This window comes from Calonectris borealis, chromosome 1, assembly GCF_964195595.1.
Source record: "Calonectris borealis chromosome 1, bCalBor7.hap1.2, whole genome shotgun sequence".
NCBI lineage: Eukaryota > Metazoa > Chordata > Aves > Procellariiformes > Procellariidae > Calonectris > Calonectris borealis.
Genome location: NC_134312.1, coordinates 27,796,230 through 28,022,278, shown reverse-complemented (window position 1 = coordinate 28,022,278; position 226,049 = coordinate 27,796,230). Strand labels below are relative to the sequence as shown.

Genomic DNA, 226,049 nt, shown 5'->3' with positions numbered 1-226,049 from the left:
GTTTCAAAGTTTGAGATGGGTTAGGGTTTTTTTCCCTTCCCTTTCCTCTGCACCATCTCATGTACAATTTAAAATGTTACAACAGACACTTCAAATGCAACCCGCATGCTGCTGCTTTGCTCAAAGGCCACCTCTCTTTAAAAAGGTCATCTTCAGTAACAGGCCTGATAGTCCCTAGTACTATTAAAAAAAACCCATTCACGGTGCAGAAGAGCCTTGCAGGCAGCGTACCTGATAGCTGTTTCAAATGTGATGCTGCTGATCGTGCAGAAGTTGATAGCAGGTGATCTCTCATTGTGTGTTTGCTTGGAACTGTAAATCAGACGTTATTATTGATGTGGACTCTCCCTCTTCTTTTTCACATTCTTCTTGCTACAATTCATTTGTGACCTTGAAGTCTGTTTTCATTTTTCAGCTAAGCAGACTCTTCGTTTTGGTTGACAGTATGGCAAGTCCTGGCTGTCATCCATATATGCCAAATACCAGTATCTTTCTACTTACTCTGGTAGGAGCAGTTCCCAACATCTTTTCCTCATTGCTGTGCAGTACTCATTTTACATGCAGAAGGCAATTACAGAATCGCTCAAGCTGGGAAAACATCTCAGAATAATTTCCTGAGATGGGGCATCAGAACAAGCACTAAAAGCCAACTCTAAAATACCTAATCTGTGTGTAGCGTAGCTCCATGTACTCCATAGCATGTCAGCCTATACTAAACATACCTGTTAAAAATACAGTGAATAGTAAGAATAGCAGTCACTGGATGCAGTAAATAACAGTATTCTTGTAAGAACCTATTTTTGCTCTGAATAATAGAACTTCCTTAATACACTTTCCATCTGTCTTCAGTCACCCTCCTTGCCGGCCATACTTTCATTTAGACTTCAACTTGTTTTTATTCATCAGCTGACTTTTAATCTTCTCTCATTACTTCTTTATTAATAGATTTCATTAGTTGTCTGAATTTCTTCTGTATTTTTATGTATACCTCACGTTTTGTCTTGAGTGGGACTGATGTATGTATAGCCAAAAAGTTTTATTTAAATATGGTTGCCAAAATATTCCAGAATATTTTAACTGGTTCAGTTTCCTCTGTTTCAGACCAAAAGGCTGAATCAGCAAATATTTAAGGGCTTTGATGTTGGGAAAGGAGGATTCTCGGGAGGAGAATCAGAATTGGTAAATGTTTAAAGAGAATGACTCTGTAGACCTTAACTACTGCAATAACGTTCTACTAACAATACAGCAGCTAATACTTTAGAGGTTTAACAGCAATAGCATTTTGGTGGAATTCTACATAGTTCTCTATTACAGCTACCAGTTTGAGTAACAGTCTATGCCCTTTCAGCATTATTCTTACATAATTTTCATCTGTGGTAACATTACTTAGAGTAAAAACTCAGTGATTCATTATCTTAATGTTAGCTAGATATTAAGTAGAACTTAAATGAACTGTGGGACAACTGATAAAAGGTCTTGAACCCATTCCTTTCATGTTCTTCTAATTTATTCATGCAGAGGAGGAAAGAAGTCCTTGCGCAAGCAATGGGCACTCCAGAAAGAAGGCAATTTAGTAAGAGATTCTCATTCCCAGGGAGGTTTAGAAACTCTGGGTCTACTGAATTGACAAATTACCAGTAAATTTTCAGCTGGGGGATGGTGAAGTACCAGCTGTACCAGTTCCATGATTAAGGGCAGGACATTGTACAGGAATTTGCATAATTTGCAAAAAGTCCCATAAAGTAGCACAGGTGATTGCAATTTCACAGGTTACATTCATGAAACAAATGGGAAACAAAGTACTTCATAGGAGTTTAGCTTGTCCTGGATGAATTTTCAGCTGACTTGTATGTACCTGTAGCATCTCTTATTTCTAAGGTATTTCAAGTATAAAGAAGGAGTAATATTACAAACTTTCACTCCAGACTGTAAGGCATTTATTCTGTAAAAAGCACTGAAGTGATCTGTGTAATCACAGATGTGTGTGTGTAATCAGCCTTTGTGTTAAACCAGTTTTAGTTTTGCCATCCTGAAATTTTGTTATGAGCTGCTGTACTACAGCAAATTGAGTTATTCATAGTTATTTCGGTCATTGTTCTAATGGACTTACAATAGATGGAAAGCATTTAATTTCAGCTATTTTGCTTCATAATAATAATAATTCATTTTTTTACAGCTGTGTTCATCCTCTCCACTTTGCCAAATCTCTCTGGATGGTACATGATGTAAAACTTTCAATCTGCTGCCAAAAGCTTGAGTATAAATCGCATACCGACTGTTTTCCTGTTCATAAAATTTGTTTGTTTTCTGGTAGAAGCCTTAAATCATTGTCAAAATGAGACCACATAAACTAATCGGTGGGGAATTCATGGGTGTGGTGTAAACCTGAATCCTTTTCAGGACCTCCTAGCTGCCAGTGTCATGAAAATATTTTATTATTACAGTAATATATAAAAAACCTAGAACAGGAATTAGGATGTTGAAGATTCTTTCTTTTTTTAGTGTCAGTCAGGCACATTTAGCTTCGTTCCATATAACTTAGAAGCTTTGGTCTGTATAGCAAGTCCATGTCAGAATGATTCCTGCTATTACTAGATGCATCCTCTCTGATAAAAACTCCTCATTCCTCCACTATCTCTACTCCGTTCTACACTACTTCTTCCCCTTAATCTTGACTGGCAGTACTCCCACTTCGTTATCATGTTGCTGAATGGTGAGTACCTTCTTGTTTCAGCCTGTTCACTCTCTGCTGATCCTCAGGTGGCCACTTCTAATAGTAATGCCTGTCTCTTGGAAATTCAAATGTTTGAGTATACTAATGGCTGTTTATATGATCAAGTGGTGCTTTGAACTTCCTACCCCATTTACCTTTTATTCTGATATATCACTTTATCTTATCATTTTTATCAAGATTAAAGATTATCCAGATATTTCAGTATATTCACATATATAATATTTTTGTCAGTCGCCACATTCTTACTTCGCTCTGACCAGTTTAGAAAGAATATGGCTTCTTGGAAAAGCGATTGAATCAAAAGCTCTTTTTGCTTTATTGTGTTTGGTGGAGGTTTTTTTCCTTCTTTTCTTAGCAAAACGTGCAATCTAATTGTCATTTTTGCATACTGAACCGCCTTGCTATCATAGGTTTACCACAAGATATTAAGTCTCTGATTATCTCTTATTTTTATGGCTGCGTCGGCTGCTCATCAGTAGTCTCTGGGCATTGTGAGAACTCCCACATGTATACTGTCTTCTTGGACATGTTTTGCTTGAGTTTGTTTAAAGTCAGGATGGTGTTTTACGTTATTGTCTGTGATGCTGGCTCTCCAAAGCGTTACTAGTAATTCAGAGCTCCTAAAGCTTCACAGCCTCTCTTCTGAGAGGAAATGTTCAGCCCTTCACTGACTTCCTAGGATGTGCTAACTGAACTTTGCTACTGATTCCTTTTATCTCATTCATCTCTTCCAGCAAAGTCAGCATCTCCTTTACATCTGCTTTAAGCTCTTCTCTTCGAGGGTAATTGTGATACTGTCCACATCCCCAGTGGTATGAACTAAAATTGTTACAAATGCCAACATTTGGAACATGAGAACATGCCCTGTGGGAAAACTATACAAAGATGTTGCACTGTTTTCCAGCTATCTTCTACTTGCATTCTTATGCTACTCTCCAAACTTTTGTCCAGAAGTGTCTAGCTATGGAAGAGACTTTTATGATCATTTCCGGGTAGTCTGTCACAGCTGGCCCAATAATGGGAAGCCATAAGACTTCCTTGTTGGCCAGGTGGGAGCAGTTATGCACTGGGGATGCCCTGACTGTTTGGCTGTCTAAAGCAATGACTACTGAGACTGCAGAGGAAGGTTCCTTCCCTCTAGTAAATCCCCATTTAAATGGCCATAGTCCAGCCTCCTGTGTGCCCATATTGAATCATATTGTTACATAAGATCCTGTACGTGTATCTGCATCTTTTTCTCCCCAAGTCTCTAACCACTGATATAACTCCTTCGTTCAAGTTGCTGTTGCCATAGATATAACGATTCTCTTGTTACAAAACCCTTTTATTAGTCCCATTAGTTTCAGTGCATGAAATCTCAGAACTATCAACAGGCACTAGTATATTAAAAACCATACCTCCTGTCTAATTTGTGGAGTAAAATCCTCAGCAGTTCCTATTCACTTAGATACTGTAAAAATGCCCTGAGTCTTAATCATCCTATATACCGGAACTATTCAGGTTATCGAAGATATGGTTTCTTCACTGTTAATGCGGATGTATAAGCTGCCAAAACAGCTATTCGCTCTAGATTTCTTTCTCATAACGCTTTCCTACAAAACTTATCTTGCACTAAACTTGTGGAATCTCAATTGCCTGGCTATAAGGCTCTGCAGTGAACAGATTTGCTTCTGTCCCATATAATTCTTTCCTATGTTCCTCCTTGAAATACCCATTCCTTTAACCAGATCATCCAAACTATCATGGAATGTATCTGAAATCCAGATGTATATGGGGGGAAAAATGGGGCCATATGGCTTGCACTAATGATCCATGACCATAGATTTCCTTGGCCACATCAGCCAATCGTAATAAACCTCCGATTAACCCCTTGGCTAACTTTCTGCAAAATCTCCACAGTCCCTTTTGGCAGTGAGCTCAGACTTCTCATTTCAAGTAGATGGGTTTTTGTAATAGGCAAATGTCCCTCTGTGAGTTGAGCCACTTTCAGGTAGATAGCCTAGTAGTCAAGAGCATTGTCTCCCCACTGAACTGTTTCATCATTTGTTAATATCTCTACTTAAAAGCGTATGTTAAGTAGCCTTATTTTGGTTACCACTTGGCATTATGTCAAAGAGACATTGAGGTGTATTGATTAACACCATGGGAATAGTGTGAGGATTGTGGGCTACAATATGGATATATCTATCACAAGTGGACAAGTGATGTGTCATAACTTGGAGAAGAGAGGGGAATGGTAATTTTCAGTGATGGGGACCTATTTCTCTGATGTTGTTGCTGTACCAGTTGGTCCTGTCAGAGGGATGTTCCCCTGTGATAACTTCATAGTCATTGTTTTTAACAGAAAAACAATCCTTTGCTCAATTGGGATAGCACTCTGTGGTAGTCTTTTTCCACCCTTGTAATCCTCTATTGTCCTAAATTTTGTGAATTGTATTCCCAAGCTAAATACTTTATTGTCCTTTCCCATAGAATGGAAAAAACTTAACTTGTAGGTGCTTTAATATTTTTTAATCAACTACTTGTTCCTTTAGAAAAGTTTTATATTTTCCACATAATTCAATGAATTTGATTTTGGAGGGGAGAACAAAAATCCCCATCCTCTCTTTCCAATTAGAGCTACTTACTGAATTACATTAATATCACAATATTTAAAATCCTTCCTTTTTCCTGTGGGTTGGCTCTTCCTAGCCCTTTGTATTTATGCTGCTTATGGCAGTTGCTTGTTTACATCCAGAGTTTTGACATCAGAAATTTTACTTGATGAACCTATGTAAATGCAGACCTCCTACCAAACAGGCAAAGTGTATGTTTGATGCTAAAGTTCAATATTCTGACCTTTTTTAAAATCATTGGATGCAACAGTGTTAGAGAATACTGGCAAGCTGGTGGAATTCCCATTCAGCAGTAGCAAAGCTTAGGTAGTTTGTTGTGGTAGTTTACCTAATTCTTGACTTAATAGAATTAATTTGCAGCAGTGACACTTAGGGGATTCTTACTATTGTTATTATTATGTAGAAGAACAGACACAAGTCAGAGTGCTTTAAATCTTACTTTCCTGGGAAGTTGAAATTTCCACTGGGTGTCAGGATATCTAATTTGTGATTCTGAGTTCAGGAAAGCCCTTGAGGAATGAATAATCCTAGCAAGGCTCCCTTTTTTTTTCTGTTTGGCTTGGTTTTTTGTTTGTTTGGCTTTCTCCCTGTGTATCTGGTTTCTGTTATCTGGGATGGGCAAGTTTAGATACAGGTGACATTATAATTAAAGGCTGTATCATAATTCTGTGGGGAAAAAATACAAAAAAAAGGATTTCAGTGTGATTGTTTTTTGACTTTTGGCTTTGCAGTGTTCATATTATTAACATAATAGGTTTTAGAAGTGTTTATATTCTAGTTCTTACTAGGTTTGGAGTTTTTCGAAGTTAAACACTGTATCCAAATAGTAAAATTAAGTCTAAAGACTCAGCAGAGATACAAATACACTGCTCTTTCACGTTGGTTTTACCTAGTCTGCTTCCCTGTTAATTGCTACTTATAACCATCCTTTCTGTCCCAACTTTGAAGAGCAAGGCATGCTATTTCACTCCCTCCTTTGGGTGAGAGAGTCTGTGGCCTCTCCAGTTGATACTGCTTAATTTTACCAGCAGCTAAAAGAATCACTTTCTTGCTAAAAGCAAGAAAGGATGCTGTGTTAATTATACAGTACCCATTAAGTTTCCACATAGACTTATCCAAAGGAGAAGGAAGACAAGGTAGGGAAGGAAAGGAAGTTGGTCTTTGTACTGAGAGTAGATGTTTGATTTCTGCCAGGCTGAAGGCGAAAGACATTCCCTATGTCAGGAGGAGAAGAGGACAAGGCAGACTCTTGTGCAGCTCAGTAGTACTGGCTATTCGGAGGAGCTTTTGAGATTTTCTCCATTTTGTAACAAGTCATCTCTTTTTCCTTGAGTCCTCTGTTACATCAGAGGATAAATTTGAAGAAAGAGAAACTCATGTAAACAACTTCTAACACGTTTCCTTTCCTTGTTTATTTTTATTCCCTTTTTTTGTAGTCTCTTCATTTCTTGTGATGAGACTGCTGCAAAACAGTTTTGATAGGGCTTTGGGAAATAAACAAGGAGTCATATTTACAGACTTTTTTCCCTACAAAATAACATTAACAACACAACATGCATCTGTAGGCATTGCTTGGGCTAAAATAAGGTCAGATCAGTACATTAAGAATGGAATTTTTATGTTTTACTAAGCTGTGTTTATACTGAACTGAGAAGGCCTTTACACATTGAATCTTTAAGAAGAACCGTTACTAAAAAAAGTACAATATTGAAAATACATTTTTAAAAATGTTCACTAGATTGTGATGATAGGAATAGTATTGCAATCTGGAGTAGAAGAAAATAGGAACTGAGACTGCCACAATAGACAATTGTTTTCAATTTCAAATGCTTGTAGTGCTGTAAATATTTAGAGAAAGCCAGTTCCATGGTGGTTAAATGTAATGAAAAATGATGTTTCCATCATTCCACAATAGCTTTTTCTAGAAAATATTTATAGTTCATGCTGAAGTTGTAGTGTTATATACTTAGTACTGTTGCAGTCAAAGGACACAAGTGAAGGAGATATAGGAAGGAGAAATGCTATCAGTTATTTGCTAAGAGTTATTATTTGCTGAACAGCTCAGCTTAAACCTGCTTCACTAAAGGCATCACCAAACTTGGGCCTAGCCTATACCTCCAAGATAGCGCTTGCAGGCTGCCCAGTCGGCACTGAATACCAGAAACACCAGTGTTGTAGTCTGGGATGACTCAAAAGCATTGAGTACCAGTTATTGCTGTGTAAGGTGGTTACTGTGCTGTATGTAAACACTGATGAGTGGCTACTGATCTTTTACATTAGGATTTCTGTACCCACTTAGAAATAATATTTAGGGTCTTGAGTTTGATGTATGGAGATATTTAGGTATCTGTTTATTTCTATAGGAGCTGTGGATGCTTGCATATCAGAAAGAGTATTTAACACTATATATTCAAGAGATTTTTTTTTTTCCAGTGGTGTTCAGCATGCTGCTTGTGCGTACTTCACCTAATCTGTTAACTTCTGCAAAGTACCTTGAGATCTTCAAATTAAAGCCATTGTATAATTCTGAGATACTAAATTAAGTGCACTAAGTTTTGTAACAAGTAGTAGATAAGAATCTGTTAGGAAAGAAGATAAGAAATCTGTTAGATTTCTCCTGAAGTGTATCATACTAGGCTAATAAATGTCAACACATTCACTTCTGGTAACATTTTAAAAAATATTTTAATAATTTTGTTTTTTTTCCTACAACATTTACTAATACTGCGATGTTTAATTTAATGGGTCTTGTTCGTATTGGACCAATTCCTGTTACAGTGTTATGACAAAACCCACCTGTACTGCTTTACAAATTGGCCTCAATAAAGGTGATCTAATTTGAAGTTTTGTTGCTCACTTTTTAGTAAGATAATTTGGTCCTAGGCCTGCTTGCAGGAAAATCATGATTATTATTAATTTTAGTGCATGAGGCATATAGGTTGTGAGATGTACCTTTGTGTTGTAGTACAACAGTCTAAACAAATACACTATTTCTTTAGCCCCTAGTACAAAAAATGTCACTATCTGTAGTCAGTGAAAATTTGGTTGTCAGCCATGGAGATGGCAGTAGTTGGCACAGTTGTACTGAGAACTCCAATTCCAAGAGATAAAAAAATCTAGTTTCCGTATTTGTAATATGATTGTGCCGTTTTCTCATCTCTAGTCATAACATAACATTCCAGTATATTACACTCATTCATCTAGAGCAGCTCTTGAGATTTCTGCTGCTTTTTTCACCCTGACAGATGTTTGTTTAAAGTAACAGTACAGGATGGTAGTCTGTTACATGCTCTTAAACATATGTTGTTCTGTACAGTGGTCTAAAACCATCACTGTACCTGTTCACAGATAGGGGAAGAAGTAGCAGGAAAGAAAATATGTCATTGGACTTCATATATTCTCAGGCTAGTCATTTCTCTGTAGCAAAAACTGGCTAGTGCTAAAACTAACTCCTGAAATTACACACTATGTATAGGTTTAGGTGGCGAGTACAGGGAAGTTCTATTCTTCTGTAAGCCTCGACTCCATTCAGGACTATTAAATATACTTGTAAACTCTTTTTGATCCTAATCAGCTTAAGTTAGGATTTGTTGTTTTCTGTATGTATGTTTGATGTCCTACACCAAGAATGCATGCTGGAAAAACACACTTTCAAAACAGTGTTAAATATGACATTCAAACCTCATCTAAGCTTCATCTACATTGCCTAAGCAGCATAGCATGAGTATTTACAAATAAATGAGCAGACACCAGTGTTTGCTGAAAGAAACTAATTTTGTAAGGAATTAACGTGACCTTTTAAGCATAATTTAGGCTTGAAGAGAGTTAGCCTAGAAAAAAGGAATTGGATTTCTCTATTACATCTGGAATCAGATAGTGTTAAAGATGTTTATGCTTTCAAATAATTTAGAATTAATTTATCCTTTTTTTCCTGTTTGCATTGTTTCTACTTTTGAATATGTAAATATGACTTCTGTTTAACATCTGCTTGTTATTCAGGCCTTTTTATTTGTATGCATTAACAAAATAGTGTTTTGTTTTTCTTGTCCTTGACATCTGCTGATCATTTTGTAACATAGTCTAATGTTATAGCTTTGAGGCTACAAAGCCGCAAGTCACTGTGTGGAAAAGACCGTATCACAGTCAACAGCAAAGAGGCATTTCATTTCATGTCATGTCGTGCCTTTAACTGACAATTGTGGAATGGCAGAGCCCCAAATAACACAGGGACCATAATGTGTAAGAGTAGGTATCGAGTATGTATATATTCACAGAATATGCCATTACAACTCTGCCTTTTGCATGCTTGTTTAGACCTGTCAGAGTCACTTTAATCTTTCGTGGATTGGTACCAAACTATTTTACTTCCAACTATTCTCCAGATCTGTGAGACAAAAGGTGGCGTAGTGAATACAGTGTCAGGGTAAGGACAAAGAATTTCCCGTTGAGAGTGCATCCCTGTGAAATGATGGTTCCTTGATGGTTTCTAGTGGGAGTGCTTGCTTCTAGTATCCATACTCTCTAATTTCAGACTCTTCGTTTTTATTTGAGAAAAAGCAACAAACAATCCTGTTGGATCAAGGAAAATTTTCTTGTTTGTCGTTTTTCCTGACATAATTTATTTAAATGCTGCCAACAGAAAGTCTAATGAGTCTTCTGCCTTGTCTTGCTCAAGTGTGAGTGGACTTTTTGATGCAGAGGCACCTAGCTTTAATTCCTATACAAAATCTTTTTGTCTAGATGTCTCTGAAACTTAGAGCTATTGAGGAAGAAGTTCACAACCTGGGAACTTAGAAAGAAGCTAAAGAATTTCTGAGGAGCTGATGAGTAGTTACCCATCTACTGATTTTCTTTTACCTTCTGCAGCTAGAACAGGGAGTGAACAAAGACTTCTTGAGTTATCACCATGTCCACATTATGCCTGTATCTCCGTGCAGTACATATACACAATACAGAGTGATAGGTATCTGAAAATCCCATCTCCATTTGGAATTACATTCTGGCATTTTTGAGAAAAGCCCTGTTACTATGTCATTAATTTGGTAAATGGGATTTATGAAGGCAGTAAATTGAGATGTGGTGGGCTAAATCTGTTTGTGCTCTGATGGGTGCATACTTGCAATTTTTTGATTTGTGCCAGGGGTAAGAATGGGACCACATCTTTTTGTCTGCATTTCTTAAAGCTTGCAACAAGACCATATCTGAAGATGGGCATCAGTTCATAAGCTTGACACAATGTCGTAACTGAGTCGGGAAGAATTCTCAAAATGCGGTGTTAACTTGTCATAACAGACTTCAAGAAGTCATCTAGCCCAACCCTTGCACTGAAACAAAATGCAGTATACCTATAACTTTCTTGGCAGATATTTTGTGTAACTTGTCTTGAGAGGGAGACCTGCAGTACTTTCCTACCCTTAGAAGGGAAAGACTTTTCTGGTCCTCTTTATTGCAAGTTATTGTAATTCTTGTCTTTGGTAGATAGGGGGATCAACTGTCATTTTTAGATGTATTTGAAGATTTAGGTCTTAGAGGTTAAAAAATTAAGCACATAATTCTTTAAGAAAAAGATTGTGGTCTGGGTAAAGACCTACACTGTACTGCCCAATAAACGGATTTAGTGGTCCAGCGGAGCTATAACCCCAGTGCCAAACGTAACAGCATAACTACCTTGCATGGTCTATATACCCTACTTCTATTAATACATTTCACAACTCCATTGGCATTTTTACCCCCACTTTCTTTGTTGAATTATTGAATCTGAATTCCCAGAGGACTTTCCACAGAACTAGTGGGGTATTCGTGCTTCCTATTTGTGCCCTTGATTTTTTTTTTTTCCTTCCTACCTGGTGTTTCAGTCTTATTTCACATTGTATTATTTCACATCACTTATATGATGTCCTTTGTCTTGTGTATGTGTTATGTATAATTTTACACACTTTCTCCTCTTTATCAAGATCATTCTGCTTGCAGTACAGATTTATTGGTTCTGAAACATGGGGCAAGATACTGAAGTTTATCTTCCTATAAAACACTGTTCCTGTTTGTAGCATGAGCAAACAAGCAGGTGTTCATTTTTGTACCTTTGTTGTCTATTTCCTTCTTATATCTGAGTTTTTTAATATGTATTTTCCTATCTAGTCACAAAAACATCTTATCTGGAAAGAATGGGAAAAAATAGGTATTCATGATCTTGTAAATTTGAACCCGCATCTACCGATTTCAATGGCAACCAGTGATATAAGTTCAAATGTAATGTAATTTTATTCTGTTTAACGTTTTGGGGATGTAATTGTTAGACATTCAAGATTTGCTACAGCAATGATTGTTTTGTAAATGTGGAGGAAGCATGTAGCTCAACACCATCAAACAGTTACGCCTTAATTTGTTCCTTAATAAAAGATGCAATTTCCCAATTTATTACACCAATTTTACAAAGATATAACTGTACAAGTGCAAAAAAGCCATTTTGACTACAACACTAAAATAGACTTTGAAATGCCTGACTTCCTATAAATATAAAAAGCTTAGAAAGATCTGTTTGACGTTTTTAAGCCTTTTACAAAGGGACAGAATGAATATTTTCAGACGTGAGTGCATAATGTTAATCACCTAAAGTATTTAATGTTTAATAAATTACCAGCAGGTCCAGTAAGGAACTGTGTTAAATTTGAGCACAAGATGATAAATACAGATCTTGGTTTGGGGAGTTTTTCTGCAAAACAGTACTGTATGTCTTGTTACACTGTTATTGGACAGGACCTCTGGGAAAAGACTGCTTTTCATTACAGATGGGTTCTCGTGCTATGATCAAACAACGTAAACATCTGATTGCTCTATTGAGTTGTTAATCTCTCTGCTGTACTTGTTGCAATACTTTTGGGAGACTCTATTAAAACCGCAACTATCTCTTGAAATAGCATTAAAAGTTTTGAACAGGTGATGGTATAAAAAAGATTAATATTTTTTTCCAGAAAACCTGAGGAATAAGGAAGAATTTTATACTAAGGCTTCTAGAAGCGATGTGTAATTATTAAGCCACTTCTAGTGATACAGTTAATGATCAAAACAGCAATGGCAAAAGTATGATGAGAACAGTGGATTAAGTATAAAGAAAGGCAGTGTTTTCCATTTGGTAACGTAGTGTTCAGTTGACAGCATTGAAACTGCTGTTTGAAAATAAATTTAATCAAAGGCATCATATGTGGGAGTAATAGATCTAATTGATTCAGAGATGATTAAAAGGCAAAAAAGAGATTTTCTGTTGATTAGGCTGAGTTTTGCATCATGTGCTTTATCTGTTACCGAGTTGCAGCGGAAACTTAAGAAACATGTCATTTGGTTTGGTTACATAGGCTATTGTTTACCTTTCTCTGCCTTCATTCTTTCAGTACTAAAAAGAAAAATATATAAAATTGCAGGAAGTAGGATCTAAGGGCCCTTTTTAGATAAATGATATCTGAAGCCTTCTGGGTTTTGCAAGCCTCTGATGGGTGTGGATCCTGGCTCCAATTAGGCTGAATGATTCAGAAAAAAATGTCAGCCTCCTAGAACACAAAAGGTATTTTCTTATAGAAACTCAGCGCTTGAAAGTCACGGATCGGGCAGGGAAATCTCAGTCAGCAGTTGCTCCCCTGTTGGAGCAGCACTGATCCACACCTGTTTTAATTTAATTTCTTATGGATATATTCCTGGGGGATATCCCAAGTGGGAATCAGTTGGTCTCTATGCATTTACAACTGGCATAGCTACAGAGAAAATTTCAGCATTCCCTTCTCATGAGCTCTGTTATATGGAGGATATTCCTTCTTCGCTGTTTTTTAGATCAACTTTTTGTTCTAGCGTTAACAAGGTTCTTGCTAAGGGTCAGCTATGTCTGGATAGTGGTAAGTTATGCTTTCTGTGTTTGCTTTTAAAAGGCTGCCTTCTTTTTGCAATGGAATATGTTTGCTGTTCCTGTCTGCTGAAGCAGGGTATTTATGACAAGCTACAGACTCAAGTTCATTGGATGTAGAGAATGTGTTATCCTGGGTGTAGGCACTTGATTATTGTAGCCTTTGTTTTGAGAGTGAGTTTCCCCCCAGGCATTTGTAGTAGAATACAGACATTTGTAGTTAGACAAGAAGGTGCTTGAACAGTAAAGAAATGTCTCATGGCTTAGGAAAGCCGCCTCTTCATATGTTCAGTATTCAGAATTCCTATGACATTTCTCAAGACAGATATATTGGTTTCAGTATTGTTGGGTTTTTTTATTGTTTATAGTACTTTTTCCATCAGTACGTACATGAAATGAGATGTGTCAGCCATACCAGTAGAGTTTTAGCTGTATCTTTCAGCATGGTATCCATTTAAAAATTCTCTTTTCATTTCCTTTCCTGGCTTCATCTTTGAAGAATAAAAGTTAATTATTTCTGTTACTCCCTTTCTTCTAGTCTTCAGTGTTTCTACTCTCCCCTCAGCATCTATATGGAGTTCAGGGAACACAACCTTCAACTGTTTTTCCTAGCTTTGGTCTTTTTTTTTCTTAATTATCTTGTCTCTTAAGGAAGGAGGTAAGAAATCACACCACACCTCTGTTTAACTTCTTTCTAAATGTATACTGTTTCTGACTTCTCTCTTCTTATGCATCTGTTGTGGTTTAACCCCAGCCAGCAACTCAGCCCCACACAGCCGCTCCCTCCCTCCCTCCCAGTGGGATGGGGGAGAGAATCCAAAAAGTAGAAGTGCGAAAACTCATGGGTTGAGATAAAGACAGTTTAATAGGTAAAGCTAAAGCCGCGCATGCAAGCAAAGCAAAACAAGGAATTCATTCACTACTTCTCATCAGCAGGGATGTATTCAGCCATCTCCAGGAAAACAGGAGTAGCGGTTACTTGGGAAGACAAACGCCATCATGCCGAACGTCTCCCTCCTTCCTTCTTCTTCCCCCAGCTTTATATGCTGAGCATGATGTCATATGGTATGGCATATCCCTTTAGTCAGTTGGGGTCAGCTGTCCCAGCTGTGTCCCCTCCCAACTCCTTGCCCACCCCCAGCCTACTCGCTGGTGGGGTGGGATGAGAAGCAGAAAAGGCCTTGACTCTGTGTAAGCACTGTGTAAGCACAGGATGATAAAACATCCCTGTGTTATCAACACTGTTTTCAGCACAAATCCAAAACATAGCCCCATACTAGCTACTGTGAAGAAAATTAACTCTATTAAAAAACCAGCCCAAACCAGCACAGCATCCCAGGCATCCTCCTACCCTCCCAGGTGTGCCCTAATTGGGTGGACCTGCTCTTTCAAAAGCATATTTGGTCTGCTTTACTCGGAGAAGCAGAAAGCTGGCTGAGGTTGGGAAAAGGGTGAGCTGAAAGAGGGGCCTCTAATATGCATGCTGCTGCCTCTTCTTGTTACAGGTTTTCTCACAATCTGAAAGCTTGTCTCACTTACTTGTTGTATTTTACCTTCAAACTGGAAGCAGTTTGAGGAAAGAAGGTATAATTTTCTATGTGTTTGTGTTCAGTAGAATCCCAATTTAGCTGATTGTAGGTAGTACCACAATAATAGGGAAAACAATTTATAAGATAATAGAATAAATAAACTGAAAATATCTCTTATTTCTGATTTCAAAAATGAAATTATTGTATGGCCAATGGATGCATAAGTGTTCCTATTCTTTAGTTTTCGTGCTAGGACTCAGATGTCATTCCTTATTTTCTCGCTCTAAAAGGAGAGTCTAAAGCAGTAGTGTGTTTCTGTCAGAATAAGGTTGTCTTAATTTGTGTCAGTAAAAACTTCTTTAGTTTCATGCAGCCAAATGCATGTGACAGACTGATCTACTGTGGTTGCCAACCCTACCCAGGATCCTGTACAGGATGCCACAATGAAAAGAGTAAAGCTACAGTAACAGAATGTTTTGTGATAGACTGCATATACCAGATGTTGCCTCCTAAATTCGTATAAATAGGGGTCATCTTAAGACAAAGGCATTTCAGATTTTGATAAATAACCAGTGTAAATGCGTTAAATATTTTCCTTTCTATGTAAATATCTATTCATGTTCTGAGTCCTCGTAAGCTTAACAAAGTTGTGGGTCATTGACTTTCACAGCTTAATTATGTGTTGAATAACAAAAGCATTTCCTCTTACTTATATATTATGCAAAAGTGTGAACAGAAGTACTTGATATTGTCTTTCCCATATAGTATTTCAAATACATCATTTTTTTATTGTTCTCTAAATTCTACTCTATTGTTGCCTTGTTTCTGAGAAAAGATGAATGAGACTGAAACAGGTATTTCTGTTATATTTCTCTATAATATAATGAAATATCTTAATTATTAGTTTCTATCTTATAACTTCTAACTCATAACTATGAGTTAACTTCTAACTCATAACAAGTGGTCCTTGTGTTGTCCACTCCTGTTTCATTGTGCTGTCTACAATTAGACGCACAGCTGGTTCTTTCCCTCAATGGTTATACTAATTTATAACCCATTAGAGTTCATGAATAGATCATATTGTTCCTTTCATACTGGCACAGGGAAGTGTAAATTAAGTTTTTGTATACCAGCAAGGGAGAAGTCTATCCAGGGGTAGAGTATTAAATTCCTATTTTTAATTGCTGTGATAAATGCAGTTAGAAATAAAACTCTCATATCTGCAAATATTTTCCATTTCTTAAGTAATAAAACCAATGTGGGAGTTACAATTATTTTCGTGTATACCTGGCTTTTTCAAACTCTACTTTAAAAATATTGCGAATATTGTCTGCTTTGGGAGGTAATTTTGAGCATATTTGGGTAACATTTGTCCACTTAAAGCTGACATTAAGCAATATAATTGTAGCTAGCTAATTATAGAAACCCCTGGGTGGGAAAATAAAAATGAACTTTTAAAAGAACCTTTGTAGATTGTAGAGTCTAATCTGAAAATCCTTTCTCCTATAACTCTTCAGAACTGTTTGAATCTGTCATTTCAATGCTCAGTGCTGTTAAATTTCTCTTTTTTTTTCTCATTTTCTATCAAAATCCATTGTTACCAGCTCTCTCCAGTCTCATACAAAGAAAACAGTGAGATTATCCATTCTCCCATTCTGCTGTGGGAAGAAACTGAGACACCTGAAAAGTTTGAGTGCTTTTTTTTTTTTCCCCTTCTTCTATCAAAGAGTACCTTTCCTTTCAGAAAAAAAACCACCATTCCTCATTTGGAAGATAGAGTTCAAATAAAGGATTGGAACTTGGGTTCTACTAAGCAGCTCATGACTGTGGGTGCTCAGCTGTCTTTAAGTGGAACAGCTTTAACAGAGCAAACTCAGAAGACTCATCTCAGAATGATCACCCAGGTAGGTCTCTGACAGTGTGGGAGATCGTGGTTCAAGTTCATGGTCAGAACTTAGTGGAGCATGAATTTCATCACCAGTTTTTTAAGTCTTTGCAAAACTCCTTAATCTTTGGTTGACCAGCTTTTTATTCCTTCATGTATCAGCCATTATATCCTCAGTATGTAAAGTTTGTTTCTTTAGTAAATAACTAAGTGAAAAGTCAGGGGCCTGAGTTGCTTTATATGCCCTTAATGTCCCTTGCTGCCTTATTTTTGCAGTGTAACTGTAGTAGCCAGTATTTTACAATAAGGCTTAATTTTCCTAGAACACTGGGAAGTATTTTTTGGCCTGCAGCATCTGGAGGTGTGGAGTATTGAATTTTTCTGCAGGTTTACTTCCAACAGTGGCAGGCTAGGCTTGATGATCAAGCTTTAGGTTCTGGTAGTTTAGCAATTTTTATTAAAAAGCGTCATCGGAATTCTTAAATCTCAGGGATTCCTTCTTAAGTGGGGGAATGCTTATTTCAACCAGTTCTATGGACAACTTCTTGAAGGCTGATACCTGTTTTGTCACTGAAATCACTGTGCTGTGATTGTCTAACATGATTCTTACCTTCCTGTAATGTAAGTTTTTTTCTTGCAGGAAAGTCACAAAGTATTTTGTAAAGAAAAAAAAAAAGGCAGTTATGTTCCATAGCTATGTAATGGTGGGTTTCTCTTACTGTCACTTACGTAAATCACAGCTTTACATAAGTTTACACAAAATCAGAGATCTTGCTTTTAGCTTCAAAAATCTTAACTATTTAAAATACAGCTGCACCTGTTTGGCTTAGCACAAGTAGCTGCAAGATCCCATGATGAGAAACACTTTTCGCCTCATATAAATTTTCCATTGTGTCCAATGTGAAAGCTTTTTAATTAAACTCGGTAACTCATAATATTCTGCTGTCAGCTGCCATTTCAAAAAAAAAGAAAAGACATGACTTCTCATTTTGGCTGGGAGAAAATCCTTTGTGAAAATGTCAGTCAGGAAGCCCAGTCCTTGTTCTTTTGTACTTGAAAACATAGGTTTTCTGAAGCCTGACGAAACCCGGGGCTTTAACCTGCTACCCTGAATCTCAGCATGTCCTCTGGAAATGGGATGGATGTGGGCTGAGAATGTTGAGAAAACTGCCTGGAGAATGGGCGATTGTATATCCCCCAGCTCTTTGTCTTTATGTGGAGCACTGTCTGCCCCCTTTCCCCTGACAGTGAGCTCAAAGTCCTTGGGTATCTTTAGCGGGGCAGTTACCCCTCCTTTATTTTTTATTTTTTATTTTTATTCTGAAGGTTGAGGCAACTTCCTTACTGAAGAGGCAATTGCAGAGGCAATTTTAGGCTATTTCAAGACTAGGAAAAAAGACCAAGTCTTAGTTCTTCTGTAACTTGAGTAACGGTGGTGTTTGCTTCAAACTTTTTCCATTAAGATCAGAAAATATTTGGACCTACATGGAATTATTTTAGGCAAGAATAGCATAAACCAAACTAAGCACACTTTCAAAAAACAGTGGGTTAAGGATTCATTGCACTGCATGGATTCACATGGCAGAGTTTATACCGCATTATCTTTGTGGTAAGATTTCAGTAAAGAAGATGCCAATCTCCGTGCTCTGTCAGGAACTCAAGCTCTTTCTCTTTTAAACAGTTGTAAATAATTAAGCACTTTTTGTTATGTTGTAGGTGGTTCAATAATCTTTGTTGCTCAACTGTTTAAAATTGCCGGCATGTGCCTTTTATTGAGTCATAGAAGGTATCAGTCTTGGATTTTTGCCCTTTTAACCTCAATAATATCATTGTTCTAGGATTATTACATGACAGTACGAAGAGGAAGAAGTTAAAGCTATCTTTGGAAACATAAACCTTGCAAGCTTGTCAGACTTGGATTCTCAGGCTCTTAACTCCTCTCACGTTTATTCTAGACTGAAAGCAAACAAACCCTGAATTCTTCAGAAGACCTTCAGCTCACTTTCTACTGCAGCTTCCAAAGAATCAAATATGTTTTATCAAGTGAAAAGTGCAAGAGTGTGCCCCTACTTCCAATAACAGTTCTGTTATATTGCTGCATCATCTTGATTCAAAGTTGTTTTTTTCATTAGCTTCAATATTTGTCAAGTGTCTCCTTTTTTTTCTTTTTCTTTTTTTTTTTTTCAAAATGCAGGTGCCCTATATGGCAGGAAAATTCTCATTTCTGATTAAGCTATGTCCAAACTGATGAAACGCTCCACAAATCTTGGTATTATGAGGGTTACTACCAGCAGGGCTTTCACCATTTTAACAGATCTTTTAGAATTCATGCTTAAAAATGAGTAGTATGACTTTCTTATGTAATCAAGGCCACAGTCTAAACTTCCTCTTCTCAGATTCTAGTTCCTTCATGACTTTATTCGATGTAAGCTCAGTCAGCAAGACCTCAGTGAGTATTTTGATAGAACATGTAGCAAGATCAAGGTGGCACTTCAGCAGATTTAAAAGTTTTTACTGGTTTTGATGCACTGGGCTTCATCCATCAGTACAAATAGAAATGGGTTGTCACAGAATCCTGTGCTTCTGAATGAAATAATACATTTTCACTTCTCTTCTTGTGCATCAACAATTTCAAAATGCTTAAAAATATCTTCCAGCTTAAAAAAGTATTCTTGCAGTTGTTATTGACTTCATAGACCAAATGGCAGCATATGAACATGTCTGACTTTTGTCTGATGGTTCCTTCTAGTGTGATGTTATAATTTTTGTTCAAAATTGTATGCAATTTGAAGTGCTTTGAAGAAGTTGGTCTGGAGTGTTTGTAGAATCAACCTCTGCAAATTCAGTATGAGTTGCACTAAACACCAACACACAGCTATTCTTCTTACATCAGCCTGTGATGTATTCATCGCTGTTTTCCCTTTCATGATTTCCATATAAAACCTTATCAAAATGTGGTCTTTTGCCCATTTTGCCTCTCCAGAATGAAAGGTCTGGTACTTTCATAGTACTTCACCTCCCAGCTCCATACCTTGTATCACAGAAATACATGCGTGATAGAAGATCTGCTTAGTTTCCCTGGAATATTAAACTGTTTTCAGGATTTATCGCGACTATGTGCTGAATTGACGTAGACAGATACTGATGATGCAGTGTGGGAAAGCATACATGGCTCTGCTTGCCGAAAGTATCCGGTGTGCATAGATTAAGAATGTTAATCTGCAAATACTCAAAGCATTGGTTGAAGCAATTTTAGCAGTTTTAAGACAATGCATTGGGATGCAGTTTTTGCTCGTGTAAATGGATCCAGCAACTGTCAAGCTGGCATCTTCTGCATCTAAAAATAAAATATTCTGTCCATCTGTATTCTAAAAGTATTATGAATGCAGACTCAAAATCTATTCGCCTGGTAAATATCTGTGAATAGTTTAACTTTTTAAAAAAACTTTTTAAAAATGAATGCTGCTGTAGCTTTTATTTTGGTTATGATTCAGTTTTCACTGTATTTCCTGAGAATAGAGATGCTCTTTGGAATTCATAGTAGTATAAGCCAAAACTGACAAGCAATATGAAAAGCAAGACATTGCTAATTTATCCACAACTAGAGAATACTGTGGGGACTTCAACAACTAAAAATAAATATTTGTAACCCATGAGGTAGAATGCTTGTGTTGAATATTAAATTATACATATAATTCTAGTTGACGAAGTTCTTTCATTGTTACTGCTTTACTATTTTGAACCCTTTTTTTAGGTTGTCTCTATCTTGGTGTGTGAGCAGCTCTGAAACAGAGTAATCATTTTTTTGTAAACAAAAACTTAAGGATAAAGTAAAGCCCTACCCTATAGAAAGGTGGCCAGACTGCTTTCCTGGCTCCCAAGAATAGTTGGAAGTTAGATGAAATTAAGCCATCTCACAAGAGATATTGAGGAGCCATACCTGAGCCATCTTAAGGGTGTTAATCTGAAAGGATTTGAAGCAAGGCCTCCCACTGTTATTTAAATCACTTGGAATGAGGAAGTGAACCCAGGTGTGCTGGAGTCCAGCTGGGCACAGGGAAGCTTGAGGGAAAGACCATTGTCAGATTTGTGGATCAAGTTCTCTGCTTTTATTTAAAAAAAAATCTGGAGAATAGACCGGACTGCTTTTGGGTTGAATGAAACATTACAACCAAAATAGTTTCCAGTTAATTAAAAGATTCAGAAAAATCTGAGGGTTTGGTTAGAAATTTGATTCATAGGTCTGGTTGCTTCAACCACTGAACAAAGGAAATAAACTTCACCTTGATAGCTGTTTTCTCTCTCCCTATCCCTGCAGCAAAGGACCATTTTTTTTCCAGGGCTATTTTAAAGAATGAAGTTTTCAGAAGATAGGTATTACGAAACTAAACAAAACATTTTTTAATTTTAAGTAACAACAAAAATCAGTGACTTAAAGTGTTACTTTTGGCAGCTCCTTAGCTTCGTTTTCTAAGGAGATGATATTTAGTATGATCATGCTTTCTCTTTCTACTAATGATTTCTACCCCTTTGTCCATTGACATTAGCTAATCAAAGATAATTCTTGATAATCAGCAGCTGGATAAAAACCAAAAAAGCTCCAGACCCCTAATATATTGCTGTATCTAAGAAAGGGGGTGTAAAACTCCATTGGTGACTCCATGGCAGCTAAAGCCAATCTTCCCCCTGCCCTGCCTTTCTCCTGCCCTGCCCCTTGCCATAGGTTCATACCCTTACTTAGCTTGGAACCAGCACTGGGTTAGTTTTCCTCCTCCTAAGTTCAGATCCCACTGAAAATGCACCGCTCTGGTGGAGTTTTCAGCTAGACCAGAAGCCTTAAGCAGCTTTACATGGCAGTCTGGTGGTCCTGGAGAATGGGAACGTGTACCCAAGGGCAGGAGAGAGGCCAGGGTTACAGCCTCCAGGGTATAAATCACTTCAAGTTGCTGTGAACATGAACGCCATCTGACCAGCCAGTCTGTTTCCCATGTGTGTGACTTCAGACTGACCATGGCACATTGGTTCTCGCCTGGTTGAGGTACCTGGACAAGTGTGGTAACCAGAGTTACTGCAGCGATGGCACGGGAAACCAACCTTTACTCCTCCTCCTGTTCATGTGCCACCTGGCTCTGTAACTCAGCCTCACTACGTTTTCTTCAGAGGTACAGAGTAAAGTCAGATAGACGGTGGATGTGGATACAATTAAAGGATAAAGTAGCTGTTGTATCAGGTTGCATTTCTGTAGAAGTAAAAGAAGATCCTGTAAATGAAATTTATAGATAATGCTAAAATTGGAGGTATTTCAGTCCCTAGAGAGAATAGAAATATTACGGTTTATTCGTACTCACAGTAATGCTAATGACAAGTTTCACATTCATGTCAGCTAAGTATGTTTAAGATCCCTGAGAAAAATAGGAATAACAGTTGCTCTGAAGCTACAAAATGTTCAGGTAAAAAAAAAAAAAAGGCAAGGAAATGTACCAGTGGAAACTTGGTGGAAACAGTCAAGAGAAAAATGACAAGGAATAGTTCTGTAAAACGCAACTAGTTAGGAGTTTGTGACTGTGGGGGGTGTGTGTGTGTAAAGAAATGTTCAAAATTAGGGATCTAGAAAGCTTGACATATAAACGATGGTAGAATTTTTCATGTAAAAAAATTACATAATCAACAATGACTGATGGGATGTCTTTGTTAGTCCCATATTTGCTACAAATGCTCGTAAGTCAGCTCTGGTGGTAACAGCAACAGGGAGATACTGTTATGAAAAACACTCCGTTAGCCATTGACGTTTTAAGCAGTTTGGACCTGATCCACGAAAGGTTTTAAATGACTAACATACCTCACTTTCTAATGTAAATTACAAAAAAGTCTAATCCCATGCTCAGTTTGTGCCTTATTCACCTGCAGCAGAGATCCAAAGGCAAGAAGGGGAAAGAGCCCATAGTAGGGGGGGTGTGTTGCTCAGAAGACTCGATTTCCAGTCTGTCTTTAAATCAGCATTTCACGATTTTCTAACGAAGTGAAAGAATTTTGGAGACTTGGGTGATCTGCATGTCAGGGCCTACGCAAAGAACTTCCCTTGGAGGTGGATGGAGCGTGTGGGATCACAGCCTTGCCCCGAGCCCGGCAGAGGAAGAGGAGGGTTCTGAATCCCGATCTTGGTTCCTACTTGAGCATCCTGATGACTGAGCGCAGCGGGGCTGGAGGAGCTGGAAAGTGACCGGCTGTCACCGCCGCATCAGGAAGTGGCGGGAGGTGCCTCCCTGGTGCCCGGCACCAAACGCCCTGAGAGACCGGTCCCGCTTTCTCCCGGCGGCCGCGGTGCGGGGTGGGGTGCGGGGTGGGGGGGTTGCGAGGTGCCGCCCCGGGCCCGGCTCCACTAGGTGGCAGGATGCCGAAGGGCTCCGCGCTGCTGTCCTGGAGCCCGCGCGGGTTTAGCCCTGCCTCTACGCGTTGTCTGAGGACATGATGAAGTGCGGACAGTTTTCTGGAGTCCTGCCTGCCCCGTGTTTCTTACTGGTTTTGTCATTAATAAAGTAGAATCGGGAAGGATCCGAGGGAGGTCTGAGACACAAAGGAGCCCGGTGCGTTGACAGGGTAAGAGGGCACCTCTTAGCTATCTGCAGTCTGCAAGGGAGAATTGCCAAGGCAAAGAGAAATTCTTTATGAAAACACAGTGGGGTGTAGCGAGAGGCGCTGGAATAAAAAATATCTGCAAAGTTTGCAAAGAGTAACAGCTGGTTAAATTGTAGTGCAATCTGTAAGTCCATAGAGAAGCACGTTTGCTTCTTTACGCAGCCAGTTTAGAGGGGAACGGCTGCATGCTTAGAAAAGCGTGACCTTTTCATCCATATTTTTTTAAGTTACAGAAGTGAAAGGAAACTGGAGTGTGTAAATATCACAATAAAGCATTGAATAAAATTACGTCTTTTACAGAATTAAATCACAAGTTCTTATTGCTGCTTCTTGTCATCTTTGTTTTCTTTTAAACATGCTTTCTAGCGTGCACTCTGAAAGCGGTGATTTTGTTTGTGCGGCATGTGTACGACGCTTCAGAAGGAGCTTTAGTGTTAAATCTGGGTGCTTGGGCTAAACTTCTCAAGGTTATACCTTCAGTTCCCATTCCTCTCGGTGCAGGTAGCTATGCCTGCCGGAAAACTTGAAAACTGAAGCAAGTGTATTTTAAAGCGGGTATGATTGCGCTTGCCGTTCGCATTTATTCTCCCCTCGGCTCGCCCTCTCCCCCAAGCCCCGTGCGCCGCTGCGCTTTCCCGCGGGACCGTGCAGAGGTGTAGGGGCAGCCGGGGGGGTGTGGGGGCTTCTGGCTCGGTACCCATCCAACCCCCTTAAACCCGGCTTCGGCTCCCGCGGGTCTCGGGGGGGTGCGAGCAGGCGGCCGATGGGCCGGGGCAGGCTCTGCGGTGGGGAGCTGCGCGCTGGGGCGGCGAGGGGGGTCTCCGAGCCCCGAGGGGGGCTCTCCTCGCTGCGCTGTCCGCGCTGCCCCGCAGCGAGGGCGGAGGGCACGTCTGGGGGGGCGGTGTCTCCCCCACGGCCCCTGGAAGGGCGAGGGGCTCAATGCAGGGGGGAGGTCGGGGACCCGGCGCGGGGTGACGCGCGAAGCGGAGTCGGCAGGAGGAGGTAGCGGGCTGGCCAAAAGCCAGCCGGCTTCTCTATGGACTCCCCCCCATAGGGAGGGAGAGGGCGGCCGGGGGGGAGAGAGTGCGGGCGGCCGCGGGGGGCGCCGCGGGGCGCGGCCGGTGCGCGGTGCCGGGCGCGGCGGGGAGGCGGGGGAGGAGGCGGTGGCGGCGCAGGCAGCGCGCGGTCCGGGGCCCCAGCCCTCCCGCTGGTGAACCTGGGCGAAGCAGAGGCGGGGAGAGGGGCAGGGGCAGGAGGCAGGCGGTGACATCAGAGCCGGCCGGGCGGATAAGGTGGGAGAGCCGCGGGAGCGGAGCGGAGCGGGCGAGCGAGGCGTCAGCGATCAGCGGCTGCCGCCAGTCCCCCGCGCACCGCACCGCACCGCACCGCACCGCACCTCCAGGCACCATGCAGAGGTCCCCCCTGGAGAAGGCGAACATCTTCTCCAAACTTTTCTTCAGGTGGGAGCCCCGGCCGGCGGGACACGTGCGGCCCGGGGCAGCGGGCAGGGGCGGGCAGCGGCGGTGCCGGGGGCCCAGCGGGGGCTCCTCTGCCTCCTGATCGGCGGAGAAGGGGGCCGAGCACGGGGTCAGTTAACACTGGAAGTGCCAGTGGGGAGAGCGGTGCGAGTTTTGCTTGTTGCCGAATGGTGCGATATCTCTTTTTTGCTGTTGTTGTTGCTGGGGTTTTAGCACCAGGAATGAGCTTTGTCTGTCAGGTGTCATAAACCCTCGCTGGATCCAGACAGATGAATTTATGACATAATTTGAGCAAACTTTGGTAAATTGCTCAATTATTTAATCTCTAGTTATTTCACTGTAAACTGTGAGAACACGGCGGGGTGGGGGGAGCAGAGGGGAAATGCTCTCAGAGCAAGGATTCCTTCTGCTTGGCTTTTCGGGTGTTTAGCATTTGCTCAGTGTGCGAGTGTAATACAAGATCTTACTGGAAACAGTTCCCTGTAAGCCTTGAAAGTGTTCTTTTACAAGCAAAGTCCCTGGCGCCTTTTCTTTCTCACAACTTCAAATAAAAAGAGAAGATGGAGCCAATACCAACGCCTGGGCACAACGTACTTTATAAGACAATACAGAAGACTGAACATGTTTTACATGACATTGCTAAAAATGACACTGCCAACTGGAAAGAGTAAATAATCTTTCTGGCTTTGGCCCACACGCCACCATTTTCACCAGGGTGCTGGTTCCCCATTTTGTTACTTGAGGGTCTTTCGTGTGGCAGGGAGGGGAGGGAGGAAGTATTGTGTAAGATGCGAACATGGTGACTGAAATGGGAACACGTGATGTAAACCCGTAACATTGGCACGAGGTCTCTGCCTGAGCAACTGAGGGCTTTTAGCTCACTTTTTAATCCTTTTGGGATAGCTTTCCTTTTCAGCAGGTTTGCCTGGACCTTTTTTAAAAGTTTCTTAAGGGAAGTGGGTCTGTATGAATCACACTGTTTGCCTGCCTCCCCCACTTTGGCTCATTTTGGCCAGATGCGATAGCAGGGAAGGATCCCAAATGTAACCTGTTCCTAAAGTTTTACAAACATCCAGGTAAAGGTGAGGATCCTAGAGGAGTCCTCCAGTGGTGCTGCAGTGGGAAAGAAGCCGTAGCTGCTCTCAAATGCTGTTAGAGCCAGGGAGTGTGGATGATGGGAGTGTAAGCCTTTACAAATTCTCCACAGAGGAAGCTTCAGTCAGTGCTCCTGTCGAGTATAAGATGCAAATCTGTAGGAAGTAAGGCTGCATATTAACTTCATTGCTCAAGGAACCACTTGTTCTATTTTGTTTTATTTATTCGTAAAGCTTCTATCAGAGTAGTGCTTTTCTAGAACCTGTGATGGTGAAGGTGTCAAGAAAAAACCCCAATAAGATAAATCAAATATACTTCTGACTCCTACCTTAGTTAAAGTTCCCATGGCTGAAACCAGATGCAGTTCATGCTCATTAAGTGCATAATTAACCATCCTTGGGTCTGACCTGGTCTTTTAAAATCAAAGTCTTTAAGTCAGTTAAATGATGTTTGAGTCATGCTTATCATGCGTGATACATTATATTATACTGTAACTGAAGTGATAATAATTAAGTATATAAAGTTAAAGAGGTGTTTATGATGAATATTGACTAAAGCAGAGAAATTTCTTTACAAAACTTTATAGTAACATTGTTTCATAGAAAAATCAGGCTGTTAATGTAAACATTCAGTTCACTGGGTGAGAACAGCCCCAAAATTGTATGTGTACATCTATAAAGTATCTAATATGGTTCTAATACCTTCGGAATGATGTTTCTATGAATGATAAAGTCCCTGCTTACTTGCGTTTTACCACATACACTATGAATGTCTTTGTTTCTTCACAAGTATTATATGAAAGAATTGAAAAGGTCACGAAAGTGAAAGCCATAAAATAAGAAAATGCATTACGTCCAAATGGGCAGCAAGGGTGTCTTTCTCTTAAAAATAAACGAATAAATAAATAAGCATTTTAAAAACATACCTTATTTATAGTGATGAAACGTTAGCTTGTTTTAAAATGCATCCCTTCAGTCTTCAAGGACTCCATCGGTTTCTGTCTCATCAAAAGTAGATCAAGATCAATGCTAAAGATTATTAAAAGGTAAGTTATCAGAGAGCAAAGATTCCTCAAGGTATAAGAATTTCACAACACTTTGAAGTACATTATTTGTGATGGGCTTTACAAAGTCAGAAGCACTTGCTACATATCAGTAACAAGAGACCTGTCCACTCAACTGGAAACATCGACAAAGTAGTGATTAATGAGTGAGATTGGAACAAGGTTTTCTAAGATGTCAGAATATCCTGTTAGTGTTTTAACTGAGTCTGTACACATCGTTGGTTTCTGATACTGACCATATTTAGTAAAGCACTTATTTTGGTACATGCTTTACTTCCATGAAAACTTTTGAGAAAGAACTCAAGGGCATTTTATCTGAAATAAGTAGTCAATTCTTTCTTTTAAAAAAAAAAACAAAAACAAAAACAAAAAGGTGTGCATGGAAAAAGGTTGTTTTTTCCAATGATGATGAAATAGTTGCTTTCAAGTACAACATTGCAGAGTGCTTCGGTGAAGTAACTTTTGTAGGAGGCTCTTATGCAATTATGTGTGAAGTACCAATCTGAATATAATGCAATAAGTTGAAGGTCGTGTTAGCAGAAGTGGTGGTAAAGTATTAGTTGTTATTACTCAGGAAATCTTGCTGATGAATGTAATATTATTATTTAATATCGTATGAACTGTTGGCATCTCGATACCAATGTCTATAAAACTCTTGGCAAGGTTTTATTGTGTCATAATGTGTCCTGTTTGGGCTGGAAGGATAGGTTTAAATGTGTTAAAGTCAGAATGGAGCTCACTTATTGCTCATAAGTGAGTAATTTAATCATATTTCAGTATTGTTTGTACATTTTTTTCTTAATTCTTTATGCCAAAAAGTGAGAAACTGTCATGGAGTAATGTCTTAGGAAAAATGTTACCTTTTTGTTGGATTTCCAAGATCAGCGACACTGGTGGGGCAAAAAAAGAGAATTGCTTGGGGTGGTCATGATAGAAAGTATTTAGACATTAGAAATCACCTTTCTTCCTAAAATTTGAACAACTTTTGTTTAGAAACTGAGTTTTGGTGGTTAAGAAATGAGGTGTGAAGACAAATAGTTTGAGATCTTCCATTGTAAAACACTAGATACTAAGTGTTTGGAGTTTCAGGGTTTCTTTTGTGTTTTGTTTTATTTTCCTTATTACCTTTTCAGAGTTGACCCCTTTTGTTCCCAACCACATGCAACACATTTATCTGTGCTCTGGAAACTTTTTATCTTGTTCAAAGAAAATAGAGTTTTATGCAGAAGCGGTCAGATGGTCATATGCTTAACTTCACATCATTGTGAAGCTTCACTTTTGTCTTCGTAAGAGTTACTTATGTTCTTGGTGTTTTGCAGGGTCAAGGCCATACCTTTTGTAGCAAACATCATCAGAGTACTTTGCAATCACCTAGTTTTTATTGTAGATTTACTGAGATCAGGCAGTATTGTTATGGTTTTATTAAGGCAAGTTAATAAATTAATTAATTTTTAGCTGGGTACTGGAACACAGAGTTACTGTTGGAGTTTCAGAAACAGCTGCAACTTTGGGACAATTCTGATTTTTTTTTTTTTTACATGCAAATTTAGATATTTAAATACAAGTTCACAAAAGGCAATCCTTGTTCTCCTCTCCAACTCTCTGAGCATATACTTTTGCTTTGGTAGGTACCAAATGTGACAACTGTCTTGGCAGGACCAAGTAGTTCAGTGCCTGATTCATTATTAAATCCAGATGAGAAATACAAACTAAGCTAGCTTTTGTGCTATGCCTTCTCGTGGGCTCAGTCCATCAGACCTGCTCTAGTTGCTTCTTCCTTTCCAAACCAGAGAAAAAGTAACCTGCCCCCTTTTTATACAGCTGTCCAGTGATTCCAAGAACAGTTTAGCATGTAGGGGATAAATGTTGGATTCCTTCTTCTTTTGTGTGTGTGCTGGGAGGGGTAGGAAAAGGAATTCAATTCTACACCTCACCTCTTCTGGGAAGTAGGACCAGTGTTACCACTGTGTGGTAGTGAAGGTGTTTTAGTTCTCTATCTCTGGCTCAGCTAATCTTTTTAAAGCATAAGAGCAAGAGTGACGCTGTAGTCTACCGGGTAAGAAACTTGTTTGCAAGTCCTGATTTCTGTTCCGAGGGCACTTTTTATGAAGCCTGTTAATAACCTTTAGGGTGGATAACAGAATCCAGGACTTAATTTTTGAAAGTACCTAGCCCATGAGCTACAGTCATGGTTATTCTTTCACTCTTTCTAGCTTAATTCAGTCTTAATTGCAAGTTTGAGAGTCCCTTGACCAAGACAGTTTCTGGTTTGGAAAGGCATTCTCATGAGAATTAGTTTGAAACCCTTCAGAGAAAGGAACTACAGGCAGATCTGCCCTAGGCAGTCCCTGCTCTATCCTTGAACTATGTGTCTTAGGATTTAATACCAAGAGGATACTTAGGATTTTGATTCCTTTATAGAGAAGGATCTCCTATTTTCCTGGAGAAGTTTGGGATTTAATGTGTACATTTGTCCTCAAAACTTCCCCTGAAACTGTCTTGAGTTCCTAAAAATCCCAGGTATTGTATAGGAGGCTTAAAGACTTAATTCATGTCTATAAATTTCACTCCGGAGGGCAGCTGTCTGGACATTGCCATGGCCAACATATATTTGGAGCATCCCCTATCAATATTTAGCTGTAGCATCTTGCTCAGAGAATCTTTCCTCTCTGAGAAGGGAGCCTCACTATACGTTGGCAGCTATGAGCAGATGGATTGAATTGCACAGTGTGATGGCTCAGTTGCTGGGACAGCTGGCTTAGACACTTACACAAGGCAAATTTCTTATGGTATATTCTTAAGGCCCTTTGTGGGCCTAGTCCTGAGGACCTGCCTTTCAGTGATCCCAGGTAATCATAAATCCTGGCTGTTGGTGATAACCAAGCACAGATGCAGCTGCAGCACAGATTATGGCACCCTGAGGCTGCCTGGTCATTCGTCTACTGCCACAAGTGGTCCTTGGAGACCCACTGATCTGCCAGCCCTTCAGACCTGTTTGAAACGGCAAGCTTTCTGAAAGTCAGCCCCCAGATGGTACAAAGATGTGTGTGCAAGTTTTGGACTCCTTTTGAAAATTTGACTTCTATTAATATTTCCAAGGTAAAATACGAAACTTGAAGTGAACTGGAGAAAGGATGCTGAGTCTTCTACTCTGAAATAATTTCAGCCACAGGAATACCTTCTCTAATAATAAGGCTAAATTGTGTCCGTGGCTCAGCCTGATACTGCACATTTGGTCTAATGAGCAGAAGTGCAAACGCTGCGTAGCACAGTGCCCTTCTCTGGCTGCTTCATACCTCTAAAGCACAGTTGCCCGAATCAAGTTGCATCTGAGTTTCTGAAATATATGTAAAGCTTCTTTTCCTCCTGCAGGAGGAATGCTTACCATCCTGATATTCAAAATGAAATGATCAAGCATTTGAAAGATTTGCAGACCTGTCTGTACCTTTTTATTCTCCTCCATGCTTATTTGATTTTGGTGGGATAGAAAATAATCCATCCAAATCCTTGAATTCTTTTTTTAACACTGTAGGCCATGACATGGAAAGTAGTTTTATTATCTATATTATAGAGGCTTCTAAATGCCCTAGCAGAAATTTGAAGTCTACTGTACTAGGCACTGGAAAATATTTGATAAGAAAGTCTGTTTTGAAGATCCTAAAGTCTAAGTAGATAGCACAAAGGATGGGCTAAAAAGAAGTTTCCTTATTAGTTCTGTAGAGAAGAAAGTGGGGTGTACAAGGATTGTGATTTGTCCTGGGAGTATGTGGTGGAGTCAGTGCAGACTGCCTGGTATCTCCTGTCCAGGACTTTAATCGCACAAAGGGTATTTCTGGTGTGACAGAGTTACTTCAGAATATTTCTACAGCGAACAATTATCACCTCTTTCATACAAAAGAGTCTCAGTCTCTGAATATCTAAATTTTTTGAATATGCTAATTTTCAAACTGGTGAGAATAGTGTGACTTAATGCAGGAGAGTGTGTTTTATTTTTTTTCTTCAACCCCCCTGCTTTGCAGCATATGTATGTAGGGAAAGTGGTTGTGGGGGCAGGATGGTGCCAACCTGACATCTAGGTACTAACGTGTCACATTATGTCCTCTAAAATAAATAAGTCAAAGGTCAAATTAAACTGTAGCATATAAGAAGTGATACACATTGCAAAATTTTGCAATGTAACTTGTAGATGCAATTCAGCTGCCTTCCATGAGAGAGGGGGTACGCCTGGGTGAGACGAGCAAGAACTCACAGGCTGTGTTTACATATCACTCCCTTTCATATAAGCAAAAGGATCTGCATGAGCATTTTCACAGTCAGCAAGTAGCTAAACCAAGGCTACATTGTCATCAAGCTCCCAAAATTAGGAGAGAGTAAGTAGGATTTTAAGACATTTTTTGAAACGCCATTGTTTTTCCCTTGAAACTAGAACCCTCCTGCCTGTCAAGTATGGGTAAGCATCCTTCCTTTAGGAGAGGGTAGGCGGGAGAGAGGGTTGATCCTGAAAGGCAGTGCTTGGGGTAGCCTGCTGCAATACTAATGCCTTGACTGCATGGGCAAGGTTGTGCCTTAGGAGAAATTCCTAAGTGACAGCTGGGAAAGGTACTTGGTTTCAGGTATATTCCCATGTTTTAATGTTGCTATTTATCTTTTTATAAACTTCTTTTCCAACTTTTAAAATAAAGGATGTGAACCTTTATTGTACTGGAGTAAATCTGATATTTCACTTTAACTTGTTTCAACTTAGCTTCGTTTAAGGTTAGTCTATAAAATCTGGGATGGTTTTATTTCTCTGGAGGTAACAAATACCAAGAAAACAAAACCAAAAAAACCCCAACGTTGCTTTGCTCAAAGCTCAAGATTGTTTTGGAAATCAGAAGATACGAGACATTTTCTCATTAACTTGCAAGGGTCAGGCTGAGGAGTAGCAGCATCAAATACCAGCATACAGAGAAGATGGCAAAGAGTAAGTAATAAGAGAAGCAGCCCCCAATTCAGGATTCATTCCATAGAGGCAATTTACATTTTGATACTTGGTATTTAAATTAAAAAAAAAAAAATTCTTCCCACCCTCCCCTTCCCCTGTTTGAACTGCCACAAATGTGTTCACCAGTTTGTGAAGGTGTTTATACCTGATCACATATCTGTCACTGGGTTTTGAACAAATTACAGATTTGGAAAGGGCCATTGCACCTGATGTGCAACTGTATGCTTACTTGTTTTGAATTGTATCTATAAATGCATGGCTAAGACAGTGGAGTGCTGAATTGGGTGAAATTTGTTGCTGTCACATTAGTGACACATCTGGGAGATTTTAAAATTCAGTTCAATCATGAATAGCACAAGCTCTGCAATAGGTTTGCTGATGCAAACTTTCTGCAACGTTCCTTGGTTTTTCAAAGGACTAGGAGAAAGAAATCTCTTTCCCTTATTCTTGCTATGGGATATATAACTGAGAAAAAGAGTGAACATGAAGAATCGTCCTCTCCTAGCCAGTCTCACTGTAGGTATATGCTGAAATAGCCTTGCAAACCCTGTTCGTAGCACATCATCACCACTATGTTATTTTGATAGCTTTGTTAAAGAAATATTTGAGGCATATATTACACTTGACTTTGATATCTAAACAATTGACAGATTTTAATACATCGAATGTATTCCGTCCTTGCATCTTACACAAATATTTTTGTACTCCTAATGTGCTTTGTTTTCTCTCAAAAATAGCTCTTGGTACTTCTGCAAACCGAAATACTTTAACTATCTTATTAACTGTAAGGAAAAAGTATTGAATTTCTGCTAAAAATCTGAATCTCAAAAAGCATTTAGAGATCAGATAATAATCTGAGTAATAATCACCTCGCAAGAACTGGGCATAAAAAGGCAAGCCTTCCCCAAGAATTGCTGTGGAGTAATCCTAATTAAGACTCGTTATTGAAATCCTGGGGTTTCAGCAGAACATTGATTATTCTTAAAATGGTGCTGCTCACAGCTAGTGGCAGAGTCAATGATATTGCAGCTAAATATTTTCCATGTCAAATAACACCTCATGGGGATGAATTGTTTATTAGTGAAGGAATTTAAGTCTTAATTTTTGTGGTCTGGGGGAAAACAAAAAGAAGAAATTAGTAGGGTCTGCATTTACCTTCCATTGTTGAAGCCCTGCAATAATTATGTGTAAATACTAAGCTCAGAGTGTTGCATTTGTTTGTTTTTAAAGGGGAAAATGCTAAAGGTTTAATACAATTTTCAGAATATATAACATGCTATTTCAGCAGGTTACCATTTGAAACAAAATAACTGCAACCTTACTCTGTTGAGGGTAACCAAGGCGCAGGAATTAGGCTGTGGTGCCTGGCATTGTGCTCAGTGGGCACGCTGACTTGTCCCATCTGTTAGCAAGGATCCTACAAAGCTAGGGTCACCCTTTATGGCTGCGTTGCAGGATGCTCAGAGAAGAGGGCTGGTGGTGAAACACTCTTCTGGAGAAACAGTTTTAAATGTAGTAGAACTTCCACCTCCAGTATAAAGTAAGCAACAATTTACAATTTGTTCTGCTGCTGGAGTGATGGATATCTTTTGGGAGAGAATGGGAGTGCAGAGCCTCTGACAGAGTCTGGTCTGGTTTGACCCTTTGGGAATGTCTGAGATCTATGTGGTACCTCAGTCTTTTCCTGCAGTCAGTAGGAATTCGTGGCTCTACAAACACCTTGTAAAACTTAGGCTCCAAAGCATCATAATCATGGCTTGATTATGTGTCCCCCCCTCCCCCCCCAAACTGTTAAAAGAAGGGATAAGATAAAGCCAGAGGCACTTTTCTTGCTCTGTCTTCATCAAGATTTAGGAGCAGTTCCTTAGGAGCTGCAGGCACTATGCCTAACTGTATTGTGCACAGGTATCAATGCTTTGTAAGAGAAGGAAGTGGAGCCATGGTCGCCTTTGTGCTGCTCAGTAGATATTGCCGTGTTGTGCACAGGACATCTGTTGAAATGGTACCAGCCTGATCAGGAACCCTTGCAGGAGAGCTGCTCTGCTTTGCAGGTCTTAGATAGCCCAGCCCCACTGCTCTGTTACTGTCCCAACACCCTGTGCTTCTTGCCCGGGAGGATCTGATGGAGCTGGGGAAACCCTGCACCCGGGAGGAGGATCTGGGCAGTTAGCTTAGCAAATCGGAGGCTCTTTCTGTCTTCAGTGACATGCAAAGCAGCCTTAAGGGAGAGACAAATCCTACTGACAAGTTAACAGTCTGTGTTAATACTATCTGGAAAGCCAAAGACAATTTGCTCAAATGGGCTGAGGCTGAAAATGCTGGAGAAAGAAATAGCTCTAGTAAGAAATCTATTATATATTGCTAAAGTGAATGACAAACAAGTGGTCATTAGAAGTTTTCCAAAAGAGAAGTTAAAACCGTATGTTATGTATATGATATTTACATATCAAGCTCATAAGATATTTTTTGCTACAGGCAATCAATAATAGAGGTGGAACTTGTTTTCCTTCTTTTCTTCTTTCCTACTGTACACCCTTGAAACTTGTCCCCTGCTGGGTTTCATGTGTGTGTACCCATAATAACATTCCTAGTTAGTGGCAAAACTCTGACAGCACTACAGGTTTCTCTGTGAAAGAGTTCATTAAATGCCAGCCAGTAATCCGGTGGCATTTGCTAACGTAATGCTGTAAAGCCAATCTGTTTCCCTTCTTTCTTGCTCTCTTGCTTTCAAAAGAAATTTCTCGTTCTCAGCAAACACGAGAAAAAACTCAGAATTAACACTGGCAAATAATTTCTATTAAGCCAAAAAATGGAAGAGCCATATTCACTGACAAACTCTGACTGAGCTGCATTACCTGGTGATAAAGAGACATTGATAACTACAGATTATATTGTCAGGTAAAATAAATTTATAGCCATTTTGCATTTCAAAACTTTGCAAAGAATCCGGAGCATAATGGTAAACCGGATGCTATTGGAATCTGACAAAAGGTTGGTTTTAGGAGATATTTATGTATTCTAGATCTAGTATATTCCTTTTCATAAAATATACACTGTGTCCCACAGCTCTTGACAGCACAACCCAAGCAGCTGTTGAAAATCTGCCTTGAGACAAACAGCACGTGACAGGCCAACTCCTCCCACGATTACCACTCCAACCCGAAGCCACTTGGCACAGCTCGCAAATTGGCCAGATCTAGTTAGGGTGGGACTTCCGAACAAGGCTAGGGCAGCTGGGAGATGAACATCTCTGTGCAAGCCCTGCCAGCAGCCTGTGGTAGGAACTTGGCTGCAGACTAGGAGGTCCCCGGGGGAAGGTGTCAGCACCGCTCCTTTAGCTGGCTGGAGGAGTTCAGCTACCATAGTTGCAGCTACCCTGATGAGCAGAGATACGAGGACAAGGACTGCACTAAGTCTGTATCAAGCTTGTTGACTTGGGAGAGGAGGGTGGTTTAGGGACCACATAATTTAGGTGGTACGCATAAATGCACCCGGTTAAGCACCAAGTAGAACAAGAGACCTTCCTAGGAGTATGGGAGATCTGCTGAGCATGCCGCCTTCCCCAAATGATGAAACAGCTGCGCCGCTCGCTTTCTAAATGTAGTCACGTTTTGTTACTTCAGGCAGTGGCAAAATGCCAAGGTAGGTGCTAATCAAAAGTATAAATAAAATCAAATGTGTGGAGGGAAACAGTGCAGTGAAAAATGTTTTCTCAAAACGTACAAGGCGTGAAACTGTAAAACGTTTTTCTTTTGTCAAGACAAGTTGGGAATTGCTTATTGCAGTCTCAAAGCATTATTAAGGGGCTCAGCAAGGTTATTACTTAGCTACGGTATTGGGAATTAAAGAGTTTGCTTAGGAAGTACTGTTGCTTACTTGCATTAGCTGCAGTAGTGGCTTAGTGTCCCATAACTTGTATTTATTTTATCTTTGCCAAAATATCTGCATATACCGAACTTTCAGTGAAGCCAGTCCATGAGAGTTTCTGTTCCCAAAGGACAGGGATTAGCCATTTCTCCACATGATGTGCACAAAGCCAATGGCAACTGGTCCTTTCTGCCATCAGGAGCTGGCAAAATACAAATCAATACCTGATTTATCATTTACAGTGGCCATGAAAGACTTGGACATAACAGTATCATTTTAAATTAAAAAGTTTTCTTCTAATCTATCTTATTACACGCCTGAAAACATTAGCCCCTATTTCCAGTAGTAGTAAAGTTTATGGATGTTTTACCAATGACTCTCCAAAGTGGACTCTCCTACCTGCCTTGCTGTAACGTAGCACAAATCGTGTGTTATTTCTCAGCTATAGTGGTGTCAAAGACTGAGATGGTCTAAAATGGTAATATGATTGCAGAAATGAAGGATAATCTTCTGATTTCTTAGAACACATTCTCTTTGCAGTGGGTGTGATATAACTGTTCACTTGGGAAATATCTTTGTGCTTTACTGAATTATGGGGATTATAGACTGGTGTCTCATACAATTCATAACTTCGTTAAAGTAAATGTTGGAGTGCATGTGTGTGCGCACAGTTGCACACAAATAGGCTTTGACTATTGTGCTAAGGTCTTTTTGCACTCGTGTGGTGTCTAACAATGTTCTTTTACTTTTCTGTCAACCTCTTTGCACCATCAGAGGCTGCAAATTGAGAACGTAATTTACTTTGTGTGTATGATACATGTTCTTACAGGCATACAGGTAAGCATCTCCAATAAGCTGTTTGTATTTTCTAAGTGACCATGGGAAACATTATTGCATTTCTTTTGCAATTTTGTTAACTGTTGTCTATGAAGAGAATTTAAAACAAAAAATTCTGAAATGATTGAGGTTTTGCTGATCATAAGTTTTATCATAATCATAAATCATTTGGGGTTTTTTTTTACAAACTGTGTTTACATATGGAAGCATGACAGCAATCAACCACAAGCTACTTCTTTGACAGGCATTTCATTTTTTTAAGGAAATATTTTTTAACAATGGCAGTAAAGCAGAAACTCAAGTAGTTTCAAAATACACTATTAGTTCTTATGGTTGCTTGTTTATGTTTTATTTCAGTCCTGTGACTTCAAAAAGATTTTTGAACAGAATCTAATGCAAAATTTTGTACAAGTTGGCACATGGGGATTTGTAGGCCTTTCAGGAGCCGAATTGTTCGATAAAATTAGTAATGGCTTATGAAGATTTTCTCTGCAGAGTAGCCATTCTAGAGTTTTTTCCTGCTTTGGTTTAATTCAGCGTGCCCTTTAAATTTGAAAAAAGAAATGCAAAATGTTTACATATGATGGATGCAATGAAGATCTTATGAGGAGTCCTGTGGAAGATCTCATGTGTTGTTAAGTGCATACTGCAATGTAAGCTGTCAAAGGAACACTCAACGTATATTAAGATTTTCTGTCTTACAGGAATGAAACTTATACGTCCAATTTACTGTAGTTCTGATTTATTATCCATTTATATGGTCATAGCACATATTTGGAAATACAGTACAAAGGTCTTAATCCCCTGTTCATTTGTCTGCTACTGACTGAATAGGAAGTTTGGGGCATGATCCCACCCCAAAACTGATAAAATGGAACAGTTTTGCAATTATTCTTTTAATGCTATGTTTGTCAATATAGTTTTGTAAATATAATGCAGAACTGCACTATATTATGTCATATTGTGTGTGTGTGTATATGTGTGTGCGTGTGCACATAGACATACTTGGGTGCTGTGCACAAAATATTCAGAGTGAGACAACGCAACTCCAGAATTAACCACAGAAACTGGTGAACTGGTGATTTTTTAATTTTTTTTTTTTCTGCTTAGATGGACAAAACCAATTTTGAAAAAGGGTTACAGACGACGGTTGGAGCTGTCAGATATTTATCAAATTCCTTCTGCAGACTCTGCCGATAATCTTTCTGAAAAACTAGAAAGGTATGAAAGATTCATGAAATAACTTTGTTTCAGGAATCACACTGCGATTTTCATTAAAAAGCTGTTGGATAAAATGTTTAAATAGCATTGGGTAGCAAGCTGGTTGCACCCATTGACTGGCTCAAGTGTGTCGTCATTCAGCACACAGTTGTCCTTCGGAGCTGGCTGGGATGCCTGGTGCAGATGTATCACCTAGGTGCTCTAAATTACTATATACAGGTACCTGTGACATCTGTCCATTGACTAGTGAGGCTAGACTCAGTTTCAATGTTAGTTCCCCATTCTGCTGTTCTTTCTTCCCAAAATATTCTTGTAAAACCTTGTTTTATTTTTTCTTCAACAAAATAACATTCTTAATTTCCTTTGATACCACTGTTGAAAGACTTTAATTGCTTCTGCAGAAATCATGTCCTGACTTTCCTCATTTAGGCTTCCTCTCTTCTCGACCCTGTTTCAGTGGGTCCTAATTCAGAAACTGTGCTACCGTTGGGACTAACTCTTACAGGCACAAGCGCCTAAATCTGGTCCCACTCCCCCAGCCTTCGGTATAGCTGGGAAAGGGGTGTGCAGGGGCGGCTTCCATCTGCACTGTTGTGCCAATCCAATTAAACTTAAGTGCAGTGTGACATACATATTCAAAACTGGTGGAAAGTATTGAGAACATCAGTATGCTTAATGCATTTTGATAGTTTATAAATGGAATATTCTGGTTCTTTAATATTCTGTTGAAAAATGGAGAAAGAAATTAGCTGAGGAAATTCTTAGGAGTGCTTTAATCTGTGAGTTTAATTTTGACTAAACATATGCTTGCTGTATATAGCATTGCTTCTGACCAGCAATTTATTATCAAATAGAAAATTATTGTCCCAGCAACACTGGCTAAAAATAATGCTGTGCAGTAGAAAAGTCACATTTTTGATGCTTTGTTGGTGTTTTTTGCAGACTGGAAGAGCTCCAAAACATTTATTTGCCTATTATTTGTGCTTTGGTCTTAAGTACAGCAGGTTTCTTTAAAACATACAATGTGACCTTTTCATGAGTTAATTCCCTGTGGGGTGATGTATGGCTGAGTATTTAAAACTGCCAAATATGTGGCTGAACTAGGTTTGAACTTTTATTGATCTATCAAGTCAATGAAGGCCGGGTCTTTGGGGTCTCTGCAAAGCTTTCTTTCATTAGTCACCTTAGCTAAATCTCCTTGGATATACTTGAGTGAATTGAAGTATGTCAGAGCCATAACCCATGTATTTGCTCACGCAACTTAATGGTCTTGTTTTTCGGTTCCTTTTCAGAGAGTGGGACAGAGAGCTGGCAACTTCAAAGAAAAAACCCAAACTTATTAATGCTCTTCGACGATGCTTTTTCTGGAAATTTATGTTCTATGGAATAATGTTATATTTAGGGGTAAGATTTGTTCTTCTCTTCGGTAAGCTTTTAGTGTTCTATAAATAGATCCAAGTCTTAGGGGTTGCTAAATTAACACAGAATCCTGTGAATAGCTACAGATTTTGCTCTGTGTATTGCTTATAAAGATGATAAATACAGAGAGATACTCAGGGACCTTCATAAAAATAACTATTTTCTGATAATGTCTTAATATCTTTAAAACATACATATTAATAATTTTGAAATGTACGTAGGCTGGGTGCTGGCATGTGCTTCTCCAAGTACAGGTAGAGCACCTGAATTTTTGCATCACTGCTAAACTAAAGTAATTATTTTCTCATGTTACAGTTTTTAAGATGTTTCTAAAGAATTTTCTGCCCTTACATTAAAACAAATGACAGTGCAATTTCACATGATTCGGTCAATTTTGTCAAAGCGACTATCAGCCAGCTTCATAGTTTATACTTTATTCAGGATATATGCAATAAACAAGTTGTCTTCATCAGTGGTAACAATTCTGCATAAATAACCGTGTGAAATATGCTTGGATCTTGGTGCTGTTAGTGCTCCAAAGTGTATGATCAGGAACTTGATGTGAAAGTCTGAACTGATTATGTTTATCACCTTTCCAACATGTTAGTTAGGATTACCCTGACTTACCAAATGCCACCTGTTTGACAGTCCTATCCCTGGGGTTAGGAGCTGTGAAAATAGTTTATTATTAATGGTGTCTCATTAGGTGTGTTGGACAGCCAGACTGTAAATCTGAAAATTACTGTTAACCAATATGCACATTAAATATCCATGTTATTTTCAAGTTCTGCAATTTAGTAGTAAAAGTGAGATAAACTCCATGCTTCTCTGTTCAAAATGCTGTGGTATCAGAAACTGCAGCTATAATAGCCCAAATGGCCTGAAGTGATCAGATGTACCCAGATAGTCAGTGTTTTCAGATGTGAGATGAACCTCTAGGCCAGATTTTTATTTTTGGAAGGTTGATATAGAAAGGAACTAATTCCACTGGTATTAGTGTTGAATGTGATCTAGTTTAGCTGTACTTTCAAGATCATGGGTTGGACAGAAGAAGAGTGGAAGGGGAATTTATGGAAAATAGCCCACAAATGTCTCTGAAGTTCACATTGCTTGCATTGGGTATAAAACCAAACTCCTCTTTCCTTCTGGCTTTCTATCGAGTATCCCAAGGAACTATTCTTAGAGAATAGCAGAGTTATAGAAAAGCAAACCTTCATGCCCCTTAGAATGACCCCTCTCCCAAGCAGGAAAGGGAGAGTAGTGTAGAGTTGTAATCACGCCCATGAACTTGCTACTGACTCCTCTGTAGAAGGGAAATTTCAAGCCAGGTAGATCTTCTAGTAGGTAGATGAAGAAAGATTATAATCTGCTCTCTGGCAACCATACCAGGTGTATGCTAAGTGAAATCACACCAGTACCAATACCCTCAAGTTTTAATAGTTTTGTATAAAAACACTTGGAACAAATAAATAAGAATATCCTGAAAACTAAAACACAAGTCCTTTACTACATGCAGACTTTTCAGCATTAAAAACGAACTTTTAAAGGGTGAAAAGTTTTAATGCATCAGGCAGTGTTTCAGGTCAAAGAGCGTTTTTCAAGTTAAGCATCGAACTTGGAGCCTGACTTCTGCTAGTTTTATGCTGGCACGGTTCCACCCCAATAAACTTCCACGGAGTCCCTCCAGTTTAAACGGCCATGTGAAAGACAGGCTAATCTTGCAGATTACAAAATAGGTAAATTTATTTAGGGTCCTGGGATAAAAGTCCTGTAAAATATTCATAAGTGTATTAATTTGGACTGCTAACGATGCAAATGTTCTGGTTTAGATCACTGTTAATTTGATTTGGATAATTAATAATGGACTACAATTTCATTTTAGATTGGATTTTCCGCTAAGAATTACGGAAAAACTGATTGCTTCTTTCTCTTACAACACCATGTCGAGGGGAAATGGGTGTCGTTAATAGAATCAGAAAGTCACAAAGTAAAGAAAAGGGAAAAAAATCTCTAAAGAAAATGTAAATTGCTTCCCTGAAAATGCAGCATTCACATTGTTTCTAGTCTATTAAAAAAATTAGGATGTACCTCAGTCTGTCATGCTGCCTCATGGATTAAAAATAAAAAAAATCTATAGGCCTTAATTTTTTGCAATCCCATTTAGACTGTCCCCCAGATGTATCTCATAAAGAACAACTCTGAAATTTCTCAGCACTAAGGCTTGATTTTAAAAATAAAACCCAGAGTGAAAAAGTTCTTTACATGTTATCTTTTTGCTTCCTTCTCATGGATAGATACATTCACACGCGCATGTACACAAATTCTGATTAAAATAGGGGAATCAAGAAATTGGACCCCAAGCCAACTTTGTTCTCTCGCAGTTTACGTCTCTGTAACTTGTTGGGCCCTTGTCATTAACAAAAAGCCTCAGGTCTCCTCTCACTGCCACTCACCCCAGTCTGAAGTCGCCACTGCTGCAGATCTGGTTCGAAGAGACGTGCCGTGCTTGCCTTCTGCTACACAGGGTCTGCATGAGGAGAAAGGAGGGGAGATGATGGTTATGGTGCTGTCTGTGCTCACTCTGGAGGGCTTTTCTGTGTCAAATCCTGGGCTGTTTGACTGTTGTGCAGGGCTGGTGGGAGGCAACGTGGCAGGAAGTTGATGAGTCAATTAATCATTTGCCTTTGTCCAGGTAGGGCAGTTAACCATCTAGGACAGGGCCTCTTGCTATCTACGGGGCTGGGTAATAACTCTTCTCTCTATACTCCTTCACCTTGTTTGTGACTTCTCTGGGATGAGAGCCTTTTTTTGTGGACTCCTACACAATTCTGTCTTTTACTTGCTTCTGCCATCTCATTACTGCATTTAATTTTTTTAACGTTTTCCTCACCAAGCCAGCAACTCCTTATTCATGTCAGTTTGTATTTTAAAAAAACACAGCAGCTCTACAAATTTAGCCTACCATACATTATAATAGGTGTTCCTGCAGAGTCTGCAAGCTGAAACTGTCGCAGTAATGCATTCCTGTTAAAAGTTAAGCAGTGTCTGAGGGCTTTTGCAGGCAGTTTTGAGGATAACTTCCTTTCCTAGAGTAGAAGCAAGTGAAGTGTGTGTGGGCATGCACGTGTAGGACTGTGCAGGGTTGATTTCTCCTTGCGGACTTTTTTAACCGAGTACAATTTTAGACCAGGTGAGAACAGAACATGACTGCAGGATTTTTCAGTCATATTCTTTGTTTGGGTTGGTCTTTTTCATTTCTTTAAGAAATTGCTGACGTGTGATTCAGCACATAGGAAACAAAATCTGCACCTTTCACAATGAACACGGAAAGATTAAATCTTAGTTTAAATTCTTGATTCCGTTATCATTAGTCTTCATTTTATTGAAAGCTGTAAGAGGAAAAACTCGCTGCTAAAGCTGCTGGTGTTCTTTTCAGGCTCTGCTCACGGAAATTAATGGGAGCTTTGCCATTAATTTGAATGGGGACAGGATGTTGTGCCGTATTGGCATAGGTGCAACCAAGTTGTGCGTTCTTTTGAACTTCACTTTCCTTTCAGCTCTGAGCCGTTTTCACCACACCTTTCTTGGAGTGTGGTTTAAACTCTGCTGACATCCCTGCTGTTTGTGTAGTTGTTGCTGCAACTGGCATCACAGCTTTGCTCTCATTAGGTCTAGTAGTTTTTCCCTCTCTCCCTTTCCCCTCACGCGCCGTAGGTAATGATGTTATTGCAGGGTGGACACTTGCACTCTGGCCCCCTAGAGTACTATGACTCTCCCTCATAAATAGTGTTGTGTTAGGCACGTAGAGTTACTGCACTTAATGTATCTGCTCCCCTGCTGTTCAAAACATCTTCCACGCTTCACCTCATCAGCAGATGTGTCTTGCAATTTAAAGAAAAGGTGGTATGGCGGTGAAACAAAAATCTTGCTTTTTAGCATGATACCTGCTAACAAATTGAGTACTTTGCTGTAAGGATCAGTTTGATTCTACATACATTTTTCTCTTGTATTCATCCCCATGAAATGTATATTTCCACTCAGGCACAGCAGCTGCTAACATTAACTTAGAAATGGTTTTAGTATCATATCCCAAAGGGCCCTAATGAGGATTTCCTGAAGTTCTTGCATATAGGTCACGGGTGTGAGTGAGGAGGCAGGGAGGGATATGAAAGTCCCGAAGCACTTCTTGGGCATACGCCAAAACAGAGATGTGCATTATTGTCTTCAAATGCAGAGTGATTGAGCATATGGGGGATACACGTAACGTAAAAGTTCTCATTGCGTAAGAATAGCCATACCAGGTCAGATTAGCACAGTATCCTGTGTCATACTCTCATTTCTCTTCAGGTCTTTGCTCTTTTAATTAAGATTTCTGTGAGGGTGACATTTCTGAGTTTCTCAATGGCCTGTGATGAATGCAGTGGGAAGAGCAAGGGAAAAAAAAAGGAAAAACACGACTCTTGAAAACTGGATTTTCTGCTAGCTGCACAAATCCCGTTCCTTTTTTTAGGCAGGTCATTCTAGTCAGTTTGTTTATCCATGTTTATATCAGTGGGTAATTTTGAGGCTACAAGAGGAGAAATGAGAAACAGGTAGTTCTGCTTTCATTTGTATGTAGACTAGATAATAATATCTTCGGTAAGTAAGCTGATAAATCTCCACTGTAAACCAGTGGATTTTTACATCCCATGAGATAGCAAATGATTTGGCTTATTGCCAGCCATTATTCTACCCTTAGTCTGTAAATCACCTTTTTTTCCAGCGAGCTAGGCATGCATGCAATACCTTTATAGTCACAACAAACACAGCAGCAGAGCTTGGCATTTTCACTGGAATAAGACTAAATATAAAAAAAAAGTCTTGCTATTTTAAGCCTATGTAAAAGCTTATCTTGCAATCTCTGAGGGTATGAAAGCACCACATTGTCCTTGAGCAGTGACTGTTTTGTATTTTGTAGGTTTTGGGGAGTTTTGGTTTGCCGCTTTGGGATGCATATGGTCTAAGCACAGCTGTCTTGGGTCATGTGTGTTTTAATAAACACTCCTCCCTTTGCCTACTAATAACACTGAAGTCTTTGTCAAAGCCAGCTCCAGGTTTACAGCATTTGTGTTGGGGCAGAGTGGTGTTTAATTTGGGAAATGTAGTACATAGCACAGGTATGCTATTTGAGATATAAAATTTCGTCTCTTCTGTGGAAAAAGTGAATGATGAATATCAGCTCCACCAGCAGTGACATTCAAAAGGGGTTACAGTACAGGTTGTAGAAGTACTTGGGATTGCTCTTGTATAAGAAACCAAAAGGAACCCAAAGGAGAAGGAAAAAAATTAAAGGGGATTCTCCCAATCTATTTATCACTATAAAATATTAATTACAGCTGAACTTCACTAGTTCACTTCTGTCTGAGTCTCTGTATGGTGGTCTGTGTGGTTTTTAGCGGGAACGTAGTACTAATAACTTTTTGGCAGAATTTAACACATCTGTACAAAAAAGAATTCAGAAGTTTCTTGCTATTTCTGAAGTATCAGATGCTTTCTGCTGAGACACAACAGAAAGAAGGATAAGGAGACACGCATAAAAGTTCTTAGCATTAAGTATGTTTACATTGAATATAACAATGAAGCAAAGGAGCACATACATACCCTTCAGAAGCTTATGCAGAAGGTGAAATCGTTAGACCACAGCACACCGATGATTTTTGCAGTTCTTGGGGAAGGATTGGGGAAGGAAAGAGGGAGCAAGAGGCAGAAATGGAAAAGAATGAGGTTATAGGAGTGAAAATATGAGAACAATGGGGGCGTGAAGGGAAACAGGAGGCAAAGGTGAGGTAACGCTAGTGGGGTTTAATTACAACAGAAAAGGAGGCCGAGGACAAATGTAATAGCAGGCTAAGATAAAGTCAGGGCTATAGCAGATCATTTGGATGCCTTACAGTTTAGCAGTTTGATACCCCCTCTTTTTCCTCTCCTACTCTCGTTCTCTACCATGTTGCTTATCCCATGATGGGAAGTGCTGGGGCTGCCAATGCAGGAGGGACTGGTTTCTCTCTGGGACTTTTATTAAACTTGCCTCCCTTACCATTTACGCCCTCTCATCCTGCTTTTGTCTAGCACTGTTGGGTAGGATGATCCAAATCGTTTATACTTTTATTCTGTTGCTATTTCCATTTACTTAATGTTTTCATAGAATCATAGAATCATTAAGGTTGGAAAAGACCTCTAAGATCAACTGTCAACCCAACACCACCACGCTCACTAAACCATGTCCCTAAATGCTTCATCTACACGTCTTTTAAATACTTCCAGGGATGGTGACTCAACCACTTCCCTGGGCAGCCTGTTCCAAGGCCTGACCACTCTTTCAGTAAAGAAATTTCTCCTAATGTCCAATCTAAACCTCCCTTGGCACAACTTGAGGCCATTTCTTCTCATCCTATCGCTAGTTACTTGGGAGAAGAGACCGATCCCCACCTCACTACAACCTCCTTTCAGGTAGTTGTAGAGCGCGATGAGGTCTCCCCACAGCCTCCTCTTCTCCAGACTAAACCACCCCAGTTCCCTCAGCCGCTCCCCATAAGACTTGTGCTCCAGACCCTTCACCAGCTTCGTTGCCCTTCTCTGGACACACTCCAACACCTCCATGTCCTTCTTGTAGTGAGGGGCCCAAAACTGAACACAGGATTCGAGGTGCAATAGCTATATCCTCTCTGTGCTGTTCTGTTGGTGTTCATTTCAGGAGCTCTGAGTCTTCCTGTGTCCTGTAAGTCCAGTAAAGTGCGGTGAGAATTGTTCCCTAGGGGCCAAAACAGAGATCCAGCCTGCTAAACTGGATTCAGTCATATGATGTGGCTAATCCATTACAACTCCGAAAAGTAAATGTGGAAGCTAATCTCAGTTGTCGCTTTTGTAGAAAACGATCAAACAAAATTTACAAACTAGATTTGCTTTGGTGGAGTTGCGGGAGCATCACAGATTAAGACAGCAGTGAGTTGTCTGTTCTTCTGTGCAATTACTGCAACTTTCTGTGGTTTTCACAGCAAACAGACCTGGCTTCTTCATTTAAGATATAAAGCTGTAAATCTCAGTTGGTAGGACTTGAAATTAAAATGTGAACCATTTTGAGAAAAATGAACAAACTACTGACCAAAATTATTTTTCTCTTGTTTCCATTTGCAGGAAGTCACCAAATCTGTGCAACCCCTTCTGCTGGGAAGAATAATAGCTTCCTATGATCCAGACAACTCTGATGAAAGATCCATAGCCTACTACCTGGGCATTGGCTTGTGCCTCCTCTTCTTTGTGAGAACACTACTCATACACCCTGCTATATTTGGTCTTCATCATATAGGAATGCAAATGAGGATAGCTATGTTTAGCTTGATTTATAAGAAGGTAATTGTTTCATTTACACTCAAAGCCAAACCTCTGTCTGTAGCCTACATAACTTTTAGGCCAGTTTGTTGAAAGATTGATAGTTTTGTTAGTTAAGGTACAGAAAGTACACAAAAGAATAATGTGGCTAACATCAGCTTTTGACAGCTCTCCATTTCCTAAGTCCAAAGAATTAAATACTCATCTACAGCTGGTTTGACTGAAGTCAGCCTCTGTGTAAGTTCAGACTTGCTGGATATGTGGTGAGATGCCTTAATTGTTCTACCACTGTGCTCCTGTTATGCATGTGTATTGCAAAGGAAGAATAACATATGCTGGTGGCCAAAGAATATTTTCAAAAGAGGATTAGAGGTGAAGGTTTAAACAATAAATATAACATAAAAGGGATTGAATTTGAATGATACTGTGTGAGATCTCTATAGCATGAAGAATCAACAGATACTGATGCATCACATGTTCACAAATCCAAAGATTTAAAAAGGTGTTTAGTTTTACCAATACCAAAAGCAGCTAATTTAAACAAACATGTTAGTTACTCTAGTATAAAGCTCACGGTGAAAACATCTTTCAAAAATATTTGTCAAGTTAGGCACAGTAGGAGATTTTTGAGGATGCACAGCAGTACACAGCATGCATGCTTAATTAAAACTTGCATTTGCATATATATCTATATACATAAAATATGCAACAGAAAGCAAGAACTAAGTTGATAAATCAATATTTGTAAAGCAATTTAATGGCTATATTAAATTCAAGTGACATAAATAACAAGTTTAATGAGACTATAGCATAAGCAGATAAGTGAATTGTTATTTATACTACTGTACCATTGCCTATTATTTTTATCTGTATTTATTCTGCTTTATGGGGATGAGTTATATGGCCATTTTTCTAGGTTTTGTTTTCTTTTACAGATCTTAAAACTCTCAAGCAGAGTTCTAGATAAAATAAGTACTGGACAATTGGTCAGTCTTCTTTCCAACAATCTGAACAAATTTGATGAGGTACGTCATCAGTTGTTTAATCCACTTGGTGATCCATTAAACACAAATGCGATACTTCAAGCTGTTCATGACAAATATTAAGGAAGGAAGGAGCATAAATGATGGACTGCACTGAGTGCTCACTGTAGATATAAAATGAATCACTAGCTTAAGAAAATGTGTTGGCACGTGGTCATGGAAATGCTCGTTCTGATACTTATGACATCCTTTATCTCTTATGCTGATTAGTAGAGGAAAACCAAAAAACCTGGTATATCATAAAAACATGCTTGTTCTACAGTCCAGTAGAGAACCTGCCAGGAAACCTCTGGATTATGCAGTTGGTTTCACAGAGGTCAGAACTTGCTGGGTTAACCCTTCCATCCTCTTTTCCTGACCACTGTACCTTTTTACTAAGGTTATCCAGTCCATTCCTGCCATCGAACAAGCGATGATATTCAGCATCCTGTTGCTACTATTACTTGCTTTCCTAAAGGTCTGAATAAGTGTTGATGTAAGACCTTATTAGGAATCATTCCCAACACATCCATCTTAGACAATACTTCCAGAGTCTCCAGTAAAACTTCTCTTTTGTTAAAGACACAGAAGTAAATCCCTGTTAATGGCTTTGGGGACTGGAAACTCTATGAACTTCTGTTCAGCATGTATATTTAATTGGCCCATTGGTAGTACGAGGTTTGCTTCCTATGAAAGAAGCAAGATCAGAGAGACTGTAGGCACGTGGCTGGAACTGTAGGGTGTATTTACTTTAAGCACTATATTACTATGTAGACCAATGTCAGCTAGCGCTGAACCGGCTGGGACAAGTGCCCTATCATTGCAGCTGTGTAACTGCAGTAACATAGATCCCTGTGCAGCCTGATCACAGGATTCAGTCCTAAATCTCCCCAATGTGAAGGAACGTGACTGAAGTAGGTAGCAATCTGTTTTGAATTGGTTGTGTTCACACAACAGTCATCTCTTCACCAAAGTAATATTTGCCTCCTATATCAGATTAAATCACTCTCAGAAGATTCTTCTGTGGTTTTTTTCTCATCTTGCAATGGTTGAAAAAGCCAGCATAAATGGCAAATTCTGTTTACTTTTACAAAGCTGGGATTTTTCCTCATGCATATACATAGCGAAGAGACAATTGCAGACTGAACTTTGCCTTACAAAAATCAAAGTTTAGGTGTGGAATGTATACGTATTGCTGTGCTGTCATCATAATTAACACCCAGAATGCTATGTGCTTAGGATCACAAATCCTCCTTTATAAACTTGTTTTACTACTGGAAATATTTGTATCATTCTTCATTACATTTTGCAAAGTGTCACTTTAATGACTTCTTCCTTTTCATGTAGTTTTCAGAGCACATCTGTAACTTGTATTATTATTATTTTCTGCTGTGGGCTTCCACAGGGTCTTGCTTTGGCTCATTTTGTATGGATTGCACCTTTACAAGTGGCACTGCTGATGGGACTGCTCTGGGATATGTTAGAAGCTTCTGCATTTGCTGGACTTGCTTTTCTAATAGTCCTGGCTTTTTTCCAAGCGTGGCTGGGACAAATGATGATGAAATACAGGTGATGAGACTGTTTTAAAATATTTCAATATATTTTCCTGAAACACGTTGGTTTAAGAAGTTTATACCACTTGATTAAGGGTCTCTAGTTATTACATTGTTACAAAAGAGGAGCCCAAAGAGTGTTGGCTGTGTTGGGAAAGTCATGGCCAAGCCTTTACTTATTTAGCAGCAGCTGTCTAAACTTAACAAGATGAAACGTCTAATGTGCAGTAAATAGTGATAATGCTTTGTAGAATTAAAACTCCTTGTTAGACTCGATTTATTCTTTTTAGAGCTTGTATTTTCTCCTTAGTAAAACAATTACTAGGTTTCTAATAATTCCTTTTACATTCTTCATAATAATTCTGGTAAAATAAACATTTTAAGCATAGATGTATAGGGAAAGTGTTTTCATAAGATATAATCGGATACAAACTAACTATACAGGATGAAAAAGATGAAGATTGACCTACTGCCTTTTTACTTTGTAGGAATAAGAGGGCAGGGAAGATCAATGAGAGACTTGTCATCATCTCAGAAATAATTGAAAATATACAGTCAGTTAAAGCCTATTGTTGGGAAGATGCAATGGAAAAAATGATTGAAAGCATCCGTGAGTAAGTGTTCTCATTTGTTAGTCAAATTTTTTATGCACTCAGAAAAAAAAAAAATTAGGGGGCTATGAACACCATCTGTGGTCTTGTTAGTTAAGAAGTAAAGCACACAAATATTAATCCTCCATAAACTAACCATAAATTCCCACACTGCAGCTTGGGTTTTTTCCCAATTTGTCAAGTTCACTATGGAGGTGAGATTTTTTTTTTTTATTTGCTTCCTCATTTGTTATAATGATATTTCAGTGGTTAGCTTGCGCAGGTAAAACAATTGTGGCATCTGTGTTTGTTTCTGGCCAGCCCTATCCTCGTCTTACAATAAAAAGCCCTTTTGTGATGGTGATTACTTAAGGCTTTACAGACTTTCCTATTCTGCGTGGAAGAAACAGTATGAGTCCTCTGCAGCCATTTTCTGAGAAATGCAATAAAGCTGTTTTTAAATGTTACATGCAGTCTGTGAAAGGATTAAAGTAGCACAGCTTCATGTATTCGTCCTGCACAATTGCATTAACATTTATTGTCTGTAGATAGCCTTGTATAATGCTTATTTCTTCAATTAATATCGAGATTGAATTGGAACTACCAGACCTGAAGCAAAAAGGAGGTAAAAGAGCTAACCTAGTTAGCTGAGAGCTATGAGAAGGAGGTCTTCGTTACCGACAGGGAGTCCTGGGGGAAGGGAGGAGAAGTGACATATTGATTGATGGGTGACGCTGCACTAAAGCTGTCCCGTATGTTTGTTTAGTCCTTTACAGAGAATTAAAATTCTGTACCAGGTGTGTGATTGGGAAAATAAAAGAAAATAGAAGAAATATAGGTGTCATATTATCATGTAAATAAAAGAGATTAAACATATTATTACACAAACACCTTTTTGTTCAGCTGCTTTCTGAAGGATAATCCAGGGAAAGTGAAGTGTTCTTTACCTTTAGAATAAGGAAGATCTTAAAATTTGTAATGATTTACTGTAAACGATCAGAGAAAACTCAGTCTGAATCCAGGCCGGGAGTTCCAGTTTGAGGATGGAACCAGGTTAGGATTCCCCTGGTGTCTCTAGTCACATGCATTGCTTTTAGGAAATTTGAGACCACATCTTGTGAGCAAATCCTGTAGAAATGAATTAAATTTTAGTCCACAAAATTCCAGGTCACAGAAACCTGGAAAAAGGACTATAATTTTATGACCTATATTTTCTACAATAATTTATAGTGAATTTTGTAATGCTGGTGTTCAATTTTTATTATATTATGTGTGGATTTTTAAAAGACAAGAATGCTAGCAATATTACAAGATCAAAGTATCTCTCTTCTACTTCTCTGCACCAAAATACCATATTTTTTTGAGTCATCCAACAGGTCACTTAGTGAACACATCACCAGAGCAGGTCAACCCGGGGATGTCAGAGTTTCAATTGAATTTTGCTTGCTGAGCCAGCTCTGCAGGGCCTCCTAATCAGTTGGCTTGTTAAGCTGGTAGGAAACGAGACCTTGTGTGTGAAGCCATGCCTGTATTTTAGCAACAGTGCGTTATAACTTAGTCGTTACCAAACTGCTTCTACATGCTGGCATTTTCTGATGCAACCCAGTTTAATCAACTCTAATGAACTAGATAGACCTGTGCCCTTACTCTGGTAGGCTTGAGCTGCCAGGTCTGGCCATCCTGCAGGTGTAACAGTGCCGCAGACAAACTCCCCCAGGGAACTCTGACACTTCAGAGGGACCAATAGGGGCTGTCTCCTGTGTGCCCTCTGAAGCCTGTACTAGTCATAACTGTTTGTAACAGGTGTCTGAATAAACGTACCTGCACTCCTATGGGCTATGCAATGTATTCAGAGAAGCAAAAAACCACAACGCCAAACTGTTCCCCTAAACCATAGCATAGCACTGGAGAAGGTGAAGTCCAAGGTTGGAAGTGTCTATACTTTGTCAGCAGAAGATACATCTTTATATAAAGCAAAGAATCTCAAGCTCATATATTTGTACTGATTCCTGCAGCATCACTTCAAAACCAGACATACACTGGTCTACGCTCTATACATGCACGAGGCTTTTAGTGTCCATTACATCTCTCTCCAAGTGCCCATATTGCATCAGTAAGACCTGTCCCAAATGAGTGCTTAATTTACAGACCTCTCAAGCCTGTATCACAGACAGACCCACCTCTGGAAAACTTTTGCTTGTGGCTGGGTCAGCTTGTGGCTGGTGCTTGGGAGCATACTGAAAAGGGTTAGTGCTTTGATTCTCCCTCTTAGGAGTAGTGGCTGTGTGCTTCAGCACTGGGAGGATTTTTGGTAGCTTCTACCCGGCATTTGTGTGGGGCTGGATGAGCACCAAGCCTAAAAATCTTTGTTATCACTATTCAGTGCTGCCACCCACAGTCTCATACAAGCTCTGGAGAGACTTAAAAGGCCCCTTTCTCCAGGGCAGTGGCTACTACTATGGTGGTGACCTGCATGCCTGGCCACTTTCTTCAGGCCTCTTTTGTGAAATACAGACTTAACAAGAAGTGCCAGGCACCCTGCTCCAAAACTGGCTGAGCTCAGGTTTTCTGTCAGGGACTTTTAAGAACACTTTGGCTGACAAAAGTTGGTAAGATGCTGGATGCATGTGGAAGTCTCATGCATGCATAGTGTGGAGCTGAAAGGGGGTTCCACACAGCTCCAAAATCCTGGATGGGTGTTGCATGCAGACACTGGTTCAATACCATAAGACACATAAAGATTACGGTGCTGAGCCTTGCAACACCAGGTATTACCATCACCAATGTGACTGTGAACTTCTGCACAGTATCCCAGTGGTTAGAGCACTCACCCAGTGAATGGGCACCTTGGGGTCTAGCTCCATCTCTAGCCCCAGTTAATTGCTCTTGCAGCAGAGCAATTGCTCTTTCGCTGCAGCAGAGGTGCCTCTGTTCAGGCAAAGCTGAGCTGCAGGGCACCTGGGGAGTGTGAAGTGAATGGGGTCAAAATGAGAGCAGTCAATAGAAAGCTTCAGCACTGTGAGTTAGCGCTATCAACTCAGAAAATGAATTACGCTCCCTAGATTGTTTCTCTTTTTATTTAATAGCTTGCTGTAAGATGCAAAGACATTGTGGAAGCAGCTAAGAGTAATCACCAGTTGCATTCCTGACTGCACAGCAGTCCGTAAGCTGCTCCGTAGACTGAGCCTCTATGGAGAAAGGAAGGGGGAAAGCAGACTCTCTGCCTTTCACCTCTTCAAGATGAGGTTAACTGATACCTGAATTCATGGATGAAGCTGTTAACAGGGTGCCCTGCAAAAGGAGATGACGCTATAATCGGATTGTGGATAGCTCTTAGTTTTCTTATGGTCATGTATAGCAAATCTGGCATTTCAAAGTATCTTCTAGGGGAGTTGGCTATCTAGGTGACCAGATGGGTATGAGATGACGCTTCTGGGAGTGTATCGTATATCACAGCATTAGGTGCTTAAGAATGGTTGTGCCAGGAATTGTAGAGGCTTGTGGTTTATGAGGTATCTAAATCATGACATAGATCATTGTTATTTTGTCTGACATCTCTGAACATTGGTGTCAAAATTTGGCTCCAATTATTTTTTAGGTCCAAAAATTGTTTTGAATCTTGCTTTTAACTGCAATCCTAGAAAATAACAAGGATGAACGAGCCTCTGAGTTAATTGTTTTACAAACAGTTCCATCCAAAATACTTGTAAGATGTGAACTGTGGAATCCTATACTAATTATTTGTATTTGTTTTTTTAACAGAACTGAACTGAAGCTAACCCGAAAAGCTGCTTATGTGAGATATTTCAACAGCTCAGCCTTCTTCTTTTCAGGCTTTTTTGTGGTGTTTTTAGCTGTGCTTCCATATGCTGTGATTAAAGGAATTATTCTCCGAAAAATATTTACCACCATTTCCTTCTGCATTGTTCTTCGAATGACAGTGACCAGGCAGTTTCCCGGGTCTGTACAGACCTGGTATGACTCTATTGGAGCAATAAACAAAATACAGGTAGGGTACATACAATAAAATCTTCCCAAGTACGTAAGCTAATTCTTTATAGCATGTTATCTTGTCAGTTGATCAACAAAAGTGCACAGCATTTATGCAGACTTTCCAAATATACTATATGTTGCTTTGACTACACACCATGAAATGTCATTATAAATCTTGATATCGTTATATGGTTCCCCAGGCAGCATAACCACAGGAGTCTCATGCTACCTGCACACTGCCTTTTTTGAAACAGTGGCATTTAGTTATTTTCTTTCATTGCAGAATAAAGAACTTACTTAATAAAAATATATCTTGAGTTGCGGTGCTTAAGAGATATTTTTTCTTCAGAAAAGGAAGTACAAAATTAGTGTATGTTATATATAGCCCAGCTTCCAGTAGTTGCAGTCACAGATCTTCTGTTTTCCTAGCTATTAGTGGCCAGAACAGCAGGAGATTGTGCATCTTATGCAAATGTGCATCTCATTCATTATGAGTAGTAAACACAATTAAGGTACCGGTCAAATAATTATTACCTACCTTACCTACTGAGATCAATTGCTCATATACCAGCATGAGAGGCTTATCTGCAGAGTCAAATCAAGGTGAATTCTCATTAACTCTATCTGTTTTATCTGCTGTTTTGAAATCACTCCTCACGAAGAGAATTCTTATTCTATTTCAGGGTGAAATCTTAGGCTTTTTTTAACATATTTGTAGTTTTTTTGGTAAAACATACATTTTATTATTTTTAGTGTGATAAAAATACCTAATAAGGAACTTAAAGATCTTAATCCGAAATCTGGACTTTAATATAGCATAAGAAGCAGGTATTGGATTTTTATGATTTTCAACTGGGCAGAAAATTCGAGAAATCTAGCCATAAACCTTTCTATTCGACATTCAGAAGGCTGCCTTGTTGGGTTCTAACGTAGGCAGTCCTTGTGCTCTCAGATTCCCTGGGTGTTAGTGGAGGTATCTTGTCTCTCCTGTTTCCTGGAAGAGTGTATCCAATGCCCCGTCACAGAACTGGCAAGCCCAGTTGTCATACTGTTGCCCTCACTTTGCTGAACGCTTTCCTTTGGGATATTAGCTCTGTGAGTGCTCTGGAATCCATAAATAATCATCTCTTTGTGGCAGGTTCAGTATAGACCCCACGGACAGACTGCACAGAATCCCAGAACACTGATGCCCTTTACTTGTCACAAGAAACATAAACAAAAATAATAAACCACTCATACGTTTCTCTGATTTAATTTCCTCATCAATTTAGAGAGTTCACTGGGCCAGATATGTCCCCTGGTTATTGTATTTGCCCTGTAGCTAGGCCCGTGTTTTCTAGACCATGAAGTCTTTCAGGATCAGTGTGCTTTCTCTGACTCACTGCTCCAGCAACTCCACTGGATGACCCCACTGCCTTTGTTATGAAAGCCTAGCTATCATTTCCTTCTTTTGCATATACTGTGTGTGTTTTGCCTTCCAGTTTTTTGGTTCCTGCCCTTTCAATCATCTGCTTTTTCCCTTCTGCTTGTTCTACTTGGGAAATTTGCAAGTTTACTGTAAAGAGCTGATTTTCCCCTTTACCATCTGCTTAGTTTGTCCACTGTATTGCCCACATAGACCTACTTGGTTCCACATAATTTAAAAAGACAATTTAGAGGAGATGATACCAACAAAATCATGGAATAGAAAAGTTATCTTTCCTACATTAGCATAGGCTTACTCTTTTTTCCTAATATTATCCCAGAAGGTAACACAAGTGTTGGGTTGCTGACTTGTGTCATTTGCAATTACACTACTTCAGTGCTGCACTGGCCAGGATCATTATCTGCCTTTTTTTTTGTTGTTGCTAGAGACATCATTCTAACTCTAACTCTAACTCATTTTTAATCTCTTGCAGTTTTGGAATAGGGAGATAGCAGCACGTAGCTGCTTTGTTTCACTGTTTACCAGAGTGCAACCTTCCACATCCTACTCCAAAACCAAAGCTTTGTTTGAAAAGGATTAAGGTCGGAGGGGTGATACTGCCTGATACAAAGGCAAAGGAAAGCAAAGGAAATGCCAAGTTTTGATATTCTTTCTAAACCAGAACCGAATACATTTATGGTTATGTTTTCACTAGCAATGAAAGAATTGCTAGTTTCAAAAACATCTCCTGCATCTGACAGACGTTGTATAAGCTATACTTATGCCTCTCTAAGACACTACAATGCAATAGCACCATCAGAAATACTAGCTAGTGCTCAGTGTTGGCAAATATGTACTGCTTTGTGTGATACGGCCGTCGTCCCTTACCATTTCCTCTCATCTGCTTTCATGGTGTTTCTAGGATTTCTTGCTGAAAAAAGAGTATAAAGCCCTGGAGTATAATCTAACAACCACTGGGGTTGAGCTGGACAAAGTAACAGCTTTTTGGGATGAGGTTAGTACTTTTACCCAAACTAAATTAAAACACAGAGTGTATCTTTTTTACTGATATTTGCCTTGGTGTTCTCTAAAAAGAGCAGCCTACACTCCTTCAGTTTAACTGGCTTCAGTAACTAATGCATGATATCAAATTATACACAGTTGAGAAACTTTGGAACGGACCTTTTAATAAGTGTTAAGGCCTGTAATGAGTAGTTATTTCTGATTTAAGCCAGCCTGAAAACAGAATCAGGCTGTGGCATGTATAAACATTGGAAAGCAGTTCTATAATAGGCAAATTTTATTTGTGTCCGCAAATTGAGGAGCAAGCATAATACACACATTAAAAATATATATATTTAAGAATATAATACATATGTTACAGATAGGGAAAGTAACATCAAAAAAGTAAGTTCATATGTTTTCATAAGTCCATAGTATGATATATATGTCCTCATATGCATGTTTTATTTATTTTTTATGTACATACAAATACATATCTGTGTATGTTGCAGGGAATTGGAGAACTGTTTGTAAAGGCAAACCAGGAAAACAACAACAGCAAAGCTCCTAGCACTGACAACAATCTCTTCTTCAGTAATTTTCCCCTTCATGCCTCTCCTGTTCTTCAGGACATAAATTTCAAGATTGAGAAGGGACAGTTATTAGCTGTTTCTGGATCTACTGGAGCAGGCAAGGTATTTCTATTTCTGTTGTTTCAACAAAAGTCCTAATAATTTTAAGGAATAATATTGTGTTATTATCTGTATTGTTACCTGTATTGTTACTGTATTCTTGCTATCCTGTGCTCACTGTAAAAATGATGGCTGCAGAAAAAAGTATGAATAAACTGTAAGTTTAAATAAAATGGCCAATAGTTATTTGAAGTTTTACTCTGTGGCCAATATGAGGAAGAGTTTACTGGATAATTTTTGTACATACAAGGATACAGACTTAATAAGGAAAAAACAATTTAAATTAGAAAACTATTTTCCATAGGAAGTAAAAGGAGATTTACAGGAATAATGCAGACTGAAACCTAACGTTAATGCTCATGGTGAGAATCTCCCTGCCTTTAAAAGAATAAACTGGAGAACATAGCATAGATATCCAGATGGCTCAGTGTGCTAGAAAGCAGACTTTTTTCCCCCCCTGCCTTGCTAACATTTTACGGAAAAATTTGAACACAAGGTGGTCAGTAACCTGACAAGCCTGCCACGGATTAGCCAGGTAACTAAGACGCGTGCCCTAGACATGTGGTATACCTGGTCACTTGTGCTCCGGTTCCTACAGTTCCGCACTCAGACAGGCTCCATGAGTCCTGTGTGAAAGCCTGGGGAGGTGCTGCTGAAACTGATGGTTTTCTGAGAAAAGTTGTGGTTTAGATTAATCATCATTTTAGAAGCCCAAAATGCTATCAATACATTTAGTTTGCAGATAACACATCCAATTAACCTCATTAATATAAAATGCGTTGAACTGTGATATGCATTCACTTTGAACAGCAAGTAAGTAGATGAGTCTTTCATCTTGACTGGGTTTTCTGAGGAGATGTGAAAATCAAAATAAACATTCATTATGCGTTTGACAACTTTTCTTTTCCTGTTTAACAAATCATTGGTGAGCATATTCTGATTTCTTTTACTTGCATTGGGTAAAATCTTTGGTCTGTTGGAGTCAATGGCAAAGGACCCATCAATTTCAATATGATCAAGGCTTCTACGTTGTTTTTCAGCAATGATACCAATAGGAAAGAGCAAGGGACATGGGGTTGTCCCCAAGCTGATATGTTGAGGTGCATTTTACTGTGATACTTCTGAATTAACAGAATAGTTTTCCTATGTTGCTGATAATCTCAAACAGCTATTGCTAAAGCTGACACTTGTAATACAAAAATGTCAACTAGAAAGTGCTGAAGGACATATATATATCTCCTTTCTTCAGCTACTTAGGAAACAGGAAAATTCTGATCATACTGAGCAGTTTATGTGAGTATATACATACAACAAATTCGCACTTTTCCAGGCAATGAAGATAAAAAGCTTATAATAATGTCTGAAAGATTTACGAAAAATAAGGTTTACACCCTCCCCCAAATAAAAAAAAAACAAACCAGTTTATCCTTTCCTTACACCCTCTTAATTTAAGGTTTCCTTCATGTTGCTTGAGGCTGTTACTGTATGTATATTCCAGGAGTTGTCAGGCCTGTGAAACAGACTGCACACTTATTTTATCTATAACAGGTATGAAGCCTGACATCAGCTCAATACTGCTTCAATATTAGATAGGGTTGGGTTTGTTTTTTATTTTCCGTGTATGTTATATGGCACAAGATACAGCAGTTTAACATCCAGTGGGCAAAACATACTAAGAGGCTGTCCTTTGCAAGATCAGAAACTTCTTACTCAGCATTTTGCAAAATTTAGATTCTGGTATAATGGAAAGAATCTCGTGAGACTCCCCCCACGTATTGTATAACTTGTCAAAGGATCTCTGGGCTTGACAGCATGAAACTGTGACTTTTAGACAGATTTTTAGATCTTTGGCTGTTGCGTCCCAGCTTTGTTGACTGTTTATTAGTGATAAGAACACTGCTGAAATGGCTCTCTAACATATTTTTCCTTGTATTTCTCAATTCTATTCTTTGATCTAGTAGCCAGTGATGTGTGACAAGGTTACTACAAGCTACTGATTAACTTTGAAATTATAACATGTCAGTACTGAAATTGCAATCAATTCTTTTATGAAGGGAAATAGTAAATATGCTTAGGTCACATATTCACGTAAATGAGTTAACAGTTACAGAGGAAAATTCAGATCACACCGAGCAGTTTGTGAGTAATTGTATACACATACATAAAGAAATTGCATTTTTCAAGGCAATACAGATAAAAGGCTTGTGAACACTAGCAAAATTGTAAACATGAATTGTGTTGTACAAAGAACAAACAAAATAGTCACTGATAATGTTAAAAATCAAATAACATTCTCCATAAATACTATTACTTTATGTCTGTATGTGTCTCACAGATACTCACATTTTTACCTTGTAAAATTACTGGAATTTTTATTAAAAAAACCATACTTTTGCAGCAGCATGCTGTTTTCACAAGGTATCTTACACAATTTTTATTGTTCATTGAATGAAGTTTCTCTCATTTCAGAGGCCTTTCAGAACCACACATGTCATGAAAATCTCCACTAATTGAAGCTTGCACTAGATCAGTACCTATAGGGACACTCTTTACAGGACAAATGTACCATTTAAGTGACTTAACGGAGTGACTCTCATTTTGTTTAGCATTTCTTATGGTTTTACAGATCTCTGATATATTAACCAAGTGTTAATGATTTTTCAGACTTCTCTTCTGATGTTGATAATGGGAGAATTGGAGCCTTCGCAGGGTAAAATTAAACACAGTGGAAGGATATCCTTTTCACCTCAAGTCTCCTGGATCATGCCTGGAACAATAAAAGAAAACATAATTTTTGGTGTATCCTACGATGAATACCGATACAAGAGTGTCATCAAAGCCTGCCAACTAGAAGAGGTCAGTCATCTAGGACTTTTAAGACCTGTGACCCAACCCAAGTGAAAAACCCCAAAGAATAAGTCAGGGAGCGGAGCTTTAAGTAAGCGAGACATTTCTGAGATTTAAGGAACTCAGCCTGGCATCCCAGTTTTGTGGAATTGCAAGTCAGCCTGTTGCCAGCTCCTTGGGAGGTATACTGACGGTGCTGGTTCTGGTAGTTTACACAACAGGAGCTAAATAAGCTGGCTCAGATATTATGAAGTGTCTGTTTTCTCAGTCTTCCTTGCTAATTAAAAACCTGGGTAAACATATTAATGTTAAAGAAATTATGCAAAAAGTATTGTTCCTACAATTTTTTTTAATGTTTCTTCCCCATAAAGAAGCTTTTCCTTGGAATTAACATGTTTTCCTCCTTTCTTTTTCACTTCAAAAATGGCTCCAAGGATTATTAGAACTCTGTGCCAGAAACCTGAGTTATTTAGAGGAAAATCTTGACTGAAGTTGGGTTTTTCTGTGTGCACATTGAAAATTCTCACACTGGAAGTTATTGCAGGATCGATCTTTATGTGACATGTAGCCCACAATTAGTATCATGACGTGGAATTGTCCTTGTGTATGTTTGATGTTGCCAGAGGGTATTGTAGGAAAAGATATCTTTTCACATTGCAAGACACAAAAGGAGCCAGCGTTTTAGACCTTTCCACCCTTATTGCTGTGCCTTAAGATCAGGCATTTTGTCTGTAACATGTAGATCAAAACAATAAATATTTAACTGTGCTTAATAAGATCTGTCTTTAGGCCACACAGTGAAACATATTTTCCTTTAGCGCCAGTCAAGCAAGAAAACAATAGCCAGTCTGTTTAAAAATAAGACGAGGTTACTGTGCTTTATCTCAGAGCAGGGTATAGTTAAGCAATAAATTAATCTTTTATTAAATGTTTATGGCCATTTCAGCTTGTGTTTGGATTGTGGTTTGCTGGAAATCTTCTTTGAAAGCTTCTGAAAACAGGAGAATTAACAACTTCTGTCTCAGTCTTTCTGAAGAGAGTAGTCCTTAACCCCAGTCTTAAAAGTTGTAGTTAATGCTAAAGCTCCAAGAAACAGCTGGCTTCAGCAGTTCAAAGCTGTCCTTGACCAAAGAGACTTCCCAGCCCAGGCTCTTCCTAGAGCAGAAGGTAGTTAATGATGGCTGTGTCTTGGTGTTGGTGGGACAGCTCAGTGTCTTGGTGTCAGTGGGACGGCTTGGTGTTTCGGTGTTGGTGGGACGGCTTGGTGTCTCGGCAGGCTGCAGCTCCTTTGTTCTCCAAACAGGCTGAATCAAGCCAGCTTTGATCTGTGTTGGTGCAGCTCTGTGCAGAATGATATGCTTCACCTCTTAGCAGGGCTCATTATTTGAGATCAAGTTTGATATTTATAAGGATATTTTCTTCTAGACTGAAGCTGAATAAATTGGGCTGGCCTGAAGAGAAAGCAGAATGGTCTGGAAGGAAGCCAAATGCATTACCTTATTGCTATTATTATGCTTTCTAGTCTTGTTAGCCTTCACATCTTAGTTACCGAACAGAACTTAGTATGGCAGATTGAAGGATGGATTTCAAATATTAATTCCCTGTTTATTCGCCAGTATGGTCTTTTAGCAGTTTATTACGACAAAGGTTAGTGCTTTGTTGGATTGGGGTTGTGTGTGTTCTCATTCTTCAGAAAGGAGAGGTACCAGAGGGTTTTTGCCTAATGGAGTTCCCGTTGCTCCCTTCTCTGCAACTTTCCTAGGTAGTTATATAGTCCACCACAGTCCTGAATGTAGGCCTGTTGCTGAGTCTAGTTCTTAAATGGGCTCTTCAAGGTGAACCAAGGATTTGTGATAAAAGAGAGTTTGTTTCCTTATTGCACGTAGGCTGAAAGTCAGTTAACATACAGCTCTTAACAGTGGCTAAGTGAGATTTACTTCCAAGCTCCATGCTCACAAAAACTTTTTGGGGAATACAAAGCCATCTTCTTTGACCCAGTGGGCAAATAGATGTGTTACTACTGCGAAATGCCCCCTTTGCTTTGCTATCTCCGCCATCACCCTATAGAGGAAGCATACTGAAGATCTAGTCCAATTCCTAAATTTGATGTCTTTTTCCCTTTGTCTTCATTAGTGCCAATAAAATATTATAGTGCCAAAAATTACTCTATGTGGGTCACATCATACCACATACATAGGTTTGGGGCTTCCTGACACACCGTGAATAGCCTGTTCTTGTCCACCAGCAGAACAGGACACTGAAGCTGAGTGATTTCATACAAGGTGCTCTGTACTTTGTTTTAGGTCTATGGAGATATGCAAATGATATTAAGCAAGTGTAACTTAAATAATTTGGGGTGCATAAGAATTTTCAGAAAAGTCAGTGCTACATTTTTCTGCCTGACTTTTTGGATTGGTACATAGTTGATCTGCTAAGGAGTTATCACTTACAGCTTCTTTAGAGTTGCTAAGTACTTGAGGTAAATTTATCTCAAAGTAATTATGAAAGGTGGAAAGTGCAAGTAAATATTTCACAGAGCTTTCCATATTTTTAGGTGTCCAAGAATAAAATTTTGACTGTATAGGAGATCAGATCTTTATTTAGAGGTTAGAATGTGTTACGTGTTAGATTTTTATTCTGTGAAGCCCTAAAGTATGGCAAATCTGGTTATATTATTCATGACCTAAAAAATAGGTGGGCTTTGGTAGGTTTTTCTTGGATGGAAGAAGGATTTTTGATGTTTTTCTAAAAGATATTCTTACAGCTTTACATTTTGTTCTATTTGTGTATGGAACCATCAAAAGGAAGGTTAAAAAGATGGTTTCTTCTCTAATGAATTTTGAATATTCACAATTAACATTACTGGAAAGCAATGAAACTCTGAGCAACAAAAGGATTTTCTTTAATTTCTTTTATTTCTTTTATGAGCTCACATAAGTTTCTAGCAATTTAGAGCACTAAAATGGGACATTTTTTAGTCCAAAGGGTTCAGGTAGCTACATGTTATACTTCCCTGACTTGCATACTCAGCTTAAGAGATTTCTGCCTTCACCTACCCTCCAGTTGTGCCAGTACCTGTTCATGATGTCGTACCATGAAACAGAAGATGAAGATTAAAACCAAAATGATTATGATATATTGGAGAACTGCATCCCTCATAAATACTCTGCCAGGATAGTTTGACAAAGTGTGTTTGTGTAGTGCGCAATACAGTAGGATCTCAGTCTGTGCCTGGGTTTATAGGCTCAATTAGTGTGTACACATCTCTCAAGTATCCTTTTTTCTCATGCATAACATAACTGTTGTCTCACCCAACGCCCACATAGGTGCGTGACTGATGAATGGTCAGATGCAGTGAATCGTGTCATACAATAGATACTGTTTTGTGAGACTACGGGAAGCGTGAGTTTAACGGTGCTCCTTTGAGTGTCGTCCCACTTGTTGGCACACATGTGGCAGCAGTATAGTGTCATAGGTTTCATTCATGGTCCTTGGTCCTCACAGCTCTGTTCTGTAGCCTTCTCTGGCATGTGGGGATACCAAGGGCAGGGGACAGCACAGTGCAACCCTGTACAAATGTATGAGATCTGAGTTGTTGAAAGGATGCACAATGACAGACAGTTGTGTGTCAAAGGCTCAGTGAGGGAAATTTGTCAGGTCTAAGTACCACTGCTTGTCATCGTTTCAGGATGACACTGTAGATATATAATACTGAAGAAGCGTGAGAAGGGTTCTCAAATGTATCTCTGTGCATCAATAAAAGCGTGCCTAAGGTACTTTTTAAACTTCTGTTTGTACAGCTTACATGCATATTTTTATGGTACTGTAGCCTGCTTTATATGTATAAAATGATTCAGGACTTGATTTTAATTACATTTCTTGATTATATTTTTCCTTTGAGGGTAAGTAGGGCATCGGGGGAGGTAAAATCATGTTCTACAATGTGGTTCTAATTACTGGAGTTTGGAAATGGGCAGAGGTTAAGAGGAGAGAAGTGGAAGGTGATAGAACAACAGAAGGATTTGAGATGAAGGGACTGTAATTAAAAGCTACCTTAGCGTTCTTAATATCCTATAGAAACAGCCTTACTGGCAAAAATTATTTCTGAAAGCCCAGAGAAACTAAATATGGCTGCAGTGAGATGTAAGTGGTGCGTAGACATTGCCATTATTCTTGTGTGATGCTGAACTCAAGGGAATGCCAATACATTTAAATTACATGATACGTTCTGTGAAACATCACAGTAAAAAAAGTTTTACAAGAAAGCATAGGAGAAGGGCTGCTTGTTCCTTCTCCACTGCCTTCTTCCTCTTTTTTCCTTTCCTCGAGAAATAGCGAATATTTTAGCAAGCAAGCAGGATGAGTACCTAATTTAACATGTCTTCTAAAATGAAGGTCCCAGTTTGCAAATATGGAAGTGGAGACTTTCAACTTCTAGATCAAACCATTCCAGCACCAATCAGTAGTCCTTACCATTTGTCCTTTATTCAGAAGCCTTTTTGAAATAAATTGTTTGAATGGGTTTAATTTTGAGTGTGCAGGTATTATCACAAATCTATTACCTTTAAAATCTTAAATTGGCATGCTATGATATAGAGAAGCCAAGATGTAATTGGTACGGATTCTGAACTCATTTCCTGAAGACAGCTCCCGTGGGCAAGCTTAAAGGTACTCGAAAAGTAAGACAAGATGAATTGGTGCTGCCTCGGCTTATGCTACCTTTTTTTTTTTTTTTTGACAAGGTGTTTTACCCTTTCTATCAAGTACTTTTCATCATCACGTTCGTGATAAAAATCAATTAGCAAGAGAAGGTGAACTTTCGCCTAGCACTTCAGACTAAGGACCAAGTATGAATAAATTTAACACTGAGAAACCATCCTGCATAATTCATTGATTTTTATTCTCATTGCTCAATAGCAAAAACCACTGGGAGATGTGAACTGGATGAGTTTATATGTCTATGGAAACTTGCTACTAAATTTGAAGCAATTCCACAAGTGTAACTTCCCCGGAGATTGAAGGGTTGTATTAATGTCATGGCAGGGATAACATGAATATAAATGGGAATTTGTAGGAGTAGCCAATGGGATTTGTAAAATCCTTATTACTGATGTAATGAAAAATGGGAAAGGAACATGGCTTGATTTTCAGATTTTTAGGTTGAAAAATCGGTATTAGTAGCCTACTATACACAGGATGTGGGATTTTTGTTTGGTTTTAGCACTTGCTGAGTTAAAAAGGTAAAACCTTTGGACAGTTGAAACAGGAATCTTCATGTCTAAATGCTGTTAACATTAAACAAAATCACCCTAAGAGAAGGCGTTCCTCCAATCAAGACTGCAGAAGCAGGCCCGTTACAGTTATTCTTCTTAAAAAATAAACAAGCATCCCATTTGAAGGGGAGCAGTAATTCATTAGTTTTGAAACCATACTTCCATCACTTCCGTTTTTACCTTTTTGCAAGGTAAGATAGATAATTTTCCACCTAGTTAGTTCATTTGATCCTTCAATAGTTACCTAAGAGGCCATAAACACATAATGGCAGACTACCTTTAAGAGATTACCACTCTTAAAGTAAACACATGTTCTGATTTGAGAGCCACCAGCTGCTCATGAATGTAATGTTTAACATGGTATGCAAATAGAGGAAGTGTTTCCGTGCAAAATCAAATCGTATAATAGTACTAAAGAAATCTGTGGTCAGATCCTATGTTTTTTTGAGCTGGTTTTACAGGGAGCACAGGAAATTAATTTTCATCTAAGAACTTAGATTATAGAGGGAATAACTAGAGAAAGAGACAGTCAATATGTCAAGCCCTGGTTTGTGTTCCTGGGTGTTCGATGTCTCCTTGCAAAGGATGGCATCCATCCCTGGGTGACGAGTTCACTGCAATGTCAGGGATGTCCTGAAACAGAAATACATATCCTTGCATCCTGCTATACTGCTCCAGCCCCTTTATCTGTGCTGGTTTTGGGTTGGTTTGGTTTTTGTTGATTGGTTGGTTTGGGTTTTTTTTTTGGCAGATAACTAAATCAGTAGGAGTTGAGAGGTTATTATGTCAGTGAGTGAAATACTTTGTGCCCTGTTTTTGTGCCTGTTTTTCACAAGGGATATTGGCAGATTACAAAGCATGTGGAAGAGAGGAACAATAAGGATTCAAATCTGGAACTGAGTGCTCTGTAGTAGGTAATTCTCTACAAGAGGATATTAAGAGGTAGCTTGTTTACCTAATCAGGTACATGTCTACAGTGTAAACTATGTGAGAGCAAGTTACTTAGCCTGTCTTCATAGCTGGGGAGAGCAACAGGCATGTCAAGGTGAAGTTCATCTCATCCTAATGTAAACAGCTAAAATAGCATCAATGCCTCTTGCAGGCAGAAAGTCCACATAATATGTCAAATCTCCCACTACAACTATTGCATCTCAGACACGTGGACCCAAAAGCTGGCTACCTTTATACTTTTTCCACCTTGCACTGGTATGATCCACTGGCATGAGCAGACTCCTCTAACTGAAATTCTTGTCTGTGGCCCAAAATCATGGGCAGGTCAGCTGTGAAGTTGCTGACACAGTGAGTTCCTGGGAGAACTGGAAATAAATAGGCTGGCACAGTTTCTTTATAGCAAGGGAGCATCTCGATTAGAGAAAAAAATAGACTCAAACTCCCAAATGCACTGACTTCAAGAAGTTCATCACCGATCAAGTAAATATGTTTAACAGAGCCGCTCCGCAATGTTCTGTGTTGATATCGTTTAGTTAAAAACCTGTTTCAGTCAAGACAGGTCTCCCCACCCCTTTCCCTGTCTTAGGCACAGGGCTCTGGACTGATTACCTTGGACGTTGTCCTATCTTCTGTGTCACTTCTAGAATCGTATTTAATTCCCTTACCCTGCGTTTAACCTACCCACACGCAGCATACCGACTACTTCATGTTTCAAAAATCTGTTCCACGGGAACGTTTCATCATGGAGAAAGCGAGTTTTGCCAGCATTCGTGAGTTTTGGGTGAGCCTGACGCTCTGCTCAAGGTCACAAACTCTTACGAAAACAAAGCTTATGCTTTTGGATCGTGAATCCTTCATAAATGGTTCAGCTGAAATCTAACAAAAGCTTCGGCTTCAGGAATCGGAGAGAGGAGAGTTACCTAAATAAAATAAAATTTTGAAAAGTAATTTCTGATTTGAAATACTTTAAAAAGATCTGGTTTTCTGGCTTCTGGCCCAGGAAAATGAGAACTTGAGTATGTTCAAGCTGGTTACCCAAAAGCCAAGGTATAAAAAATTACCAAAAATTCTTCATCTTTTAAAAATTAACAGAAATGTTCACTAGTAGGTATAAGTCTGAAACACAAGACTTGATTTCAAAACTTTAAAACTTCAAATTTTGCAGTTTAGTTCGTATCTGTCTTTCTTTCAAGATCATTTATTTTCTGAAAATCAGGACAAATTGAAAGCTTTTTGCAAAATGACATTTCAAATTAATTATCTGAAGATTTTTAGTAATCACTGAATTCAAATCTGGAGGTTTGTTTCAGTTCCATTTCTACCTCGTTGGTATATTAAAATTGACTATGATTTCTTGGAAGTACAGAAATAATCATATTTGTGAGAAAGCAGGTAACAGTAAATTTTCCTCTTACAACTAAAGAGAAAAATTATCAAGTACGGTGGAACAGTATTGCAGCTCCTGCTTGAAACCCTTGGTGCTGCTTCCGCTTAACTTATAGTCAGCTTACAATAAAGTATTTTTCTTCTAATTTATTGCAAATAGTCCATACTACAGAAAGGGAATTGCAAAATGTATTCAGAGGCAGCTTCTCTACAACACAGAGATAAAGAAGGCGGCGAAAAAGGGAGTACTTTGGTAGGTGAAAAGGAGGTAGCAATCTGAATGGGGGGATTTTCTGGGAACTGTGAAAATAAACATGCCATTCTTCATAATGGCAATGAAGAAAGGGAAGGGGATAGAGATGGTAAAGAAACTGGGACTGTAGAAAAAAAGGTACTGAAGTAGAGGAAAGGGTTACTGAAGATGAAATGGAGAGAGTCGAGACCACTGCTCTGTTCCATCAGTTTCACGACTGTTTTGTCTTTTTGGAGGGGAGGCAGAAGAGGGAAGATTGAAAGCCACATCATTAAGGATATATTTAAGGAAGAAAGAGGGGCCCAATAAGTAAAATACATATAAATACATATGTTCTATCATTAGAACTGCTTGAGTAGTTTGAGTGTATATATGTATATATTTATGAGTATATATATACACTCAAACTTGGATATATAAAGCAACTTTGATATACTTTGATATACTTGGATATATAAAGCAACTATTTGCTGAAAGGCATGGTTCTTAGGTATTTTCTGTCATGCTTTATTATCTTAATTGTTGCTAATGATTTATCAAATAATTTTGATAACAAACAATCTCTACAGAAAAGACTTGGACTGTGGAGTCCATTCTGAGATTTCCTTATTTTTAACGAGACCATATTTCCTACTCACCCTGAAAAGAGATATTACATTAAACTATATTTCAGCTATATTCTTCCATACCAAGCCCAAAGGTATTATGAGGGTCATCCCTTTGCTGCTGAGGTAGATGAATATGACATTTACACTGTTAAAAATGCAAACAGATATTAAAAGGGCTGCCTTCTCCTTGGGTGTGCAACTCAAGGTTTGTTAGCTCCTGATATTAGAAGCACCCACAAAAGTAATGAATGTCTGTGGGAACTGTGGGGGGTTTCTTCTCTGAGTAGTTACCAATAGGTTTCTTAATTTAAGCATTTAGAAATAGATATGTTAAAGAAAATCCAGTAGCTACTTCATTAATATGCTGGGGTTTGTGCTGTTCAGCATCATTACATTAGGTTTGTCCCTGGCTTGATTTCACTTCCTGCATAAAATGACAGCAAGGATGTATTTGGACCAGCCCTATGTACTTTTTTACAATAGGTAATGCATGTTCCAACAAATAGCATTGTGTGTCTATTGGACTTCATCACTCTGTTTACGCCTTTGAAAGAAATTACTAAACATTTTTAAATTATTATATTTACAGCCTGAAAAGTTCTTTGTCTGTTCCATGCCATATATTATCCTGAGGTGAAGGGTAGAAGAGAGCAGAAGGGGAACTCATTAAAAGTCTGATTAAAATTCCATGTTGACACACCTGCAAAGAAATATATCTGATGAAATCTCACCACCATTTAAAACAATGGGAGCCCTGGAATTAATTTCAGTAGGGCTAGGATTTTACCCTGTTTGGAAGGGAAGACACACTGGGCTCAGTTCTTTACCTGGGCTTTTTTCGAAGACGAAGTAGAATCAGGAGACAGCAATGGCACCAGTACCATTACAGGCAGCAGTACTGGTAGAAATGGGAAACAGTTGAAATCAGCTTAGATATCTAGATGCTTAACCATGCAAATCCCAATGTTCAGGTGAAGATATTGGGTAAATGTCAAAGTTACAGATGAATAACATGACTCCCAGATGCATAGTGAAACCACAAGTGATGTGAACAGGTCGTCTCAAATAAATGCCGGAAAAGCTTTTATGCCAGAATTTCACATATTTTTTGAAAATACTTCATGACCTATAGGAAGACGATTTTGTGACATTCAGAAAGTCTTCCTTTAAATATGTTGCTGGCATTATTTTTCACATCCCTCTTTCTGCAAATACCTGAGCTGTTACATTAGTGCCAGGGATTTGCTTGTGTGGCTCTCCTTTTGCAAGAGGGAAATAACTAGTTAACATGAGAAGAATTTAAAAATCACCTGCAATAGCTTTTCCATACATAAGAGCATCTTGATTTTAAGGTCAGAATCCTCTAAGTCAGGAAGTAAACGCTATTATTAAATTAAAGAGTTGGGAGAATCTCCCATTTCCTGACAGACCAGGCAGTCAATTTCTAGTCCTTGAGTGGCTGGACCTTTCATCTGTCACTGATCCAGGGCTGAACGGCATTGTTCACTCTTTTCCTGAGGTCAGGCCAATTTACAGGGGAGGAAGGAGGAAACATTTCTCTCGAAGGATTTTTATTTATTTATTTATTCTGCAAAACCTCAGAGGCTTGGAATGCCAAAAGGCTGCCCAACTGAGAGTGAGTAGCCGTCAAAATCACAGCAGGGGTGACTAAAATTGCATTATATCTGACTTTGTATGAAATGCGAACTTCTAGAGAGCAGCTCAACTTAGAATCCCAGGTCGTATTGCCCTGGAAGTGCTTCTTCCAGTCTTTTTCCCAGAAGCTGCAGGATTTCTGTGGGTGCTGCAGAGTGCATGCAGACAGCTGAGTTCCTGCGTGCCCCTCGGCTGCCCAGGGGACCCCAAAACAGGCCACCTCTTCCAAGGCGCTGCCTAAAGCCTGCTCCCAGAAGCTCACTTTCTGAGGGATATTGCATGCCATTTTTTCCCCCCAGAAGCTGCACTAAAAGGAAAATCTTTGTAAAGCATGAGAACACTCGTGCCAATTTTGTCTGGTATCAGATGCCTCGGTCAGCTTCCTTGGCTGCGGGAGATCCCTGCCTTGGGAGCGGGAGCACGTGCACAGGCAGCGAGAGCGGCAGTCCGGTGCTGCCGAGCGGGAAGCGCAGGCACTGGGAGCTTCTGGGACACTCGGGGCTTCCAGCTCGGGGCATGGCAAACTGCCCTGGAGTCGTACCTGCTGGAAACCTAGGCGCCCTGGGGCAGAGGGAGGTCATCCAGCCCGTGTTTCTGGGAAAAGTCCTCTGAAACTGTCACCACCACAGTGACAGTGGTGTCACTGTTTTGGCTTAAGGACGTAGGCCAGGTAAGGCTTGAAGGCAGAATTAAAGTTTTTTGTTAGAGCAACTGTAAAAGTAGAAAAACTAGACAGCTTCAGGCACAAAAGCCGTTCTCCATGTCTCCACTTCAATGAATTATTGGTGTTTGCATGGATCCTCAGTTTCGGTGCTAAATACTCCTCTCAAGAAAATTTCTGGCCACCTCTGCCAGAGGGGCACGAGGATGTCCTTTTCTCCTTTCTGTGTCTCACATGAGAGTAAAATGGTATTTTCTATTTTTATCACTGGCTAAAGATTCATTTTTAGCATAGTCATGAGTTGTAAGTATAACTTACGGCCCAAGCAGTGGAGATTGGCTCCCAAACCTTTTGCAAACCTTGAGCATTCCTGGCATTCCCGGCTAGGAATTTTGTGCAAGCTTTTTTTAATGAACCTGCTTGAAGTATAAATTTCTTTGGGTTTTGAAGAGCTCAGATCCAGGGTTTGCTTCTTGCTCTCCCTAACTTCAGTGGCAAGTGCATTTATCATGGTTATTTGACAGAAAACTCAAATGGTTAATGTCTTGGATTGATATTGTATGAAGGTACATTCCTTGCTTTTATGGAGATCTAGCAATTAAAACAAATATTTGTTCTTGAGACCTTGAAGCTCTGATTGCTCTCTGTGATAGAATGACACGTCTTCTTTTATCACCATTTCTAATTACATAAACAAATGAAAGAAATAAACCTCTGTGGGACTTTTTTTTTTTTTTTTACAACTACTGTCTAACTTGTCTGTACACTGTTGTACACTGTGCGTCCATCCAGTCTGTAGCTTGAGTTTCTTGGATATGGAAAATACATGTCTGATTCTTAAAAAAAAATTGTTAACAGGACATTTCCAAGTTCCCAGACAAAGATTGTACAGTGCTGGGCGACGGTGGAATCATTCTGAGCGGAGGCCAGCGAGCACGAATCTCACTAGCAAGGTGAGTATTTTGCTCTCTAAGTAGTGTATTGTTTCATGTATAAGGAAAAGTATTATGACTAAGCACTTAAATACATGTGGACCAAGCCCTGCTAAATAAATATCCTCCAGGTATATCAGGAATTTCATTTTACTATCAGAAATCTGAGTTTTGCTATGCAATTGTGTTTGTGATACACTTGCATATTTATTTATTGAACTTTGATGTCAGATGCATGCTATGGCTTAGCTGAAGATGAATCTTTCCCTCCCTGATGCAGGATGCCATTTGGAGGTTCAGATCTTTAAGTGTGGCTTTCTAAGTACCAAAGAAACCCATACAAAGACACAAATAAGAAATATTCCAGGATCTTTCCCTGCTATGACACTTCTCCAAAGCAGTTTATATATTGATTAATGACATACTCCCTGTCTGCGGGTTACAAAAATGAAAAAAATGCTATGTTTCAATAAACGTTGCTAATAGTTTTGGTCTTTTTCTGTTGTAAAAAGAGAAAGTGGAAAGCAATGGCTAGTCAGTACCTATGAATAATGGTCTGGCCTTGTCTGTTTGACCTTCCAATGTTAGTAAGTAATTTTGAAGGTCTACAGAACAATAACATAGGTGTTTGTCTTATAAATTAGATATGTGTTTCAGCGGAATCACTTAGCTATCATCAGAAATCCAGTAATGATAGCTCTGATGTGTAAATGGTCTCATTTATTTCTGTGCCACGGGCAAATTGTGCTGGTTCCCATGCTCAGAAACGCTGGGTAGAAGTAAAATCACATTATGGTGATCCACACTGGCATCCCATGAAAGATGTGCATGTCTGTGTGAGGCTGAAAGATGGGTTCCTTAAAATAGCGATGCTTTCAGTGTGGATCTTTCTAGTGGATTTGTGAGAGGGAAGAGGTATATAGATGGTTCTGTTTTATGCGGTAAGATAAGAGAGGAGGGGAGGAGCAGGCAAAGCTTTCAGAGCAAAAAAACCCCAACCAACAAAACCCACTTAGATTTTCATTTAAAATGCAACATTTACGTGAAGTATTTCCCAGATTCTTTGAAAAATCATGTCTGTCACTTTTCAGATGGTCACAGCTCATTCACTGGAGGGTCACAGAACTGATATATTTATTGTCGGCTATATAGTTATTATTTTAAAACAATTAAATGTCCCAAAGACAGTGGCTGTATCTGCTTTACATTTTGTTTGGGCTCCAGTCTAAGCTCAGCATACAGCAAGATGTGCAGGTGTTGAGGTGTGGGTTGTAGATGAAGCTCTGAGAAAGCTAGAGGAGAAAATTCAGGATTACAGCCCCGGGTTGTACCCTCTGCCCTGGCGATAAGCTGGTCGTTATTTGCTTGAACCGGCTGCATACATGTGTCTGGTGTACTCCGTGCAAAGTCATGTGAAAAGAGAATCCCTGCTGGAAGTGCCATCAGCCAGCCATCATGAGAAGCAGATGGAGATTGCCTGAGTCCCTCTTTCTTACAGAGCACTGCCAGTGCCTGCAGCTACAACTGGGGGAAAGAAAGGGAAAAAGGGAAAAAACCAGTGCATGCCCTGGGTTTGAGCTAGCTCACTGGCCCAGTACCCTAAAGCCAGTCATGTATAGCTACTCAGTCCAACATACAAATTAAAGCAATAATTTGAATGCTACCATTATTCCAGTAAAAAACCTGCAAACTTTTTGCTGCTGAAAGTGCCAAGAACAGTATGAACTTTTTGTTGTTGTGCAGCCACTACATCATAATGTATGGTTAGTGAAATCCATCGTGACAGAGGATTTTTCAATAAAGTTGCTTGGCTTATTAACATAATACTACTATTGAGGGCTTTTTCTCCTGGTGGTTAAATATTTTCACATTATTTAACATAATGATTTTAAAACTCATTTTTAGAGGACTTTAAAAAGTACCGAAATGCAGCTGTCCAAATTTTCTTTACTAATTATACCCTGATTCATATCACATCATGATTTTCTTACTCACAGAGGAAGGCAAGGGGCCTTTTTGAACTTCTATTGAAATTGATTTTAAAAAAACTCCTCTCAACCACAGGTCTAGGTCTCAGTGAGCCATGTCCAGGCACATACAGCTTAAGGTCCTAATGCTACAAATAGTTTTTCATGTCCTGAACTCGAAATATCGTACAGTCCCGTTTCAAATAATGTTTGCAAGATTGAGGCTCACTAATACACTTGTCTTTGCTCACCAGTTATTTCCAAGTACTTTTAAAACTAAGTACTGAGACCTAAGTCTTTTCACACAATTATTTACATATATGTAATATTCCCTCAGGCACCAATAGACATTACAGTAGGTACTAAATTCCCATTTAAATGGTCATTGTACACCGGATGGGGACTGTCAGATTCAGGCCATAAAAAGATCTTTAGAGTAACCTGTGTAAAAGGCAGCTGTATAGCTTCCTTTGCACAGAAATCAATGGAAAACTGAGTTAGTTTGTAATGTAGTCTGCAGCAAGGAAAGGCTTTATTGAAAGGTGTCTTATAAGCACATTTAACATTGAACTCGAGCTCCATATTGATGCTGTAGAAAAAGTCTATCAATTGCAGTTTTTTGAGACAAAACTGTAAAGACATTCTTTTAAAATTATATTTATGTAAAGGTATAAGACTTGTGAAAGTTAATGTCATTTCCATTTTCTCTATTCAGAGCAGTGTACAAAGATGCTGATTTGTATCTCCTGGATTCTCCTTTTGGACATTTAGACATTTTTACAGAAAAAGAGATATTTGAAAGGTAGTGTATGATTTGATAGATTGTATTTAAGAATCCCACCAACCAGCATGAAGTAAAACCAAGAACAGAAATTTAATAACAGTACAAAAATACTGAAGTGGTCAAAATTATACCTTTTGGGGATGTTTATTTTTAGGGATTCTTGTGACTGAGTTTTTTGTGTTAGCAGTAGGACAGCATACTGTGCTGGGAACAAGCCTGGGCCAGATGTGAGCATTACTGCTCCCTATTCCATCTCAACATATTGAGCCTGCTGTAATACATTATTCCTAGAGTGCGTGGCTTTATATCTGGTGTGTCCGTGTACCAGAAAGGCTTGCATTTTAAAACACTTACCTGCTTTGTAAGTATAAATTTTTACAAAAAGCTATATTTTGTCTTGTTTTTCTAATCACTGAAAGACTGGAAGTGCCCACTGACCAAGAGATTGACAGCAGGTTGGCCAAAGACAGAGACTTTTGGCTTGTCCTGGTGGTGTAGCTCAAAAGAGTAAGGGGACACACTGCCATCTGTGAGCTTTTCAGTCACCATAAGTTTGAAGTTTTGAAATTGAGCTAATACTTTGGTAGCACAAGATCTAAGTAACCCTAAGATGAAAAGAAATATTTCATTTTCATGTTGAACTGTGCTTTTCAGATTGACGTGAAAATGATTAAATTTTCCCCCTTTTTTTGGTTCCTGCGATAAAGTACTCACCCTTTACACATCTCAGCCTTACCATTTCCTTTGTAGTTTGAGGGAGCACCCAAGACTGCTCACACTGGGAGGGGGGCAGATAAAAGCAAATAGATTGAAAGTGAAAGGGATAAAAGCAACATTTAATCATGAAGAAAAAATCTAATTTTTAACACTTTCATCTTTTATAGTTGTGTGTGCAAGTTGATGGCAAATAAAACTAGGATCTTGGTTACTTCAAAACTGGAACATTTAAAGATTGCTGACAAAATATTAATTTTACATGAAGGGAGCTGCTATTTCTATGGAACATTTTCTGAACTTCAGGGTCAACGGCCAGACTTCAGCTCAGAGCTGATGGGATTTGATTCTTTTGATCAGTTCAGTGCAGAGAGAAGAAATTCGATTTTAACTGAGACTCTCCGACGATTTTCCATTGAAGGAGAAGGCATGGGATCACGAAATGAAATGAAGAAGCAATCTTTTAAACAAACATCAGATTTTAATGACAAAAGGAAGAACTCCATAATTATTAACCCCCTTAATGCAAGTAGGAAGTTCTCAGTAGTGCAGAGGAACGGGATGCAGGTCAATGGGATAGAAGATGGCCACAACGACCCACCAGAAAGGAGGCTCTCGCTGGTACCTGACTTGGAACAGGGAGATGTAGGTCTGCTTCGGAGTAACATGCTAAACACTGACCATATACTGCAAGGTCGGAGGAGGCAATCTGTGTTAAACCTGATGACGGGCACTCCTGTAAACTATGGACCAAACTTTTCCAAAAAGGAAAGTACAACATTTCGGAAAATGTCTATGGTGCCTCAGACAAACCTGTCTTCTGAGATAGATATCTACACCAGGCGCTTGTCTCGAGACAGTGTTTTGGACATTACTGATGAAATCAATGAAGAGGATTTGAAGGTGTGTGTTGATTTACATTCATCTTGGTTTTTGATATGGTGATAGTTTAGTGCAATATACTCCTTATATATTTTTCTACCTGACTATGTAATTCCTAATGCAGTTCTTCTCTGTGGAATATCTTTTTGGAATATCTGTGAATTTTTTTTAACTCAAATATCATCTCAAAATCATTGAAATCCTCAAAAATTTATTTTGCCTGATTTTTATAGTTTTTGAATGCTATCTGTAGAGAATTTCAATTTTAATCTCCTGCACTTTAATGTACCTTTAAGATTACTTATGCCAAAACAAGATTTGAAACCATAACATGGAAAAACATTGTTTTAAAACATTTATGTAAAATTGACATTTGAAACATTAAGGCTCGTGGAAAAAATAAAATACATTTGAAGTACTAGCACAGTTTTTAAAACTGGAATTTGATCAAATTTTACAAATGTGTCAGACTGCTTAGCTCTTATGTTCTGATACAGATAATGAATAGAGGAGTAAGCTGGATTTTACTCTGTTTTTATGGATGTGCTGGGAATTATGCAATTAAGGTTGAGTTTTATACCACGAACTGGACCAAAATTCCTTTTTTCTAATAACTATCAACTGGTAATGATGGTCTCCTGTCGTTTTCAAAACTGACAGCTGATTTTCACAGAATAGTAAAATTTTCTAAAGTAGTTTCCTAGGTGGTAAAAAGTCTACAAGAAATATTTAAACTCATAATTTGCTGAAGCACTGCCCATTTTTTCTTTTGCTTTATTGATCTCAGAAAAAAAAGTATTTACAAATTTATTCTAGCAGCACAATAATAATCTCCATTGAAAGAAAATAGCTATTGATTAATCATTTCTGGGCTTCTAGTAGTGCTGGTCAAATCTTGGTTGTTTCTTTCACTGTTGTCTGAAAATTGCAAATCATCTCTAAACTGTGTTGTTATATCAAAGATGAGTTAGCAGAAAGAATGACAACATTCATGTGTCAGAAATTCTCATCTATAGATATTATCATTCTGACTATGGTCTTATCAATTCTTTGACAGGAATGCTTTACTGATGATGCTCAAATCATGGGTACGGTTACCACATGGAATACCTATTTTAGATACGTTACTATCCACAAAAACTTGATTTTTGTTCTAATTTTGTGTGTGACTGTCTTCTTAGTTGAGGTAAGAAAATCTGCGCTGGATGTCATATTACTGCAAATGATGTTTGTTCAAACTGTGTTGTTTGTGATAAAAGGATAAACGGATAAAACATCAAGACATTAGCTCATGTATCGCTTATTAGCAAATGGTGTTAAATGATATTGCAGTGACTTTTCTACTGTTTAGATGAGCATTTCTCACCAAAGACAGTGATTAGTGCACAGCAGCAGAAGACCCACTTTCTCAAATTATATCGGTTATTTTCTCCTGCGTGGTACCATAAATAAGAATTGTTGCCCTATGCAGGTCTCTTGTTCACAGGTGAATAATCTTCCATTTTCCATTAAAAGATATCTTTGTAGAGCTTTAGGGGGTTAACAACAATAATTACTAGATTTTTTTTGATGAGCACATACATAAATTCTGGAGAATTGCTTTAAAAAATGAGTTAGTAGCTTTGCTCCTAGTGAAAGAAGAGTGGTGAGTAAGGCAGAGAGCTGAATGCCTGTGACGGCATTTAAAGATGGATGAGGTGTTCCTGCTGCATGCAGAGAAGATTTTTTCCAAGTACCGTGGAAAACGCTGTCAGAAAAAGTGCTGAAGAACATCTGCCTAATCATGCAAGTCTGACTATTTTTCTTGTAACAGAAATTGCCTGCCCAATTTAGGAAAGACTTTTAGCACATATACAGAATCTCATAGTGTCCTCTTTTACAGTTAATATCCTAAATTAAGTGTTTTTCTGAGGGAAGGAACATGTTTCAGAGAGAAGACTGGGAGATTAATGAGACTGTATTCATATGTCAACTTATAAAATATGGTACCAATTTCTCTTGGCATTTTTCAACATGAACTGAAAGAAGAGAAGAATCCATTAGGACTATAGGACTAGTTTCTGGCTGATTGTGTTAGTGAAATGTTTTTAGCAGTTCTGTGGTGGCATTCAAGCTTCTAGTATCATCAAACCTGGAGAAGGATACGATCGATGGTATCCTGAATTTATGCTAATGTTATGTTGCAGGTGATTTAAATTAGTTCTTTTGGACCAGGAATAAAGCCTGGAGCTTAGACCAGGAATAAAGCCTGGAGCTTAGATCTAGTTTGAGATCCCAAATTTTTAAACCATCTCCAAAAGCATGACTGTAATTAGATGTGTGGCTGTTCTTATCATGTGAGTTTTATTTTCATGGTAGTGGAAAATGGCTATGTAAACCTACAACAGCAAAGCTGAATGTGAGTTGTAGGGAAAAGGAAATTTTAACTTTGAGGTATATCAGATTTATCCCCATATATTCAGCGTACATTTCTAATCTTGATTACAAATTTTTGCTTTTAAGTTAGACTAAAACCTTTTAAATCCTTCAAAAGCCTCATCTTCTAATTGAAGAACAAATCTTATGACAAAGAATGTATCTATCTAAGTTAAACTTTCCAGTGTGACTGTTGCTTAAGTAAAAGCCTATTGATAAATTAATGGGCCAGAAGATATTCAGTCATAGCACAGACTATATAACCTTTAGCAAATCTCTGTGCATGAGATGAAATACCATGCCAAGTGGTTCTGTGGCCTGTGCTAACACTTTGTACCCTTCTGACCTTAGACAGTGAAGAGAGGCTAGTGATGAACATTCAAGTGCTGAACTGAGAGAGTAGTGACAAGTAAATTGAAAGTGGAGTTTTGACACCCTTCAGAGCTGGATGGAACTGTTGTGGAAATGCTAGAGATGCTATTTTAGATTTAGAATGGATTGTTTTGTATTGTAGGTCCCAAGGTGAGTCCAGACAGATCACATAAATAGGGCATCATTTGTACATTCTTCCTAAACTTGTAGGGGGGGTGTGTGGGTGTGGGTGTGGGTCGGTGGGTGGGTGTGTGTGTAGCTCACTTAAGTGGCTCAAAACTGTGTTTCCTAGATGTAATACCCAGAGACTAGGGTTGCTGAACTGGAAGAAGAGCAGTTACGAATGGAAACATGTAGAAAGGATTTGTGAAGTTATTCTGTCACAGTATCGTCTACCTTCATCTTCCCAGCTGAAAAAAAATGGTCCTTTGTTGTGAGGAGAATTCTGCTGGGAGATGTAAAAACATTATTGTGAAAGAAGGCTGATCCTTACAAATGCATAAATCCAGGGCATCATGGTCAAACTTGACTTATTTACTGTAAGACCTGCAAAAGTTAGTGGTTCTCAAGGAGAAGACTTTAATTATGTGGTGAGGTATTATCGTAATACATTCCTGTACCAGTGACATAAAAATATATGGGAAGAGGATGCTAGAAACTATGTTTAGACCCTTAGAAGAAAGATCATAGGCAGAAAAAGGGCAGATTGAAATGTGGTGGACTAGATGAAGATCTCCAGTGTCTCACTGGACAGACAAGAAAATGTGTTATAGAGGAAGCTTCTGTTGAGCACTGAAGCATCTCACAATGAAAAGGGTTTAATTCCACATTTTCAAAATATTAAAATAGATTATTTGGACAATTATGTAAAACTAGCAGCCAAGCAATATCAGACAAATAGATATATCAAATGTAGATATCAGCTAGCAAGAACACAATGCAAAAATAACAATCTTAAAGGTTTGACATTCATATTTGAATAGCTGCCTTTGAAGATATTGAGAGACTTACTCTTTTAGGGCCATCAAGAAATATTAATCTTTAAAACTTAAAATATGTTAAAGCATACAGTGAATGTTCTTTGTCATTATGAATGCATTAGCAAGCCTTTTTTAATAGTATGGTAAAAAACAATAAAAGAATATTTAGGCACTTGAGAGCCTGATGTAATACAAGTCTAAATGTAGCTTTCCTGGTGGGATGCACTAAATGGTTTCTGTGGCAAGAGGAGCAGATATGACAAGGTTTTTGCTTCAGGGAAGTTTGACTTCCATTCACTTACAATGCTCTCTCTACAAACAATTATAAAGTCAGTGAAAGAAGATAAGTAAGAAAAAGTACATAATGTGACAAGACAAAAAATTGACTCTGTTTTGTTTGGTCACAGGTAGCTGCTTCTGTTGCTGGGTTATGGTTTCTTAAAAAGTAAGTAGTGGTGATCATTTATTGAAGGATTGGGGTCTCCTTTATATTGGTTTTTGCTATAAATAATTAATAAATTTTACCAGAAGTCTATATGGATAGGCACGAGCTTATATTCAATAAAATGGTTGATAGATGGATGACCTAAATACCTCGTGTTTCTTAAGCTGGTACTTCTTTAAGTGTTAACAATCAAATGGTTTGTGCCTTGTTATTGAGCACGTAACAACGCACACAAGACTTTTCCTGGGTCAGCTCACTCTAGAGATGCATGGACTTGATTATTCTGAATACACTGTGGTTTGCCACTGTCTTTCAGAGGTGCCAGGTGAGACATTTGCTTAGGAACATTTTAAGGGAGCAGTTTCTGTAAGACCCCTGCTCTGCTCACCTATGAAAAATTTCTGGAAGTTGCAGGGTCAGGCAGATGAAGGTTAAAACAGTATGAGCAGCATGAGAGCAGCAGTATGGCTTTTCCTGGGTTAATGCTTTTGATCCTTGTTTTAGTCCTGTAGTGCTAAGTCTGTATGTTTGAGTATAGAAAACATAGGTGACTTAGATCTGATCTGGAGGAGGAGGGATTTATGTTTATGTCCCCTTACAATAGGTCGCTAAGTCCTTTGATTTTTATAATACACCGAAGCATTTTACTTCCATAATAATTCACTTTTTTCAACACTTAAACTACTTTTTCTGGTTAAAAGAAGTTGATGCGTTTTCCTTGATTAGGCTAGTTTTGTCAGTGATTAAACTGGCAGTAGATTTGCAAGAGATGACCAAAGCAGTACATTTTCACATCAGTTTGGAGAAAACTGTTGGAGGGGTTGTAGTTATATACCAATGGCTTAATTTCCAACTTGGTAAAAACCCTTCATTGCACAATTGCAACTAATTTCAGAAATTACTACAAATGCTGATAGGTGCCTGAATCACCAAAGGTATCTGAGGAGATGAATAAGCCGTTTATTGCCTTGACCCCTGAACACACACAGAGTAACGTTGCCTTAGTCGAACATGGGTTAGTTCATAATTTATATTTCATACATAAAGGGCAATTTAAAAAATGATTGGAAATATATATAACTAACCATTAACATAGTTTTAAAACATATGAACATTGCAGTACTATTTTTAGTAGAGAAAATAAAAGAGAAAACCCCCACAATTTCTAGTAATGCATTTATTTTTAATTTCCATCATACAGGACAGCTTTGAAAGCAAATGCAACACAGTCAGAAAACAGTACCTCTGACAAACCTCCTGTGATTGTCACTGACACTAGCAAGTACTACATCATTTATATCTACGTGGGAGTGGCAGATACCCTGCTGGCCATGGGAATCTTCAGAGGTTTGCCCCTTGTGCATACGCTTATAACAGTGTCTAAAACTCTTCATCAAAAGATGGTGCACGCAGTTCTTCATGCACCTATGTCAACATTCAACTCTTGGAAAGCAGGTAACTGAGATGGGAACTGATTGAGTCATGTATGGGTTTCATTTCAATTAAACAGTTTTCATTCTGTTAAAGGATACTGTTGCTTTCATTTACATTTTCAGTCAAGCTGAATGTTGAAAGTTTGCCACATAAAGTAATTTATGAATCTTTTAATTAACCTTGATTGCACTTTAAGTGTGACATATTTCAGTTGTCAGTTCTGATTCTGAAGTATCACCTTGTAAGTTGGAGAAAATTAACTGTTAACTGTTTGAGGCAATAAAACCAGAATAACTTCTAACGAATAGACTTTGTCTGAAACTGGAGTAGGAAAGATACAGTCAGCTATGTGGTGAGTGACAATGAGTGAGGTGTAGATGATAAATAGTGCTTTATTTAATGAGTAGTCCTACTAAAATGACATAAAACATCAGTTAGTGTGAATAATGGTATGCGTATTCAAATTTAGCTCTGAAGTTGATACAGAGTTCATTATATAACTGGTGCAACAAGTTCCATCTCCCGCTGTGCATGAAATTCCTATCCCATACCCTGCTTACTGGTGCATACTAGATTACAGGAGACACTGGTAAATGACAATACAGCATAGGGTTTCTCCTTCGTTTTCCCATTACATTCTTAATTCTCTTGTTACCTGGTGATTAATACAGTAATTCTGCACAGAAGCTAAGAAACTGGTGTACAAAGTCATACAAATGCTGATGTGCAAATTATCTGTGTATCAGCAGAACCTGCAGCAAAAGGGGTACAGACGTTATGCTTTGTGCCTTTGTTTCTGTCCTATTCAGTTATGTTTCTTTGTTTTTATTACATTTTCCTGGGTTTTTTCTGAGATTCCAAGAGCTGAAACAGAAGTTGTGGAGCCAAATTCCTCCCTGGGGAAAGAAGCTGTAGCTCCACTAAACTGTAATGGAATTGCTTGTACAAGAAAAAATCTTGTGCTTATCCTTAATATTTTGTATTCAGATAAAATTGTACTTTTTGTTAAAGTAATAAATGCAGGATTTTTGAGGTGTTAAAATGTTTGACTTTTTTTTCTTTTTTTTTCTTAATCCATAGGTGGTATGCTTAACAGATTCTCAAAAGATACGGCAGTACTGGATGACTTACTTCCACTTACAGTATTTGACTTCATTCAGGTTTGTAGAATAAAAGTTCTAAATTTTGCTGTCTTATAGCACTGTAAAGTTTCAGTAGTACATCATGCAAAAGAAATCATATTAATAAGAAGAAATAACAACTGGAATTAAATCCCTCTTCCTTTTTTTCAGTCTGTATATCTGTTTACATAGCTGCTTATCTTGTAAGTCAACTTCATTGCTTCTTTTTTGAGTACTTGCCTATATGTGTACTTCCACTGTTTGTGCAAACCACTTTTAGTACTCAGACTCAGATACATTTTTGCCCTGCAGACCCCTACAGTACAAGTATCCCTGCTGCTGCCCATATTCAACTTCAAAGGTGTAAAGGGCGTTCCTTAGTTTCTTTCAGTTATCTTGGCTCAAGATTAATATTTTTTTCATGCTATCCTTTGATTGCATTCAGTCATTTTCATGAATTTACCTCCTTAGCCTCTTCTGTTCCCAGTTTGCTAGCATCACCCTTAATTTCCTTCTTCTTTTTTATTGACTATATTCTTGTTTTTTCTGTTCTTTTATCTTCTGTGGAAACTCTTCCAGGCCTGCCTTACTGGGCATTTTGACCCATGATGATGTGCTTTCAACTCTCAGTTGGGCAGTTCTGCTCTTTTTTTTTCTTTTTTTTTTTTCCCCTTCACAAGTTTGACTGCCTAATTTTGTCCTTTATCCTTCGCATCTTCATGGCTTTGCCTGAGGCTCTGGGATTTAAGCTGAGTCTGTCAGGCACTGCATAACTATTTGTGATGGAGGAGAGCTTTAGACGACTCTATTCCTTGGAGGAATTTTACATCCCTAAGAGTTGTAGAATTGCAAGCTTTTTATTTTTTGGATGGAAAGGCTTGTTTCCAGCATATCTCCTGGGAAACTCCATGCATTGCAAAATCTTGAGTTTTGAATGACCTTCCAATTCATTCACACTGAAGAGAACATTGAAGAAATACAGAGATAGAGGCAATTCCAGTGTTTCTCCTGCCTGTTCTGAGACTTTGTGGCTCTGTGTGGATCCCAGCACTCCTCATTAGTGTCCCACCACTAATGCTGCAACGCCAGCTTTTCCTCAGATAGAGCTGGTTCCCAGAACATTTAAAAAATGAAAGCAAAAGCTTCCGCGGCGCTCCTGTTCCTCTCTACCTTTATTTAGGAGATATGCAGGCCTGACTTAATCAGCCCAAACACTGTGCTGCACAGATTGCCTGTCTCCATCTGTGAGTTTGCTGTGCTTTACAATCCCTACCAACATGATGGTCTGATCAAAACTGAGTCCTTTTCCCTATAACTTTGTTAGTAGTTGATAACTTTGGCTCATGACTTTAGAGAGGCTAGTGCAGCTCCACATTAAGAGGTTCAAGGAGCTCTACTTCATGTTCTGCTGGCGTCATGAAGATTTGCTGAATGAGTAAACATGGACATTGAGACTGTCTCTGAATCATTAATGTCATCTTTGGTTTGATCAGGATTCACTACTGTCTTTTCTGGTGTGGCCATTTTGTTTCTGATATTTTGAATCTGACATGGGGATGTTATTCCAAAATTATGTTAGTCTCTCTCTCTGTTTCAAACTCTCTACACGAAACTGACTAGTTTTTCATGTTTTCAAGTATAAGGAAAATCCCTAGATTTGGCTTTTCTGTTCTGATGCCTTTCAGAGGCTAACCTATACTCTAATGTCCCATAGGTTCACCTCTGTCTCCTCAGTCTCAACTGCAGAGGCTCAGAGACTCCTGGACATGCATGATAAGCTGCCCTGTCTTTCCAAATTCTTGTGGTGAAGATCATTAAACCTACCTGCTGTCTTGAATGCTTTTTACCAGTCATCCCTTCATAAGACATTTCTTCTTATCCTCCATAGATTTAGACTTGTTTGGCAGCTTCAGACTTCCATAGAGTCTGATAATGAACAAAGTCAGATTTCCCTGAAAGATACAGAGAAGTTATACATATGACTTTCTCCTTCTGTGCTGATTATCGCAAAGTCACAGAATGGTTGAAGTTGGAAGGGACCTCTCCAACCCCTCTGCTCAAAGCAGGGTCAGCTAGAGCAGGTTGCTCAGGGCCATGTTGGATTTTGGATATCTCCAAGGGTGGAGACTCCACAACTTCTCTGAGCAATCTGTTCCAGTGTTTGACCATCCCCACAATAAGAATGCTTTGTCTTATGTTTAAATGGAATTTTGTGCATTTCAACTTGTGCCCATTGCCTCTTATCTTCCCACTGGGTGCCACTGAGAAGAATCTGGCTCAGGCTTATTTGCTCCGCAGCAAAATTGGCATTTATATAAATAGAATATAATTTTTAAACATATATATAATTTATAAAAATTGTTTGCATATATACACAAATTTATAATTTATATAAATATAATAAATACCATCAGACAGTTATACAAAGTGATAAGATCCCCCTAAGCCTTCTCTTAAGGCTGAACAATCCCAGCTTTATCAGCCTGTCCTTGTACATGAGATGCTGCAGTCCCTTTGCCATCTTCAAGACCTTTCACTGGTCTCACTCCAGTATGCCTGTATCTCTCTTGTACTGGAGAGCCCACTCTAGATACAGTCTCATTGGTGCTGAAGAGAGGGGAAGGATCACCTTCCTTGATCTGATGATGCTTGACAATGCTGCCCTTGTTGGCCTCCCTTGCTGCAGGGGCATATTGCTGCCTCATGGTCCACCAGGGCCCTCAAGGCCACCTCTACAAAGCTGCTTCCCACTCAGTCAGCCTCCAGCCTGTACTAGTGAATGTGGTTATTCCTTCCCAGGTGCAGAGATCTACAGAAAAGGTTAGCTTCTAAATGTACTGGGATGCTTAAATCCGAGTCCTGTAGAGATGGAGACTTGGTCTCTGCTAGCCTTCAGTTTATGTTTGCATAAGTTCGTCCTTTGACTTCTGAGCTTTTCCCAAGAATTTGATGCAAAATTTTAGAGCTGGTTCTTATTCCCTCTTCTGTGAGAAAGAGCTGGTAGATTACTCCTTGTTTAGGAACACTGCCTCCTTCCCTGTTGCAGCTGTGGGTGTCATGACAGTTTTTCTTAGGACTTTTATAGGTATTACACATATCAGGGGAGCTTCCCTTTTAGGGAGCAGGGCTTTTCATCCATGATGAATGAGGCTTCAGGATGAAAGAGGCCAGGGTTACTCTCCGGTCACTGGGATATACCCACTTGCCCATAAAAGAAGAAATGGTATTAACCTTTACATCAACAAGAGATAGCAACTATCATGTTTCCTCTGACAGCCATCTGACCTGCTTGCATACATCTAGAGTATGAATTGTAGCCAGCTAATGGTGCCAGTAGCATTGCCACTAGTTTTAACATCCATCTCAGTCTTCTACCAGTGCTTACAGTGGGGTCATAATTTTTTGGAGATCCTTCATGTGACGTGCTCATCCCTAGAGTTTAATATAGTCCCACTCAAAAGGTCACAGTGAACTCATTGAACCTATGGTCATGACTGGTTTTCCCTAAATGATAAACCCCCATTGCTAACCAGATTGGCTGCTGCAGTCATCGCAACCCTGAACCCTTGCTGAATTGCTGTCTCCACCACCAGCTGCATTTTCCAAACTGGTGACACAGAGGAAGCACTGTAACGTGTCTCCTCATCTGGCCTCTGTCCCAGGCCTGAAAGCTCAGCACCTGGGGTCATCGCAGCGCAGCAGTGTGCTCTTAACCGGGCTGCATGAGCCCTATGCTGCCATTCCCCGAGCATATGCCAATGTAGCTGACTTGTGTGTTGATTTTTGCTACTGCCTTTTTAGAGAAGGTGTCATCTTCTGTTTGACTTTACACTTTGTGTTCGGATTTTATGAGATAACACAAATTCTCATATTCAACTTTTTAGTGAAATAACTGTTGGACCAGCAGTGAGAACAATATGGCCTCATGGTGGCTTTTGCAAAATTTGAGTAAATGATGGAAACAGGAATTAGATGTAATGTAATCTTAAGCAATGTGAGAGCTGTGTAACTTGGCTCAATATCCTCATTCGCTTCTTTACAATTAGAGATACAAGAGGTACTAAATTCTGCAGTTTGAAATAATGAGTAAACACAAATCCATTCTTGCATTGCTACAGACCAGTGCTATACAGCCTGCACAAGCATAACCCACGTGTGTCACCATTCTTTTAAGAGAAAGGAGGAAAACAATGAAAGAAACCTTTAACTCGTTCAGCTGTTACAGTAATTTTTTTTCATAAACTTTGATGCTGCTATTGCATTGCTCAGATTTCTGATGAAAACCAAGGGTAGGAAACCTGGAACATGCTTACCTGTTCATGAAAGACCTCTGACTTGGAGTACTGGGAATTTAAATCCTTCCTTGAATTTATGTGGATGTAGTAGCAAAAGCACCAACTGCAGTTTTCTTCCTAATGTGAAATTAGTTTTGCTTTCCATCTCTTTGCTGACTGGTCATTTGCAGTGATGTTTCAATGCGATGTTCATCATTTTGTCCAAATTGTCCGTTTGCAGTAGCTTTAGGCTGATAAGTTTGCAGTTTGAAGTAGTTGTTTAGTGTGAAAGGTAACACCCTGATACAAAGCAGAGCTTTGCCATTCTGTGTACACTGATATACTTGATTTTCATTAGATTTAGGTATGAGACAAAAACAGTCTAAGTGCTTAAGATGCTTCTAGAGTAAAGACCAAGGCCTGCTTTAATTAAATCTGTCTGGAGCTACTGAGGATGAGGTCTTATGAGAACGGTAATAGTCTCTGGTGGGTTAACTAGATTAACTCTGGAATGATTTTGTTCCTTTTGAGTCATCTGTCACCTTAAAATATCTTTTTTTCTCCTAAAACTGCTAATTTTTCATTAGTCCTCTTACGACTTGTTTCCTGTCTTCTGATCAGGAGGAGTAGTAGTGCTAGTTTCATATGTGGGTTACAGTCCCTTGAGCAAGCGATGGTGTGCGACTTCCCACTTTTTCTGACCCTCAGAAAAACTGCTTGGCCCAGAACCTGCAGGAGCCTGGCACTCAGGTCCTGACAGTCTGACACACCTTGTCCAGACAAGACAGGACAGCACCGTTAGGTTTGGGAGTCGGCTGCAGATATTGCAAGTGTCATTCTTACAATTTTAACTGGAGAGTGAGTGCCTAGTTGCCATTGTTTTTGTGTGGCTTCATAATTTAGAAGCCTGCAATACTGGTTGCACTACAGAAAACACTTCTTCCATCTATTAGAAAAGGTGGCAGCTTATTCCAACAGGTTATGGATCTGGTCTCAGGTATTCATGATCTTTTCATGGAGGTTTGTTCTCAGCTGCAAATCCTACTTAGGTTAGCACTTTATGTTTGTTGAAACAATACGTAGTTGCCATGGGAAGGAGATTCATCACCAATCTCTAATCTATAAAATGACAAGTTTACTATATCAATAGTATTTTTCTTTCATTCTGCAGTTAATACTGATTGTGATTGGCGCTATAACAGTAGTCTCAATATTACAACCCTACATCTTCCTGGCATCAGTGCCTGTGATAGCAGCCTTTATTGTGTTAAGGGCATACTTCCTCCACACTTCTCAGCAGCTGAAACAACTGGAATCTGAAGGTAGGAGCAGCAAAATTGGTAGACTTCTAAATCCACAACAAATCAATTGAGAAGTGATTCACCCTTTCGCCTCTTCTTTGCCTTTTCTCTTGCAAGATGGCATTGTCTCTGGGAGCAGAACACATACCTCCTTAAAGCCAGTGCTGTTACTGATCCAGCCACTACTGAGTGCTCTGCTGCCAAAGAGCAATGGAGAAGATATTTTTAAAGCTGGCCTTTATCACCACTGCAGCTGAAAACAAATAAAGTCCTGACATACAGTTTTCTTGAGAGTAATTGTAACTTGAAAAATTGTGGTCAGACTTGGTATGTGCCCTATGAGTTTGTTTCTTAATAAGAAAAATTTAGAATGGATGTATCTTGATTGCAAAGAATTCTTTTTTCTGAATGAGTTATTTGACTAAATTTCCTTCCTCTCCCCCCATTAAGAGACTAAGACGTTCCCAATAAAATGGAAAACCTCATTCTGAAGTGTGAGTTTGCAGATCAGGCACTGATTTGGCTTTACAACAAACTGGCAGATCCTCAGCAGATCAGTCCTGAATCTTAAACACTGATGGTCATCTTCCCTTTTACTTAAGTGTAATTCTGAAGTTCCTCAGATCTAAATCTAAATTTCTTTGATGTTCACAGGGATCCAGCATTGGCTTACCACTTTTTATGTAATGCAAGATCTGCCTAAAAGTCATGCCTACCATGTCAGTACAGTGGAATCCAGAGCGTTAAAGTACTCTGTCTGTGCTAAAAAAACTTCACTTGATGGAGTTATCAGAATTGCAGGAATTCATTTAGGCTGGGAAGGAGCTGCCTTTCTGTTGTGGCATCTTATAGCAGGCCAGGAGCTTCCCCAAGTAGTATGCTAACTATGAAGAATTAATGTGATCCCTTCCTGGCAATACACTGAATGGAATTCAACCCATTCACGCAAAGACTGTTGTTGTATATCCTGTGCTAGGATTACTACAGTCATGTACTCCAACAACATATGTAAATTAAACACTGACAATAGTTATACTGCTGTAAGTTAGAGCATAGGGCTGTGTATTTGCGTTATATCAAAGGTATTTGTTTATGAGTGTTTATGATGTTTCTAATTTAAACACTTTACAGCTCGGAGTCCAATATTCACCCATCTTGTTACAAGCTTAAAAGGGTTGTGGACACTGAGAGCTTTTGGGCGGCAGCCATATTTTGAGACCTTATTTCACAAAGCCCTGAACCTACACACGGCAAACTGGTTCCTCTACCTGTCAACGCTGCGCTGGTTCCAGATGAGGATAGAAATTATTTTTGTTGTCTTTTTTGTTGCTGTGGCATTCATCTCTATCATAACTACAGGTACGGTAACTTTACTGGAGTACTGAAATGGAAGTCGTCTGCTTCTGTTTAACAACTCAGCTTTAGAAACTTCTGAGGGGAATAAACCGTTGCAAAATTTAGCATGCATTTGAGTCACTGATTTAAGAATGTCATAATAGTAAACGCAATTTAATTAAAAGAGAAATTACACCATTATTATCTGCAATCTGATGTTGTAGAGGACTCATTAAAGGGATTAATCTGAAAATAATATCTGAAGGGACAGAATTTCTCCTTTTCTTGACTATAATTGCTGTAAAAGTAATCTCATGTGTTTTAAACCACATTAATATAACCACGTTAGTGTACTGAAAAGCTTGGATGTTGATTATCATCTGTATAGCTCAAAGTTTTTTAGAAAATAGTGGTTAATGTTCCTCTCATTTGCAAATTGCTAAGACATGCGAAGTTTTAATGATCTTTTAAAGCCACACCAGAAATAGTCATCCAGTTCTCCAATTCCCAACCCACTAACCCATTTTCCAATGTGAAGTTTTGCAAACTCCATTCAAAATCACCTTAAAAATGGCTCGCTGCTCCTAGTAAACCCAGTACACGAATCAGAATCACTTTATACCTTACTATCTTACTTGTATTTGAAATGCTGCCCGTGGCTCGCCAGGCATAGCCAGTCTCCAACAAGCAGAGAATAGGAGGTGAATGTCCCCAAAATGTTGGAATAATTCAGTTCTGTGGAAAAACTCAGCAGGTTTAGCTGCAGATTACTTCAAATGATCGTGCCCCTGTACTGTGATCGTGCCCCTGTGCTTGGCACTGGTGAGGCCGCACCTCGAATCCTGTGTTCAGTTTTGGGCCCCTCACTACAAGAAGGACATGGAGGTGCTGGAGCGTGTCCAGAGGAGGGCAACGAAGCTGGTGAAGGGCCTGGAGCACAAGTCTTATGAGGAGCGGCTGAGGGAAGTGGAGTTGTTTAGTCTGCAGAAGAGGAGGCTGAGGGGAGACCTCATCGCGCTCTACAACTACCTGAAAGGAGGTTGTAGCGAGGTGGGTGTTGGTCTCTTCTCCCAAGTAACTAGCGATAGGACGAGAGGAAACGGCCTCAAGTTGCGCCAAGGGAGGTTTAGGCTGGACATTAGGAGAAATTTCTTTACTGAAAGAGTGGTCAGGCCTTGGAACAGGCTGCCCAGGGAAGTGGTGGAGTCACCGACCCTGGAAGTATTTAAAAGACGTGTAGATGAGGCGCTTAGGGACATGGTGTAGTGGGCATGGTGTGTTGGGTTGACGGTTGGACTCGATGATCTTAGAGGTCTTTTCCAACCTTAATGATTCTATGATTCTATGATTCTATGATTCTATGAAATAGAGTTTTTAATTCACTACGCTTTTGTTATGTATGTTTTTTGATTTTGATTCTCAGGTATTATTCCCCTTCTCCCGAGTTTTACACTGAAATTTGTGTGCAGAATCTGGATGCTGTTTCAATACTATGGTCACTGATGAACAAGAATTTGCTGATTTTGTGAAGGGGGTTTTTGGTTCTAATAAAATCCAAATTTAATTTAATCATACTTCACTGTTGAAAAGGAGTTATATAAAAGTGTACATTTTATCGAATATTGTGTTATGTATTAAATGCTATCTTCTATTTCTTGTATAAGGAACTTCCCTGATTCATAGAAAAATAAATCCAACTACACAAATACTTCTGTATGAAAATATGCACCTAGAGTACTTTTGTTACAAAGGAGACTTTTAATTCCCCTAAAATTCATAGGGAAACAATATCCCCTGCTGACCTTCCCATTTTTTACTTTGTGCGCTTAGTAGTTTGGCATTTTTCAGGAAAACTAACTGTTTCTTGTGTTATTGTTTTTCTGGATATTTTATTTGAGAAAAGGGGTTAGAAGCACTTTTTAAAAACGGGAAAAGTTGTCATCTTGCCACCATTGTAAACTTTACTGTTACAGGTAATAGGTCCTTGGAGCAACACTAAATTCTTTTTCTTAATCTGCTTTCAGGAGCAATATTTTGCTTTTATTGTTTACTTCTATAATTACTCTGATAATGAGATGTCTGTAAGCAAAACAGGAGGAAGTTTGTTGAAGAAAGCTATAGAAGAAATGGAGAAATCATAGAGAGGCATTTGGCTTAAATTCTCCATTCCATTTAACACATAGTGAGATTAAAAATCAACAGTGTATTAGTTTAGATGCTTACATTGTGTTGTATGAACTCATAAAGGAAAATCCCATGCTTGTTAACAGCAGACAATTAAAGCAAAAGAATTTATATCTGCATCTTTGTGGAATAGTAAGGAGAACATGTCCTCTATTTGTCCAAGAAATGAAAATGTAAACCAGCGCAACTATTTTGAATTTTAAAGTTGTTAGCTGTGGTGTTTTAGTTAGATAAGAGTCATTTCACAGATTCCTATGTGTTGGAAAAAGGAAATTGAAATCAAGATAGCAGAGGCCTGATTCTGTTCACAGCTTAAGTACCAAGATTTAATTTTTTCTACTGCCAAACCAAGATCAGGGTTTCTAGTGAATTCAGTACCAAAGCCAGGTGTTTAACTGATGATTAAGCTCTCAGTCCTTTGTGTAATTAACAAATCCATGTTTTCTCCATGAAATAAATAGAGGAGAAAATGTGAATATGTATTTTAAGATACACATGCTAATTTTTTGATTTCTGTTGACTTTTTATTTGCATATAAATTGAATGTGTTTTTCTCTCCGCAGGTGATGGACCAGCTAGACTTGGTATTATTATTACTTTAGCTATGAACATCATGGGAACCTTGCAGTGGGCAGTAAACTCAAGCATAGATGTGGATAGTTTGGTAAGCATAAAATGCACTGTGCTGTGCTTTCTTTTGAGGAATTGCCTTATTTTGTTGATTATCAGTGTTCAGTGCGTTATTTTCAGAGTTGGATATCAGGCAGATGTGTCAGAAAAGTTCCCCTCATACCTTTCTTAGCAACCTACCCGCTTTGGCACAGCACAAACTGATTTTTTTTTATGATCAAAAATTTTCCTGGACTAGAATAGGCAACAGCAAATAATTGCATTTGAGGATTCAGATTGCAGATGTAGCAGTGATGGGAAAACTTCAAAAAGGCTTGGAGTTGTTTTGTTATGATTATATACCTTACCACGGTATATTAATATACCTTACTTGGTCTACTTAAGGGCTTTGCACAGCAGATCATGACAGATGTTTTTGAGCTCCTTCCACACAAAATCAACAGTGATTTAAAAATCTGTCCTAGACGTCCCTGGGGGTCGTCTTCTGGTTTTGTGTAAAATAACCTCTGAGATAAGGCTTTGGAGTTGTACCTGTTTACCCCTTTAATTTGTGTAGTTAGTCTGTTAGTTAGAATTGGCTTTAAAACAGAATATTTCACAAGGTTAACTCATCATCACCTATTTGTTGAGATATGAGAAGCAGACAGGAGACTCATAAAAGAATATATTTGTTCTTGCAATTTTCCTCATACCTTAGCTTAAATGTATGAAAGTTTTAGATGTTATTTTTAAATGTAATAGTTACTTCTCTGTTTACACTTCAGGCATTCTAGGATTTATTTTAGACAGAATTCTTGTAACAAAATACAGTAGTCTTATAAACCAAAAAAAAATTCTGAGAAAAAAAAATCTCCCACATCAGTTAAACCCTCTCTGAACCCTAAATTAGCTTCTCAAGCCAACCGTTTCAGTATTGGAAAACAAACAGCTTTTACAGCAGATCTTGGAGACCATTAAATCCTGATTAGCTGAAATGAGTTGTTGTTTAAAAAAAAAAAAATGCGGCAGATGGTGACAGTGAAGGAATATTTGCCAGTTTGACATATTTTTCTAAATAAGTGATTTAACCAGCCTCATCCTGAAGGAAATCCTTAAGAGCCCCAAAACTGGGAATTGACCACTTACAACATCTAATCTCTTGTTTATGCGCGTGACTGGTGATAGTCCAGAAAGCTGACTGCCATTCAGGGACACATTTTTTCCCTACCCACCAATTGTTTTATGCTGACTCTTTTTTCGCTTGTTAGAACAGCCTGTCTTGAAGGGCAGGCACTTTGTGAAAGGGCTTCTTTGCCGTAACTGCAATACATGCCGAACAGCAGTTGTGTGACTGGTGATGAAGTAAAAGGTGCTGTTGGTAAGGCACGACTGCGACAACAACGTTCAATCAGCTCTCTTTTGTAAACTCCATCTTAGCCCTGTGAGGCATAATGTGATCATTTTAAGTATAACAATCTGTGTAAGAATCGTGTGCACGTATTATACAGCTTAATACAAACTGAAGGTGTTTCACAAGAGCAACAGAAAGTCCTACTATAGGATTCAGTGGGTGCTGGACACACTACTGTTTTAATAAAAAAGAACTTCCCCTCTTTTAAAATACATTGATGTTAAAATGTCATCTATTAGTAGCAATAAGGAAGTAACTCCCTTTCCCCTGAAAAGCAAGTCTCAAGTTACTTTAGACGTTTGTGAGTACTTTTCTCTATATTGAGACAAACTACTGTACTGAAGCACCGGTTATATTATCTTAATGATAGCGTTTCTAAGGTGCATCAGTTTATAGGTGGATCCTCTGGACTTCTTTTGGCAGTGGATAGCTCCCCAGCCCCATCCCATGGATTTTTAAGTATCCTAGATGACTAATAGGTATTGCTGGCAGGATGGTTTTCCTAACATTCAAAAGCTGCTTCTGTGCACAAGCAAGTAAGAATAGCTTCATGGTTTCAAGATAATGAAACTGCTTCACTGGGTGATGCAAATGTATTATTTCCCACTCTTTGTATTCTCTATGTTTAGCACTTCCCTCTTTAAAGACTTTTACACTTGCTTGGTTACAGATGTCCTGCAAAGGCTTGCATGTGTGCCTGACTTAGTACTCTATTTGGTTATACTCTGTTTCTCTCAAAGGGTTGAAGCTTCCCACAGGACCAGATTGGCTAGAATTGACACATCTCCATGTGTCTCCAGTTACAGATATGCATGCACTGCTCTACATGACATCACTCTTGCCCTTCCTTCAGCAGCTGTGACATCTGTGCTTACAAGCCTGCACACAAGCATTCCTGAGTGTATAGCATATTTGTAGGTGGCAATCTTTGGTTGTCAGATAAGCTGGAGTTTTCTGCAAGTAGTTGAAGCCCGTGTCCGAAGGCATAGCTGCTGCAATTAGTACATAATATTAAGCTTGTGCTGAGTTGTTTTACAAGATATGCAAGGTACAAGACATCAGTGAAATAAATGCAAACAAAAGGACAGGAAGGCAGGAGAATAGGGAAGCAGGATCACATGAAGAAGGAAGAAAATGTACTGGAAGAAATACTGGCCAAACAGATGGGTAGGTGGCGAATTTGACTTTATTCCACACAATCTCCTTCTTGAGCTTTCTGTGACACTGGCATACATATTGAAGAAATCTGAGTTTCTAGGTTGGATTTTGTTTTTACATACACAGATACTCTCTTTGAAGCAATTTCTGTGGAACTGCTTTGGCTTTAACTGAGAAATCCCCATTGTCTTTTAATACCCCATAATGGCTTTGGCATTTCGTTCTCTACAGCCCTGATACTTTATCTGCTCTGTTTTGTTGTGGTTTTTTTTTTAAAAAACATATGTGGTCACTCTGACAGCTATCCATTGTTTCATTTAAAGCTACCAGTTAGGCTAGATTTATCATTTCACTTTGATCATTTCTGCTAATATCCCCTTAGCTGGTTTTCAGTCTTTTTCTTATCCCTCCAAGCAGTCTTGTAGTATTTTTAATTTTTTTCCTTAATAAGGAAATAGAAAATAAGTTTTCCAGTAAGTGCTGCTTTCACGGACAAGCATTGGCTAGTCCCAGTGGACTGTTTTAATGTTTTATAACCTCCTCCTTCATAGATGTGTATCCTGCAGTAGCAGTGCTATAACTGGGAAGGACAATTCCTTTTATCAGGAAAAGAGAAAATGCCATGCTTTTACTGTTGCCAAGATTACTTATGGAAGGAGATACAAAAAGAATCCCCCAAGGAGATATTAAAACCACACTTGCCAAACCTCACAGTGCCCCACCCTGTATAGCAGGGATGCTGAAGAATTGAAGTAGTACATGGTAGAGAAGAGGACCAAAGGAAAAATTAGGACTGTGGAAAATAATGGTGCTTTTACAGCTGGTTTTCATGCTTTTATTTTCCCATGCTGTTTCACCTGCTCAATTGGTATTTTTTTTTAACTATGCTTAATATGCTTTTTACTACTGTCAGAAGAAAACCTGAAAACACTGTTAATTTCCGAAGCTTAAATAGACTAAATACTTGACTGTAAAATCTGCATCAGAATGACAATTCTCAAAAAGTGAGATGTTGGTCGTCTGGAAGGGAACAGAATCAACAAAAATCTGTTAGAACATTTCCTTTTCTGCCTGCAAAGCAGTGTGAGAAAGAGCAAAAAAATCAGTACAAGTTTGACATGAAATATTTCATTTTTTGCAGTTTGGAAGAGCAGTATATGTCCTATAAGTGCACCCAAAATGTAACAGCAGTTTTTGCAGTGACTTAATGCACAGGGTTTTTTTACAATGTGAGCCATTGGACCAACCTCTCATAGAATCTCTCAGTTGCACACTGCGTTTTCCAGACAGCATGTTTTTGAGGAGGTGGTGTCTTGCAATATGGTCGTTGAATACTATGCATACCTGGTCTGGAGAGGGTAACTGCTCTCTTTCTAGCAGAAGAGAACATAAGGCCTGGTGAAATTAATTGTATTAGATTACTTGTAAAAGAATTACTTCTTCCACTTTCTGGAAATATACATTACATAATTATGTTATGAATTCTCCTTCAACATCAAAAAGAGTTTAAGTGATATTAATGAGAAAGTAAATTAAAGAATTTGCAATGTTATTAAAATCTCAGTGAAATACAATTAGGCAAGGCTAAAAATAGTATATTATGCTCTAGACATTTTTAGGTGAAGGTAGTAAATATACTCTTTTATTCTAAAGCATTAGTTAGAGAATGTGAATATAGCAGGCACATTGCTGATGGGAATAATGGATAAGAAACTTGCTGTCGCCTACACTATACCTGTCATTATGAATGACAGAAGATTTCTACCTGTGAAAGGAAAAAGGGATGTCTTTGTAAAATGTTACTGACATTCATGCTACATTCTGCCCAGATCTAAATCATAATGCAAATTACAGAACCAGGAAAGCATCCTTCTGAATTGATTTAAAGTATTAAGCTGTCTAAAATATCTGCATATGTGATGTGACTGATAAATCTGTCAGGGGAGCTGGGACAGAGATGAAATTTTCTGTTGTAAGGGAAGGCTCTTTGTCCAGCTGGCTTCATAGCAGATTTTAGCTAGCATATAATGGTAGGTTCTCTTATTATAGGGCAATGGTAGGATCTCTTGGGCAATTATTTATACAATGCCTGTACAATATTTCACAGCTCTTGATGAAGCCAAGAAAGACCTTCATTTCTGGAAGCGGCGATATTTCTGAAAAGATAAGATTTCTGAAAACAAATGTACCATCAAACACCGATTAAAATAAATGCATGGTGTTCATTGTGGGGATGAACAGGAAGAAAATTGTCAGTCTGATCCAAGATCTTCCTGTTTGTATCACCAAAATGAGATGACATTCATATATCAATATGATGATGACCATACCTTTCCATCTTGCAGAGAAGTTGAGATGGAAATTGTAATTGATAGGCTTGGGTGTTAACATGCTTTTCAAAACTTCTGTCAGAGTTGTGTTTCAAGATGCTGAGATGTAAGCAATTACCCCATTGCATTGTATATATATTTGCTTCCACATGGAAAATCCACCTAACAATATTTCAATCTGGATCGAAAAGGAGGAAGGAATGGTAATATATCAAGTAGAATCACTTTGCAGAAGGAATTACAAAAGCAGTTTAACAAGGTCAAAGATGTACAAAGGGTTTTCCATAATGCCACTAAAGAGAGATATATTACTGGGAATCAGATTAGAGAACAAATGCTAATAATAAGGCCCAGATACTCCTGGATGCAGTAGCTATGAACATATCTGTTTATTTATTTATTTTGCTAAATAATTTCTGACCAATAAGAATTGACACTATCTTATAGTTTACTCTTGTTGTTTACAAAGGTCAAATTTTGGTAAAAGGAGGAATCTAGTTAATTGAGTTAGTTGGACTAAGGTGCCTAGGGACCTGAATGTAGACTATTGTCACATCTTCTTCAAGTAAGGGGCTGAAATTTGTTTCCTGCGTGGCAGGAGTAAAACAGTAGGAAATTTTGGAGACTCTAGGACTACCAGGATGAACAACATTCTCCAAAAGTATATTAGAAATGACAGCCTCCACAGAATGGATTAGTTAACCAAAACAAGCTATGCATTGGAGGTCAAGAAGCAGATAGAGAAGAGAGACTTGACAAAATCAGAGTTAGACTTGCAAATGGCCCAAATTCTGGGTGAATACTTGATCTCAGTTTTCAGTAAAAGACGGTGTTTAATCTGGGAAGTTGAAAGTGAAGCAGAAGGTAGAAATGGGATTTACAGTATCTGAGGTGGAAATTACATGCAAAAATCAGCCTAGCTGTAAGCACGTAACTGAAACTCCTAAGTTAGAATCCTGGTCTCCCTAAATTTCCTGTGCAGTCTGTGGAGGGACACATACACCACTCGTGACTCAGTCCATCTAAAATCAGAGTCTTCAACTAAACGTGATTGGGTTCTGCAGTTGGGCATTTCAGTTAAACATGTGAAACTGGGCTGGAACCATGCTGCCCCATGCATGCAGACCAGGTGGAACCAAGTGTCCCATCCTAGGGTTCAGGAAGAACTGGCTGAGAAGCTGGAGATCTGGTAATGGCCACTTCAAATGAATCCATCAAGCTGGTAGTGGTGGTGGCAGGTGATAGAACAACAACTGTCACTTTTGGTTAAGAAGGAGAAATGGGAAGTGATTGATGCCACCATCAGTTTGTTAGTCTGATGGCAGCAGTCTTTAGAAACTAATTTGAAGAAGTAATCAAAGACGCAGCGCTTACAGAGTGAATTCACTCAGGTTTGCTGACATTAGGGTTGCGTCAGACTAACCTGATAACTGTGTTTGATGATTTATTTTCCAGACAAAAGTAATGTAATGTAGTGGATCTCATTTGTCTTCAGGAAAGCCCTGGCTGTGCTCTGTTTCAGAAATTATATAAATGAAGGAGATCAGGTTTATTACAAGAACTGTAAACTAGTTAATGAGTTGGACAGAAAGGACATGGCATTAAGCTGTAAGTATTAAGCTGTAGGGAGGCTACTCAACAAAGATTAGATTTGCGACTGAGCTCGTTTTAATCTTCTTTTAATGCTCTCAACAAAGAAAAAAAAATTGTGTTGAAGAAATCTGCCAAAGGCACAAAGCTGAAAGGCAATGTTAGTATGAAGGGTGCTGGGAGCCGAAAGGTATTAGGTGACCTCAGATGGCTGATATAAAATAGATTTCGGTAGCCAAAGTGTAGGCTTGAATTTAGGGACTGCTAAGAATAACCTCTTGTAAGTAAGGATCTACTCAGTTAGAAATGGCTAAGATAGAGGAAAGCTTGGCTGAGCACTGCTTGATCAGAGGGTGACTGTGAAGAAAGAGCGTATGATCCTAGGATATGTTAATCGAGATATTCCTAATATAGATAGGAAGGTATCAATGCCTTTGTACAATGTCCTTGTGAAGCATCGTCCAAAATGCTGTGTACATTCTGATCAGACAGAAAAGATTAATTTGAACTGGGATGTTTGGAGAAGGAGAACATATGTTAAGAAAGAGGCTTAAACCTGATTTTCTTTAGTCCTGGAGAACAAAGAATCTAAGGTAACCCTCCATAAATTGATGGGGAAAGCACCTAGGAAAAAGAACTATTTAGAAATTACAATTAATTAATTTACAAGAACAAACTGGTCCATAGACTTAAAAATATGTTTTCTGACCACCTGAGCAGTGAAGTTCTAGTGAAGGAGATTAATTAACTATTTATTAATTGACCCTTGACCCATTTAAAAAAAAAAAAAAAGATCGAGAGGATCCCTTCTAGTTCCATGCTCCTTTCAAAGTTCACCAAGACTGCTATTAGCAACTTCTGTCTGAAGTTCATGAACTACAGGATTTTATTATTTCACCTAATATATATAGTTACAGATATAAAATTAATTATCATGAAACTTGCTACTATTTTTTTGGTAAAAACTACAGATAATTTCTCATAAATACTCAGATGTTAATGTCTGATGATTGTTTCTCTTTACTTGGTGCTACTGTTTTACATCTTTCAAAGTCCACACAGTCTGCTGACCTTTGGAGATCAATCATTACTCAAGGAACTTCAGTTTTTGGGTTGGGCAACCCCCTACAGGAGGAAGGAGTTAAAGACTTCAAGATTGCTTTCATGATTATACTTTGTTTTCATAAATACAGGTCATCTACAGTTTTCAAAATACATTTTTAAAGGTAGAAAGAGCTATTGTGTCCATTTAAAATGGAAGCAGGTGGAATCACATGTTGGACCAATGTCAGGAGTATAAGAGCAATAGACTCTAGAGCTCTATACAAGAAGTATCCTACCTTTGAAAATTATATCATGGTATAACTTATGCAGAAAAGAGACTCACTGTTCCGGAGTCCTAATTCTAGGAATTAGGAATAATTTGATTTCATTTGTTTTGATAGCTAAGTATTAATTACAATGAGAATACTGTTTGTTTTGATTCCTAGATGCGGTCTGTCGGACGAATATTTAAATTCATTGACATGCCAACAGAAGAGATGAAAAACGTTAAGCCACAGAAGAATAACCAGCTTTCAGATGCCCTTGTAATTGAAAACAGGCATGCGAAGGAAGAGAAGAACTGGCCATCCGGCGGCCAAATGACTGTGAAGGACCTTACAGCCAAATATGGTGAAGGAGGAGCTGCTGTGTTAGAAAACATTTCCTTTTCAATAAGTTCAGGGCAGAGGGTGAGACACTGTTTTGTTGTGTTTGATCTGACTTCTATTAAGCTTAACTATAGAAGCGTCATTATAAACCTATTCATTGACTAAAGAGTAGGTTGGGTTCAGTAAGGTTTGTAAATGAAATTGTTGCAAAACAAAGTAACCATCTAACGCACCTGAAGAACAGAAATGTCTTGCGTCTCTTCTTAAAAAGAGCTCATCTGTAGGATTATTGGCTACAAACAAAAAAAAGGAAAGGAAAATCTGCCTCAGTTATCCTAGAGATCTTGAGGCTATTTACACCTCAGTGAAGCAGAGTGGGGATGTTCGCTGGCCATGAGTAGCAGGACATACCGATAAAATACGTATGCAGCAATTCTCCAAGTTGTATTCCTGTGCCTGAAGTCATCCGCCTTCTCCTCCTGGGGAGAGGGAAGCTTGCTGGTGAGGGCAGGTGCTGGGGGCAGCCTGACCCAGGTGGAGCAGGGCATGAAAGAATACCAGCCACTGTGCCAAGGGTAACGCACCGCTGGCTCTGGCGGCCGGAGGGTGGAGGTGCCGTCTCGCCTGTTCGATGAGGGCTCTATGCCACCCCGAATTATTATATAACAAACCATAAACAGCTCTATTCTTTAGAAGATTGACAAACCTCTAATTAATCTTCATGCATGTTTGGGATTGCATTCAAGAAAAAGCTTTAGTTTCAGGACAGCAATTAGGCAGAGGTTTAACACTTTGCTTTAAGTTCATGCTGAAGGACTGTCCTCGGTGGGGTAGGAAGAAAGGCTCACGTGATTTCCTGAGCTGGAACATACGGATGAAGAGATTTTAACTTTCCCACATAGATGAGAAAACAGGTTCAGTGACAGCTCCCTGGCCTTGCCACGAGGCAGCTCTTTGCTCCTAGTTTGGATAGCACCAGTGTCTGCCAGGTTTGGTAGATCTGTCTTGGTTTACATGAACTGAATGTTTCATCTACTAAGTTTGAGGGCACCAAAATTTTGAAACCAGGGGTCTGACTTCCTGTAGCACCATCCCAAAACCACTCTGCCTTTGGAAGAGAGGCACCTGTGATTCCTGGAGTGTGGAGGTGTGGGTGCCGCTGCAGTCTGCTGGATTTACTTCCTGGAAAATCCCTTGAAGCAATGGAGTATGGAAAATGAAAGATACTTTTGTCCTGTACAGAGAGGGGGCAGAGCAATCAAAACAAAGATCCTTTTTTCAATGGCTATGATTTAGGAACGCGATCCAATTTCGGTGATGAACCCTGGACTCAGAGGTAGCATTTCCAGAATTTGAGCATGCTCCTTAAACTAGAGAGGATTTGTCTCTGCCCCGTAGGGAAGCACGTGTAAAACAAGCAGGAAAGGGGAGAGCTCTCCTCTGCTGAGGGGGTTGAATAGAATAGAATAGAATAGAATAGAATAGAATAGAATAGAATAGAATAGAATAGAATAGAATAGAATAGAATATCTCCGTTGGAAGGGACCTATAATGATCATCTAGTTCAACTGTCTGACGAATTCAGGGCTGATCAAGTTAAAGCATGTTATTAAGGGCATTGTCCAAATGCCTCTTCAACACTGACAGGCTTGGGGCATCGACCACCTCTCTAGGAAGCCTGTTCTGGTGTTTGACCACCCTCTCGGTAACGAAATGCTTCGTAATGTCCAGTCTAAACCTCCCCTGGTGCAGCTTTGAACCATTCCCACATGTCCTATCACTGGATACCAGGGAGAAGAGCTCAGCACCTCTCTCTCCACTTCCCCTTCTCAGGAAGCTGGAGAGAGTCCCTCAGCCTCCTGTTCTCCAAACTAGACAAGTCCAAAGTCCTTAGCTGCTCCTCGTAGGACATTCCTGCTAGCCCTTTCAGCAGCTTTGTTGCCCTCCTCTGGACACGTTCAAGGACCTTCACAGGGCCCAGAACTGCACGCAGTACTCCATGTGAGGCTGCACCAATGCTGAATACAGCGGGATAATCACCTCTTTTGACTGGCTGGCGCTTAGGCACATGGTGTAGTGGGCATGGTGGTGTTGGGTTGACGGTTGGACTCGATGATCTTAGAGGTCTTTTCCAACCTTAATGATTCTATGATTCTATGATTCTACTGTGTTTGATGCACCCCAGGATGCAGTTTGCCCTCTGGGCTGCCAGGGCACACTGCTGTCTTCTATTGAGCCTGCTGTCGATCAGCAGATCCCTTTCTGCAGGGCAGCTCTCCAGCCACTGCTCTCCCAGTTTATACTTGTGCCTGGCATTACTCCATCATAGGTGCAGAATCCAGCATTTGGAGTGTTAAATTTCATCCCATTAATCATTGCCCAATGCTCCAATCTATCTAGATCCCTCTGCAAGGCAACTAGTCCCTCAGGAGAGTCAACAGCACCTCCCAGTTTGGTATCATCAGCAGACTTGCTAATGGTGCATTCAACTCCTGCATCCAGATTCTTGATAAATATATTGAACAGAACTGGCCCTAGAATTGAACCCTGAGGAACACTGCTGGTGACCGGCCGCCACCCAGATGTAGTCCCATTCACTACAACCCTTTGAGCTCTGCCCTTCAGCCAGTTCTTCACCCAGCGCACTGTGAACCCGCTCATCCCACAGTTGGACAACTTGTCCAGAAGGATGCTGTGAGGGACAGTATCAAAAGCCTGGCTAAAATCCAGAAAACTACATCTACCACCTTCCCTTCATCCACTAGACAGGTGACCTTATCATAGAAGGATATTAAATTAGTTAAACAGGACCTTCCCTTTGTGAACCGATGTTGACTGTGCCTGATGATTGCATTATTCTTTAAATGTGTTTCAGTAGCACACAGTATGATCTTCTCCATAATTTTTCCAGGAACTGAGGTTAGACTAGTTCCCTGGGTCTTCCCTCATGCCCTTTTTGTAGATTGGAATACAAAGCTACCCAATCAATAGATGGGTAGACTGCTCATCTGGTTCGGAGGCTTAAGGCACTGTTACGGAAAGGATGCCAGGCAGCAGGAAGAATCCCCTTCTTCACCTTCACATGTATGTTGTCACCCTACAAAAGCAGCCCATGCTCAGACAGGACATCATTAGCTGTGTAAAACCCAGCTGTTGGAAAAGGCAGTATCTCAGCATTTGCTGGTGGTTACTGCAGATACTGCTTGTTCCAGCAATAGGTCGGTGCAATCTCACGAGGGAGACACAACAAAACCCCGTGTATTATGTTTCCTCCCTACTAAGAGGTAAGGAAAGGCAGCACCAGCTGGGCAGGTTGAGGACTTGCATTGCTGCTTGAGGGTAGGCAACGGCATGGTGTGTGCTGTGACCACTGCCTCAGGCCCAAGCTACCCCACTACAAATTCATAGTCTGATCAGAATTAGGCCCTCTATTTTCAGTTATATGGAAATGGAGTAGCTTAGTAGTGTGATTCAAGTGCACTCCCTACTTGGTTTTTGTCTGCTGGGGTTTTGCTAAGGATGGCTTCATAGCAAAAGAAAGCAGAAAGGCACAAAGAGCTGGACTAATCAGTACAAGATAATATATAAGCAAATTTCTGTTCTTCAGCTAAGGGTAGACTAACAGATTTTTCATCTTAGTTAATTCTAACAAAACAAAGAAGAGTCTGGCCCAGTGTTTTGTTCAGCCCTTGCTGTAGGCTTTTCTCATTCCCAAATGAACGACAATTACTATCCCATTGAGATCCATTTGTATTGTTCTCCACTGCTGAGATCTCTAAGTGTTTCTGCCTTGGTCTGCGGTTAATATGTGAGCAGTATTAACATAAAAGTTTGCTTTTATGATTTGCATTGCAGGTGGGCCTTTTAGGAAGAACTGGTTCAGGAAAAAGCACTTTACTTTTTGCATTTTTAAGACTGCTGAATACAGAAGGGGATATCCAGATTGATGGAGTCTCCTGGAACATGGTCAGCGTGCAGCAATGGAGAAAGGCATTTGGAGTAATTCCTCAGGTAATGAGATTATTGTATATTTGTGTGCCTTTATTTTCATTGGTTCTATATCCATATGGGCATAGTTACCTTCAAGCTGGAAGTTAGTTGTTTTATGCTGAGAAACAGAAACAAATTGCAGAGATTTTGTGAAAAGGGGAGTGGGATGGATGGATAGATGGATGGATGCAATGATTCACAGCAAACTTCACAGCTTTTTGAGGGTTTCTATGCCACTCACACAAGAACTCTTCTAGAAATTGCAAGGTACAGCACACTCAAACGGAAATGTTCGCAGCCTGCTTATCCCTCCACCTCTGAAACAGTTTGCATGTTGATTCAAACTAAGATAGTGCCACCTAAAGAAAAAAATACAATCAATCAGTGGTGTTCTCAGCTACTGTTTTCTAAAGCCCTACATCACATATCACATATTATGGTTAACATGTGGATACTATACATTGCCTATTTTCCCTGACAGGCTGGTAGCAGAATTACTGCTTTTCTCATATTTTGCTAGACCACTAGCTGATCCCCAACTTGGACTCATCACTTTTTTAGCTGTCATCTCTCATTACCGTGTCATGGTGTACGTATAAGGGAGCACTTCATGTTATATGCTTGCAGCAGTCCCGGCATATGGGAAGTAATACTATTACAGAGATGAAAAAGGAAGCAGCTCCTCACATGGATTTAGGGACCCTAATACTCTCAAATAACCGAAACAAGAAAAATAGTCTAAGAAGAGGCAAACAATTAAACCTAGGGCTTCTGAGTCCCTTGCCAATGTCCCCGCCACTGGACCGTGTCCTACATTAGTGACAGCTCTGGATTGTCTGTCTCAAAAATGAACATTATTGGCTGCATGCAGTAACACTAAAAAGTGATTGCTCACTGTAAAGGTAGGACTGAAAACTGGTGGAATGAACTGCATAATTTTAATGCCATGTTTTGTATTTTTCTTGTTGAAAGCTGTCAGTCCTTTCCAACAATACTGGTACAGGAATAACACATATTGGCTTTCCCTTCTTTGAAAGCTGTACACGGGATAGTTCTTCAGCTACTAAACATACACTTTTTCCATAACAGTGTTCATTCCTTTGGAAATCATGTCAGTGTGGCAGAATAATTCAAGTTGACTGCAGTCTTACCAATGAGTCATTTGTGATATCGGAAGGCAGAGAGACACCAGTTGCAGATCAGCCTGCCACACCGTGAGGGGACATGCAGTCTGTCTCGCCTTTATCCATCCTTGAGGAGTGGCTACTAGCCCCAGAGACTGATAAGTATGGTTTGATCCTTGGTCACCCTGGTTGGTCCACTCCTTGGCACCCAAGGAGTGGGCCAACCAGGGTGACCAAAGGTCTCCTTTCGACTGTCAGTTGTGAAACCCTTATTGTGCTATTCCCTATCCCATACCCACTGTAAAGGAGTTGCCAGTTGCTTTCTGTCCATATTGGCTTGTTCCTAGGTAGTCTACTGTCTCAGAAAGGTGGTTGCTTAGAAAGCTGGTGAGCTGCAATGAACATATATGTGGTTTAATGCTACTGTGCACTGACTACATGAGGTGCTTTAAAACAGTTGGAGAGACTCTGGATCAGCCAGCCATTTAACTGAAAAATATGCTGTCAAGTTTATATTTTCAAAATAGTGGTTTTCTTTTCCATAACCATCATAGCAGAGCAGAAGTCTGTCTTCACTTTAACCCTCCGCTGGATATGTAGGCTAAATTCTGCTTTCTACCACAATACAAGAAACCAAACTAATTGTAGTGAAGTCACTAATACAACTGTCACTCAGTCGCTATAGTCACTCCTGATCTATTTCAGTGTCATGGAGGTGGGATTTAACTCTGACCGAGCTGTTCCTGATGGCACTGTTTTGGCTTTGGTAGCTGTTAAAAGACACTGAAATGCTCGTGCTGGAAACACAACGGCTTTGATTTTACAAACACAAGAGAGACTCAAAATTTAATTTTTCTACTTAATGATCAGTTTTGAGTTGTGATAGCTTCCCTTTCAAAAATGTTATCCCACAGTAGCCTGAGTGGCATTTATTTAAAGTAGGCATACAAAGAAGGCACAAGTCTCTCCTCTCTATGCATTTCCACAATCATGCTCTGAAATTTCCTCAAAGGCAGCAATTTTTTAGCACTTTGACCTTGCCAGAACAGACCCTTTCTCCACTGCCAAATTACACCCCCAACAAACAGAACCAAGAGAGCAGTGGTGAGTCACTGGCTGGATTTGTTTCTTGCCTGAGCTCTACCGACAGCCTGGTTGGTCACACGCTGCCTACTGAGCTGAGGCTTGCTTGGCAAGCTGCTCTTTGATAGCTGACCTGTCCGTCACCCTTTCTGTCTTCTTTTCAACTTTTTCATGTCTATCTATTCCTGTAAACTTTTATTTCTTTATTATTGCTGGTTCAGTTCTGCAGCATGATTGTTGGTTGCAAGCATGAAAAAAAGTTACCCCTTCAGATCAAGGCAGCTGTGCAGTGAACTGCAAATGCAGCTGCATTTATTTAGTTTGGAGGACAGGTATGTAACACAGCTGTCCTCCAGAGGATGGCTGTATAGGATGAAGGATGCTTTTACCAGTATAAGCTATGTGTCCATTGGGAAATTTTCCTGATATAGCTATATAGCCACATATAACTTTCTGTATTGGAAGGGGCTTCCATGTCTCCCCCATAGTCATCCTTTTGCTTTCAGCCATTTCTTCCTTTGGGATGTGGTTTTCTGCTTTCCATCTCCATCTGTCCTTGGGAACGCATGGACTGGGGAAAAAACTAAATGCTTCGTAACAAGTAGCCTCCTTGTCCCAGTTAAAAATATGGTTAATAATTCTGACAGCTGAGTATTCACTGCAGAGTGAGTATACTAATGGTATAGAAAACATCATTCTGCAGCCATCAGCAAAATGCACGAGACATTTATTACACGAGCAGTGTAACTTGCCCTTCTGCTAGTGAGGTGCATTGTTAGTTCGTTGTTAAAATTACACATTTAGTTCAGTTTGGAAGTCCCTGACACATGGATCAATGCCAAAAAATCCCAGCCCTCCATTCTCTGGAAGGTCGTGGGAGTTGCCAGCCTGTTTGCATGCTTCAGCTGCAGCTCCTGTCCCAAAGCCTTGCCAAAGAACTGCACATTATGCCTCAAAAGTTCCCACATTCAGAACGAAATTAAGTTTTCACTAGCACTTTCCCAGCAGGGAAGAGAAATTGCATATGCCACCCTGCCTTTCCCAGCAGAACAAAGGGAGCCTTTTGTTCTTTGCTGTTCACCTACGGCTTCAGAATGGGGGAAAAAAAAGTTGCCTTTCCTTTCCTGGGAGGCTGGCCTACAGCAACACATGGATATTCGCCGTCACCAGGAGAGGCTTTGCTAATAAAAGGAGAACGGACTTCTACCTGGGGCATGCTTTCCTCGTGAAAACTTTCCAACACTCTCCTTCTCTTCCTTATCCCTAAATTTCCCAATTTAGAAGAAAAGAAGTGCTTTTCCTCCGTGGGAACCCCATTGATGCACACCTGCATAGCACACACAGCGTCCTAACACACTGCAGTCTGCTCCATGCAAGGCGATGCTGGAATGGCCTGCGGAGTGGTCAGGGTTCACGCTGAGCCGGAGCAAAGGCAAAAACCTGTTTCTTTCAGTATCTCAAATCCAGCTGTCAGCGCATTGCAGTGGCGTGAAGGGATAAATCATATAAAACATGTTTCCTGAGCACCCACAAGGAAGTTCCTTCCTGTAGCTCCTCACTCAGCACTGCTGAAGCACAGCCTGACCATAGCGCTGCTTCTACAGGATGTTTGTCATTCTCATGCAAAGCAATTACTCCAGCGATAACAGACTGTTTGAAGTATAATCGCAGTCCATCATCCCTTCTTTCTGGGCAGTCCTTTCTGATGCTTCTTCTGTAAGAGTTTCCCCACCACATTTTCAGGGTGAGGACATTCAGCTGCATCTGAAGCTCTTTTGCGTACAGGTCCTCATGCAGATTGCATCCTGAAGTATTTAATGGAGTCAAATTGAGAAAATGCCTTCAGAAATTTGGCTTTGAGTGGAGAACAGGAGACCGGCAGCCAATATTCCATAAAATAAATGAGGAGAAACCTGAGACCCATAAGGTGCTGCTAGCTCAAAGGAAGGGGATGACTTCTAGTTCTTCTTCAGTGTCATTCCACTGCATCCTGAATTCTATGATTCTATCTCACACCATTTTCTACGTGTAAATAAATACTCCATATAGAGTTAAAATCAAGCTTAGCGTGGAGAACAAGATTATGACTGTCAGCTGACAAAAAAATAATCAAATCACTTTTGCTTCTTTATTTTACTTAAGAAGTGAAATTTTGCAACTTTTATCTTTGTAGTTCCAATTTTTCAGTAGCTATCTCACTTTATTCATTATATCTGTCTGTCTCTCTGCCTGTCTGTCTCCAGCGCAGTTTCATCGCTTCTTATACCTTTCAGGGCTGTTCACCTTCGGAGGTTGCGGGGGTGGCTGTTTTGCAGTGTGCCAGGGCACTCCTGCATGGTGCAGCCTGCTGAGCAGTGCCGCTCCCCAGAGGTGGTCCCGCAGAGGGTCCCGCAGAGGCTGGGTTCCTGCAGGGCATCGAGACGAGTCAGCATCACCATACCGGGGAGCATCTGCTGCATCAGACCCATGCACAGAGCACCTGGAGACATTAATTAACAATGCCACGTGCTCATTTTGGGCATCATAGGTTTGGTGTTGCCAGGAGCACAGCACTTGTGTTTACTAGTAAGCTCTATGGGAGACAGAGGTTTTAGCATCTTCACGTTCTGGTCCCAAAAAACTTGCAGGTGGTCTTCATTGCTCCCATGCTCTTATTCTTGTCTGTAAATATTTTAATGTCAATGCAAAGTCCCTAAAGGACACTTAGGAAAACAAAACCTCTAACTCTGCACCTAATACTAAAGCATTCACATAGCAATTTGATTTTCTTTCATGTTGATATTGTTGCCATAATATATACGAAGTGGAGGCGGCTACGTGGAGGTAATACTGTTGTTACTCTAACTTCTTTGTGAGTGGACCTGGTGTCTGGTTCCAGCTGATGTTGCGTTTATTCTCCAGCCCTGGGGCGTTTGGGAACAAGGGTCCATGGGTCTCACTGAGGACCTGAACACGGGTTGTCTTTCGTTGCAACAGCAGCTACTCACAGCCAGGATGCTCTCACTCCTTAGCAGCCTCTCGTCGACTGATCCTTTACTCTTCTGTATGCATTTGCTTAGGTGCTCCAGGGTCTTGGTTCTCCACATAACACTTAAATCACTTAGGAAGCTTATCGCCACAAGCTGAGTGTATCCCACACTGTAACCAATACGCAGAGGCTGTAGCCGCTGAGGGGGATTAATGCCCTTCAGAGGGGTTGATTTACAATATTTGGGGTTGTCAGAACGTAAACATGACCATATTTATATTCCTGAGTGTTTTGCTTGTGAGTGGATGTCAGGTCTGAGAAACTATTTGTTGTATGATCACACCCATTATCATCTTGAGTGAATTTGAACAAGTGACCGAGAAGGAAACGGTTCCAGATTTGCTGCCAGTCTTCCCAGCCATCCATTCCCCATTCCAACACCCTTCTTATTTCTACTTCTTCCATATTTATAAACAACACATAAGTCCATGGGATTCACTTTTGGTTTTTTTCACTTTAGACTTTTAGCTTTTAAGAATTTAGGGGGTTTTTTTTCTGCTTCTTTTTAAGTGGACTCTAAACTGCCCATGTGACTCATATGATATTTACTCAAGTGAACCCTATGTAGTTTCTAATGAGCTGGGAGGAAGGAGGTGTTGAAATGGGGAGAGAAGTACCAGAATTCAGGACGATGAAATATTTACCTTGTGGGAAAAAAAGATGTACTTTTGGGAATAGGTTGCTTTTAGTGCCCTGCTTCTTGAAAGCACAGTTATTAGGAATAACAGCAGTTTCTGAAGAAAGTAGTTCTCTTTATTTCTCTGCCTGCTGCACTTCAGCAGGAATGTTATTCAGCCCTATCTTCTTTAAAACTGGTTTGTTCAGTTAAGTATTCTTTACCAGTGAGAAATGAAAATACCTATTCCATTAGTTAAATGTATGGCGCTCAAAGTGTGAACAAACCCACGTCTGACACTGTTTCCACAGTGTTGTTATTTCCACCGCACCCACTACTTGGAAGAATCTAACCCTGCTGCAAATACGTCGCCCCGCTCACGCCACCTAACCAGTGCAGGGCATGGGAAAAGGGCTGCGCTGTACTTCACCAAAGCATTCATTGTTATTAACAAACATGATTATAAAGAAAAGAGTCTACTCTTTCCCCTAGTCTCTACCAAAAGTGCTTCAATGACTTTTAGCTGTGTGCACTGCTGCGTCTGCTGCAGCTCGGTCGGTGTGTGGCTGGCAGTGCGGTGAAGGTATCATCTCACTTAAATCCACCCCACTGCCTGCAGGGCACCACGGTGCGGCTGCTTTTCTCCTCTGGTCTCTTGAATCAGGTACTTCGTTCTCTCTTACACCAAATAAGTTATGGGCAATGGCTTACATATCTTAATGAAGCAAATTAATTAATGTAATTTATTTTTCTCTGCCACGTTTAAACTTTTAATTAATCATAATTAAATGATTAATGTAAATGTGTCTATAAATCACTTCGAAATCTGATGAAAGAATGCCAAGTTCCCAGGTTAGGTCAGATGGAAATTGTGGTAGACTGGTCAAACTCTGGGAAAGTACTTGCTAAGTACATTCTCTCAGCCATTTTCTGCTGGTACAGCTAGTCCTTCACTGCTTTTGGTAGTGTTTAACTACCAAGACTCCAAGAAATTATGTGGCTGTGAATCACTGGCATTTCAACACATTTTTCGCTAAATAAATATTTTCTTCAGGAAGACAAAAGAGAAGAAAATAATTGTCTCAAATCTTTCCTCTTGGTATTTGTTCCGTATGTACAAGGAAAGAGCAAGCAGATGGTAATATTTCTCAACAAGGCACTTACTTACATTCTTTGAGAGCAAGTTCTCCCTGCTACAAGCAGCAGGTGTACCTCGCAGCATAGAAAGCAACAGCTTGGGTTTATCTCGTAAGAACTGTTGTGCAACCTCAGTGTCCCTTGAAGAACCTCATTTCCACCAGAATCTGACACACCTACCCCATGTAAAAAGAGATTAAACAAATATTTAATTTTGTCTGAGTCATCACTTTTCAAGCTACAAAACGTGTATTTAAGGGATGTTCGCTTAAATCTGCTTGCCTAAACTGATGAGAAAAGCAGAACGGAGTAGTAAACTTCAGTACGAGAAGGACGTGCTGTCAGTGCTGGGAAATGTGCATCCTCTTCATCTTGTGTGACAGAAGGGAGGTGCAGGACGGAGCAGGGAGAGAGCATGGGCCGTAGCGTCAATCAGGGAAGCCTCATACGAGAGCGGGTTGTTGCTGCTACAGTTGTGAATCAGGTCGTGCTGTGTCACAGCTCAGTGACGTGACAGTGAGAGAGTGAGAGGAAAAAAACCTCTTCTGAGATAGGACTGGGACATGGTGAAATGTCAGGTAACAGAATGATGCTAATATATATCTGGCTACAATTGATTAGAAAAAGAAAAATCCATTGATGAAAAGCAACTTAGGACACTGTCCCTGAATACCGACAAATATCCAGGAGGTTTTTTTGTCTCAAAACAAAATTGTGGGAACACACGCTTTGGATCAGTGATCTTTTTTTTGTTTGAATATGTTTCACGTAATAAAGAATCAAAAATAGTTTTTAAAAGGCTTATTCCAAAATGGAAATACGGGGAATGTTTTATCCTGAAAACTGCTTAAATGTGATTTTTACTGTTTTTCAGACAAGTTTGGGTAAGTTTTTATTAAGACAATTGCCAAAAACCCAACATAAGGATTTTTAAGATCACTTTTTTTGGAACAATGTTTTCCAAAATTTTTAATAACCTGCAATAAGCTCTATCTGGTAATGGCAGCAGGTTATTCTTTCAATGTATGCTTTACAATTTACAATGCTTTACACAGTGTTTCAGGATATCTATCCACCTGTGTCTGTATATCTTTTTTCTTGTAGAAAGTGTTCATATTTTCTGGAACTTTTCGGATGAATCTGGATCCTTATGGACAGTGGAATGATGAAGAAATATGGAAAGTTGCAGAGGAGGTAAAACTGTTCAGTGTTATTTGTATCCCTCTGGTGAAGTGGTTACAGCAGAGTGCAGCGTAGATCAAATGATTGTCATATGTTACATTTATATAGAGTCTTAGAAAAAAAAGGGCTGAGGAAAGATAATGCTATGCTATAAACCATATTTCCTTATTTCCTAATAAAAAGGTGCCTTTGTCAGAGATTTAAAAAAAAAGAAAAGATAAACTTCCATACAGCCACAGTCTGGGTTCTTCATGCAGTGATTTAGCATAGGTGAGGTTTTATGTTTGGCTCTGCTGGGTGACTCTGAGAGAAAAAAAGTGGAGGAAGCTGACACAGCAAAACATCCTGTAATCTTTTTTCATTTTAATGCTTTGGCAAATATATGAAATCTCTGCAAGGCATTTTTCTACCAAAATGTGTAAAAATGACTAGTAAACATTTTGGAAGCCAGGAAAAAAAAGGAAAAATAGCTGTGGCTTTCATAGAAATAACTGGTGTTATTGCAAGAGGAAATACTTATATTCAGCTTAGAAAAATCTTTCCTCAAAGTATTTTCCAATTATTGCGATTCTCAGGCCAATGTAAAGCCAGCTGAGAAGGAGCACTCTCTGACACCGCATTCAGGCTTATGTACTGCTTGTGTCACGGGCAGCTGCCTCTTCCATGAAAAATAAGAATCATGGAATATTAGATTTTATGAACCTGAAGGTTTTCTTCTAATTTTATGTTGAGGTTTTAGCACCTTTTTTTTTTTATCAGGATGAGGGGCCAGATTTTTACACTTCTGTTTTCATTTTTGAGCTGAACCCCATGCATTACGGTTGACAGATGCCACCTATTGGCTCTGATAGTGCTTAATAGGTTGCACAGGTGCACGTAATGCCTGGAGAAAGGCAGATGAGAGTTACGGGAGGGAAAGAGCTGCAGCCTAGAAAGCAGTTTTCTCGTTCCAAGGTAGGGATGGCCTAATTAATACAGACTCAGTGATGAATTGGTGCCATTTTCCTTGTTCATAGCAAGTCTCAAGTATCAGAAAATGCTTACAAGTGTGGGACTTAATCCGAAAGCTTCCTCCTTTCCCATCCAGGAGGTTAACTCTGTCTCTGCTCTCTCTTTCTTTTGGGTTTATCTAATTTCTCCCCTATGTTTGGAAAAGAGGAAAGTAGACACTTTCTATGAGTAATTTACTGTCAAATAAAAACATCATGACATTTTTGGTTAAATGATGTGACAGGAGCTTTTCAGCCGGTCCTAGCAGAGGCAACAGGGTGCTCAGTGCTGTGCTTCTTCACTTCTCTGAGGCTGGGGAAAAAACGGAGTGTGGATTAACATCCCCTTTTTTGAAAAAGACAAGCTCCACTTTTGCTTTTGAGGATTGTTTTCACTGCGCGTGTGAATCAAGCCGGGGATTTTAAAGAGCTAAACCTCATTTACAATGGCATGAATAAAAATTATTTTGAAGTGTTTATCATTAAGGAGTTTGGCCAATCCATATGTGATACAGAGTTTTTCATTGCACAGGCGAGAGAGCAAAGCAAATAGAAAAGAAAAAGAGCTGTAATACTTTTTAGTAGGAGTGATTGGGTTGTTTACAAAGTTCGTGCTCTTGAAATCTGGCTTGTTAGCGACAGTGCGTCAGTGTAACTTTGGGAGCACAGTACAGAAAGTAAGTTAACTGTCAGCTTATCCCTGACCCACGTTGGCTGCTGAGGATTTAGAGGATCCTGCTGAGATCAGCATCAGCTTTTTATGCTTCTCGCAATCAGCTGCAGAGCGCAAAGTGTTGTCTGAATAGATGTCAGATGTTTCATTTTTTATTGGCCCCATATTTCACACCTGAATCTGTCAGACTTGCATCAACTTTTGAGGCTCAATTTTACTCTTACAGTCAGCTGTCTGGACCCTACAAGTACACAGAGAGACCTTGTGCAATTTTAAGAAGAAAGCATCTTTTCAGCCATTAATTGCAAAATTTCATTAAAGGGCATGATGTGCGTTCAGAAGAGGAGTGAGGAGCAAAGCAGTGGCCTTTATTTGCTTATAAATAAAATCATGAACTCTTCAGAAACTCAACAGACGTACCCACACACCCCAGTTTAATATGGTTTCCATGTAAAATGGAAACACAAAGGCAGAATTCCAAATTTTTTTTGCCTTGGAATGAAAATGAATTGCAGATCAGTAATATTTCAAAAATCCAAGGGGGGCTCTTCATAAACCAGTCAGGTTGCATCACATGTTTATAATGTCTTTTGGAGCAATGCAACTCACATATGTTTCCTAGTTCTCATATTTTACAAAAATTTCTCTGTAAACACTGCTGATTAGGCCAAGGAGCACAGTCGGTTTGGACCTGTGGAAGATGCAAAGCTTTGCTTTGAGGTGCACAAAATGCATCTCCCAATGAGAGCAAAAAGGAGCACTGGAAGAAACAGTCAGAAGACATCTCCTGGGCTGGATTCTGGTTTCTGGTCCAAGTGAAGCAGCTTCACTTGGCACGGGCACCCCTCTAAACATTTTTTCAGCAGTGCTAGAGGGCAGCCCGTGATGCCATTAGTATGAACAAAGTGCACAAGCCCTTCGGGGCAGCAAAAGGAGCAGATGGAAACGCTCTCAGAGCCATAGAGACAACGGCCATGGTGACCTGGGTTATTTTCTTTGTTGCTGTAATGTAGCATGTGAATTTTGGTTGTTTCTTTTTACCCTCCTAGTAACCAAAAAAGCCTGGTTTCCTTTCAAAAACCACTTTCCTTAACATTTCCAATGACGTACATTGCTGCTGGATAAAAAATTTCAAATATATTGCTTTCTCTAGCCTGCTAACTCAGAATGTTTTGGTCAAAATGCCAGAACTCATTGTATATGACAAACAAATGAAGCATTAACTCTCAGCTTCCCAACATAAATCCTAGCATGTTGTAAGAGTCAAATATTTCAGTGCTTTTCACATCATCCAGCTACTAGCTTGTAATCTTTATAGGACAGATTCTCTTTTTCATCAATTTATATTTTCTCTTCGCTGTCAGAAATGAAAGGCAAGGAAATTAAAGGCATTGGTTGCCGTACCCACAATCAGCAGTAACCGTGTCTCATCGATTTTTCATGTCCTTTTTCTTTCCGGCAGGTTGGGCTGAAGTCTGTTATTGAGCAATTTCCAGGCCAGCTTGATTTCGTTCTTGTCGATGGAGGCTGCGTCCTCAGTCACGGCCACAAACAGCTGATGTGCCTTGCCCGGTCAGTTCTCAGCAAAGCTAAAATCTTGCTGCTCGATGAACCAAGTGCTCACCTGGACCCTGTGTACGTATTGATCGTTTGTTCTATCTTCTAATATGAAATAAGAAAATCAGTGAGGCACCGGAAGAGATTTTCTGTAACTTGTCTGGCCCATTACTAATGATTTGTTACTGATTTCAGTATCGTGTTAGTAATTCTGCATGGGGGATCAGGGAAGCCCAGTTACAACCTTAGGTTTATGGCTGATACGCACTTTCACAGCAGAAATGCAGCATGCTGAGACACTGCAGAGTGTTGGTGTCCATGCATGTGAGCTTTACAACACGCAGCTAGACTATTAAATACCATCAATAAAGTTATAAGCTGTGCTGGTATGTACACTGCAGTCTAAACGCTGATGCTTGTTTGCCTTTCAGAACTTCCCAAGTGATCAGGAAGACTCTGAAGCATGCGTTTGCCAACTGCACGGTGATACTCTCCGAACACAGGCTGGAGGCAATGCTGGAGTGCCAGCGATTTTTGGTGAGCGTTTCTCGTAGTCTCCCATACTGTTGTTTCATTACATTCGATGAATGTTCAAAACACACCAAGCAGAATTGATGAAGTTGGCTGGATTGATGGGGGTCATTCAGGGCAGTTGAGCAACCTAGTCACCTGCAGAAGAGCAACAGGCTCCTGTTTGCTCTTTCACATGAGCTGTCACAGAGACCTCTGTTCAGATGAGCTGGGTCACATTATGGAAGAGCTGGATTCCTTCTTTCAACCAGAAGGGCAATTGTGTAGGTTACCCAGCTGCTGATCCAGATGCCTTACATTGCCGATTGGCTCAGGAGCTCCAGAAAAATCCCAGCATCTCGCAGAGCGTTACCATTGCTAATGCAGAAATAGCTGCAATTGCTTTTGAGCAATGGGAGGCCCGCCAAATGGGCAAAGGGATCTCCTGAGAAAATGTCTGACGGTCAGAATTGCGCGTTTTTTTCATCAAGCCACTTGAATATTCCTTTCTCGTTTAATCAAGGTGACAAAGTATTGAAGTCCTGGGGTATTTCCTTTGTTATATAAAGATGGTTAGTGAAGGAAATAAAAGGCAAGTTATGTAATTGTTCTTAAAAATGGGGTTCCTTCCTCTGTATTTTCTTGACTCTTCCATAAGAGAGGACCTTCATTTTATTAGCAGAGTGAAAGATCGTTTTGCACGTGTATTTGCTTGGGTGTATTAGCACAGGAATACAGTCTGAAGTTGAAGCAGGCTAGTCAATAGGCAGGTTGTACGTCCTTTTGGCCGTGCTGGACTTCAGCCTTGCTGCCAGCTCGCAGCATGTGCTGCGCTTGGCTGTGTTGGCAGAGCCTGGCCAGGTTTCCCACCGTCCGAACAACATTTTAGCAACAGAGCTGCTAAAAGCTCTTTCCCGTCAGACCTGTGCCCTCACTGGAGACACGCTGGCATCACAGTGCCGGCGGAGGAGCCTGATTTTTCCCTGTCTGCTGCCTGACAGTGGAGGCTGGCACAGCCATACAGGGCAAACCTGTTGTCTCCTTCAAACACAGGCCAGCAGTGCTTCCTTGTTTGGCAAGAAGAAAGCAAAGAAGGCCTGGCACCTTGCTGGCAGCCTTCTCCCTCTGCTTGCAATATAACTCTGTTTTCTGCAGTTAACGCTTTCTTAACCTGGCAATTTAGCAGTGCTGGGGAAATGCCATGGTACCTGGAGACTTCAACAAGCAATCTCAGAGGTACGAATCAAGAAGCAAGGAGAAACCAGCAAGCCCAACAGCATTTTGTAACTTGAGCAATAGGCACCTTTTCCACATGTTAAAATTTTAACATCTGTTTTTATGGTTGTAATTAGAAATTGCAAACGGTAAACTGGGCTTTTCCTGATAGAAGATGATCTCTGTTATGGCTTCATGTCTCTTCCCTGCTCTGTTAGTTGTGTTAGCTGAATTCTTTCACCACCATTGCCCGTCTAACGGAGTGATATATTTCTTCAGGTAATCGAGGACAATAAATTACGGCAGTATGAATCCATTCAGAAGCTGCTGAGCGAAAAGAGCTCCTTCAGGCAAGCCATCAGCCACGCAGATCGCCTTAAGCTAATCCCGGTACACCACAGAAACTCCAGCAAACGCAAACCTAGACCCAAAATCACTGCCTTGCAAGAGGAGACGGAGGAAGAAGTGCAGGAGACGAGGCTGTGAGACGTGGTGTGGGCACCCTCTTTGTGGAGTGATTCGTCAGCAGTGCCCCACGATGGCAGGACCAGCACTTCTGAACCTGCGGGAGCCATGCACAAATTGAACCTTGCAGGAGGTGTTCACTGCAGCAACAACGCGTGCATTTGGGAATTACTTCCCTTCCATGGCTAATTGTGTGCAAGTTAGTACGTTCTTTGAAGTTTTACCGCTTGTAATGATGAAACCAGACTTCCTTTGAAAAGCTGCTCTAGTTCGGTACAGATGAGATGGCAAGCAGAAGTAACCTGCTTTGCCTGACATTGCTGTTTCAGAAAACTTTTAGAGATGTTCTTGCTGGGGTGAGAGGTCCAGACAGCAGGAAGAATGTGAGAAAAATAATCAAACCCTGGTGGAAAATAGAAAAATCAGAATGTAAAAAGCTTCTTTGGATTCACTTCCTGCAAACGAATTCAGGGACAATATCCGCAAGGCGCACAGAAAACTTCCTCCTCTTTGTTTTTCATGCAGCAATTGTAATTTCAACTTAGCAGAAAAGGCCAAACGCCCTTTCATAACAGCGCACCGCTCCGCGTGCGTAGGTGAGAATGAAGGAAGAGAGCATATTGACTTGCAAGGCAGTCAACATCTGTCACGTCTCCACGGTTAAGGGAGAATTGGTATTTCCTCTCAAAACCTAGGAGACTGTCAACCCGACCCCGCACACACTCGCAGCAGGATGAGTGCAGGCTGACATCAGCACCTAGTGAAAGGTAGGACTCCTAGCAGTGGAACTCTAATGGTCTGCATACGTCTGGCACCTTTACATGCTTTTTACTCTGGCCTAAAAAAAAAAGAGAAGAAACCTCTCTGACGTAGACTTTAATAGTGAAATTAATTTTTATACTCGTCTGGTTTGCAGTTTTATGATGAAACTGAACTTTCTCTAGGATATTTTATTTATTTTAATATTGTTGCAAACATTTACTAAGGAAACGATGTATTTTAAGAGTGATTATGTACTACAAAGAAAAATATATTTGTACAAAAATTTTATATTTGGATTGTTGGGATTTTTTTTGCTACTAGTCTTTGATGTCACATTATGATAGAGCTGTTAAAAAACGCGGGCAGCCCCAGAGTTAGGCCAGGTACTGCCCAATGCTGTCTTTGTGCACTAGTCTAGTGATACAAACATTTTAGAATTTTTTTTCTTTAAATAAAAGAAAAATAAAAAAGAAACTGCCTGTACGACACGTTACACACAACCCCCCCGGCCTATTCTGCTCCTTCCGCTTCAGTCATTGCTGCCTATCAAAACACGCGCATCATTTTTAATAAGTACATTTCATTTGTTACAGAACCAGTCGGCGCAACCCAACGCGGGGGCAGCGCTGCGCGGGGCGGGCGGCGCTAGGTGGAGCTGCGGGGCTCCGGAGCCCGCCCGGGGCCGGCCCCGGCGCCGGCCTTCTCCCGCGGGAGCAACGCCCTGCGGGGGGAGGCGGCTGGGTCCCTCACAGCTCCTTTGCTCCCGCGGGGAAGTGATTTGGCAAAAGAGGGGCTCTAAAAAGAGCCTTTTTAAGGCCACCGCTACCAGCTGGTTGCAGCACCAGCACTCAAATGCTTTACAAACCTGAAGCGGTTATAAATGAGCTTTATATCTCTCACACTGCTTGAGCCCTAAAGCTGCAAAGAGCAGCACATGCAAGTCTGGAAAATAAACTCCTTTAGGCTGTAGCGACAGCAACCATGCCCCTGGCCTGTGACAGCATCCAGCCGGGCTGGGCGCGGTGCGTGAGAGCCGCTTGAGGTGCTGCTGGGTCAGGCTGAGCCTGCGAGCTCTGGTGCTGGCTCTGGAGCAGCTGCTCACCCTGTCCCGCTCTCGGTTTCCTCTAGCTCTGTTCCACATTACATATTTCCTCTGCAAATATGCTTTTTTCTTCTATCTTATTTTTTCCCACCAGGTCCTTCATACTGTACTTTTATTCTTGTCTATCTTCTGGCACTTACCTGGGTCTCTTTCCTTTCAGTCTGCATGAACAGCTCCTTGCTTTGCCTAATTTTCTCCAAGAAGCGATGCCTCTTGCTCACAGAGAGTTCTGGATGCCCTTGAGTCTCAGTTTTGCCATGTCACTGTTTCTCTGCCACAAAGCTCTGCTTGCATTAGCCTTTGTAACAACTGAATACCAACTGCATATTGAAGTAGCATCACTTTTGAATCCCACCTCCATTCCCCCTACCCCCTCAAAGGGTTCACCTCGCGCTGTGTACCACTTTTCTCACACAGCCAGCTCTCCATTCCTACAAGTCCTTACAGCGCACGCGGCCAAGTCTGGCCGGGAGGCCAGGGCTGCTGCAGTGTGGCCAAGTCCAAGGAGGAATGCCAAGGATCACTCTTTTTCAGGACGTTACTCAGAGGAGCAGACATACCATGCGGGAGAGTTTATTATCTAAATAAACAAGATGATATGGAAAGATCAGCAGAAAAGAATCACTGCGTCATCAGAATCAGTGCGCACTTCAAAGCTTGCACAATTAGTAGTGTTAAGTTTTTGGGGTCATTGTTAAAGAGACTTAGGAGGTGGCAAGTCGGACTGAGCAGACGAGGAGACATTTCAAGAAAGGAAAAGGTAAATACAGCAGGAGCACGTAGGAGAGGGGACGTATGTGGAAGCTGCTGATACAAGTACCCAGAAGGAGCGCTCTGAAGGAAAAAATAAAATAAGTCAGTCAACTGACTGCCCCCCGCCCTGTAGCACACACTGCACAACACTCATCGAACCAGCTTCTGCCACCTGTACCCGGCTACCACCACCGTACTGCCTGCCCCACAGAGCCCAGGCAAGATCCTGCGGAAATGGTTCTCTCTGTCCTCCCAGGGCACATGGGAAAAGGCTGGAGAAGAACATGCTATTTCTTTGAGTCCAAAAATACCGCTTCACCTACTTTGGAGCTCAGGCTGGAGCAGGAGGTAAGTCGGTACCAGCCTCCATAATGAGGAGGACAGCATCTGCTTCCCAACAAAGGTCGAGAAGAGCATGTTACCTTCTAGAATGAGCAGTCTTGTACTTGCTGTCGTTGGGATAACAGCTCCCAGGGCTGTTTGCCTGAAGCTGAGCTGGCAAGTTGCACATGCTCATGGTGGAAAATGGAGAACAAGGGGAAAAAAAAAAAAGAAAATGAGGCTATAACCCAAGCACAGTGGAAGAAAAGAAAAAAAAAGACCTTCATAAACACAGGCTGAGCATTATTTAAGAGAATTTTTCTTTTCACTTGCTTTACTTTACATACATTTGGTAAAATAAAACAGCTACATAAAAAAGAATACCCTCCCAAAGCAGTTTTTGTTATTAAAACCACACACTTGTACTATTAAAAGGGGGTGGGTGGGGGTGTGTGATACATGGCCAAAGAGAAGAGCATGCTGACTCTAGTGCTACACATGAAGATTTGATTTTACAGCCTGCCTGGAAGAAACCAAAAAAGTTGAGAAGAGTGAAATTACCCTGCACTGTAATCTGTAGCACTCCTTAAGCACAGAGGAGAAGGGTGGCCAAACTGCTAATACAGCACTAAGAAGCACTTAGGACAGCAAGGACCAAGCAAGGTTAGCCTAAACAAACTTGAACTCTACACAGTTAACCATCTTCGTAAGTCTTGCATACAAAATAACTACAGCTTGATCGTCGTCATTAGTGGGAACTGCTCGGTATCTCACTGGGCTCAAACAAGCCTGCTCTTCCAAAAAACAATTTTGCTTTCACCGTTGCTTAACTAGTGTCTTACCAACTTCAGTATTTTATTAATGAAATATCTATTTCCCAAGTCTTTCTTAAGTTCCACCTCCTCCATTTCGACAAGCCTCACGTCCCTCAGCCTGCTACACCAGTATCAGAGCTGCTGAACGCCTGAGTGCCTCCACGCTTCTTGAATTCTGCCCTGTTCAAGCAACAGGTTTAAGTTATTTCCCTGAGATGTGGCAGTTCCTGGAAAAGGTGTCTTTTAAAACATTTCCTCACATTAGGATTAATTCTGAATTGGTGTTAATTGTTGGAGGTTAGTTCAGAACTATATAATTTGTTGCATTTTATTTACTTTACCTAAGAAGTATTCTGGTCATTTTTTTTCTCCTCCTTCTGATATAGATTTGGTATTTTAGCTCTACCATTACTTGGCTATGATTAACATTTGGAAAAAAAAAAAAGCACTTTAGAACCGTGTCTACAGTTGTTCACTGATGGACAATTAATTGCTGCCTAAAAATCTTGCAAATTAAGCAACGTGCAATGGAATACGGTAACACATTTCCTTTACAAACCCTCATGTCCTCCAAAACCAATTTCCTGTTCCTAGGATAAACAATATTATTACTAATTTTAATCGCCGGGACTTACTTCAACCTCAAAATACAACCTTTGTAAATGCAGCTGGAGGTTTTCAAGTTTCTTGCCTGTTATTTTCTCTTCTTTCTCAACAGGTTCTTTCTCACTGTGATCAAAGCTTTAACGCGTGAACGGGTTTTCTTCATTTCCTCTCCCCAAACCTTTTAAACGTACTATATAAAAATGAATGTCAGTGTCACTCTGATACGTTCAGGGGCCTACAGTTACCATTGCTGTCTCTGTGATGAGCCTGTGAGTTTCGTGCAACTTCTGCAGCTGGATTACCACTGTGCTGAGAAAGTATTTCCCCTCCTCCAAACTTTCTTCTGTTCCTCTAAATCCTTGCAATTAAAAGTCCTTTCTTTCTGATATCTTAACTGTACGCAAAGCAAACTTCTGCCTTTTGAGTCTGCCTTGGCTACAACCCAGCACAAACACCTCGTGCTGCTTCAACAGTCACTTTGACTTCAAGTTTCTGAAGAACAGCCCACTTCGTAATTCTGAAGCCTCTTAACTATGGTTTGAACATCATAAACATCACTTCAGCCAGAGTTAGCACCAAGAAAGTGGTCCCTTATCCTTTCTCCAAATTGGCTCCTTCCACAAGCATCTCCAACCTGTAGAGGCTACTCTGCTTCTCCAGTTTTACTGGAAAGATGGAAGGTTTTGATTTGTTTTGTAAATCACTTGAGCTGCATTACGGGAAGAGACGAGCTTCAGAAATTCAGGCCCTCTGATTTTTGTCTTGTTGATAAATGTTGCTGCCTTTGTTGAGTGATGGAGCAGGTTTCTTCACACTTTTCATTTTGGAGCTCATGCTCAGCAACTAAATAACTGAGGCAAATATTGTCTGATGGCCTCAGACATTCTTTTAAGGAATATATTCCATGTTCTTTGTCAAGAAATAAGAACCATAGGAGACATGCTGAAAGCTTCTATTTTCAGGACTCGCTTGGCGTGGAGAGCTGGAAAGTTTAGGACTTGCCAAGGTCATTGGGGATGAGGATGATCTTTCAAGTTCCCCTGGTTGAAGAGACTGAGTCGTGTAAAAGGAACATAGTGTAGTCAGGCAGGGGCTAAATGAGAAGTCTTTCCACTGACCTAGTGGCCTGTGGAATGGATGCAACCTCTGGAGCTTCCCTGTACTTCCCTGTATATTCCTCCACGTAGACAGGGTATCTCTATCTTCACTTACCTCTTTCAAAGACATGGAAAAGGGTAATAGATGGGAGCGGAGTGCAGCATGGAGCAGTGTGGTCCACCATAGGTAGCACACTTAAAACCTCTCTGCTTAAGGCCCAGGAAGGAATGAAAAAAAAAGATTTTGCTCATTACTAACCCAAAATGAGAGTAGTTGATACTACAAGTCATGTATGAGGAGCGCTGTTTGTAGCATCAAGGAAGAGACTGAAGATACAGTGAAGCCCTGAACTCATGAACAGAGCCTTGCCTTGCTTCTGCACAATCTGTCACAATCCAAAGGACAAACCAACAGAGAAGCCAGTATGTTCACATCCAAACTGTTTTATGGTTATGAGGTTTCCACCATTTGAGGGCAGGAACTGATAAGGCCTAACAAGGGAGCTTAACAGTTACTGCAGAAGATAAGATTCAATTAGGAGATCTGCAAAATACTGTGTGATTAAAGATGTGTGAAGATCACAGACTGTGTTGAACTGAAAGACAGACAAACAAAATGATAGCGGGTAGAAGTCAACCGGGTAAAAGGTGCAGATGGAGAGAGATTAGGACAGCAGGCTGAAAAGAAAGGATAATAAGGGCATTGAAAGGCAATGCTAAATTTAGCAAGAGACCTAACTTTCAAACCGTGAAGAGATGACCCAAGTTACTCTGTCTTCTGCAGATTTTCACTCAAAGTACAGCACAGAAGACTTTTGAGTCTCACAGACAATATACAGTCTCTTAAAATATATCTCAAAACATGCTTTAGGACACTGTGCCTAAGATCTTCCCACACAGAAACACACTGCGAACTCTTGATCTAAATGAGGTCTGACATCTCCAAGGTGTATTTGCAATGTAGAACAAACCTAGCTTAGAAGCATGTCAGGATTTTTCTTTTTTTCTTGTAGCTCTTTTAAAAAAAAAAAAGATTTAATATTATTACAAATCCTGATGTCGTAACTTGTGTGATCACTACAAAAAAAGTTTTCCAATTTGTGTTCCTCCTCGCCACGAAATCCATGCCTGAGCTTCTCACACAAGCTACCACACCGCTGCTCCCACCGCACCAGCACATAAGGGACCCTAATTGCTGAGACCCATTGCTCTGACCTACAGCGGTTTGCAGCTCACTCATTCTGCTAGGAACCAACTGCAAAAGCAGCATCCCATTTTTCAGCACCAAAATTAGAAAAAAAAAAAAGAAAAATCAATCTCTAGAGAAATCATCGGTATTCAGTTATATGTTACTATCATACAAAAATTTGAATTTTTAATAAAACAGTGATTACTGAAAGACGTACTTTCTAAATATATTGTGTGGGAAATGATTACAGAAATAAGCTTCCAATGTTCTGTATCTATAGAGGTAACACACACACACAAACTGAGAGACAGGAAGACAATATGCAGTACAAAAGTTTTATTGACATGAGTTTGGGATGACGGTTTTACATATAAAGGTGAAGCGTTAGGAAACAGTTAGGTAATCCTTTCCTTTTCCAGGCTTAATTTGAGAAAAACACTACTTTGGAAACTATAGGCATGACCATGTTACGTCCATAGCTCTCAAAACCACCTCCTGATAGCCCATCAGAAGGCATCTAAGTCTGGCCTCAAGAAAACTCTGCACTTCCCTCTGCCTACCAGATGATGTATGGAGACAGCGCGCGTTTCCACGTTATTACAATTCACAAGTATGTAACTGTAGCTACCGTTAGAAGAGACTGGGGAAATATTCCCTTCGTAGAAGCTCTCCCTCGTGGGAACATGATCTACCTCTGTAGTGGGGGGGGAAATGAAAAAGACTTAATTTTAACTGCAACTCAAGTATCATTTCACAGCAATTACATCTTAAATCCACAATAGAAATTGATAATTACATAGTAACTCATGTTATCACTACTACATTATCTCTGATAATACTGTAGTTAAGCTTGTGCTCAAATTCCTTTTCAGTAAAATCTGTTTCTGTAAAACACGGTTATTTCTCAGATACTTTTAAAACACTAATGAAGTATATAAAAGTCTTTACAGTATACAAGAAAAACTAAGTTAATAAATGATCACATTTTCTTCAATTCTATCAAAGAACAAGAGTCTGAGAAAAATAACTTTTATTGCATTTTAATTTCTCAATCTCTTTCCTTTTTTAAAAGATAAAATTTATAACGGAAATTCATGACGTTTTGGATGAAGAGAAGCTTGGGAGAAAAAAAATCACAATTCAGCAGGCAGGTGATGGGGAAATCAAAGTATTTAATATGGCTTGTAGCTGAAAGTAATTGATCTGCATTTCCAATCATTTTAGTTATTGCCACATTCCATTAATTTGTCATGAAGTGAAGGTAAAAACATGTATTTAAAATGCATGTTCAATAGCTTTAAGCCATTGCTGTACATACTGTGCAACTCATCTGAATGCAGTTTAACACGTGAACTTAATAGAATATATTTATGTACAGTATATACACAAACAGAATCCTGTGGTAACACCCCTGAATATTATCATTAAATGCATAATTTTCATAATAAAAGAAGAAAAAAAAAACACCTATGAAGGTGGCATAACTGCCCATTTCTGAAGTTTAAATCAATATAATTTCCAGCTGATTTACATAGAAATAAAACTGTGGTCCTGTACAAACTTTACATTACAGGGAAACAGTTTATTTTTAAAAAATATTTACATATTTGAGTACTTGGTTCTTTGCAATAGAGATTATATGAACACAGAAAATTGTATGGTAGGCAGGTTTATTTATTAGATTTTTCTATTTGTTCTTTTTTGTGCAAATTCCAAATCTCTCTTTTTGTGTTATCATCTGCCTCTATTTGCCTTGTATTACTGCTGCTGCTTTTTTTAGTATTCTGAGAAGGCTGGGTGACTTTACTTCTAGGAACAGGAAGAAAAGATTTAACTCTTGAAACACCCAACTCTGTCTTTGATTTATTATTGCTGCTTTCCACAGTTTGACTGCTGCTGAGAGGACGCATTCCATCCTATGAACAAAAAAAAGCATTTTCTGTATAAATAATTATTGCCGTTCAACCTGAAAAACAAGCAACCAACCCTACCAGCCCCATGGAACCCTTGTCATTTACAATCTTTTGCAGTTTAATATGACAGCTTCTTACTACTTGGTGAACAAACAATGGCTCTTTTCTGCTTCTTTGACTGAAAGGAAGTATCATCAACATCTTAGAATACCAAACTAAGTCAATGGCGTTTTTGCATTCCCATTGAAAAAAACTTAAATTTGATTCTCAGAGGTCAAAACAAAAAATACATGTTCTTTCTTTCATTACTGTGGAAAAATGACAGCTGCAGCCACAGCTAAAAGGGAAAAATGGAAATTTAGGTAGTTATGAGCAAAAAATTCACCTTTTACAGCTTGAATAAAGATATTCACTTTTTTTGTACCATCAAGGCCATAAATAGTAACAAAATAATCATGACAAAAATAATACTTCAAGAATGGAAGTTGAAATGCTAGTTACATTTTAATCCATAATCTTATAGATTGCTTTCTTATAAATTAGATTTTAGCATCTCAAATTATTTGTGCTAAGAAGGTACATTCTAAAAGCTGGACCATGTTCACCCTGCTCAAATTTAGATACCGGAAGTCCCTAAGTCAGGTATGTTGTCACTTTTTGTTCCTTTTTAGTCAAGGAAAAAGAGGTTAGTTAAGCAATTTTATGATGGTCACTAACATATATCTTTCATGAGAGATGCCTACCTTTCCACTGACAGGAAAGGAGAACTAGGACCTTAACTATTAGCATCAGTTGAATCCAGATCATCATCTGGGAAGCAATATTAAAAAGTTCATTTTCACCACCAGCTACCACTCTTCACGTAAAGGCTGGTGGCATGAAAACAGACTGTCTGTTCCTTATTAATCCTTGATTCCATCAATTTGTTTGTATCCTGGATCAAAGATCAGTTTTCTCTTTCTCCTTCACATTCTTGAAAGCATTTTTTCTTCTAGCCAATTAAAAGAAAAATTTAATCATGGGTATGTTGCCCTTTTAAGTAATTTGTCTCATTACTGTTGCAAAGATCTCCCCTGCTCATGCGGTATTGCTTTTCTTACCTACAGAATTCTATTTACTTTCAGAAAAGGATGCTTTTCTAATCTCAAGCTCTTTTCCAGACACCAGTTCTTGCAGCTGCATAGGTTTGTCATCGTTACAATTGCCTCTAAAAGTTTGACTTCTGCTTTCAAACTGAGACTGTGCTCGTCTAGATTTTTGATAAATTTCTTGTAGTAATGACTAAATGTAGAAACAAAGCTTGTCATTCAATTAGACCTCTTTCCCCTCTAGCAGAAGTCTGGATTGTGTTTCCTTCATTTTGGCCAACATTTCCCCACAAAGATATGGGAAATAATTTTTTTTATTCTGTATGAAATATCATGTCTTCTCAAAATTTCTACCACTGTGAGCTTTGACACTAGAGCAGCTAAATTCTACTTAGATAACAACACTTAGGAAAACAGTGGTTTGAAATCATGTATATTTGGGTAATCACTACAAAAAAAAAGGTAGAAAAATAAACCATGAGCCAGCAATTTTACATCAAGAATTTTAAAAAGTTTTGTGCTTTTGCAAACTTACTGAATAACATTAATTGTGGGGAAAAAATGAACCCGGGGCTTTTATTTCTCTCAGAATCTGATGCAAATAACTTATAATGTCAAAGTAATGTCAACAATACTTGGCCTATGGAGAGGGCTTTATGTAAACATGAAAGCTGAAGCAAATACATCCATTGTTTAATAAATCTTTAGTTTCCATTAAGACACATGGGAGAAACTTGGCATGGTATGTCTAGCAAGTTTCCTAAGAATCATGACAGTTTATTCTTATAATAAACAGGGCACTGGAACACTAATTCTTTGGATCCAATCAGGAATTCAGATTTTGGAGAAACTCAAGACACCTTCCTTATCCTACTACGAAACTCGTTTCACCTACCTTTTGTGCTGTTGTTTTATTTGGGTTAATACCATTTGCTGAAAATACAGGATTGTTCTGAGAGTTATTGAACATCAATAGCTCATCCTTAGAATCTGCAATCTAAAAAAGATAAGAAAATGGTGATTTTTTAGTTATTCACAGCAGAGATTATGTTTCAATTTGCCAAATTTTGGAGTCTTAATTTTATTTTCTGGTAGTTCCTGTGCAATGCATTGCATAAATATCCAAAGAACGATTAAAATATCTTTCTTTTACTCTTGAGTGCGTTTGTAGGAGATGGGAGATAAAGAGAGAGATTTCACTTCGACTGTTATCAGAGAAAGATTAAACATAAATTTCCAGAGCAATACTATTCAGCAGAGCTCAAGGGCAGTTTCCCATTAAATTTTATCCAGCGCCAGGAACATCACAGAAAGGAATGATCCTTTTCTCTTCCTCCTGCCATGTTTCTTCCTTGCTATGTTCCATCAAACCTTGTGACCATGCAATAGCAGACAGAGTTTGATCAGCCTTCTGTCCTCACTGAAAACTAGGTACTTTATCCTGGGGCAAGCTTTCAACTTGCTTCAGATTCAACTCTGCAACTGCAAAAGTACTCGATCCCAACATAACAGAGGCAGCAGGAACATACTCGAGTGAAAGGGCAAATTAAGAGTAGAAGTACTTATTTTGATGGCACCCTGAAATTACATCACACAAAGAAAACATGCAACAGCACCCTTACTTCTGCAAGGCTCTACTAGGCAGCTAGGGAATTAACAACAGAAATTCCAGTCATGGATGTTTCCACCCCTGGTGAGGAAACTGAACAAAAGACAGTGACATCTATCTCCTTCCTTATCTAACCCATATTTCCTTGAATTGTCAACAATGAGCAATTACATTTCACATGTTATTAAACACAATTTTAAGTTGGGTACCATTTCTTTAAGCACATCCCATTCTTTCAAGGATAGGTATGGTAAATCCCTCTAACTGACTAGTGATTAGCTTGCCAGCTTGGTGCATGTGACTCATGCAAGTACTGTAAATACTTATAAAAAACCACCATAATAAAGGATTTCATTAAATAGGTTGAAAAATCTTCCCAAACACAGTATTTCTTTTTTTAATAAAAACTTGGTTGACTTCTAAGAATAAACAGAATACTTAATAAAGTAAAACTGATGGAATTGCTGTTCAGGGAGATCCTAGAGGGTGTAAATGTACAGCCGAAGTGGACAATAGCCTAAGACTGACTCTATCTGTGTTGCAAAAGATATGGATCTTCTGCCCATGAGTGAACATAGCCTGCTGTCACAGCCACCTACTTCAGCTGTGCTAGGAGGAAAGAAGGAAAAGAATAAACAGCTACAGCTACAGGGAGAGCTGGATGCTTTTGGTGTAGAAGGGAAAATGAGAGAGATCCACAGCTCCACCCTCTGCTCCAGCAGGCCTCCCATAACCACCCACAACCCATTCCAGGGTAGAACTTAGCCCCAAACCTACGAGCCTTGCAAGCCTCCTTCACTCTCTTTTGCCACTGTTAAAGAAAAAGAATTAGGCCAATCCATTCTTTCTCGCCTGGGGCAAAAACCCTGAATTTTGCCTACACAGCAGAGGAGCTTTGAGCCAGTTCTGTGATGGCTAATGGGACTACATTAAACAACCAAATGTGCAATGCATATGAGGAAAAACTTTCTATGTCTTTAAGACTACAAAACAGTTTCCCAGTGGAAGCAATGATAGCATGAAAGATAACATGGGGAACAATAATGCAGAGAAGGATATTGTCTCTAGCATTTATGAACTTATAAGTTTCAGCCTCTACTGCAAAAATCTCTTCAAGAAAAAATAGTGAAGGTGTAATTTAAAATAAGGTATATTAAATCAGAACACTTACCCTCGAATCTATAATTTATTAGTTGACTTTGGCTTATTCCCAAATAATTTAATAATTTTCTTCAGTTCAAGCAGTGCTTGTAAATGAAAAATTTATTTTAAACACGTAGAAAACAACTGCATGTGGTAATGACATAAATTATTTAAAAACCTTGTGTTTACCTTGCTTATATCAGGCTCAGATTTGCTGGAACACATACTTTGAAGTTCCTGCACAAGATCTACTTCATCATCAGAACCAAGGGACAGCCTTTGCTCCAGATTTAACGTTCTCAATTGATCCCTCTCTGAAGATCTGGTTAAAAACAAACAAACAAACAAACAAACTGAGAGAACAATTAAAATTAAGCTATGATACAGAATTTAAAAATAAATATTACACACACCTGGAAAATAGTAATTTCTTTCCAAATGACCTTTACTACCACAAACAGAAAGAAAATAACATCTAAGTAAGTGGCAGCAATAGTTGTCAATAGTTGTTATATCATAATAGATCTTTCTATTCAAATTATTCTCTCCATTCTGAAATTCTAACAAAGGAATCTTCTGCCCACTATCTTCAAAGATTCTCTTCTTTTTAAGATTGAGCAATCAATTTTATTCCACTCTGCTTTTTGGACTTAATTCCAAACACTTAAAAAAACCCTGGCATACTGGAAGCATAACTATTCTATGCTCTCTGTGCCTGTGAATGTGGTAGAACCAAGGTTTCAGATTAAAGTCAAGTCTCAAATGCAGTTCCCTCTGGCTAATTCATACACTTTCTTAGAAAAACTCTGTATCGTTTAGACTATAATGCATGTACTGTACCATTTTGAATTGCCATCCAGTAAGCTAAAAGAGCCAGAGGAGTTTTTAAAATACAATGCCAGGTGAAAAAAACATACGGTTAGCTTTTCATGGCAGAGGAAGTGTTACATAATATTCTTAAGTCATAGACTATTCTGTTACATAAAGACATGTAGTGCTGCAAGGTTTGAATTACAGAAATGGGTTCTAAAATTATATCGAAGTACATAAATTTTGTTTTCTCTCAGAAATGAAAATCAAAAAGGATTCCTTCCTTCAGATGTAGAACCAAAATGTTACCAAATACAAACTCTTCATCTGCTAATTATAATGTGCTGGTTTACAACACAATTTTGTCATCTTTATTGTTTGCTAAGTGTTACAAACATCAGAAATTAAAACTTACTTTGTGGTGAGAGAAGCTCTTTTCTTACAGTTTGGTTGCAACATAGTCTTAGATTTTATACCTGCACAAAAGAGAGATTGACTTAGTGTGTTATCACGTGTGTTGATTTCTTCATTCTAAAATCTGTGATAAACTGGGAAAATGTGTTCCCATTTGCTGGCTAATTATATCAACAGAGTCTGTCAAAGATCAGAATACATCCCTTGAAACTGTTCAGAGTAGGGCCACATGGAACTGCTAAAATGGCAAATGGGGCATGAGTTGCCCAGGCTTTTGGAAGACAGAACATGAGGGTTCTGTGTGAGGTACTTGAACCACCCTTACTGGTTCCCTCAGAGAGAAATCACATGTCAACAGGAAAATATTTAAGTTTGCTTCATTTAAGTAAAATCAAACAACTTATCCTTACTTGGAATCAGGAACAACATTTGATTCTGATAGTCAGAAATGGAAGGCTACTAAAATTAAATTCACCATCCCATTTTTTACTCATATTCACAGACATTAACTGGACTCCAAGAACATTCTCAGGTACAACATACAGTATCAACCATCCTACTTATGTTCATTTGATTTCTTAGATCCTCTTAGCCAGATTAGATAAATTCACAATTCAAACGGAGAACTAGCAAGCAAAATCAGGACATTAGAGTTGCAGTTCAGCAAAAGCAGACTTCTTTTTGAACAAGAGCTGAAGAAATGAATAGTTCAATTTGACATTACAAAGTACCAAGCATCAGGTATTTCAGTCTTTTATATATGAGATAATTGAGGCTAGAATCTGACAGTTTCTAAAGTGTGTGTGTGGAGAAACCTCTTTCTCTCTAAATCCCTTCCTAACTCTTCTCTCTGAAGGAGTTACCTTCATTTTCTGAACGCAAAAAAAAGTCATTTGATTTTGTCCTCTGTAAGCTTTTCTGTTCAACATTGTATTTGGTTATGGTATTCTTAAGGTTTCCTTCTAGACAGATGTGTACTTTTAAAAGAATAATATTTTGCTTCTGCATATGTCCAGATGTTATCCCTGTGTAGTAAACTGCTTGTTAGATGCCTTATGATCTTGAGGTAGAAAGAGATTTCAAAAGTGCCAGCTACTGATATAACTTTCACATTTACACACACGCATAGACCCAGTCATATAAAGCCTTCTTTATCAAGCAGCATACTGAAAATGATGTGGAAACTTCTTGAAAATTTTACAGTATCTGTGACTACACAGAATTTTTTACATTTATGTTCTGCAATTAAAGTGAAAATCAAACAAAAATCTTCAATTTAAAACCAAAGATCTCTTCCTTCCACTACAGGGCTTCTAGGTTATTCTACTCAATTCATCTAATAAGATTGAACAAGGGATGCATGATCTGAGGATGCATGTATTCATTTATTTTTACTTGGATTCAGGCAATAGAAATTATTGTAGTGAAGCTATAAAGTATGTGTAAAAAACCCCCCAAATTAGGTATACTGTAAAGTAGGTGCAGAACTAAAGAGTACCAATCAAGTAATGAAGCTTTCTCTTATGTGGTATTGAGGAAGAGAACGATAGAGCATCATTCCGTGCAACATGAGGTGGAACCAGTGCCCAATCTTCCACCATCTGAGCCAAAGCCTACCTCATTATCAGACAACAGGAAGGGCATTAGAACAAACAAACAAACAAACAAAATTAATTAGGATACCTCACAGGCACAAAGAAATAATTTTTGGGGAAAAAAAAATGAACAATTTTTTACCAGTAAACATAAACATGAATGTTAATTGAGAATTTTTAATTTTTAATTCATGATGTAGAAGAAAAGTTAGATTCATATCGATGCAGCTTAAACCCCCACACCTTCTTTCAGAATTGAAAATAGAAAGCTTTACCTTCAGTATTTGTCTGCTGCTTATTCCATGGCTGGGAGGATAAATGGCCTGACTTTTTGCGAGGACTTGTGCTCACTTTTCTCCAAGAAGCATTCTCACCTCTTTTCTTACTACAATTTTTGTAGCTCGAAACCACGGATAAAGGAAAATTTCCTCCCTTAAAATCTGCTATATAATTATCTAACTCTGAAACAAAAGTAGAACAACATTAAGAAGAATTGACTGTTGCAAATGGTTCTTCTTTAACTACCTTGCACAACTACTTAGTTTAGTGACTGTAAATGCTTTTAACCACACACCTCCCATCATAACTACAGTTATGTTTTGTGGAAGTTTTAAAAAAGGAATCAACCAGTTAAAAGCCCCACTTTGGCAATGTACGATGACTTGCTTTTCAGACTGTTCACTGTTACCTGTTCTGGGTAGAGGACAGCCATGCAAAACAGCTTTATTTAGCAAGATACTGAGAGCAGCTTTAACAACAGCCTGTTGACCTTGGCTAGGATTTTTGTTGGCTGTTGCTTGTCCTGGTACAGATGGTCTTTTCACAGAGGCTCTGGAGAGTATCGCTTCTTGAACTCTGGGAGCTATCACAGCATTCCATAACTTGGACATCCACCTGTAGGCACACAAACAATCCCTTAACTTCAGAGACAATTATCAAAACCCAAGATTTTATACTTTGGGTAACATATCAGATTTGGACTTCCTATTGTAACCCATGTCAGAGAGGAACTGATTTTATTTAAGGCTTACTTGTTTGTTTTATATTAATTTATTTGGCCTGAATTTCTTCAGGTTGCTTTGGCAAACTATTTACCATCTGATGCCTTTCCTCCTTCAGATCAGGACTATAAAACGTCATTTTCATTTTAAGGCTAAAAGAAAGAATGTCCCAGAAAGATGTGTGTTCATGTATATACAAAAAAATCCTCTTTCACTTTTGCCAGTGCATGGAGAAGTTTCCATGCTTGCAGGTGTTCATTCATTGCCTATTTGCTGCCAGCGTGGGAAAAAGGAGGTATTCAGTTATGATTGCACACTTTCCAGTATTCTTCCATTTCCTAACTTGTCCAGCTCACAAGACCTTTCTATTCGTACAGCTGCCTTGCTCTCACTCTCCTTTTGTTTATTTGATCTATGGTGAACTGTGTTTCCAGGATGCTGTGGATTTTCCAGATTGTCTGGTTTAGAGACTGGGTCTGATTACAAAAATTTGATTCAAAGGCACATGGTTCTTCTGGGACTTTTGCTTTTCTAAGAGAGAAATATTATGTTGTTTTAGCACAGAAGTGAAAAATTTGTATTAGCAAATAAATAAATGCTATTTCTTACAGCTTATAGTTCTCAAGGCTAGGAGTTTCAGGCTTAGGGCTCAGCTCACATCTATAACAGAGACTGAGACAATCTTTTTTAGACCAAATCCAGCTCTTTTTTCCTTACACCCTCTTATGGGAGGAAGATGGTAAGATTGAGAGTCAGAGGGTTTATATTAAAGGTCTATAAGAAATTATAGGCTATAATGCTGTGTTTTAGCTTTGCAGAAATCCATTCAGAAAAAGTGAAGGCTAAAATGTCTGTTTGACATAAATGAACCATTTTGTTGGATACGTTGATATGGCATCTTACTGCCCAAAAGATTATGACAACTTTCTTGGTTTTTTCTTTTTTTTTTTTTTTTTTTTTAAATTAGAATGCATGAATCATTTGATGAATGTATTTTTGGTTAGTTATGAAGCACAGAATTTATTTTTTATGATATATAACCATACTGCAAAGTGCTGGTATAAGCTTGATAGAAGTTACATTACTTAGAAAAATAATTAGTACAGTTATTAAAATAAGATATAAAATGCATAATGGAGATGTTTCTTGAAGCTTCCTTAGCATAATGTTGTAGATACCATTCCATATAGACACAGTCTGCTTCTTCTAGCTGAATTAAGCTACCAAAATAAACAATTGCTTTCATTTTAGTAATAAAGAATTCTATCTCTCCATTTCTGCCTATGCAAGCTCTTGACATTTTGCAATACTGCTAGTATAAATGATCAGAAATGAACGCTGCAAAGATAAAATTAATTGAGCTCATTCTAATCTAACAGTTAACAACTGCTGGGCTGTACAATGCCATCCTCTCTAAATAAAATTCCAACCTGGTGTTTAAATTCAGCCTTAAGTTTGCACTCATCTTGATCAAGTCCCCAGTTCTTTGATATAGCTGATACTTAGGAAAGGTGTAGCACCCCCTGGCCTTGAAAGCGAGCTGTAAAGTGAAACCCTTTCCTGTCAGAACATCATCTTCTATTCCCTAGCTCAAAAAAAAGAAAAAAACGTAACTAAAACTTTCCTCATTTATTCCCTCTACTCCCCAAAACATGTGAAGCTACATGAAACAGCACACAGCAGGAAACAATTTCCTGTCACACCTTCTCTCTCCCTTCCCAGCTGCCTGCTTCTACCGCTCGCCTCGTGCTAACACTTAGCCCAGAACAAATACCAGTTTGTAGATAGCTGTCTACTGTCTTAATGACTTGAACTGACTCAGTGAAACTTTAACAAATGCGAAAAGCAGCAGAATAGCACAGTGGAGAGGAGGGGCAAGAGGACAGGAGTGGTTAATTAGATTGAAATAACAGCAACCAGTGAGGTGCTAATTAAACCTATTTATTGCTAGTTATATGACCACACTGTTAGCCATCACGCTGCTAAACTAAAAGCATCCAGTAAGTGCTCACTGGAGCTGTGCTTTTAAATGGTTTATTAGTGGACAAAAACTACATTAAAATGAGGAGTCAGATGGCATATCGCCACTGTAAAAGACATTTTGGGGTTGTGCTCAAAATAAAGCATTGTGAATCCAGTCAAAGTTACACTTAGGAGAAATCCAAACTCAGAAATGCATAATTAAAGTATCTAAAGAATGGTTTTTCTGTCCTCTACTAATGCCATTGCAATACAAAAATGATTAAGACATTTCAGAGGACATGATTGAAGAGGAAGACAGGAGATAGATGCATGGTATACTCTATTCTTTCTTTATTTCATAGCACCCATAAAATTTCAAGTCAATGCTACATCTACATTTAGACTCTGATAATTACTCTTGATATTAGATAGATGGCCTTTTAGGAAAAAAAAAAAGGGAAAATGAACAAGCAAAATGTATCAAGAACTGCAGACAGAACAAAAGATGAGAAAGCCAGTGCACATGCTAAGCAAAGGACACCGGAAGAAGGGTCAGCGGAAACTAGTACAAGAGAGAAAAGTCAGAGAGGGAACGGAAGGGGCAATTAAGGAGAACGCTATGACGCAGAATGAGAAAAGTAATGTTGCATCTCCAGAAACCAACATTATTATTTGAGTTCTGAATAAGTTTGAATTTTAATTAGGGGCTCATTACCTTTCTAATGTACCCAAGCAACATCTTAGTATGAAATTAATATATTTTAAAATTCTATAATTATTTCTTGTATCACTTGATAGCATTTGCAGGAAAATTGGGATGTGAGCAGATGTTCACGCAATATGCACTATGCAAGAACAGACAAAATTTTCATCGTTCTTTTTTTATTTTACTGGACATCTAAGCATGTGTATAGCTAAAAAATATATATCTGCCTTATTTACTATGCTAATACATCTGTGAAATTTTATGTGTGTTTAAAAATGATACCAGATATTAAAAAGAGTGAGAAATAATTCCACTTCTCTCGATTTCCCTCATCTACAACTTTCCTCAAAAGGAAACTTTACCAATTTTTCAAGCTCGGAATTCTTGAACCTTCATTTAGTCTATTCGCTAATGAACAGTTTTCTTTACAGTGCTGTCTTGAAATGAAGAACAAAACCTTTAAAGGGTTGAGCAATATTAGCCATTCCAGTACAAGTAATATTTTGCAACCTCTGTGTCAGAAAATATCTGAAAGATCACAAAAAAGACCAACTTTCAACTAGTATTAGACACCTAGTTCCCACTTGTGTCCTTCAGAATTGCCCTTCTAGTAATTAACTGCCAAACAAAAATCTTAAAACTTTCAATAACTTCTGCTAAAATACTTTCAAGGTTGCTGAGTCAGATGGGTTTTGGGAGAAGCATAGCTGCTACATTTGTAATAAGTATCTAGTTGGCACTGACCAGTGTCAAACAGGAAATAGAAATCTTACTTCACTGTCGCTTGGCCATGCCCTGGCACCACAGGACAAGAGAAGAAATGTTTTGGCCCCATAAGTGCTTCAGGCGCTCCTAGACGTGATAAGCAAGAGTTCAGCTGGTGCCAAACAGCAAGAATCCAGTCTATGATCTTGCACACAGGATCACATGGAGGAGGCACTTTGCCTCTGAACTGCAGAGAAAAAAGATGTTTGACACGACATAAGACCTCTGTTGCAAACACTTTCCTTGAAACCCCAAGAAAGCTTGCATTTTTTTTTTCCCTGCTATATTGCTATTATGAAAATCAGGAACAGTCAAAAACTGGTCAAACGTTTTTACAGAGTTTACTGAAGTCTTGTATTAAAACTTATTTCCCCAACTACACTTTAAAAGATACCTCCTTATCAAGAAACTGACATGTCTCTACTTTCTTGTGGGAAACTGAGACACAAATTTGGCAGCAGTGCTTTTTCTATGGTGTTTAAGATTAGGATTGCAAGAGGCACCTACCATATCCTGTGCAACATATATGATATAAATAGGGCATATAAAAGAACATACAATCACACTGAACAGGAACGTCTGATCCAGGCATATTCTCAGTGGATTTCTATATTGATTTTATACTTAGTAGCAATGAAGGAAAGATGCCTTCCTCTAAGACTTACATTTTTTAGCATGCCTGTTAAAGGCAAATTATTTGGTGCCAGAAAATCTTCTATTTCATCTGACTCCAAATTACAGTCTTCATCATCCTAATCCTAGGATTATCTTCTGGAACAGTGTGAATTAAAGGAAGCATTAAAAGATGCCATAGTATTTGCTAGCACTGAAGCCAGAGCTTCTTGACAGAGTCTGCAGGTGAATAATTTAATGTTAATATAGAAAAACATTTAAACTGTTCCCATATATGCTAATAGTCCAAAATAAGGAAAAAGAGCTTTTCATCTGAAAACAAGACTATTAAGGCACAAGCAAGGATCTCAGAAATAGTCTATTGTTCAAACAATAAATGTGCTTTTACTTTCCCTTAGATTTTTATAACAGATTAAACTTTCTTCTATTTTTAACATTGGAATCCACTATTTTAAGAACCACACCAACTGGCATTTGAGTTTGGAGTTTGCATATGGCACATGTATGTATTTAAAAAAAACATACTAGCACACTGGGCATTTTTATTCATTATTTAATTAGGAAAGATACAGGAAGACACATGGCTTTTTTCTCCAAATAGCCACCATCTGCATACATGCTTTAGAGAAAATAAACTCAGTAAGATTACTACCCAAATTCTGTTCAACTAGGTAGGAACCTATTACATTGTTACACTCTAACCTATGAGACTAAGGATTGCTTTTAAGCCTAAACAAAATAGCCTGAAAATGACATCTGTTACATGATGCTGCAAGTTCTGTTAGCCAAAGCAGTTTGGCAGAGTAAGTTTGATCCAGCCTTTGTCTGTGAACAAGTCAGAACACCACTGCTTCTGCAATTGTCTGCATTGCTGTATTTCTTGGCCTTGTGCTCAACTGATGACAGTCCTTCTCTTTGATCTTCAATGATCTATGATCAAAGTGTTTCTGTCCTTTTATAAAGGGACTTAGATCACTAGATATTCTCCAGTGTAGGCTTGAGAATACAGTCTTTTTCCTCACAAGGATGGAGGAGATTTCTGCTACATACTTTTATTGCACTGTCCTCTGGCCTGTACCTCATTCCAGCACTATAGCATATCTGCAAGATACCAGCTTCAACCAACCCACCTACAGACAATTGCTACCCCCATCCTTTGCAAGGATTCTGGAAACCGTTCATACCCTCAACCAGACAACCACTCATAATGGTTCCAGCTTACTATGTCTGTAGGGACTCAAAGATTTAAAGCACATGGGGAAAAAAAGTAAACAATGTTTCACGCAGAAAAAAGTACTTATAAATAACTATGCACCTGAAAAAAGTGATCTAAGAAAAGTAATCTATTAAGAGTTTCATTGATACATTTCACATGAGTCTTTTTTTATATTCTGTATTCTTGTTCTTGCTGTTGAAGAATATCTAGGAATGTTTCTAAATTTCCTCATTATCATAACTGCAATGTTCAGTTACCACACACTTCCTCTTTGGGATCTCTTTGAATCAGTAAGCTTTTATAGATGAGAACTGTGGCACAGGGTACAGGAGATGACATCCCCAAGGATAACCAAGATATGTGCAGCTGAACACTCGGAACTGACAGTAGGTCTGTTGTCCCAGACCAGGGCTTTTTACTACTGACAGTTTTTTCTATTCCTAGAACAATCTCCCTTTTTAAGCCTGTTCAAAACTCTGCTGCCAAGAATATTTTCCTTTGCAGCTGTTTTGATTAAACTCCCCCTCCCAACGTCTAACACTGCCTGGCTGTCTGCAATAGCTGCTATCACACCGGAATGATTTTCTTCCAAATGACTTTCAAAATTCCACATTCTGCTTTTGCCCACATTTTTCTTTTCATTTCCCATCCTCCATTTATTTATTCACGTTAAAACACACTTCCCATCTTTATTCTCTTTTGGACTTTTGTTCCAGCTTCAACAGGCTTATTGGTTCAAAACAACTTCCCTACTGAGGTATTTTCACCCCTCTTTCCTCTTTGGTTTGAAAATCATGAAAACTCTTTTCGCTGCTTAAAACTTAGACAATACACACAGGACATATAACTATCTTATTTTAGATATATGTATTGGGTCTGCTGAGATGAAGTTAATTTTCCCCAGAGCAGCCCTTATAGTGCTGTGCTTTGTATAGGTAGCTAGAAAGATGTTGATGACACACCAGTGTTTTGGCTACTGCTGAGCAGTGCTCGCACAGCATCAAGGCTGTCTCTCCAACATTCCCCCCTCACCAGTAGGCTGGGGGTGGGCAAGATCTTGGGAGGGGACATAGCCAGGACAGCTGACTCAAACAGACGAAAGGCATATTCCATACCATATGACGTCTGCTCAGCAATAAAAGTTAAGAGAAAGTAGGAGGAGGGCGGGCGTTCATTATTATAATATTTGTCTTCCAGAGCGACCGCTACATGTACTGAAGCCCTACTTCTTGGGAAGTGGCTGGATATCACCTGCTGATGGGAAGTAGAGAATAAATCTTTTGTTTTCCTTTGCTTCCACGTGCGGCCTTTGCTTTTGCTTTATTAAACTGCCTTTATCTTGACCCATGAGTTTTCTTTCCATTTTATTTTCTCCCCGCCCTGTCCTGCTGAGGAAGGGAGTGATAGAGCAGCTTGGTGGGCATCTGGCGTCCAGCCAAGGTCAACCCACCACAGTCCTTTTTGGCGCCCAACGTGGGGCATGAGACAATGCCAGTTTTGTATTAAGCGTGCTATAGATACAGTAGTTATTAAGTGGCAAGCTCGTATGCGGGTCACGGAGTTTTTTGGCTGCATTGCTTATCTCTTTATTTTGCTGAGCTTGGGAACATGTTAATACAAACAATAGCTATGTGCTTTGCCCTGGCATTGATGGCCTTGCTGTGCTGGGGGAGCTATCTTGTGGAGAGGATGAGGGAATACATCTCCCTCTTCCTGCCCGGGATTGATGTGGATGGTTTTATTATGCAGGTTCCCGAGGTCCTTGTTCACCCTTACGTGAGCTGTTTAATACTACTAATTAACACTGTTAGCATATTATGGGGTTTGTGGAATCTGGTGTTGTCCTGGTGTAAGAGAGGACAACCTTTGCGTGAGGCGACACTGAAATGTGCCCCGAGGCGGCTGGTCCCTGGATGGCAGGCTGTGTGGAGGGATTTGGGCAGGTTCCTAGGGCTGTTATCACCTCCCATAACCAGGGACTTTACACCTGAACAGGCCAGCAACCCTGGCAAACTGGCACGCCACCTGATAGAAGGGTGCCTTGCCTACCCCAATGAAAACCAGCAGCTTCTAGCACTGTACTGGGGCCTGGCCTGTGCCTATCGAGCCACAGTCCATACTCTCAGAGGACTGTGGCTGAGGCAGGGACCCAAACAACAACTACAGTAATTGCCCCAGTAGTGAAAAAGAAACAGCAGACAAGGAAAACAACGGGTCCATATCATCGATTAGTAAGGGAGGAGGAAGAAGAGGAAAGGTTTGATCAAGAAGCCAGTCCTTCAACAAAGAAATTGGGGGAAGGAGTGAGAGAATTAAGACAGGAAGCGGAAACTACCCCGTCCCTGACCTCATCAGAACTTCGAGACATGCGGAAAGATCACAGCCACCAGCCAGGTGAGCGGATTGCTGCCTAGCTGCTCCAATGCTGGGATAATGGGGCCAACAGTCAGCAATCGGAAGGTAAGGAAGACCAACAGCTGGGATCCCTTGCTAGAAACTGGGGAATTGAGAGGGGAATTGGAAAAGAGGCAGCAATTTGCAGTCTCTGGAGACGCTCCTCTCAAGTATGAGGGCAGTGACAAAAGGATGCCAGGAATTGTCTGTATTGGAGGCTGAGGTGAGCTTAACAGGGGAACAAGTGGGACCGGTCCAGAAGGTCCCTTGTATCCTTGGCATAGACTACCTCAGGAGAGGGTACTTCAAGGACCCAAAGGGGTACCGATGGGTTTTTGGTGTAGCCACTGTCAACACAGAGAAGACCAAAGAAATATCTACCCTGCCTGGCCTCTCGGAAGATCCATTATTTGTGGGATTGCTGCGAGTTGAAGAACAGCAGGTGCCAATTGCTACCAGGACGGTGCACCAGCGGCAATATCACACAAACAGAGACTCCCTGGCTCCCATCCATGCACTGGTTCATCAACTGGCCAGGGTCAACCCACCACAATATATAGAATAAATTCCTCGAGAAAGAGATTTACATTTGCTGAACAGATTCTTACTATCATGCTTACACAGAAGATGAAAAAAATTACTGAGGGATGTTTTCATATAGTGGATAAGCAAGTATCCACAGTATCATTATTTGCAGCCAACCTGTGTGTTTATGTTAATCAGCCATGGCCACACACCTTCCTATATGAGGCCAAGCACAACATTTACAGATACACAGCAAGTATCTTCCCAGAAATGAATGTTTTTTTCCTGAAATAACTTAGTTATCTGCCCAGCTTTTGACATTACCATCGTACATATTTCACAGACCTAGTGAACAAAATTGCTGAAGCCACTTCAAGTTCTTACCTTATTTATAACTTTTCTTCTTAAAAACCTTTGAAGCAAGCCACGCATTGGTTCCCCATCCCACCTAAGTTGAACCCAACGGAAATGCTGCTGAACCAGCAGGTCAGAGCCATGAAGATGACACTTTGCGATTGTCCCCAGTAAAAAGCAGTTCTCATGAAAGTAAAAGGCACCAGAAACTCCATTTGCTAAAAAGGAACCATAAAAAATTTTACTGAAATACTCAAAGCTTTGACATGATTTCATATAAAAGCAAGAAGCAGTGATATAATTACAAAGAAAAAAAGAAACACCTAAGCTAGCCTTAAAACATACTATATTTGGTTAAGAACAACTGTTTGCAATAAAATATAAAAACTGAGCAAATTACAATTTTCTCCTCTAAGTTCCCCATTTGTCACATATTATAATACAACTGTACTACAGCAAAAACATTTCTCCATCCCAAATTCTTTAAATACCTCTTTGAATAGTGCAAGGATTTTCTGAACTCCGATTCTCAAGAGGTGCCAGAAAATCTCCTAGTAATTCAGATAAAGAAGCTCTCTCCAGATTTTCTAAAATCACAATGGTTGTCTTGCTTACAGGAGGCTGTTTAACTGGGACCAGACAAGCTGAAATGTAAAAATCCCATTAACGTCTACTTATGAAAATTGACTTTTATTTATTTGTACAGCTTTTACTGCTACTAATGCAACAAAGGATTTTTTTTTTAATTTTTTTGCCTTTTAACTTTTTCACAGAAGCAGACAGACTGTATAACATGTTCAAAACTGGAAGCATAAAATCAAACAATGGAAAGAATATCATACTGTACAATAAGAAAAAAAATTGAAAGCAATTATTAAAATAAATTCCTGAAATGGCTATAATGGGATCTTCATAGATACGAAGGATTTCAGCACATTGCAAATAAATACAACAGAAAAGATAGCAAAGATCTCTGGAAACATTTCATTCATTGGCTGTAATACATCTTAAACTTTTAACATGTAGTCTTTATACCATGTAGTGATAAAAGGATTCAGAATATTCCATGTTTATAAGAAACTTAATCATTCTGTGAGATTGCCTATTTGTTTGTTAATATTCTCTCTTCAAAACTTCCTTTGATATCTTTAAGAATCACCCAAATAATCAGAGCTAGTTTGAAGCACAAACAGTAGCATCTGAACCTAGTAGGCATTAAAATTATATATATATATCTCCTTTTTTAACATTTCAGATCTTTTCCTTTATTTTTCCTGATTTTAACATCTTATTGCTTAAAAAAGATACAGCCTTTGCAAGCGTTCCTGTAACACTAAATCCCAGAGGAATGCTCCCGAAATACAAATATTAAACAAAACACTTGTCTTGAGTATATTGTGCCTTGCATTGTTTCAGAACTTTTTGAAGGTGGTACTAAAGAGGGTCATTAAGGAAAATGATGAGTAATAGGGCAAAACTTAGTCTGTAGCTGATGATTGCTATTTATTTGCAGTTTCCTGAATATTACTGCCCTGTTTTACTAAGAGGATATAGCTGGATAGCAGGAAGGACAGGTACCTCCTCTGCATCTGATGGAACCATTTGGAGAGAGGAGGAGAGTGGTCTCCTAGGAGAGGGGATGCAGCAGAACAATGGGGCAGGAAGCAGGTGGAAAAATGAGAGACTCAGCCAGCAGCACAATGTTGAAATGCAAGCACAGACTTTTAAGAAAAGTGTGTTGCTGACACAGAGTAAAGCATCCAAAAGAAGAAGCTTTCCTAAGAGACAGTGGCTAGTAAACAAACCAGACTATGAATGATTTTCTTGCCTGCGGGCCAAACACAAAAGCCTAGGTGACTTCTTTCCCAGCAATGTAATGGCACTCAAAATGACATGTGGGAATAATCACTGGCACAAGCTATCCTCCAAACTGTGACCAGGATTTCCTGGGAGAAAAAACTGACACAGACTGAAGTTACACCAGGAAGTCTGGTAACAAACAGAATGGAGCACTGCACCCCATTGTATGAGCCCACGGGATGGCTCTGCTTTTGTTCATGAGCAGAGGGGACTGTGCGGAGTTTGTTGCAACCAAGAAAGCCAATGAAAGCTACAGGATGAAAGCATGCTTGAAGGATAGGCCCACACTGCAAATGCACAGTAGGTAGAAGGCAGCATTCAGTCTCACTCACTGAATTGTCGTTTTTCTATTAAAAAGTTAGTAATTCTAATTTGTTTGAATAAAATATTTGCTTATGAGATTCAAATTCCTCTTCGTGTTTCTGGTCTGCCCATACTGAGAAGGAAAAAGGTAGGGGCTGATCCTCTCAAAGTTTCATCACAGTAGCACATGAGAATGCATCCAGAGGAGCTGCATCGGTAAAATTGAAATTGGTACAGTTTCAAATGCCTAAAGCCCAGCCTCTTTCAATACAGAAAGTGAAATGTGAAAATCACAGGTCCTGAAACACAAGGTTATTCCAAGCAGTAATGAATTTATCATATTTATTTTTAAAGTGAATGATCATATTGAATGAGAGGTAAAGTTAAGATCCTAGAGCTGTAGAAGAGGTCATCATAATAAAAGCGAAAAGCCCAACATTTTTGGATGAAAATGAGGTCTTGCTACCAAGGTTAGATTCAAATTATATTGCTAGTTTTTGCCAACAAAAAACCCCCAAAACTTAGCATTCATAAAACAGAAATGGAAAAAAAATAGAAGAAAGCTGCAAAGGAGTAAAAGCAGCTACATATCTGAGAAGTGCTTGCAAACAGCAAAACTGTATTTGAGCCAAAATTAATTTGAACAGTACAAAAGAAAAGCAAGCATCATATCACCCTTCAGGCTCTTATATTACTACTGTATGCATAATATTATACATTATATTATATATTATTGCTATCTTATTTCATATATTATATATTAAAATTATATACTATATTATTACTGTATGGTTAATACTACGGCAAAATAAAAGAAATCAGAGTTCGGATGCATGAGTATGGGCAAAACGCAGCACAAGCTGCCCATGAAAAAGCCGTCTACAGAAAATATTGCTTTTTTCTTCACTTTTAGCACTATTCTCTTCCTTTTTTTTACGTTCTCCTTCCTACTTCTGACTGACCCATGTGCCCCAATTCTTCTGCTTCCATACTTAATTTGCCCATTTTCACTGTCATTCATCTTTAGCTACTTTGTCCTTTTTTCACTCTTACCCATTATTCATCGTGAATTTACACAGGTATAGCTTACTGACCACTCTGAGAATACTTCATTCTGGAGCACCCAAGTAACAGGAATTTAATCTACATGTAGCTATTCACATCCATTAAGAGAAAACTCTTCATTTTAATAGAAATTCAACTTTGTCCTGTAGTAATGGGTCAGAATACACACACTAACATTTGCCTGCCCAGATAACAAAATTTGGCTCAGATTCACACATAAGTATCTAGTAAACAAGCATAAATCAAAACCAAGTGGTCTGACTTCTTAAGAATTCTTTCACTGCTCCTTTTATTCTCAGAAAGGTAATAATTATAGCTTCTCTTCTCATATTTTTTTTTAAAAAAAACATTAGAACAGCTACAATAAGGCAACAATAGACTTTCATTTCTGATTCAGTAGATCTGAACCATAGCAATCAACTTTGAAAGGCTCACAAACAAAGGGAAAAACGAATGAGACAGAAAATATATTAAGAACTATTAATTTTACTTAAATGGCACAAACTTTTGACAGAGCTCCCTATTGGACTGTCACACTTAGTTCTACCTCAGTTTAGACTCTTATCATTATTCCCCAAGCACTTGGAAAACTATGGTTTCTGTTAAAACACGCCACCCACTATGCAAAATGTTTTATGTATTTTTTTACTTTGTATCATTAAAAATTTTCCTACAAATTACCAAAATCAGTCCTGCTGAAATAAGCTTACCACTACTGATGAACAGTTCTGCAAGCTGCTCCTTGGAGAAACCAGCATCCACTTCAACTTTAACAATTTCACATGTGGATCCTGCAGCCACTTGCTTTTGCTGTGTTGGAAATTTATAGATTTGGTGAAATAGTGCAAACTCTAACTTATGAACTAAATTACTTCATATGTTTGTGTTAATACCTTCATGCAGGCCGCTATCTGATAAGCTATATAGTCTTGCAAACTTCCTTCTGGACCATGGAAAATGACATTACGGTATTGTTCAACCTACAGACAGACAATAAATTATTCTTGAAAGTTCATAGACTTGGATTTTTTTTTTACCTAGATGAGACAATCAGCACCTAACAGACAAAATTCTTTGTTTTGCACTACTGGAGTTGATAATCCTTACTATATTAGTTTCAAAATTAGCAATATTTGCATATGACATCTTGGAAACATATTGATAAATTTATATCCTAATTTGTAAAACTATATGAAAAGGTATTTTGTCATTATAACAATCATCAAAACTTGAAAAATTCATGTAGGAAGGATGAGTTTAGGAGTCACAAATATTTTCTTGATTTTGAATTAAAATAGATAAACCAGGATGATGTTAAAATCATCAAAGAGTAGTTTCAGTCACTGCTAACTTAAGGATTTAGTCTAAGGACTTTATTTCCAGTTGAAATGAGATCATGTTATCAATACAGTTGAATAAAAATTATTTCGTCTGTCTTAACTGTAAAATTACTTTATGTCTAAAAAGTCAGTAAGGGAATACATTCACATCATTGTGCAATATTGTTGAATACAGCAGAAACCTATGGCACATAACTGTTCTTCTAACAACATAAAATACTATCTAAGGACACAGCAGAAATTATGCAGATTTTAAACTAATTCTGATTTGATTATCAATGTTAAAACAAATGATCTATGAAAGTTAACTCATAATATTATCATAATATTATCCAATTATCCTTACATTTTCAGGTATTAAATAAATTCTAAAACTTACAGGAGATATATATACAAGCTAATAATAAAATTCAAGTCTCAAATAATTGCTTACATGAATGTTATTCTAATTTACTTTCCCCTCAAAAAGTGGAATGAAATAACTTTGGAAAGAAATAAGATATCACAGAGCTTTTAATATACTTTCTTAAGCCGTTCAGTTAATCAGATGGCAGCTATTTAAAGAAGAAAGTTAATGCCTTCATGTGACTAAACTTTTTGGGGTAAAATTTAGGGGGAACTTTATTTTAAAATAACAGCTTTCATCCCATTTCATTTTTTAGAAGTCCTGACATTCTTTCACAGAGTAGAAGATCAATTTTTTTTAGTCAACACTATTACAGAAGTATTTTCATGTATAAATAGCATGCAGAGAGAAGCTAGCTTAGTACTTACCAGGCGAAGGTAATTCTGAAGTGTCTGAAGATGGATCATAGATGCGTAAGTCACACTATTTAGGCAGCCTTCTTGAGGTCCTTTAAAAAAAGATACACTAATAACTTTTCTAAATCTCTCATGTTTATAAGCATGTATGATGGATACATATGCTTTTCATGCAGTATTCTACAGCGAACTCCTAAAATTACAGGCTATGCAAATTAAAATGGCAAAGAAATGAAAGGCAGTTATCTAGCAGCATAGATGCACGGGTATCCATGAAATAAGTAAAATGGATACTAGTGTTTAACTTAAAAAGGTAGTAGGGCTTTTACATGTTAGCATATTTTCCAAATATTGTAGACCTTTTCAAATCTAGTTAAACAATTAATTGGATATGATATTTCTGAGGATCAAGCAACACTGAAGAACAAAACCACTAGCAAATGATTCTCAAATTATGTAGTTCATACGGAGTGTCTTAACATTCAAAACTGAAAATTATGAATTGAAAATTACCAAACAAAAACACTGTGATATGCTCAGCTCTGTTCTTCTTCAAAAAGTCCCATGGTGGTTGGGAAAAAATCTGACCTGTTGACCATGAAATGTTTCCTGTTAAAAAGAAAAAATAAAAGAGAGATATATTCCCTGTATCTATATAAAGTGTCCTATGCTCAAGCATATTCAGTTGCTTACAAAGATTGTGTGCATACACTGACAAATTTGACAAACAAACCAGTCCCATGTACTAAATCATACTATTATTTGATATATGACTGACGATACTAATGTTTTCTGCCAATTAAGACACAAGTTTAATAGCTAGCCTGTCTTTACATCTTTACATGTAAAATAAAGTAAAATAAGATAATTTGCCCAGTCTAATATGATTAGGGTTTTTTGGGGGTGGCAGGCAGGTGGAGGCGGGGAGGGGATTTAAGGTGAAGCACATGAATTTTCAGTATCCTATGCAACTGTTACTACTACTACCACATTTTGGCCAATTTCTCATCATTTTAAAGATTTTTCTGTTTTATCTTGATAAGTAAAGTTACATAAAACAGGAGTAGTTCTGTTCTACCTATGCTTATGATTTACAGCCTGGATTTACTGTACATTCTGGATGTACTGTAAAGACATAGGGTGGGTTTTGCTTTGACTTGTTTTGTTTCACCTGTAATACGGATCCCTCCTCTGGAGTACTAATTGAGTAAAGGACTAATTAACATAGGACCTCATGGTCCCCGAGATGACATTAAAGTGCTTAATGAATTGTACCATACACACAGATAAAAGTAAAGAATGCTTTCATGCCAGCACTGTTCAAAGTTTCATAGCTAGCATTGGTCTTTCTTAGTCTAAGCTTTAAAAGATACAGAAATCTAAAGATATTTTTATCTTACTTACAAGGTTTCACAAATTCAAGAAAACCCCCAATTTTTGCTTTTCTTATTACACCAATATTGATACCTAGTTTGACAGATAATATACTGCTTGCACTGAGGCCAATGTTGGATTCTGCAGCACTATTAAATGACAGGTCTTCTAGGCTCCTCCATCCATCAGAAGCGATTGCTTGGAAATGGTTTGTCACTGCCTGACTCACTGCTTTTGAAAAATCATCCCATGAGGTCTGCTTGCGGATATTTAAAGCACATATTGTGTTTTCTGTATCAAATTCCTCTGTACCACAATGGGCTGGTTCAATGCCACTGACTGAAATCCTTACAGGTACATTAAGAGCATCTGTTGAAAAACAGAAAACCAAGAATGAGAAAAACTGTAAAACTCAATTTAAAAAATCCTGTAATTAAAGACCAGTAACATCTAATATTGCAAAGGAAAGCTACAAAATAACTCCTGCTACAGAAAAGCAAATGTTAAAGAGCAGCACAGATCACCACCACAAAATCAGAGCAGTGATGAAAAACAAATATCAAGGTATCTATCTTTTTTTACATTACAAAAAAATCAGTATTATTATGCTTAAATAACAGGAAGCAAGATAAAACTTACTTAATCTTTTATTTCCTCTTTACAGACTAATTTCTTATAAATTAAGACAGATGGTAGGTAGTGTCTTAATGTTTCAGTTTATTGTGGTTGTGCACATTTTTATTATCAATGCAGAAAGGAATTTTCTGGCACTAGTGCATAAGTGGAAAACACAGTTAGTTGAGCCAAATATCTTTAAATAAAAAGCTAAGAGCTAAGACAGAAAATTCACTTGGAAGCATATATTTGATTTGCTATATAATAAATTGACAAAATATTAAATAAAGAAAGTAGGAAATTTACATGCACATTCTAGAAACAAAATTAATTTAATGAAGTTATTTTAAATCTTGGTCTTTGAAAAACGGAATACAACTCAACAGAAGTAGCAGCAGTCTATATGGATCATTTAGATGACTAAAAGTGAAAATTAAACTATCTTCTAACTTTAATGCCAAAACAATACTTTTCAGAAATTATCGCTGAAATTAAAAATAAGTGCACCACAAAAAAAAGATATTATCAGCTTATTATGAAATCTTGCAACTTGATCTTAGTTTTGCTTCTGAGTTCAGAAGCCAAATCTTCAGCTTTTCTGATGTCAGAAAAGCTCCGATTTAAACCCACTAGCCTACCATAGGGAAAAGATTACTCAAAGGCGTCCTTCAGATGTGGGATTGTGAGAAATGTATCAAAGGCTTGCCCTTCTGATGGCTGGACCTCAGGGAAATGAGCAATGACTATAAGGAATACAGACAGTTCTCTACAAGGAAACAGGCCCATAGGACAGAGGTACAGTGTATGCCTAAATTTCAGTGCATGTGTCCTCTACGGCATAGCTGTCGATCCCGGCCCCCAGTTTTTCAGATCTGTTGGAGCACATCCTCCTGTCCTACATGCATGTAATTCCTTACAGTGGAAACTTTACTGGATTGTGAGGAAGGTAGAAGATGGTATATACGCAGCTTACCCAAAATGCAGTCTTGGCTTGTTGAGGCATACACCCAGATGAGAGTGGTGTTTCCACAGATCAGATATTAGCGGGGGGGAAGCTAATTATGATCGTGCTGATGTTAACTACAGGCTTAACAAACGAAAGAGAAGAGAAATGGAGTCCAAAGGTTCTGACCTGACAAAAGCAGTTGGATTCATGTTAAGAGAAACAGGGTACTAGGACTGATGAAAATAATAGAAGCATCAATTTAAGAGGCTACAGATTCAGCTATCAGAAGTTGGCTTTAGTCTGATAAAGAAGTAGACCACAATGGAGTTTCTAATAGAAAGTGAATTGTGTTTCCCTTTGCACCTACGGTAAAATGGTAAGAACCTAGATATTATAATAGCTGAAGAGGAAAATCAGAAGCAGCACACAGAAAGCTTCCCTAATTTGTTGATAATCAGTGAACTTGACTACGCACGGCCCTACATCCCACAACACAAACACAAACGAAGTGAATACAAAGCATACAAATCTGCAAAGACAATACTTCTGACTATACAGAGAAATAGAAAACACAGAACTTGTGAGTGGATGGACTAAGTTCTAACTCAAGAAATACACAGGTCAGCCTGCTCTACTGAATTTTGAGAAAACTGACACAGAAGGAAGATGATGACAAGTTCCAACAGAAGAACAATCTTCTGACAGAAGTTATTGATGTTGGAAAAAAGAAGTTGTTGGATGTTGTCTCTAAGACTTTTTTTAAGAATAAAACAAACAATCCCCTCAACAATAAGCAAGTGACAAATAAAACTATGCTCTGAAAAGAGATTCAGATATGACTAGATGATTGTCTTAGCCTAAGGAATTTTGACAGTTATCCACCACTAAGTGTTTTTTCTGCAAAAATTTGAAGAAAAGATAAGAAGAGGATAATAGCTTTGGAAAAAGTAATTACTAATATTAAATTCAGAAATTTTAAGAGACTATAGGTGTTTGCACATGTACAATATATGCCATGTTTTCAAATGGTTTAAAAACAAAGACATATGTAATTTAATAACCTCCAACAAAATTTTATCATATGCTTTTGCAAAATTTGGAGAATAGAATCTTGCTACGTTAAGAAAACTTAATTTTGTGGTGCCAAAAAAGTGACAACTACCCTTTTAATATTTCTCATTTTTGTCCCACAATCTCTTTACTGAAAATATGTTTATATAGTGCTGATAGCATTTACTTACTTAAGTTTTCTAGGAGATGTTTGCAATCATCAGTAGCAACATCATGCAATGTTCGATTACACTTATCTTTTCTCTCAGCCTCTAGTCCACCATGGCTACAAAGGATTTCTAGGCAGTTCTGCAAAGGTAAGAACTGTATTATTTACTTGTCCATTTGCTGCATTAAAGAGTTCTACCAATATGCAGTTAGACTCCTAATTGAAATTCTTACACATGCATTTCCAAAGATAGTCAGCTATGGAGTTTCTATATATAAGCATCCAATGATGTTCCTCACAGAGTCGAAAACCAGGATGAAAAATATTTTATAGCAGAATTGAAAGTCTCAAATCAAGATTTTGAGAAAGCAGAATACACGCAGCCAGGCTTCTACAGTCTCCAAGCATCAAATGCTGATTAGTTGAATTGAGAAATTCTTAACATCTGGCCACTAGTTTAGGTATTCACATAAGGAAATAGAAGCCCAACTATGCATCCTGTTTTGAACATCTTGGCCTCAATGTTCAAGCAATACTGAAAACACAATTCTAAAGCTTAATGCAGACTAATTAATGAATCTATTCAGATGGCATAAAACCAGTTTTCACTTTGCAATTCACCAAGTAGGAGGTTCCATCACGCTTGACATCTCAGTGGTACATAGCAGAAGAAAACCAATCATTTTAAAATCACCTTGCAAGCCTCTTCTTTGGCAGGTAAACCTGAATTTCTGCAAGCATAGTCACAATGCAGTGAAATAAAAAGGCATTTCCATTAAAGTCAGAGCACAAACATTTTGTGGATGTCAACAACATGATGCCCTCTTAAAATTCAAAGACATAATCTCAACAAAAGCAAAAATTCATTACATTTCATTAGAAACAAACTACTAGCAGATACATTTGGATTGGTACAATCATACTGTAACATAAAAAAAAAATCAATTATATAGATCGTCCCAAACTAGCGAGAGGAAAAAAAGAAGCCCTCACAAAACTACATTCAAATATCGATTGATCGGTGACCAGAAGACTGATTAAGTCCTGATTTCTAATGATCATCCATTCAGCAACAATACAGGTGGCCTTCATGAAAGCATTGTCATCCTCAGATATGCCTTTCAAGGACAGATATCCATATTAAAAAAAGACACCATCAGAAATAATACTAGTTAATACTGTATTGATAACCTCTGGAGTTAATCAAAGCAGAGAAACCAAACCTTGAAAACACAGAGAAGCAGCTATTAAATATTTCGATTCAGAACAGTGGCTTGTTGCAGGTTTGGCTACTGTTACCTATTTTGTAGCTGTTCTAACAGAAAGACTTTTGTCAGTATATCTGATATTCTGACACCTTTCATAAACATAACAGTCATTCAAGCTATATTTCCCTGTGAGATGAAATTTTACCAGATTGTGGTTCCAGCACTTGTAAGAACTTTCAAAAAATCAATTAGCTCACTAATTTAGCCAGAAGAAAATTAACCAGAAAAAAAAAAAAGCATATTTTCTTGTCAGGTTAGTAAGTTAACTCTTTCTCTAAAATGGTTGCAATGAGTGGCAAAGACAGCAGAAGGCAGAGGACTGAACCGTGAGGCTGAAAGTGGGAAGTAAAGAGGGAAGAAAGAAGTGGGAGAGAACAAGAAATGAGGCTTATTTCCTCAGTAAAACGAGAAATTTTGTTGGCTCTGTTGCCTATGAAATAGCAGCTAAGATCATCTGTAAAGAATGGCACCTACCAATCTCGAAAGAAAAGGGTGCAAGTGCCAGCACTGTGTGTATGGAACTATCACGTAGTGTCATGAATGACATGCAGTGCAGATAAAGGATTAGGGAAGGAAGTCAAAGTGTTAACAGTACTTGAAGATGGCTATTAAGCTTTCTTTAGCTTCTTAATATCCCAAACATCTCTTGAGTCAATAAATGCATTTAATCAAATACAATTATATAAAGTCTCGGCCACATCAAACCAGGAATCTGACACCCAGCTATATAATGTCTTCAACACCTAGGAGAACACCCTCAGCCCTCAATGGAGATCTTATTAAACACTTGACTTGGAATGTGCTCAGAAACTCAAAACCGTGAGTTATTCATGAAAGATACATGTGAAGACTTCCAGTGTCAGAGCCTTCAGAAAGAACACCTACTCAAAGCCTCTTTTAAACAGTAAATAAAACCTAGCTTCAAAGTTCCTGAGGATTATACTATTGCAGAAAGAAGCAACATATTGCACACTATTTAGGCATTTGCAGACTATAACAAATACCTTAAACTCCATCTAAATTGAGATGAGTGGAAACTGAAATAAGAGTCTGTACCTGCCTAACAGACACTGGTAATGGAACATTGACTCTGTTTGTAACACAAAATGCTGAGTAAGCAGTGGCTGATCCCTAAAACCCCATAATTTAATACACTGAATTTTAAAAATCTGTGCCTATTTTGAATTTATCATAGCAAATTTATCAGGGAAAAAAGCAAACATAATCATAGATATTGAATTAGGCATGTAATCACAAGGTGATTTTCAAAGTCTTAGACTGTATTTTCCTAAAATTCATTCTCTTCTGTGTGTAGTATCCTCTATTTACTCCCTGGGTGAAAGTTTCACAGTAAGATCTGACTGACAGCTGTCATAAAAAAAATTAATCCTTTAAACAGTCAGTGTTAGAGGTGTAAAGCTTCTGACGTCAAATCCTTCAAGTAATGTTCAATTTCCAGAAATTGTCCTGTTTATCATCAGTAAGACCTGTAAGGTCATTCTCCATGTCATCAGTTATCCCAAGCCCCAGAAAACTTATTCATTGCCTGCGAAAAAGGCTGCCCAAAATAACAAATTAAACAACATATTACTGCACAAATCTGTTTCTCAAATTTCTTGTCCTCCCCTCCATCCCACAGGAAAAATTGTTCATAGTTAAATCATCCCTAACTGTAACTGGAAACTATGTCCATCTAATATCTATATTAAGTACATGACACCCAATGAATTGGCATTTAGGGTAGGATTCACCTCACCTTAATTTTGAAAATCTGAATCTCGAGTAATCATGTTTTCTCTTTTTATTGTTGTCCCAAAAGAAACAGGCATTTAAATATGACAGTTCACCCCATTTGACACCTAACTTCCTGGTGTCAAATTATCCACTGGAATTCTCTCTCTGTTTCTGTTAAAGCAAGTGTGACAAAAAACTAGATAATGAACTTAGATTTAACATCTAAGTTTTAGTTCTTCAAAGATAAAAAAGGATTTATCTTGCCTAGATTCTATCAGGTTACTGCAACTTGTTCACATAGACTGACCTTAAAGCCTTTTGATGCTGCTATGTGGGCAGCAGTCCAACCCTCTTTGTCAGCATGGTTGATGAGATCTGCAGAAATAACAGGCTTTACTCTACTGCTATAGTTGTCTTCTCTCTTCTCCAAATCAAAGTAGTCTAAATTAGGCCCTGCATCAGTCAAAGAGTTCCCATTGTTTGGCTCTCCATAGTACATAAGGAGCTTGAGACTGTCAACATTACCAGAATCCACTGCTGCATGAATTGGTGACCAGCCATCCTAAAAAAACAAAAGCAAAAAGTACACTCCCACCAAACACAGAGAAAAATGTTTGCAGAACTTATATCAGCAATGAATCTGAATGGAAGGCTCTGTTTGGAAATTAAAAAGAAAAGCAAGAATGACATAATAATCCTTTGGGAAAAAGAGAGTTGCTTGTATGTGTTTGGGGTGGAAGAAAGGAGGGAAGAAAATGTAGCAGAAAGAAAATTTTACAGCTTTCTCCAAGGACAGTCCAACAGACAGAAACTTCAAAACTTTTGGAAGAGTCTAAGTGAGATAGGACTTACATGCTGTTAATAGACTGTTTCCTTATCATGTATCAAACTAACACGATTCTAACGATCAATAATTTGTTTCATGTTGCATTAATCAATATTTTCATGATTTTGACATAATAACTTTCTCTCATTTGAAATCAAGTATATTTACTTTCCAAATCCAAAATAAATGAATCAAAAAAATTCAGTGTAATAGAGGAGCAGAATCTACTGTGAAGGTAATACTCTTTGTGCTGTGTTTCTGGACAGTCTACATCCCACATTTATTGTCATGTTTACGTCAAAGTCTTAAGAAAAACTTCAGGAAAGCACATGAAAAGAGCAATACCTAGATGTTAATTTTGAAAGAGTCCTCTTCTCTTTCTCCTGCATATACATTTTTTTTGCCATATTCTCCCATTTGTGATATATGACACTTTACAATACTGGCTGGCAAATTTTGGGGGTGGGGGTCCCCTCAAGGACAGCAATAAAGCACCCTAACATAAAAGGTGGAAGTAAAATCCCTATCTCCACTTCTCCACCTTAAAAATAAGTCAAAACAGAAGAGTTCTGTTTTGCAAATCCAGTGCTGAGAGAAGTCTGCAGCAAACTGCAAGCGGAATCTATGAAAAATAATATGGAAGTCGCATAATTAGGAGATTTTACAGATAATACACAGGTTAAAAAAATGCAGAAAGTATGATGAAAAGAACAAAATACTAATTTCAAATTACATGGTTTATTCCAGCTTTAAAGAAAACTTAAAAAAAATATTTTAATGTAAATATTTCCTAGCTGTTTGCAGTTATTCAGTATTATACAAGGTACTAACTTTACAAACTGTTTTAACTTACACTGGTTTTTACTGTTCGATCTGCTCCACCTTCCAACAACAGCTTAATACAATCATTATTTCCATTTTTACAGGCCAGGTACAAAGGTGTCTGTCCTCTTTCAGCAGCATGGTTAATATCAGCCTGATACGTAATTAATAATTCTGCACACCTACAGCAAACAATAAGGTAGTAAAATTATCTTGTATTCAACATCCAAAAACTCTTTATAACTTACAACATTTAAATGTTTTTTTTTAATAAAGTACTGATTTTATAGATACAGATCTACCTGTGATTTTATCCATCACATATACACCAGTATAAGGTATAATTTTATGCATTCACATAGATATAAAGGCAGAAAATCAGGTTACTTTAAACCCATAAATCTTAAGGTACTGTAGATGCATTTAAAAACTGTGAATATAAAACATTTAATTTCACAAGGCTAATAAAAACGTGATGACAGCTGCTCAAGAAAAATCTTCAGCTGAGCAAAAAAGTAACATTTTTTTCCTGACTACTGATATTTAAAATAGTTCTAAAAAGGAAGAAAAAAAACAACCCATAGGTCTAGGACTAGCTTTAGATACCAGCAAAAGGGACACTGGCCTAGGGAAGTAAACTGGTAGGGACAGCAAAACAGCTGTGGCACTACCTACCATTCAGATCCCTGAATGAAGACTACTCCAGAAGGATGGCTTGGGGTGTGTTTGTAGCAGCTACTGGATTAGGGAGCATAGAAGATTAGGTGGAGGGCTGAACAGTGACTCACTAGGGACCAGCATTTGGATCCAAGATCCTGTACTTCCTCACAACCCTGTAGCAGTAGGTCCAGTTTTCTTCCTGATTCTTGTGCCGGGGTTGGCTCCCTTCCCCTTCCCAAACCCAGCTTTTCACAGCTCTCAAGACTTGAGAAAAATCTTAATTCCAGTCTATTCCCTCTGCAGTTCAAACAAGGGCTTTAAACAAAGATAACTGCCCATCCCTCTGGCTCAATATTTATTAATCCATAAAAATAGAAAGATATCAACAATAAAGCCTCAAAGCAACTAATGCAATGCCGTATAACTACTGGTTAGGAGACCATACTATAGCAACAGGATGACAAAATATTTAAAGCAATGTAAGATATAAATAAGAATATAAGCATATAAGAAATTACAGATGAAAACAACACAAGTATTAAAAAAAAAAATCTCCTTTTAGTAAGTTCTTATTTAGTCAGAAAATCAATCAAGTTCAAGATAAAATGACCAATTTTAGAAAAGAGTAAAACAGATAACATTAATATGAATTACTTAGCTGCACTTTCTGAAAATGCTCAAATGAACAGAAAAAATACAGATAAAAGTAATGCTCTACCTTATCAAATGTTGAACCTGTATCCTAACCATACAGTCACAAAAGTCATCTTAAAATGGGCTCATAACAAGACACCTCCATATAGCAACTGCAGATTGAGTTTTAAGTCTGCTATGTTAAAAATATCTGTTTTGTTATTTTGCATTGCATTCAATTATTCTGGAAAGGCTACATTGACTTTCCACTTCAAGATCAGGTAAGGTCAGCCTGGTCCGGACCACATAGGAAATTATTTTGAAAGTTTCTCCTAAAAGCATGTTCTGAATTGGTGATATTACTGAACAGCCCTAAACAAGTATAATTTCTTTCTGACCCTGTAACTGAGGCTGGAACAACAGTATTGTGCCAGTTCAGGAATAAGGTTAACTGACATGTCACAGGGGACTGGCTAGCAAATCTGTCACAGACAAGTACTGTGTAATGATAGTAATTTCATGCTGTCATTAACCCCAAATTCTTAGTGCTGTCGTACAAGTAACGTGGACTATGAAACGCAACACTTGAAAGGGGATAGACGATACTATTGCCCCAAATTCTGCCTATTACAGAATTTTTCTGAGCCAGAACTTTGAAGTGATGAACAAATCAAACAGCCTCTCTTATATTTTTAGCTGGCCCCGTTACTATTGCACCTCACTTTTACAATTCAGTTCATGTTTAGTATCTAAAAAAAGTGAAAGCAAGAAACGAGTTTAGGGATATCATACCACATAAGTAACTCTAAGGGAAAAAGAATATAAAGTCTGCAATACCATAACACAGCAGACGACATATAGCAAAGTTTTGTGAGGGTAAGTCAGAGAAATAAATAGCTTCCTTTTAAACAAAGTCTAAGATATTTATTTTAGTGAGAGAAAAGTGTATTCTTGGTTTGTCTTGTCAAGTCACATGTAATTTTTACAGATTTTATGTAAAACACTGAAACATTTAACTAGATATGTATTTCTGTGCTCAAAACAGTGGGAATCTGCTACCTCTGGATTAAGACTTGCAGTAAAAGATGCCCATCAGTTGACAAGCTTGAAGTCCTCTAAGAAGTGGCAAGAATCTCTGATGATGCTTATATACTCATGGAAGACCGTGAGAAGGACAGGGATCCCACTCTTTCTTATTGTTGGGTCAGGGCCTATCACAGTGTAATAACACTCAAAGACTCTGACCCCTATATGTTACTATATCAGAGTAAGATCCTTAAAAATAGTAAAATGCAACATTAGAAGAATCAAAAACTGAAAGATAAGCAAAACCAAAGATACATAAAACAAAGGCAAAGTCTGTAATAAAGATTCCTAATCATGCTTTTTAAGACTTTTTGCATTTGTGAAATAGTTTATCTGAATAAGGATGCTCTGGAAGAGGTTATCTAGTGGTTGCTTTCAACTTTCAGTTCTATTTCCTACGATTCTAAGCAGTGAAGCTGCAGAGCGGAAGCGCAACATTCTTCAGCTCCTCTGATGAAGGAAGGAAAAGGGAGAAAAAAACCAATCATCTGGATGAATTGTTGAATACTGGTTCTCAGTATAAAAAGACAACAGAATTTTTCAATCATGCTGTCGTAAAACACCAATCTTTATAAAACAAAGAGCTTCAAAAAATAAAAGGAAATTATTGTAACTACATTTTGAAGAATGTTCTTAGAACATGTTCTTAGAAATATTCTCTGACTCATATATTATTTTCTGTTTTTCAAAGTTACTGATACAAAAACTGTTTTGTGGTTTAAAGTATTTGATTGTATATCACTCAGGAGAGTACTCAGATAAATGTTCTTTTGTTCTGAATACGATATTCATAGTTCTCTATGCTTCAAAAAATCAGTGCAAAAATAATTTCTTTCCTCCTTCCTCTGTTAATCCTGTATTATGGCTGATAACTTGAAGAAAATTAAGAAATTCAAAGGCATGATGCCCGTGTAGACCAGTGTCATATTGTGGTTACTAAGAATACACGTTCAGCAACCGTAATAGCTGCAACTGGAAATAAAACAAATGGAAAATATTAAAAACAGAACGGCATATGAATATGAATTTCAGTAGGTGCTTTCAATAAATGACAGTAAAATACATTTATACCTAAGAATGCAAAAGTAATGTAATGAAAAAAGTATATAATATAATGTAAAGAGAATATAAAATTGAGTAATAGTTGACAAGCAAGATCTTAAAACTTCACTTACTTGACATGTCCCTGAGCAACTGCTGAACACAAGGGTGTAAAGCCATTTTTATCAGCAGCATCAACTTGTGCTTTGGCAGTCAGCAGCAATCTCACACAATCTACAAATTGAGCAAAAACATAGCGGTTTGAAAGGGTGCCACAAAAACAAGTGGTTAAAACTACCAGAAGTTAAAACCTGTTCAAGGGGCAACAGCAGCCAGTCTTTTTGACTATACACCACACACCTTAGCGAACCAAAGTAGAAGCTCAGGAAGCAGTCTGCAGGAGAGAATGGCTCCCTGGGGGTACCACCACTCTACTGCAAAAAGGGCCTGGGTTGGGTTCTACTGGGATCCAAATTCGTGCCCATTGCTGGCAACTCCCACAGTGATAGCTAATTTATGTACCTCCAAAGTGGGGAATCTGAATTATCCAGCAGCCCTCAAAGGCAGCACAGTCCCGCTGGCAGTCACGTGACACATCCCAGACATGACAGCCTCGGGGAGATGCTCACAAGCTGCACGTCACTCAAACAACAGGCTGGCCAGTCTTGTTTTAGGACACTAACATGGGGTTGCAATGGCCAATAAGGTAAGCTGACAACCTCAAACCTCCCCAAACCATTCCCATTCATACATTCCCAAAGTGACATGCTAAAAATAGTACCAGCCTGATTCCACCATCCCACAGCTAAATTAAGATAATTAATTACATAGTAATTAGACTGCTTTTCATCCACAAATTGGAATATCATTTGATGCAATTAAGTTTGAAGAAAATACCTAATCTGCTCTATATTCTTGAAATTGGTTCTAGACCAAAATAAAACAAGTCTTTTGTAGTTGAAACTACTACTTTGAAAATAAGCTCAGCTAGAACACCAATTATAAACTCCTGACCTGATTTCTGAGCAAGCTTAATGCATTCTGTTCCAGCACTGGGTAAGATCTTGGAGCCAAGCTTTACTAGTGAAGTTTATCTCTAGATATCAGAAACATATATTTAGAATTACTTAGAAATCTGACTAATCTAAAATATTCCTGAACCTATTTACTCCTGTTACAATTCTTTCAAATATTAATACAGATGTTGTGGAGCTGATTGAATAAATAATTTAACATTAAGAAACACGATTTTAAAACACTCTAAACTATTATATCGTAAATTAAGATTCTTAAACCCTTAAATAAGTAATCTGATCCGAAATGACTTTTTTTTTTGTTTAAGTTGGTTGTCAGGATAAGCTACCAGGACTTCATGTGTAATAATTTTTTTAAGAAGCTCTCAGTTACATAACTTACCTAATATTTCCACTTGTAAGATAATACCAATTAAAATAAAATTATATTTTCAATCACTTTGTAACAGAAAAAATACTAACAATGACTTTTTTTTTCCTCTTTCCATTGTCAATCCCAGTCTTACATTAAACAATTAACTTGAAAATACAGATTCCTGCTTGACATCCTAAAATACTTCTAAAGTTTATGAAGAATGTTGAAAAAATTTTCTTCTAGCAGTTTCAAGTATTTGGGTAGAATACTCTTTGATGCCTTCATAAAGCATATGTTAGCCATGCAAAAGCCATGAAGAACACACAGAACAAGACCACCTTTCTAGAAAGGTATGGTTAACTCACAGTTATTGATTGGCAGATCATTCAGGTGGTAGCTTATCTATGTGAAAATAGATAGTTTCTGATGAAGATCACTGAAAAGAGCTGTTTATTCTCAGGGATAAGTGCAAGCATGAGGAAATACAGCTACTTTCATAAGGCATACCATGTGAGCTAGTAAGGTCTACATGACTTGTTCTGGTGGCATATCAAGCAAAAGAGCTTCCAAGAAGCCTGGGTCCTCTGGATGGACTTTTGTCTGGGATTTGGAGCAGGGTAATTTGGGTCAATCCAGGTTCCTTAACTCCAGTTCACTGCTGTGAACACAGAGTAACTAGCAGTGGAGGGAACTGGGCAGAAGGGCAGGCACAAGACAGACACGGATGTTGTCACTCAGTTAAAGGTTTTGGTCAAAGCAAAAGCAAAACATGGAAGCTTATTAGCACAAACACCTGGAGACTTTACTGCTTTCCACCACAGCTGGGTAGTTAGTTCTTCCAGGGTGTTGGCAAACACTATGCAGATACATCCAGTGGCTCGGCAGAGCTGACTCCACGTAGTTGTATGCCTCTGCACCTCACTCCTTTCTACTTCCCACATCATTCCAGTTTTTTCTATCAATCAGGGTGCCACAGCTTCCAAATACTCAGGATAGAAGAGAATCAATTATACCATAAAAGCATATGATTAGCACATAGCTGAGTCCAAAGGATATTATTATTATTCTCTTCACATCTCTCAGTTTCAGGAACTCTTATTATTTCATTCTCTCTTTCTCAACCCCCTCGTGTGTGGCAGAGAACGGCCAGGATTGGCAAGACAATACAGATATGGAGATATATTAGCTAAGTGAACTACTGTACATGTTATCAAGTGCATAATAGACTGAAGAGGCTCCTGCTTTGTTAATGGATCAAACCAAGACGGCCTGACAAAACAATCTGTTCAGCTATCCCAACCTAGTTAAATCATAAAATCAACAGTTTCCTCGTGTCCTTCAAACACAAAGAAAGTATTTAGTGTATATTTTTAGGGTGAAGTTCTCTCTCTCAGACCTACAGAACTGGGGACAGTGTGTGCAGGAAACGAAGCAGCTGCTATGAGCTTCATACGCTGGAAAAACCCTCAGCTGCAGCTCTTAAAAGGCAACTGTTTACGAGCAGGAAGGTTACACATTTTGCAAATAGGACAGATTAGGAAAGAATATTTGAGTGCTCTCTTTTCTTGTGTAACTCAATTTTCTCAACAGAATGGGCTGAGAGCACACAACAGCTGCTGCCACCATGCTGGTTACAATGTGCTCTACCTTTCTCTAGTTATCTACACATCTCAAATACTGTATTTCTTCACTGAAAATATGTGGAGATCATTCACTTTCCACTCTTCCCAGACTCTCTGCAACATGGTGTTTGTTTCTGAAGGGAGGTACTCACTATACTGGCTCTTAACAAGTCTAGAGCTAGTCTTTTCTTCTGGCCAACTATTTCCCAGGAGAAATCAGAAAATCTGGTTAGTTGACTTAGAAGAAACAAGGGGACCTGGAAATCTCCAGATCTATTTAGTCACTAACTCCATGTTGAAAGTATTCTCAATAAATTAAATCATGGTGTGATCACCCATGAGGGTAAGCTTATGTGTTAACTCTTACGGTTGGACTCGATGATCTTCAGGGTCTTTTCTAACCTAAATGGTTCTATGATTCTATGATTCTAAGGAAAGAAAAAAACAACCAAAAGATAGTAACTTACCATTGACAATCCTACTCAACGCAATGAAAAAATTTGTACAATAAATTATTTTATCCTTCTTAAAATTACATCAGTGTTATTTCCTTCCACCTGGTTAGTTAAAAAAAGCTATTAAAAAGGACCTTTTAAATTAAGAGATTTATTCCTATACTTCCTTTCTTAAGCCTATATATTTTTACATAAATTTGTTTTTAAAAGTCTCCACTTTGAAGAGCTGCATCTATCCATGCACTTGGGAACAAACTGCAACTAACAAAGAAAGGATTATATATTAAAGTTAAGCACAAAAACCTTTCTCCAAAAATATTATAAATCTACTACTCTCAATTTTCATCTAACATATTAAGGAGACATCAATATTGATGCTGTGTGATTCTCTCATTCAGAATTCAGAATGTGTTTAGTTGCTAAAATCCAATGATTTGTACAACAAGTGTTTTTCACATCCTGTCAACTATAAATAGAAGTGCAACACTAAGACCTTTGTAATATATTTTTTTATCTTAAAAAGATACTAAATAATTACAGGACGCATATGCATGTGTTTGTTTTCATTATTGTGTTTTCATACTTCTGTCAAGCGCCTCTCATTTGAAATTTTGACAATAAAACAAGAAACCAAATTGCCTTTGCTGTCAGTAAGAGCTGCTCAGTAATTGTAACTGGAAATCAGGGCATTTGCTTCGAAACACTTTAGGAATACAAGATGAGTAAAGAAGAATTGGGTCAATTACAGTCTCCCACAAACTCCAGCAATGACAAATAGATGCAAGCCTAGAAGAATCCACAGAACATCCATTCAGTGAAAGGGGAAAAATAAATCCACACAATATAATAAAGTTGGACTCTTAAGACTGAAGATAAAAACTTGCACAAAAAAAAAAAAAGATAAGTGCCAAAGGAAGAAAATAAAATAAAGGACTTTTCCAATATTTTAAGGGTCTTGGCAACAGCAAAGAATCTGTCAGACAAAATGGCCCAGATGTTCCTACAAAGTAAACCATAGCACCTAGCAAGCAAAGACAAAATATACCATTCCAAACAAAGGGAAAATTCCTCCTATCCCTATGCCTGGTAGCAAAACTAACCCTGAACATGTCAAAAAAAATGTACACTATCTGCCTAGCTACAAATATTGGATCCTAACTTTCCTTTGGTTTTTAAAATACTTGAGAAAAATAATGGAATATCTCTCTAAATACTGTTTTGGACACTGGATCGGGGTTTTCTAATTGTGTCACTAACAAATACATTGTTAAATAAAACCACAAAGTACTCTTGAAAGCAGTGGCTTTAAAGGCACTATGTTCCACCCTTTACTGTGAAATAAAATCTTGACTTTACTAAAAATAAATGGAATTTTTGTCATTGGTATTGGTGGATTTAATCTTTAGTGTCCAAAATGGCATAATGATATTATTTGCAATTTAAGAATCTAGGAGATTTTTACATAAGTAGAAAAAACTACAGTAACATGTACTGGAATTTTAAAGAAAGATGCTGTTCGAGATCCTTATGTTAACAGTCTGAAAATTATCGCTTGGAGTTTGTATCCATAAAATTTGTATCTGTTACTAACATATTTGCCTCATTTCATAAATATATTCGTAAGATATGAAGAACGACAGTTGAAAGGTTCAGAGATGCTACTCCCTCCAGACTGAGGGTTGGGGTAGTGGGGAAAAGAAAAAGAAAAATGTTAAGTATCTCGGTAGAACTTAGAAAACAAACTAGGGCTATTTCATCTAGTTCAAAAATAAAGACAGTTCATTTTATTTCCCAAGTAACACACTACTCTGAAACCATCTTCCATCATATTCACCGCTGCTGCAGAAGATCAAAACACTGGTGATGATCTATTCTTTCCTGCTTACTCCTTGTAGAAGAAAGTTCTTTCTTTCAAGTTGCCTTTGCTACAAAAGATCTTTAGTTTGTCACAGAACATAGGGTGATGGTTTTCATAGGAAGGGAGAGGAGAATTAGAATATACGTTCCTGCAGAATGTTACCACAAGCAAGAATGCTTTCTGTGTTCCAAAATTCTGCCTCTGGAAGTATTGCTTACATATACGCTATACTATGACTTTTGTCATATCATCTATATATCTCAGTTTCAATTTCACATTTTTAAAAAACATGCATTTGACCTAATTTAATATTTAAAACTTATGAAATAAGCTTTCACTATTTCACTTGAATGTCGTAACAAAACTTAGAATCTCTTACCTGTATGTCCGTTCGTAGCAGCAGAATACAAGGCAGAATAGCCATCTTCACAAGAGTAATTAATGTCCAGTCCTTCTTCATTAAGCAGCATTGATAATAAAGTGACATTTCCCTGGGCAGCAGCTTGGTGAAGAAGGGTGGGCCTGCCACCCAGGGGGACAGGACCACCACTTGTTAACAGAGGGGTTAGGGAGGAAGACCAGCCTGTGAGTTAAAGCAACAGAAATTAGATGGAAGACACATAAATAAAGCTCTGCATTTTCTGTGTTCTTTTAAAAATTAAAAAGGATCTTCAAAATGACAGGATTCGTTAGTTTAGCACAAGTTTAGGTGATGATGCTTTGTCTATACATCTGAAGGTATTCTGAAGAATAAAAACTGCGTACAGGAGTGACAGTTGTTAAAGCAAATGAACAGGATTTCATTACAAAAGGTTAACGTGAAACTTGTTATGAACTGTAGTAGCAGCTGGATGTCTCAAAAAATTTATACTATTAAAATTCAGAAACTACCAAAAGTTTTATACAAGTTTTAATTTAATTGCTGATATCCCAGGAAGGTTTTTTAAAGTATCTAAAGAAAGGTTTCCAAAACAAAATACTTATTTTCATATGAAATTTCATCCTCCTTCACTGTCTTAGTGCAAACTTTAGTATTTGTATCTCACCTGCAGTTATACAGATAAATCACACAGAGCCCTTAATAACTTAAGCGTCTTTCAATAAGTTTGAAAAAAAATGTAGAAATCATTTACACAAATACTACAGAAATAAATATATTTATTATTGAACTGTAGCTTAAGGTAATGTTCTTTTTACTCAGCAAAACTTTAACAATATATTATAAGATGCTCCAGTGTGAATGAATAACAGGTTATATAAAATTTACGAGTGAAAGCTTTCAAGTCACCCTGTTAAAAAATAATATTCAATTCAAAGCTTTGAAGGCTTAGGAGTTATCTTGGTTAAATGTTCTGTTCATTACTTATCAGCTTTAGTAGGGAGTTTGTTAAGAATATGAAGTTTGCTGCATAAGGCATAGAAAATTTTGTGCATTCTTCCTTGATCAAGGACTGCAAGAGAAAATAGGAGAAAGATTTTTTTTCTTATTTTACCTATTACCTGTAGAAAATCCACATTATATTTCTCTCTTGAATAAATAACTTTGTGTTCTATGGCCACACACCAGCTATTATATGAGGCTGAAATCTGACAATACAAAGCAAGTTTACACAGCTTTTACTGTGGTTCTGCAACAGCCAAGACTGAAGAGGAGCTGCAGGGCATTACCTCTAGCTCCATCAAGCTGATCAAGTGCTATCCAACCTCCAACACCTAGAACTAGAAGAAGCATGTGGCAGTAGCTCTACCGTGTTGGGATGATCTGCTCCGCATTTTGGAAAAACGAAATCAAATATGGAAGTTCCCAATAGAATTCTATAGAAGCAATAGATTTGGGAACCTTGCAAGATCTGGGCAAATTTTAATTGAGGTCCTGACTTACACAAGAATCCATCATCTGAGCAGCCCCAATAAAGAACACATAGTTTGATCCCAGTTCAAAACAACAAAAATTTAAATGCTTGGAATATTTTCATATTTGTTTCTAAAGTAAGCTAAATTTGTCATTTCAAATTAAGTTTACTAGTTTAATATGTAAAGGAAACGTATTTGCAGTATTTTCACAATGTTAGCTTATTATTCAACTTATGTATTTGGTATTGACTATAAGTCGTCACTACAGCTATGAAGTTACCTTATAAATCCAACTTTAAACCAATGATAAACCATAAAGTTAATGCCATCCATCTTTGTATAACTTCAATTCTGAAGCTACCTTCTGACTATTAATACTCTTACTAATATTTGTTTCTCCAATATTTTTAATCAGAGTATTTTGAGGGTTTTCTGAAGTTTGTAAAAAAAAAATAAGCAATATACCAAGTAAACTGCATCCTTTAAGTGGCAAAAAAAAAAAATATTTATTTCCACTTCCAATATTTGAGAACAGTTAACTCTTACAAAATCCCCAAAGGTCTGAAGAATAACTTCTGTTCTTCCTTTCCATTATAAAAGTGCTTTTATTTTTCCAACCTTTTGTTATTCTTTGAAACTAACAGTGCTGCAGCTGTTGATATATGCATCAATGTTTTTAAAATAGTACTTTTGTAGTTTTTACTGTCTTGCCATAGTAGTTAACTGATAGTGGACATTGCTTGGGTGGCACTTTAAGATGCTAACATTCTTTGTCCAAGTTATATTGGAATTATGTGGGGGGATCTGGGGAGCCTGACACTAAGCTTTAAGCATGAAGTTCACTTTGCCAAGCAGTTTTGTAATATGAATAGTATTTCTGGATTCCCTTCCTTATTGAAAGTAGTGCAAGTTTTTAATTTTTTTTTTAAAACATCATTAACAGAAATGCCAAAATAAAAGGGATTTTTTTTTTGTGCCATATGTGGTATCTTAACTTTCATTTCAACTCCTTGAAATGAAAAATGTTGTTGCAATTCAGTGATGAAATTCATTATACTAGGTTATCATTAGATGAAAACATTCTACCGAAAAAGATACAAAAACCAGGTAATAACATAAACATAACTTTAGCTTCTATTATCAATGTAAAGCAATGTAATTCCATCCATCAATTCATCCAACAAAATACACCAACGTTAGAAAATACCAATAAATAAGGTACACCATTACAGATGCAAAAAGATAGGAAATGTGAAGCACCTGTGAAAGCTTGTAGGGCATGCAGTGATGAAGGGCAGAGGGATAGACAAAAACAGCTTCTGGCATCAGCTTCAGAATGTGAGATGGTTAATTTCAGAGCCCAGATCAGTCCCTCACCCCCCCACTTTTCTCTTCAAAGCCAATTGTATAGAGAGAATAAATCAATCATTATAGAAATGAGCAAAATAAAAACGATACTTCATTGAAGAGTGACCTAAAAAGCGCAAAACCAAGAAGAAAGTGAAAGCAGAAATCCCAGGGGTATGAAAATCCAACTGCCTACATTCCTTTCCATTTTGAAGTCTTACAGCCATTGAAATGTAGAAATCCAAACAGAGCAGAAGCATTTTGGCACCAGTTCAAAGGCTGCTAAGTTAATGAAAACACTGTCGCAGATTTTGAATCAGGCCATAAATGTTCATTGTAATTTCTGTATGTGCAGTCTGTTCAACATTAATGACAAAAGCTGGTGTCTTTTCCTACCAGGGATGAAAAGAGCAACATGCAGTACAGTGCCCCGTCTCTAAAAGAAGGTATCATCATCACATTAATTTTGCAGAACGTGTAATTGAAACAATCGGTGCTCTGATTTTAAGTTTGCTCTCAATAGTTGCTCTTTCTAGAACCAAGACCCTCCCTTACTGAAAAACAAGCTGTTGATTTGTCCTTAAAGCAATCTGAGCTAACAAGGAAATTGTTTTAAAATTAATAAATAGAATACTTTAGTGATTAGGCTATTATCAATTCTTCTGACTCCACGGTAAGAAGAAAGAAACACAAATTTATTGACAAACAAAAAAATATAAAAATGGAGGATTCTTTCAATGTCTTTTTTAATATGTGAGATTTGTTTTGCACTGTTGTTTAAAAATATTAAAAAATTCTGGTTGAAGCTCACTACTTACTATACAATAAAATATGAATAAGATTTCACCATGCTCTGCTTTAACTGAAAGTAAAATTGAAATTCTAAACATTTTCTGAAAAAAATACATAAAACAAATTAAAATCAACTAGAACATTAATAAAACTAACTGAATCTGTGCCTAGAGGGCATGAAAATACAGATATGGGAAGGAGGTTTCAGTAGTATTTGTAGTTTGTTAGACGTTGTTCACCTCAAGAAAAGTCATACTTAAAAAAGAACCTGAAAAAAGAAAGTGAAAAAGTGACATGAATTCAGGCATTACTGACCACATTATCTTAATGAAAACAGTGTTATTAATTTTGGTTTATCTTTTATTTTCTAAGATGAAGTCTATTTCCATATATATTTATAAAATCTATTTTTAAAAATTTTCTCAGCATAGAATTTTGAAGGAAATGTCTTTCCATACTTGCATAACATCTGTTGCTCAAAGTTTTTTTAGTTCTGCAGTTTGCCAGAACACTTGGCCAGAATAGATTAAGTTCCCTTAAAAAACATAAATAAAATGGGATTGGAGAACAAGTGCACTAAAATACAAGCATTAGTTTGGGTAAAAGACAAAGGAGTTCCTGAATATTTACCTGAATATTTCAGATAAAGTTATTAAAGTTCTTTGAGCCTGTTTGTGGTCAGTAAAGGAGGGATATTAAAGTAACACCTCTATATTAATAAAATAAGAGCAGAACCACTAACCAGACTTCAGGCAATCTTTCTTTGCAGAAGTCAGATTATGGGCTACGTTTCCCATTTGCAATTGCAAACATTCACAAAAAGCAGTGCCACTTACAAAATACTAACAGCGTCAAATGTTCAGAGCAAGGATTATAAGGGATTAAACGAACACAAAGGTTTCCATCCCTTCCAAAAACAAGTGAATGGAGTGTAAATGAAGAAAGGCAACCTGAACACATAAACCAGCACAAACCAGCACTATTAAAAAAAATAATAGTTTTTGACAAAAATCTTATCTTTGAGAATTGCCTCTGAGAACTGTCACAAATTTCATAAGAAACACAAATTGACTGTTTGGTGGAGGAGCCCTATTTAAAAGGCTGATTGTTCTCCTAAGAAAAAAGTTTATACTTCAAAGCACAAACTAAAGCAATAACAATACATGGAGTTATAAAGTCAAGTAGTGGTAATTTCATTTTTGAGATAGAAGATTTATTTTTTTTAAAGAATAACCAAAAACTGTCTTAAATGATTACCAAACATCATCTATGTAATGTAAGACTAACTGAAATATACAGCCTAACTCATGCTGATAGGATTTGTGGAAGATAGCCTCTTGCCTATTCACTTTAAAGCTGATTTTGCCAATAATTTGTTGTCTGTTAATAAAATCTTAGGGTTGTGTTTTTTTTAAATTAAATTTTAATTCCATTACAGAGCCTAATAGCACCCGAAGGCAAATTAGGTTTGAAGAATATCTGGAATACTGGGAGACTAAAGATCTATCTGACATGGCAATCAGACTCAGCTAGGAATAAGAATTTAAGATGAAAATTCAGAACATCCCCCATATGAAAACCAGCAAACTAAGAGGCAGCCATCAAATCCCACAGTTGTTAACTCTGAGAAGTAGTAGACAAATGGAAGATAAGATTTCTGAGTTCATATTTTTATGGCACAGTTTAGAAAGGAGAAAGGATTCTGACAGTATGATGCCTCAGCCAAATGTTAAAAACATGACTAGGTTACTCCAGAAACATGCAGAAAGTCTTCAATGAAGTAGAACGGGAATAAAAATTCCTTAATAATATGAACCCTGGAATCTCCTATATATACAGATACAAGTTTGCCACACGCTGCTTTTGGAACAGGTTCCCCAAGACTGGTGAGTGAGTTCAACTGCCTTAGCAGACAGTGGTGCAGCTACCGACAGAAAGTGGTCGGTTGTGTGATGGAAGCAGACCAGCTGTGCAGGGGTTTTATACCCTATAGATGATGATACAGGGACTAAAGTTATGAGGGACTGGAGTACCATAACTGAACTGAGAATAACTGTTGAAAGTTTGAGACCATTCAAACATTCTTCAATGATGACAAAGGTCTAAAGTGTTCCATAACTGTGTGTCCATCTTCCTCACTGCAGTGCAAGTCAGGCTAAAGAGGGGCTTCTACCTAATATTCTAGTGCTATTGATACCAACAGGGAAATATGTTGGCAAAAAGATTTATAGGAGATCTACAATTAACTGAAAGGTAGATCAGGGTCGACTTTGTTCATTTAACTGCCGTCAAGAAGATGATACCCTGAAGTTGGCAGCACATTAAGCACACAAATAAGTCCCCACCACAATGCAAAATGAATAGCAGATACACAACCTTAATGTGCAACCATCTAATGCCATAGGAGAATGCAGTAGCTCCAGCTATGCCCTATTTTCTAAAAGATTCACAAAGCACTGAAATACATATTCCGTGGAAGATCACCAGAAGAGGTGATTTTCAAAACATTATATCAGACTGAGAAAGCATTTTGAAGTCCAAAATAATAGCATTCACCACCACCACCCCCTAAAAAAAAGAAAACAAACCAAAAACAAACAAACAAACAAACAAAAAGGAGTTTCTTTAATATACCATAATCTGCAGCCCATTTACTTAAAACATTAGTCCTCTTTACCTTTAAAAAAAGCCTTCAACTTGGAGACCTCAAGGAAGCAAACTAATTTATAACATTACTAAATCAGCAAAAGAATTTCCATACCCCTGGAATGTGGAAAAAATATAAATGAAAACTTCAGCTTTTAGAAAGTTAAAAAGAGAGAGGTATAAAAAGATAAATAAAGCAAACGGGAGACGTATAGGAAAACCAAAACATTATTTTAGAGGGAGACAGTTTGTAGCATATCAATCCCTTTACCTGATGCTGTTACCAGGAGGCTGTCTGAATCACATGGTCTACAGGATGAAGCACTAACAGGGTTTATGGAGGAGCTACAGGCAATGGTGGTGGGAATGACAAAGGAATTTTCTGAACATGCAGGTTGGTTCAGTCCAGGGAAGTGGGAAGGCCAGGCACCCACCTGAGATGAGGCTATGGCTGGTATGGCACAGCCTGCAGGTGCCACAGATAAATCTATAGCAGGTTTTGGTGGCAGCTGAGGTGAGGACTTAGAAATAATTTCCTCATTTATTACCCTGATTCCTTGTGGTGAACTTGAAAGAGGTGAGGTCACGGTTTTGCTGTCAGTTTTTGCACTTGTATTTGGGGATCGACTACTATCCATTAAAACTTTAAGCTGTGGGTGTGGTGGAGAAGGAGTTTGCGAAAGCCCTGGTTTCTTAGGAGGGATAGGTGGAGGATTTCCTCTGTCAATTCGTGATACACTGGGAGTCTTTAAACTCATTCTACCGACTGGGGGGTAAGTGCCAACTTCCATTGAATGTGACGTCCCCGGCCGCGACGGAGCGCCGCCCTGAGGGCTTGTAAATCTTGAAAGGACTTGGGTAACGGTATTCCGAGCTACCTGTTTGGCAACTAGGTTGTCACGACTAGTAGGGGATACGTCCCTTGAGGGAGAGCTTTGGGTTGTGTTTCCGTTTTGGTCTTGATCATTTGCATTCGCTTGAAATCTAAATCTAGCTGCTTGGATTCGGGGATTTAGGCCTGGATGCCCAGTAGTGTTGGCAGATGGTGAATGCAAACTGTGCATAGACGAAGTGAGTGAGGAATTCTGAGCTGCAGCAGTCGGTGCTGCAGGGGTGCAAAGGGAAGTACTATTTGAAAAAGGGGAAGTGCTACTTGGTAAATCAGGTGATGAGCCTGTACTTGGTCCGTTTTCCTCAATTCTGTTTTGATTCTGTGTAAGAACAGGAGTTGCGGGAGGGACAAGTTCACTAGATGAAGATTGCCTATCAATGGCAGGCTTCACAAATGCTGCATTGGTGCACACATTCATTTTTGTATTGCCAGACACAAGTGGGTTTGCTGTAGAAGGCTTTACAGATACAGTCAAAGGCAACTTCTTAACATTTTCTGTGCTACTGTCCATCACTACAGTATCTGTTTGGCAGGCAACAGTTCTTGAACTTGGCTCTTCTGTTTCAACAGAAACAGAAACAAGATTCCTATCTTTATTTTTATCTTTATTTTTAAGAGAAAGATTGGCTTTACTTTCATTCTCCTTTTTCAATTGCTCAATCATTTTGATCATTTTATCTCTCTCTTCTCTGAGGTCACTGGTGTGTGCTTCCTCTCTATGAAGTTTGGCACGCAACTGCTCTCTCTCTGTGTCAAACTCAGACAGCTGCTTTTCCATTTGAGCTTCCATTTGTGTACTCCTTTGTTTCTCAGCTGCGAGAGACTCCTCCAATTCAGTAGCCTTTTTCTTCTCCTCTTCAAATTTTGACATCACTTCTTCCAGTTTCTGGGCTTCCTCTACAATTCGGCCAGACAACTGCTTACACTCTTTCACTAGCATCAATACTACATGCTTATTCTTCCCACGTTCTTCTTCAAGACGTGCGGATAGCTTTTTGTGCTCCAGCTCAAGGTTCTGTAACTGAGATTTTTCCATTTCCAACTGTAAGAAAGCATAGAGAAAAATTCTTATTAACAAGATGGAGACTTTCAACATAACCTAGTATTAACCTGACATTGCTATTTTAACCTTTGAGAGTATGCCTAAAATGAACCTGTCTGCTGCAGGAAAGTGATTTGTGATATCTAACATCAAGTCCCTATAATCTTATACAAGCAAAAGAAAGAGACAGGCATCTCTGAAGAGCAATTCAGAAATTAAGCCCATCTACTTTCCTCCGTTGACAACAAAAAGACTCCCCAAAGTGATTAAATGCTTGTGACTCCTGAGTGAGGAGCTACCTGTTCTTCAGAAATCAGACATAAGATATCACAGAAAGCCCTCTTCTCAGTAAAAGAACCAGACACAAGCAAGAGATGAGCTTTGAAAAAAAAACTTTGAGCCCAGAAATGAAAGCTTTAGGTTTTAGGTCTTCGTCAGACTGAAGGAGATTAGGGTTGAAACACACAGTCCTTCATGCTCATAATAGGTGTCTTACATCTTGTTTTAACATTTATAAATAAGACATTCATTTCTGAGACCAACTTTTTGGCACAGGCAGAAATATCTTCCTGTACTTACTAATAGCAGAAGGTCTCACTGACATCAGCAATGTATAAAATATGTTATAAGCTAGAATCAAAAAACTACCTACTACGTGCAGATAATGGATAAAAATAATTTTTCCCCTCATTCATATAGTCATCGCCTCTAATTCATCTTGCCTGCTGATTATGCTTTTATTCAAAGACACTGTTCTGGAAAAGCACTGGAGAAACATGTTAATGCACCATTTTATAAAATACCTACTAGTAATAATGCAACCCAAATTGCTTTGTGTTTTCCCAAGCAAACTTTTACACAAGTCAAACAACAACAAAAGAAAAGCTGATTTCTTTCTTCCTGCTCCTCCCTTCACATACTGATGCAGTAGCTTCCTATATGGCTTATCTGAATGACTGATAAAGAACCAAATAAGCAAAACCCCAAGAAACTGCTTCCTTCTCCTGTACTGTTTTTATTGGTTTAGCTTTGTCAGTTCTGCTTCATATTTACGTACAGATCAATACAGAAATAACGATTCAAAACTGTACCACTAAAGTGCATTTTCTAAGTGAGCATTTTTTCTGGAAAAATACTTTCAGATACCTATGCAAAAAAATAATCAAGTGCTTACAAACATGAACGGTTTGACTGCAGCAGGAAACCATTTCATGCTTCTACAATAAGAGAACATTTCACAATGCTTAAAAAAATAATCTAAGAAAAGCTGTGGCAAATAGCAGTACTTTTAAGATCTTTCTTGGAATAAATGTTTCCCTTCAATAGATGAAGGAAGAATCATAGATTATAGATTCAGATTATAGTGTCATGGTAAAATGATACTAATTTCAGAGTTTAAAACAATACAGTGTCGTGAATATATTTACTGTAAACTGTAATGTGGGAAACAAGATGGCCTATGGGATTGGTAATAGCTATGGAACATCTCCTCTCTCAGTCAATGCTTAAAATATTGTCTCAGTTGCTAGATGAAAACAAACAAACAGACACACAGGCAAAAAAAACCCCAGGCATTACAATATAATAGCTTTTCAGAAGCCTGTTGCTACAGCACACTATTCCCTGTCCTCTCCAATAGGAGATGAAATTTCTTAGCTCTGGAAGCATTTTCCCACATCACTATAGATGTGTCTACAATTAATTTTTAACTAAACTGCATTTATACAAAAGCTAATATAAATACCATTTTTAAATAACAGTTTTGTTACTCTCCAGTTACACCATAGAGTAGAGCTGAAACTCATGCCATCAAGAGATGAGTACAAGAGGGAGAGAGTCTGCAGTTGTAATAGAAATAAGTCCTACCTGCTATAGCTTATTTGTCTCCAGGATAATTTTTTCCCACGTGGTAAGTAGAATTCGAACACAGAAAAACACTTAAAAAGGAAGGGAAGTGAAAAGACGTAGAGAGAACAAACAATAAATCCTGCATGAATTTACACTTATAAGTGAACGTGTGTCTTAGCCTGCCAACATTTCTAACGTTACCCGACTCTAAATTTCTCTTCTGTTTTCTTCAGAAGAATGGGAAAAAGCATAAAAAGGTGATGGCAGTATTGATGTGATGTATCTTCCAGTAATAGTAAAATTTCTTCCTGAAATCTTACCGTTATCATAAGAAACAGTGAACTAAGAGGAAGAAATCACTATGGGAAATTATACCTACATTATAAACGTCATCTTGGCTTTGAATACCTCAAAACCTGTTTAGCAGCGGAGGGGCTCCACTGGGGTTTTACAGCTTCATCCCAGGTTAACCAATACACTCTGTACAATGCATTTCACAAAAACAAAGTCCACTCTTTCTTAAAAACATTGTTAAATATATAAAAAATAAGGTATGGCATTATCAGTTATTGCTAAACAAACAGTATCAGCAGCAACACCTCTTCAGTTATGTTAACGACAGTACAGCTGCAAATTAAATTAACATGCTATTATGATGACACTGTATTTAGGAATGGTCCCATTCACAGTTCTTCACATCCAGAAAAATCATTATTTTTTTCTCAAGCATTTCATTGTTTTTTTCAAAGCATCCAACAGCATTTGGATGTTTCACAAGCATTTCAAAGCAAGTGGAGCATCCAACAGTAACAATGGAGCATCCAACAGTTTCTTTTTTGTTAAAAGAGATACAAAAATCATGAGAAATGTATACAATTTTTAAAGCTTGGAAACACAATAAGATTATAGTGAAAATGTTTTTATCAAGATTTTCTATACTTTATTATTCCTCCATTTTGCTTTCAGACGAGGGACTGGTCCTATAAATTAACTGTTGTGAAATTATATTAACTTTCAAATAATTACAAGCATATTTTAACATATAACATAACTGGGATGAAAGCAGCTTACTATACTATTATAGTATCTTATTTGTAAGCATTGCATATAAATAAAGAATCCCTTATATATAGAAGTCCTCTATTTGATTTCAAATCGACAAGAACAGCATTAGTTTCTCATTTTACGTTGTCTCCTACGTCTACCTCCCCCGCCCTGCCCTTGTTTTGGCTGCATCATCTTGAATAGGAAAAACCTCTGAATATTTACACTGCATTTTTTCCTTTAGATGACAGCTTTGGAACTAGCTGTAATTATTTATGAGTTTATGAACTAACTATGACCTGATTTTTTGCAAAGTGTACTATATGCATGCATTAAATCATATCAGTAAGGGGTAAAAACGGATACTGAGAAAAATGATAGTGTCCCACAAAGAACTAACCAGCAAAGGCCCTTCAAAGGTGAGAGACAGAGTGCATGTCTTGTGAGAAAAGGTTGAGGGAGCTTGGCTTGCTTAGTCTAATGAAAAAAAGACTGAGGGATGATCTAATAGCAACATACTGCTCCTTTTGCAGGGCCCTTACAATGATGACAGAGTCAAATTCTTCTTGGTAGTGGCAGGTGTTAACAAAAGGTTAATGTGAGAAAGAGGTTCAGTCTTGGAAAAAAGTTCTTCACAAGGATAGTAGCGCAGAAAGGCTGCAGTATTGCCATTCCTGGGGGTTTTCAAGACTCAGCTAGACAAGTTCACAGATGTACTGCTGGTGATAATCTGCTTTAAGCACAAGGTTAGACTAAATCACATCAACGGGCCTCTTCCAAGCAACATGTCTGTCTTTCTTTGAGCATGCATCCCAATACTAACTTCTCTGCAAACACTTGACAAATCAAGAACTGTCATTTTGATTATCTGATTTTGAGTTCCCAGGAAACCTCAAAATTAATTACGATAGTAGCTCCAGGAAAAGAGATGGAAGAGGATGGAGACTTAACACAAAGCAGATGACATCTGGGGAATAGGTGTTTGGTACATGGCAAGCCTATGACTGACAGTCATTTGTGCACCTCTTTCATTTTTCTACATTCTGCCACATTGTTATGACTTGCTTTTTATGATCAAATAAAAAATTTACTCAAAAAATACTTTTAAGTTCACTATGTTCACAGATAATAAGTCCCCAAGAATAGAAGTTCAGTCTGAGCCTGTTTAAAGTCCAGTAATATTCAGAGAAAATAAACACAGCTGTACACAGACTTCATTACTTAGTATAAGAGTGAGATTGTGAGGCAATTCCAAACACGAAGAAAGAGGCATCACACATTTAGAGAAGGAGGAACACTCTTGGAGGGAGGAGGTGCCGCTGGCTCTGTATTTAAGTCACATTTGTCTAGGCTTAACTTTTTTTTTTCTTACATTGGGTCACCCTACTTTGTCAAACATTTCTAGAAATCCCTCAAAATATATTCACTACCCTCTTCCTCAGAGGGAAGAAAATGTGGAACTAAGGGAAGGTAAAACACTGAATGAATGGTTTGTGAATGAACGGAGATGGTTGAGAGATATGTCACCTGTTGCCACAAACCCAAGAAGTTTAAGAGGGTGCTCTGTCCAAATAGCATTGGCTATTAATTGGCTACTAATTGGCTTTAAAAGAGGAAGACGTAAGTGCTGTAGAAAGTCATACACACAGCTGCTCAACACCATGCAGTTTGTTTTCAAATCCTGTGTTATTTACATTTCCTATTTGTCACAAGGAGTAAAAACATTAGAATTGTAATGACACACTTTCAAAGCAACACACATTTTTTCGAGTGTAGTGCTTTAACGTTTAGCTTAAAAGTTACAGACTTCAGAATTGAGTGTAATAGAGGTTTAGGTACTTCTCAAGGTAAGAATCAAACTGCAAAATAAATTAAGATCAAACTACTTAAAATTAAGATTTAAGGAAAAAAACCTCATGTATTCTTATAGGAAACAAAAGACAAGAGCATCCTTTCCTATACATGCAGACTTATAGATATAGACTTTGGTAATAAATCTGGGCCAAAAAAAGGACAAAAATGGAATTATCAATACCCTGCCTTTGAGACATATTCTCAATATGTAAGCCCTTCTTACATGCATTTGCTGATTTAATACAAGCATGTATTTCCAGCATGCTTCCAGTACTTTTGTGTGCATATTATTTCCCAAAGAGAAATTACTACCAAAGAGCAATTTTTAAAATCAATTTTATGTCAACTGTCTTAGCATTGTCTGGTGTTTTTTTTTAAACACCAATATAAAACTGTCACCAAAAAGCTATTTCACAGCTGCTGAAGACATTCTATCCATCTTATACCCAGTGAGGATGGGTAGCAAGCATTTCTTTTCTAACTATTCAAAAATACCTGGTCTAGATTAGTCTATTATATTTCTGTTCCCCTCCTTCCTCTCAGAAACCCCTCCCCAACATATGCATTTTTACATATTAGTGAAAATATGTGCAACCCACCAACCATTCACTTTCAAGATGACATTGTTTTATCTTCAATATGAGATTTTTTTGCAATATACTTGTTCCAAAATAATTTTCTCTTTACAGCAAATATTCTAAATATGCAAAAAAGTATTTTTTAGAGTTATAGTTTATTTTTATTGATTTATGAAACAGAGCCACCTAATATAAAATGCAAATAAATTATTTATTTTATGCTATGTAGGTTAGAACAAAAATAACAGTAGCTCCTCTAGGCTTCAATGGTGTTGGTTTAAAAATATATTGCGATGATGCTTTCTCAGCTCATGCTGAGCTATCCATTTATACACTGCATCGACTTGTACCATTTATATTTAATTTATTCCATAAGTAGAGCTAAATTCACGGAACAAATGAGGTGTGCACACAAAATATCACCAGAAAATCAGCACCTTTCTATATATATGATAACATTTTAACACTCGTAATGATAATCATGTTAGACAAAGATGCAAATTAAAAAAGTGGCATGAAAGAACAAATCAGGAGAGGGAAAAGGAAAAAAAGTTGGTAGCAGGATACCTTCTTTTGCCTGTTTTCAGCAGCAGCCAACTGAGCTGACATTCTTTCTTGCATTTTCCTGCAGTGAGCCATAACAGCTTCTAAAATGGACAGAGGGTTCATGCATATTGGCTTCTTTTCTTTATCACCAGCACCTGCCTCAAAGTCTCTCTGAAGAGCCAGAAATGGGTCACTCAGATTAAATCGTCCATATCGCTCCTGGATAAAAACGTCTTTGCGCCGGGCCTAACAGAAAAAACCAAATAGACAAAGAAATAAAACTGAATGCATTCTTTAGAGTACATCCACACATAGAAGAGACCTAAACCACAGGGAAAGTTATGTTATTTATTTATGTTTTTAAAATATTTTCTTTAGGTATTTGTTTACAATCTCTAAAAGAAAGAGTCAGATATGTTGCACACAGATTTCATTATAGTCACTACATAAAAAAACCCTTCCCCTTCTCAATTCAATACAGAAATATCAATTTGGAGCAGTTTCAGAAGTATCACAAAAATAACATCTTGTAAATTGGCTGATACACAGAGAGGAAAGGGAACAAAAACATTCTAAAATAAAGTATTCTATTTCTGTGTATTAAAATAATGCTAGTAAAAGATATGAAAACATATTTTGTGAATTTACTACAGTACCAAAATAAGTATTTTTCAAATAAAAAAATTGACGGCATGTTTACATATACAGAGATTTTCATAAGTAATAGCAGACAAGCAAAAAGCAAAAATACCACCAAGGCTTTTCTGAAATTAAGACACTTCTCATATCTCCGTTCAGGAAGACCTTCATGATCATATGTTTCTCCATACCATTATTTTAAAACATAATTGTATTTCCAAACTACAGTATAATAGTTTATTGTCATAACAAAAAATATTACACAATAAAGATCAGAGGTAGTTTTGCCTGACAAATTTTTGGTTCTTCAGCCCAACATGAAAAAAAGATCAGTTTCAGAGAAGGTATTTTTATACGTTTAATACACAGGAAGGCCACAGGTGAGTACTGACTTCTAACAGTCTTCATAGAAAATATTGTTCCGAAATCTCAGGCTTAAGACCCATCTAATTTGTGGGGGGAAAAGAAAAGCAAACTAAACCAACCCAACCAGCCAAAAAAAAACCCCACCAAAAAAACCCACCAGAAAGATCCAATGATTTCTAAAATTTTGTTGTGGTGTTTTTGTGCTTGCACATATAACAGAAAGCAGAAAGAAGAAAGCCAAACTATTATAGCACAAATTTTGGAAGAAAATCAAGGCTTGTGACCTTAAAAATTAAAACAGTCACCAGGGCAGCTCTTTAAAGAATTATGTCTCAAAAAATCAGAAAAAAAAAAAAAACACAGTGCAGAGAAACACCATCAGAAAGAGGAATCCCTCCAAAAATAGATAAAACATTTATCTGTGATTTGGTGCAAATGCAGTTTTGAGGAATAAGCAAAAAAGAGGAAGAAGAATAATAAGAAGTTTTGAACAATAAGCAAAAAAGAGGAAGCCAGTTCTGAGATACAGAGGAGGAACAGGCCTAATGGTAACCAAATGGGCTAGTAGATCATTTGGAAAGCTTGAAGTTAAAATTGTGACATATGAAAAAGTCATAAAAGGTAACACACATTTCAGGGCATGAGAAACCAAAGAAGAACATAAGAACTATGTTATAAAAACTCTCCAGGGAGTAACTACAAATAACATACCTTAGTGAATGCCCAACTTTTCCCTATATACTGTCTACAAAATTGAAATGTTGTGGGAAATTAAAAGGTAAAAGAGAATTTGACTGCAACAGAAATTAGTGTGCCTACATATTCTGAGGCTTGAGATACTTTTAGTCTATTTTGAAATTTGATAGTATAAATAGAACTTGAAAATATTTATTAAAAAAACAGGCCTTTGGGGCATAACTTCAGAAAAATCTTACAGAGTTCATTCAGACCTAAAGTCTAGCTAGGCTTACAAACTCAGGTAGTGATTGGTTGAAGAGACAAAAATAAGCTGATAGAATCTAGTTAATTTTTATAAATTGCCTTGCAAATAACCCCCAATTAGTCTAATCTTTGAATCCTTTAATTTTTAACTTAGATTTTAAAATAAAATAAAATAAAATAAAATAATAAAATAAAATAAAATAGCTAGTTCCAAAGTTAATATTACAAAGCCAGGTATGAAGGGGCTATATTTGTAGCTCCTGGCTCTATATACTGAAGTTACAGGACAGTATGCAGCTTAGGAATTCAACCTTCATGTAAAGGAAACAATCAAAACCGAAATCCTGACCCTAAATGGAAATTAAAGTGCTAAGCAGCCAAACGAGATGACAAACCCAAGCAGATTAAGAATTTAAATGGAGATGGAGGCACAATCCATATATAAATTATCAGCAGTGTAAAAGCCACTTAGTTTATATAAAGAAAGCGAGCCATCAAAGTAAAGGAAAAAACACTGATGTAGCAGCTCAGCTGTAAATAAAAAAAAGACCGCCAGAGCCTCCATCCTTGAATCCAGAGACCAACAGCAAAAAGAGAAGCCAAGCAGATTAACTGATCTCAGAGGCAAAGGCAACCACTCATGCCTTTAAGGAGGCACAGCTAGACAACCAGTGAAATAATGTGTATTTTCTAGTTTTTTTCTATGACCCATGACTAGCTGTCCTCTTGGCACATACTGTATGTATGCAATATGAATGTATTCTTTCAAATGTTCTCTAACATGCATAGCAATTAACAGAGCAAGCAAGGCAAAGGCTCGCTGTGCACCTGCCAAAATAGTAACAGGACTGGGTGTTCGGATTCATTAACTGAGGAAAAGATGAAACTATATAAAAGGGATGAGCTCCATCTGAATGAAAATCAAAACAATCTGCTGGCATTAAGAATTAAAGTGGCACCAGGAAAATCTGAAAGCTAAAGACTGTGGAAAAACCAATAGGTCTCAAACAGCCAATGGTTTGGGATGACAGACCCTGTAGGGCTGAAGCCGTAACTGCATACCCTAAAGCACAGGGTAAAACAGACTGGCGACTCTCAAACCATAAACAGCAAAGTCATCTCAGGATGCTTCCAACTCAAAAGGGAACTGAATGCAAAATATTAAAACAAATGTTTCCATGTTCTATACAAGGACTAAAAATATAAAATAAAATGATGGGATGAGGATGCATGATTTCAAATGAAGATACCAGAATAAAAGATAAAGCAGAAGCTTGGTAGAAGGGAATCAGAAGTAGTTCCCTAAAACTTAGGCATGAAGTGACAGGAAGACAAGCTAGACTTGGGTTTTTTACATGATTCCTCCAGCCCCTAAATAATACTTCTGTCCCTTTGCACTTCACTAAAGTACATCAGATGGGAGAAACAGAAATACTAGAATCAGAAAATTTTCTCTCTTAATCATCTTTCAGCACTGAATTTCAAGTCATAAGAACTAATAGCAATATCAAGATATCTATCTGTCTTTTATGGCACTTATTAGCTGGGGAATGTACAGTCTAATGTCATACGGGTTATTAATCCTTTAAAATTGTCTCTGCATAATTTGGTGGCTGTGCTAAAACAGCATTAGCAGTGTCTCATATGAACTTCAATTGCACAGCAATATATACAGAAAATAACATTTAAAATGTTGATTTGTGAATAATTAACTGAATGCATTTTCAAACAGAAAATTTTCAAAAACAGACAGAATATGCACCCACTATAGGAGGTAATCAGGATTGCTGCACTGTGAAAGATGCTGTATGAATTTATAAACTGTCAGCTTTATTTTTCTGTAGATACCCATTTGCACAGCAACTAGCCTTTTAATGGAAGGACTGAGATTGGAAGTATTTAAAGGTATAAAAAGATGTCCATGGGAAACGATACTTTTTGCAGCCTATGCCAGTGGTACACAAAATTATGACTTAAGCCTTAAGCTAAATCCTCCAACAGGTAACTGCTAATGAAAACTGACAGTAAGCACACACAAATCAAGACAAAATAGCTAAAAAACAAAGAAAAAAACCCTTTAAATAGATAATTCATGAAATTCACTACTGTGATAGAGTAAAAGCTTAAACTTATTTACAAAAGCTTTTTAATTCAGTCCAATAAGAACATCACATTTATACAGAGTTTTTAAATCCTTACACAGGATCTAAAACATTAAACAAGGAGACTAAAACAAGAGTGCAACTACTACTTAAAAAGAACAAAACCCCAAAGTTTCTTTATGGACAGGCTGGTCTATAGCATTATGTTAGATCAAGGATGGACTACAAGTTTATACTAAAAAAAATACAGTAGAACTGAAAAACATCTTCAGAGCGGAGTGAAAGATGTTTAAAAGATACAACATGGCTTCTCTTCAAGGAATAAGTAAGTAGAAATAGGACTTTTCAGTGTGAAACAGAGACAACCAGGGAGAAACATGCTAGCGGTCTGCACACTGCCGGGACAAGTAGCAATCGTCCCATGATCTAATGAGGGAAATTTGAGTTGGACACAAATTCCTCTTGCTGAGAGCAGATAAGCACTGGAACGTGTTGCCCAGGGAAAACATATAAGCTCTGTCATTGGGAGATTTCCAAAACTAGATTGGATAAGGCCATCAGCAACCCAATCCATGTTTGACGTTAGCACTGCTTTAAGCAAAAGATTGGACTGAATGATCTCTCGAGGTGCCTTCCAACCTAAATTACTCTATGATTAGTGATTTCTTCTAGGACTGTTATTTTTTATCTTTTCGATGTTAGCAATCTTCTCATGTAACAAATGACAGAAATGAGCTCTCAGAGGAAGGAAAAACAACCAAATAGTTATTGGTGGAACAAGTCTTACGTCTTGCTTCAGATCATGAAAATACTTTTTATGACTTAGAAAACAGAACATTTAATCTGTGATATTTTCAAAAATAAAAAATCACTACTGAACAATCCTAGGGATTACGCAGCGGTGCGACACAAGGGGAAAGTTTACTCTCAAGTTTTCTCTCCTAGGTCTGCAGCCAAAAAGAATCTGGAGGATCAGGCTGTGAGATAAACTGCTTCTTTTATTACTTTCTCAGGGAGCCTGTCTCCTACCACATACAGCAAGACACCTCATTCATCCCTGCACCAACTTTTTTCACACTATTCAAGTCACCTCTATGCATCTATCTGCCAGCTCCCTTCTGGACACTTCTATCTCTCAAGATGACCCTTTGCAGTCACTGACCCCATTTATCTACTGGCAGATGAAGACTGGCAGCCGGGTGTGCAGGGAGAGGACCAAAAGGACTGGAGGTATCTGGATGATGGGCTGTGGGAAAAGCTGCAAATCCAGTATAAGAACTGGCCTGCAGTCACTTGTTTCTTATGTTCCACTTTAGAAGAAAAATAAAAATCTATTTTCAGTGACCAAACTTAGAATTATGAAGTCTAATTAGATTTTTTCCCTCTGTTATTGAAACAAGAATGTAAGGGGGTAGGGAGGCCTGCAAATAGTATCCATCTTACTGTGGACTTGAAGCGAAAAGCATAAAAAAAGCAAGGAAAAACAAATACTGCCAATTAATACATAAGTAAGAAATAAGCCCAATAATGAAAAATGAAAAATTAATCACATAATATAAGTTATATTGTCAGTTTTCTTTCGGTAATAATCTACGTTGATATTAGTTGCACACATTTGCTGAAATGAGTTTTCATAATCAGCTTACATAATCAGTAACAGAATATATAAGCAACAGTATTTTTAAGGTTAATATTGCATTTTTCCCCCCAATGTATCTCAGCGTTTCCTCTTCGTTTACCTGCCAAGTTAAGAGTTCAGCAAGTCCAAGTCTTCTATGCAGCAATTGATGATAAACATCAAAAATAGGACTGCATGTCCTACACTGCTGTGGAACAATGGAACTGAATTAAAGCTGCCCCAGAACCCTTAAACAAAATTTCCTTCCTTTCAAGAGCGTTTGTTCCTCTGATTAATTTCCTTTTCCACATATACTAAAATTGTTTCAACAGATGTTGATAGGTTCATATTAATATTTTCTCTTGACATATGTATTAGAGAGTGGTAAAAAGTTTTCTAAAACTAACCAGCACAGAAAAGGAGGCAGTAAAAGCTTAATTTATGTGTTATGTTAATGACAAAGGAGAGCCCTTCATTCTATATAAAATTGAAAGAGTAATAGGTTTTTTAAAGGAAGAAGGTGGCTGAAAGAGAACATGTTTATAAATCTTATTCAGTAGCATTATACAGTGTCTTGAAATGATTTGCTGGTGCTATTCATTTAAGCAAAAGAGAATTATCAATGAGTATATACTCCTAATAAAAGCAGTACTTTCAGAGATACCGGCAAAATACTGGCGCGGGGTGGGGTGAGGGATATGATGTCTTACTATGATTAATTAAGAATGACTCTTTAAATAATGCTAGCAATATTGTTACACAATAGGGTTTGGGGGCTTTGTTTGTTGGCTTTTTTTGGTTGTTCTTTTTTTAATGCAGATGTAAATGAATATTTTCAAAGTATGATATGAGCTGTTACTTCCATATAAAGTTTTACAGAACAAACTAAAAATGGAAATGTAAACTTCAATGACTGCTGAAGAAATGGTATCCTGCAGCATGATTTCTGTCAATGAACACGATGCTGAATTTCTCCTTACAATCTTAACTACAACCTAAATTCCTTTCTTCAGCACTGTGACAGTGCATATCTATGCAAAGTCTACAAGTAAGTTAGATTTTAATGAACTCAATATCATACGAAAAGTATTTGACCAATATATTCAAACTGTCTGTTTCCATGTTAAGTGTCAAATATCATAAGACAAAAACTTGTGTATACACTTCAAGGATGAAAAAAATGGAAATTCTCTGAAGAGGAATGATGATCATAACAGGCTGCTAGTTCAAAAAGAGCGAAAACAGTAGAAAGAATTGAGAAATAGAATGATGCAATCAGCAAGTTAGACAAAACCAACATACAGGTTGATTGTGCTCTGACAGACGTACATAATTGTTTCATACTATAAAAAATGCTCTTTACAAATGACTGATCAGAATCATGAAAGAATTCAAGTCTTTTGGTAGAGGTACTAATAAAGAAAAGAAAATATACCTTTTTAGGTATATTTAGTAATTTTTAATGTAAGGCGCACATACTCATAAAAAGCATTCAAAAGTATCTTGGAGCAGTGTCTTATAACAGTCATAAGCCATGCAAATATATCAATGAAACTCATTACAGTAGGCTGCATGAAAGTGGAGATATAATCGGTTTTTCTAGAAAAGTTATCCCAAGCTTGAACCATAAAAATAAGAGTAACAACAAAAAGTTGCATTATTCTCTCATTTACAACAACCCATGAAACTTTTCCAAAAATTTGTAATTCGCAGTGTCCCTTTCTCTCAGAATCACATAGTTTTAAATCCAAGCTTTTAAAAAGCATTTTTCAAGGTAAAAAGAAAGTTCTGAATATGACTGTATGTTATTTCACAAGGCTATCTTCAGTAACCTCCATTTAAGAAGTTATGCAAAACCATCATTTTAAGGCATAAAAGGTCAGATCTTACCTAGCAGTCGATAAAGACAACAGCACACCAGATTTTGTCTATCTCAAGCCAAGTATCCAAATATTACAGTGGTTTGCAAAAAGCTGTACAATTTCCTCTTCTCCGCACTAAAAAGCAGATTTAACAAAAGTACCACATGCCTAACAAATAATTGAAATCTCTCTATGTATAGGAGGACAAACATTTAATTAACGCTTGAACAATCCTGACTTACAATATAACAGAAAGAACTGAAGAAGAATTATACAACCAAGGTAATGATCAAGCCTGAATTTCCTTAGGGGTCTGACTCCATAAAAAGAGAATATCGCCCAATAGCACCAGTTTACTATTACCCCAATATTGCTAAGTAGCACAACCTCATTCCCTTTCTCCCTGTTACCTGACAAAAACCTCCATGAAAGAAAAAGGTACAGACAGGACAGACAGACATATGCTTCCAATTATTCATTACTAATTTTCTCCCTTAGAGTAATGAAAATCCACTATTTTGAGGTTGCAGATTTAAAAATGAGGCTATATTACAAATGAGGCTATATTACAAAGCTAAGATCAGTTACTAACAGATCAGTACCATCAAGAAAAAACAATACAGTCAATATAAAATATTCTTCATTTCTTACAGATGTAAAAGGTGAAACTCAGGCCTTGCACTAAGTTTCTAAATGCGGAAGGAGAAAAAGCTCAAGTCATGAAACAACATGTGTTTTTAATTGAGAAGAGCCATCCAGATGTTCTATGTAAAGATGACATTAGACATATTTTATGACAGCTTTGTTCTCTGATGCTTAAACACCTGAAAGTTATAGGCCAATATTTTGTAAGGAAGTATCGCTGTTCAATGCTCTGATTATCTAACCACCCAGACATCTATTTCTGAAAATAACACAGATTTCCATACTGATAATGAGTCTCAATGGATAGAAGAGACTAAGCTTTCTGGTTACTTTAAATAACCATTTGTCATCTAGACTTTTTTGCATGTTCAAATTTATAGTTCAAATTCATGCAAATCAATTCATAATTCTTTGCATGGAAATCTGTCAGCCATTCTCCTGAAGTACTGAAGGAAATCTGACTTCACCTCTAACCAAAAAAGGGCTCTTTAGCCTCCATGCTTAACAGTTAAAAATTTTCTTCAGCTCAGTAACAGAAAAAACATACCAAAAGCGTAAAGAAAAACTTTAACTAAATCAATCTGTGTTTTTCATTTACAGCATTTAGATTTTCATATTTTCAAGCTATCAAAATCTCAGTTAAAATATCATCCCATATTACTTTGTGGCAATTACATGATTACCAAACTTTAATTATTTTAATGGAAAGGTATGCAAATTATGAGTTTACAATGCAATCATCAGGCACAGTCAACATGGGTTCACAAAGGGAAGGTCCTGTTTAACTAATTTAATATCCTTCTATGATAAGGTCACCTGTCTAGTGGATGAAGGGAAGGTGGTAGATGTAGTTTTCTGGATTTTAGCCAGGCTTTTGATACTGTCCCTCACAGCATCCTTCTGGACAAGTTGTCCAACTGTGGGATGAGCGGGTTCACAGTGCGCTGGGTGAAGAACTGGCTGAAGGGCAGAGCTCAAAGGGTTGTAGTGAATGGGACTACATCTGGGTGGCGGCCGGTCACCAGCAGTGTTCCTCAGGGTTCAATTCTAGGGCCAGTTCTGTTCAATATATTTATCAAGAATCTGGATGCAGGAGTTGAATACACCATTAGCAAGTCTGCTGATGATACCAAACTGGGAGGTGCTGTTGACTCTCCTGAGGGACTAGTTGCCTTGCAGAGGGATCTAGATAGATTGGAGCATTGGGCAATGATTAATGGGATGAAATTTAACACTCCAAATGCTGGATTCTGCACCTATGATGGAGTAATGCCAGGCACAAGTATAAACTGGGAGAGCAGTGGCTGGAGAGTTGCCCTGCAGAAAGGGATCTGCTGATCGACAGCAGGCTCAATAGAAGACAGCAGTGTGCCCTGGCAGCCCAGAGGGCAAACCGCATCCTGGGGTGCATCAAACACAGTATAACCAGCCGGTTAAAAGAGATGATTATCCTGCTGTATTCAGCATTGGTGCGGCTTCGCCTGGAGTACTGTGTGCAGTTCTGGGCCCCACAAGTTAAGAAGGATGTGAAGGTCCTTGAATGTGTCCAGAGGAGGGCAACAAAGCTGGTGAAAGGGCTGGCAGGAATGTCCTACGAGGAGCAGCTAAGGACTTCGGGTTTCTCTAGTTTGAAGAACAGGAGGCTGAGGGGCTCTCTCCAGCTTCCTGAGGAGGGGAAGTGGAGAGGAAGGTGCTGAGCTCTTTTCCCTGGTATCCAGAGACAGGATGTGTGCGAATGGTTCAAAGCTGCACCAGGGGAGGTTTAGACTGGACATTAGGAAGCATTTTGTTACCGAGAGGGTGGTCAAATACCAGAACAGGCTTCCTGGAGAGGTGGTCGATGTCCCAAGCCTGTCAGTGTTGAAGAGGCATTTGGACAATGCCCTTAATAACATGCTTTAATTTGGTCAGCCCTGAATTGGTCAGACAGTTGGAATAGAGGATCATTGTAGGACCGTTCCAACTGATACAGCCTATTCTATTAACAGTATAGACTTATTTGAGGTATAGTAAGAGAATTCAATGTTTTCAAATGATTTCCAGTATTCACTGGAAGGTGAATTGTGAGAGTAATATGTATTACCTCCAAGAAGAATTTTATACCCCTAGTGAAGAAGTTGAACTAACAAATAGATATAACCAAATAAATTTGATTTCTAAAATGGAACATTTTAAAGTAAAAACAACACTCATCCGCATTGTACGTTTTGGATTTTATGCCTTTTATTAAAACTTCAAAGTCATTTTTCAACTAGTACTCTCTTTACAGATACCATTACTTAAAAGTTAGAATTTTAAAATTGTCATATAACAGCTTATATTTCCACAATATCTAGCTAAAATTTTACTCTGCTATTTCAGAGAGAACTCAGTATAATCACTGTTGCTCTATTTTCTCAAATTTTCCATTTAATCCTACAAATGGAACGCTAGCTTTTACAAGAGACCTAGTGCTAAGTACTTTTAGTACACTGCCAGAGCTTCTAAGACAGATGCCTCCCTCTGGGAGAACTGCAGGTGGAAAGACCCATCCACCAGTCAGAACAGCATCAAAATGGAGTGGGAGGGAGAAAAGCATGGGAACACATAAACGCAAGCATAACAAAAGTAATTGCTGCTATGTGAGTATTTTCACAAGTGTTGAATTTGAAAAGGACCCCAATCAAATCTTTTACCTTATTCATAATTTTTTTTATAAATTACTATCATAATTTATTTGGAAGGACCAAGAACAAACCTTATACATTTTTTCTTCAGCAACAGTAACATGAAGAGACACACTAACAAAAGAAAAATGTGTTATGATATCAGTTGCACTTTAGTGTTACCATCAACAAAATTAACTGTACCACTTATTGGCATAGAGGAAATATCCTGTGTACGTTCCCTTAACTAAAAATGGAAAATTTCAGTTAACATAATAATACAGATAGGATGACCCAGTTACATTTCTCATTGTCAGCAACGTGAGTAATGGCAAACAGATCAAACGTTTTAAATAAGTCACTCTAACAATGAAGTCACAGCTGCATTATTCATAAAGATCACAGAAACTGAGAAACAGTTACATCAACATGATGTCGGAATTTTTTATTATTATTTTTACAAATGGTGTGTGTATTTCTACTCACTAGTTTATGTTGGATTATGCAGAAAGATCAAACGAGGGTAGGAGGAATCAAGTGGGAGAGGCAATGCAATTATCCAAATAAGAAACCAGCAGAATATTTTCAGCTAAATTAGTAGTTACATGCCTGGCAACAATGAAAATATTCAGATCTTATGTGAAAAACAAAAAGAGACTATTATCAGTTTAACAGTCATTGCTGGAAAGGACAGACTGAAAAGGATGTTTGCAATGCAAGGCCATAGAGTTTTCATACTAGAAAACTTTTCATAGTTTCATACTTGTGGTCTCCAATTTTAGGAGAGCCTGGAATAGGGGTATTTACCCAAGTAGTGAAGTTTAAGCTTAGTAAAACAACACATATACAGGATTTTTTTAATATGGTTCACCAAAAGTCTTGCTTTGCTCAGTGATTAATGTCTCCCTTTGGCAAATAGCAAATAACTACCACAAGAAGTGATGTAACAGTACTGAAAACTTATTTTGTCAGTAGCTTCTGGAAGAGGCCTTCATATGTGTCAAAATACCAGGATCCCTCAGATCAACAAAGTTAATCAGCCCAGGGAGTGCTGCTGCTGCTGCTGCTACATCCCCAATATCTATTGGAAAAAGTGAGACTTGGTTCCATTCATAATGAAGTACAAGAAATAAAGGTGTTTCTTAAAGGAAAACCCAAATACAGTTCACTTGATACCTTTCATCATGAAAAGAAAAGTATTTATTTTTAGTTATCCACGCTTACAGAACTATTACTACAAAAAACACTGAATATAAGAAAAGTAAATACTTTCACAGCCATCTGAAATGATCTTTTAAATAAGATACTATATATAAAGCCAACTCACCAATACTATAAACAGTATTTCCAAGTTATTACAACATGGACTCTGGCAGTATCAAGGATAAGGTATAAGACTGTCCTTTAATTTCACAACATTTCCTGAAGTACAGTGTTAGGTTTTGCTGTCTTAAGCAGGCTTGGTCATTTTGTTGTCATGCAACAAAAGCTATTTTCTTACATTGTAACCAGTCGTGCAATTCTCAAAAATTGAGATGCACACACATATTTACTGGAATAGTATTAGTTTCTTGGCAATTGTTTGGCAATAAAGCAGTGTATCAAAACATGTCAAGTAATTTTATAAAAATAAATTTAGCTGACATAATATAAACAAAAAAAAAATACAATATATAAACCATGATCGAGTTGGAGAAAAAAATAATCAAAATTTGAACATTCTTTAAGGTTGTGTCTAACAACACTTTTTCAATTAGGTGAACAAAGAACATGCTGCAGTACTTTAAAACTTTAAACCACAGATAAAGAAATCATTCCAAACTAAGCACTGAAAAATCATTTCATCTACTAACCTGTCTGAGGTTTATTCATATTTCATAGTTTCCTTGCAATCAATTTTAAATAGCTTGCAATAGTGAAATAATACTTTTTGACAGCCACATTCAGAAAATTACAATAAACTAATATTAAGAAAGTAATCAGAACCAGAATCATTGGACAAGTAAAGACAAATATTTAAGAGCAGAGAAAATGCATATGCAACCATAATTAAAGTCAATAAATCAAAAGTAGTGATCAGATGAGCAAGGACACAAACTGCAGATCATTACCTCCCAAAAATTTAGTAAAAATTAATTTTTTGCAAAGAAATTGCAACGTGCAAAAATGACAATGCAAACAAGGCATTATCTGACTTCTACTTCATGGTTCACTTCTGCCACAAAGGCCAACAACTGCCATCATACTGTCTACAACAATAACCTTCTGTTACATACAGTTTAACATCTTCTGCTCCTCCTCCTATCTAATCACCATTTTTCAAAGACACCTGCTACAAAACAGGCTGTCTTACTGGCTGCCAGAAATCTATAAAGCCGCCTTCTGTGTGCTCTTAGCTCCATTCTTTAGTATGAGAGCGCCATGAGATTCATATGTAAAAGTTCAGATTTGCATTTTAAATTCACAACAACTTAGCACAATTACTGCAGGTAAGGGTCTTCATAATTTATAGGTGGTATAGCTTCGTTTGACAGATTACACTTAATATACATGTAATTTTTCTACCTATCGGTCAATTTGAGAACAACTAAACTATATGGATTCATTCCCTTTTTTGTGATAGCTTCCAGGTTTCTTTCCCTCTAACCCCAAAGTTCATTCTAGAAGTACTATGTCTTACAGTACAATTCTTGTTGACTTTGTGCAGTAGTTTGAGATAAAAACTTTATCCATACACAATTGACAATTATGGTGTTGGTAATAATTCTATTTTAACATGTAACTTACAGAGTACAGGCAAAACCAAGTATCACCCCCTGACAAGATGCAGAAGACAATAAATAACATAAAAAGGGCATGAAAACTCTAACTGATAAATCAAATTTTCTAAACTAAAATCTCAACCCGCAGTAGGCAAAAGTCTACCTTGGCCAAGTGAAGGAAGCTCTTTTGCTAGACAGAACTCACTGGGAAGCAGACAGGTCAAATTAGGCAAGTATAGCTTGCGAGTATCTACAGCTCTCCTTCCAAATACTTTACTTAATATTTACCTGAATTTTTTTTTCAAGGAACAGCTAATTCATTACTGAAAATGCAGAGCCAGGCATGAAAGACTCCACATTTTGTATAATTATTCCAGTATCATTCTCGATTACCCACCAAAAACCTAACGTTACGTAGTATACTGTTATGACAAACTATGATACACTCAGGTTGTTGGTTTTTTTTTTTTAATATTGTTTGATCTTCACATACACTTAAGGAATTGCAAAAGTGGTACAGAAATACGTACACGTGACAGTTATCATCAAAATAGTTCATGTTTTCAATGAGATTAAAATAAAACTATATTGTTCAGTGCTTAATCATTGTCAGCCAAAATTGAAAGACAAGTTTACTAACAATAGCCTTCCACAATGCACAGATCAGGACTTGAAATCAAACTAGCTTGAGCAGAAAATGTGTTCTGCCCTTTGGGGAGAAAGAGACTCCAGAAGAACATTTTACAATGACCCATCTGGCAATTTCACAAACAAGATCCATCTGTCTTAAATTTAAGAATGATCATAATGGTAGAAAACATTTGGGAATTTCTGGTTTTCGAAAGTGAACATGGGGATATAAAGTTAATTATTTTTAAATCTAGACCAAATCAACTCATATTTCTTACTATATTTACACAAATAACTCTGGAAAAGGGCATTTATAGATATACAATGATTATTTCAACATTAGCAGGTAATGCAGCACAACAGGAACAAGTTTGTAGAGCAACACAATCAGTACTGTGAATGTACCTACGCTCTTGCCATCTGGAAGGAGGTGTTACTTAGGACTAGCTCTGCTCTCAGTTCAGTTTACACAGTCTGAGAGTGGTCTGTGAGGCAAATCAAAGCAAAGTTAGGTGGCGACAATGGGGAGAGTTTCTTCAAAAATGTGTTCTTGGTCTGAATGCTAAGGTAGGTTCACTCAAGTAGTTCATTCACACACACACATTACATAGATCCGTAAAAAATGACCTTTATCATAATGAACCCCAACATCTTATAAGCTACCCATATCAGAAGAATTTTCTAATAGAATGTTAGTACAAAGAAACATTTTTTTTGTTGTTCTATAATGCAATACTTTGGAAAACAACGTTCAATTTGATTATATATACTTTTAGAAAAAAATGGAGCAGAGTTTAGAAGTAATGTTGGATTATACCATTATAGCCTTGGAAATTGAGTGTCTTTTCATTGCAGCTAGTTATTTAAGAAATTTCTGAAACAATCCGATCATTTCAAAACAAATGATCCTCCTAAAAAGTATAAAAACTTTTTTTTAAGACTTGCTTTAAACTACTGAATTTCTCATGGAATTGAATACTGATATCCTAGTAGTTCTAAAATGATTAAGAGAAGGGTTGGAACCTGAAAACTGGCATTCAACATACTATGCATTATCTATTTCAAAGAAACATTGTGTAATCTACACGGAGAATTTACACACTATACTTTCTAAAAGCTGTTTATCCTTATTTTAATATCTTGTCTTTTTAGACTGGAAGCTTTTTAAGGTAAAGCTAATAGAATGGGTTATTAAACTTAAATGTGGCTATGAGGTATTATTACATGATGCATTAATTTCTGTCTTTTGACCTACCTATTTCATTACTTTAATATCCACACCTTCATTACAAAATTCAATCACTGGTCTTCAATAACTCACATGCCTTGCTAGGGGCAGTCAGAAACTATCTTATATGGATTTTCTACTCAGACATAATACAGAAAGTATGATTCATTTCCAGCTCTATTGATCAGCCTGCAGGTCTGTCAATGCTTAGATTCAGGGAGATAGACTGTACTTGCAATTCGGGCAGAACTAACTCCCACAGCAGAGATCTTTTTCTTCTCATCTTTTTATAAACTTAGATAGTCTAACTTAAATTCTCTGAGCAGCTAAATTAATGAAGTCTGATTTTCCCTAACTGTATTCTACAGTTCACATGCAGTGCTCAGTAACGGACACCACAAATTTCTGTCCTTCCTTCAATTAAGGTCCTAACAATGTATGACTTTTCTTACCCAGCTGCCTGGTTTTATGACACTACCTATTTCTGAAATGCTTAGCATTTTGTCAGATTTTGCAAAAACTGGCTAAAAGATTCAACAGACATTGGTACAAGCATATACATAGAAGATATGCTTTCCTGCCTTAGGAAGTTATGGTAAAAATTAAATACAGTAGGGCTTTACAACACTGAAGAAACACCTACAACCAAATTTATCTTGCCATTCTCATGCTGTCCTCCTGACCCAGCCACCACATACACAGAATTTATTGATTCGGAGCTCGCTTAAGCTCACTGATATTGTAGTCAATTTTAATTAAACAAAAATGTATCCAGTGTTGGTATTGACAATTCTTTTAGCCATTTTTTTCTTTAGCCAATGTTTTAACCAATTTTTTCATTGGTGATTTTTCCCAACAATCCAAAGAAGTTGTTTTAAATCTATGCAGTGTGGTATATTAAAGGATCTAGTATGATAAGAATTTGCATTTTTTTGTTCACACTAATTAATGCATACCATAGAAGCAAGAATAATACAAATTTTCATTTTACCATTCACCACCTAATGAAATTTACATAGGCAAATAAAATCATTAAAAAAAAATCCCAACTAAGTTGGACTTTAAAATTTTAGATGAAAAATAACCTAGTAATGATTTAACTTTATGAGAGAATCACCACAAAAAGCAGCATTTAATATTTGTAATTTCATGCTTGACAGCTAATACTAGCACTTCAATTCATCATATGAGGGTCAATGCACTTTAAAAAGTCCTCTAGAAAGGCAGATACAGCAACCACTTTATGGCCAGAGGAAAAAAAACAGCAAATGAATGCTGTATTTGAGGTCACAGTTGTGGGAGGCCAGACCTGTGCTTTGATTACGTGGCCACATTACCTCCACATTAGGAATATATTATCCCCTTATTACAGGCAGACAGTTTATTTGGATAATTGAGACAGATAGAGGCAGCAGCTATAGTTAAGTCTTCCTCCTTTTTTAACTATATGCATTCCCAATAGTGATTAAACAGCATGTTATTTCTCATTAATGAAATAAAGTCAATGATTTAAATGTTAATGTGAATTTAACTTTAATTGTTGTGCAACCCTGATCATGGAGCTACTAAAATAAATTACAGATTCAAAAAGAACCATCTTAAGTCATTTGTTGTAGTACTTATACAAAATCAGAGTGCTAATGAGAAAGATTTACACAAAGATCACCTCCTTTGAGGTGAATTATGATGCTGCCCTCCACAGCAAATTAACTGTTCATTTGGAGAATAAATCTGGAAATTTGAACCTAAGCGTGACAAAAGTCTGCTCTTCCAAGACCGTTAGTCCTCACAGGGCTGAACTTGTCCAGAACTTAAATTGCTCTGGTTGGTAATTACTGTAATTTTTTCAAATCTGAATTTCTCCAACTTCCAAATTCCAGACAGCCAATGTTCCCCAAAAAAGAAATAGTGTTCAAATAGAGATTAATTCAGCAAAATACTGTGAGTTCTGTATTGTACAAATCAGAGTATACTATAACAAATTTATACATATGCTAAGGGCAAAAAACCCCTCAGCTTTCTCTGTTTATATCAAAGCACCAAACTACTACTTATACAGCAATAGTAGGAGACATTGACCCAGTTAGACAAAGTTTCAATTGCTGAAGCAGGAAGCAATAGCCCTTCTTTAGAAATAGGAATGCTATGTGTCTTTATGTATCTGCAGTTGTGCGTACTATAAAGGAACAACAATATATTGTGAAAATGTGGAAGTATACAGATGTCATCTGCATATTTCTTACGAATGCAGTCTGGATTTTGTTTCTGTTTCAAAAGCAGACTTCAAGGTATCAAAACTTCATATAAAATACAATGGAAACTCTACAATACCTTATGCACAAAGATGCAATAAAAAGAGTTAATTATTCTATGTGACACCTTGGGTTTGATTCTCTCTAATTTATCATGTGGCACAAATTCAACTACCTTAATAAAAATCTACCACATCAACCCTATTAACTTCACTAACTAAACTTATCTTCCCCCCCCTTCCCCCCCACCTCCGCCACCTGGGATGACTAGTTAATTTAACAAGATTTCTTCCCATAATCCCAAACTACCGGCCTTTCTCACTTTTAATTTTTATTTTTTTATTTACACAGAACAGACTGAATGGGCACTCTGCACTGGAACAACATCCAGTGGACAGATTTAAAATTCCCTAGTTCAATCTTTTCAAAGCAGAGTAACAAACTCTGAAGCCTTTCGTCTTTATTTTCATTGGACTGCATCTTTTTGAAACTAGGCTTTAAATAAGCAGAAAAAGTTGTGCAAAATCTTAAAAGTGCTAAATGAGGAGTTAGTAGCCATCTTCTCTGATGGCTACTAGTAACAAGAGAAATTAAACTGAAAGTCATAAAATACAAATCCATTTTATGATACAATGAATACATTGTAAAAGAACAGCCAGAAGGCAAGCATCTGAAGACAATACAACCCTGAAATCCAAGGGCATTGTCTCCCTGTTAGAAAAGCAATATTACAACAGTACTAACTGATACAGAGTATCATTCTGGAGTTTAGTTTCTTTCACTGACACGTCAAACTGTGCATAATTTTACAGCTATTTTTAAAATAAGAGAACAAAAAAAAACCCCAGAAGTCACAAAACCACAACACATTCAAAAGATTATTATTTTAGATTTCTATGAGCTATTAAGTAGTATATTTTGCTCCATATATAGGACTGAGGCTCAATCCACAAAAACAAAGAGGTCAGAAATGTTTTGTGCTTAATCCATCAGAACCCACGCAGGCGAATTACACTTTTACAGTATATCAAGAAGCATTAAACTGTAATCCTGAAAAGCAAATTTCTAAAATAAGTGAAAAGAATTAATTTAAAACAAGATTTTAAAAGTGATTTAATACATAATACATATACACACATATATACACACACACACACACACAAAACATGGCATAGAAAAAAACCCAAAACCAGTAAGGCTCAAATTCCAACTCCATATTTTATCCAAAAATACTGTTCCTGCTCCCTAGTTCTTACCCCTTAACTTTCTGTCAGAAATCCCCGTTCCATTCCACCAGGGAATACTGTGGATAAGGTGTGGATTGTGATGATATGTCATGTATACCAAGAGAAAAAACATTTGGCACTGTGAGAACCATGCTCCTTTAAGAGTCAGCCTGAAAAGAAATCCTACCTATGGATGTTGAAGGTGGGTGTGTTTTTTTACAAAAATGGCTTTATAGACAGAGAAAAATCATTAGGTCTGTCTCAGATCTTCAGTAAAGCACATGATGTGGCTTCACACAAAATTAATGAAGTGGGAAACAAGAGAGGTCAGTGTAAGAATTTATACAATGGGAAGAGGACAGACTAACAGAAATGCATCAAACAGGTCTTGTTAAAATGAGAAACTTCATGCTAGGTGCAGATTAAGAGTAGTACCATGTGAGTCAGTCTTTAATTATATTCAGTGTTATCAGTTCTTTTGTGATCAGTCAAGACTGATTCACTTTAAAGTCAGAACTTTCCAGGAGAGGTATTTTCAATGGATACATAAGTAGTATTTATTGCACAAATTTTACAAATGCTCGGTGAAACCCTGCAAATTAGTGTGGATAAGGGCACACACATTTAGGAATGATGTAGTTAAACTTAAGTGATTATAGAGAAAAATCGGAGATGACAACCACAAGAATGAACAGTTACTTTCTAAGAGAAGATTAAAAGATCCAGTTCTATAGTCTTACAAAAAGACCAAGAACACATAAAACTGCTTAATAAATTTATATACCACAGTGATTGAAAACTGTCAGGAAGATCACTTAAGAGGAAAAGTATCTAGTATATGGCTAGAAATTATCAGGCTCTGACCTACCAGAGAAATTAGGCTTTGAAAGACCCCTGCAGTACTAGTAGGATTAAAAAAACCCCAAACAAACAACAACAACCCAAAAAACTCCCCAAACACACAGTCACAAACTTTCCTAATTTTGAAACAGAGCTTGATCAGCTTTTGAAATAATAACATAAGACTTACATGAAAACCATTTCCTCCTTGCTTTAAGGATACACAAATTATGTATGCCAATTTGTTGAAACAAATCAAAGTACCAAATTTGACACAATTCCAATGGAATTCTCTTGTCATTCTCTTTCATAAAAGACCTATATTTGGCTATCTAGTAGCTTATTTTGTGCACTGCTTGGAGACTTCAGATGCTAATACTGCTGACTTGTGGCTTCCCAAGTAAGAAGCCAGAAGATCAAAAAGTGTCGTATTCCAAGATATCATGCTACAATTCTTCAGCAGGTATAACTTCCAAGTTTTCCAGTATGGTACAGCTAATCAGGCAAGCTGCCTGGAAGATTTGAGTTCCACGTGGATTTTGCTTAGAGGATATTACTGCAAAATACAGGAACTGGAAATTGAGATGCAGGAGAAAAAAAAACAAAAACCAAAACAAAACCAATTTTCAACATTTATATACCTTATGTGAAATGGGGCTATTTTTTATATTGATCTATATTAGTCATCAAAAAACACTGGGACTGCACTATCCTGAATGTTTAATGTTTAGTATCATTAAATGTGTACTGCAATCTTCTTTTTTTTAATTTTTATTTCATTCAATTTCAATACATCCATTATTTGATATGTAGTGTAGTAGCTTGTTCATTAATATGTATTAGAGAAAATTGTCTGAGTATTCTATTTGCATTCCTCCAAAATTAGAAGGGCCAAAAAAAGAGATTCTGGATGTGGTGTGCACATTGTTTCCCCTTTTACAAAACCTTAACTGGCAGTCAGGGAAAATAAAAAGTCCTAGTCCAGGCAAATGAAATGTGAAATTGTAAAACAGCTAGATGAAAAGGCAGTACATTTCAACATATGCATACACCTGAAGGCCAAACATCAAATAACTTCAAAGTGTGGTAATCCCCCAGAAACATATTGCTTCCAGTATCTTACTGTCATTACAAAATGAAAACTGGATAGGTTTATACCTATAAAGTGTTTAGTTATTAATGCAGGTACATCAATGACAGCTACTTTAAAGCTCCATTTGCATCAAGTGATCTGAAGCCATCACAAAACAAATTAAAATTGAATAAAAATGCATTTACAATGGTTACTCTGACATTACAAGTGGAAAATGTTCCCACACTACTTGATAATCATTATACATACTACTAAAAACTAGTATTAGATATATTTTATTACATTGAGGTTTTGCTTTAAAAGACCTTAAAGGGCATAATTTCCCTCTATCCACCTATGAAGCTATAAATATTTTCAAACCATGTAAGGCTGTTTTCCCCCCTAAACCTGCAGTCTGTTTGGCAGATCTGTTAAATTTTATTCTGTTCCAGATCAATTTTAAAGTCATTATGGTAATAAAAATTTATCATTTTTTGATTAAAATACAGTTTTGTTTGTATATTTCCAGTCAACTTTCTAAGTTGCCTTTCAGACTGCAACCTTCTGAAGCAGAAAACCTACCTTCACATGTGCCTAGCACAGCAAAAATCTAATCAAGTACTTGTGAGTGCTGTTAAGAGTATATATCCCATATTTCACCTTTTATTTAAAAAACAAAACAAAACAAAACCAAACCCCACCATAAAAACTTTTCCCTAATGGATACAACTATCCAATTTTGTCCATCTTTCCATCTCACAGAAAATGAATGCATTGAATAGACTAAATGCACAAATGATGAATGGACTGAATTTTCCTTTGAAGTTATTCCTTCCTTTCACAAATAACAGACTCTATAATACAAAAGAATTTAAGGAGGAAGTAATTTTGCAGTTTTCGCACTTATTTCTCTGAAATTTTGTTGGTATTTTATACCAAAATTACATAGAATTACTGAATGGCAACAATTAAACAAGAACATATTTTGTGATTACTGAGATTTAGTCAACCTAAAACTTAAAAATCACAATTTACTCTTCCACTAATAATATTCTATGTACAGTATAAAGGAAGTGGCAAAAGAGAATTAAAAAAAAAAAAACAACAAAAAACAAACCACAACAACCCAGTAACTTACCCGCAAGGCTTCAATTACAAGGTCTCGTGCTTCTAGTTCTCCTTCCATTATACTCAAAAGCATCCGCAATTCTGGCTTGCTCAAGTTATCCACATCAAACTCTCTTTTCTGTAAGAAACAAAACACTGATGAACACACTAACTAACTGACTGCAATAGTTACTGTAGATCTGAAACATAGACAAATCAGCATCCTAATTATGGGTTCCTCAAACATTTGTAACTGTCAAAAGTTGAGGTGGCTTTATTTGTAGTATATAAAGTCAATATTAATAGCAAATAGTCTGATTTTTTTTATTTAAAGTGAAGAATTTAAAAGCCCTCCAGTATGATACTGCTTCAAATCCTATACTGTTGCAAGGAATCGATCCTGCAAAGTCTTGTGAATGATAAGGGTGAAATGGTAAAGAAACTAACTTTGTGACTAACAGTTCCCATATGCAGGCTCACAGAGATTGAAACAGTTCAGCAGACCTGAAATACCACATGAGGGATGAAGGCAAGAGAGGGTGAAAAAACTAAACCCCAGCACACCTAATCCAGTGTAACCTGTGCCGCACTTGCAAACAACTACCAAGTCATCACAGTACACTGGGCTGAATGTGAATTTTTGAAGCACAACTTGTGAAAAGACATGAAATCTTATCTGTATGCTTTATTTGCAGTCCCATTTGTTTGGCTGGAGGGTACAGTTCAGGTTTAAGAGGCACTGACAAACAACAGTTCATAGCAACAATATCTTCTCACTCCACAGCTACCAAGGTCAATGTAAGTCTGACTTCCACCCCTAGCAAGATAGGAGAACGAGTTTATACTGACAAGTAAGGTCACTGAGCACAAGCATAAACACTGCATGCTGGGAATATCAGTATGGCTTCTGTAAAACCAAATCCACCTCATGAATTGCTACAGTTCTGTAACAATGTCAATAGACACATTAGTAAAGGGGATCCACTGAACACTAATATATTTGGATTTCCAAGAAGTTTTGGACAAGGTTCTATACAAAATATTATCACAGAAACTCCTATCCAACAGTATTGGATGGGAAGACACTTCATGGATAGGAAGCAAACACTATGGGTAACAACCACTTTTCAAGATGGAGACAGGTAAGCAGTGGGGCACCTCTGGGACCAGTTTTATTCGACTTCTTCATCAATAACCTGGAAAAAGGATAGAGAAGTGGTAGGGACATCTACCTCATGTGGGAGTTGGCACGTAAGTCCTCACTTACAAGGTTAACATCCTCATTTTGCCGCTATATAAAACCCTGGTAAACCCACATCTCAAGTACTGCATAAAGTCCTCATCTGAAGGTACAGAATTGGCCAACTAAAAGGATGAAGAGAGAAGGAGTAACAACTATATGACAAAAGACTACAAAGCTGGAAGTCTTGATTTCGGAGGTGGAGCGGGGGGAATGTTGTTAATGTTTACAAAATCACAAAGGTAGTAGATAAGATTAATACAAATCTCTTGTTCACCAATATCCATAATGCTAACACAAGTATACACTTGGTGAAATTAGAAGGGGATCATTTTAAGGGAGAGAAAACAATATTTATTCCATGTGCCAGATTCAGCTGACCAGCTTCATTTCCAATACGTTATCCACTGCAAAGGAAATACTACTTAGTCCTTGCTATGATGTACATGTGTCTCCTAGCAAAGCCCTGAGGTGCAGACCCTTAGTTATCTTCAGTATGAAGTAATCAGTTGCCAAGTTAGCTGAACTGTGTATCTGGATATACTGTCTGTTATCCCTGAAGGACGTGAAATGTAAGAGTTCAGCTACCCAGGACCTTAACCTCATTGCAGAAAAATCCAATAAAAATTAAAGCAAGTACCATTTCTGCTTTCTCAAGGCAAGAAGAGGGCAAAATAGTTGTTCTTCCCTCAGCCTAGAAGGCCATATATCAAAACTACCCAAAAGCTAGAACTGTATTAGATTTACTCTGTATTCTATTTTTCCTTTGTAGTTAAAACACATAGAGATACACAAATGGCTAGTGAGAACTGTGTGCCAGAACTTTCTCTATTTGCATTCGATGAACATTGAATTGAGCTCCTTCATTTATGTGAACAGCATGGATCAACAAGAGGAGCGATGATTTCTATTAAGCATAACTGTTTCAGGGACAGGGACATCCACTCCCACCCAGTATTTCTAGACTGAACAACAGTTATCCTCTATTTTTGCTGCCTGGGTCAGCTATTTCTCTAATCCAAAAGGTACCTCTTACCCTCCATGCCGATGGATCAAGAAAAACAACCGATTTCTCTGAAGGTTTTTTCCCAACATACACTGCAGCAGCCTCTCACAGTGCTCCTCACAATTCTATACAATGCTCACCAACCTACGGACATGTATAAAGTAAAAAGTTACTAAATGTACACAGTTCCTCACGTAATCTAGAGTCAGTAGACTAGATTTTACCTCACAGGCTGCAGCATATTTCACTCTCAGCACTTCTGACTACTAAATTTAATTCAGTCAGATTGCAGGACCCACTTACCCACCCTCCTTCTTCTACAAACCACTTCATAATATCTAATAGCTCAAGAACAGCAGTTGATTTATTCATATAACTTCCTTTATAACAGAGGAAAACTGTCTCCATTTTTCAGATGAAAAACTGATGCAGAGATATCGAGTATTTTTTCCAAACCACACAGAAAGCAAGTAGTGTAAAACACAATATTCAGTAACAGTCTTTTAAGTCTCCGTTCAGTGGTTTAACCACTACATTATCTTTCTTTTCTAAATATGCTTGCCCCCTCTGACAAAAAAGGCACCTAAGGTTTCTGATAGACAGGGATAAAGTTAAAATGGGCATCCACAAAAGCACAGTGCAAGAAACGCGATCCTACTCTTTTCTCCAAGTCAGTAAATTCAGCTTGTCAGGAGGTATAACACAGGGCAGCTTTTTGTCAAAAGACTGATTGTACATCACAGGGGAAACTTTTCATTTCTGCAGTCTTCCACAAGATATAAATGAAAACACTCTTACATTCTTAACAAATCAGAGGCATTCTTCAACATATGTGATGCAATGATGAGCTTTTTTAACCAAGCATCTGATCAAGCAACTAAAGTACATTTTGCTCAAGTACACACCCTGAACTAGAACATATGAAAACAATAACAAGCAATTAAAAGTGCTCTCTGATAATTTACAATTAGATGCAAATAAACACAAAACATGTTAATAGAAAGACATACCAACAAGATCATAGCTTAGTTTTTATATTTTTCATTTGAAGAACTTGAAATAAGAACTAGCAAAACCACTTCATACATGAATAGTCCTAGCACATCAGACTAAAAACCCACTTAGCCAAGCATCCTGTCTCCAGAAGCAGCCAATAATGGATGCCTTGAAATCGGTATCAGAGCAGGACAAGTACATAACAACACTCCTAGAAATACTCTCCCAGCCTCCAGCAATTTTCAGCTTATGCACTTTCTGAGCCAGAAATTGTGATTTCGCATGCAGTAGTCCTTGGCTGACATACCTGTTGTGAATTTGCCCTGTTGCTTTTTGAATCTCTATGAAATTTTAGCATCCATAACATTCCACAGAACAACTACACATTTTATGAAGAACCACCACCTTTGCTGTCGGTCTGCCATTAGCTACTTTTGTTTGATGACTTCTGATTTATTAAAGACAGAAAACATAATCTATTATTACCCACACTCCCCATGTTACACATTCTATCAGACAAGCCTTCACATACATACAAAGAACAAACAAAATTTCCCAAAACTGATGTCCAAAATCAACCAGAAAAGACACACAAACAGAAAAAGTGAAATAAAGAATTTAAAAGCTTTTTTGGATGAAAGAGAAAAGAAGTGAACTTTTGGGCCAAATTACCTGCATCCATTTATAGAAGAGTTATTTTAGTGTATGAAAAATGGTGTCAATCAGTTGTGCATCATTATTTTACCATTAAATAAAAATATGAGCCATCATTTTTCAACTCTTGTTTATGAATAATTTTATGCCCACTGAGCCTTTCTTTTCATAACTTTATCCAACAAATTCCAAAACTAGAGTGACCACTTTCTTCCAGTAGTTTAAGGACATCTTAGATTTGTTCACTATGGATAAGCAACCTTGAATCCCCTCACGCAGGATAAGAGTGTGCAGGGCAGGTGCTGAAGAAGCTACCACTCCTCCTCCCCACGCACAAATCTGAATCAGCACTTATAGAGCTACAATGTAGCTTAACTTAAATGGATCAAAGTACATAGTTTAAAGTTTTAATATATTCTCAAGCATAGTTGTAAAAATATTTTTAAGATTTGGGTAGATAAAACATATAATGAAATAAAACTATCCTTTCTCTTAAACACTTCCCTGCCATCTTCTGGGGACCAAAATGTCAGTAATAGCAGGCTTGCCTGAAGTTCTTATTCAGATGGAGCTTGTCTAAATCATAGAGAAAACTGTTGTTTAGATCTAGAAAAGTAATCTTCCTAACATCTTCCAGTGGCGCAGTAAGTCTTAGATCTCCAGAAAATAAAGACTGCATTAGTAGCTCATGGCTTATGTGTCATCTGGGGTTTAGCTACAATACCTCTGGTAGAGTGCCAAGCTGTAACAATTTAACCAACAATTTAACAACTATGTAACCGAGCCATCCATTAGATTGGTTTTATAACAGAGATACATGAATATGTTGCCCCAGGGTGAAATTTGGCATACAGAACCAAAACACAAGAGAACTTTTTTCTCTACTTCTTTCGGATTTAAAAATGTCTGGTTTATTTGATTTATAAGAATGAAGTACCTGAAAAAGACTACAACTTCAGTCCTCTGCGTCTCTAAAACTCCAAACGTTATTTTTCAGATCAGTTTTGTAAGGGGTGTGTGTTGCCTGGCAGCAAGTGCACTGACAATAGAGCAAACAGCTAGTTAGCTAAAACTCATTCAACCACCTGTGCATGCATCACAAAAACAACATAGGCAAAATGATAACCTGCATTGCTAAAGATTAAAAGAAGCTCTACTATGAACCAAAAAGAAGACAAAAACTTCTCTTCCGAACAAGAGAAGGACAACTTAGGACAGCAGTGATCAAACTGGACAGGCATTTTCCCACCTCTTTGGTGGAAGAGAAAAGACGGAAAAAGGATGAAATCGGAAGGTCACCAAGAGGCACAGAAGGGACTCTTTCCCACATGCATAGCTATTTAGAGCAGAGATGGTAAAAGTCTCTAGGGTTACATTTATCCCACCATCCTCCCTCCAAAAAAAAAAATTCTTGTGATGGATTGGCAGTGCCTATGGTTTGGTTTTGCTGATCTAGCCCAGTTGATAATACTGGCAATGCAGGAGCTAAGAGTGCTGTTCATTGTGCTACCACAGCAGCTGCCTTCAGCAGAAGTCTGAATAGGTAAAGTATAAAAGCCACAGCTTTGTACTTTCCCTAAGCAGAACAGAGGCAAAAAAGAAGTTAGCTGTGGATTAATCACAAATAACCACGGAAAACAAGCTCCTTCCTGCTCAGAAAGCAGCTACACAGCCTTTTTAAAGATGGAGTTGGGTAAGAACTCAAGACTTGGGAAAGAAACCTGTGGAGCATAATTGAGGACTGAAGTGGAAAGACGGGGAGGAAAAGTATAAAAATGGTGTACAGGTAAACACATAAGGAACAGCTGCCAAAAAAAAGAAGTCCTTTCAGAAGGGAAGGGAAAAGTATATATCTACATTTGTAACATATTTTCTATTGAGTTCCATTAAATACACACAAGAATCCTCTTGAGGATTCACAAAGCAGACTTCCAAGATGAGGTTCTAAAAATAAAAAGATTTGCTATTACTTATTAGGCTATACAAAGTAAACTTTTAATATCATGATGGCCTCACATCTGTCAGACCCATGAAACAACTGCACCAGGGAAAAACAACCCTGATTCATACATTTCACATCATCAAGTATGCCCTCCAGGTACAATTCATCTGACCAAGACATATAAATCTGTTTTGACTAATTCTATTTAGTTGCCTACATAGAAGTATCGAGTGTGATTTGAAATGTCCAGGGGATCAGAGATATCTTTTTGGGACAGGTAGATCTGATACAGGTCTTAGGAGAATCATCTATGCCATCTGGACTGGTAGCAGAAGGCCAGCTGGGATACCCCAGAGTATCACATATGGACCACTAAAGGAAGCCCTTAAGATAGGAGTAAGACACCTGAAGGTAGGTGTAAGCTATGTAAGCTCTATATAAGCTATGTAAGGTACCTAATGTCTCTTTATTTTCAACGGAGAACTGATCTGCCTAGTCAAAACAACCAAGAAAGCTATTCAGCTAACCAGCCACCAGAACTATTTGATCATGGCTCCACTGACTGTATTGGTCTTATTTCCACTGACTGTAATAGAATATTAAACACTGTGCATACATGTAGACATCTAAATTTAAGTGTCTTGAACCCCATCCATACCTCCAAGACTCAGCTGCCTAAGTCACTTCACTCAAAAACCACTCACAAACCTGTTTCTAAAACAGGTTATTCCTTCTAACCACTTACTTCCCCAACTAGAAAAGGAAGTTTAAGACTTAGCTCAACATAAACATGGGTATGTGGTCAAATGAATCCTAACCCTTTTCTAATAAAGAAAACGGCAAACAGAGACAGTATTAAAAGAAGTGGTTATAATATCCACACAGTATTCATGAGTACTTCAGGGAAAACCACCATTTATTGCTTTTGCTGTGGAAGGCTTGTTCTTTAGTCTGAAGCTAGGGTAAGAGTCTGTGATCCCATGCTTGTCCAGAAATTATCTGATGCAAAAATACATGTCCATTTCCCACTCCATCGAAGATGAACTTAAGAAGTAAGATGTGACCTATGGGAATGATCTTGGCAACAGAATCAAATACGAAGGCAGAGAAATATCTTTCAAGGAAAAGCAATGCTGTAGAACTTGCTCCTCAACTAAGACCGAGTTTTTCTTGCTGAAAAGAATATCATCTGATGTTAACATCCAGGACTTTTATAAAATTTCATACAATCATATCTGAGGGATCATGAGGGGACTGTACATGCATTTAATTATGCCCATCCATTAGCTCAATGACTTGTATTGGATTGTTCACCACATGAAGTTACCTGCTTATTCTACCCTCCTCTTCCCCAAGCACAGCTCCCTTGCTTTCTGGGTTTTTCAAAGGTTTTCTTTAAAAGGTATGGGGGAGGTTTTGTTTAGTTGCTGTGGGTTTTTTTGGCTTGAGCTAACTGCAAAACTTTTAACAGCTTCAACATTAAACATAAATACACCTCAAAACTGGGAAATTTATTTTGGAAACAAAAAAACCAGCCCCTCCAAAATTAGTAAGACACTGACCTTTACACATACCCAGGTATTGTCATAGCTGTTAAAACATGTTTGCAATCTATTAACAGCCACAAAGGTACTTAGTCATTTTTTATTTCAGTGCAAGTTAGGTAACTAAGTCTTTTTTTATGGATCTAGGCTCACAACCCTTCAGTAACTATGTTTAAACTCTTACTTAAATTTAACAGGTAATTTCTATTCAGAAAGTTGCTTTCAGATAAGTCACTTCTAAGGAGACTAGTATAGGATTAGATCCAGATACAGGTACACATTGTTGAAGCTATCTTTAGAAGTTTTCCAGAAGCTGTCTTTAAGTCTTCCAGAATTTTACACCTTACCCTGTGCTACAATAGAAGCAAAAATCAATGCCCAAGAAAGCTTTAATTCACATACCATAGAAGCAGTACCTTTTCTCTAAGCCTACTTGACACCTTTCCATTTACATATTCAAGGATTACACAGGTATTGTAAATCAATGGATCCCTTTCTTGGGTAGGAGTGGGTGTGGAAGCAGACCTCAAACTGCTGTCTTCCTGAGCTCCTTCCTTCCCATCCCAATTTCCATCTCTGTTCTTATCTTGCTCTATCACCTCTGAAGCCAAAGCAACACTTACACAAATGAAGTCAAAGCAGTTGGGAAAACAGCAGGACGTACTGCATCCTACAGATTTGCACCTCCATACCACTTTCACACATCCGGCTCACAGCATTGCCCCTCTGCACTTCACCTTTAATGACAGACAGTGTGATAAGTCCACATTTGGAAGAGAAAGGAACATTTACAAAGTGGACTATACTCAGTGGCTTTCTTTTCTCATCCCCCAGGATCTTCACAACAAGGAAAGCGAGGCTGTGCTGCAGGTCATGGAGTAGAAGACACAGAAAAGGCAATGCTGTAGTTTGGAGTACGGGTAGGAAAGGCAGAAAGGAGGTTTGAAGTTTATCACTGAAAGATGGATCAAGACCAATCTTTCATCACAGAGGAGCAGCAGGACTAAAACAGACAGAACTGTGCTGCCTCTGCATCTCACCTATATGTTGGAACACCACAACAGCATCACGCATCTGACTAGATGAAAATAATTTCTCTGAACAATAACGCTACACTGAGAACTTGTATTCAGATGAGGACAGTGGTAGTTAATCAAAGTCCTTTTGCAAGTGACCATTTTCCAGGATGTAATCCCTAATAAGAGTATAGCCTTTGCTTTTCTAGGGTTATGGTCTCATTTTCTGCTACTTGCAATATTTTTCAGATAAGAATCTTTCCAACTGATCTAAATCAGCCTGTATAATTGATCTGATCAAACAATTATTTAGCATTTCACTATGTTGGCCAGAATGGCAGTTCTGCTACAAGCGTTCTTGCAGATCGATAGATAGTGAATATATCAAGTTAAGCATAAAATCCTACACAATGTCACCACAAAGTGTCATGGAATTTCTCTCCATTTATCATTTTTTTTTAAATATTGACAGTTTTTTCTGTAATGCAACTTTTTTGTACTGTTATGTGGCTCACAGCAACCCAGGCTGATCCTTTTGGGTATGCACACATCATCCTCAATGAAATTTTGATCGATGAAGACAGCAACAAAATCCCTACTCACTTTAGAGCAGTCAAGATTCCACTCTACCTATATCCTCTGTATGTACAGTTTTACAGACAGTGGAAGGTATTGTCTTTCAGAGAAAAATAACATTTATGCTTTTGATCACTGGTCAAGCAAAATCAAACCCAGAAATTTTACTGAACAATTGTAACGAACTTTGTGATGATATAACAGGCTTTTCATAGGCTTTGTTAAAGCTACGCTGAAGCTGTAACATGTTACAAGCCAGCCCTCTACGCGCAGCAGGCTGATGTTCAATGTTTCAACAAAAGGACTGTCAAATTGGATTATTTCTTGCTATTATATAATCATTATTGGTAGACATTATGCAGATGGAAGTCATTCAAAGATGTTTTAAAATACACACATATGTTTTCTCTCAATTCTAGTCTAAATTGCACCAACACAATTTCACTGGCTTCAGTACAATCAAGCTGTGCAGGTATGAAAAAGGACCAGAACCACTCCCCTGCCATTTTTCCTTGTTATCCTTACCACGATAAAAATACCAATATTTCGTGGGAAAGAAGTGGTGGGCTTACCAAGTGCTGTGCTCCCTCCAAGGAAACTCAGAATGACAAGATTATCAGCTTTGCTCCTAAATGTAACACACTATAGAACAGTCTAGGCTTTTTCAGACAAATTCCCTGGTGAATGTAAAAAAAGGAGGGAGGGAGGAACTTTTAATCCTTTTCTACAGTGCTTCTAAAAGCAGCAAAAAAAGTCTTTTTTTCCAGTGATGTTACTGATAGTGTACCAAGATGCAATAACAGCATTTAGTATCAAGAAACCCTACTGTACCGTCCTGTGTTATACATCTCCTGCTTACACCATAAAATTTACACATTAACATATTACTATTACAAATATTGTTCTTATAGTTTTTTACAGCGCCATTTGTGCAATCAGGATTCTGAGAACTCAAAAAAAAAAAAAAAAAGAAAAAATCTAAAACTGTACTGAAAACAATATTTTGTTATAAGTTGAAGTTAGCATGACTTACAAGATAGTCACCTGAATGCTTACTGTCGTCCTAAAAGTAAGCAAGATGATCCAATTCCTAATTCTGTCCTATTCATACTAACTCTATTCATACTAACCCTTCAGAAGGAATATTGGAGTATTGTACAAATATTTTTTTAACACAGAGGAGTTCTTTTTACTTTCCTCTACAAGAAATAAAATGAAATCAACAGAACAACATTTATATTAGCAAGGAAAAAAAATGAAAATGAATATTAAATATTTAATGACTGAAGGCAAATTAAAAATAGAAGTAGTAATTTAAAAAATATTTTGTTATTGCTTAAGTATAGCTATTACTTTTGTTAGGGAGCAACACATAGGTTACTTCCTAGCATCTTTTCAGTTTTTAAAAAATATTTTAAAAGCAGTGTGCAGTTTAGAGCTATCACTCCTACCTTCTACAATGAGAACACCAAATTGCATGAGCGGCTTACACTGCACTGCCTAACAGGACAATATTGGAGTGCTACTCAATTACGAGCTACTAGTTTGAGTTTTTAAAACTGAAACTTAAGGCAGTAATAATATGAGTATACTAAAGAATTTAGTATAAATATTTTTTACTCAAAACTAGGACTTTAAAGTATTTAATAGTCTGCTTTTATGAATTCTTACCTTAATATTCATTTATGTTATGGTTATGTCATTGTTTTAAAAGACAGTGATGTTATAAATATTCACTGTGTAAGGTTTACTTTTTTTAAGTAAAACTCAAATTTCCACAACACTGCAGAAGTTAAAACAAGCAAGGAAGATTAAGTGCACAGTTGGAACAGGGTTTCAGATAAGAATTAGTGCCTGTTTGAAAGAAAACAAAATAATAATAAAAAAAAAGCCAGCAATAACCTCAATTTCACAAACTAGTGTCCCCTCTCTTCGGGGGTCATCACCTTCTGAAACGATCGCAAGCAAACCGTGCACCACAGCGGTTTTACTGCCCTAAACTTTGCACGTCACTACAAGGCCGAGCACTTACAGCCTGATTTTGGACCTGGCCACCGCGCTCTCACGACGGCTGTCAACCAGGCGATTAACAGGGGCTGATTAGCCCCGGTCGGTCCCCAGGCAGATTTGACCACGCCAGGTCTGGGATGCGCCGGGCGAGGGAGAGCTGCCGGTCTGAGAGGGGTCTGCCACTGCACCAGTGAGCAGCCGAGGGCCCACCGAAGGGATGGCCAGCCGCCCGAGGGGATGAACCCCTGCTCCCCTGCCCGGGGGTCGGGCCGGTGAGCGGGAGAGAGGAGGCCACCGTTCGCCAAGGGGAGCGCAGCCTCCGCCCGCCACCGTTTTAACCGGCTGGCACCACACCGCGTCCCTCCACCTCCCCAGGCGCCTCACCCACCCGCAGGGAAGAGACGCCGGGAGGGGGGTTTCTGCTCGGCTTTTGGGGATATTTTAAGGGGGGAGCCAGATCCTGCCCCCGGGGCGCAGGCTTGGGGAGTGGAGACGGCTCCACACATCGGGGCGGGGAGGGGAAAGGTCGCAGCCCCGGCGCCGAAAACGCCACACGGGAGGAAGGAGAAAGCAAGCTCCTCGCGCGTCCGGCAAAGGGTTAAAGATCAACGTTTCCCCCCCCGCCCTGGTCTGACAGCTCCCACCGCCCCGGCCGCTGTCACCACCTCAGCCCGCCCGGAGAGACGGGGCGCAGCCGCCCGCCCTGTGTCAAGCTGCGGGAAAAGGGGGGTGGGTGTGAGAGAGGCGAGACCGGGGAGCGGACCCCCCCTCCGTGCCCCCTCACGAGCGCCGCACGCTGACCCCGCAGCGGGAAGGAACAATGCGGGGGGAAAACCCGCCGCCCCCGTGGAGGCGAAGAGGGAGGCCGGCAGGGAGGGAGACCCCGCGCCCTCTCTCTTCTCCCCCGGGGCGGGACGGGGCTCGGCTGCGGCGGGTCCCGCAGCCGAGCCCCGTCCCGCCCCGGGGGAGAAGGAGGGCGGAGGGACGGAGCGGGGGAGGCAGGTCTGCAAACGCCGCTTCGTCCCGTCCCCACAGGGAGCCCTCCTCGCCCTGGCTAGGTCGAAGTCCCCTCTCCCGCCAAGCCGGTTACCGCTGCCGTGGCCGCTGAGTCCTCCCGTCCGCCAGAGCCCGGCTCGCCGCTCGCGCCCTCCGTCGCCATCTTCCCGCTGTAACGGCTCCGGCGCGGAGAGCGGCGCGGAGCCGAGTGGCGGCAGCCGCCGCCGCCGCCAGGCGCTTAACCCCCTCCCCGCCGGCAGCGAGCCCACCGGGAGCGGGGGCGCTTAACCCCTCCGGCGCCGCGCAGGCGGGGCTGCCGAAGCCGAGCCGCCCCCTTCGCCGGCCGAGGCGAGCGACTCCCGCCGGCGGCCGCTCGGCTTTCCCCACCCACCCCCTCCCCGTCCGCCATAAGGCGGCCCAGAGCCAGGCGGAGGAGGGGGAGTGGGACCCCGCCGCGGGCTGCCGGCGCGCAATGGTGGCTGAAGGGAGTGCCCCCGCCACCGCGCTGCCCGGGCCCCACGCAGACACCGCTCTCCTCCCTTCCCTTCCCCGTGGCTTGAGAGCAGGGGAATGAAAGGAAAGGTTACGGATGGGGCGAGAAAACCGGGTTTTTACAGTGGGCTTGGCTCACCTGATCAGGAAGATGCTTAAACCAGCTGAAGCCTTTGAGGGAAGGGCATTGCTTTGCCTCTTTCCTTCTGGGGGTGCTGACAGAGGGAGTCACCTCTCCCTCCCCGTCCCCCGTGGAGGGACTGGGGGACGACATTTCTGTGCCAGCCCTTGCTTACTGGCTTATTTTCAAGGCAGAGTGGCTTCAGAGCCTGTGTGAGCGTGGACCTTCATCCAGGCCCAACGTGTCAGGCCCAGTGCTTCAGTGCCTCTCAGCCCCAGCCCTAGAGCCCACCCCGGCCTGGGGCTGCCCTTTGCCGGTCCAGGCCAGTACCAAAGCCGAAACCTGTTCTAACTCCTCCAGAGGAAGGTTCGGGCTGCTGAGCTAAACCCACTACCATACAGGCTAAACGTTCTCCCCCAGGAGCACCCCTCCATTTGTACTGCACTGTCTCTCCAGGGGATGTTCCTCAAGGTCTTGCCCCACTGCTTCTCCCCCGCAATGGGAACCTACCTAGTGAGCTATACACCGAAACCAAATCCAAATGTACCCTCCACTGGAACCAACTTACATCCATTATAAGCTGGATTAGAACACTCTACTCTGCAGCCACATGCAGCTTCCACCAATAGCAGGCTCCTCTGAGCCTTGCCAGTCTCCTCCTTTCATAGGGCTTCTTCAGGTCTAGGTTCATGCTGAACTCCCTTGGCACCACAACCAGACAGAAACGGGCCAGTGCCTTCCCTTGATCAAAGACAGCAAATGTTCTTCTAAGCATGCTGTATTTGAGGATGTAAGTAAAAACATGCATGGACTTTTTCCCCTTTACATTACTGGAAGGGGAACTGACGAGCGATTAGTAGAATAAACTCCAACTGTAACATAAATGTGCACTGAACAGAGTGAGCAGAAGGCAGTATATAGGATCTATTACAGGGCACATAAAATCCAGTCAAACAGATGCTTTCTGGGTTTAGGGTTTGTTTTTCTTTTTCCTTAAAAATAATCTAGCTCTCCTCCTACTCAAGCTTTACACTTTTTATAACTATAGTGAGTGCTCACATCCTTTCCACCACTGAAGCTGAGAAACTCCATTGATGACACAGAGCCTAAAACAACTTGTTTTTCTCAGTTCCCAGAACTCTAATACCATTTAATTGGTTTTAGGATATATTGTTGCTTGCTTACTTTATTGGCAGCAAAGTATTGACAGCAAAACATTACTCATAATTATTATTTACATAAATTTTGAAGAGTATGTGGTGTTTTGCCATCAAGAAACTCAATGAAAAGTCATTTGTTTCCTATGGATTTTGTCATATATACTCCTCTCCAAAATGGTTTTAAACACTGAAGTTTTTAAACTAGTTTGAGAATATCTTTTCTCTTATTGATTCCTGTCTACCATTATCATTGCCAGTATTTCCCTGCTGCGTTAGAATCATCTGCTGACCATCACCATGACTTACGTGTCCTTCTAACTGAGTTGGTACAAAGCATGCACAGAACATACCATTTTTTTATGTACTATTTTTTAATTTAATAAGCATTTTTAAATTTTTTAATTTAAGTACCATTTTTTAAGTATCATTTTTTTAACTCCATCCACATCACAGCAATGATGTAGCAAAGGCTGCAACATTTATCTCTTGCTCTGCTGAGATCATAAACTCTAGTTTAGCTGATATTTTATCAATTACCAAGTGTACATTTATCAAAATAACAGTGAATATTAGATTAGTCATAGCTTTCCATCTCAGACTTGAGAACTGATCTCTCTTTCCTCATCTGAAGATAAATTTAGAATGATTTCTGAGAGAGATGGGCGTGCTCAGATCTCAGCCAGCAAAAAATTAATAGGATAGATGGACCAGCAACACTTCAGTTAAAAGCCCGCCCCCAGACAACTAATATGCAGCATATCATCCAAGCATTGGAAGCAGTTTGACCTGCTGTTGTGGTCAAAAAGATGACAGTCATGCTTTTGAAGGAGGAATGATCTTTATTTCTTCTTTATGCTGTGAAATGAATCGTCACAACATTTTGAAAATATTACTGATTTTTGTAATTGTATCAGCCTATAGTGTATGTTTGAGTTTCTTCACTCTTTCCCCTAATGACAGCAACAAGGCTTACTGTTGGCATGAGAGCACTAAAATCCATATTAGATATTACCAGTCGCTACTGGGAGTAGATTCACATGCTGCATAGCAATCGTTGCTGCATCGTCAGTGATAGTGGTAGTGCTTGAGGTTTTGCTGCACGAAGAACACCTTCGGACTTGGGATCATCTTCAAAGTAGGAAATGTTTTTTCCTTGATTTTTAGTACTGCATCACTGGACAAGGTCTTACTTATTCTCTGGTTACTCTGTTCATGCTACTGACATTCTCTCTCAGAACTGGCTTTAAACCCTCGGTAATATAGCATCTACACACATAATAGACGAGTTCAGAGAGAGGGACAGCATGACTTCGTGACTGCTCCCATAGTGCACTGTCATTGCTATGCCTGTATTATACAGGGTAAAACACCTCTTTAACGCATGGCTAAGCCAGAGCCCTTCTAGGAGAAGAAATTGCCTGTGCTTTTACAGATAATTTTATCACTAGAGTAAGGCAAAGGAGTTGCTTTTCTCAGATGAAGGTGCTCACTGTTTTACACTAGCATGTAGCTGGCAAACTGAATGCAATTAATGCTTTTTCTGCTGTTCCAGTTTTATTTGACTTGAGTGATATAAAGGAAAGGCCAAGCCTAGGAGCAGGCCTTAGAACCCAGCTTTAAATGTATTTCTTTCCTATGATTAGAGAGCTGGCATGCAGTGGTGGAATGTCCACACCTTACAGGATGCAGCTGCTGGACTGAACGGTGCTTATTCCCTCCATTAGCACACAACTGCTATGACAGAAAATGCATGTCTTGGCTTTACATTGGCAGGGAAGCAAACTGCTATGTATCTAAATCATACAGTGTATTGAGGCTTTACCGCCTTGCTACTAACCATTTGCATGAAAAAAAAATGTAAAATGGTATTTTATTCACCCTTTTCTAAAAAATAAGCCTGTGTCTGCATTTAAAGCAAGCAGGAGATGCTGAAGTACCAACATAAATTTTTACAGAGTATTGGATATCTGAGAAGAAGTAATTAATCATTGTATCATCGCAATCTTTTCAAAGGTCACCCCAGTGCTAACTTAAGGCATTTCTGCCATCACCCTCATCTAGGACTCATCAAGCCAAGCCAAACAACATAATTCAAATACTGCACTGATTACCTCTTCAGGGAACTTTGGTCTTGGAGACCTACAAGCAGTACAGAACACTCTGATAACTGAACCGTTAGCTTGGGTTTTGTGAAGAGGGGGTTGCCTTCTCTGGAAGATGGCATATCACTGTTTGGGTGAAATTCAATAGAAAAAGAATAAATATTCTAGAAGGCATTGTTTGTTTCTGAGGATGTTAAACTAACATCAAAAAGAAAGGTGAAAGATAAAAATCAAAGCGTCGAGAACAAAATGGAATCTGTAGTAGGCACCGACAGAAGACATGCTTTAATTGACTATGCACAAGGAGCATAGCTAATAAATAAAAAGTGTTGGAATTGTTGATTTATGAGCATAAGTTCAACTGTGCTGCATATTACTATAAGCTAGTGATGTGATTCACATGACTGGAATGTTGAAAACTGGCTATAATCTGCTTAGAAAGGCACAAGTGGATAAAAAGAAGGGAAAACTATCAAAATAGAGTGTTCTGTGTGTCAGCATTACTGACATCTCAGGAAAGGTTATTTGAATGTTTATGAATTTTGTTTAATGTTTAAGACACAAAATGAAGTATTAGATAGTGCCTACTGCAAACCTCATATCATACTAAAGAACAAAATGACAAGATTCTTAAGTATCTTTTGCATAGAAAGAAGTGTTATCACTGAGGCTTCACCTTGAATGACATCATTCTGCCAATGATGTAACATCCTGGAAATGTCAAAAAATTACAGGTGACAATTAAAAAAATTAACCTTGAGCAGGAGGATTCTGAATGAGACCTCATTTTAATACATGAAGAGGGAAAGCTAGCTCCAACTGGAATCTAAAATTTGAGCGTTTGCTGTGCCTAACTTTTAGAAATCTGAGCCCAGAATGGAATCCAGAAACTAAAAATGGGTACAGCCTATGAATTTGAAACGTTTATTTTAGAGAAGTCTTGCAGTCTGTGTTATGCAAAAAGTAAAGATCACACACTGATCTCCCTGGAGTTGAAATCCATAAGCTTCTACTAGAGAACCAATATATTTCAAGTCTATGCTGTAATGTCTGAAAATGTTGGATATTTTTTTGTTTTGCATGTGTTTCTCTATGAGGAAGAAAATGATGACTCATTTGCTGTCAAGGCAAAAAGGAGTGTACAGCTTTTTAAATACCGGAAAGGTATAGGACAGTTAAAATTATCAGACTGAAAATGTATGAAAATACTCAGAAAAGCTAAAGGCCCTATCTTATTTCTCTCTTTCATTCATCTTCTCATGGACACCAGTAAGGAATGTGAAGTAGATCCACAAGAAATTGCTAACTGAAGCAATAAAGGTGCAGGAATCAAGAATTCTGAGAACCAGTTTCCCTGAGCAGGCATGATGACTAATGTACTTTTACAGGCATCAGCACTTCCAAGCAAAAAACCACATTTTTTTCTGGACATAGGAGAAATGCATGCTGCTGTGATCATACTGGCTGTAGTGGCAGGAGGCAGGGGAATTCATGCTGCAACTGCCAGACGTGGAAGAGTTTGTTCCTTCACTGGCAGGAGTTATGCAGTGATCTGCAGTGCTGGGAAGTACACTACCTCATTTTGGAATTTAACTCTTAGCCCACAAAACACCACACCATGAAATTAATTTCTTCAGTGATTGTTAAATCACTTTATTGCAGAATCTTTCCTTTTTTTTTTCTTTTCTTTTCTTTTTTTTTTTTCCTTTTTTTTTGAGAAAGAATCCATTGATTGCTATCCCCACTGTTTTGGCATTTCTCCCTTTTCATTATGCAAAAGATTAATTTTGAAATTTTCTTATGCCACTGACATCCTATGAACAAAATTGGACCGCTAAATGCCCCCCTGTAGGGATGAAGCTGTACTACTGCCAAAATGGACTGCTGTATTTTAGAAGAAACTTGTCTGGAATTGAAATGATAGTGCACACAGTGGAGACTGTCCTCTCTGCCAAAGCTCAACTATTGCTCTAAGAGCTTACTGTGCGTGTGCAGCACTGTATGTGGGCATTCAGCACATGAAACAGCTTCAAGAGGACCTTTATTCTGTAACTGTAGAAATAAAACCTCAGGGGAGGTTAATCAGTTCATTGCCAAGAAGGATCAGTCTCCGTAAGGTGGTAACTACCTTAGCGCTTGGATTGAACTTCTATATGGGGACTTGGTAATGAAATGTTGTTTGTATTGAAATACTCCACTAGGCAGAAATATCCTTGCTAATGAAACAAAATTGCTTCAATAGGTTGTTAGCTCCACCACTGACACTGTAGAACCACAGCCCAGGAGAATTAGCTCCTGTGCTGTTGACAGGGACAGAAATCATTGTGCTGAGGAGTTAACTCCCTCCTGGAAAACAAGCATTTGCTAGAATAAAGGAACAAATTTGCTTGCTTGTAGGAAAGTGATGCACTTCCTCACTGATGCAATTTAGCTTTTGCAATGTAACTTTATTTATACTCTGAAAGTTGAAAAATAATTCTGTGAAAAGACAAGAGATCTGAGAGTGTGTGGGTTCCATAAACTGAACTAATGTGATCATATTGCCAAGACTCACAGTGACCTGAACTAAAGATAGGCAACTCATATGTAAGTCTGTAGTTCAAGTTTCAGCACAAGTGCTGATGAATGTTTTAATCCGAAAAAAAAAAATTCAGTAAGACAGAGGTTCATTGTGAAATCGCAAGTAAAAAAGGTGAAATTATAATTCATGTGGCATTCAGTATGTGTGCAAAATTCACTTATTTACATGTAAATGAGGCAGACAGAGGAAAAGCAATGAGGAGAGAGATAACCCTGTCTAGTCTTTCCTGTCATGCACAAGCATCTTTCAATGTACAACTGCACCGAAATCTTTAAGTCAGGGATTAGGGATTCTGCCTTTGCTGTACAGTTTAAATTCTGATATCCATAAGATTATCTTTCATTAGAATTTTGCTCAGCATGTCCCTCAAGATTGAGATGTTTTACACCGTCACTTAGATTGTATGGGACTTTGGTCCCCAATGTGTCATTTGCCTACCTTACTGGGAATTAAGTGGGAATGAAATTCAAAAAATGAGTATGAACTAGCTCTGTTGCAAAATCGAAAAGAGTGTTTAGGCTCCTGAGTTTCATCAGCTCTCAACGGATGCTGGGGACTGTCCTGCCTTCTGTACCTTGACAATTTCCTCTGAGATTTCAAGACTGGGCATGAATATAAAAACAAAGCTCTACAGAAGATCTGCTGCAGCCAGAAATCTGTATGAATATAATGACTTTACAAAATATCTCAAAAGACTGAATAATCTTGCTGCAGGACAAACGCAGAAAAAAAGGAAGGTCGGTGGATTTGGAATGAGGAATATTTACGTAATATTTGATCCTTGTTATTTTAAAACAACTACAAAATATGATTCATAGAAACACAGGACTGGATTACCAATCAGTTAGTCTAACTTCTTCCAGATCCTAGCAAACATATTACACAGTCCTGTCAATAAAATGATTACTTTAAAATCATACTTGCTGTACCTTTTCTATTCAAATAGTGCTGAATTTGTTAGCTTAAAACTAGACAAATTCTGCATTATTTATGACAAAATTAAATACGTCTTGATATTGGTGACTTTTCCTTAAGGGCTATCAAATAATGTAGTAGCTACTAATTAAGCACCACAATATCTTTCTGAGTCTGAAGATATTTGAGCAGTTATTTCAATGTAAAAACAAAGATAAGGGAAAGCTCAGTGACTTGATAAGGACCACAGAACAGTTCAGAAACTGTAACTGAGAAAGGAAACCCTGGAATACTGGTTTCCAGCCTCTTGCTCTTATTGAAGTGACCATCTGAGTAAATATATGCATTTAATGAAATGAGATTTAGATGTCCCTGTGCCAAGATAAAGAGATTGCACTGGAAATGAACTGGTAGTTAAAAAAATGGCACTATCAAAAAGGAATGCTTTCACCGCTGGGAAAGACTGCATTTCAGTGAAGTTTGTTCTACTCTGCACTGTATATACCACTGAGATACAACAGTACTTGTATAAAAACACTTCGCAGCCCAAGTCCTCTTTTAAATTTAATGTATGGTTTGTCCGAAAAACCAGTTAATTGTAAAAAAAATCAGCCCTGTCACTGAGGGGAAACTATTCCAATGAGAAGTAGAAATGAACCCACAGAAACACTTCCTTTGGAAACAAGGCTCTGTTATTGGAGGATAACTAGAGGATAGTAGTTGTATTTCTGATTGTAAAAGGTATCCCAAAAATCAGCATGTGCAGCATTTGGCTTCTGTTTAGCCTTTGAAAAGGATTTTCAGACATGCAACCTCTTAAGGGAGATTTGTTTTGCAGAGATCACTCTAGAAACAACCAGAACGGAGCAGCAGCCCAGAACAAAGCTGCTTCTTACCCATGGCGGTACGAAAGGATCCCTCTCCTGCCTTTATTTGAGGCCCCTTAGGAAGCCTACAGGATGCTGGTTGCTAGGCAACGCCCAAAGCAATGGTGTTTATAGCATTAGGTATTAATTATTGTCATGGGCCTTTTCCACAGAAGATCCTGAAAATATGCAATTAGACACGTCACAGGATAAGTCATTTTGCATTCTGATGGACAAGCATTATTAACCTGCAGAAAATTCAGAATTTGCAAATTGTTCAAAGGTGACTGACTGTGCCAAGCCTAATATTTTCTTTCTGTTGTGCTGGTTTTTTGTAATTGCAGCAAGGGGATTTGAGCAACAATATGGTTACAGTAAACTGTTTAAAGGTTCTGAACTAGAATATATTATTGCTTCATTTGTTTCCCTGATTAAAGTGCCTAGCCCTAAACTGATCTTTACCAGCACTTTATTTTGAGTAGTTCAGGTCAGTAGTTGCAGAAAAAAAAGGAAGCCTTAGAATATGAAAGCTATAAAATAAAATATTTAATAGCAGCTGCATGTTGCAACACAGAAGTAGAAACAAACAACTCAACAAATTAAATCTTGTGAAAGAGGCAAGGTTGAGTCTGGTAGTGATGTTCTTGAGATAAGGTTTTTCATATCATTCATGACACTGGCTTGTATTTATGAGAAAGGGGAGCTGCTCTTCCTTCTCTAGCATTGCCTACCTAGATAATCATCACTAGCATAACAGGTTGTATATATGGTACATTCCACTTTTAAGGGGATGTTTATCCATTGTATGAGACAGGTTATACCCCCAGAAATGAATTGGGGCAGCCAAGAAGAGACTCCGGTTAGTGCAAAGAAAAATGGAATTCACGCTAAAGCAAGTCATAAAACATAACCAACAGCATATTGGAAACTCCTGTGAAGTGACAGTGACAAAATGTAACCAACACCCAAGTAAATAAATTACTGTCTCAGCACATGAACTGAGTAATAAGAAAATTAGAGAAATAAATGGTTAGACTTTTATCAATTACTGCAAGAGAAAAAGTGCTAATTATTTTCCGGTTGAAGAAAGAAGTTGAGACTGTGGATGGGAGAGGCTCAAGGAGACACTAATAAGAGGTTGTGTGGCTGAAAATCTTTGTACACTCAAGGATGCCTTCTCCCACGTCTTGAATACACTAATATTTGTGCAGAGGGAGAGTGAAATGCAGCAAAGAGGAATAGGAAGCACTTTGGTTTGTCCCATCTGTTGATGAGGCACATGATAGAGGGTAAAGCTCCCATTCTGATTCCCGAGTCACATCTCTTTAGATGGATATGTGGCAGAAAACTGTCACGAATATTGATGCCTGATAATTTGCCTTGGGATGCGTCAGAAATTGGAACACTGGTCAGACTGGTATGTGCTGCTTCAAATGCCCATAGAGCATACTAGCAAGCAAAATTATCAGGCAGGCAACAAAAATGATAAAATCAGAAAAAGTCTGAACCTGTCTTCTTCCAGTAGGCAGTGAAGAGTCTGGATTCAATTTCGATCAAATGGGGGCAGAAGGCATGAAAACTTCACAGCTGTCTCCATAGCAGTTCTCAGCTCCAAAACATGACTGCCCAGTTGTTGAGGCTGCTGGGTGTTTTTCTTTTCACTGCTTCCAGCTGGAAAGGTGTGACGAGCAGCCATTTGATTCACCATTTTGATGGACACAGAAATGAGACAAAAATGATTTCATTTGGCCATTCATAGTGACAAATGGTCTTCTGTGCAAGCTAGAAAAACATTATTTTGGACACTGTTTTTTCAAGCATAGCATCTTCCCAATAGTATGTATACTTAATGAACACTTAATGAAGTGGTATGTTAGAAATCAGTTACTTTAAAAAAATGAAAAGGTTGTTCCACAAAGACATGCTACAGGCAGAGAAACGTGGAAATTAAATTAGTCTTCTTGAAAAAGAAGAATAACATACTGTAATTTCATAATGAATGTGAATGCATATGTTGATAACATCATATTGCTCAAACATTTGTCATATGGAATATCTTTCTATCAGCTAGCAGAGGTTTTCCTTCGGTAACATTTCCAAAGGAGGTGGATTTGTTGTCACTGAAGAGTTCTGAGGAGCCAGGATGTACTGCATGATGGCAACCACAAATTTCAGGCTGGCTCAGGATGTGCGTCTGTACTAGAGCCTGACCAATACAATTTGTTTATGTGGCAGAACTCACACAACAACCTACAAATAAGTGTGACTCACATCCCACCTTATTTTAATACTGATTTTTCTCTACCAGCTGCAGTCTTATGAATCTTCATAAAAACCTCCTGCTCTTTTCCTGATATTTGTTTGATCAACATGTTTGTCTTTTCTCTCACTTGTCTGGTTTGAAAACATTAGATAAAAATGGAAATTATGTTTTGATGTTCTCTATTTTTCTCACATTTTGGGGTGTACCTATATTACTCTGAATTATTCTGCAGCATTACTAGTCATTTGCCATAGTGAACCCTTAGTCTCAGGTCAAGATTTATTTATTTACTATTGTGTATCTTCTTTACTTCCTTCATTTTTCTCATTAGAAATAGCTCAGGTTTGTTTTATGATTCTTTGATCAGAAGTTTTCCTGAATCAGGTATTATATTTAGTTACAGACTCTGCCTAAAACCTTTATCTCATTTCCACTTCAATGTCTATCTGTGATATTGTTATGCTTAATCCAGTTGTCTTCAGCAATGTTTTCTCTCAGGCCCAGGTCCGCAAAAAGACCTGGGTGTCATTGCCCAGCAACCTAGAAGATAGCTTTGGAGGTGCCTGGATCCAACAGCAAAATCACCTTGGGTTAGGAATTTACACTTACGAAATTGGTTGTTTTGGAAAAGAAGCAGCAGTGGCAGGGCTTTTTTCAAGGCTTTTTAAGATTCTGAAGCCTCAGTCCCACTTTGTGGATATGGAGTTTAGAGAACCTGAACACGAGCTGTTGTTTTAGATGTAGAGCGATTTCACCTTCTTTTGTATCCTTGAACTTTGTCAGAGCTAACGTAATAAAATTTCATATTTATTGAAGACCAGATTCTTGGCTGTCATATGAAATGAACAGCCAAAAGAACAAAACAATGCCAATGCACATCAGCTGCAGACCTGACCCCAACCTGCAATTTGCTTAAGCCCAGTACAGTACTTCTCAGTAACATATTTAAAAAAAAGGAAGCCTATAAAAAATATCAATTCAGCATTCCACAGTGCTAGGAAATAAGAGCTTAAGCCACTTGTCCCCTCTAGTTCATTTTTTCTTACAGTTTTGCTGAAGGTTATATTACTATTTAACAAAAAGAACTGTTCTTGCACAGTTTAGCCAGCAAGATTACAACAGGAAAGAAAACACTTGTTCCAAGAGCTGAGAGAAACACAAGTGCAAATGATGACTGGTGCCTGGCCTGAAAATGCTAAAAGAAACCTTTTTCCTCCCATCAGAGATGTTGCTTTGGGGATAGGCTTTGTAAAGTCCTTAAGACTGCTTCTAATGGATGTACCTTCAATAAAACCGTTGGCAGCATTTGTGGCAGGGCTAGAGATGGACTCAGGTTCAAAGTCAAATAACCTTCTCTGGGGTTTCAAGTGGATTTCACAGGTTCATATTAACTGAAATGATATAAAACTGACATTCAGTAGCTATACCTCAATTTCTATCCCTACAAACTCATTCTCCTTAGCCTTTTTTTTCCTTATGCATGTTACTGAAAAGTAGAACAGAGTGATCATTAAAGAATACACTTGCATTCATATCTACCCATCCTCGCTACAAAACTTCACATTT

General features: G+C 38.4%; 2 protein-coding genes across 2 annotated transcripts; one reads left to right on the top strand and one right to left on the bottom strand.

Annotated features, from left to right (window-relative positions):
• The first annotated feature begins 24,697 nt into the window (after nucleotides 1-24,697).
• CFTR (CF transmembrane conductance regulator) lies at nucleotides 24,698-117,994 on the top strand. Its single transcript, XM_075147224.1, has 27 exons — nucleotides 24,698-24,750; nucleotides 37,725-37,835; nucleotides 39,128-39,239; nucleotides 46,428-46,643; nucleotides 47,558-47,647; nucleotides 49,050-49,213; nucleotides 49,686-49,811; nucleotides 53,550-53,796; nucleotides 56,108-56,200; nucleotides 56,700-56,882; nucleotides 59,544-59,735; nucleotides 71,373-71,467; nucleotides 74,129-74,215; nucleotides 75,082-75,814; nucleotides 76,851-76,979; nucleotides 79,968-80,005; nucleotides 81,207-81,460; nucleotides 82,520-82,599; nucleotides 88,006-88,156; nucleotides 89,267-89,494; nucleotides 92,218-92,318; nucleotides 100,243-100,485; nucleotides 104,260-104,415; nucleotides 112,487-112,576; nucleotides 115,689-115,861; nucleotides 116,215-116,320; nucleotides 117,788-117,994. The coding sequence occupies exons 1-27, from the start codon at nucleotides 24,698-24,700 to the stop codon at nucleotides 117,992-117,994; spliced, it is 4,458 nt and encodes a 1,485-aa protein (XP_075003325.1).
• A 6,946-nt stretch (nucleotides 117,995-124,940) lies between these two features.
• Nucleotides 124,941-214,475, bottom strand: CTTNBP2 (cortactin binding protein 2). The gene is made up of 23 exons (XM_075147152.1): nucleotides 214,078-214,475; nucleotides 202,035-202,142; nucleotides 180,089-180,313; nucleotides 172,535-174,197; nucleotides 166,004-166,207; nucleotides 160,435-160,534; nucleotides 156,912-157,062; nucleotides 155,540-155,794; nucleotides 152,253-152,370; nucleotides 149,544-149,819; nucleotides 148,590-148,685; nucleotides 148,089-148,168; nucleotides 146,868-146,954; nucleotides 146,685-146,784; nucleotides 143,238-143,390; nucleotides 142,777-142,964; nucleotides 137,633-137,811; nucleotides 133,879-134,084; nucleotides 133,466-133,651; nucleotides 131,597-131,657; nucleotides 130,561-130,693; nucleotides 128,515-128,616; nucleotides 124,941-126,534 (listed from the first exon to the last, which is right to left on the bottom strand). Exons 1-23 carry the CDS (start codon nucleotides 214,144-214,146, stop codon nucleotides 126,289-126,291), a joined length of 4,986 nt encoding a protein of 1,661 aa, XP_075003253.1. The 5' UTR covers nucleotides 214,147-214,475; the 3' UTR covers nucleotides 124,941-126,288.
• Between the last annotated feature and the right edge of the window lie 11,574 nt (nucleotides 214,476-226,049).

Coding starts and splice junctions, on each gene's coding strand:
- CFTR (XM_075147224.1), top strand. CDS start 24,698: ATGCAGAGGTCCCCCCTGGAGAAGGCGAACATCTTCTCCAAACTTTTC. Junction 47,648..49,049: donor ATCTGAACAAATTTGATGAG/GTACGTCATCAG, acceptor GGGCTTCCACAG/GGTCTTGCTTTGGCTCATTT. Junction 74,216..75,081: donor GAAAAAGAGATATTTGAAAG/GTAGTGTATGAT, acceptor CATCTTTTATAG/TTGTGTGTGCAAGTTGATGG.
- CTTNBP2 (XM_075147152.1), bottom strand. CDS start 214,146: ATGGCGACGGAGGGCGCGAGCGGCGAGCCGGGCTCTGGCGGACGGGAG. Junction 174,198..180,088: donor CTGAAAACAGGCAAAAGAAG/GTATCCTGCTAC, acceptor GCTTTCTTACAG/TTGGAAATGGAAAAATCTCA. Junction 148,169..148,589: donor TATCACAGTGTTTTTGTTTG/GTAATTTTCAAT, acceptor CTTTTTTTAAAG/GACCTCAAGAAGGCTGCCTA.